This window comes from Anguilla anguilla, chromosome 11, assembly GCF_013347855.1.
Source record: "Anguilla anguilla isolate fAngAng1 chromosome 11, fAngAng1.pri, whole genome shotgun sequence".
Classification (NCBI taxonomy): domain Eukaryota; kingdom Metazoa; phylum Chordata; class Actinopteri; order Anguilliformes; family Anguillidae; genus Anguilla; species Anguilla anguilla.
Window position 1 is genome coordinate 19,770,501 of NC_049211.1, and position 243,793 is coordinate 20,014,293.

A 243,793-nucleotide genomic window follows, 5' to 3' on the forward strand; every position below is an offset into this window, starting at 1 on the left:
CAAGACACTGAAAGGGTCAGAGGACTTCCTGTGTGACAGCTTCAGCCTGGGAAAAGAAAACACTGGTCCTCAGTGTCACTCTTTCAGCCATTTTTACGTGACTACCCAGTTTCAATGAGGCCAAGGTATTCAGAGAGTCAGGAGCAGAGGGGACTGTGGAAGGGAGCGGAAGTTGTTGTCATCGGGCTGAAAGCCATGTGAAATGTTTAATTAAAAACTCCCGACGTTTCTTTTTTTCCCTACAAATTTTCAAAGACAATCACCACAGAAACGGGAGCAGTGGCAAAACAACTCACCCCTCCCCCGTTTTTTTTTTTTTACTGGAAAGAACTATGATGTAATTGGTCAGCATTCAGTTTTTGTCTTGAGATCCAGCGCTGTTTACAGAAATTTGTCCTCTTAGTCAAGGAGATTAGCTAAAGAGGGCCTCTGAAATGCCAACGGTGGGCCTTTCATTTGACTGCAGCCAAAACAGAGACGCTAGTCCCCAAAAGTAAAAGAGAGAAAAGGAAAATAAAATGAAAGACAGACAATATAATTCTTCACTTCTTCTTAATTTGTATCTGAAATCTCTCTCTTTGTCTCTCTCTGTCTCTCTCTCTCTCTCTCGCTCTCTCTCTCTCTCACACACACACACACACACACACACACATGCATAAACTCACTCTCCCTCTCCCTCAGTTATAATTACAGTCCATAACAGCCCAGTGCTGTCAGTGAGCTGTGCTGTGTTCAGGCTGCTCTGCGGCCTGATCCTGGACACCGGTGTGGCGCCTGTCTGACTGCTAGGCTAATCCGCCCCACCCGCATCCGCACTGCTTCAGCTTCCTGAAAACAGGCCCTCGGAGAGAAAGTGTTCATGCTGCAGAAACGAGCAGAAATAAAATCTCTTTGACTCCTGGGGTGTGAAGCTTAGTGGGTCCCCTGGAGGGGGAGGGGCAGCGGCTCCTTGCAGGTGTGAGTAATTGTCTCGGTAAGGTAACGGCTTGCTCTGGTAATCTGAGCAGCAGAGAGCACATTGTCCACACTTTCTGAGGCGATTTCTTTCACGAATGAAAAAAAAATCTCTTCCCTCTTTGACAAAGGCGGAAGGGAAAGAATATGGGGCAAATAATGGCAGTAATTGGATGTGAGAGCTTTACCTTGCAAATGAGAGCGATCATTTTCACAGTTTTGTGATTCTGCACGTGCAAGCTCATTTTCGGCACATTTCACCCTTTGATAATGGCTTCCAGAGTATAACAACAGAATCAGTGCTGCCCAGATGCACGATTTGACTTATACTCAGTTGCTGAATAGCCAGGATCATTTGTGTGCTATTTATGGTTGGAAAAATATGACCAGCTGCACTGATTTGTGGGCCCAATGTTGTGCATCAGGGTTTACAATCTGTTTAATACAAAAACGTGAAGCCATAATATATAAGGTGATGGCAGCACCAAGATAGAAGGCCTGGTTCATAAAACAGGGAGGTGATTTACAGAAAATATCACTGTGGAAAAAGAGAGCCTGTCTGCACCAATTCAAACAGTCCATCTGAGCGCCACAGCCCGACTCCCCACTGGTTCCTCCATGGTGATCCGGTGCTGGATTTTCCATCATTATGGTGCAAGCTCTGATGGTTGTTATTGCTTGGGCCGACTCTGGGTTCCTACATCGGTTTTATTACTGGGGGAGCGAAAGAAGGGAGAGAGAAAAGGAGCCCAATAAAACCTGTGGGGCTTTTGCAGCGGTGTTAACATTTTCCACGTCGCGAGAGAAGGTGACACAGCCAGGCATTGTGTTCCTCGGTTGAGTTGTATGTGATATACGAGAGCTTGATCGCATTCAGGGAGTGCTGACAGAGTCCCGCAACAGGGTGGTAGCAGAGGCCAGGCTCCTCAAGGGCAGGGCAGGGGCAGGTTACAAAACTCAAAGTGCGACTCGCGAGCTGGCTGATCTGTGAACAGTGTTTGACAACGGTGACCTCCAGACCTCTGGGTGTCTCACCCCATTCTGACACTGAGCCCAAAACTGACCCCTGGGGAACAGGCAGCACTCACTGCTGAGGGATTACTGACAGTTTATAGTGGTTAGAAAGTGAATTCCTGAGCACCACTGTGTATATATACAAGAGGAGACTGTGTACGCTCCCTACATCACAAGAGAGGCCTTATGTTGCAGGCACCCTGAACCTCAGGACTCTGTCTGTAGCTTACTACTGTTACATGCTAAAATAAATCATTCAACTCATTAACTAACACATCAGGAAGAAATCGACATTTATTAAGATCCTCATGGCAGCCATATATGAAACATGGCTATGGACATTTATTTCAAGAGGGGAGTAGGAGGCCATGTTTTAGCAGTAATTACTATGACAGTCAAACCAAATGATGCAGAAATGGCCTCTGACACACAGAGCGATGTTTACTGGTCACATTCAGGGGATGGCCACTTTACATCATCTCACCCTGTTGGTTCTGGGCCATTCGACACACTGAATTGTGTTTTCATTGAGTTTCCACAATGCCTGAATTATGATCCATTCCAGCTGCCTCTGACATCAGTTTGAGACTGAATGATTATGCTTCTGCACGTCTCCACCACATTGCATTCGCTTCTGACAGTTGTATCATTATTAGTTCAACTGGCAGTGAGGAAATTACTCTTGGTTAGAATTTACCAGTAGGTGGATGTTTATTTGTGATTGGGTTAAATCTGCTTGTTTGAGGAATTCAAGGGTTTACAGTTATGTCATTAGATATGCCAGCGTTTTAATGAATGCAGCGTTTTAATGAACTCTGCCTCTTCACAGCACTCAGATGTGCCTTGTGTCTCCAGCTCTACGCTGACATCGTAACAGAACATCCACAGAGTAGCTCCTCCAATCTGCATCTTCACTTGTGGGAGCAAAGCTAATTAATTATTTCAAAGGTGGAGATAACATAGTTCTCCACAATTTTATCGACTCTTTTATTTTAAAACCTCCATCCCATTTTGCAATGTTTCTTCAAGTAACACAATAAATATGGTAAAACCTTCATTTGCTGCTCGGTTTATTTATTGGAGGTGTGTCGTAATGAAAATATCCCGATTGGCCGTTCCACAAACTCTGCGATCGACACGCCTCCTTTTCAGCTTCTCATCCTGTCAAAAATCAACTGGGGGAGTGAACTGAGTAGAGACTGGCCTTGGCCTGGGCTGAGTTCAACAGGAGGTAGTCAAAACATGATAAAAGCCTAGTCGTACTGTGGTATGACCGAGCCCAGGCTGGCTCAAATGTCCTATAAAAGACAAAGATGGATCTGACACTTATGTGAGCCCGGGACTGTAGTGATGTCTCATTTAATCCCTCTTGGTCACAGATGGGAAAGATTATCAAAGTGTTTATTTTCATTTCCACCATTTTGCTCCTCGCTCTCATGGCCCATCAATCATAACTGCCCCCCCTCCCTCCCCATCCCATAACTGCCCCCCCCCTCCCTCCCCATCCCATTTGATTCCCAGTAGACCTGGGACTGTGGGAAAGCATGAGTGCAAATTGCCTGCAGTTAGCCTTCCTTACACATTTACACTGCGTCCTCAGAGGAGCTTTGCACTGAAACGGGACAGAGATGGCATGAAGATAAAGGGACTAGTTCCTGCTTACATACTGTACTGCATAAGTGTGCGTACTGGTCAAAAACGTCATGTAAACCTATGTACAGTACACACTCTGTATAAGCGTATGATGGCACTCATATATCGCACACACTTTGGATGTATGTTTTACCAACTCCCGTGTTGCATACATTGAAAATGTTCAGCCTGCATATACAATACCGCATCTCATTTGTTACACATCAAACTGTGCAAACCCCTTTCCTCACACATTCACGCCCTACGCAGACTCACGTTAGACGAGTGAAAACTGATACACTGACACTGATGTTGCATGCATTCAGAGTCTGCACGCGAGTGCACGTACGTAGCCAGCATGCGCATAGAATGTAAACACACACAAACAGGTCATGCAGCTGTATACACACACAATGCAGGCACGGAACAGCAATGCCCCCGCCCTCCCTGATATTATGGACCAGAGCTGTGACTGTATGCTACGTTGCTACTTAGTTCTTTTTTTTATTTGCAGACTGTGTGCAGAACGATGCAAGATCAATATACTATGATATCAGGAGGTAAGAAAAAAGCCAGTTTTGTACAATTACAAACATTTGAAATACTTCAGAGAAGTATATCATGACAAGCAGTCTTTATGATGGTATATCAACAAAACAAAACACGAAAACTGAAATAATAATCAAAAACCCAAGAAGTGAGCTATCCCTTTAACAGGGAAAAGGTTAACCTCTGCAGCTCCCCCTTATTTCTACCCCACCCCCCACCCATAACCGTCCTAACCTCTACCCTCTTGGCAGCTCCTACTGTGGGCTATGGTTCTCTTGTGAAAATCTCAACCGACAGGTACAGGAACTCCCCACAATGGAAATGAGGCAGTTGATGAAAATGCGTATGGACCTTTTTCAACGATGCAAAGACATGGGGGTTAAGGATGCGATGTTCCTCTTTAGGTTCACCTTTCACAGCAGGTACTTCACTGCTTTTCTAATTGGGTCTGGCATTACTTCTCATGGCTGACTATCGAAGCCCCTGTCTGCATGAAGTGAAGCAGGTCAAGTAGAACGATATTTCTTAAATCCCTTTCCATCCCACCCCACGCACACATACACACGCACAAACTCTAATATTTGGGGTGTGGAAATTAATGTATGTGCAGAAGCATTCAGGAAGCCCCCCCCCCCCCCCCCCGCCCAATTCCCTTAAACCCCCCACCTCTGGGGTCCTGCTTCTTGTGGGCAGGGAAGTAGTAAGTGGGGTTTGAGCTGGAGAGAGGGCAGCACATCAGCAGAATGACTGTTGGGTCCAGAAACATACCTGTAACCACTCTGGGTTTACACAACAAAGAGATATTGTCAAATGGGGGTGGGCATGTGTTTCAAATAAAATGTTTTTTCACTCTTATGTTGATGGCTTTTTTAAATGACCCATCCAATTTCTGTACTTTGTGAAACTTGAGAAAAAAATTGAATTGTATTTGCAGAACTCCGTCAGCTAGTTGAGAAAGCCCTGTTCAAGAAGCCTGATCTGTCTCGGGTTTACCAAGCTCTGTGCTCAGGGATGAAATCATGGACCTCAATAAACTCCTTCTTTTTCTGTGGAGAAATATAGAAGAGTTTCATTCAGTTTTACCAGTGAAATCAAAGACTTATCAAATGCACCCCTTCAATGCTTTGGTATATTGTCTGCAAAATAATTCATGGACCTCGATGAACTCAGTCTTATTTCAACACAGAAATGGAGTTGACCTGTGAAATATAAAACCTTAGTATCCAAAGCGGGTACTTTGTCAGCAATAGAGACATGGAATATTAGAATAGACAGCTGGTGCTGAGTTCTTTATTTTCCCCAAAACGTGTGGCTATAATATATGTTTGTCATGACGTAGCAAGAATGAACCATTCGCCTAATATCTCTGCCAAAGGAGTGTATGTGTGTGTGTGTGTGTGTGTATGCACTGTGGGTTTGGATTCTCCTGGACTCAGAAAGACTTTATATAGAGCTTTTCTCTGGAGATTTTTTAAATGTCTGCTGTGGACACTAAAACTGGCGCCAGACTTTTTTTGGAATAATAATTACCCTAGAAAGTATGGCATATGTTTTCTATGACTTACAGTCATTTTTCCAGTTAGTTTGTCCTTTGCAGAAGGGATGAGAGAGAGAGAGAGAGAGAGAGAAGGGGGGTAAGAGGCACTTTAATTTCAATTAAACACAACCAGCTATGCAAACACTGGACATCAGGGACTGGGCATAGCCGAGCAGTGGAGGCCTACCATAGAGCCAGTAAGTCTAGACTCCAGATGTGTGCTGCTGGCCCCTACGGTCCTCCGTAAATATCGCCAGCAGATGTCATGGGTTCAGTAGTAAATTACAAGGGGAGGATCGCAGGAGCAGAGTGGCCACAAAAATCCTCCACCCGGGCCCAAACGCTCTGGCTGTCGACAGTCGGACGCCGGCTCGTCCGCAGCGTAACAGAGAACCAATAACTTCAATTACAGAGCGCGAGCGAGCGAGGGAGCGAGGGAGGGAGGGAGAGGGGACGGGAAAGAGGAAGAGGGGCTGCGCTTCCCTCGCTCTCGCTGTCGCCCCTCTTTGCCCTCTACGCCCTGGTAACAGGCCTGGTGTGAGCGGTTCACATTCCTGCATCGCTTTTTTCTTCTTCTTCGTTTCACGATTCCTTTTTTGTGCATGTTGTCCAGTTGCCATGCCTCACTGCCGTTCTTCTGCTCTGTATTGTGTGTGTGCATTTGTGTGCGTGCGTGTGTGCATATGTGAGTGGGTTTGGGTGCGTGTGTGTGTGCATATGTGTGTGTGTGTGAAAAAGACAGATATGGCTATAGCAGGAAATTTATGTTTGGATACGCGGTGTGATTGTAGATACATATATAAATATTGTTTGTTTATGTACATACTGTGTATGTATTGTGTTTGTGCATCTGTACTATGTATGTATGTTCATGTACAGTATCTACTGCATGAATATGTGCACGTGTGTGTGCACGCTTGTGTGATGCTAGTCCATCCTGGTGCTGACATCCCTGGGTGATGATGGCTGTACCTCAGTCTACAGGCTGACACCCTTTCAGCCATTTCATCCCTACATCCCCAGCTGCCCCCGTCCCCCAGTATGGCTTTCCTTGAGATATCTTTTACTGAGTGACAAGTGGCACTTTCACAAGCAGCGCCCCGGTGCATGCTGGGAGAACCTGGCTGCTCCGCATGTGTCTCCCGCTGCCTGCCCTGCAGTGGATCTCAGATCATCCCCGCTGCTTCCTCCCAGCTTTCCGCAGCCCACTCACCCCTCCGTAACCCCCGTTCCCACAATCCTCTCTGAGGACAGTGGGAGAGCACATGCCCCAGTGGCTGCGATGCGGAGCCTTGGCCGCGCTCTTTCATCTGTAGCGCTTAACAATTGATGCGCTAATGCTGACTGACAGGCAGCATGACTTGCACGTTCTCACCGCTGCCTGTCTTCTGGGGACGGCTCCCCCAGTGTCCCCGAGCTGCGTTTCGCGGGTGCCTGGTGTTAGCGACCAAACAGCTGCTGGGCTGGGATCGCGAGCGTGTGAGTGAGAGACAGGGATGGCTGCCGTGCCGCGCGGCGTATCTCCCGCAGGGAGTGTGGGGGGGTTTGGGGTAGGGGCACTGTGTACACACCAGTGTTGGCCACATTTAAATGCCAGCGGAGCACAATCGTTGTCTGAGCAGGACGTCCTGGACCTGGATGGCGCTGGCCCCGCCGCGGTAGCGTTATCCGCAGGACGCCAGCTGTCACCGTGGGCTTTTGTGTGTCAGTCAGACTGCTGGCACCGCGCCACACCGTCAGCTAGGGACTGCAGGATTGTTCCCTGAGCCAATGTGAGCTGTCCCTGCACGGTATAGCTCACAGCGCCAGGTCATTGGGTCTGCAGTAAGACAACAGGGCGAGGGGCTAAGGATGCATCTGTCAGTGCTGGCCTAATACGTCTGACTGCCAGGCAGCTTCATTTGTCCAGAGCTGTTGAAAGCCGCTTATCCTGAATGGTCACTTCTGGGGAATGATTCCTACTTGTTTTCTTAAGTGATCCCATTTTCTGTAGGCAGTCTGAGTGTGTATGTGTGTGCACGTGTGTGTGTATGAAACAAATCTCTGCAAACCATATTTTAGGGGACGTTTTACATGCTCTGATGAGAAATCAGCAGGCCCACACAGCCTGGGCACTGAGTTGACAAAATGGCTGCGCTAGATTTCCAGAGCAAGTTCCCAGGTTTGAAGATTGCTGCATCATCCTGTCTGATGCTGCCCACCCCTGGCCAGTGACCAGCTCTGATTTTACATGTCCTGTTTACCTCAGAAAACCAATCAGATCCCATCCAGGAACAGTGTATTCAAACAGATTGTCTAGTGTTGTCTACTGTTGTCTATTCAAACAAATTTCTTAAGAATTCACGCAGCCACTCCTTTATAAAGGATTTTAAAAACTTTACAATTCTGGAGTGCAGCTGGAGTTCTTAAGAAGTCGGTTGTACATTTTATGCCAGAAGTTCATAGTTTGTGATCTGATTTTACACAGTTCATTCTGTTTATCTATTAATCATATCCACAATGAAGGCTCACAGACTCAAGACAGCACAAGTAGTGTGAAACCATGCTTATCATTTCAGTTAGTTATATGCCTATTCTCTCTGCGGTGAAAGATTATCAAGGAATTGCTGTAGGCCTCATAATGCTGAATCAAAACCAATAATCTCCAGATTGAGGTAAATCAGTTGACAAGTTTGATCTCTAAAAATTATACAGCATAAAAAGCCTAAATGGTCTTCAGAATGAAAACTACATAAATGTTGGACCTATAGATAACACACCATTGCTTTGCCAGGCTACAAATATATGGGACCAATGATCCATAATTTAAATCTGCATTACCACGGAAAGCAGGCTGAAGCTACACCCTACGCTGGGATTGTGCCACACATCAGACTTAAAGTAGGCTTTGTCAAAGAGAAGGGGACACATCCAGGTGGTGCAATAGGTTTAAATGTAATGTTTGGCTTTGGGCTCCATTCTATGCCAGACGTAGCTTTAAACCAGCTGCATATTAAGACAGCTGGTGTGAATGGCCCTCTGTCTGTTTACTCCTCAAATAATTACATGTTTAGAGGGCAATCGACAAAAAATGGGGGGTCATGTATTTCCACATATTTGTGGAGATGACACCAGCTAATCTGGCGTACCCTAAAATGTGAATGTTCGGAAGATTACGCTGCATTGGAGTCACTTAGCAGACATTCTAAGTGACTTTCAAAAGTGGACATCTCAAATCTGCAATATCACTGAGAAGGCACAGAATGTCCATATATGATAAGTAAGTGTAAAGTTAACCAAATAAACCACAATTAGTATTGTAGACTAAAGTAAATGGCATTACGCAAGTATCATATCCTTACACATTTATGTCTATAACATTATTATCCTAAAAGGAAATCCACAAAGAAAGAAAGAATATAGCTAAGAGGTGGCACTTCTATTTGAATCAGTAGACAGGTAGGATTTCTGCTCTAATGACAGCAGAGGAAGCTCATTCCACCACTGGGGGGCCAGAGCAGGCAACAGACATGATAGAGAAGTATAGGCATGTGGGGATGATAGGCCAGGTGCCTAGATGCTACAGAATGGACAGGTCTGGATGGTGGGTAGAGTCTGACGAACTTTTGAAGATATAACAGAGTGGTCCCTGTGGCTAGCACCAAGATTTCAAATTCGACGTAATCCGATAGCAGTAGCCAGTGGAGGGAGATTAGAAGGGGGCACGTTGGGGAGCGGAGTGCTTCCCATGTGTTTCTCAATAGCCCAGTTAAGAGGGTGCGACGGTCTGCATCCTGTGTGTGAACAGGTGAGCCCGCTGGCCGTTTCTTCCTCGGCAGCTGCGGGGCAGTGAATGGAGAGTACACAGGGCCAGCAGCCTGCCGGAGCCGGGCCGGGGAACCTTCCCAGCGATGGCACTCCTCCGCTCAACCGACTGTCAATATTGACAACAGGGATGACAACGGTCTGAGCCGTGGAGGGCCAGCCCTTTGCGTGTGTTTAAAGACCTGTGCTTTTGTTTGTCAAAGAGGCCGGCAGGTCTCTCCTCACTCCACCGTGCTCTCAGATAACAGCCGAGAAGTGGGATCCTTCCGGTCCCTTCCACAACCTTACTGGGTCTGTCCTTCGTCAATGTGGAAATGCACCAGGGATGGCCATTATTTGCAATGGTTTTGGTTGTCATTGCTATTTCTAAGACTTGTTTGTCCATTGTATTTTTCACTCTGAGGGCAGGCCATTCACTAAAACCTATCTATCTAGGGTGAGCAAAATCTTTATATCTCCAATGTGTCCTTTTTCTTTTTTTTTTGCTCCTTCTCTGATATCAGGAGTAACTTCTCCACTAATTTCCTTTGTGTGACACATGTCAGACTGGGCATTGAAATAAAAAGTAAGCCAAGCCAATCTTTTCGGCCAGGCCTGGCTAAGTTCCAGAGCCATTCAACACCGTTTCATCACGGGGAACAAGAGCACACAGTGCCACATACTCAATTGTGCAGTCGTTCACATCAGATGAAAATGTCTTATTATATTTTTCCAGATGAAGCTTATTGTAATTTGAATGCCTTTGATTAATGTTTATCAGCTCATTCATTTCCTGTTGGCGTATTCCTGTTGGCACGGTGTGCAGCTGCGGCCGAGGCAGCAGGAAGGTGGAGATGGACAGGATTAGGAGGTACTGCACCGGTGGAGGCACAGATGGAGATGAACAGGAAGCTGCTTTCGGTGGACAGATGGGCAGGAGCAGAGAATGGCTGGATGTACGGAGAAGCAGGGGAAAGAGAGGAGGAAGAACTGAATGGACAGAGGCATAGCTGCACAGGAGAAAGGAGCAGTTAAGAGCAGTTTACTCCCGGAGGCGGTTCATGCCGCCCGCCCCAGGATCCCCTCCCCTCACCGTGGGACTCTGCCCTTCCACCGGGGGGCCTCCCACCCCTCCGGCGTCTGGCTGTGTTCAGCTGGACTGGCTTTAGGGGCAGGAGCTTCAGGGGGGACGTGGGTTGTATGAGAGAGCCATCAGTCACCTGGTTAATTAGTACCCTCAATTGTCTCTAAACACCCTCCATGATGTGGCATTGTTGCAGCATAAATGTCCCCTTGTTGTTGGATATGTTGCAAAACTCTGTGCCTTTGTCTGCCTATCTGTCCACATCTGCCAGCCTGCTCAGCTTTGTGAACCTAAATTTCAGAGCCAAATATTTCTCCATTACATCATATAGATTGATTCTCAATTTGCAACTAAAAATTGAATGCCCATACATTATCCATAGTCATTTGTTCAGTACATTAAGACTTAGCCTGTATGTACTCTGTGGGTTGATGTAATAGGGTTATCTCTATATATAAACCAGTCACCACATTATTAAATGTCCATTTATTAATAGTCTATAATTAGCCATCAATAACAGAATACTCTCCAGCTCCATTGCATTGTACACAGTAGTTTGGTTTGCAGGGGGCAAGTTACTGGCAATCTAGTTGTTAAAATAAAGCGAGCAATTGTTATTCTTAACTGTCTCCCCCTGGGGTGTCCCCCTTCTTTCAGTGTTGACACAGCTCCCCCTAACCTCCCCACCCCAACCCCACACCCCCCCCCCCCACCCCCCGGATGACTGCACATCAGAAGCAGAGCGGCCCCCACACCTGGACATGTTTGCATAGGAAAGCAGGGCGGGTATTGCTTCACGGGCCTGATGACTGGCTCCAGAAAGTCTGGCCAGCTGTGCTGTGGGGATGTGAGATTGGCCTGTGTCTGACTGTGGGGCCACGCAGCTGGGGAAGGCATGTTCCCAAAGACTGAATAAAGAGGTGGAAAAAAAGGAGGGAGAGGGAAAAAAAAGCTCTGAGGCCATGCTATTTAGAGACTATATGCGTTTCTCACTCACTCTCTTTCCCTCTCTGTTCCTCTCTTTCTTTATCTCTGGCTCAATTTAAATGTGTTGTTTAAATTCATTGCTAGTTGGTGGATTTTTTCTGGGGGTTTTGACGCCAGTCCTCTTTATCCATCACCGCAACCTTCCCACTTAATTTCTTCCAAATTATTTCCCAGTGTCTGAATTGTTGAAAGATGTTTAGCATATATTTATGCACATTTTCTATTCTCAGATCTGTAAAAAGCAGCCACTTTTAGCTTTTTAAGTGGTTTTGTTGCTTTTAAAAATAGCTAATTTGGCAAACATATTTTTAGCTCTCGGGAATGGGCTTTTCTAAGTTATGATACCTTGAATTTGCATGGTTTTGCTGACATTGTTTTCAGTGAAAATAATTCAGTCATCAAGTGGTCTGGATTTAATTCCATTGGCATACCATGTTTTCTAAGTCAAGATTTGAGCATTTGTAATGAACAGGGACAAGTACAGTTTGGATGTTAAACCTATCGACTTGAGAACACAGCCAAATGAAAACTAGCCAATGACAGAAATGATGTGATAATAGGCTTCCCTTCTCTTCTATTTTGTGCTTTTCTTGCAATGAAGTTCATACTTTCATGTTGTTGACTGAAAGTTGACTGTTCACTGTTTGTGAATGATTTGTAAATACAACATCTCTTAGCTGTTTTAATATTTGGTAAGCATTAAACATTAAGAAGGCCAATGTCAATTCATTAAAATTAATAATAAAGCACTGCAAATAGCATTTGTTGCAAGAGCTGGATACTAAAAAGCTAATTTCCTGTGTAATACTTAGGATGTATTAACATACGAATCCCTGGGTAATACTTTAAGAATATTTACACACTGATATTTGGTGGCATGTTCTAAGGAAAATACGGCTTTTATTTCAGTCAATGCTAGAAGACAGGAATTTTCTGATAAAAATGAAGTAGTAAACAAAGCCCACATCATGATTCAACCTTGACATTAAAATCTATAGCAAGAGATGGGTTAATCCAAGCGTGTACGCAAAAGATCCTATAAACAAGAGCGAGAACACAGGCACTGCTGCCTGTCAGCTTCCTGCCACGCTGGCGTAGGAATGTGGGCACATCCTGTTCTGCGCCGGGCGCCCAATGGCACAGGAAGCCGGGTGCGCGTCGGGTGGCCCATCTGTTGCCCCTGCCCGTCTCCCATCGCTCATCAGTGCAACCTGCGGGGCGACAGGAGGCTGTCTGGCGTCACTGCGACGGGGGTCCTCGGGGCCACTGAGCACACCGGAGCGCGTGTGACTCTGCTGCCAAGCACCTGCCTGGTGCTCGGCTTTTCCACTGAGGGGGTTCTCACCGCCGGTCCTACAGTAGGATAGCCGATACTTCTGTCACTGTGGCCCGCTTACTGTCTGAATGACTCATCTGCATTACGGGTGCTGTTTGTGCAATTCACGGTGCATAGCTCTGAACCTGTGACTGTGCACATAATTTCCTCTTGCGTAAAATGCAATAGTGAGTTGTGGAATGGGCCATATGTGTCCACAACTATCGTACTTCTGATCCTGATGCCAAACTGGACAGAACTACCCTTCAAATCTGACAGAAACATATCTTTTCCCCCTTGTTTTCTGTTTAATGGAATGCATTTATATGCACTTTACATTTGTATATGTTATATATGTTTAAATATTTTTAATTGTGACTCCGTGGTAAGAAGCACATCTATATGTTCATAACTGTGGGCTAAATACATGGTCTGTAATAAGTTCTATTTCAAAAGAGCACCCTCAGAACTAATATAACTTGTGAGGCTTGCTAACTTCCTTATCTGTGCTGCCATTAGGAGACAGGAAGACCAGTTGTCTGCTAGAGAAGCAGATGGACCCCACTGACAAATGGGAAGGAGAGCATGAGATGTGCACATGGGGACATGTGTCCTCCTGGTGCCGGGGGACAATAGGCCATTTCAGGAGAAGCCTGTGCTCACAAACAAGCACACAACTCTGGCTAGGAACAACTGTCACCATTCACAGCTCAGTCGCATGCTCACACACACACACACACACACACATGCACGCGCACGCGCACGCACATGCACGCACACACACTCACACATACTCACACACACACTCACACACTTGCATCTGCACACACACACTCACACATACACGCACATGCAGACACACACACACGCATGCAGCTGGCCCACCATGAATATGAACCCTTGCGATCCAGCCACAGGGCCAGTGTGTTCATTCACACTGCCAGAAGAAATGACCTCCATCAGGCCTGTGGAGACGATGGCCTCCCAAGTTAACAGTGACACACTGTGTGCTAAATAACCCTCTGATCTTATCCATGCGCGTGTATGTATGCGTTTGTGAGCTTGTGCGTCTGTGTGTGTGTGTGTGTGAGTGTGTGTGTGTCTGTGTGTTTTATGTTGATTCAGTGCAGTGCTGGGACGCCTGGCCCCCTCATGCTGACCCTGCTATTTGTCTGGATTTCATTAAAACAGATTCACAGGGCTGTGTGTCATTTGCCCTAACCTCTCTCTAAACTGTGAGTGGGGGCATTGCACACCACCGTAGCCCTGTTCTCACTGTTAACAGCATACACCAACCCAGAACTGTACTTACGAATTATATTCACTTTAAGAGTATATTACAGCAATTTGAAAACCATTTGTGAGCCCAGTATTGAAGTCAGTGCTAACAGCTTACAACAGCATAGTCATATGCAACACCAAACATTCTCCTCCTGTCATTGGACCATTGATCTCACAGTTAACAGCACCCAAACCGAAGATTGTGCTCACTCAATACCTGGTTCAAACCTGGTGCTGTTCTGAATGTTTCTTAACCGTGTTGTTTAGAACTCACTTTTAACCTATCACTGGAGCAGGCCTGATCACCCACACACTGCACATAGGTGTCGATACTACCCAACACTCTTCTTCTCTGAAGGCACAGGCAACCCAAAACCTGGCTTGTGATCTACATGATGAAAGCATAGTTAATTCACAGGCAAGGTAGCATCTCAGTCATCCCCCACACCACTCTGTATGCAGCATGTGATTTACGGGCCGTGTGTTTATCAGAGCAGAGAGGAGCCACAGAGACACACTGGCTGGAGAATGTAATGAGCAGAGGTGCATTCTGGGAGACACTCTAAGAAACACATCACCTCCTTCACAGAGAGGAGCATTCGCAACGCCTCTTTTAAACACATGTTGTATTTTTATCTAGCGCACAAAAACATATGTAATTTCAATGTAATTTCAACCGGATCTGGACTTTTAAAAAAAGGAAAGACACTGTGTGTGTGGGGGGAGGGGGGGGGGGGGGTGGTGGAGTGGTCTGCAGAAAGAAGAAAAAAATTCCCTGACGAAAGCATAAAGTAGATATTATCTCCCCACAGCTGTCTCCACTGCAGAGAGTGGTGGCTGTCCACAGGAAGTAGGCCTGAGAGGAGGCTCTTGAAGGCCTAATCAGCAAGGCGCGGCAGGATGTCGCACAAAATGAGAGGAAGTGAGCGCCGGCTCCAGCGGGTCTGGGCCCGGGCGGGACGGAGCCAGCGCGGAGGAAGAGGGAGCCCATTAGGGCCGCTTCTTTCCCAAGGCGTGGCCGCTGTCCCCTCTCAGCCAGCTGTGGGTCGTTACCGAGCGCCTCGTTAAACATGCGGGCACCAGGCCGGCCAGTCGCCACGTCACACGCTGTGCTCTCTGATCTGCCCCCAGCTGCCTCCACGCAACATATGAGCTCTAATCTGCATCTAATCTTATATATATATATATATATATATATATCCTCTTATGTACATACCCATGTACGCTCTATCCATATTTACATACAGTATATGTTCATTTGGTAGCAAATAAAGATAATTATAAAAGTGTTTTTTTTCCTCTGTTGAGTGGATAAGTTAGAAACTGACCTATATTGGTTATGTCAACATTATTGCATTGTATTACAAAATTATAAGTTTCATTGTTTTCCTGTGCAAATATGTGGCCCATTAAATTGAAAGTGAAAAGAGAGAGAGAGAGAGAGATGGCCACTATGCAGTATTTCCTTTTAAACAAAATGGAGTCTTTAAATGTCTCTGCCAAACAGAAACAGGTGTGTGTGCCCCTGCCCATGGTTCCTGTCACCTTGGTAAATACTTCCTAAGCACCCAGCAATTAGCAGCCAATGCACCATTAACACCTCCACCTCCACCCCCTGTGCAGACAAATAGTCCACCCAGGACTGTTGTTATAGGCTGCTTTCTGCTTCTCTCTCTCTCACTCACTTTCCCTCTCTGTGTTGTCTGTCAAGCTCCTGTGTAATTCAGATTCAATTTTCCCTCCTTTTTTAACAAGATTCTTGTCCTTCCCACTCTCAGTAGTAAATGCAAAGTTTGACATATGACAATTTTCAAATTTTCCAAGTTAAGAATTGAAACAAACCTGTATTTGGTTTCCATGCCATAATTTTGTGCAGTTTACAATGTTGCAAATTATGTGTATTAATTTAAGGTTCCTTAGGAGGAATTTTGTACAACAAAATAAAAAAAAACAGAATTGGGATTCAAGCCATTCATCATGAGGTTCAGCATTACACAATCTCTACTATCACAAAATGCATTTTAACTTGTGGTAGAGTTTAGCTACAGTCTTTCACTCTTTTACATGCCAGGCTTTTGCACATTTAAGTTTACAATGTAAACTTAAAGTTAAATATAATTGTATCCCCATCACATTTTCAACAGTAAGCTGTGCAATATGTGAACATATTCCATGCAAACTCAAAATAATCAAAACGGTGTTTAACAGCATTCATGTAACTTTCCATTGTCAGCAATAACCCCAGTATTTTGTAGTACATGTGATTTATTTCTGTGTATCTCACAAATCCACTTTCAGGTTTGGATGTGCTTGCAGGTGTTGACTTAAATGACTCTGCTCATTTAATGGCTGTCACCGGGCGTGACAAACTGCTGAGCAATGCTGTCTGAAGGGGTTAATGTTTCCCGGTGTCCCAGTGTCCTTCCCGGGCTGCACACCTTTGCTGAAGGGCTCTCCAGCCGTGGTGCCTGGTTTTTGCCTCCGAGCTAATCTGCTGGAATAAAAGGGCCGGCCGAGGCCTCTGGCCTTCTCCAAGGGGCTCGGAATGCTTTCAATCTGCGCACAATGAGCGCAGTTTAGGTCCACAACTTTCCCAGCATTGTCATGCTAAGAAAGGCAGGAGAAAACTGCGCCATTAGCATTTGAAGGAGTCTCCAACATCTGAAGGAACCAAGCCTTAAGGCCCGACAAAGGAGCCTGGCACTCTCTCTCTCTTTCTCTCTCTCTGTCCCTCTCCCTCTCATTCACTCATTCTCCTACTCTCTTGCTCTCACTTTCTCCCTCCTTTTCCCTTTCTCCCTTGTCTTTTTGTTTTTAAGGCTTTGCCATCTGTTTGAGAGTTTCATCAGTTTTTATGAGAAATGAAACCTAACAGCACAGAGAAGAAAGGGAAGGTTATTGAGAGCAACCCTCTTTTAAAAGAAAGAAGAGTCTATAAAACACAAGTGTTTTTTCTCAGTTTTGCTCTGCTGCGGTCTGCTACAATGCATTATTTCATATGCAGTAAATGCTTTACTATTAATTTTACTATTAATTCTATATATCATAAGCGCACAATTCTTTTATGTTATGAGCCTCAGAATGTCTCCCAAATCAGATATTCTGATATAACACGTTACAAACATTTTTTTTTAAAAGAGGCCGGCTTCAAGTGTCAAAAGTAAAGACAGATGTTGAAGTTCTGTCACTAAGTTAAGAACTCTTGTGAACTCCAGCAACAGAACACATGCTCAAACTTTCCTAATGAACTTAGATTGTCTTACCAAACATAAACAATAATAAAACCTCAGTGAAGAAGAAAATATTGTCATGGGATGACATTCCCCAGCCCTATACCATTTATCTTGGCTACTTAGCAACATGAAAAAGAAGGCAAAAGAAGACATTTGGCTGTACTTCTCCCATGCAGTTACCATAAATAGCAAACACATGTTTGAAATTCTCAGATAATGAAGGAAAAGCGGACTCAAACGGATCACTGACATTTCTATCGATCTCTGAGGCAAATGTGTTTTTGAAAATGTGTTCAATATTTTTTTAATGCATCTGGTGTAACATAATTGCAGCGCAAATTTGAACATTTCACGTTGAATGTTAGAGCATTCCTGGGACTATCAGCCTCAACATTATTTCAAACAAATGTTGGTTCTACGATAGCTGCATGAAATTCCATCAAGCTGAGAAATAGAATTCACTCACACACACATGCGCAATCACACAGAAGTGCATGTCCACACGAATATCCAAATTAATGCATGCGCACGCACTCTACAAAACTATAGTTTTTTGTGATTCCACGAGTTACTGCCTTTGCTTAATCGACCATTTAATAGCGCATGGATTGAAAATACCTGAAAGTGGTGGAGTTCCTGCGCACTCGCCTTAGGTGGTGTGTGTGCGTGTGAGTGCGCATGTGTGTGTGTGTGTGCCATGTAAGGGCACTGCCAGCTCCAGCTCAAGGAAGACTTTTTCAGAATGCAGCCCTTATTGCAGAGTTGCCTAGGCAACCTTGACTCATCGCTCACAGCTCGTAATAACCAGAGCCACTGGTGGAGTAGCGGCTAACTTCCAGCTCATCTATGTGGTCAGAGTCGTAACAGGCTCATTTATAGCGCTATTAAATGCAGAACAAGCCCTCATCAGTGGCTAGAGAGCATTCAGCACACAGATGCCCCTCGGCTTTACAGTCCCGTTGCCTATGTTAACGAGACTATCAGTCATACCTCTCCAGGAAGCTTCCTGTCTCTTCCTCACAATTCCATCTTCCTTGCTGGTGTAGAGTCTGAACACACAGGAACTGATGATGATGCCATTATAGCCCTTCTACCTCTAGGCCTGTGATGAGGTCTGTGTTGTATCTGGGTAACTGACTAGTATACACCGCAATGATGAGTTCATGGTTCCTTTGTCACTCCATGAGGCTCATTGTCAAGTGTTAATTGTACCACAGCAACTTCAGAGATTAAGGCAAACAAATTAATCATTTTAGTATGTAGTCTTTCAACCTCAAATGAACTAATTTGCACAGCAGATAACCTTATCAATGGTTACTATCATAGTATACACACACCTATGTGTATGTATGTGTGTGAGAGGGAGAGAGAGAGAAAGAGAGAGTGAGTGTGTCTAGTTCACACGGTAAATATTTACTGAAATAATTTAGGCTGAGGGTACTTAACACAGGTGGTGACAGAAGGGGCTTACACAAGGAGGAAATTATAGCACACGCACTCACACACACTCACCCACACACACACAGGCCCAGCGGTTCTAGTGGAAATGAGGTAAGAGCAGCCCCTGCATATGTGATGACTAACATCAATTCTACGCAAAAAGTTGTGATGACTAATACTTGCACCTGCTTTACAGTTAGCACATTTTTACGGAGTAAGGACAAAAGAGTGGGAGGAGGGGGGCATTTCCAAGGACAGACGGAAAGATGTTGCAAAACAATGACACCAGTGATGGCAGCACATGTGGGTCTGCAGCTGCAGGGTGAGCTTCACTGTGCCGAGCAAGAGGGTGAGTCACTGAGAGAATTCCTCCAAATGCAGGCTGTTCCCCCCAACTGCCTAAACACACTCCCCGGCATGGCCTTCCGCTGGCCCCACACACACACGCGCGCACACACACACACACACACACACCTTCTTGTAACTCCATTAAATATATGGATGTTCACAGGATGATAGCATCTTCATCATTCTGAATGTGAAAGCATATGTAGTTTCACTTTTACAAAAGCCACACAGGAATAGTAAGAAACAATAGTTCAGCCAAAACTGCTGCAGGTGTCTGTAATTTAAGTAAGTCTATTGTCATTTTCGTACTGAGTACATTCTTTAAGTAGCTGAAATACCTTTCCTGGAAACTGTGAATTTTACCAACATATTTAAATATCTATGTACCTATATATCAACAAATATTCATTTGCAAATGTAAATTAGATGTTGTTATTGCTTGAAAAATCACGGTGAAGGAGGCCATTTCCCTTGTATAGGAGCTGTAAAATAAAGGGGTTAGCCTTGATTGATGTATTGTATCTGTGAAAGCCTGTGTTTTGTCTCTGTGTCGGCCCGGACCACCTGGCTCTCACTCGCTCACCTTTGACTGGACTTGGCTCGCAGAGTCTCAAGGCTTCACTCTCGGCGGACGGAAACGTGACGCATCACAATTCACGGGGCAGTCAAACTTGGCCGCTGTCATCAGCAGCTGTATTCTGCGTAACTTATTAATAGAGGCAGAGGAGATCTGCGCATGGATATTATGAGGGCTATTCTGGGCAGTATGTCCCATCTTATTCCGGCTTTATTCTTGAAGTGCCTTGGACATCCTGTGTACACAATTTTCCCTCTTGTCCCCTGAGGTTCTGCTGAAGCACAGGCGTCGCTTTATGAATAGGAGGCCATTGTCGTCATCTGATTGCCAGTAACAAATTGCATCTTTCTTTATATTTATTTCATAAGAGATGTGCAACTATTCCTTACCCTGTCTATTTATTCAAATTGCATATATTCAAACAAGTGTATTTACCAAAGCACACCAAGTACCAATTTAAACATTACAGAAACATATGTTAAAAAGCAGCATACACGTATGTTTGATCCCAGCGAATGACACATTTCCAAAGTGGTCCTCGATGGAAAAAACAAATAATATTTAGTATAAAAATAAAAAATTGCAGACAATTAATGGTAAATGAAGATTTCGTTTGTACAATTTTACTTCAGAATAGGAAGAAATGAGCGTTTCTGTAAGAAGGTGCCCTGTGTGCTTAAGTATCCGTGTGGCGTGCGTGCGTGTGTCTGTATGTATGTATGAATGTGCGTGTAATTCGTGAGCGTGTGCTCGTGTGTGTGCACAAACCCTCAGCTGGCAGCTGGAGAGAGAGCGGGCCGCTGGCTCATGCTGGCTCTGCCTGTCCCTCCTGCTGAGACATCTTGTTGGCAGCTGGGACTGCAGGGCGGGTGGAAATACTCCACAGACCTGGGGAGTTGCCCCAGGGCTCCAGTGCACACAGCTGGGCCCACCACCCAGCCTCTCCCTGCTCTCACACACACACACACACACACACACTGCATCACACGGGGTTCCTCCTTCCCTGCGTGAAGCGTGAAGAAATGGGTGAGTGCATGTTTGCCAATGCTGGCCTCCAGTACCAAACATGGGAAATCCACTAGCTTATTAAGGTTTAAAGAAAGAAGAAGACATTGGTGCAGATGTAGAATTAAAAGTGCTGCTTAACAGCAGTGAGCATGTCCACACAATATCAAGCACAGCCTTTTTTGACATGGATAATTGTTTGACTTTGCAAAATATTTGCTGTCTGCACTGAAGTGCAAGAACTCTACTTTGCCTCACTCTACAAACTGCTGTTGACGTGAATACCAACAAACGCCAATAGAAGTTGATGTTCCGTGAGTTGAAGATCCCCCTTCTTAAGGGCATTCATCATACAGGATTTTAATAATTAGCTAATTGGGAGAAAGACAACAAAAGTACTTTTTATTTTCAAAGAAAAAGCATCAAAGTCTCCTCATTAAAATAGACAGAAATGTCAACGTCGGGGAAGCAGTATATCTCCCCTGTGTGGTCTGGCCTACCCTGCAGGAATAATTCAGGGGAGGCCCTAAAGCCGTAGCGGGGTCCAGCGGGCTCAATGGCGGGGAGGCGACCCCGCTGCTCCGGAAGGGTCCGTGATCCTCCCTGGTTGCCGAGCGCGAGCCATATGGGCCAGAGCTTGGTGTTACTGGGGGCTCTCCGGCGTTCCCAGAATTCACATGATAATTAAGCCATTAGTCTTTCACTGTGCATGAGCGCAAAGCCGGGATGAGGTGCTTTTGATAGTCCCAGCAACCTTTGGTCCTTCCCACCGCTGGCCGCAGCAGCTTGCCGGCCAGGCCCAAACCACCTGTTTGATTTTCCCAGGCGCTGAAGGGGAGGGAGCACTTGGTAGGATGCAAGAATTTCTCTTTTTCTCTCTTGCTCTTTTTTGTCATCTGCTGGGTGTATTACCAATTAATCCCCCCACCCTTTCTCTCGTTCTCTCTCTCTGCCTCTCTTTCTCTCTGCCTCACACACACACACACAGAGCCAAACTCTCTCCCTTCTTAACTGAAGGCACCTTTTGTCGCATTCTAGCTTCCGTTTGGTTTGACCGTGGGGCCAGGGTCTGATAAAAGCAGAAGAATGAAGAAGAAAAAAAAACATTGTTCCTCAAACAACAGGGGAACAATAATAGAATCATTGCTGTATGACTATGTAATCTATGCCACAGGAACAACATTTCTTTAAACATTGAAGGGGTTAGGGTGGTGGGGGGGAATTAATTCCTTTATAATGAGAATGTTGAACGAACACACAAGGACTGATGGGATATTCTCTCTGGCTGTGAACTGTTCGGCTGCTGAGAGAATAATGTGTATTTCTATTGGTTGTCTAGGCATTAATCAGAAAGAAATTAAGTCTTTCCTTTTGTTGTCCTTACAGTTTCCAATGGTATAATACTTTCAAGAATTACAATTTCAATGTAATTTTGTTCATTGATGTTAGATTTTAAGAATGAAAACAAACTGAAAAAATAAAAATCTCCACCAGCCTCAGAGCCCAGAGAAAGCAGTGAGCTGCATGTAGTCCCATGTACACCAGAATCGAGTGGCGCTAATGCTCAATAATCTTTCCTTACAATGAAGCAGCCTGTCTCTGCCTCTCCCTTGCCCTGTGGTGTGTGCCCACACGGCTGCTGGCCAGGATTGAACACCTGTTCTCCTTTCCCAGGGTTTGTGTGGAGGGTGGGGCTTTGCTGGCATTGTTGTGCGTCACCTCACAAAGCAGCCCACAGTGAGCTGGACAGGTGGCCTGTACCGCACCACAAAGGCAGGCTTTTTTTCATACGGGCTTATCATTGGGTTTTTTTGTTTTCGCTGGTGGCGGTTTTTACACTTTGTTCGGGTTGTGTAAAAAAAAGGACACAAAAACAACACGGCTCTGACAAATAAGCACAATGGCAGTTCATTATCTCAGCACCCCGCCTTCTCCCACCTGTACTCCACTTCCTGTAAACACGCGCACTGTATCTGTGCCTGCTTCTGGGATGGGCGGCTGTCATAAGGTTGGCCACACCCAGCCAGGTGCAGAGACAGAAGAAAGATTGTGCTGACTGACAGGGGCACATAGCCCTGGCCAATTATGCGAGGCTACTGCAGGGGATTCGTACTCAGGACCAGACACATTTCTGATCAGTGTGGCCCGCTGGCAAATAGCACAACTGTTTTGCTTGTGTTTTAGTTTTTTGCATATTCTTTTCTATTTCATTTGGCTAAACCCCTTATAATAATCATTTGTAATAATACAAACACAATATATGGAGTATATAAACTGTAATATGTTAATGTTGTGTGTGCGTGTGCATGTGTGTGTGTCAGTGTGTGGAGGCCTGTAAGTGTGTAAATTAGCTGGAAGAGCAGGGTGACGACTGAAGAAGCAATGCAATATGAGAAAAAAGAGCAGATTATCTAAACAGTGCAATCAAAACAAAAGGGGTGGTGTTGTCAGTTTAGCATCACGGTGGTGGCCCATTTGTCAGGCCCTCCTCTGTTTATGTCCCAGAAGACCTGTACAATTCAAATGGGCAAATCAGGGGGTTTCTGTGAAAGGCTGGCCGGAGCCTTCAATTGCAGGGCATTTTCAATATTATTGCTGTGAGCATGAGAAGTAGAAAAATGAGCCCAGCAGTGTGATAGGTTCTGTCCTCTCCATGCTGGGAGGTGCTGTGGTGACTGCCATGACAGCAGTTCTGGCATAGCAGTGCTGAGTTCAATTTGCCTAGAGCACATGAGCTTTAACCTGGGCTGTAGGCACATGACATCCTCTCACAGGAGCCAAATCATACTTGGAAGAATGCCGTTATCTTGGCTTATAAAGTAAAACAAATTTCACAAAACAATTCTGAATTCAGGAATCAGAAATGCATCTTCACTTCCTTTGGAGGATATACATTGGCTGTTGTTAAAAACACCATAACTAACTTTTTAAATGAGAATCACAGAGCATGTATATCTGCTCAAACCCTGCTTTGCTAAAAATCTTTTTTCCCCCTGTGAAAAGTCTAAATATTTTGAACTGCAACATAGGTTAATGCCACTGATTTATTTTCAAATGCTAACCAAACATTTTACCTTGTTTTAGAGTACCGTTACCTGTTTTTAGCTGAAGTATTCTTCAGACAATCAACGCTCTGAACAACTTGGCTCTTGTGCTGTCCAGATGGGCCTCTCTCTTCCTCAGGAGGCTATGAAAACTGGAGGAAAAGACAGCCTTCCTGGTCCTGCAGACAGCTTGGCGCGCTTTTATTTGGTCTTGCTTTTTTCTGCGGAGGGTGACAGCTGTCGAGCGGCTATAAATCTTTGCCCATCCAAAGGCAGTTTGGCATTGCCCAGCTGTGAACAGCTGGTCCTTCTAAAGGCTCCATTCTACCCCCTGAGAGCTTCTAAAGGTGCAGCGGAGGAGACGGAGAGCATTGTTCTGCTGATCTGAGCCGCCGACGAAATGCCCATTAAAAGCGGCTCGTTAGCTCAGATTCATTTTCTCAGAAGAAATAAATAAACAAAGTCACGTAGCCGAAACAAACTTTTTTCCAGGTTACACCGAGAGGAAACCACAGTTCACGGACAAGAAGCTCTTTAACTCTATTTCATATCAAAACTGTTTTTCTACCAATGTTATGCAAAGAGTGTTAGGTTTTTTTTGCAGGAATAATTAAAACAATAGGAAACAAAACATGTTTTGTGCATGTGTTTAAGCTTAAGAGAGTTTAATGTGATGTTCAAAGCTGATTTGTAAATCTATATCCACTCTCCCCTTTAACTATTGATAGTGAAAATGAAAGGATGCTTTAATCTCAAAAGGGCATTGAAAATCGAATGGATCTTGGGATGAAAAGGGAGAATTTAAGAAAAGGAATCTTTCCCCCCTTTTCTCTGCCTCAGATGGTGGGAGGAATTAGCATTTTCAGCAGCTTGAATAATGAGCGGCGGGCTCCTCCAATCAAACTCCTGAACAGGACGGTGCTGTCAAGGGGCAACCCCAACCCTCACCTTGTGCTCAGGCTGTAATACCTGCTTTGAAGAGGGTGCTGTTTTGAGCTCTCTGCAGCACAGAGGGCCTTGAACCCTTAACTCTGCCCTTGGTGACTCCCCGGACCTTCCCGGCCCCGCCCCACTCCCGCTTAAGTGGCGCTCCCCACAGCCTGCCTAATGACTCCCCAGCAACAGGGGCGACGACACAATGGGGGGATTGATCATGTTTATTACCTTAACATGCAGGCCGCAGCCTGGAAGAAGCAGGTCTTTTCAGGGATCCAATGCTCTGGGAGATGAGTTAAATCTTTCATCTGCTGTGGAGGAGGAATCAGAGCCAATGATGGGGGGATGAGGGGAAGAGAGTTAGGGGAGGGGGTGTCCATGCACACAAAAAAAAGGACTCCAGTATTATTAGATTTGCTACAAGCTATAACAGTGTCTCCCATTGTGTCCCCAAAGCCCCTGGCCATATATGGCCCCCATAGCTGGCTTCTCCAAGCAATTGCCATTGGAGTGGAAAGTATTCCTGAGCACAATGTCCAGGCTCTCAATAGATCTTTGCGTGCCATTGGTGCACTGTCACGAGCAGATGGCGAGCTAATTAGAAGCTATTAAGTGCTTTGATAGTGTGTGTGGGAACCAGGCTGACGGAGGGGCTGGTGCTCAGGTCCTGAATGCACAGACAAGCCGCTGAGAAGTGCCCACCCACTCTCTCCCCCCTGGGTGTGAGAGAGGGGGCAAGCCGCACCCTCAGCACCGATAAAACAAATCAGGGCACAGTTAATATTGCCTTCTGTGGGGGGAAGCCCTGTGCTGGCATCCCCATGCATGCTGGGAAGGCTTGCTTCTACTGTACATTTGTTTTTTCTTTTTTGCTCTTCTGGTTTCCTTTCATTCCACATGCCATATATTGCACAGATGTGTATAGCACAAGTGAGCACACACAATTGTGATGAAAGCTCAAATGTGACCTCCCACTCACAAGACATGGAAGGCTATCACAATGCTTTCTAACACCAGTGTGAAGAGGCTGATATCGGGTCCAGGGTGACCCCAGCATAAAAGAGCCATGGCCCTCCAACTGCAGCACCGTCCTGTATATCTCAGTTCCTGAACACCATAATTAAGTCAGATTCAAAGATTACCAGCAGGAGTTGGTTATTCAATGCAAACGTGTGTATACTGTCCAATATATAACACAGATCTAAAGCATGCTGATCTGAGTTTGGCACGACTCTATCATTAACAGCAGAGAACATGTTGCTCACCGAGGCTGCTCTATACTGCATAATGCATTCAGTTTCTGCACCTATTCAGCTCAACCATGTTCCACAATTATCTCTTCACAAAAGCCTTCAAATTTACATTCAAAAAGGCCAAGTGAGACCTGAACTATATGTTCAAATTAAAAGGAATCTAGGATGAATCTCCAGCAGACCTGTCAGACGTTTATAGGGAGCAGAAATTGACCTCTTTCCCCACCTGCACATAGCTACACCTGTTCTCTGGCAGGAGTGTGGGAAACCAGAGATCGGTTGTTTAAAGTTATTTAGTTACAGTATGACAATAAATCCAGCTCATACTCAACCCATTTCACATGCAGAGTGCAAGTGCCATCTGATAAAAGGGATGTTAATATTCTACCCTGTGGAGGCCAGGTTCCCACGTTGTGCATGCAGGCTCCACCCCCTCCTCCTGCTGACTGTACTCTGCACACCTGCACACAGGTGATTGTTATCAAACAGGAACAGTGAGATCTGGAAATGTGGACATATCCTGCAGCTGAGAAGGATGTGTGAGGAATGTTCTTCTGAATAAGCCACTCCCTGTTTGTTGACTGACGCCTGAATGACTCTTGAAGGATTTTGAAACAAGCTGTCTTGAAATATAGCTGCACAGAAAAAGACTGTGGACACATTGAAAAGGGGCTATGAAATTAATACAGGTAAATACATTTTAAATGGAATGTCTGTAAAAATCTAAAATGTGCAGTCATGTTTTGTGAGTGTAACTGAATTACTGCATTATGTTTCTTTGACTGTAACATTGTAATATAAAGCAACCAAAGGCTAATATTTACAATGACATGCTTTGTGTCCTTTTCTGCTGACTGGGCACTAAAATCATAAATAATTTACCCTTCAAATATTTCAGCATGAGCTCAGAAGTTCCCTGTGTGGTCTAGTCCGTTTGGATCCTGAGTTGGTTGTTTCTGTTCAAAACAACAGAGCTGTTCAGGGAGTCTCAGAGATGCCATTGAATTTTTGGAATCTCTTTTTCTCCCCAATTTGGAATTCCACATTTTCCTCTGACAATTCTACAGGCTGCACTCAGGCACAGGCATCCTCTGAAACCTATATCACACATCATTCACTTTGTCGTCAACCAGATCACCAGCACATTTATCACACCGGTTAACTGCTGAATATATGCAGCTGTGACATACAGATTAGATGCTATAATGCAGATACCCAGATACCCAGCTAACTGAAACACACCCTCATGGTGGTAAGGATTTGAAGCCTTGACTGTAGGATGCACCACCTCTCTACATGATAGTGCTTTACCTGGTCATGCACCCTGGGGACCTGGAGAGGCTATTCCAACATCATTAACAGCTTCATGGGGACTCATTGGCTCTTACATACCCAATGGCCTTGTTTCTACTAACCAAAGCTCACAACGGATTGCTGGAGTTACATCAGTCCAAAGAGAACACACCCCCAAGCTCAACCTTGCAATACAGGTATTATTCTAATCTAACCAGTTAGTCTCCATGTATTTAATGCTATTAAAATAGTGTGTCCACGTGAGAATTAAATTTGTTGAAGTTGTGATGAGTATTTATGATGGGTAGCTAATTCAGTAATAGTAATTCAGTACTCTTATGATAATAAACACAGCAGGAAATGAGTTCAAATATGTGTGGAATGTCCTTTTTTCTTATCATAAAGTTGTCACCCAAATTTTCACACTTGCTGCTTCCTGTTCTTAGCCTTTGGAAGTCGTTTTTTTTTTGTTTTTGTTGTTGAGATAAAGAGGGTGTACACGGCTGACAGGCTTCCTGATTCTAAAAAGGAAAGCCTACATTAAAAAGGGAAAATGTGCAATGGTGGTGGAAGCTTGTGAAAACAAAGCATTGTCTCTCAGGGTGGAGTTTGTTGCTTTGCATTAGGCAGCTGATTTAACACAACATCAAAATTGTATGTTTACCTCCAATCTCTCCAGCCAGCACGACAACAATGTAGGGGACAGGGAAGACTATGGAGGCAGAGGTAAAGCCTTCAAATGTTCAACATACTTTTTAAGATCAGTTAATTGCTCATTTAAACCCAACCGCGAATAATATAACCTTTTCAAATGACCACAGTGAGGCCCATGTGTCAGTGGGGGGCTACTCTTCTCTGTCAGTTAAAATCAGGAGCTAATATGTTTCACTTTTCTTCTCTTTCCCTCTTCTCAACCAAGCCCCTCACCCCCGCCCCCCCTTTGCCTTGATGTGCTGTAAACAAGATTAAAAGGGCCAGCTGTGTGGAGTTATTGTTGGTGTCAGTAGGAAGTGCTGATAGCTTTTGCAGCTGAACAAAAGCTGCATGAGAGAGCAAAGAGGAGCACCAGACACAGTGTCTCCAGCCTAGATTTCTCCCACAATCCTTGCTCCGCACTCCCATTGTTCTGGCTGCACCCCTGGCTCCCTCAGCCATGACCTGAGACAACGGACAGCGAGGACAACAGGATGTTAAAAAAATCTGCTGCTTGTAGAGAGAGGTGTCACACTATCAGAGGGAGGGAGGGAGAGAAAGAGAGAGAGACTGCTTAGTATAGTCAAGCATAGCTAAACATAGAGTAATAATACAGATATGACTCAGTGAGGATGTGTTGTATTATCTTTCAGCTTTTTGTTTGTTTTGGCAGCCTTTGAATTATTAAAATCTGAAGCATGTGCATTGTGGTTTGTGTTTGTCATATACATGTGTGCCACAAAATTCAAATAGCTGGTTTTGATCGTTGCAATTCTGCTCCTCTCAGTTTACAGATGATTACATTTCTCTTCCTGGTATGCCATGAGCTCTGTTTTCCTATTTTAAATGACTAGCACATTTTGCAACCTCTGCAACATTTTGAATAAGCAACACATCAGTTATTGCAACTCTAACGCACTTCTGGAAAAAAAAAATTATTTCAAAATGTACAGCTGCTGCTTGCAGTGGATATTTCCCCATTTTAATATATTGGATTTGCTTGTCAATGCATTATATATAATGTATACGGTATATCTAACAAAAGTAAAATAAATAAATAAATAAATAAACACTGCAACCAGCTAACCTGACAGCCTGTGAAATGTATAAAAACTAGCAGACTTCATAGAGCTAAGGAATTTATTTGACTTAAAAACACACCTTAAACTGTATATTTCTAAGTAACTTAATGACTGTGAAACAAAGCTGTCCTAAAGGAATTTGTTTGAAAAAAAAAAAGCCTTCCAATCTAGAGGCATCCAGGAACTATCACTGCAATTCAAAGACTCCCCCCCCCCCCCCCTCAGGAAGCTGCTCTAGCAAGCAGGAGTTTGCAGGTGTGCAGAGCGGTAATCTCTTCTGAGAGTGGTTGTACGTGATAAATGAATGACGATTTCTGCAGCCAGTTTGTTCTCATGGTTTGCGCTGCGCAGGTGAATGGGGGAGTGCAAGCCTGTTGTTTGTGGTCTCCATGGAGACCGCCCGCGCGGCGCCAGGCTGACAGGCGTCAGGGATTGTATGAATGGGTGACGTCACAGTGCTGGCGCCTGCCAGTCTGCCTCGGCTTGTTTGGACAATCTGGGGAAGATTCAGAGCAGAGCAATGCAATTTCAATGCACACAGAACGCTAAACACACAGTGGGAACATGTGAAAGAATCTGTAAACCTATTCACTGGGAGCCTTTTTTTAATAAGGGGGGAAAGGGGTTGCGGAGGGGGGGTCGAGTGAAAAAATATGCGAATTGTAAGGATAAAGGGCTCTTTAACGTTATTCAGTGTTCTTAGGTACGTGAGAATTTCTTTGTAGATCCCGTTTACTCCGTTGAAATACTGCAGTGCTCAGCTAGCTATTTAGGCTATTAATCGGTGGTATCCCAGGAGTTATTTTTTGAAAGCCACGTTCGATTGTAATTCAGTCTATCTATATGTATCACACACGCACACACACACACACACACACACACACACACACACATATATATATATATATATATATATATATATATATATATATAAAATCAACCACTGCATACCTATCGAATGTATTAGATAAAGTATAATAATTACATATGTATTTAGAAATTAACATAAGTAGTTTGTATTTCATCGTCTGGGGCAGTAAACTCCTTATTAAAATATTTATTTTAAGATTTTTACATTTGTTACATTTTTAAGATTTTTTTGTCTCATATGATTATCATTACATTACATTTATTCGGCAAACGCTTTTCTCTTTTCAAAGCGACGTACAAAGTAATAAATATGCATAGCCTTTCCAAATGCGGTTAAGTATCCGATTGAAAGATTATCTATCCAAAGTAATTGCAGCATTCTTATGAATATGCCCCCCACCCACGTCTCGAGGCAATCTCTACACCTGCAGAGCCCCCGAGCAATGGACAGCTGGGTTCCCACATATCACCCATAAAAAAAACACATTTGTTTCCATTTGTAACACCATCTCCTAACAGACTGTAAATCTTGATAACTAAGCCAGAACTTGCAATTGGTGGAGAACTGAATGATGAACCAGCCCTAGTCTGTATGTACGAGCTTCGGATTGGCTCTGGAAAACAAATTCAACTTCGTCTGGTTACGCCCCCAAACCCAGTAAAATAAAAACGCGATAGGAGCGCAAACTGGTTATACTGTCAAAGTATGCGATCGAGCTCGTTCCATTATTAGTTGTATAGGTCTAACTCGCGTCACTATCGTCGTTTTAATTTGAACAAATTGTTCTCGCAAACAAAGTGATATACCTGCTGTAAACGAGACAAACGCGAAAGCAAGATGAAAGTTGTCGGATCTACCTGCGCATTGAAGAGCAAGGTTGGCAGCGAGGACGTGGTGCGGTGTCTTTCCGACCAGAGCCTTACTATTTCCAAGTGCAAAATCCCACTGCTGGATGAGCAGATGAACGTCTTCCTACATGACATGAACAGCTGCTACAGCAAGTTGAAGGAACTTGTGCCTACTCTGCCACCCAACAAGAAAGCAAGTAAGATGGAGATTCTCCAGCACGTGATTGATTACATCTGGGACCTGCAGGTAGAGCTGGACTCGCCGGGCATGAACCGCCAACAGGCCACCAATGGCTCACCGCTCACCCGCACCCCTCTGACCACCCTCAACGCAGAACTGGCCAGCATTTCTGTCGAGGTAAGCGTTGTGACTTTATTTTTGCTGCGTAACGGTAGCTAAGTGCACTTACACTATGGCACGTCAGCTGTCATTATGTCCTAGAATAGGCTGTTCGTCGCTGTCCATTCCTTAAATCGCTGCAGAAGATTAATTTATCTTATTCTTGTTTCTCCCGCAGAACGGATGCTCTGATGACAGAATCCTGTGTCGCTGATTTGGAAACAGGCGCCGTCATCCGAAAAGAACACCAGGCGATTCAACGAACAAGCAAGGTTGCCATGGGTGAACTTGTTGATAATCTCGATAACCTTGAATCAAGCTGAGAAGAAGCGAAATCTCCCATGATAACAGACTTTCGAGTACACCATAAAAGCGACTGGGGGAAATGTACCGTAGTGGGAACTGCCCCGCGACCCAGAAGAGCTCTCCACTCCTGACTCGTGGGACTGGGTCGCGCTGAGGGCAGCGACCATTGTAGCACCTCAACGATCACACTTGCTTGTTACATTGGGGTTCACCAGAAAGACTTAAATTCTTTCATTTCTCCTATTTTCTCTTTTTGTACTTTGTCAGATTTACACGTAGAGATTTTTTTATATTTTGTAAAAAATGTCAATTTCTCAGATTGCTGAGTTATATTTGTATTGTATATTACAATGCTATAAGATGTGAAAGTTCATATTGTTTTTATTACAATGTACCTAAATGGTGTTTTTATTAAAACAAGAAAGTATTTTGAAAACAACTCATTCTCCTTGTTTTTTTATGTTGTGTGTGTGTTTGTGTTTTGTAGTGTGTGTGTGTGTGTGTGTGTTTAATTGGGTGCAAAGTGTAACTGAAAATAAAGCATTTCACACCTTGCATGCTCTCTAAAATATTACACATGGAAAGTTAAAATAACCTGATGGGAAATTTAAGGGTATGTGTAGGCTAATAAGAGAGTGCATGCTTTTTGCAAAAACAGTGTAAATATAATCAAATATTATACTAAGGAGATTATAAACTGATGTCTCCTGAAGGACCAATTAAAAACAGTTTTTGAAATCATGCTGCTGGTGTCAGAAACTGCTGTCAGGATACTACCACTTCATGAAAACATTTCTAAGATCTCACAAATTAATGTCAAGCTGTCATCTTTGACTACACTCGGGAAGTGCTGATATGTATCCAATTATAAAGCAACATATCTTGACAGAAAATAAGAAAATATCTGCATGGCTGTCATATTCCAGTTTTGGACAGCTTCCATATTAATCACAGGGTCAAACAAAATAATGCATTTGCACATTACTGCTATACTACCACACACACATGCACACTATACATATACAGACCTAGAATGTGTGTTAAAATACATTGCATTCATCACAAAACAATCATTGTGCTATGTTTAGCCCTGAATTAAAATACTAACCAGAAGATATGGTAATAAAAAAAAAAATTCTCTCTCACTCCCGCTCTCCCTCTCTGTCACACACACACACACACACACACACACACGCACACCCCTCTTGGCTGCAGTCCCAGCCCATCTGCAGCCTGGCTCACGGATTACTGTTTGTTAATGTTTCAATCAGCTGTGCGCCCAGGAATGTGGAGCTATTTAACCTGAACTTCCCCAGGTGTGGCGAGGCGCCGCTCAGTCTGGGCCCGCCTGCCCTTCGCTGCCCTTGGCACAATGCTATCACACAAACACAATCGCACACTGGCTTCGCTTTAAAACATTAGTGCTGCAGCTGTGTGCATCGCACTGCAGGGGAATTGGAACAACATTGCACTAGGGAGAAAAAAATAAATCTTACTCAGGATTGCCGCTGGTCATGGAGAACGGTTTAACCCTTGCTCTTCCAAAATAAAATGTTACAGCTGGTCTAGCGCTGCATAATTCTGTTGATCTTAAGATTCTAAATTTGGTGCATACTTTAATCATGTTTGTTGTTTTTATTAGAACTAATGCAAAAACTAAACACATGCTTGTGAAACACTCAAACACTTTAAGATCATTGGAATTCCCTGGAAATACCATTATTAGCCCTACGTGTGGAAATAGTATGTTTTAAATAAAGTAAATACAATATCAAAGTTATTTTAAAAATGGTCTTACAAAGCCATATCCAGTGAATTTGGCTGAATTTCAGACATTATACAAAATTTTGTATTGTATAATATTTTTTTTAACCGTTCAAAGTAATTTTATCGGTAACCATTTCAATTATGGAATTATATAGTCAAGTGTCCCAGTTAGTAAATAATACAAACATGGAGGCGCTGCTGACATTTGAGGATCTTATGCCTCCTTGTGGCAGACCAGGTGAAACTACAGCTGACAACTCTAACCGCATTTTACAGATGATAGCCTACTACTCATACACTATACTTCAATTTCTGCTAAAACACACATAGTAAGAATTGTAATTATAAATTATAATTATAAACCTGAGACTTACCAAAAAAACAAACAAAAAAAAACTTCCCAGTCCAGTATGAAATTATCCCCATGATGAATAAAAGATTTCACATGAAGCCACAGTTGGGAAAAGCACCAGTACTATGGAGGCCTGGGGTAGTATCCTTCACAGGGAGGAGGAAAGCATATGCAGCAGGTCATTTTGCCAACATATGGAATGTGCATTTGTAACAAAAGACAAAGATCACAAAAACATGGCGGGGAAGAGACCATATTCTCAGAATTGCACCATTCAGGCCAGCCCATGAAATGTAATCCTGTGTGTGTGGGTGTACCTGTGCGATGAAGCACAGGGCTAGTTTAATGTGAAAAACATGAAGCGACAGTAACACAGGTCCAGTGGCTAATGCAGTTCATGGCCGTGCTGCAGTGCTGCCACCTGATTTTGACCCAAAATTGATGCTACATTTTGGACACTCCTACATCCCTAATAGGATGCTTTATTCTAAACTGTATCCGCTTGAATAAAGTTTCAGCAGATAACTCATTAAAATTCATGTTAACCAGGGCTTGGCTGTATTCCCATTCAAGAAATAAAAAAATATTGCAGAGTAAATAGTGATAGTTCACAGTATAGGAAATAGATATAAAGACACAAACCAACAGCATAAAATTAAAATTTAATAAGACATTAGCATGGAGCATGGTAAATAAATAAAAAAATCAAATGATAAAGTTCAAACATAAAAGGTCCAAAGCCAATATAAAGAATGAGTGCAATTATTCTTGAATTTTGTTTTTTATGAAGGGATGGTTAGTCGCACAAGTGTTCTATTGTTGTTCATCTACAGACTAATTGTCAGATATAACAAACCCATAAATGTTGCGCAAAAACAATTAAACCATCATTACATCCCAACATGCACTTCAACCCCCCATTTTATTCATTCTGGAATGAACACAGTGAAAATTGACTGGGAGTTTAAAATTTTAAATAAAAAAACATCATTTAAGATTACTGGCTATATTACAGGGTATAATCACATATCAAGTAGTCAGCCTTCAAACAGTACTTAATGAAAACAGAAGAAATGATCAGTGACTGTCCTACACTACAGCTGTCATGTCAGTTTAAGGTCCACCATGTTGTACCATTTTGATTTCACTAACAACCCTCTACTGTATCATACTCACGACACAACCCCTGAAGAACTATTCATAATCACTCACGTTTCAATGGCAAATACCCTGGCAGTTGTATAGCAAGTGATGTTGATAAGATGATAACAACACAAGACCATGCATGCATGCATATTTAAACATCCATCTACGCCAATCTATCAACAGTGTGCAATAGATGTGGTATACGGTGTTGTCACATATATATGATACATATAAGGTCAATGCGTTACTGTTGTGAAGTCTGCAACGATTTGTCAAGTTTTTGCCAAAATTCACATAAATGGTTATGACAGGGGTCATGTCAAGTCTACAGGCAGAAGGAAAACTTAGTGAAAGAAAACTTCAGTCCATCCCCCAGTTCTGTGCTACTGGAAAACAACAAGCATAAATTCACAACTGTGTAAATGATATGGAATAATTAGTTGCAATTATCAGGTTAACTTCAAGGGAAGATGGAAGTAAAGTGTGGCTACTCAGTGCCATAGATTTTCAAATGTCTCAATCCCTTCTTAAGGAAACAGGTAGGGCACAAGCAATGAAGCAATCCTACAACTACAGTAACTACAACAGTTGATTTTTGTAGGAAGCAGTCAGCCATTTCTTCAACTATAAACCAAACGGGGTCATCATTTTCAATTTAAGTCTTCAGTGACATTTGGGTCACAGACAATGCTAGCTACCAGCAGTAGTACCTACAATAAACCTTTCACAGTATGACAGAACAGCCCACCATAACACAAATAGCATCATCGAGCAAATCAGCAAAATTACAATTGCGTTTGCCTTGGACAGAAGCTATCCGTCTGTGGGTCTACAGCTCTGCTTTTCCCCAGTGATTGAATGGAATATTCAAAACACTTGAGTGTCCACTGCCGCCAAGCAGATATCAGGCCTCTTGCAGAGATTCTCAGTCTCCATGCTATGACGCATTCTAGCACACACTCTTCACAACCCTCGGCCTCACAGAACAGCACTGAGTGCAGGTTTTCCCGCTGCGTCACGGCCGACGGCAGTGGCAGCTCGACAGAGACCCCTACTGGCTACGTTCGGCGACGCTTGGCTCCACCGGGGCTGGAGGGGTTACTGTTGGAGCTGAGCACCTTCTCAGTCACACGGTTCCTCTTCCTCTTGTCCGTCCCACTATCACTTGAACCCCTCTCTTTGTCTTTCTCCTTGTCTTTGCTGCTGGGCTTTTCGGTCATCTTCACTGAGGAGTTGCTGCCTGCAAAAAAAGGGAGAGGTCAGTCGATGCAGGAAGTCAGACCGTACACAACAGCCAAGGGCTCTCAAGGGGGTTTCATTCAGTCCCTCCAATTCAAAATCAAGCCTGAGGTTTTATACACAACTTCACATTTAGGTTTACAAAATTCATTAATAAATACATAAATAAACATTTTAAGAGAGACAATAAGACCCAACCCATGGTCATTCAATGAATAAAACACGCTGGTAAAAAACAAAAAAAAAAAAAACACTGGCAGACTGTCATATCAAGCATTTCTAATTGCAATATATCTAGTAAGTTCTTGGTGTCTTCAACAAAACAAAGATTATCCTGAGTGTAATGTTCAAACTGAGTGCCCCTTTGAAAATCAAGCATTATGGAATCGGAAACAACTCTAAGCAGCATTTGACCTGCCAACAAGGGCAGAATTATACCATCACAGCCATATCCATAAGTTAAAAAAGACTAAATCTGAGCTAGTTACTCAGTATAAAGGGCGTGCATCTCTACAGAAAGCAGTAAGGGGCATTCAGCTGATATTAACTTTCCTTGCTGCCTACTACAAACACCTGAAAGATAAAATAGCTCCAACTGGTTGCCTTTCTCCTGCGAATGGAGGTCAATGGGGAACAGTTAGGATTTAGAGCAGCGTAGATAACAAAAACAGGTTGTGGAAAAGCTTGTGTACTGACCACAACACCTTAGAATTACTGAAATTAGATAAACATAGAAATAAAATGACTAGATTAGAGTCACACCTTAAAGGCGATGGATGGACATTAACAGTTTGAGAGCTGGACATCAATACTGAATTTTTAATCAAAGCACATTATAGTCATTTAAGCCTGTAGATTAAAAACGGATGTGCACAGCAAAGAAATACAATAATTGCATTAATATAAGAACTATAAACAGTATCTTTATAGAATTGCAGGCTTAAGATTCAAATATATCAACATGTTGCTTTCATTAGAAAGCACAGGTGCACTAATTAGAAGCAAATTTCTAACCAGCGTATTTACGTGTAGAAAAGCCATCAACACTTTCAGAACATGCGGCAGCAATTCCAAAAATAAATTCACCAGAATCATGTTCAACAGAAGTGGACTATGATTTTTCAGCCAGTAAGTTTATAGGTGCATTACACAGACCAAAGTATTTTCAGTAACTACATAAAAAATCATAAATGATCCACACTAAAAGGTTTTTCAAGCATTCAGTGTGGATCATTTTAACAAAGATATTTACATTCATACCGAGAGTAAAGAACATTAATATTTGTCAAAATTCAAATGGAATTTGCATCTATGATGGTAGATGCATTGATTTTATAATAACAGGCTGCTTTGCCACTAGTATTCTTCCATTTTAGCGATATAGCAGTTTGGCGCAAATCCATGTGAATTTTAGTCTAATCTAGTAATTCCATATTGATGGAAAATATCACAAAATAACAGAAGTGAGTTGCCAATAGTGCAGTGCAGATATCAATATTTAATAATATTACAGATAGATGATTAGGTCCAGAGCTCATTTAAACATACTTCTGCTGCACAAAAGCTTATTGTATCTCTGGACAACACCTCCCATTAGCTCGACAGTCAATCATCAGGCATTTTGTCAAGTGAACCTTCTGTACACCAGGATATAGGATAATCAGGGGAATTCAATCAAATGCACTTATGACTGTTCAATGACATATATCAATCAAAACAGACGCAATCAGTTTAATTGTCAATCATAAGAAACCAAGCACTTGAAACACTTTACAACTGAGGCAGAAGGTTTTTTTTTTTTTTAAAGAGCAAGTGATCTCACCCTTTGCACGGAATCAGTTTGCCTGTCTCCAACATCACAATTCTCACTGTTTTAATACAATTCATAAAATATAATGAAAAAATGGGTTTAACAATTTTTCCAATAGGGGAATATCATGATATTGAACTTGTGCAACATTTAAGAAATAAAGGCATTAAATATTAGTCTATTCTCAGTTTTGTCTTTAATATTATTAGTATACATAAAACGGTTATGTAATAGAAAAAAAAAAGGAAACTGGTAGCAAGTGAAAATAGGTTGTTCACACCAAAACCTCTTTCAATTGGAATTAACCATTACAATTTTATTAGGTTACAGTATCCCATACAATCGTAATATATTTTCTAGTTTTCCCCATTCCTTTCTGATTCTTATAAGTTAGCTATAGGCTATACAATACTGCAATGACAGGTTGCCTGAAAATGCATGCTGATTTATCTACATAAAAAAATAATAAAAAATCTATTTGTATGGCAACTACTGCTATAGGAAAACCGAATGCAACTAAATTATCTATATAATGTTTTGGTGCCTACTTGTATTATATTGTGGCATCTCCAACTCCAACAATCTCACTTACATTTGCCACACACAGGTCTGTCATTAACAAAAACATTTGCTAAAAGTAAATGAAACTGCTTATAAAATGAATAAAAAGAGCTGTGGCAATGAAAACCAAATCCAACCATTTTGAAGCCTAAAGATTAAAAAGAGCTTATACATATTATCCGTAACAAACACAATCAAAGTTGACCGTTTCCTGGGCATTTTTGTAATCAAATGAAATCAATGAAACAAAATTAACGCCTTAATTTTTTTATTTACAGTACCAGGACAGCAGAAAGTCGTCTTGAAGGAGTAACAGTCTATTTTCCCACTGTATAAAATCTTCCTGTGCTACAGAGAACACTTCATTTAGCATGCAATAAATGTGCCCACCAGAACCAATCCATGGTGTCAAGTGCTTCATAAACACAATATTTAATTGGTACAAACCTCTTCCAGTCGCCATATTTTAAAAAATTGTGATTCTAAGTCTTTGAGACACGGCACTAAATTAATCCAGAGAGTTTGATTTAATTGCATATGTCCTTAAACAGTCTAAGTGCGGTTGATTGAATCCCCTGAACATATCGAAGATTCCACATGCCATGCTTCTTATATATCTCCACTGTAATGAAAATCTTGTTTCTAACGGGGGGGAAACGCACATTGTCTTGTGCACTTTGCAGTCACTTAAAAGGGCCTTTGGTCATGAGCTGGTCTGTACTGAGGTCATGTTGGAGTTTTGGAACAGAGTGAAAGTGTTCTTCTGTCCATACCTCTCAATATCCTGGCCAGCCAAACTGGGACCCAGACCTTAAAAATGAGACATAAATGACCAGAGTGAGGGACACTGCTTTGTGCCAGAAGATGGTGCCAAAGTGCCGCATTGGTGCAGCCAATAAACTCACTTCAAAAAAGAAAGGAAGAAAATGTATAGAAATGTAGAATAAATATGTGAGACGAGAACCTTCTTCGTGTGTTGCAGGCGGGTCTCTTTCTTCTTTAATTTCTTCTTTCACTTCCTCTTCTGCTCCCAGCTTACCTGTCAAAGGGGCAAAACAATTGTAAGTCTGTTGTAGTGGCTGGGCCTCTAAATGAACAAAGGGGGACGACATCAAAAGTTTCTGACAGCCTTCTGCAATTTATTTTATTGGTTTACTGGGTACCGTCATGTTTAATGTCATTTTAAAATATACAGTACTGTTCATTACCTTCCTTCACATCTTGTATAATTTCATCTGGCAGAACAAAACTCTTCTCAGAGTTGGGAAAGGGCAAGATTTCTGACTCGTGCTGCAACACACAAAACATATTACAATAGTATAGAGATATCGAAATTCTTGCCTTCACAGCAAAAAAGTCCATCTGGGCTATTTGATGGTTTGTGTAACTTACCAGAGCTTGCATATCATACATTGTTCCAAGGTGGTCCCATATGACTTTTGACGATACTTGTCTCCCAATATTCTGACTGAATTTATCACGAATGCAAATCATGTGAAAGTGACGATTTACTCCTAAGAAAAAATAAACAGTTAACGTTATTCAAGTACCTAAATTAACTGAGTTGCTAGCTAAATGCGCTTACCTCAATGTAGTCGACGCATTGTCTATTGTTTACGGCCAGAATGCCAAGCAATGCTCCTGCTACTACTGGCCTATTTGGAGTCCTGCTTTGTACGTTACTATTAGTACTAGCTAAACCTAGCATAGGCCGAAATACAGTAGTCTGCAGCTAGCGAATAGCTTTGTAAACCGTGCATACGTCTGAAATGCACTGCATACACACACACGGTAAACACGATCAATAAACAAAACAAAATGAGTCAGGAACAATGCTGAGCTCCAGCTACTTTAGCATGCATTGTCATTAGCTAGCTTGCTAGCTAGACAACTAGTAGCGGTATTAGCAATTTAGCTAGTCTACTGTCGATCGCTTTAATGTTAATTCTGTCAGCAACCTAGCTAAATGCAGGCAGTTCGTTATTGAAGTTACGGTTCCGTTATTATCAGCAACACATGTGGAAAGACCGTTATACCCGAGATGGTGAAACTTATTATTTACAGTTAGACTAGCTAGCTATCTGATTAGCCAGCGGCCGAAGGTTATTGTTAAACTAACTAGCCAACTGGCTAGGTACAATTTCCAACAATACAACTTTTACTCAACAAATACAACCTTATTTAACTTAACATAGCTATCTTAAGCCCTCTGATTTTGTATGGAGAGTGCACGTTCTGATTAAATAAGAAGCTAGCGATCTTGGCTTTATTTACAAGACATACTTGTGTGTTCACAGCTAATCCCGACTACGATTAAAGGCGCTTAGACTAGCGAAACAAAACCGATTTGTTGTCACTGCCTCGCGCACTTACCACGGTTCAAATGCCTACTGATTGCCCGGGGATTTTACGGCCTTGTAATGAAACCTTGTGGACCACAGCTTGCTATCAAGATTAACAGGGTTAAGAATCTTACCAACGGGTTTGTGACCCAACATAGCATGGAAAAGGCACACCTCCACCTCTTGGCTCCATATGACCGACTCTTCAACCGGACTGATACCAGAATCAGCCTGTTTTTCGTCTGTTTGAACAGCTTCTGCTTCTCCCATTTCTCTGTCCTCGACTGTCGAGATGGACCGAAACAGTGAAACAGCGCCTCCAACTCAAAAGGTACGTGCACGCACAGCTACGGTTGGTATTAATGTAACGTCGTCGTAAAGTTTCTCCCGACCGTGAAGAATGCCTGGCTTGTTCACATTCTGGACAGATGTGAAGGTGAAGTAAATCTAGCGCTGTTTCCGTCCCAGCACTTTCGACACAAGCAATATCGGAAGCCCTGTAATGAAATGTATTCTTACCGACAAGTGGACCAACTCTATATTATGCCCATCATTTTGGATGAGATGTTGGATGTCAAGTGTCCACATACTTTTGGCCATATAGTGTACTCAACAGCCATTAAACAGTTAAATATTATATCTTTGTTGCATCAGAAATATAAGATTTGTTTGACCTCTGCTCACGGACCAGCTCAGACACAAGTAATGCGAAAACAGTGTGGAACTCATTAATCCTCCCACACCTAAAGCTCTAGACGAATAACATATTTTCTCATCAGCAGTGTGAACATTCATTGATACGAAGTTGTTTCGTATCATATTTTGTTAAATAACTGTAAATTCTGTACCGCTGCCATGTTATGAAACGAGACATAGTTGTGAGCTTTATTATGTCCCATAGTTTAAAACAATTTAAAGAAAGTTGCATGCAGTGTTACTATTTTTACTCGTCATGGTCTGTAGACCAAATGTACCCTACACATAAATCAGAGTTGGTAATATTCAGGGCTATGTAATCAATCCCTATATTAGATATGACCCATTGCCTGTATAACATCCATGATACCATAATCCCCTGTAATATTGGTAAATGTTTCACAACCTTGCATGGAACATATTATATTGTATTATTTGGGATGATGCTTGCAAAACCTAATTTTACTGGGACATGTCCAAAATGTCATGTGAGAAAAATATAATTCCAGCTCTCTATTTTAAATCTTTATTTTACTTTTGTTTTTAGCAGGCAGGCCAATTAAGAACATTTTTGTTGTTGCAATGATGACTAGGCAAAAGGAAAAATGCTACTTGTGGGGGCAGGGAGTGGGAATTAAAATAAAAACAAATAGAATGTTGACAGACATGTCAACAGTACAAGTGCAGTGAAGAGTCAGCTGCATGGGCAATATTATTGTAAAATGAAGTGGTACTGAGAATGGAATATTAGGGAACCCCACTGGTGATATGCAGGGTCTGAGAGACTGGATGTTCTGACTTGACACACTTCATGCTGTTAGATAACCAGGCCAACGAGTGTTTGGATACACTAATGTTCTGCAGTATTGTGGATGTGGATGGAGTGGTCAGCAGTGTTGGAACCTTTCTCTAAATCGATGAGAATGGTGGCACAGGATATAAAAGCAGTAATGTTGTCATTCAGGGACTTTCCAGTTGCAGGATGTCCACCTCACTGTTTCTATTATAAAAATAACCAACCCTTCTTTCCATAACCCTTGATACACTGACAAAAGGCATTGGTATACATTGACTGGATTGCCATTCCACTCAGAGGAAAAACTAAGGATTGTGACAACACTGATCTTACAAATACTCAAAACTAATAGGGTGAACAATTTTATTTATTCTAGACATATTAAAATATATGTCACATATTATTTATAGTAAGTGCTATTTGCTAAATAGATTTTGAAAATGTCCTTAAATGCATATTAGGTATGCTCTTGTAAACGTACATTTAGCATCCCCACTAGAAGTTTTCTTATTCTTCTAAGCAGTGTGACATTGTAAATGATAAGCATTGACAAACTTTTGATGACCTTAAAGTACTTGGTTATCTATATGTGTTATCTAAAGATGCCCATAATTTTTCCTCAGCATTAAAAGTCATGAAATGAACACTGACTGAACAACATTTTCCTCCCCTCCATGCAGTGTGAAGAATGGATGAACTGTTTTTGTGTTCCCTCAGTGTCCTGCCAGGTTCACCTCTGTGTGGTATCAGAATTCAGAGGGATGTTTATACCTTCATGTGATTCATGTCTTCATGTGATTTGTTTCATAGATGTATCAGCTAATGCTTGCATCTTGCCTTGGCTCATACAAATGTTGTCACTGTGTTAGGATTGTGAATTGCTTTGCTGAATCACTGGGTTTTTAGATATTTCTCTCTTGTAGTCCCTCTCCTTCCCTCTCTCTGCCTGTGTAATATTCTCAGTGCTGCTGCAGTTCCCTCACTGCAGTCTTTGCTGTTCCGTCCCTGCTACCGCATTGCTGTATTGCAGGGGGTGCCCGCATTGCGCAGGCACAGCCAATACTTCCATCCCCTCCAAGGAGCATAAAACTGCCTGGGCCACAGTGTATAGCTGGTGCTGTCTGAGGTCGCAGCCACAGGTAAGGGGCATCTGCCTTCAGCTTTGGGGTGAGTGGGGGGTCGAGGGGTGCCATATTGTGTCAAATTCTTTTCACCAAATTCCAGTGTTTCAGTGAAGGTTTTTTGTCAGGTTTTCTTAACCTGTGGATGTTATTTTGAAGGCAGGTGATCCCGCAATAGCTAACAGCCTCCCGGATGGTGAAAAATCTTAAACAGTGAAGGCTATCTAAAACACAAAATGGTTGTTAATGTGAAATAGGATAAATCTATCCAGTGTTATGCTTTAGAGGTTTGCAGAGAAAATTTGTTGTCAGTGGCTCTCGAAACTTTCTGGCGCTCATCGATAGTAAACATGATTGATCTATTAGCATTCCTGACACGACAAGCATCACACACAGTAGGCTCCTGTCTGCTTTTGCCTGTCTGCTCAAGCCCAGACAATGGCAACTAAGACACAAGCTTTTTTGCCTGTTGTATGTTAGTAATGTTTTACTGAGCAAACTGTAAATATACTTACCCAGTAGAGTAATATGTTAACCCTAGTCTTTGGCTGTACAACTCATAGACTGGGTTATTCAGTTGCTGGAATAGGTAATGGTATTTAATTATTCAAGGCCATTTGAAATGATCAATAAACAACATATCTATACATAGCATACTTTGGTGTGGATTTGTGCTAAGTTTATGAAACAAATCATGGTTTTAATTATCAGGTTTGAATTATTAGGTTTTAATTGGACTTTAATAAAGCTGTTATTTTTAAAACAGTAAATTAATTGTTCTTATCTATGAATAGAACTTAATAGTGTGAATATACTATGCATATCATATGCTAATATAAATATAAATAATAATATTGCTGTTTAAATCTTCTTCATCTGAAATCAGCATCAGCAGTTTGAAAATTAAACAGATAATCCCCTGCAAAGGACAGGAGCAATGACATTAATAAGTCATTGCTTATCTCAGTATCTATGCCTTTATAATATCTGACATTATGTTGGCTTTAATACCTGTTTATAAATAACCTTGACATTAAATGTTTTCACAAAATGAAACCCTGTTCAGGAACATTCAGACTGATCTCCCAGACACGTTTATTTGATATATTTCATAATTGGTGAAAGGCTTTCAGTGTTTCTTTGTCAGCTCATGTGCCTCTTGTATGTATATAGCCTGTTTGTTTTGCTTCTGCCATTGTGCAGACACCAATAATATTCATAAATTATAGCACATAAACACATTGTTTAATTTTATGATACAGCTTCTGTCTAATATGGGGCAGTATCTAAAAATATATCCTGTTCAAGAATGTTGGAGGAAGGAGTGCTGATTTCTCTTTCATATGAATTTCACCAGTTTGAATTGAATGAGGTAACATCCAGTTCCCATATGTCATTGTGTGTGATTTTGATTGTCTGTATATATAAACTGCCTTGAAGAAAATATCAATGCCTTAACAGGTACTTCATCAATAATGTTAACTGATAATTTCAATGATTTAATTGTATGAAATAAGTCTAAAACATCAACATGTTGATGTTAAGTCCATGATCTGCATGGCGGACAAAGAATGAATGCATAGTTTTAATTGTAACACATCTGCCTGACTGTTGAATGTTGGGAAATCTAAACCTTGTCGGCAGTGGATTGGTGAACCAGGAATGCCATCAGATATGATGTGCATTAGAGCAGTAGCTATTTACTGAGCTTAATAATGTGTGTGATATCTGATGACACCAAAGGCCTGATTGGGTAGTATTTGTAAGGTACACCTACATGAAGTCCTTAGTTTGCAATGGAGAGTATGTGTCATGCATAATAGCTCCAAAGCTATTTTGTGAGACAGTTACTTAGAATTATGAGACTATAGCACAGCTATACTAATATTTAACATTCAATGATATAGCTAATGCTAGTGTGGTGCAGGATAAAAATGAACAACGTAGCTTAAAAAAAATAATGATCAGAGTTTACTATAAAACAACGGCGGATTGTTAAATACAGTGGAAAAGCAAATGACCAGGGTGGAGTTATACAGTGGTAAATAAGCTGGAGTCCGTTGAATTTTATTCCGTGTGAAAAATCATTTAAGAATTATGGCAGCTCTTGGTTATGTTTGATTGAACCTACAGACAGCAGGAAACAGTTCCACCATTATTACTTGTGTTGTTTCTTGTCTTTTGTTAAAATTGCCTCACCTTTTGTGTTGTGGATTTCTACAGTAGATCACAGCCTTGTTTCAATGGAATGTAATTTGGCATGCACTGTAAGCCACGATTTTGTGACCATCCATGCCTACTATGACTGAAAATACATGTTTTTAGATAATGTAAAGTTGAGTACACACTATAAGGTTCTTGAGAATCTTAAGAGTAAAGGGAAGCTGACACTTTTTATGTTGGTGACAGCTGAAGTGGGGGAGTTGAATCTGACATACGGACACAATCTGCCTGTACCTTGCCACCTAAGGACTTCGGTCTCACTGACTTCCCCATGAGGTATAAAGAGGATTGGCAGGATTACATTTTTATGATTATAAACCATGCAGAAAATGAAATTTACAGAAAGCACAACCCAGATATTTAACACAAACAAAGTTAAAGCAAGGGGGTGGGGCTGAGAAATATATATTTATTATTCCAGACATTATATAGATCCATATACTGTGTTTTTTATACACACAGTAAAATGTCCAGTGTTAATTATACCCTAACAGTACATATGAGTCCAGTAGGAACCTCCTAGGTCCTAACTCTTTGAAGGACAAGTCCATCAAGGACCTCAAAGACAAAGGATGAATAAGATAAGCGATTTGAATGCGTCTACGTTTACAATGTGTGATTCCAGATGTTAATTTAACATATTTTTTGACCCGTTTGGCCTTCCATACTAGGAAAGAAGGCAAGGAAAGGAAGCAAAGAGGTGAAAAAAATGTTTGGAAAGCACCCATTGTTTCTGAAGAGTGCACATCATGCACAGCTGGCTCAGGCAGACTGTAGGCACCCAACTGGCCAGTGGAGGTCACCAGTGAGCAATGAAACTCCAACTAAGAGCCGATTACACTCTGTCCAGTCGGCCTGCTGGCTGCCCTTGGTGCCATCAGAATTTTATACCCAGCTATGGGACACATCCACACACTTGAGCAGTGTCTAAACAGGATGAGCCACCCAGCAGTTCCCCATTAATTATGTCTTACTTCTGAAGTTACATCCTTCTTCTTTGCCCTACTTTATTGTTCTGTAGTTTGTTACATGCCAGAAATGGGATTGATATTTGCTGTGTGTATACTATAGAGCAGGGATCCTCGAAGAGCCTGATGGTCTTCTGGGTTTTAATGCTATTCATCAATTAATGTGGTATAATTAACCCCTGGCTGGCCATGAGCATTTTGAGGCAGATAAATAATGTTTATGGCACATATATATATATTGGTGGGTTTAAGTTTGCTGGAGTGCCACACCACAACATTAGGTCCTCCCAGTGAGAGGTGTGCCTCTCTTCCAAGCTCTCCCGTAGTGTGCTGTGCAGCTTGTAGCATAGAAAATAGTCACTGACACACAGTGCATAAGCATAGCAGTAGTGCTACGATTGCAGATAAGGGTAATGAGCAGTGATGCAGAAATATAATGCAATTAGCAAATTGTCATTTCTAATAAAAACTTTTGTCCTTTTGTTCTGTCTGGCTTTAAGCGCCGATTTGAAACCCTAAAGCTAAGCCCACTCTTCACATCTCAGAATGGGTAAGGAGAAAATCCACATCAACATCGTGGTCATTGGCCATGTGGACTCGGGCAAGTCCACCACTACTGGTCACCTCATCTACAAGTGTGGAGGCATCGACAAGAGGACCATCGAGAAGTTCGAAAAGGAGGCTGCAGAGGTAGGGAGGTCTTTATGGTAGAACCTTTTCACCTGTGTTTCAGAGGATACTCTTATGTCACAAGTATGCAGTTTCCCGATGATGTCATTTGTAATTACTATATTTATTACAATTTGTTTTGCAGTCATACCCATAAAAGTTCATGAATATCAATGTGAAAGTGTACTGTGTAAAGTAAGTTATTTTTCATATGTATATCAGAAGATAAAGGGCTCTTTATTTGGTGATTTAAGTATGGATTTAAGGGATAACTGCCAGTGTATATTGTTCCCAATGTGGATATTTACTGAAAACAATTGGGGCGTTTATTTTTGATTTTGTGAGAGTAGTAGTGAGATTTCTTTCTAAATAAAGTACAATTGCCTGAACATGTTGGGTAAGGAATTATAATGCCACACTGTGACTGGGAGCCCAGATTATTTTTTATTCACAGTCTAGGACTCTTAACTGCAGTCGCATACTCTATAAAGACAGATAAGATCTCAGGCAACACTACAGTGCTTATTAAGTGAAATTATATGTGCTCTACTATACAGCGTCTTTTTTCTCCTTATTGTTTTGCTTTGGTTTAATTGCTTTTATAGCGAATATATTTCTAGAGATGGCTCAGAGGACTTGCTTCATAGAGGCCTGCAGAGCAATGGTGCTGATCAATGAACCATTACATGAAAATTGCAGTAGGAAAATTGTCTGCAGAATGTATATTTAGCCCTGGAAGTTAAATGATGGTTAATCATCGAGCAGCTATTGATCTGAGAACACAGCGATTCTGAAGTTTTAAATCAAAGGTGATAAGAGTTGCCAGAGCCTTTCAGCTCTTTAGTGTGTGGGTTTTCTCCTGTGTTCTGGAAGCAAATGGGGGGTGGGGGGTTGGGGGGCTCATCAATCACTGCACTCTCCTCATGTATTCCAGATGGGGAAGGGTTCCTTCAAGTATGCCTGGGTGCTGGACAAACTGAAGGCCGAGCGGGAGCGTGGGATCACCATCGACATCTCCCTCTGGAAGTTTGAGACCACTAAGTATTACATCACCATAATCGATGCACCCGGGCACAGAGACTTCATCAAGAACATGATCACAGGGACCTCTCAGGTACATAGTGACTGTGTACCTGTTTTACACCCATGCTCTATGATACCTGTGCCCCAAAATACTTGAGCTTAGAGGTGCATTTAAAGGCACCTCGGTCTGTTTCGTGAAACATAGCTGGCATGTATCCCACCAGCTCTTATTTATGCACATATACCTGCATTGTGCTTAAAAAGGCAAGAAGTCAGTGTGTTTTTGAAAAGTAACAAAACAGACCTCGATCAATTGCTACAATTGAAGTTCTTTAAAACATTTCAAATACATTCTTTGTCAGGTCTGCTTCCCGAATGATTTGTCTTATGAATGGCACTATTTTCTGTTTTACTGTGTGGCCTGCCATGTAGAAAATATTCTTTGTCTCTTGAGTGCGTCAGAGAAGTCCTTTTTGTGTTCAATTGCGTTTGCAACATTCTGTAGTGAATGACTTCATGATGGGATTGCTTGTTCCTCAATTTGCAGGCAGACTGTGCAGTGCTCATTGTAGCAGCCGGGGTCGGCGAGTTTGAGGCGGGGATATCGAAGAATGGGCAGACGCGGGAGCATGCCCTCCTGGCCTATACACTTGGAGTGAAACAGCTCATTGTCGGCGTCAACAAAATGGACTCTACGGAGCCTCCTTACAGTGAGAAGCGGTACGATGAAATCGTGAAGGAGGTCAGCGCTTACATCAAGAAGATCGGCTACAGCCCCTCTGCTGTACCTTTTGTGCCCATCTCTGGTTGGCATGGCGACAACATGCTAGAGCCATCTCCAAATGTGAGTAGCCTATGCCCATTCCCCAGCTGCTCCATCAACAATTTTTCTCTTTGTTGTTTAATTTACCCAAACTGTGAGCTTCATTAATTTTACATTGAGTCGGTTCATTAATTTTGACTCACAAAAACTAAGAGAGTGGCTTTATTTCAGGGCAGTTAATTTAAGAGGGTATCTAGTGGTATAATACTTACTTGAAAGGAAAAAGTGAATGTAAAAAGGTCAAAATGTAGTAAAATTGCAATGCTAATTTGCACTTACCTGAACAGTGTGTACCTTGTAATTTGGAGACATAAAAGTAAGTGTGACAGTGAAATGTCACTGAAATGTCAGTGGTGTTTAGTGCTATAAAGTGAAGTGCCTCCAGTCTATTTATCTTAACAAGGCCCTAGTTCACTGGGAACATCCCATGGCACCGTGTTTCAGTAGCAGCTGCTGCCTTCAGTTGTCCTCTTCAGACTAATGTAGCCTGAACAACCGTGGCAAACTGCATTGCTTTAAAAAAGCTAGAATATACATTATATGTATTTGTATAGAACATTACAGAAATTACAGAAGAAATATATGTGTCCGGAATTTAGTGCAGTTGAAATGTTGAAACCGTAACAGCTAGAGGAAGCAATTTTATAACATAAAACACCCCAGAGCACCTGTGTCGCAGTTGAACTGATTGTTTGATTGTAGGTGGGCAGTCTCTTTTTCATCTTATAAAAATGAAAAATGAAGGTCAGCAGCAACTCCCGGGGAAATAATTACTGTGGATAAGTTACTATTTTTACAACACTGGAAACTGAACTCACACTTGTGCATGTGTGTGAATTAATTTGAAATTTTTATGGTTGCTGCTCAGCTATTTGTAGAATGTAAATGATTGCATTTCATAAACCCACAGGCTGAAACTATGACCTTTCAACACACTTATAATTATGTCAACCCTTTTGAAATAGAAATAATTAAGTCACTATATAACAGGATGGTTGTTAGTAGGCTATTGTATGAAGCAAGTATGGAGCAAGTATCAAAGCCATTTGGCTTACAGTACTTCCATAGAATTTCCCGTCGGGTTTTTTAGTTGCAGGTCTGCCGCTGTCCACTAGTTGTCCCCAATTCCCTTCATAATAGAAGGATGTCTCCACAACATTCAGGTGTAAATGAGAATAAGTGGTGTCAACTTATTTTTAGATGTAAGGATTTTAACTTTTTGGGAAAAAAAATGTTCACATGGTTGTTATGTACACATTGACTGATAGACAGTTAATATTTCTCATTTACAACCACCATTTGACTAAAAGGGAATAGTATCACTGTGCCAGTCTTATGAACTACCACATCATTTCATCACTCCTTAAACAGCTCTTGATGGCAAATGAAAGCAAGTTCCCTCTGGTACAACGTGCGTGATGCTTTGCTGTATTTTTGATCAGTGTGTGTCTGACCCATGCTTTCCGCAGATGCCCTGGTTCAGAGGCTGGAAACTGGACAGGAAAGAGCACCATGCGAGTGGGGTCAGTCTGCTGGAGGCCCTGGACACCATCATGCCCCCTACCAGGCCCACGGACAAGCCCCTTCGCCTGCCCCTGCAGGACGTGTACAAGATCGGAGGTACGGACGCTGCAGGTCACGCACAGCTCACGGGGAGGAGAACTCTGTACGCTCTCGTGCACACGTGTAGAGGATCACAGCAGGCACCTCTACACACACACACAAGGAAGTTGTGAACTTTTTGGAAGTTGTGAAATACCTTCACACCCATGTTAAGGTCCTGAACCAATGTGCATGACCAGGTTATGAACCAATACCCTAAAATGCACATGAAAAGAATTAGAAACAACAACATCAAACATGTTTTGAATCAGAGCCAACACACACATACACTAAATTAAATGATTTTTTAAAAATAAGGTTTTGGCTGGTTTTTCTGGATATGAGTGCTGTTTTTTTTTTCCAAACTATAACAGGTATTGGGACGGTACCAGTGGGGAGGGTGGAGACGGGGATCCTGCGGCCCAGTATGGTGGTGACCTTTGCCCCCGTGAACATAACCACAGAGGTCAAATCGGTTGAGATGCACCACGAGGCTCTGAATGAGGCCCTGCCCGGTGACAATGTGGGCTTCAACGTGAAGAACGTCTCTGTGAAGGACATCCGGCGAGGGAACGTGTGTGGGGACAGCAAGTCTGACCCTCCCCAGGAGGCCTCGGGGTTCACAGCCCAGGTCAGGGGGGCCTCCGTCCAGCTCACCCAGCCCTTTAAATCCCTCCAGCATTTCTCTTATCCCCTCATCCATCTGCTCTTAGTTACTTTACTGATTGGCACAGCAAGGGTCCAATTCCTGGAGGGCCACAGTCTCTGAGTGCAGACCATGTACTGTACATTCAAATGAATCCCAAGTACATTTACAAAGAAATGCAGTCAGCAATACAAAAACATTGTGGACAGCAACTTTTGTACTAGTATCAGTAAGATCAATCACTGTTTTAATCATATAGTTTTAAAATAGGCTGCTAATGATGCCCTGATAAGTTTCTCTGGAGAACTGAGTGGATAAATAAATAATTCCTTTTCCCACTCTGGAGCTGTTACTTAAAACTCTTTATAAAAAGTTTACAAGCACATATATATGAGGTAGAGTTTTGAAAGGAATTACTATTCAATTAATTGTGGTCTGAATTATAGCCATAATTGAATATGCAATCCCCAGTTGTAGCTTCATAATGGTTTAAAGACCAAACACCTGTACAAAACCTTGCTGGACTACAGTCCTACTGGTCTGAAACTGGTCAAACAGTGCAAGTACATCTTTTAACAGGTTATAACTTTCTAGTGTCTCTCACTTTCTCAAATCATTTTCAGGCACCTATGCTTTTAACTATTCCTTTTATCCCTTGAAGTCCATCAGTACCCCCTCCTGATTTTTACATCTGTTCAGTTCTTTTCTTTGTGATGTGAATACTTAATGTATGGACTGATATTGCTATTTCAGTCAGTGGCCCTCGTCCTCTTTCTTGCTGTCTCTTGCCTTTTCTTTTATTTTTTGGCTCCTTCGCTGTCTTTTTGGGACTACTCCACCCCAGTCTTTTTCTTTTTGTTTCTGACTCTCTTTGTCTTTTTTCTTATTTCCTCTATACCTTTCTTTTCCTCCTCTTTCTTCGATGGCCTCTCTGTGCTCCAGGTGATCATCCTTAATCACCCGGGTCAGATCAGCGCAGGCTACTCCCCCGTCATCGACTGTCACACAGCGCACATCGCGTGCCGCTTCGCCGAGCTCAAAGAGAAGATCGACCGCCGCTCCGGGAAGAAGCTGGAGGACGACCCCAAGACCCTCAAGTCCGGCGACGCCGCCATCGTGGACATGGTACCTGGGAAACCCATGTGCGTGGAGAGCTTCTCCAAGTACCCACCCCTGGGTGAGTCCCTACCCCTGCCCCCCACCCTCCCCCCTCATCCAGACCCTTGGCCTCATGGCCTCCTGCAGCACGGCTGGCCTTTGGAACTCTAACTGCTCTAATTGCTTCCATGTCATTCATGTGTCATTACCCAATTTAAACTACTGAGGCACTTTTCAGAATTCCTCTATTGCCTCCGACCAACACGTGAGCAAGCACATCTTGTTCTTATTCTCCACACTAAAGTCGGTTTGCTTGCAAACAAACAATGCCGGAGGCAAAGGACACAGTCAGCCTGGTTCATTTCAAACACTGTATCAGATTACTTTGATTTCTGCTGAAGTACAGAAAAGAGTCTCTGCACTTCATTTCTGTGTTTAAGTGCTTGCAGCAGCTCAGTGAGCTCATACTCAAAAAATAATTGCGTATTTGTTTTTCTTTTCATATCTGCACTAATGCAGCAATACAGTCATGTTTTATGCTAAACCTAGCCAGATTAAAGTATGGGTTGTCCAGGGCTTATTTGTGCTGAGAATGGCAGCAACAACATCGCATAATTCATATTATGATTAGAATGAACCTACATCCATGCAGGTTCATTCTAAATCAGGCCCAGTACTTTAGTTGTCTGAGTCCAAGGCATCTATCCAGTGCAGGAAATCTAATGTCGGGCTGAGTAGGGCTGATAGAATATGCATCACTAAAAAAAGAATGAAAGAAATGGAAATGGAAATGAAATGGAATTAGACTATATACATGCACATGCAATCCATTATTATCAGATGAGACCGATCATAGAATCAGATAATGAATCTGATTAGTCATATAATCAGATAATAAATCACCATAGTGATTCTTAAAATTTGGTCTTGGGCCCAAGACTTTGGTCAGTAAGACAGAATGACAATTTGTGAATTAGCTGGTCACTGCTTCCTCAAATCTCTTTGCGTGTGTGTGCGTGCGTGTGCACGTATGCGTGTGTGTGTGTGTGTGTGTGTGTGTGCATGCGCATGCACGTATGTGTGTGTGTGTGTGTGTGTGTGTGTGTGCATGCGCATGCACGTATGTGTGTGTGTGTACCTGTGTGTTTGTTTGTGACAGGTCGATTTGCTGTTAGAGACATGCGGCAGACGGTCGCTGTTGGAGTCATTAAGAATGTTGAGAAGAAGACCAGTGGTGCCGGCAAGATTACCAAGTCAGCCCAGAAAGCCCAGAAATCTGGCAAATGAATCAAGCAGTGGCGCAACAGGACCACCTCACCTCAGACTCTCCAGCCACACGCCCAGCGCCAGCACCACCACCCCACCGGGCATGCCCACACATGTGCTTGTAACACACTCTTTGTCAATGACTGGATGTTAACCATCAAAGTTCAATGGAAGTTCTTCAAGAGGAAAAGCATGCCCCATGCATTTGTAAAGGCTACTTGTGAGTTTTACCATTAAACTGGTCCAAGCACTACACTGCTGTTGGCGTTGTTATTTCAGTACAAATTGGGAGAAGTCTTTCAGGGGTGAACTGGGCACCCAAAAGGGTTGAATTGCTCTTATTTTAAATAAATGGTTCTCAGGGGGCTGCTGGGGAAAGTTACAATTACAGGAATGGTCAATAGAGTTTTTTCTAACTGCATAAGACAATGTGCTATGCAGACTAACCACTAGAGGGCAGTCCTCTGCCAAATATGGGTGTATAAACCTGCCTCATACTACCAGGCTAGAGAGGAAATAAGTACTAATATTTGCACAGTACTCAATATAATAAATCATTGATTCGGTTGTTAACAAATAAAATTATTTAAATTTCAAAACAGCATAAAAGAAGAGAAGTAACAACTAAGACTTAATTTTTTTAAATTAAAAAGTAATTTGGTTTTTGGATTTGTTGTTCATTCTGAAAAGCAATTTCTTGACATTGGGATGAAAATTGTGATGACTAAAAAAAAAAAAAAAACACTGTTAAACTGTGTACAGCCATTTTTCAGAGCGACTTTGAATGCGCAGTTCAGAATTTCAAAAGCTATATTTTCTCCATATTAACATTACACCGTTTGCCTTTGTGTTTCAATGATCTATTCTCATTTAGCTAAAAACACCATAACCATTGAATCATTAAAGTAAAAATACAAAGCATAGCTATGACTTATAGGTGCTTGAATAGGAATCTCTTCCAATTAAATCTACAATTGATGCTGGAGAAGATAATGATAGACCAGCGCGTGGTATGCTTCCCTATTGACCAATTTAAACCAATGTCTCGGTTTGGTGATGAGCACATTGTGTTGTGGAAAAGGATATCTCTCAATTAAATTTTATGCTTAAGTGTTGGCTCCCTGTTGGCTCCCTGTTTAAAATTAATTCATTGCAGCTAATTGATTCATATGACATTTAGTTAGCTCTGAACATTGCGATCTCATTATTATATTGCATTTTCAATACTCTTTTTACATTACAATACTCAAAAACATGTTGTAGTTCTGTATTTGAGATTATGCTGATATTAGTTCATTTAGAACTTGCAGAACTTGTTAATATCATAACTTGCCTTAATGTTGTATATACAGGAAAGTTGTCTATGTAGCTATGTACACTTGGGCCAGTGGAACAGCTTGTCTGCCTGGTGCAACCTCAGGCCAGAGCGAAACACTGGAGGTGACTCAAACCCAAACCAAAAGTTTATTGCAACATTTACACCCTTTTGACAGCCATCAGTTAATTTTAAACCCGGGTGACAAACTGCGGATTAATTACAAAGAAGTAAGGTATACTTGGTAGCCTTCTGTGTGCTTTCAATACGAATAATTAAAAAAGGAACTATAAAAATCTACAGACAATATGCTTTTAAAATACTTACTAATTATTATGTGATCATTGTAATAAACCAAAGCCTTCCATTTATGAACCACGTCTGCAGCTCCACCAAGATTTCATGAGGAGAGTGCTGGTCTGATGGTGAGAGTGCACTATGCCCATAAATCGTAGGAGCACTGCCTTTCCAGTGGTGTAGTAAATCTCGCTGTGGACGAACCCCCCCCCCCCCCCCGTCTGTGCCAGTCTCGCTGCGGAACGCTGTGCATGTGGGGCACAGCTGTGTGAGGCCTGTACGGGCCTCTGTGCCAGTAAGGGGATTCTGATGCGCTTTAGCCAGAATAAAAGATGGAATGTTCACGGATTACCCTGCTACGGACAGGGAAATATTTTTATAAGCACCACAGCCCCCCTCCCCTCCCCACTACGCTCTATTCCTCTTATTCCTTCTCCAAAGGACTCATATAAAAACGGCAGATGTTATCAGGTATATTTATTATGTGTATGTTCAAAAGAAAGGGTAAAACAAAACCGTTTCTGAATAAAACTGCTTTCCCATGAAATGGTGTAGTTTGGTGAATGGACATTCAAACCAGCTGGCAGTTCTTTGCATTTTGTGCAGCAGACTTGTTAAAAGAATTGCAGCTGCTTCACTGCAGCCTCTGTAGGTCAATCAGTTTGTGTAAATCAGTTTATTTATCGTCAAGGTGAGATAAAAGCATGCAAATAGCCTTAAACACATTTTAATATAACACTAACATTGATTCATGCATTCTTTGTGGAATTACAACAGTAGCTGGCTTATTTATACAGATGTGGTTCTCTTCAGGAGTTATTATGCAATGGTCAGAGCGAAATGTGTTGGCATATGGATATAAGATTTCCAATGATGTGAAGATTTTAAACACTTCACTGCTTGGCCTGAAACTGTGGCGCCATGTGCATCAACATACAATCATCCATCTCTCTTCCAAGACCCATTTCATTTAGAAAAAGTGACAGTCAACAGTCCGTGTGTCTACCAGTAGACATAAGAATGAATTATTGTGCGCCAGACAGAAGACACTTGCTGTCAAAATATATTTGTTTCAGAGCAAAGGATCCCAGGTGTGTCAGTGCTGTTTTTCATGTACTACAGTATTTTCCATCATGGACATTCACGATGGTAAAGCCAATGGGACAGCCTATACCCATGCCTTCTGTACGGTTGTTATGATGATGTTGCAATAGCGTTTAAGTTTCACCACTGCCCTTGGCTTTGGGTTTGTTTTTCACTCGCTCATATATGTGTCTTGAGGCAAAGGCAGTTTTCACTGCAGATTTGCGATCATCTTTGCCGGTACAGTGCCTTCTAGCATGGCCCTGGAGGTCACACAATGGAAAATGGTGACAGTTCAGCATATGGATAGATGGGTACACACAATGACCATTCTACTGAGAAACCACTTTGGACTGCAACATATTGCTATCCATCCATCCCTTGGTTAAATGAGAAAGAAAATGAATGCTTGGGTCTCCAGACATTGCAAAACTCATATGAGTAGGGGCTGTCGCAGATAATATTCAGCCATCAGATACTCAACTCTGCATGTATTAAAGCCAAAACATTTCAGTTTGATGCATGTTCTGAAAATTAATTAAGTTATCTGGCATACTAGCAGGCAATATTATGTACTGAAGCAATATCTCAATGATGTCTGTGAAACAAGAGCATGCAAGTCCAACAGTCTCAAGAGCATCAAGTGTGAAAATAGTCAAAAAGGGAAACACGTGTCAAAGTTTGTAAACCAGAATTAGCTACTTAATAAATAAGGCATGAGATCACTAATTATGGGTAATTATCCTTTCAGCACCAGGGCTGCTCCGTGTCTGGAATTATAGAGACAACTGAAGCTGTGCTAATGACTTTCAAGCATATTGCACTCTCATTCATGATAAACCACCTCCCCAGGTTCTTGTTTGTGTTCCTTACAAGCACAGCATCAGGCTTCCTGGGCTCAGAGTGCTTTTTCCACATGGCCAACACATCCATAGATTCCTTAGACTTACCAGATACCAAGCTGCTGCATTACTCCTATCTTCTCTGCTTCTTAAATGCAGGAGTCTCCAGGTGGTAAGAGGAGCTACACGCAGAAGATCCATTGTTTCAGCATTGTTCTTGGTCACGTCCCTTAACGTAGGTGAACTAGTAAGGTTATCTACATCTCACTCAATCCAAAGTACACCTGTCAATAATAAAATGTGAATTCATGTAATTGATGAATCAATCAATATTAAAAACTAAGGCTGTGCTTCACTGCAAAGCTCTCTCAGCAGTCACTAATTTTAATTAACCAAAACCATGGACCTTGCATATGGCATGCATATTTTCCATCTGATTGATTGCATGGATACAATGATTAGAGAGGTGCCTAATTTGAACAAACAGAGACTGATTGCACAATTGTGTCAGGCAACATGGTACAGTGTAAAAACAGTACCGGCTGTTCTTGAGCAAACACGTTGCTTGGACATTTTTAGAGTTCATTTTTATTTTCATTGAGAAGACATGGGCAATCAAAAGTCCTTTCACCAACCTGCGCAGTGTTGCCAACTTGGGCTCTTATACATTTAACTTGGCTCCGTTTTTCATTGTGCAGGAAAAAATATATTGGGTAGGTGAATATTTCTCATCCTACTTTTCCACCTGAAAATAGTGTACTCATTGAACAGGTTTTAGTGTAGACTCCACGTTCATACCACAAGTTCATTTAAGTTCCCAGATGGATGGAGTGTGATTCACATTGTGACGGGGCAGCAGTAACTGTAACTAGCCACATCGTTCGCAAAATTGTTTCTCTCACAAAACGCAATGGGAAGAAAGGTTGCAGTAGGCCTAATGTAAAACTTACTGAAAGAGTGGGGCCTCAAACCTGGGACTGAAAAGTCTCTGACCTAAAATAGCTGATGGCTTTGAGAAACCTGCCACAGCATGGATTGCTTTGACAAATGTATTATTCTGTGTAAAATGTGCATATTTGCAGTAGGGATGCTCATTTCCAAGGGGAAAAAAGGCCGTCGCGTATTTTATATTATTTTTAAAAAGGTATTTGAATAAATAAATTGATTAACCTGGTCGTTTTTACTGTGCCTATACCTTAATGGCAGACTACCTACAACGGATTAACTACGCAAATTAATTATGAAATTTAAGAAAATGTACCAGACATTTCCACTGGTGACGTTCGAAAGCAGGGCAGGGATATGCCAACATCCACCAATTATTTCATTAACACCAATTATTTACCTGATCCAACATTTTAGCTAAATTTCGTCAGGAGCTTTGATAGCTAATGACTCTTAATGCGTCCCAAATCTACATTGTTACATGTGGTAGATTGAACGTGACGGCGTTCGCATAGACAGCTAGTTAATTGAGCAGTAAAAACAAAAACATGGTGGAAACAAAACATGAGTGCACACCGCCTTTGGAGTTTTCTGTTTATTTACTTCAAAGTACTAATAGAAGAATGCTACAGAAGGTAAAATACCATTACTGTTGGAGGCTCCATGAAAACTACTTGTCGCGGTGGCCAAACGTTAGCAAAGTACTTATGTGATTGTCTAATTTGGGAATTTGCTTCCAGTGTGGTTGCTACCTCGCACGTTAACTACACCATAATGCTATGTTATTTGGAATTGCCAAGCTTGGTTTGATTTCGCGTTGCAGTTGATGTTAATTTAACTCAAGTAAGCTGTTTTGAGGAAATGTTTTGAATTCTGTGGCATGATTATACAAAAATGTTCTTCAATGTATAAACATTAATTCTACAACTTTTATGAATGCCACTTTCAGGTGAACGTTTGTTTTTTATTCGCCTTCTGTCCTGCAATAGCCGACTCTCAAGGCTACTCCTTACTTGGGCTTAAGCGAGTTGGCAAACTGCTCATGACTAATGCATTCTCTTACCAAAGTGCACAATTAAAAACCGTCTAGGCTATTTAATTCATTATTATACAAGGACGTCATATTGTGTGATGTGATAGATTGAGAAAGTTAAATACAGTCAAATTAGCTATATCTAGCTATTTTCCCATTAAAAAATTAGCATGTGCTTCATGCACATGAGAAAGTTATTGCGATAACACTAATGGTGGAGGTAAATCGTCATAATTATGAAGCTAGACTAATTTGCTTGCTAGAGGTGGATTAGAGTAGATCCCCTGGTTGATCCTAAGGTAGGAGCTAAGATAGCTGGTGGCATCCATCTGCAGCCATTGATAGAACTAACACTGTTAGCATCATTGTACTGGATGCACAGGGCCGCACACAGTTGTTATCAGTCATTTCGTATGAATCTGGGAAAAACAGCAAAAAAGTGAATTTCCCAGAAATTGCTCTGGTTGTTTGCTTTGGGAGGAATCCTCTAACTCTGATCACCTTTGGCTTAAACCTCTTCAGAGTCATTTAAGTCACTGAGAATTAAAGTTCTCAGCCATCTCTGCTTTCTAAAGTTTGAATGTCAAATTCTGTGGGATAGTCTTTCAATCTCTGTGGGGGTAAACATGATGATGTCACCCAGAAATGTGAAAAGACTTGTGCCGTAGGACACACTGATGTATCCTTCGCTGGGAGGAGACGAGGAGCCGAGTTGGAAGCTGCTTTGCTTGGCTTCTCCAATACTGGGACACTGGAGGGAGGGAGTACACAAATATCAATGTCCAGGGCACAGAGGAGATGAGGTGATTTTTTTGTATTGGGACGCACCCCTATACTCATTGCAGCCTCAGAATGTTCGTTAGTGACACTCCAGTGGAGAGCGTAGATTCTGATTCCCCAGTTCTGATTGGAATGCATGGAAGTGACAATGATTACAGCACCAAACAGAGCACAACAATGTGAAGCAGCATGAACCTCAACCACAGACAGTTCTGTGACTTTGACAGATGGACGTCCATGATTTCAAAGTCGCTTTAGTTTATTTAGTGCTACAAAAAAAAGAAGAAACGATTATTATTGCTGTTCCCGTAATACTGTTATTTTAACAGATACAATTTAAAAGATAAATTTAAACATACAGTAAAAGTAAAAATAAATGAGTGCATCAACAGAACCTGATATAATGTTGATGTTGTTAAATTAATATAAGAACATTATATTCACATAATGCTCAATACCATCAGATATAGCCATGGATATTCTCCAAGTATCAGTGTGGAGACGGGGTGACTTTGGAAAACAACTAGCCCCAGTGGCCGGTTAGCCAAAAAAACGTTAATGTCAGGCCCTGGTCCTGTGAGCTTTCAGAAGCAATTAACATTGTACTTGTACTTGTCTTGTATTTTTTCAAATGTATCACTTGAGATGATTGACACTGCTCGTGCACAGAGAACACATTCATCCTCCATCCCCTGACTGTGAGCTCCTATAGTCGCTGTTTTCTCTTGTTTTGCCCGAACTCCTGTGCATGGTGTTCTCACCGGTACAGTGATGGCAGCTTACCCCAGTACTTCCTCTGTTTCTCACAGCCATGTTTTACACCTTAGTCACTGTCTGTTTATGAGGGTGCTGTTTCACAAGCCTATGTGAACTATGGTGTGAAGGAAGGTTTAGTAAAGGAGGGGTTTTTGGAGGGTAGTGTGTGGCAGACCGTGCTTTGGCCACTGTGGAGCTATTTGATCACGCTTACTTAGAGCAGACATGCAAGAGATGAATGATGAAGCATTAATGAAGTGAAATAATGTTACAAAGACACAAAGATCACAGTTACCCATTCTGCGTGTTATTAAAATGAGCATTTCCCGTTTATCGTCTCGATCACACTTTGATTGGTGCATACAGGTGTGAGACACCAGGCAGTTGGGGCTATCTGGTGACCAGCTGCTTTGTCTTACAGTTTTGACTTACAGTATGGTTCCAAGCAGGACTCTAGTGATGGCATTAAAATATTTATATTTTATATTTATATTTATTGAAGTATGTGCATTCATGGCATTTGTTAGTTACAGCAAAGGCTGTACATTCATTATCATTCAAACTAACAATTAAAATGCATAAGTACTTGTGTGTTGGCATTTTCTTCTGGGGAAAACCTTTGTCAAATATGTCAACCTTTATGTAAATGATTTCTTTCACATGACTATTGGATTAAAATTAGGCTATATTTAGTCAAACTCACTGGAAGCAATTCTATAAGTGCTGGAACTTGTGTGACAAAAACTAAGGAGGGGGGGGAAATGAGCATCTTTGTGTCCTTTCCTAAGCGTTCTTCAAGACAGTAATGATGTTTAAATGAATTTGCAGTTGAATAACATTTTAATATATGCATTGCATGTCTTGATTGTGTAAATAGCTTCGGAGCCTAGAGCTGTCATTTAATGATAAGTGAAATAATTACTGCCAGTGTGTTCTAATGCAGAATACAGCCCCTAGGAGTGAACTTTGCTTTCTTCAATAAATTAAACCATCAGGTCTATTGTCAGAGAAGGCCATTGTTATACATGAATTACATTTTGATTTTGTCTCGGGAAAACAACTTTAATTAAATGGAAGTGGCATGCGCAGCATACATGTGATATTTACAGCAAAAACTACATCACTGCACATGGTGAAAAATATAAATGAACTCATATATTTTCCTGAAAGAAAAGCAGTAAAATACCATACTACAAAATATAGCAATTCTCAGTGCTTTCACTTTTTCACACACATAAATATATATATATATATTAGGTGAAAATGTCAATTTAGAAATTTTTTGAGTAGTACATTTCTTTCATCGTGTTGGGGAGGAATATGTCAGCATCCTTAGCCCTCTGTGCCATTTTGACATTTGCTGGAAGTAATTGCTCCCTGGAAGAAAAAAAACGGACTTTGCTGAGAGCTGGATGTGGATGTCAGGCTGACTGAGTGTCACTGCAGCTCCACAGAGCAGCCATGGTGGACACACGGCTGGGGGGAACATTCTCTCCTGTGCATAGTCATGTTTCTCTCCTGTATCTGTCCAGTTTGGACCCCAATGGACATTTGGGCATCATGCTTAGACTTCCGAAGAAGATTCTCATGATGATCAGGTTGCTTTTTATTATATTTTGCTGTTACGTTGTGTAACAGCTATCGCTTAACATTTCTTTTTTTATGGTTTTATGTTCTTTAAGCATATACACATTGTTTAGCTCCTATTATAAGTGTGACCCATTGAGAGCTATTTGCAAGGAAACCCTCTCCTGTATCTGTTTCTGGCCTAGCTCTGCTTGTCTGAGTCCTTTCTGTGGGAAAGCAGCCTCCATGCAGCGTGGGAGACAGTTGAGGTCTCTGTACAGAGAGCACGCAGGCAGGCAGTGGTTGGTAGGTATTGATGCACTCAGTCTTACTGTAGCTTTTAATGGTATAAAAGCTGTCTTCACATTAGTAAGAGTTTTGCAAGGCAAGAGAAGTGCATACCTTGCTGAGCCTTTGAGGAATGATTTTTCCATGCCACTGCATTCCCCACAGACAGCCACACCCATCATTTTTGGTGCACAGGAGGGTATGGAAGGGTGTGAATCGATGGGGTACTTCTGTTACCATGTAATTGGTTCCACGAGGGGATGTTTTTGTAAATATTAGTGTAACAAACAATTTAAGAAATAATTGAAAAGGGCATTTCAGAAAGCTCATATCTGTAGCCATGAATCATTTCCTTCATAGCTGGTTTTGCCAAACAAACCAAATATAACTGTGGTTAATAAATAATTTAGTGTGATTAAATGAATAATTTACTGCATGTATTAAAGTCTGGGAACTGCTAAGATTTTGGCCGGTAGATGTTAGGAAGATAAATGCTGTCAGATTTGAATATTGAGCTGGGTTTTGTCAGGACATGTATGGCTGACATAGTTGGCCAGACAGGTGATTCACATTCCAGATTTGCTTCTGTACGGCATAGCTGCATGAAAGGTCAAAAGATGTCTATAAAATGTCGTTATTTGTACATTACTTGTCAAGTATTTGCTGTCTTTATAACAGTGGTTTTGCCAAGTGATGTTTATAATTGAAGATGTGGTGAGTTTATCATCTTGCCGTCGCACATTAGTGTAGGGGATGACAGTCTCAGCGTTGGACTCCTTTGTGTGTCTCAGGACGATAGGGAAGTCATCTTCCGAGTTAGCCTAGTTTGCAGCTCAGTTAGCACATTACACTGGTCATCATTCAACTGCCTAAGAATAGCTGCAGTTCCCTGTGGTTTCCGGTGAGGTAATAAGTCAACATAGTCTCCTCACGGCCCTCACTGCAAGCTCACTGTGAATGATTTACACCATGCTAAACCTGCCTTTGCTTTATTTTCACTGGTGCTGGCATAGAAAAAGAATTGCATAGAGTCTCATTTCTAGACTCTAAGCAATTCTAGATATGAAAAATATAGAATTTCGGGTGGCTCTGGTTATCCTAACATTGAATCATTAGAAGTCATACTGAGACACACAATTATCACAGTCTGGGCCACTGTATTGCTGCCCATTTTAGTGTTTACCATAGGATGGCATTCTTAAATTTTTTTAAATGCGCATTCAGTCATTCAACCAAATTTTATTTATGTAGCGCATTACAAAACATTTGTTAAAACATGTTTTACCATATACCCTCGCCTAATGCAGACCAGGCGCACCAGGCTAGCCCACTGCAGCAGTGGCAAGGAAAACCTCACTGGATGGCATACGGGAAGGGGGGGATGGTTAACCAGTAAGGCAGCAAGATCAGGAGTGGCATGGGAAACAGGGCACAAGCCCAACTGTAGGAAAGAGAGGCATTCCTTTCTGCTGTAAACATGTTTTTGCTTGACGATACAGTTGGTTGGAATATTTTTTTTTTTTGCCTCAGATCCCAGATCTCCTCCAGGGCCATTGCGGTACTGTTTTCTTGTGCAAATAATTAGTAATCGACTAGTTTGGAAGAACAGTTCTTGTCAAATCTTGGAACTTTGGAAGTTCAAAGTTTTGTCGACTCAAGTGCACAGACTTGCTTGGGTAAAAAAAAAAAAAAACATATCAGCCTCAAGGAATTTGTCTACTGGTTGAAAAAAGCAGTTTCTTTTAGGTTGCATCTAGGTTGCGCTATGTTGTTAGTTTTTTCGCAATTGTTCTGAAAGTTTTGATGCATTGGCTATTTATTGTTTTGACTTCAGTGTGTGTCTGCTGAGCCAGTGTTTTTTTGTTCATTTTTCAGTTGTTCAATATGATTGTACAATTTATGTGGCCTAATTTCTGTACTCTCACACCGGTGAATCATTTCAATAAGGCCTTTGGCATGTTGGTGATTTATGTGAGCTCTGCCCCTAAACCCTTGTCGCACAACTCCCAGAGCTGTGCCAGCACAGCAGTATTTTATGAGACGTCCATATCCAGGGCCACAAATCTGGAATAGAAATATAAGTACTGGGAGTGGTACTAGGAAGTACTTTGTATGGGTCAGGTGGGAGTTTTATTTGAAACTTACTATATTATTATTTCTTTCCTTAGAATGTAAGGAAAAGAATGTAGCTATGTAACCCTACGTTCTTCAGTTCTCTATGATTCCAGCGGAACAAAAAGTGAATTGTGTCTGTTGAAGTGACAAATAAGTAACAACACTTATTTTTTATGTCAGCTATTCAATCCATGTCTCTCTGTCAATGGGGGAGGGAAAGGATTCTCAGGATTTTTGAAATCATCATGAACTCTTTTCGTGAAATTAAAAACACAATACAGAATTTAACAGCACAAACCTTGGTGTAAATCTGCTCTAATCTATTTTGTTTCTTCATTTGACATAAGTGCTGCAGGTCTTAGGAATGAGCTCTTCCCTGTCAATACTCTTTGTATGTAGTCATGCAATCTGTTCCTGGAGTCCTAAAGCTTGAAAGTCCAAAAAGAAAAATAAATGCTCTTATGCCTGAAACTTCAGGGAGGACGCAATTTTGAGTGTGACTGAATTTTCTCCTTCCTACCACTTTTACTGTGGTTTAATTTATTGAATTAGCTGGATACATTTACTAGTAATACCTCTCTTACCCTATAATAATTTATGTGGCAAAATATATCACACTTCCAACTGCAAAATAGCCTTGCTAAAATGTGAAAACAAATAAATAATTTCATAAATTAAGACAGCAAGAGCATAAACAAGGAGACTCTTCTGTGGTTTAGTTGGGAGCCGTTTACAGTGGAAATATAATTTGTGGTGCTCAGGTGCAGGAATGGGTAACTCGGTGAGAACTTTCACAGTTTGGGGAAACAATCGGAGCAGATGTTGGTGCAGCCTCGTCTGGGCAACAACGGCAGACCTGAATCTGTAATCCCTCAGAGAAATAACACAACAGTGTAAAGCTGGCTAATGTGTGCAAAGCGTAGAGGACAGTCTCAGCCCTGTGCATCCCTGTCACCTGATATTAATGCTGCCTGTTTAAGAGCGTGACAACAGGTGTGGGCTGTCTCCTTATTCTAAAGCAAATATCACTGAGAATAATGAGCACCTTGTCTGATCTGTCCAGTGGCAGGCTGCTCCCTGTGCTTTCAAAGGGGGGATATTGACTTGCGTATCGATTGCGCCAGGAAAGTCATTGGGACTGCCTCCGCGCGGATTGCGATAGAGCAGGTAGCGCACAGGAGACACTGCCCTTTCTAAGTGTATTTCCTCTCTGTGTAACAAGCAGTCACTTTGCCTGGGGTTGAGTTAGACATGCCTTATCTCCCCTCAATACATAGTCAGTGGATCAATGCTCAGTCTAATACCATTGTTTTCTGTCCGAGCGGCGCACTTCCCTGAAACTCATATGCATTGTCTGTTTCAGATTTAAGATCATAAAGCCTTGTTCCCTTGTTCCCTTGTGTATTTTTTTCTGCTTGGATGGTTGTATTCAGAATTCACTCTAGCTGGGGTAAAGAATTATATTACTAGATTTGGGGCCAGATTCAGTTAAGTTTGGTAACTCCTAATCAGTGACTGTCACGGTGTTAATTTACAGGTTTGTACTGAGATGGTACCACCTGTTCGAGTTAAAAAAAGAAAGAAAAAAGACCAGGTTTAGTAATTGATAATTAGCAGGTGGTATAAGTTTCAGGTTAAATTCAGACCTTGGATTTTCAGACTTGTGTTAAACAAGAGTGCCGGAATGCAAACTTGCAGACTGAATCGATGGAATGTAATTACACCCCATGTCACTGGAGAGTGAGTCACCCTCTTAGAAATACAAGCCATCACCATGAGCCCTCGTCAATAAGTTCTGTACTGAAAAATCTACTAAATGCTCAGCTGAAAATCATAAAGAGTGACAATGCAAAAACTTTAGGACACCTCCATGAATTTAAATGAAAGTAAAGTTATTTAAGTTTTTATGTCTAACAGAAGATGCATTTCCTTTTTTATCTCAGATATAATTTACGAAAAAAACATGCTGTGATATTCTGGCACTGTGCAAGATATGGCAAGTCTATATCCTGTGAAACAGATTTTTTTTTATAGTTATGTAAAAGTAGGTGCCAGAAATCAAGAATGCTTTGAGCTTTAAATAATATTTAAGTACATGTCACATTATGGCCAGTTATTTCCCAAGAGAACAACAAAAATAAAACCAGTCGTACAACTCACGCCTGTTTACGGCTGAGGAAATGGAGGAATGCTAGACAGACACGTATCAGTGCATTAATACAGGCTGAATATATGACTTTCCAGTAATAATGCCACAAATGTGTTATGGAGGGCATTGGAGTAGGGTCTTCAGTTTAGAGGGGACCAAGCAGAACAAGGAATTATTTATGAAATGGGTGGGAGACCATCAGTGTGAGGGTGCAGAAGGTCAGATTAGATGCTCAGAATACATAGATACATGGAATTCTTAACTAGCACAGAGAAGGCGCACATTGTGTTTTCCGCATTATATATCTTATAAACTGGTCTCATATGGTGGCCCAACACCCTTTTGCAATATTTGTGCAATATTAAAACACTGGTTTTGTGTGCCATTAGTCATGCATTTCTTTTGTGTATTGTGCATTTGTCAGCCTGGATTAAATTTTTATCAGATTTTACATTTTTCCAAAAAAGCATCAGCAGTCTAAGAGCATATGATAGAATATGAAACTTCAACCCCTTATCTTGGTAAATATCTAGACATTCCAGTAGCTTTGCTGTAATTACAGACTTGGCAAGGCTATTACTCATGGCTTTGGTCCTTTCTATCCACCTCTATTCACTCCCACCCTTCACCGGATTATTTGCCATGGAAACAACATATTTTACTTCAAATGCACTTCAAACATTTGTGTTTCCAGCAGAGCCTAATAATTGAAGCAAAATAAAAAATAAAAAAAAACGAAAACGCAAATTGCAATAATTGACTAATCAGGGAGCTATCTGGGTGGTATTTTCTGATTCTACAAATAGCAATCAAAATATTCGGTTTTAGATGTTACCAGTGTGAGCACTGAAAAGGACAGGTGTCCCCTGTTCAGCCAGCGTTGACATTGAATTTCGTCTACTGCGGTAATCCCAGGTGGTGCTCTGTGTGGCTGCAGACAGGACCAATCTGTCTGTCTGTGTGCTTATGCTTCTTTTTCTATTGCCCTTTAAGCTACATTTGTTCTTTGTGGTATCAGTACTTGTGATTCAATGTGAAGAAAATCTAGTTGAGCAGCACAGGGCATGGAAAAAGTCATCTGTTATGAGGCAATTTCTCTTGTTATTGATTTACGCTCAAAAATGCTCCCTGAGCAACCTGGTTAGTGTGAAGACAAGAGCATCTAAATTGTATTGTGCAAATGAGTTTTAAAAGCTGCTGGAAGCAGCTAAGCATCTCGCTTCGATATCCAGAGAGCATGGTTTCAGGCTGGGAGAGCATGGTTTCAGGCTGGGAGAGCATGGTTTCAGGCTGGCTTTTCTGTGCAGCCAAAGTCAATGTTTAATAAAAGCACTTGTCCTGGAAACTCAGAGGACATAGGAAATTCAGCTAATACAGTACATGTTTACAATGACATTGGACACTTTCCTCACACCACTGATCCAAGGTCAGTTTGAAAAGTTACAAATGTGTAAAAAAGGTTGTGATAACATGCTTAATACCACAAAGACCATGTGCAATTGTTTTCTCCCTCTCTTTTCTCCTACCTCCCTACCTTTCAGAACTTGGGTTAACTTGCTGTTTTCATGATATGAGGTTGTTGTCTCAGTTTTATTTGTTTATTCTACATTTCACTGAACATTGCCACTTATTGAACCTTGTTATTTTTTCATTTTTGATGTGGTAATTTGAAATGCAGTATAATAATATTTACAGGTTTTTGTGCATTATTGTGGTTCTAAAAAGATTTTGGCTTAATGAGTACTGCCAGATTTGGGCCCTGGCAGTAAACTAAATGAAGGCTAAAATAATGACCCTATAAAAATGGGCTACAGTACATGTCAGGAACGTGGCACTATATTGTTCGCAGCACTGGCCTAGCATGCACCTTAAATTGTGCTTAACTTGGTCTGACAGCCAATAGCGGTGCATTATCATGTCAGGGATTGCATATAAAGAAAAAGCTTGCATGGGAAGATTTCAACAAAATAAATATAAATATTACAAACTCATTGACAGTGTTATCCTGCTCTCTTTGCCATGCAGAAGTGAGTTTTGTTGTTTACTCAGTGAGGGCAGCTACATTAATTTTATGCACACCCAACTGAAACCCTAAATGCAGTTTTGCAAATACATTTTTTTTTACTCTAAACAGTGCTTTGTGTAGAATAATGGCTCCCATTGACAATACATATTTAAAAAAGACATAAAACTTTGGATGCTCCTAAAATCATGTCCTAAAAATATGATAAAGTTTAAAGCACTAAAGTGCAACTGTTGAAACAGACAATGGTCTTGAAGCTATATTGATGGAGACATTCATTCCATTTTTGCTACACAAATCAATGTATATTTTCTAAAATCCCTGAAGGCAGCCCTGCTCAGTCTCAGCATTGTCATCAATCTCTCCGTATCCTATGTACCCGTGTGCTGGAATCGTTTCTCTCAGTTTCAGTGCTGCACATAATGGGATCAGTCTGCAAATTTGCTCCTCAATTCTCTTATTGTGGGTGTCAGTATGTGAGCACCAGGTTTGAAAAGGAAAACTTCCATATAACAGAGATTATCCTGAAAGTCAGTCACCAGTCACATCTTTAAATTGGATATGCCTAGCTTAGCATTTAAACTGCCTTGTAAGTGTCAGTTCCAGTGAATGCATCTGCGGTTAGTACAGCCGTCTGCATCCTACTGAATATCCCTAATTTTCATTACGTTGTGATCAGCGTCCTCCAAGCTGCAGAAGTATGCCATTTAAGTGAAATTACCTCGCTGTGTATAAAGCTTCTCATAATGGTCTGGGTTGACTCACTTGTGTCCTGTTTGCAAAAAGTTAGCTCAGTCAGTATGTTGGCAGAGACACCTTGGTAATGAACATATGCTGTTACACATATTTTATGACAACGAGCAAGATAAAACAGATATTCTGGGAAAGATATGTTTATGACTTGAGGGGGGAGGGGTGAAATGTGCTAACTGTGGTCAGAAGGAGCTGTCGGCACATGCATGCTTGACAGCAGGCATGTGACAGTCAAATTAGGGAGCTGCAAATTATTTACATCCCCAACACAGGGCAGACGCCAGTCTAGCCAGTTGGCACTCAAGGACTGTCCTTCAAATAGGGAATACAGTTGTATCCTCCCATAATCTTCCTTGATCTCCATCGTCTCCTGTGGGTGACAAGGTGAGCTGGGCGTCCTCCAGAATGATTATAGGCAGTCCATGATAGATGTCAACAATACAAAGAACAAAATTGTCTTTGACTGTTTAATAATTACTTTGTGATGCCATTTTGGACAGTACTTGCCCAGCTTAATACCTTTCCCATCCATCTTTCCCATTCCAGAACTTCCACGTGGCTGTTCTATGTAAAGGGTGGCTTCTGTAAGAATGCGTTCTCTTTCGTCTTTTTTTGGATTGCAGTGTGTATGATGTGCCTGAGTGGAATGGCATGTATGGCTTATCCCCATTTCCTTGCGTTAAGCAGCTCAATGCACCAGTAAGCCCAATTGACAGGTGGCATTCCATTTCCCAACTCCATGTCTGTAATGCTGAGTGGCAAGTGAGAAGGCAGAGGGTGACATTATTTACTGTTTTTGCTGTCTCTCAGATGAAGATGGCACTCACAACCTTCCACTGTAAGAATGGGTGCTTAAACCACAAGGCCACTGAAGATCTTAAATGCATTATGTTCTTGAAAAAATAGTTCCCCTTTATATAAATTTATTATATAGGCCTAGGTAAAACATGATTTTCACTGAAAAACAAGTGAACTATGTTTAAACTATGTTTTAACATTGATAGTTAAGTATTGTAGGAGAGAGGGCCTTCATGTACATGGAATAAGGCTCTTGTATCTGTATGTACTACCAAAGAAACACAAGTTACAGACATGGTATTTTTGTAGAAAGCTTCTAATGTGTTTTCTAGTTGATGAAGCAAATGTAATTCAGAAGTCTTTCGGACCTGTTTCATATTTGAAACTGGTAATTCATTCCTGCTGTTTTCATTTCACATTAACCTTGGATAACTGTGAGAGTGGAACAGTGGCTGCGTGAGCGTGGACACAAGATGGATCGTGTGTGTGACACCGGGGTTGCCTTGGCCGCATGTGTGTGACAGACAGCTCTGAGGTCTGACAGCTTCATCCAGATGAGTCCTGAGAAAACAGAAGGTGAAACTGTCAAGGCGTGAGGCGAAGGATTACAGGGCTTGTAATTGACAGGGAGGAAGCTGAGCGGTGCCTCTCTGTGCCTCAGGTGCCCCCCCAGTGCCTTTTGCATTAAAGAAGCATTAATTGCCCCAGTACCTGTCCCCATGCGGCCTGTCTTTCCACCGCGTCTGTCTTGATGTAGCAGACTGAAATGGTGCAGCGTCTCATTCTGCTCTCATGTAGACACATTCCAAGTGTTCTTGGCTTGCGGGCACGCATGTTTTGGAAATAGCGACTGTTGTCTCAGTCCTCCCTCAGTTTTGCACAGCTGACTCTCGGCTCCCTTTGTTAGCATTGGTGCTCTTGATGTGGCTTTCTTGAGGATTTCTCAAAATGCATTGAGCTTACTGTGGAAGTGCAATGTGCCGACACAAACACCTCCCTTAGTTCACTCTGATCCGTTTTAATGGAGGTTTTAGAAGCCGCTCTTCTGAATCTTGAGCACCCTTGTGTTTTATGGAGTCTTCCCCTAGGCCTCTGTTTGAGTTAGGCCTTGAAGAACACTGGCTTGATTTTGGGCAATTCATATGGAAAATTCAAACTCTTCAGAACTGTGTACTTTTCTGGCTGATGCCAGTTATTTATCTGCTGTCAAATTCCCCTTGCACGTCTGAGCACTATTCATTGCTATTATAATAACAGAATGAGGTTTGTATTCCCCCAATTTTGAATTGTACGTACAATGATGCAGGGAAGGGTACACGATCACCGAGAGTACAAATGAATATTTATGACCTCCTCCTGAATAAAGAATCTTCTGGGCAGTTTGGGGACGCTGCTAAAATGTTTATTCATTAAAGGATTATGCAAAATGGCAAATGAAGCATGTTCACACATTCTTTCATGCCTAATGGGAGGGAACAAAAATCCAGACATTTCCACTGTTGGAAATGGCACATTGGTTTGGGAAATGTAGAGAATAGATCCCATTCCCCACAGTAAATCATTCAGTCAGTCAGTCATTATCCAGTAGCCAGTCCTGATATACTATGCACATGCATTGCCACCCCGGTAATGTGTGCATGTGCATAAGCAGGTCTCTGTGTGTTAATTCATAGGCTGTCTAATGTGTTGCACCCTTAAGGCACAAATTATATTAACTGCATTATTATGGAGTCAATAATGTCTTTTCTTCATAATTGAATTAATTTACCACTGTTATATTCATTTTAAGTGCTTTTTCTGCCCACGCAGTACAGCAGTAAATGGTTATTTGCATTTTCAATAATTTTTAATGAAATTTAAATATGACTGTGTTTATGGGCTGACAGTTTGTTGTATTTTAATCAGACTACATCATTTCTTGTGCTTTCTGGCTGCGGTGGTGTTTTGCTACCAAATAGGTTGTGTTGACATAGTGCACAAACCACACAGTACTTAATGTAATAACAAATTCTAAATAGCTATTTATTAATGTTTCAGTGTTAAAAAATCAGCTTCAGGTGTACTATGTGTATGTTACTTGTACGCACATGTATCGTGTGTATGTGTGTGTGTCTGTGTGTGTAGACTATTCCACACAATGAGGCATACAAGGCCACGTGGGAGCACATCACAAATGTGCCTCAAACTGAACACTGGCACCAGTTAAGGCCTCTTTGTGAACCCCCCAGTCACCTCTTCTGAAAGGCTCAGGTGGAACCTCTCTCTCTGTTCACTTAGTGTCAGCCTTGTGCTCCCTTCAGCAAACTGACCATGCCCAGCAGATGGCCTAGCACTGAGGGGCTGTCGGGTGGCAGAAGGGTGCTGTCAGAGGTGTTACTCAGGTTCAAGGAGCTCGCTGTCCCACAGTATCCTTTTGCTGGCATCAGCACCTGACTGCACAGTTAATAAAAGGAGAAGACTGAATTCGGAGCACCTGCCAGAAGAACAGGGGGCTTTGTCCTTATCATGTTGACATGTTGACTATGTGCTTTATGCAAGCTAAAATAAAAAAGGATCAAGAGGAGGTTGAGTAATGTATATGTTGTTGTTTCAGGTTTTTTTTACACATTAAATATGTATGCCACTGCTGAAAATTTGGGTGCACTGAAAAATAAACGTTTTAGCCTGTGTGTAATTTTATGGAAGCTGAGAGTGGCCTTGGCTGCTCTTTTATCTCATTATCTGAAGATCACAACTTAATTATCTCATAATGTCGAGATATAAATCTGTTTTCTTGTGATCACAATTTTATTATTTCATATGAAATTAATCGTTTTAGCGTACGGATGATGACAGCGGCCGCAAATAACCCAGTTAAGTCATAGTTGCCTAATCAAAGCTAGTAAAGTGACTAATCTATGATAGCACATTTGCAAAGTTGTGATCTTGAGAAAACAAAGTTTGATAGAGATAACAAGAATTAAGTTGTGATCTCGAGAGAGCCGGATTTTTTTTTTAAAAGTGCAACCATGGCCGCTTTTGGATTCCGTACTTCAGTGAGTGTGTGAGTGTGTCAGTGTCTCTGTGTGATGGTTGCAGGTCGCACATTTTAATGAAGGCTGCAAAGGTGTGAATAATATGCCTTCACTAAATGTCTGAAAGAGGTGAAATGAGTCAGTGTTGGTTCATTTTTTGAAATCACTCTTCAGTTTGTCAGATGTAATGCGAAATGAAGCTTTGGTATCTATAGAACTTATATGAAAACAAACCTAGGTCTGTTCTGCACTGTGCTTAATTTACAGCAAACGTTTATACTTTTTTTGGGTTTGCACGCTATCCAAAAGTTTTGACTTTGGGCTCAGTGTAGCATACTAGAACCACCTTCTCCCTTTTAAACCTTTCACAGGTATCCCACATGCAGAACAAGGCAAAGAGGAGTGCCCAGCCAATGGTGGAATTGCAGTCTGTCTGGCGACTGGAGAAGCAACTGCAAGGGATTTTTATTACATTGATAGAGAATTCCCTACGGTGGGAGTGCTTGACAAGGCCAGGTCAACTCAGGTAACGTGCTGTTCTGGCTTGAGGATATGTTTTTTAAAGTTAAGTGGATTAATTGCCATTGACAAGAAAACAGTAGCTGCACTCAGCCTGTAGAGGTCAAACACCTGACTACAGCCAACCAAAACAGTCATGCTGCTGAGATTTGCTGAAATGTTTGTTTACTTTTTTTTTTATTCAATTTTTGCAAACTGGTGGAAAATTCAAACAAGCATGCAGGTAAACTTTCCATTGCTGGCTTGTAAATGCGTGTTGTAAAAGTTGTGTCTGACCCTCTTGGCAGTAGATTTGCAATCTTGGAATCCAACACATTGCCCTGATGAGACATTGGAATTTAAAGTTTTCTAAACAGGTATAACAGATATTTTTTGTTGATTTCCCTTGGGTGCGTATTATGAGACAGAACAGTTTGAGTTAAAGCTGAGTATTTTGGTCTTTGTACTGATAATTCCAAAACCTTTTATTTTTCTTCTTGCTTGCTTACTTGCTTTTTCCGGCTCTCATTTATTCACAAATGGAATAGAATATTTATGGATGCTATTACTTTGATGTGGACTGATTTGCTTCTGGCTCCCTCATCTCTGACAAAGCTTCTTAGTTTACAACTTTAGAGTCCAACGCTAAAGCAGCACCTGAGACGTCTGCTTTTCCTCAAGTGGAAAAAAGGCTTAATGATTAAAGCAACGGGAAGAATCAGATTGCAGGCTGCGTCCCAATCTGATGGTGACTGCCTCCTCTTCTAGCTTTTTTCCTGTGACTCAGTCTCTCTGCTTGTGATCTCCAGATGAAGCGAAGGTGCCTTTTATGTGGGATTGTTCGTCTGCGGATTTGGTGATGGGCAGAAGGATGAGTCCACGGTGAACCCAGAAGCCTGCGCCTCCTTCAGGTACTTTCATCTTGCCTCCATCGCCCAGAGGCTTTCTTCACATTCCTCCTGAACTGACGTGATGCTGTCCTGAGCACTGATGCATGTGGGGGTGGTGGTGATGCTGAAGAGGGAGACATTTTCTTTTTACTTTTTGTGTTTGAACTGCAGGATTTTGAGATTGACAGACCCTGGCTGGAGATAATTACTATCCTTCTTACCAGTGTGTGACCTTGCCTGTACGCATTTATTCCTATTAGACAGAAATGTTTCCGGAACTGTGAACTTTGAAGTATTGAGTCCCCCCCCCCCCCCCCCCCCCCCCCCCCCCCCCCCCCCCCCCCCCCCCCCCCCCCCCCAGTACACCTCATTACACCTGCAGCTCCCTCCCTTTCTATTCTGTGATCCACCTCAGAGACCTGTCGCCACTCTGCTGACTGGAGTCCAGACCCACAGATCTTTTACAAGGTCTGACTGTCACTAATTGTTCCATGGTGTGGAGTAAATCAACGAGACGCCAGCTTACTCTTTCTGCTCCCCGCAGCCTAGATCAATGGAAGACTCAGGAGAACAGGTAACTGCCAAAATAAAGGAAGCACTTCTGTAAATAAGGGATACAAAGTACATTGAAAGCAGTGGCTTCCACACAGGTGTGATTCCTGAGTGAATTAAGCTAACTTTAACATCCCAGCTTGCTCACGGTTGTTTTTTAAAATGTTGGGGAGACATTTATTTTTACTACCGTGGCTGTAACAGATCTCTGACTTTGAAAGAGGGGTGATTGGTGGGGGCACATTTGGCAGGGCCTTCAGTGCTAAGACTGCTGAAGGAACTGCATCTAAGGTGACATGGAAGTCTGAGGGAATAAATATCATCAGTTAGAAGCAACTGGGTTTGAAAATGTATACTCCTTTGCCCATGATGTCCATCTGTCGGTTCGAGGTGCAAAACAAAACAGACAAACTATGAAGCATTTGACAGCAAATGTCAGTCAAGGGCATGAGCAGGCTGTTTCATCAAGAACACTCTGTAATGAACTTTACTGATACTGTACTGTTTATGACAGAAAAGTGCAGAACAGATACTGTTTCCTTTGTTTGTGTGGTTACCTGTAGGTGGATGAGGCATTTTTGTCCTTTGAAAGAGAATGAAATGCAGAATGGAAAGAATGTATTGAGGGAAAATTTTGAGTGTTTCTCATAATCGGGTGCTGCTTGTGTACAGTTTTGTGGTGATGATTTGCTATTGAACTATCAAGAGGGCAAGTACAGAGATGTTTCTCATTATTGTTTTCCACTTATGACCTTGTTCACGGAAAATGTTTTTCACTTTGCCGGGCTCTCTATTCAGTGTTTTTCCCAAAAAGATGTAATAGGTTTATGGGAAATGATCTCTCATGAATGCCAGAGCAGAGGGCGTGTGTGTGTTTATTTGAGAGTAGGCTGGGAGATACATTTTTTCTTTTATCTAGAACAGGCGTCTTTTCAAATAAAATAACACTTTGGTTGCCATAGCTGCAGCACAGTGCACATTTTATCAATACTTTGACCTATTTGAAATGTGAAAGTTGTCACATCAAATGTTCAAGTTAAATTTTAATTAAAAAAATATTCCCTCGATACTTTGCACTAAAATTGCAGAGAAAATTTGAAGGGCTGAGGTCTAGCATAATTTTTCACAATTTAGCCCTGCATTCGCCAGTCTGTGTGGTAAAAGACCTTTCTTATAACTTCCTTAGTACATGAAACCATGCCTACTGCCAATGAATATTTATAGCCATGCACACAAGTATATTTGACTTATTTTTCTTTTGCAGAAATTCTGTCATCACAGATAAGGCTAGTCATTCTGCAGCTGTTTTTCCAGGCTGCAGTGCTAACAGCGGGGTCAGAATATTAGCATTAGTGTCAAGACAAGCAGTCCCTCTTCTGTCACTGAAACAGACTTGACTAAAATGGTTCTACTCATTAAAAGCGAAGGTTGCACATGATGCAAGAGCCAAGTAGCCATATTGTGTGGCACACAACGAATCAATGATTGAAGCTGCTGCGATTTTATTTGACATTTTGATGCAGTACAGTTCAGTCTGTATTTGGACAGTGACACAATCCAGCACATTAGATTTGGAATGAAACAATGAATATGACGTTAAATCTGACCTTGCTCTAAATATTTGCTTTCATGCTTTGCATGGACATAAAGTATTTTCTCCTATACATTTTGTGGATTGTGGAAACTGAAACTATGAAATTCTGGAGAAGTTTATTATTTTGTTATTAAGGAGCAGATTTATTACTGTTACTATGTGTAGACATTCACTATCTACTGAGGTGACTGAAGTATGTGTCTTAATGCATTTGAGGAGTATAATATGTTATTCCCATGTGAGAAGGAAATTTTAAATGTTTCTCAGCCGTTAAATGGGATTTATCAAGGTTTGTAACAATTGTGCCTTGCTTGATTGTGGCCATTATTTAACTCCTTGAGAAAGAAAGCAAGTATAAGCTTCATTTTGTCATGTTCCCATGGCACCTATTACTGGTGTAAGAAGGAGAAAGTGTCTGGCTCTTGGGGCTGTGCTGCAGTAGGAAATGATGTTCTCAACATGCATAATAATTTTTGAATTACCTGAGGAAACTATGCAATCTCTGAGATGCAAATTCATTGGAAATGAAAGTCATTTGAAATGTTGGGTCAAAAGTCATTTGGCACTTGGAAAGTGATGTTGAAATTTTCCGATTTTAATAATTTCCTTTCCTTATTGGTTGGAATTGTTAGTAATATTACAGTAGCCTTTTGAAAAGCTACTCTCATCTTGTAACTGTAAGCTTTAGTTTAAATATACCAATAATCAAACCAGCAGTAAAGGGAATTTCATTATATGAGAATAAGTTTTATGACAACTTTCTGAATTATTTTTTTTCTTTTGAGTGATAATTTTTGAACCAGACCAGCATATTATTTCTAAAGTTGAGAAATTGCAGCTCTGAAGGTTGAGTCCTCTACTTATTCCTCTTTGGAAAACTTAACATTGCTTATGCTCCACACTAAAAATATCTCTTCAAGATAGTGATGCTGCTATTGCAATGAATGAAATGCAATGAAGTTGTGGCTGTATTAATTAACTTAATTAGTACATACCCCACTAAATAGAAAACATAAAGGGGTGCAAGTTTTTTCCATCCCTGATGCTAATTAGTGAAACAGATCTACCCCTTAGAGTGCGAACATTGAAAGACCATTTATGTGAGCATATTAAATAAAATTAGCGTGTTCATTCATTTTGACACATAATTGTGAAATTATTTCTCCCACAATTATATCATTGAACTAAAGCAGATAAAAGAAAACAAACAAAATCATTTTAAACTATTCAAGCTTCTTTCCATGTGGAAGAACAAGCACTGTGTGGAACCAGTCCCCTCTTTTCAGGCTGTAATTTGACATGTTCCACACCCGCCACTACCACTAGCATCACTGTGGGACACCCAGGTGCAGTTCCATTGGTATGTGGCCCCTGCACTCCATGTTGTCCTTTGTGTGGGCCTCTCATTCCTCATTCAGTTGCCCCTGGCTTTCCCACAGGACCAGAGCACGGGCCTTTCAGAGGCCTGTCAGCATGCCACAGGCTCCCCACAGGAATATCAATGAGGGGCCCCCTCGCTGCCCTGGACTGATTGAAGAGGCTTCCGTCAAAAGTGCTCCCTACGGTTGCTGCCACTGTGGACAAGCAGATCCCCAGAACCTCAGGAACAACACTTAAACTAAAACAAAGCAGATGAGCACACGTCTATGGGGAATGAAGGAAAATATCTTCCCTGGGCGTATTGAGAAAATAGAGTGGGACCACTGGGATTCAGTAAATGGGTCGATGAAAAACAGCAGAATTTTGACTTTTGGAATTTTGGGTTCTTATCAGACAAAAATGTATGCATTTCTTCTGGAAGAGTCCCTTGTTTGTATTTGCATCCTGAGGTAAACATGGCTTATAATCTCAGTGTTGCTCTAATGCATACGGGCATGTAAGACTGTCAAAACAGTGATACTATGGATGGAAATAGTTGTAGCTTTCTTGCAGTCTGTGGTCATGAAGAAGGTAACCCCCCAATGCTTTCTGTCTCCAAAGTGTCTAAAATATAACGGGTTGTTTTGGGGGACTGGCTTGCTTCAAACATCGCTGAGCAAAAATAGAGCAATCATGGGAGATCTGGTAATTCATCAACGCAAAAAAAAGATAAATAATTCCCAGCGGGGGGCACGGAAAGCGATGGTGACAAGAAGTTTATGATAATGTGATGAAGAGTGGTAATGTATTCACTGAGCATTTGAACCTGGTCCAGGGCTCCCACGCTGCATGACTCACCGTGTGAAAGGTACATTTGCAGATGAAATCTCTGAGAACATTTGATTTCATTTCTGCATACCGTGGTGTCAGTGCGGCGCCAAGTTCCCTCAGTCCATTTAGTTCCCTCTAAATGGAAAATACAGTGCTGCCGTAGAAGGGAAAGAAATGCAGTGCTGGGATTCTCCGTTCTCCAGAGGCCTGTGACAGAACTCGCAGGCTTCTCAAGTGTCATCCTGCAGTGGGTTTTTGCCAATAGATGTTTTCCATCCTGTTTTTGGAGTTCAAAGTTTGACCTTAGCTGGGAGGAGGGTTGTAGGAAATGTTTGTTTCTGCGTGTGTCCAACCCCTGGTGAACCGCTTGAAGCCAGGCTGTAAAGCCTGTTCTGTCTTGCGTTGTTGATTTTGGTAAGGGAACAAGAAGCAGGAGCCTCCCTGGTTCTGTCATCATGCTGGGTCTGTCACAGTGTCCTGCTGCTCCTCTGCTCTGTCCAATAAATCCTTATCTCCCTCTCTAGCCAACCATCCATCATCTTCTCTGCTCCACAATGCTTTCAGCAGCCATGGTTTTTACAGCACAGTCCACAGTCTGTTTATGTAACACTGAAAGGATTGTTTATTTTATGGAGGGAAAAAAAGGTAACAGTTAAGACATGTGTTGACCAGCAGTTGTTAGATTTCTTGGGGATTTGTTGCATTAAAGTTATCGTATCAGTCAAAAACCGGCATTTACATTGTTGGCAGGATGACATTTATGGCACCCAGCATCTGACTGTTAATTACAGTGACATTTGGAAGTTGGCTTTCAGGAAATGCCAAAGCTCATGATAGTGCTGGCATAATGGAAGTTCTCTAATGGCACTTACATCTGTCTTTTTCACCCATATCCAGATGATTTCTCCATGAAAAAGGTCATGCGTAATCATTAGGTTTAATTGGTTGCGGTTTAAGCACTGATGCAGTAGTTTCGTTTGTGTCTGTTGTGCCCTAGCCCTTGCTGAGCAAAAGTCAGAGCAAATGTCCATGTGCAGTTTGCCATAATATGTTCTCTTTATATAGGTTTAGCTATGTGGCTTCTGACAGCATTAGTGTCCTTTGCTAAAACAGCTTCTCCACAAGCTGAGGGGATTCCAGACGCGTAATTCCTTCCTTCACGGTTAGCTATATTAATCTTGTTAATCACTAGGACTGCCCTTCAACTGAGGGTTTGGTTTCCCTACACTATTGTCTCCCAATTCAATTTCCTCTTACTTGTTGACACATTTTCAGACAATCCAGCAATCAAAGATTGTGGTTTGAGGCAGATTGTTTTGTGGTAGCTCATGGGTGTTAGAGGAGCACATGGCTTTTTGAGTTTACTGTTGCAAGGATTCATTAATAGGCAACTTCTTAACAGCCTTTTGAAATAATTACTCTCATGAACTTGTACACCTGCAATGACAAATTAATTGTATGAGTTAGGCACATAAATGTTGTCAATAGAATAACACTGTTTCACTATTTGATACAATTTAGTCATATATTCGTGCAACTTACTAAGTTGAGAGCAGGTATTTTCTATTGAAAATGAACAGGCTTTCCTATCCTGTTTTGTTTTCCATAATGATTATGTTATGATTCAGTCTTATAAATATTCCATTCATAAGCAACAGTGTAACCTATTACAGTTGTTTATTGAGGATAATGTCATATTGATTGTGGCTTTCCATTGTTTAATGAAAGTTAAACATGCAATTACGAATCATTAAACATTCTTCAAAAATAAAATGAGGCTTTGAATATTGAAAAACATGAATCCATAGTGCCATTGATTTTTTACACTGGTTTCTTGAGCATACATTTGTTTGGAAAACATCTGTTTTCAGGGTTTGGGTATAATTCTACTTTGTTCAATTAACTGGCTTACTGTTGTGTCTCATAATTAAGTGGCCAATTAATTTCACATAAAACAGTAATTCTGCTTATTGCAATGATTACAGAGCCCAGTAAGTGAAATGTGTATAGGAACTACAGCTGTTATTGACAGGCAAAGTTGCTGAAGTCAGTTACAAGGAGATAAATGGAAGCACATTATGGAGAGCAGAATTCTTTTTGTATGGGGCGGGGGCAGAGAGTGCATTGTATTCAAATAAAAGCTGTGTCTAAGCCTGCAATGGCCAAGAGTTTTGGAGCTGGTCCATATTGCTGGTGGGAAAGAGCCAGGAATTGAATTACACCCCCTGGGAACACCACAAGTCAATCAATGGGCCATTGCCTCAATCCACCTCTCTTAAAAAGCAATGTAATTCCTAATGCCAAGTTGTGTTTGTACTCACCTGTGTAAGTCTGTCATCATTAAATGTGATTTTCAGTATTAATTATTTAGATTTTACGTTTCTATGAAATTTCACCAAATGTATCGTCAGCAACATAGGTTTCGTACAATGTGTATGCAGACAGATTCTGTCTGGGAAATGTCAAATAAAATGGAGACAGGCTAATTATTGGGCATTTTTTAAGTAGTAGCTTATGAAACTATGTTTCCCTAACTATACCTGTTGTTACATAAAGAAATAGTTTAAAGGCATACTATGTAGGATTTTCACCTTGAAAATATTATAAAACAACCATGCTCAGTCATTACTATGATGCACTGACAATCTGCGTTTGTGTTCATTTCTGCCCAGTCCTTGCTTGTCTGTCTGTATTTGTTATTCTAAAAAGTGTCTGGGACATTTCTGGGTATTATATTACCCTTTCTTCTTTTTGGCCTATATCTGAAAGCATGTGGCCAATTGAAGAAGAGGGGGAGTAAACGCGTCGATTGGCTACTACAGTGGGGCATTTTCAGCTGTGTTAGTACTGGAGAGAAAGGGTGGCTATGGTTGCTATTCAGGCTAACTGAACAACAACCAAGTGGCTCACCAGCATTTGATAACTTTAGGTAGCTGCCGCTATTAGCTAAGTGAATTCAGTTATGTTTGGCAACGTTAGCTGGCTGGCCATGATGCCTTGAGAATTTTGTATGGGTCTGATATTTTACAAAGTAACAACTTCAGGCTACTTTGACTATCTGACTTCTACCTGAATTCAGCTATTACTATTTTTTTAAAGAGACATGATTCCAGTAGTCTGCAATACAATGTTTCAAAGCTACCAACATGGCTAGCTAGAACAAAATATCTAGTTCTTTGGGTGGTGCGTGAGCTTGGGGGTGTGTCAGGGTTGAGAATGGAGGAGGAGATGTTTTTGATTGTAAACACAGGAGCGAAGCAAGGAAACTAATCCTGCGTAGCTTGCCTTAAAATTTAAAATCAAACTTTCTTAGAAACATTGTGCCTGCTAACTGTTATTTCAATACCTCTAATGGCCCCTGACAAGCCAGGACTGGTGGTTTAGGGGGTGTAATTGCCATTCTTTACAGTACAAGGTGCACTAAATTAGTCTGAATCTACTAGGGGAGAACAAAATAAACATTACAGAAGACACACAAGCAGTTTATTTGCTCTGGATTTAGCAATGGGGAAAATAAACACATTTAACTCATCCTTACTTAACATTCTACAAATAACAGATGTAATGGTGACAGCAAGGAAGGAAAAGCTAACTCACTTTGCAGGCAATGTGTAATTGTAAAACAGCAGCGTTGATTCAGGATGGTAGCTGATTCAGTAAGGTGTGTCCAATCTAAACTCACTAATTTTGTAACTAAAGACAGTGATGGACCTGCAGCGTAGTTTAAAAGAAGGTTGGTCTAAGAGAATATGTTACCTTCAATGACACTGCATGAACACTATAGCAAACTGCCAATTTCATCATGTCTGATATACTTGTCCTAAGAGGTACAGAGTCTGCAGCCAAAATACATTGCCTGAAATGTGTAAAATATTTGTATATGCATCTGTAGATGCATCTGTACAGAGCGAACCCATCGTTCCTGCTAGGACACTTTTTTTTTTTTTTAAGCGATCGGGTTTTAACTGTGTATTTGCTTCTGGTAGCGGTTGTTTGGTGCGAGTACACCGCTTTCATAAATATAGTGCACACCATTTATGTTTGCCGGTTTGTCAACTCAAACACATTCGCTACTGTACATCTGTTCACCACCATAATGTTCTGCAAATAACACATCTGGTTTCAAACATGAAATTTATTTATTTTAGTATACTATGTTAAATAAACGCAGTGTTAGGCGTTGCTACTAACCGTTGTTTATTCCGTTTGTTTCATGTTCAAACTGGAATGACGTAATATGAATGTCAGGATTCTGTGCAATTTTATTGGAAGCGCTGGACAAGAGGAATTGGCTATTTTAGACGGGGGGAGACCATAATTGGCGATCAGGCCTGGCTCGCAGTTGGCCTTCCAATTGGTCCCCAAGGTGTTGGATGGGGTTGAGCTCAGGGCTCTGTGCAGGCCAGTCAAGTTCTTCCACACCGTTCTCAACAAAACCATGTCTGTATGGACCTCACTGTGTGCCTGGGAGCGTTCTCATCCAGGAAAGGGCCTGAAACTGGGAAAGCGCTCAAAATTGGAGTAGCCTGTTTTTTATTATTTTCTTGGCAGTTTGCAATCATGATCATGCTGTAGCGCCTATTGCCACGTCCGTTGTGTTTTTGGGAGAGCGCAGACAAGAATGTGCTGTCTTCCGGAGCATGTGGTATCAGCTGCCACTACTTAGTTCTGAAGTCGGGCTCGCACAGGCATGAGTATGAGGTGTGTGATGACACGCTGTCACTCTGGCTGACTGAAACCCTCTCATGCCAGGGTGACACTATAGCCAATTATGCACCTGACAGCTGCTGGCGACTGTTGGCACTGGGACAGTCGACACCAGACCACGGGGTTAATCCGTGTACTAGAACACTGCCCTAACCGGATGATCAATTTGGCTGAATCTCATTCTTGATGCATTTGTATCAGATGTTCTACTGCACAAACATATATTTATTTAGCAAAGAAATATCTTGCACACTATGTTAGGTGAAGTCTTTTTTTCAACATCCACAAAACAGTTGTGTGTGATTGTGTGTTCAGATGTACACATTAGCAATACCACCATAGTAGCGCAGATCGTCATTTGAGTTTGGTGGTCTGGGTGAACAAAAATGCAATCAAATTATTTGTCAGCAAACTTGCACGCCGCCTGTTTTATTGGAACATTCGCCACCCAGTCCATGTTGACTTCAACACCTTTAATGCAGGCCACAAAACAACTACCAAACTGGACAAAGGCAAAAAATATTCCACATCCACAAAAGCCCAGGTGTGTCTGTTGCTACCACTCACCAAAAATGGAGCTAAAGTGGAGCTGGAGAGGTAGATGCTCCAGACTATGCACATCCTCGACTAATTAACATAGTTGAAATTCTTTTAAATATCTGAGTCGTTCGCCGACAATACTAGATCTGTAATTATCTCATTTCACCAGCTAAAGAAAATAAAATGTCTCAAAATTAAGTTTCTTGTGATAATTATCAGCCATTATGTTTGCAATATGAAATAATAAGGGGTAAGTTTAGTAGTGTACTGTACTGTAATGATATCTCAGGAGAGAGCTTGATTCAACAGTAGAATGTAGTATTAATGGCCATATTACTACTTTGGGTGAGGGATGCAGTAATTCTAACAACATTTTGTTAATTTTGTCACTGTTCTTCAACTAGTCTATGACTTTCTTAGTAGGATTTGAATGCAGTGTAAAAATGTATGGGTAGTAGAATTATTTTCTGATCATTGCAGTGGGGAGTTAGGTTAACTGTAAAGTCTCATTAAGGATTTTTATTGTTTTGTACACGGCAATTTGCAATGTTAATAGCTTTTACTAGTCCAAAAGCAACCACATGTACTTTATTGGAGTTAAAGGTTTCCCTTTCATTCCCACCTTTTTGTTCTGTACTTCACCTATTTTTATCTTGACTGATTATTCCATCTTGGCTTGTCTAATAGTATGTCTAAATCTAGGTCTAGTACATATTTAACGGACAGGCAGATGAGATCTTTATGCAATTTTCTGGTGAGAGTAATTGCTCCACTACCTGTCTTTGGAATTTCTTAGATTTGCATGGATAAAGAACCGTCTGTGCCCAGATTGTGAAAGACACAGTCTCCTTAATTACAGTTGGTAGTCTTGTCTAGACCAGTACAATTACAAATATTTATAGGAGGCAGAATGGCTTTCTTTGTTTTATTGGGTCATTATTGCACAACTTTGCTTCTCTTAAATGAAGCTCTCAGATCCCATGGTATATTGCAGGAGCCAAGGATTGGCCTGCAGTGTACAGGGAGCAGGGAGAGAGAGTGGCTTTATGTCCTAATTTACAGGGGAAGCACGAAGTCAAATGATCCTGCTGCCATAAGCTGTCTGCCATTCAAAAAGGCTTGACTGTGTTTGGAATTAGAGCAAGAGCTGACCCAGTCATTAACATCTTTCAGTTAGGGACTAAAAGAAAAAAGTGATAATTAGCCCCATTATTATCATACTGAATAGCTGGCTGCATTTGGGGGCTTACATTATGGTAAAGCTTAAAGGTAAATTATATTCTACCCACAAATATAGCCCTGCTATTTCAATCCAATTGTGTTGTAATTTTTTCTTTTCTTCTTTTCAAATATGTATTTTTGTAGGTACAGTACATTCAGTGCGAGCAGTTATACTGCTCTTTTTACCTGTGTAGCAGTTCACGGTGTACACACTGATATTTAAAGTCACCATCGTAATGAATGCTGCAGATAAACCACCAAAATGCCTGATTTTAGGCTGTCGGCTCTTCTCTAGATCATTGCTCAGCACCACTTTGGATGGCTGCAGAATAATTGCCCAGCCATCATAGCCATCTCCACTTTAATTTAATGTGCCTGCTAGCCCTGACAACGCCGTCTGTCAGTGACATGTCCCAGAATGCTTTATTTCTTGCATTTGTCTTCCTCTATGGCTCTCTTTCCTCACAATGTCTCTAGCTCTGAATTCAGAAGATATGAAAATTCTAAAGTCAGCCAGAATCTCATTATTATGAGTATAAACTTCATAATGCTACTCCTACACTCTGTATCATTATTAAAAATGTAATGCTCATTGTTGATGACCAAAGGTTTTTTTTATTTTTTTATGAAAGTCATAAATCTCTTTTAAAATGGAAAACCTGTTCTCAAAACGGCATACTGTTCAGGATGTTTGCTTAGTTCATTCTTTGTAGTGTATGATTATGTAAAAAAAAAAAAACCAGATGAATAAATTCTTACAATTACTACGTTCATGTCTTGAAAATGGAAATCAATTAATGTGATCATTATAAACAATTCAACTTCAAGGTACACTTTATTACATAGACCTCCTTTCTAAGTAGCATTTTTGAAAGGTTGCATTTTAATAAGAGAGTAAATAGAGTTGGAGATTTGATCAGTTCTCTACATTTGCTTGGTCAACTTCTTTGTTTGACTTTACAGATGATGCTTTAATCTGAAAATAGAATCATTTTGAATTATGTGAGGGATTACAGAAATCAGAGGTCATATTTAAAGATAAAATTTAGCCTATAAAATGATCTGTATCTTGTCCATTTCCGGCAGTGTGAAAACAACATTGGATTATCTGCTGTAGTACATTTTCTGAGTACTATTATTTGCAACGGTGCACTATTTAATGCCACGCGTGGTTTCTGTGTAGCAGCAACCATGCATCCTGTCGGTGGTATAATTCACAGCTTTAGCTGTAGGGGGTCCTTATATCCTCTGGTTGCATATTAATCCAGCTAATGGGTCTCACAATAGGGGATTAATTGGTTCCTAATTTCTCATAGTTAAAAAGATTAAAGACTCGCTAGGTGTAGTGAATGTAAGAATGTACTGGAGATTAAGGGCAAGATGGCATACACTTTAACTGTTCTTGTATCAAAGCACGTGGCAGACTTCTGCTGTCCCAAATGAGGACAGAGAGACCCCATGAATTTGTTGAAGGGGCACAAAATTTTACTGCTGTACGTGAAGTCCTCAATTTTTTGGTAACTTAATCTTTTTTCTTCTGATGACATTTAAGCAGAATATCTGACAACAGGGATTAGAAAAGTTATTCTGTGTGCGCCCACCTGTCACTGGTGATTTATGTAGCCAATTATGTCTGCATATTTTTTACTCCCTGTAGAGTATTAAAAGATTTTTACATTTTTTATTCTGTCATGTTCTGATATCTAATCCTTATGTAATAACTTTTATGCTGGTCTCATAGGAAGTAAGGAAGAAAATTAAGACACTTGCAGTGACTAAATGGAAATGTACAAATGTGAATGTATTTCTGAGATCTTTTTTTGTGAGACAGAATTGGGCCAGAAAGGAGGAGAGTGTAGTATTGTCATTGAAGCTGTTCTTCACTGCCAGTGCTCACCTCCTATACTCAATCTCCCCACTAACAGTTAATATAAAACTGGAAGAAAAATTCATGGAGAACATTCAAGGTTTCTTTTCACCTGAAGGGCATTGTGGGCAACACATGCTTTCCCTTGCAGAAAACAGTTGTTTCACAGCAACACACGGCAATTCTGTTTTTAGAGATGATTGCCCAATCAGGGAAAATCGGCATAAACTGGTGGTCACTAAGGGGCACTGAGCAGAGACTGACATAATGATAACTGCATGACATGAATGCCTTCCATAGAGGGCATATAGCCGACATCAGGCATCCTGATCAGGTTGGCAGTCAGCTTAGAGACACCCCCGTTCTTCCACTTATTTTCCTGCAAATGGTCATGGAATAGGTATGGTAGTATCATGTTTAGACTGGTATTGTGTCACCTATCTGTCATTCTGTGTATTATAAACGCTGCAGCCTACATTCCTGGCCTCAGAATTAAAGGTGCTTGCCCATAATGGGAATCGTTCAACTGCCCAAGTGTGTGTTGCTGTGGTGCACAGCACAAGTTGGGGAAACCAGACCAATGAACATTTAATAGAGCGTTTGAAAAGATTGTAATTCATTTGCTGTCTTGTCTCCCTATTTCTGACTCTTGAAGTGGAGGAGGTGATTTGTGTGTTTATTTACGTTGGATGGGTCTTGGTTTGGGCTTGCTTAATTCTGATAAGTGGAGTGCCAGGGGCCATACTAATCACAACATTACAGTGAAGGGTCAACAGATGCAGACTAATCAACTGTCGCAGAGTAAAAATGTGTACGCTACATTTATATGTCCTCTAGTGTATATACGTGTTCATGACCTCTACTGTAGCTAATTTGAATTTGTGGGTTTTGATAATTTATACAACCATTGTTTATCGATTCTTTTTTTTCAGATATAGCTGAGGGTGGCACAGCGAAAAGGTTCTGGGTTGGAGTCCTTGTGTGGAGTGCATGGGTTTCCTCTGGGTACTCTGATTTCCTCCCACAGTCCAAAGACATGCAGGTAGGCTAATTTGAGACTCTAAATTGTGTGAGTGAATGGTGTGTTTGTCCTGCGATAGATTGGCAACCTGTCCAGGGTGTATTCCTGCCTCTTGCCCAATGCGTGCTGGGATGGGCTCCAGCACCCCTGCGAATCCAGACCGGGATAAGCGGGTGTAGATAATGGATGGATGGATTGAAAACCAGTGTGGTGGTATAGCAAAATGATGGAACAACATTGTGTGATTTTGCGAGTGCAATAAAATGCAAGAATGAAGAATGCAATACTTCTCCCTGGTAAACGTCAGTTCTAAGTTTTTGGTTTTTTTTGACCCAGTTTAGCAAGATGGCTCCTACCTTGTATCAGTGGCAGATATAGCAAGCTGTTTTGCTTGGCTAACATAATAATTTGTTTAGTTGATAAACCATGCTTCTATTGTTTATCTAACATTAGCTATTTGAGATCATATAACTGAGGTATATTGGCTAATGAAGTTACAATAAGTTATCTTAAAATGATCACTCTTTAACTGTGTTGTGTTGGTGGGACTTACATCTCTGTCAAAATGATTATTCAGCAAAATATCTGGCAGTTTTAAAAGACTGATTAACATGAAAGTTTGTCCTGCATTGCATGGGAGGGTCGGCATCCTGCCTTGCCTGATCTGTCCGGAATGCGTGTGAATGGGCTCGACACAGAATTTTTTCCAAAAAGGGGACCTATGTGTGAACAGGAAAAACCACTAGTAACATCATATTCAGTGAATTACAGAATCAATTTGAGTGTCCTTCAAATAATTAAATGAAAAATATTGTGTTGCCTAGCGAGACAAACTTGGGATCTGTCTGTTTGTTAGTGTTTTGTGCTGCCCTAATTCTAGACTTGTGACTACCCACCCATTGTAATATTTTTGGCTGGCCTATTACTCAGTCATAGTTTCCTGTCTAGAAAAATCTGGGTTGTTACTAAGGATGGAGCACCGGTCTTAATTGTTCACGGTGTCATCCCACTGCTAAAGGGATGTGTGTGGTTTATGAATTCCATTACACCACACAGTGCGTTTGCAGTGACTCTAAATCATAACAACTTTGTGAAGAGAATATGTAAACTTGAGCAACCAACAAAACACATTGAAACCCAGAAGGCGTGTGGGTTGCTGTAAGCGTCTCAAGTGTATGCATAACTGGCTGAAACTGAAGGAACTTGTGATTGATTCTAAACTGTCACACTCCACTGAACAACACTCAGCAAGTTGTTTTTGTTTTTAAACACGTCTTTGGTGATTTATGGTAAGATCAGTCAAAATGTTCTTTGGTCCTACTTTTGGTGCATTTGGGATACTTCTTTAACCTGACAGAGCTCAATGAATTACCCCAGATGTACGGTAGCAACCTTGAGAGGAAAGCCTTTCTGCTCATTAGCTGGCAAAGAGAGGGAGTGCAATGAGAAGGCAGTGGGACTGACAAGTTCACAGGGCATTGTCTGAAACAGGACCCCACATCCCACTGGTGATGTGTCCCATCTGTGGGCTGGGATTGGCCCCACTAGCCATTTTTGTGGAGGAGGCAGTAATTGGAATCGACCCAACGTTCTCCTCCGTTCGGTCTCTGGCGATTTCTTTTAATACCCATTTAAAAACTCAATAGGCCTGGCCTGGCAAGGGCAGCCACTTCTTTTCAGCTCCCGCTTTGACCAGCTCTGTATTGGAACAACATTGGGAGGGCCCTGCTCCCCTCGATGATAATGCAAGTAGCATGCCAGTGAGTGTTTGTTTATAAGTGGTGACAGAAGGGGGCTGGCAGTGGGGGGCGGAGGGGAATGTAGTGCTAATGTGGAGGAGGGAGGGGGGGGGCATACTCAAATGTTGGTGTAAACAACACATTAGTTATTTAAAACTGCAACAGCACAGTCAGCCTGTATACACAGTCTTAAAAAGGCTCAACAATTATCATACTGCCTTTTCATCCCCGGGGTGAGGTTCCCTGTTGGCCAAGACTCCATTGTTCCTCAGTGACTGGCGGGCTCACGTAGCTTCGCCCAGGAGGTTCTCATGGGTCCAGGGCACTGTGGCCCTCTGCATGTGTGAAATGATTGAATAGGGGGCAGGCTGAAGTGCCTACTCCGTTATTCACTCAGACAGAGGATCGCTTTCTTCCATTTGATGTAGGGCATGCATAACCCGAGAAGCAAGAAATGATGTGAATAGAAATTAGCAAACAGGTTTGAATTGCCTCATTCACACAGCGGGGGTTTTTAAAAAGATATTTTTATGCACAATCAAAATGCCACCCGTAATGGCATGTTGAATTATGAATTAATTTCCATACTACAGTCGTGACCATGCAAAGGCCAGGACTTAATGGACTCTAAGGGGTTTCAGATTATTGAATATGGGATAGAAAATGGTGACACCTGGTCTGTACAAAGCATCATCATTAACCATGTTTCCTGTGTTTTTACAGTATCTCGGCATTAGTGCAGTATTGTAGGCTGACAAGCTTTTTTAAACCTTCTGTTTAAAGTGGTCAGTCAGTAATTGTTTTGCATGGAAAAAGCTATTGCAATTGGTAGGTAAATGCAGATAGATCACAAATTATGACTCTTTGTGTTCCCCGTCAGATCTGGGCCACTTGGGGTCTGAGATCTTTCTCATTCAAACTAAATCATTTTTATTGGATTTGTTATATTATTTCTCTCAAGAGTAGATTACACATGGATATTGATTCTTGTTTCGCCATACAATTCAATATTGTCACATTAATGTTGCACAAGTATCCCTTGGAATGGTGGAACGTTCCAACCAAGCTGGGATATCTTGTGTAGCTCTCTAACGATGCGTATGAAACTGAACGCTGGTCTCTTGGCTGTATATGGTTTACTGCCGCTTGCATAATTGATTTTCTTTTTCGCGTGGCATGTTTACAATGTGTTTCTAAAGTGTTCTTTCATCTGAGCTGATGTGCGTAAAATGACCTTGTGTCACATTTAGTGAAATCAATAAACAACATTTAGTTTGCGGTTTGGTTTTACGGCAAATACAATATGCGCTGATGAACAGCAGTCAAAGTGATTTAGTTAATTAGTTCACCATCTGAGCAACCATTTCCCAACAGAGTGTAAGAGCAAGTGGTGTACGTACAAGCTGTAGGGTTTTTCAGCCTTTGAAGGCAATGCGATGGGGCGACATAGCTCAGGAGGTAAGAACAGTTGTCTGGCAGTCGGTGGGTTGCTGGGCGTGTCAAAGTGTCCCTGAGCAAGACACCTAACCCCTAATTGCTCCCAACGAGCTGATTGGTACCTTGCATGGCAGCCTTTTACCGTTGGTGTGTGAGTGTGTGTGTGAATGGGAATGAGAGGCATCAATTGTAAAGCACTTTGGATAAAAGCACTATATAAATGCAGCCCATTTACCATTTACAATGCAAGACCTGATCTAGGTTACAGTACCTGTCCTTCTTGTTTTAGAAAGCAATGTCAAAAAAAAAAGCTATATATATATATGTGTTTGTATGTATGTGTATATATACACACACTCAACAGACATTCAGAAATGTGTAGTATTCAACATTATATAAACAGTTTGTATGCATTATTCACTTGGCAGATTTTCTTATAACAGTCACATATATTAGCTTACAGACTTTAAAAGAAAAGTCTATGAGTGTGCACAGCTGGATATGTACTGGAGCAATTCAGGTTAAATAAATTGCTCAAGGGTACAACAGAACATTATCCAAGGAATTCGAATCCTCAAATCTTTGATAACGTACAAAGTTGCCTGAGGACTGCACCCTGCTGCCCAGTGTTTGGGAATTATAGTGTTGCTTTAGGAAACCTGTTTGATTTAGAAAAATGCAGATATACATTAATGGTTTCATCCCATTACTCTCAAGAGAAGAGAATCATAAAACTAAGAAAGGAGGAACTTCTTATAACCCAGTAATATCTTCTAGCCATTTACTAAAGCTGTGAAGACATGTGAAAATCAAAAGCTGTAGAGCACATCACATCTTGGTTCTGGTCTTCATGATTGTCCCCAGCCATTCTAAACAACCAGGTAACATAACATTGAAAAAAAGTGCAAAATTTAAATATCCACCATCATATTCATACAGCAGCACAAAATGAGGTGTATATTCCTTAAAAAGGGCATTTTTCTTTTAATGAAATAGAAAAACCTTTCAAGTGCAAATGCAAGCAATTCAGACATTTACTAGTCTCTCTTCTCCTGTTTTAAGCCAAATGGAGCAGCTAATTTAAAGCATGCTACTATACATCCTCTACAGTGCAGCCTTTAAGCTCAGAGGAAGCATGAGGAGACCATCTGGGAGCTCAGACCATAATGAAGAAAAGAGTTCATCTGAGGAAGTGCTTTTGAAACTGATGGCTGGGTCAATACTGCATAACTGTAATGAATACCCCATCACCCCTTTTCTCTGCATCGGTGTCCTCATGCAGAGATCAATTGTTTTCAGGTGCGCATTTAAGCATATAGTCCTAGCTATAGTGGAGTCCATCTGTTTGGTGGGTATGGCATTCATAACCACAGTTATTGACTCCCTGTCAAAGTGCCTGAAGTTTTCTGCAGTGCAGCATACATATTTCAGTCCAGTTTTCATGGCTGGCTTTGAAGAAATCTTAAACCCCAGGGTCTCTCTCATTCGAGTGTGCTGTCCCAGGTAATTTTTACAAATTCCTTTGATCTCTTGGCCGGTTTGGTGTTTTTCATGTAACCACTATTAAATTGATAAAACAGTTATTCCTAGTATAGTTAATTAAACATTTTTTTGTGAAAAAGCAATATAGTTTTACAGTAAGTCTATATTTTTTATGTGTGGGTATTTATGATTTGTATTCAATAAATTATTTATAAGAGAATGGCCGGGAATGATTTGTGAATTTGACTTTGTTAAGCAAGTAGTTGTAACGAGTAGCCAAATCCATCTTAGCTAAAGTTTAAAAAGCACCAGAAGGTCACAACGTGTCGCAGGAAACTCACTGGTTATTTTAAATGGTGATGTTCTGTAAGGGAGAGTACATTTTGTCCTCTGCGACACGTGTAGCTCAGCAGAAGATGTTCACTTTAATTAGAGGAAGCGCTCAAGTATGCTCCTCCCTCAGTGCAGATTTAGCCCTCTTAGCTCGCTTCACCCTGCTCGCATTGCAGCATGTTCACAGTGTGTGCAGGCCCTGCGAATGGGAAGCTTAATTGCCTTGCAGAGTCTGATTCCACTGCTTTAGCCTGGGCGCTATCATCCTGACAGCCGTACGGCCTCCAACCCCCAAACCCCCTCATCTTTCTGATAGGACTGTTTAGTCTTCCAGTTTTCTGAAAGTCATTTGGACCTTATCTCCTATTTTCTGATAGGCTATGTATCCGCACTCCTTAATTAGGCAAGAGTGGGGCTTGCTGTTTGCATTTTGTGGCTTCTTTAAACACGTTTAAGCTGTTTGCACTGACGACCACGTCGGGTGTTTGTAGAAGGGAGGTCTGTTTTTTTTCTGCTTTTTCTCTTCATGGCTGGTGCTGTTCTCGTGTCCCTGTTGACAAGTTTGTTTCCGCTCTCTGTCTCTGACTAATATTTGTCCGGGGTGATTCGGTCTCTGGAAGTGTAGTCTGTGTGGCTGCAGTCTAAATTCTGTTTCTACTCACTGAGGGCTGGGCTGGGCAGCAGACAGGCAGAAACGGTTGCTAGTTTGGGCAGGGCGATCCCAAAATGCATAACATTGTACGCATAGTTGTTTTTTGTTTTTTTTGTCTTGTGAGTGGAAATTTGGCATCTCACCAATTTTATACCTTGAATATGGTAGCTTTACAGGACACAGATCTGTGAATGTAGGGACGGACTCTAAATGGAGAGGATTTCTGGTGAAATACCTGTGTCAATAAGACAGGAACCCTCCCTTTGTGACTGGAGGTTATTTTTGATTTCATGCTTAGGTGTGGTTAGAATGTCAGCGATTTAACTGAACGTACTTGGGCCTGTCATTGTGGCATTTCTTGCCTCACCGGGTGAGAAAAAGTATGTTTCCTCTCAACTGGAGTCTGTTCTGTTCTGTGGCACGCTACAGAGTAATATATCAATTCAACGTCCGCTGCGCCCTTTTACTTCCTCCGCTCTTGAGAACAAAAAAACTAATTCTTACAACCTGAGAATCCAGTGTTGTGCAGTGTAGTAACTTACTGTATGTTTTCTTCCTTTGATAGATCCACTATGAGATAAAGGAGCAAATGCCCCAGATTCTCCCCGCCCCTTACGCACACATTCATTTAAATTCACTGGCAACGGCTTAGCTATAATATGCCTAGAGCATGAACGCTTGTAGTAGTGTGGAGCAGTACAGTGGTTCCAGACCACTTCCTCCAACACTTGCTGCAGGATGCAACTGCACTTACTATTTATCATAACCATTGCATTCAGTTTGGATCAAATTGACCCATTTTAAACTTTTAGTAAAACGGGTACGATACATTTGTGAGATTTATTTCATGAACAGTGACTAAACCAGTGTAAATATGGTTCTTGCTTTGTGTTTCTGTTTCTTGTCATCATCTGAATTTGATTTATGTCTTTTTGCCTGTATGGTTTCTTTCAATATAATAAGATAAATTTGATACATAATTGAGAATGCCAGTTCAAAACAGTTCAAAATTTTAAAAAAATATCGATAATCTACTGAATTTCATTTAAATGTTTCACTGATAAACATGATTTATGCCCCCATGCCTTAATTATAGTAGATTTTTAACGGAAATCACATCAATCACAAAATCGCAAAAAATGAACGACTCATTGTTGAATGTGATCTAGTAGAGGTAAGTGGCAGCTATTAATCATATATTTGCATGGTTTGGAATTCAGATAAAAAAGAACACATATTGAGTATTTTTGCATGAATTATATGATCCAGGCTAACAGTTTCACAGATAAGTAAACAGAACACAACAGTTAATCATGATGTCATTATATGGTAGTAATCAATGCAAGTCAAGACTTTATAGTTATTTTTTGTAATGAGGGCAGATTCATTAGTTTGAACTGCAGTTGATTACATTTTCTGTCATTATTGTTGTCATTCCTGGGGTGGCTGGGCTTTTACGTCTTCCCTTCTCCCTCCCTCCTTATGGAAAGGGAGGGCTGGAGGCCTGGCCTCATGAGACGGAGGGCATATATTTTTACCAAATAACATTGATTTGTGTCAGAAGCAACTTTCACACGTGCAACATTTTTAGTGTTCTCTATTATGCACCATAAAATGAAGATCAATGCATGCTGCCTCCCCGTTTTGATGCAGGGAAAGGAACCGTGCGCATTATTAAGCAAGCGATATATACAAATATATAGTGGAAATAGAGTGGATTTCTGTCTGATTGTTATGATTCATTTTTACTTTGCATTGTGTAATGCTCTTTAGATATTGCTGGTGTGGAACTGTGTATCGTTTTACTGTGTCACCACTGAGGAATTCACTGTAATAAAAAATTGGTAACTGTAAATGCCCTGAAATCCTGTTAAATGTCATGCAATTACCAATTCTTGCTTATCACGGAACTAGGTTTGCTATATGTTTTAATGCCTCTAGTCTGCAATTCTAATACAAGGCAGCTACATCTACTGTCCTGGCTTCTTCGGGAATGTGTGCCATTGCTGTGTCACATGACAGTTCTGGGACATAATTGGGACACATTCGTTTTGTGCTTTTCCTGTGTTTATGGGATGACTTGAATGCTCAGATCTGCGTGATATTTCCAGGCAGTTGAGGTGTTGAGCGTTTCGGTGCTTCTCACTCGGTCTGCGCCCTTGCTGTGGCTCTCAGATGTCCTCTGTGGAGGACCCTGTGGTTTCAGCACGCTCGCTTCCCCAGCTCGTCAGCGCAGAATGCTGTTTTCCCTTTCAGCTCTACGGCGCGGTCACAGCTTTCATCGGCAAATCTCCGTGCATGCTGAGGCCACACACTGACATTATTTGCAGAGAAAAGGGCAGTTGGGAACTCCCCTGACAAACGTAGCAAATCTTTACGTGCTTTTTGTCATATTTTGTGGCTGCATGATTGGTGGCAGCAGTGTAACCAGTTCATACAGATAGCAGTATATGTGTGTGTGCGCGTGCGCGCATGTGTGTGTAATCTCAGTTTGGGGAGTCTCTGTATTTGGAGAGGGTAGAGCACCAACCAAGAGCATACCAGGCTCTGTCAAAATAGGCCCGGGCTCCTGTGGATCCTAAAACCGTTCCGATTACTTTCCTCCCACTTAAGTGTGAGACTTTTCTCAGACTGGGAGATGCTGGTCACAATTATACACCAATAAAGGTTTGTGTTTCTCACTGTTTTAGCTTCCAAATCCTGTTTTCAATAAATACGTTTGTCATTTAGGGAGTGGGCTCGTTAAAAAGCCTGCAAGAATCTCATTTTTTTAAATCTAAATGGGTCGTCTGTGCCAATTCAGTAAAAGGGAAATAATTCCCTATGCAGCCTCACAGTAAGCGGCTTTATTGACTGCTCCGGCTGGTGAGAGAGCTGTCAGAGCAAAGATTGCGTGGTGTTACGTGAAACGAGAACCAAATTGGACTCTAAAACGACACCCTGTCCAACCGTCCTGCCAACTGAACACCAAGGTAATTAACCATTAAAGAACCAACATCAGTCAAGATCACACATTCCCAAATAAACTACATTTGCTATGTTCTATGTTGTCGAATATTCTGTAGAATAGATTTTCCAAAAGTTTTACCCAACCTTACCATTCGAAAGATGTTTATTTCATATTTCTTATGGGTCCAGAGCATGCTGTCTTCTTTGTAAGAACAGTGGTGCTGCTTATACACTCTACACATTTATGACCATGGCCCTCTGTGGAGCTGTGGTCACTCCCACACTCAAGTGCTGACAATGCCCTGAAAGCCAGCCTCCCCCACCCCCACCAACTTTTGTACTGGTTTAGTGCCCATGGCTAACACTGACGCATAATACCTGGCTCTAGTCTAAGAACCAACCAGAGACCTTAGCCAGGAAAAAATGGGAAACCCAAACAAGCAGATGCAAGGGTAGAAAATGACATAGTAAAGGGCTTTCGATATCCACTCTAACATTTTCTTTTGAGGTGTAATGCACATAATGCTTTTTTTGAAAATTTTGCAGCTGATGTGAATGTAATTTGTATGTTGTTTGAAAGTGTCTGCTCATGGAGGTGAGGGAGACGGCTGCTTTCAGCTGGAAAGAGCTGGAGAAGGAGTGCACTGTAATCACCGGGAGATTACTGCAGCTCGTCCATTTCTCCGTGCTACGCTGAAATAATTGCTGTTTTTATTACTTATTATTTATTGTACTTAAAAATGTTAAAGCAACATAATGATCATGTACTACCATTATGTAGTATTATTGTAATCCATATTTTTAATTTCTATATCTGTACTTTAAAAAAATCATACCTTTTCATAATAGCATGACTTTGCAAATAGCATTAGCAGACGGTTTAGCTTTTTGAAAAGGTTCAAAAGGATACTCTGATTGTCATAAATGCATTTATAATCCTGCTTATTATACATGATGTTGTTTGAAGCTTTTTATGTTAAGGCTTTTAATGTTTTGAATGTCCAAAACTATCGCGAAATACTAGGGTGGAATGTTCATGTGGGAAGTGATATCTTTCAAAAAAATTTTTTAATTACGTAATGAATAGAGCAAAGGATGAAAATTAATTCCAGGAAATTATTTGTAATGCTTTTAAGGCAAATGTTATTTGTGCAGTTTAAAATGACTGAACTGTGTGGGTGTGTGCAGTAGGCTGTGGTCACTGCTGTCAGACAGACTCTGGTTATTGCTCTCATCCTCTCTGCCAGGATTGAGGGCTCATAATAGATGAGCAAATGAGACTCTCTCTCTCTCTCTCTCTCTCTCTCTCTCTCTCCTTCCCTCCCTCCCTCTCTCCCTCCCTTGCGCACACCCACACATGCTCATATGCACACATACCTTCATGCATATTCACTCATTTTACACATATGCACATTTATGCAGGCGCACAGGTTGTATGCACACACATTGCCACTGCACCAAATGTCACTCATTTGACAGAAAGCAGTTTTCTGTGCGTCCTCTTTTTCAGAACTGGGCTTTTTTTCCCCAGTATAACTTTGCCTACATTTTTTTTTTTTTTTTTTTAAAGCATGAGACATTTTTATACAATACCTAAATACTGTATGTATGTAGTCTTTTGTTGTGGAACTGCCAGACAACAGGACATGTTTAGTCGTTTCAAGATAGTGTTTGAGGGAGAGGCACCATGGGCTCTGATAAGTGATGGAGGAAAAGTGAACCTGAATCAGCCTGGACAGCCAGAGAACAGTGTTGCCGTGGCGCCGATGGGTGGGAGGACCGAGGTCAGTCTGGCAGGTCATAGGCTCGCCCAGTTTGTCCCACAGAAAAGGAAATTGGGGGTGGAAACTGTTTCGCAGCAAAGTGGCTTTACAGAATTTTTTAAAATCTGAAGGAGAGAGAGGGAGAGAGAGTGAGAAAGACAGGGAGAAAGAAAGAGGTCGAAAACAAAAATGGAGCAAAACAAACATGTTTAATTAAAAAGCCGCAAGGAGACAAAGTCAAACACAACGGAAGAAAAAGTGGGGGTGGGGGTAGGGGTGGGTGTCAATGGGCAAAGTGAATGACCCTCTCAGTGCCAGTCTCTGTGGATACTGTGCAAACACATCTGCCATTCTCTGTCTTTGCCCCGCTGTGGGAAAACACGTCTGCCTGCCAACCCCCACCTGCTCCCTTTCAATCCCACGCTGATGAAAACAGAAGTCAGGTCTCTGCGTGGCAGTTTCAGAGAGCATGAATCAGAAATGACACTGAATTTAGAGGCAGCAATAAGCTGGCTGGGGTGAAAAGTGCTTTTTCTTCAGTTCCACATGCAAAAATAAATAAGAATAAACCCAAATAAGAAAAACCAGGCTGTGAGTGGCAGCAGTTGCGTTTGCTAATACAGCAACGTCTCCTGTGCTATATTTCCCAATGTTAGGAAATGCGGCGTTAAATATTGTTTTTCTTTCTGCTGTTTTTAATGAATCCACGTGGTGACTCATACTCAGATTTCCTAGTGAGCCTATTAAGCATAATTTAACCCTGACTTGTTTTATTTTATTAAGGGAAGATAACGAAGTAAAGATAGTACTGGGTGGAAGAGACATCTGGTAGCCATAGATCTTCTCTGCAGCCTAATATAATAGATGAGTCCCATTTAGCACTATATTATAGTCATTCCTCATTCACAGCGTCGAATGCTCAGAGCAGGAGGAGAACATATGCAGGCTGAGGGGGAGGAACAGTAAATGCGGTGATCATTTTTTTCCCTTGATGTAATGACCCAAGATGTAATGCTTGCGGAAATAGTTCGTTTAATCCCATGATTGCTGAGAAAGTCAGATGAAAATAATGCAGTTTGTTTTGAAATGTCTCAAGACATAGAATTAACCAAGATTAGAATAAAGAGGTAGACACACTATCAGAGGTCCCTTCCAAAAGATTACTTCTTGTTTCCCTACAGTTCCGTGGAAAATGCCAAAGGAATGTGAGGGTTTATAATCTGGGGTTTTAGTGTATGTCTGAACAAACTCATGGCCCCCGCTCGGGGTTTAGTGTGGGAAGTTATTTTTTTGGCGAACACTTTTTGATTGCGATCATTTATATGAGGATGTTGAGTGAAAATGAGAGGTGGGTGTGACTCTGGATATTCCCCTCAGCACCTCAGTCCCACTCTTGGCTTTCCTGGAAATATCGCGGCCGTCAGAAAAAAAATGGTGCAGTACGCCTCAAATCTAGAAACCATCACACACATTCATGCAGCTATGACTCAGCAACCTCTCTGTAACCTCTTCGAATTACAAAAGCACTCAGCTATAGAGTTCACAAGTCTTTGTTCTTTACTCTTTACTATTTTATCATCTGTTTTCATACTTTTAACAGCATATTCCTGAAAGCACTGGTTTTTGGTTGACAAATCTGTGCAATAAATTTATCTTTACTTTTTTTTTGGAAATCTACCGTCAGATCCATCCTTTAAATAATATGTTGCAGCTGGCTGCGTAAAAGCAAGACATTTGCATACCATCTGATCCCAATGTCATTTCACGCACCCCTCATTTTAAATCCCCTCAGAAGAGTTCTCTCTTGTTGAACAGCTGGCTTATTAGGGCTCAAAAGGCAAAGGTGACGTCCTGGAGGAGCTGGCACAGAGCACATCGTGCCCATCTGTGGCAGGCTGACACCACACCAGGAGGCCCTGCCAAAACCAGGGGCATGTGGGGCTGGCAGCAAAGCTGCAGTCCGTCACTGCAGAGTGTCAGTGTGTCAGGAGGCCTGCTTTACACACAGGGCATCTCCTCTCCCTCTGTACAGGGCATCTCCTCTCCCTCTGCTGGGGCATCTCCTCTCCCTCTGCACAGGGCATCTCCTCTCCCTCTGCACAGGGCATCTCCTCTCCCTCTGCACAGGGCATCTCCTCTCCCTCTGCGCAGGGCATCTCCTCTCCCTCTGCTGGGGCATCTCCTCTCCCTCTGCTGGGACATCTCCTCTCCCTCTGCACAGGGCATCTCCTCTCCCTCTGCACAGGGCATCTCTTCTCTCTCTGTACGGGGCATCTCCTCTCCCTCTGCTGGGGCATCTCCTCTCCCTCTGCTGGGGCATCTCCTCTCCCTCTGCACAGGGCATCTCCTCTCCCTCTGCACAGGGCATCTCTTCTCTCTCTGTACGGGGCATCTCCTCTCCCTCTGCATCGGGCCTGCCCATCAGACTGATAATGGGCCTCAGGTGCTACGCGTTTTCTCCAAGGCCATGCAGGCATCCAGTGGGCTGAGACCCATGCACTACGCAATCCCTATATGCACGGATCAGCAGCCAGTGTATGCACGGTCATGGTGTGTGAGTAGAGGTGAAATTAAACTGACTGCTGTCATCATTCTTTTTCATAGAAGATGCTTTTTACATTCTGTATGCTTTTTTTCATCATTTCTAAAAAAGAATTGAAGTAAATCAAAGTTTTTCTGACAAGTGTTACTTCTGTCTCCATGTTAATGGGGTGTTTTTGGGTGAGCACTCGCATGTGAAGGAGAGGACTGGCACACATACTCCCTCTCCCTCCCTTCCGGTCACTCCATATTTCTTTCTTTCCTCTCCCATTATCCTCCTCTATTTTTCTTTCTCTTTCCACTTCTCTCTCCCTTTTACCCTCTCTCCTTCCCCCCCTTTTCTTCCTCTCCCTTGTGCTCTGGTGAAATAACAGAGTGGTATTGTCAGATTTACAGCAGTGCTGCTCTCTAGAGAAGCTCAGTTATATGCTTGTATTTCATAGCGGGCATTGAAGGCTGTCTGGGCCACACTTTGATTCCATTCCAGAGGGTGACGTTCTTTTCCGTCTCCCTAGCACATGCATTTCTTCTGGTCCTGTAATAAAAAGCCTGTTGAGGTGACTGGGGCAGACAACAAAGTTCTTTAAAGTTAACTTTTCTTCCTCATCATTTTGTTATGTGTTCTCAAATTGCACTCATTTAACTTCTCAAAAACAACTATTAGAGTATGCCTCTTCACAGAAGTCTTAGCACTCCCAAAAAATCTATTTTTATATATTATATTGGAAAATTATATATTTACTTGAAGCAGGAGCCAGTGGGGTGGGGGGGGGGGCACACATAGCACCTAGCCATGGCCAAGTGTACTTTTCTGGCACGCGCCACTGGAACTCGAGTAAATATTTGGCCTCAGCTCCCACTACAGGAATGTGTATGTCAGTTACAATGCTGAGGCTTTCCACGTTGAGTGGAGAGATAAGGCATGTACTCCCTTTGGAAGTGGTGCCGTATTCCCTCACCTAGATTGCGCTTCCGCTCGGATGCAGTGCAGACAGCATGACAGCGAACAGTCGCTTTCCACGGTGATAAAGTGAGGGTGTTGCTTCGGGAGGGAGGTAGGGAGGGAAAGACATCAGGCATAAACGAGCAGAGGGTGGGGGGGACTGACGCGGGGGGGTTCAGAATTTCCCAGCCTGCGGCAGGTCACTCGTTATCTTTCAGGGCAGGCCTCTCTCTTTCCCGGCAGTCTGCACCCCACCGTGCTACCGAGAAGTTGCTCACTCAGCCATTACTATGTGTGACATTACGGAATTTAAGTGTTCAAGAATGGGGGTTAAAAAGCCCTCTTTGTTTTATTTTTTAATTTGTTATCCGAACCCTCTCTCTATAATCCGGCATTTCATTGAACTCTTCTTTTAGAGCACAAAGGGGCTTTTCTGTGGGAGTGTGTGCTAATGGCATGGTGGTTGAGGGACCGGGGTTGTGCTGTTTATAGCTGAGATGGCGATGGCAGCTGGTGAAGTCACACCGAAGCCTGTGGAGGAGCCGATTGTGTGAAGGACTGTGGAGGCATCGTGCCTCTGCATCACTCCTCTGCAGCCAAGTCTCCTTCTCTTCACACAACACCTCCTCGACACCTCGATTAGCACGTCAGCTCTTCCACCTAGTACCCTGCTGCTTCAGTACTGCGCTTATTCACTGCATCTCCTCTGCTGCCACCTGTACGTGCAATACATGCAGTATCTCTACCCTGCTTTAAGGTGGACGTACTACTTACTTAATTAACAAGTGAGTTGCCTCCTATTCCCTTGCTTTGGATGAATTCACAAATATCTTCACTCATCTGCTTTCAAGTCAAAAGCAATTCCTTTTCGATATAGACTGTTCCCTCTGTAGAGCTACTTTTCCTTGTAATTTTCTGTTGAAGGAGGCACTGCACCATTACACCCCATCAGTACTTGAATGGGAGACCTTTGGGGGAAACGAAGTTGCTGCTGAAAGTGGTGTCAGTGGACCAGTAGGGGGCAATGTTCCCTCTGCCCCAGTGCAGCAGTAAAATACATGAAATTGTAAATAGTCGAATGCATGTAGTTATGAAATGTATACGTTTTTAACAAGGACACGCAGTGTCATAGATGCAAAGCACCTGCCATGCCTTTAACTGCCAGTAGGGTCAGACTGGCTGACTGAGTGAGCAAGTGAGTGAGTGAGTGAGTGACTGAATTGGTGACATCTAAGCAGAACCACAAGGTGCTTCGCATCTAAAAACACCCTGGAGTCAGAAATTGAAGGGTTAAATGTACTAAAGGGCTCCCTCTTTTTTCAAGACATTATTTTCCAGGACATTTCCAGGACATTTTATGTGACCAACACCCGTAATATAGAATGTGCTTGCAGGGATGGGGGGCATGTGAGGTGTAGGTGGAGACTTTAACCTTTAAAGTTGTTATCTATTAATGTTGCTATAAAGATATTTTCAACAACAACTACTTGTTTTCCCAGACATTGTGACAATTTGCACTTTTCTTTACTGGAAGTAATACTCTACCCTGCTTCTGGTATTCTCCTGTTACAAGAAGTAACACCTCAACCTGCTGCCATTATTCTCCCATTACAGGAGGTAACACCTCACCGTGATGCCAATATTCTCCAATTACAGGAAGTAACACCTCACCTTGCTGCAATTATTCTTCCATTCCTGTTACAGGAAGCAACACTTGACCTATGCCCTCTTCCCATATCACATCCAACCCCCCCCCCCCCCCACCCACTGTGTCCTGCTTTCTCCTTCCTGTACATTTCACTGGACAGGTTTTGTAGCTGTGAGTCTAAGAGCACCCCAGCACACACACCCCAGCCATGTATCAGATGTACTTTTATCGACAGGAGAGTGCAGAGAAAGACAGTTGGCAGGAGGGAAGCTGTAGACATCTGTGATTATTATCCTGGACCTCTGCCCATGTTGATTGATTGACCTTGGATATGCAATACATAAAGTAAGCTGGGAAACTTCAAGTCCATTAAGAGTGCGCAAACAATGAATGACAAGAGCACAATGCACAGCTTCTGTTTTCCTGGCTCTTGTTGCTTATGTAAAGATAGAAAATGAGAGAGAGATAGAAATAGAGAAATATATATTGATAAATTGTACACATCTTTTGTAAATGCTACAGTGGATACTCCATCAGAAACTCAAAGGGAGACCAAGGATTTCTTGACAATACTTAACTGAATTTCTTGTAATATGCATTGACTTTCAATTTTAATGGTTGGCTACATAGAGTATAATATGCATGTGACACGCACACTCATGTGCACACATACACACACAAACCATGCAGTGTAGAATTTGATTTGCAAGGTTGAACGGTATTATGAATTTCTTGAAGAGCTGATGTTGTTTTGTTTTTTCTGATGGTAGTTAAAAGACCATTAAAACCAATTGACAAACTGTTCTCCCCTCTGATTTGTTGCCTAACCAGCTGTGTCAGATGAGTGCATAAAGCAGCACTGTTTCTCCATGACGCTCGGTTTTGTTAGTGGGACCGTTTATTCGGGATACCGTACAGTGCATACAATATTCATCAATCATTCAGACTCATGCATTTGAATAAACATCAGGAGCAAGACATTACATTTTTAAATGGATTCATGGTTAATCGGCAGTGAATAGCATAATATATGAGCGGAAACTGCTGGAGGAAGATATTGGGTTATCAGAAGTGAACTCATAAACTAATATAACAAATTGAAATATGCATAGCTCCTAGTAAAGCTCTCAGGTTGCTTTGTAAGAAGCCTGAAATTTTGCTAAAAAAAAACCCATAAACAGCCAAAAGTCTAAACTGAGTGCAATAGGTCAAGAGAACAATTTAGTCTCAAAAACTTTTTGACTTTAAGAGGAGAATGTAAAACGGGGCTATTTTATCTGTGCCTCTGATTGGAAGTGAATTTGAGAGAAATATGAGGTGCAGAGCAGTTGAAAGCTTTTTCCTCAAATTGCTTTTCAACGACTGTGTGGAGCCACTGAGAAATGAGACTGGGAACATAAGGTTCAGTCAAATACTGGAAATACGAAAGCCCCAGGCCATGAAGTGAGCAAGACCTTAAATTCAACTCTCCTGCTCTGAGTGTTGTGTGGTTAAGCACTCTGTTCTGAATTATATACTAATTACCTATGTCGAATTTAGGGGAAAAGCTAGTTTCACTTTGAATCCCTGAAAAGGTAAAAGACGTCTAAGATGAAGTTACATGTAGCAGCAGCGCACAACAGGCAAGCACATACAGTAACATATGTAAAAATCGCAATTCATGAGCACATATCAGATTTTAAATGAAGCATGAATGACTGAAAAGCAGGAGTCTTGTTAACCAAAAGCGTACGTGCATTTACCATGTACCTGTCAGCATTTGACTGCCTTCACTAAATGCTACGCTTGTTTTTCTGTCTGCAGTGGAAATTTATTTATATGGTATACTGAATTTCACAGTCAAGATATTTTAGAAGTGATATTCAGAACACTTAAAGCTAAAATAAAACACAGTAAAGAGGGACAGCAAAGAGGAGACAGTGGATTGAACATTGAATACACCAGATAGATACCGGGATTAACATGAAGACAAATGGGGAGCTCGGGCAGTGGTGCTGTCCTCTCAGTCTTTCCTCTCTTGTGCTTTTTAACTCCCGGATGTGTGGTCACTGCCCCCTCAGTGAGGAGTGGTCATGACTCATGAGCAAAAGTGCAGGATCTGATTGTGACTCACAGGAACCACTGCTTCCCTGCTTGAGAACAAGCCTACGCACTTCACAGAAATGTCCTCTGCAGAAAAATACCTACCTTACCTGCATATGCGTGGCTGTGTACGTGTGTGTGTCTATGCGGTCATGCGCTGTGGCCAATGTAAAAGCAGGGACCTCACACCGATCACTACCTGAAAGAGTATGACAAAATATTAGGCGGGGGAAATACCGTTTTACCGATTTACTGGCATACTTCTGTTTACAACTGCAGCCACCTTAAGTAAAATACAGTGTGACTGACGTGAATTTTAAACATGCTATGAGCTGCTTGTGTATGCTGTTTAATTGTGCCGGGGTGCATGGATACGGCACACGCGAGCATGCCCCCTGTGTGCCCCCTGTGTGCCCCCTGTGTGCCAGAAATGTTGCACAGTGTTTATTTATTCATTTGTTTATTTATATGCGTAAATTCTCCCAGTCTCGACACCCTTTATCGTTCACCCTGGAATAAATTCCAATTAAAATTTCACACAGTATGGCTTTTAATTAGTGCTACTCTGATCTCTGGATGCAATCAATTTTTAACGCCATAATTGTTCAAAATTGCTTTTCAGAAGTGAGCAGCAGGTGAAGGATCAGTAAGCAGCAGGGGTGTTTACAGCTTTATGGGGGGGGGGGGGGGTAGGGGGGTTGTAGTGGGTTTTAAGATACCCCTGGTGTTGTATTTACAGGAGGGAATATTTAATATGAAAGGTCAGGTAAGGTAAGGAGTCCTGGAACATTCTGGATACACAAACATTTCCTCTAAGAAGTCATTCCCTCATTTTCATATGCAGCTTCTGTATTTTATTTCAAAAAACAAATGTATAATATTTCATAGTACAGTGTACAGTTGTTTGTGTGTAGTTTTGTGTGTGTGTGTGTGCGTGCGTGCGTGCGTGCGTGCGTGCGTGCGTGTGTGTATACACATACATTTATGTTCATCGCATTTCAAGCATTTGTTTTCCTAGGCTTGTCCCATTTTGTTGAAGTGCGCTGTTTGCTGACTCTGTGGAATGGCTATTCTGACACTTCCGATTGTGATGGCTTATCTGCTGCTGGCCTCAGTCTTGGGATCTGTGGAAGAGTGATGGCAGCCCACAGGCCCTTAAGTGAGACTTTTCAGATTTATTTTTGTAATAATTTCTCGCCAAGGCCTGTCTTAACAGGAATGTCACTGTGTGAGCCTTTCTGTTATGCACTTTTTAAGAAAAGCTACTAATGCCTGCTGTTGGTCTGGGACATGATGAGTAGGACTGGAAAGAGTAACAGTAGAAGTGCGCAGTGGCCACTAGATGTAAAGATGTAAAGCTTTTTAATTTTTAATTTGGAGAAAATGAAAATTCTTGTGAAGACAAGTTGTCACCTCTCCAAACCTTAGTGCTGCTCGGGTTTGGAGAGCAGAAAATCGGTACGAGTGTATTTCTGTAAGCTGTCTGACAGCCCCTCCGACTCGCATGGTATCCTACAAGAGGTAATATGATCAACTGTCTCCCAGATCAATGCCTGTCAGGCCTCAGGGACGGGACTGCTGAGGAATCTAACAATAGGACTGTCTGTTCACGTTGTGATGCCATTCCATCATGGCATATTATCTGCCCCGCAAAGCTCCCGCTTGAGGAAGAAATCGTCCACACTTGTCCAAAAGACACACAATCTCCCCCCAGAATGCAGGCAGGAACGTGCAGTGTACTGTACACAGCTTCCAGCTTTTGCTGTTGATACTAAATTGTGGCTATAGAGAAGGACTCCTTACCCAGACAACTTCACGGGGACTAGCCCAAATTAAGGAATGCAGGAACGCACTGTGCTCAGAGCAAAAGTCACCGCTTAGTGAACGTGGGAGACTGACGTTTCACCATCCACGACATCCTCCTCAGAGTCATGTGACACAAATGCAAGGTTTTCGTTGGGAGGAGTATAAATACCATCCCATCAATTACACAATGTAAGGTGCGCATGTGAAAAGACTAATAATTCCTTGCACAAATTACCACATACATGGAAGAACTGCAGTAACATATGACACATTAAAATGTTGACAATTGTTGATACATTAAAAGGGGCAGAGAAAAAAGAGAAACAAGAAATGAAAAATTCAGTGATTATAGGAAAAATTAATTTAGCTGGCTTGAAGTGCATTGGGCATTTTCCTTTTGATACTAAATTGTGGCTATCACGCCTCTGTGCTGTCATGCAAGGTGCATCACTGTATACTGCATCTCAAAATAACAGAAGGTCATCTGCTGTAGAAGTGCACACATGGCCGCTGGGTTTCATAAAATTTACGATTTATATCCAGGAAGTTCTCTCCTCGGTCGAAGACTATTACAATATTCTGTATTTTAGCTGTTGTTGCTCTGTCCGTCTTCTTTTATGTTTACAGTTATCTATGAAACAATCTTAACATTGCAGAGTAGATGGTCTGGTTAGAATTCAAATCTTTCTGTTTACAGAAGGCTATGTCAAAGTAATAGTAACCTTGTTGCCAAACAAAGCTGCATCTCCACAGCTTACAATCTTGGCCATTGTGCTCAGATAGCATTTTAGCTGCTGGTCTGTTTCAGTTTGTTTAGGTAGGTTTGTTCTGGCCAGCAGAAGTGTTTTAACTCACTCAGCCATGAATCAGGGTGAGGGCTGAACTTTCTCATGTCGTGGAACTGAACAGTTTTCCATCAGCATTTCTGTTAACACTCTTGTGCTCTGAGAACCGCATACTGACGTTAAAGGGGTGTAAGGTGACAGAGAAGTGATGTAGATGGTTTCATGCTGAAGGCATGATGGTACAGCCCTCCAGGGTAAGGGCTGAGTCGCTATGCTCAAGTAATGAAGTCAGCCAGAATTGTATAAACTAACTGTAGCATACAGAAATGTCAGAAAAGAACATTGCAGAACAGTTCATTTGTAATTTCAATGTTTTCATATAATGTATACACATCATTAAAGTGATATGTAACAATTAACCTCTGTTATAACATATGGCTAGGGGGTCTTGTTTGGCATGATGCAGAGTGTAGGTCAACCCCATAAGCCTGCTGATATCCATGTTATAATACAGGTTTGAGTTCCATATCACTTTCATAAAACAGTTCCATCCATCCACTATTTTTCTGTAATGAGCTATAAGGTATGTCCTTCCACAAGCTAAATGAGCAATAAGCAACGAAAATAGCATTTTCTGTTAATCATTTTCTATGAGCTTTCATGCAGCATCTTTAGTATTTTCATTGAGACACCAGGCATCCCATGTTGAATATCTGGACATTTTTAAAACGCATTTCATACTGTAAATGATACATATTACTGTACACCCCTTTGTCCTGGTGTGCGATATCCTTAGTGTCTCTGGAGGCTGCTGCCAGCAGTAAATGCATGTGAAATTGGCCAGTGGAGAATTGTGAAACGCTGCGCTGACAAGCTGACTGACACCGTGAGGGGTGAGCGCCAGCTCTGAGCTGTAATCTTCCTGTTGTTCCTCTTTCTGCTTTTCAGGGGAACCGTGGTGTAGATTTACTTAATTCTTTCTCCTCTTCCATCCAGTCTTCCATCCTGCCTTATCAAGAGTGATCTGCTGAAAGGTTGCAGTCTCCATGAATAAATTATTGTTTTACCCCAGGGCATACAGCCAATTGCAGGATGTGAACTTTTGTTCATAAATACCGTATTAACTATCCGTAAATACAATTTGGCAGTGCCTGGAGAAAAAGGGCCAAATGCGTCTGGGCACATGGACAGACAGCATTATGTATAACACGTGAGTCATGGAAAAAAATGACCTTCAGATGTTTTGGAAAAGATGGCTATTGTGCCTGACTCAGATGGCAGCCATGGACAGCTGGGTTCAAGACTGCATCCTGGACAATCAGAGCTTGCTGGCAACAGTGTGATTTGCAAGCCTGTATAAAAGGGTAGTGAACATTCACAGTTGCTCTATACTGTACAATACTGTGGATAAGTCTGCAAAGACTTGGGTCTTAGTTAAAGGTGTCTACCAATGTTAAAAGAAGCCCAGTGCTTTTATTTACTCATATAATTACTGTAAATGTTTAATCCAAGGTCATGAACAGGTCAGTATTGCAGTAATAGCGCAGTGAGTTTTTCTCTAATGAAAAGGTTGTAGTTCTAAGTACAATTCAGAGCATTTTTCCCAGTCAAATCATAATGAAATCCATAAAATTAAACTTCTGTAATTACAATCTGTAAAAAAAAAAGATGGTAAACCTTGTTTTGGCAGGCATGTGTGGCACTGTGGGTTCCATTCATTATGCCAGGTATGGCTGCCATTAGCCCTGGCAGGTGCCATTATTGATTGAGCATTTTGTTTGAATTCTTTTCCCTCAAATGACTTGCTAGTGCTTCTTGGCAGGAGAAATATTTTAGTTAAATTAAGCTGGAATTACTTTACATGTCTGTGGGTGAGGTGTTACAGAACTGTAGAAAACTGAATTGATCAAGTTGCTTTAAATTATAAGTGTATGGTCCTGTGGTTATAGTGCTGGGCTCTACAACCACATTTTGTTGGCCAAGAAAAGGTCGACAACTGCCATGTCAATGTGGCCAGTGTTTCATCAGGCCACAGATATAGAATGCATCAATGGCATATACAAGAGAACTATTTTGTTCGTACGGCAGTGCATGTTCTGAACAACCTCGAATATTCAGGACAAAATGTACTAAGGAAATGCGTGCAGCGCATAATCGTTCGCTACATTGTAGCTTTGTTGCGTTCGCACATTCCGACCCATACATTTACTCAGACCTAAGGTCCTAATTACGCAATCAATGAAACGATGTGGACTTAAGCTGTACTTTGCGGTAGGAGTTGTCCCCAAAACTGTCCGAAACTTTATAGCAGGCGCCAAGAGTGGATACCGAGCAATCAGGCACAAGTAGCAAAGAAACCATGAGAAAAAAAGAAAACATGCTTTTACAGACAGATCAGGAAGTTGAGGTAAATGTCAACTATGGGTTAAAGCACAATGACATTATACGGCATACAAATACCACACCACCGGAGACAATTTGGAGTGCCATCATAAATAAAACCAATAAACTTGGCGTAACAAAAAGAATGTCGATTATATAAAGGAAACACAGCATGCCGTTAGGCGGACTACAAATGAAAAGGTTTCCTACAACATAATGCAGGCAGAAGACACAAGCGGTGGTCCAACCGAGGAAATAATATCAACATCGATGGAACAACAGGTGGAACAATCCCTGCAAAATGAGCAAGTCTTTGGGTTGGAAGGAATAGACATGACTGAACTTGTGACGGGAGAAGGCCGCAGGACATCTTAAAGAAAAACGTTTCACGATCCATTCTATACCTCATGCAAAAAAACGGATGTTTAAAATCCGTCTTTCAGGACGTTTTGACACTAATTGCTTGCTGATGACAGATTAGTCAATAGAAATCTTGCGTAATTTCAATGAAAAACAAACAGAATATTCGTATTATAAGTAATTATAAATTAGCTGATTTGTGATTTGTTGAATAATAAATATATGTGAAGGCAGAGACAAAGCGTCCAGCACCTCGGACAGCACAGTGCAAAGCGTACTGCAACCCAAGCAACGGTAGCCTACTTCGAAATTGTCCCGACGCAAGGGAATTTGATCTTTGACCGCGTGGCTCGTGTTCCTCTTTATATCCTCCACAACAGTGATTATTGTGTGGCTGTGCAACCTGCATCAAGTACAAGGTTGATCTAGTTTGCAGAAATTACATAATTCTCTGCAATTGCACAGTGTTATGTAATTTTTTTCTTCGCAGATTTCTATGCAAGTGGCTTATATTTGGTATATTGCATTTCGACTGTCCGACGATTACCAAACCACTTCAGGTTAATAACAGCATTTCCCTACACTGTATTCAACAGAAAGATTGTTCTTAAAGGAAGGACCCTCTGCTTTCCTTTTCTGTTCTGCCTTTGTCCTGTGTCTTCTCCCGACTCTGACGCCTGCTGCCATGTTTAGGAGATAGCCTACTTCCTTATTAACATTCCGTTTATAGAACGTGAATTTCTCTGTGTCAGCCCTCAGCAAATTACCGCATGTTTTCAAGAATTCTTAAAATCCACTCACAAAGAAGTGAGCCCAATTAAGACATGCTTTAGTAAATTAGATTGAATAGTTGACCTAATTTACCTATCTCTGCACTGTTTTAGCTTGTTCACCTCAGATTTGCATATTCATACACAGATTTAACGTAGGCTATCTAATTTCATATTGCGTGTCAAAAAAGGTGGTAGAGTCACGTAATACAACCCAAATCTTAGTACTGCTGCTGCCAACTTCCTCACGGTTTTACCTTGCTGTGATTTTAATTTAGAAAAATGGTTGAAGCTAACCAAATGGGGAACGTGATTTGTATTTTTAGGGGAAACCTTGTAACCAGCTTGTTGGTGGCAGACCAAAAGAGGGCACTGTTCCATCCAGGCTGCAGGTAAGTCCCAGTGCAGTGACAAGAAAGATACTGTGATGTTAGAGGTTGTATGGACAAGCCATTAAACTAAGGTCCTGACTTCTTGTTGTAATAAAAGGCTCCATGCTGGTCTTCATAAAAATAAGAAATGTAATTGGCAGTGCTATTGCCAAATCATTTTTCAGTGGACAAATTAAGAAATAGTCCTGGTTCACCATTCCATCCTTTGGGTGTTAAGTGTTTTTTTTTTTCTCAAAATGCCCATAGCCATCGCCGAGTAGTAAACTGGATTTGTATCACGGAATATTCTCTTAAAATTGGTCTTTTCTCTCAACCTTTCTCCTTTGTTTGTGTTAAATGTAAGAGTGTCAATTATTTAAATAATCCATTATCAAGAAATTTCAAAGATTTCTCTTAATTATAAATATGAAGGATAGGATAAAGTTTTATTTACTGAAATTCATACTGCAAATTCATGTTTTCTACTTTCATTGAGTGGTGTTGATCCATCTGATGGTTTTTGTCAAAAATGGTCAGTTTTTAAATTACTTGAGACCATTTGTCATGAAATATTTTTTGTGCATATCCCTTTAAAACTGTGCGATCGAAAAGCTGGAGACAGGCAAACAGATTCTTTATAAAGGCCAAGTTCCCACCTCCACCCCAGGCACCACAATGTTCAGGCCACACCTTTTCCTGTTTTTTTGATATTTCAGACTTAAAGAGCTTTTGGGATTGATTGCTTGATTGAATATCTAACTTAACTGTGCCTTTGTTGAATTGCAAATGCCCTTAACCTGGTTGGAGTTGGTGCATTTGATAGAAACTAACAGTAAGGCTTTGCAATAGCCTACCCTATTCTGTACCTTTAAGCCACAGGGTCTTTCACTGTGAAAGTAAAGCTATCCATGCTAAATAAAAAAATAAAAAACATGTTTTGGTCAGATTTTGTAAAAAGTGATCAGTAAGTGCCAATTAGAACTTTTCATAAATACCCTAAGATGCAAATATGTCATTGTAGTGAAAGAGAAGATTAACATATATTATAGTTTTTGTGTTATGGTATCTTTATAAAGTAGATATCAGGTATTACACCTGGGTTATATATAACGCATTATGTCTTGTGTAATGTATAATGTATTATGTCTTGAAGGAACACAATTCATAGCTCACAGAAAGAGATATTGACTCTTCTCAGAATGTGTTGATTCAGGACATGGATGCAGTGCTTTGCAAGCTTTGTGGTAACTGAATTCAGAAAGCTTATGGATGTTTATGTCAATTATTTTAAGTTCCTAAGTGGGTCAGTTTGGTGGTGCATGAAATGCTTACCATCATCTACATTTTAATGGATACATTGTTTTTATGAGACGATTATTTATATATATGTATATATATATATCCTAGCTCACCAACCATAGCTATTTCACCAGCTTATCAATATTTTAACTGGTATATTTGGCTTCAAATCTTAAGATACCTGCCTAACATGTTATTAAAAATAGAAGAGTATTCAGCAGACCTGGGTCAAATACATATTTGTTTTGGCTTCAAATACTTTTCTACACTTTACTGAGCTCGTCTGGTGTATTGGAACCTATGATATACTTTCAAAAAGTGCAAATCCCACATTTGGTCCTATTGGCAGGCTCAGTTGTACCAGGCAAGATCAACAGAGCACAGAAAAGTATTTTATATCCAAAACAAATACGTATTTGACCTAGGTCTGGTGTTCAGTTGTTTGTTACACTGAGAAAGCACAATTTAAGATAATTTTTAAAACTGCAAAGCCATTTGAATTTAGAACATCACCTTGTTGAGTACTGTATCGTATATGAGTGGTTCCTTATCATGTAGGTGAACATATTTCTAAAAGTTTTATCACTGAGTGTCTGGAAAAGATCATAATAATAATGCATTATCACAGATTTGTCAATGGCAGTGCTATTGTCTCGGAAATATTATGTTTATAATATATTATAAAAACAATACTTTATTTTACAATTACTCCTCAATGCCAGATGTTTAAGTGGTTGAGAAGAACACAGAAATACAACTGGAATAAAGAGTGTTACTCTTATTTGTTTACCTTAGAAACACAGAACCACATGGTTGCATTGTTTTCATATGTATATGAAAAAAGAAAAACCTTGTGCAAAACGTTGTAGGCATGAATGCTGAGTTCGCTGCTTGTCTTCATTTTGCCCTGCATTAATAACGTAAAACTCAGCTGAGTGACTTGAGGCACAGGTTCATTTAAAATTGTTGATATTGTTCTCCTGATATTTTGGGGGTACAGTTTAAACCATTTTATCAGTCATTTCCAAAAAAAAGAAAAATATATATGTTGTAATTTGATACATTTTATATCATTTATATTTTTAATAATCATTATATTACAGTACTTTTCACAAGGTTATGTCCATAGTAATCCAGTGAACAAATTACTTCTAGCAATGCCCCCTTTCAAGAGTAACCCATGATCTGAGTTAGAAACACGTGATCGGGATTAGATCTCTAAGACCCATTATCAAATTAGATCGGTTATGCCCCTTGTAATAGGTAGTTTCAGTTTTTGCCTAAGCAGCTGAAAATTGTGTCACGAAATTGAGGTTTTAATTATTTTTTTTCATCCTTTTAGTACACAGGATATCAGGCAGAATTATACAGAACTGACCTTTGATAAAATTACATGAATATGTCTATGCATAAATATTTAAATGGATGAATAAATAATCAAAGAAAGCTTTGTGGCCTGCTGTGCTTTCCCTTGAAGATAATCAATTAGTGTTGCTGTAATTAAGACAACATGACAGATAATGGAGCAGTTTCCTCCTTTCCGCTTCTCTGTTGTCTGCTTTTTTCAATGACCAAAGAGGTGTCAAAACAGCCTGAAAATCCGTAACTAATGCCATGGAGTCACAATTACATGAACAGCCACAAGGCTTCTCATGACATTCGAAAAAACAATTTCAGTGTAAAATATGAAAAAGGAGGAAGCTGTCTGCTATAGTTCCTCGCGGCCAATTTGCTTCATTCTTAGTCACATGCTTGTTGCTTCTGAGGCATTCACATTAATAAATGGTATTCATATTAAAAATGGGGTATTTACATTAATAAATGGCACTCACATTAATAACTGCTAGGCCACTGTCTGCCAGTTTCTTTTCATGGGCTGCTCAGCATGAGGTGAGCTTTTTAAAATAAGCATACACAAGTTGAAGAGGTCTGAAAGTAGTGTGCTCAATGGCATTGAATATTTCTTTTATATAGTGCATAATTGTCCCGTTCAAAGTGCAGCCTAATGGATTTTTTAAATTCTGATAGTCCTCCCATTTATTTCCTACCGATTCCAGTTGACAGCACGCTGCATTGCCACAAACATCTTGTTTTCTCATCTACATCACATTTTTAAGATTTTGGAGGATTGGTGACCCCCCCAACCCTGCTTCCCCCCCTTTGCATCACCCTTTCTCCTCCCCTGCGCCTTTCAACCCATTATTCAAACCATTTCCATTTATTCTCCTCTGCGTTGTGATGGGCAGTCGGTTCTCTAAAGGTAGCTATGGCGATCTGGTGGTGTCTGGCTGCCAGGGTGGTCTGGATGGATGTGACTTCCTCTTTCAAGAGCATGACACAAGCACAAAAAGGACAATTTTGAAGGGGGAAGGCGGCAACGGGGCCACAGAGAGAAAAGAATAGGGAAAGAGAACGCTTCTGTGAGGGGGGTCTGTTTAATTTGCACAATATCCCCGCTTCTACAAACAGCGATGAAAGGAAACATTTTTTTATCCGCGAGGTGCATACTGTGTGAGGAAGAAATTCATCGGTAATTTGGTCTCATCTGTGGACAATGTGCCAGCGGGACAACACAAACGTCTATTGGGGTTGGCAGATTAAACAGAATAAGGGAGGCGGTTAGCGGGGGAAGGGAAGGGAATGCTCAGTCCTCATTTCTGGACTTATGGTTTTTTGTTTTTTAATACAGTGCATTATGTATATAGCTGCGGAATTGTAATATCGGTATTTTAATTTTGCATATCAGCTATTTCCCTGATTTTTTATAAATTAAGCACTTTCAGTACAGACTTCGAGCATTTGCATTCCCAGCAAAACTGGTCTGAAAACTTTAACTCTCACTGCTGCCTGTAAGTTATGTTCTGCATCTGATAATAATGCTATGTTGCAAGAAAAACACAGATTTCTGGTTCACTGAAATTTCATGAGTGATTACCATAACATTTGTGTATCATTACCCAAACTGCACTGAAAACAAACTAATACTCACCGTTGTACATAGCCTACCACTAATTACTACATACAAAGTAGGGAGAAAAGGTTGGAGATTCCTTAATGTTGTCACATTCAATTATAACGAGACAAGGGTCCCCTAAGGAACCAATTATCTGTTTAGTAGCGGAAGGCAAAACAAAATAGCAAAATGCGTAGCTTAATGGAGAGCATTTTGGATTCAGTTTGTTTTAATTTCATTCATGTGAATATGAAACTATTAATGTGATAACTCAAAGTGAGTGCCTTGAAAACAATATATATTTTTTCAGGCACATAATAGAATGTTCGTGCTTGGCAAGCACTTTCTTCAGAAGGGTGTAATGTAACTGTGACACTTGGTAATGCATGTATCTGATATTTTGCTTCTGTACCGCTGTGTTATTGAGAATGTGGGCATGTGTTCAAGCCTGCTCTGAGCAAAATACAGTATGCGGCAGATTTCAGTAATGGATCAGCCTGGAGACGTTGATATCATTTCCTGGGAAATGTAATTGTGAAGGACATTTATTGGGTGATTTAATCTGACCTTCCCCCCATGATGACAAATCCAGAGCTTTGTTGCAGTTCTCACAGATCTGTACTCCTCTTGCATCTGCCTACATTCGTTTTCTGAGTACCCTGATGTTGCACTCCCACTAACCCACGGAAATTGTAATCAGGTTTCTGTCTGATGCGTGTCAGAGCTGTAGGAGCACTGAATAAACACACTTTGTGACAGTGGCATGGTGAGAGAAGCAGGTGAAGAGTGGGAACCCTTGGTTAGGTAGCTTTAAGGTTTGTGCTCTGCAGGATTCTGCTGCTCACCTGTCCCAGTGTTTTAGAGGGAGCCTTCTCTGGGACTCAATATAGTCGAGGAGACGATCTTATGTTACCTGCGATTTTGCCTGACTCAGAAATTTGACCATTCATTTTTAAACAACGCTTCTTGTTCCAGGCCTTCCTGTCTATCTGAAATATAAAAATGGGGTGGCAAAAAATAACAATGCTTTTTTTGGAGGGTTAATTTACAAAGACTATTGTTAGTGTTTAACCCCTTGTGACATTACGCAAAATACAATGGTTACTATTCTTGAACCCCCCCCCCCCCCCCCCCCCCCACCCTTGCTCTCCCCTTGCCACCTCCGGAAGTAGCAGGTCTGGAAGATTGTAGAAAATAACTACATTAGCTATCTAGTTTACAAAACCATTTATTAAGGTCCATTGATTGAAGTGCTTGTCAAATACCCCACCCACATCAACATGTCAGACATCCCACAATTTCACATGCTGCATTTATTATTCAAAATGACACCTACTGCTTATTTATATGTGTATAAAATAATAATGCAAATATTTTGTGAATGTATTTAGATGCTCACTGATATAAAACGGTATTTTTTGTACATCGCTTTGGATAAAAGCGTCTACTAAATAAATGTAATATAATGTAATGGGATCAAGTCTTTCAGTGAATATGCCCTCTGCTGTGGAGTCAAAACTGTTTTCACTGTCCTCCTCTTATTCACTCAGACGAGTGATTTCTTCCAAGGCTTCCAGATGCCAAGTCTTTAGTTTAGACTTAGGCATTGAAAAATAAATTTTTGTAGTAATACAACAACCCTGTTAAGGTATAAGGTCTCAAGAACCTTTTTGCTAGGGCATAACATTCTCAGTGTGCGTCCTGAAAAGGTTATGCTTTACTTACACAGAACAAACAATGTGTGTCCTTTCATGCAAGCCTAACAACCTTCATGCCATTATAAATGCAATTTCATTAGCTAAAATGGATTTTGTTCGCTGGACCCTTGCATTAATAAAGCTGCTGTCTCTACATACCATCATTGATGGCTTTCCAAAACACACAGAAGGTGAAGAATCCCAAGCCTGTTTTGCCTCCCCATGTGTTACAGAATAAGGAACAATTGTTGTGAAAAAATCAGCATGGTAAAATAGTTTATAGAGATAGAGTTGTGAGTTATAACACTTTCATATTGTGTGACCCGATTGATTTAAAATTTCGCCGTAAAAAATGGAATGATTGTAAATAAACCTGCATCAGCCCAAGGGTTAACCCCCTTCCCCCCTTGCTTAAAATGATAATTATCAGACACTAGTGTCTGATTTAAATGGCCATTGGGCTATAGGGACCAAACATGGATAATGAACCATTTCATGTGCTTTAAGCAGACTGAAGTGAGATACTATATCATTCAAGACTAAAATAGGCTGGCAGGTTCTATGCGGACTGAACTTTTTAATCTTAAAATATTTTAAATATGTATCCAGGCCAGTCTTTTTTACAGGTAATAATGTGACCTTGTTGTAATGGAAGTTTAATTGAGTTAGCTCAATTTGCATTTTCCTCATACACTACTTATCTAAAAGTATGTGGACACCACTTCTAATTACTGGTTTTAGCTATTTCAGCCACACCCATTACTAATAGGTGCATAAAATCAAGGATGCAGCCATGAAATCTCCATTGACAAATATTGGCAGTAGAACTGATTATTTGTACTGAAGAGCTCAGTTTAGTTTAGTTTAGTGTAGTTTATTAGGATCCCCATTAGCTGTTACAAATGGTAACAGCTATTCTTCCTTGGGTCCACAGCTCAGTGACTTTCAACGTAGTGCTGTCATAGGATGCCAACTTTCCAACAAGTCAGTTCATCACATTTCTGCCCTGTTGGAGCTGCCCCAGTAAAATGTGAGTGCTCTTATTGTGAAGTGGAAATATATTGGAGCAACAACAGCTCAGTCGTGAAGCAGGACAGCACCACTGAGTGCTGAAGTGTGTTATGCATAAAAATCATCTGTCCTCAGTTGCTACACTCACTGCAGAGTTCCAAACTATTGCTGAAAACAACGTTGGCACAAGAGCTTCATGAAATGGGTTTCCATGACTGAGCAGCCGTACACAATCCTAAGATCTCCCTGCACAATGGCAAGCGTCAGTTCTAATGGTGTAAAGCACAACCCCATTTGACTCCTGGAGCAGTGGAAAGGTGTTCTCCGGAGTGATGAATCACGCTTCACTATCTGACAGTCTGATGGATGAGTCTGGACTTGGTGAAATGCATAGTGCCAGCTGTACTGGCCCGAATAGTGCCAACTGTACAGTTTGGTGGAGGAGGAATAATGGTCTGGGGCTGTTTTTCATTGTTTGGTCTGGGCCCCTTAGTTCCAGTGAAGGGAAATCATAATGCTACAGCGTACATTGACTTCCTAGAGAATTTTGTGCTTCCAGCTTTGTGTCAACAGTTTGAGAATGGCCCTTTCCTGTTTCAGCATGACAATGCTCCCATGCACAAAGCAAGGTCTATAAAGAAATGGTTTACCGAGTTTGGTTGGGAAGAACTTGACTGGCCTGCACATAGCCCTGACCTCTACCCCGTCAAAAACCTTTGGGATGAATTGGAATGCCGACTGCGAGCCAGGCCTTACGCCCAACATCAGTGCCCAACCTCACTAATGCTTTTGTGGCTGAATGGAAACAAATCCCTGCAGCCATGTTCCTAAATCTACTGGAAAGCCTTCCCAGAAGAGTGTAGGTTGTTACATCAGCAAAGGGGGGTCCAACTCCATATTAATGCCCATGGTTTTGGAATGAGATGTTCAACAAGAACATATGGGTGTGATGTTTGGGTGTCCACTTACTTTTGGAAATGTAGTGTGTATAACCAAGCTAAAAATTCAGCACGCAAACAATATTCCTGTAATTTTGCTTAGTCTTTTCAGTATGTTCAGGGAATGATCTACCAGCTGGGGAGTAATTAAACTGCCAATTTAAACATGAACAAAGACAAAATTAATTCTTTACCACCTGCAAACTGCCTTGTTTGTGAACGAGCATAATTTCACTGTTAAGAACTTGCAGCATCATTAGCTTCTGTGTAAGAGTGTGATGGTGGTACACAGATGTTGAATGCCATTATGTTTTTGCTCTTTATTCTTTCTATTTCTTTTTCTTTGATTAAGCTTTTTGTGTCTATTTAGTGGGGGTGGGTAGTGGGTAGTACTGTCGCCTCACAGCATGAAGGTCCTGGGTTTGAATCCCGGCCTGGGCCTTTCTGTGTGGAGTTTGCGTGTTCTCCCCATGTCTGAGTGGGTTTTCTTCAGTTTCCTCCCACATTCCAAAGACATGCAGGTACACTAATTGGAGACACTAAATTGCCCGTAGGTATGAGTATGTGAGTGAATGGTGTCTGTACCCTGTGACATGTCCAGGGTGTATTCTTGCCCAATTCTTGCTGGGATATGCTCCAGAATCTATAGATAGTGGATTGATGGATGGGTGTCTTTGTAGTCTTACCATGTTTCAGCTTCCTCATACCAGATAATGCAGTGTGAAAATGCAGTAGAGGAGGAAAGCAGGATGAAAACAGGACTTATGCAGTAGCCATATGCAGTAAGTTATTATTTATAGATCCTACAGGCTATCGGGAATTGGGAGGGAATTCCTTCCAGCCGTTAGTCATTGGCTGATTGGTGAATTAGAGCAGGTTTGTCACTGCATTATGGTGAGGCCATGTGAGGATACAATACAGTGTGCTGCCAGAGTGCAAAGGCCAGGTTCTTTTCTTTTACGGTTACACAAACATAGGCACATGCACCCATTGACTTTTTACCTTGCTCTGAAAAATAAGGTTAATCTATTCAGTCCAATGTAAAATTCTGTATTCACATTTATATTTTTTTTGTATGGTGACCTTAGTTACACCTATAATAATACTGAACGGGGAGTTTTATCAATTGTAACTTTGTCATGATAAGTGACATAATATAATTGTATCCTTCAGTTAGCGCAGTTTTTTGTCTCTCAGAATGGATGACTCTTTATCCTCAGTGTTATTGACAGAGCTTATGCTGTTGAGCTCCGTAAAATACTTTTAAAATTACATTTTTGATACATTATGTTATCATTAGTGTGCCACATACGGCATAGAGTTACACTCATATGGCATTAATATGATGAAACATTTAAAAGTAGCCAGAGTAGTAGTATGGAGTGCCGAATCAGGGATGGACTGGACCAGTTTGTGGTTGAACGGGTAAATGAACAGGGTGGGTTATTATCCCACATTCTATAGACCCAACAGATGCTCAGCTCTGAATTCTTGACATTGAAAGTTCTGCGTCGTGACAACTGAAGTTGAACATTACAATGTGATGCATCTTGTGAAAATTCATTAGGAGGTATGATCGGGACTATATTGTGGCAATGGACTTTTCATAATGTAATACAGCACTGGAAACTCCTGTACTTAAAAGCAGAGAGGACAGAAGGAATGAAAGAGCAGAGTATCTGGAGAGAATATTGAATCTGTGGCATTGTATGGTTCCGCTCTGCCACCTCGGCGACAGCAGACTCTGCTTTCCCAGAAAACCATCTGCTCAGCAAGGCCACTGGGTCTCCGGCAGGGTTACAGATTAATACCAGGGGATGGCGGGCCATGCAGGATGGTGCCTCTGCCACTTACCCATCTGTCACCAGCTTGGGGGGCATCTGGGACTGCTCTCTTACCCATCATTGGGAGAGGCGTGTCTTCCTGACTTGATTGAGCTAGTGGGCGGGGTCAGTTCTCTGCTCTTCAGCATGACAGCTGGACACAGCCTGTTATTTTCTCTACCTGTTCATTTTTTGGATTACTGGCCTTACAGCTGGTTTCCCAAGGCAGAATCAAACTCCACTGGAGGCTTCTACGTCATTTTTTAGGTTTTGGAAAGGAAAAAAAATATATGAGCAGGCTAATGATCTGAACTTTCACATGACATTCCTGCAAGGATCTGAAAATGTCTGCAGGCAGGCACATTTCTCACTGGTGGAATGGAATGTTTCTGTTTCCATTTTTATTTCCTGTTGGTGTTATGCTGGGCTCGATTTACTGAGTTAGGACACAAGCCCAAGAACAACAGCTTTGGTGAATGAAAATACATGCTCTAACCAGATTCTTTTTCTGAATTGTCAGGCCTTATAATTTTGAGTGTTTTCTCTGTGTGGTCTCAAGAATTTTAATGAGCAGAATACTAAAAGGATGTTTTTCTTTTGTGAATTTGTTAACTTAATCTAAAAAGTGATTTTGATCTGACTGCTGAAGCAGCCCTGTGGGCTCCTGACATCCTACATTTGTCCTGTATGCAAACAAGTCCTGAGCCCCTGAATCCATAAAGATGAAGATCATAAACTGTAAATTATTGTATTGCAAACAGATTGGGGGTGGTGCACGCAATTAATCTTCTGTGCTTTCGCCTCACGTCTGCAGGTGAATTACCCGCAAAAAGAACAAGCATTAATCACTTGTTAGTCTTGTGGACATTGATTGATTTTTGAACCTTTACCTGAAATGTGTTTTTTCTATGAAATCGTAGTGCTGGAAATTGGAGACGGTTGCATTTTCATTTGGAGAAGTGCACACAATTCCTGTTGGCACAGCAAGCAATAAGAAAAGAAAAAGTTGTGGGGTGTTGATGAATGTGTGCGTGTATGTGTTGTGACAGTGGAAACACAGCCGCGTTTTCTTCTTCCTTCTTTTTTATGACCATTTCATGGTGATGAAGTGAGATTGTGGAGGACAGAGTCCCAAAGGGTGAACAGAGGAAGCTGAAACTGAAGGGCTATGTTCCTCTGTGACGCTGTGATAGAGAAACAGATAGAAGTGTGATGCTATTTATTCATTTGAATCTGTAAATTTCCAGGAAATTTCCACAAATGAGTACCCTATGAAAATGGCCATCTTCTTGCTAATCATGATTCCAGTTTTTTAATGTGCTTTTCAGTATAAGGTATTCTGTTCAAACTGCAAGTCTTAAATATAAGCAAATTTCCAGAAACATATCCTGATTTTTAAATCTAATTCATTAATGAAAGCAGTGAACTAAAGATATACTGAGTGTACATATAATTTACACATGTAGGTAATTCCAACAGTTGTTTATGGACCAGGTAAAGAATAGGGACTGGAATAATATACTGCTGGAATAATGTGTAGATGGACTATAGACCAGGTGAAGAACAGAGGTTCAGAAAGGTTGCTAAGGACAATCATGTGCCTCTATTAGAAATAAACCTTTAGTTTTTAAACTGCTGTTCTGCTGCCTTGCCCCCCCACCACCCCCCCAGAACAGCATGTAAAATCCCTGTTATTTCCGTTTGCACTTGGAATGTTGAACCGTAATGCTGCCTGAAATTCAAAACCATAGACACAGTGTCAGTAAAGTGGCAGCGCAAACCTGGAGGCTGGACCTGTCTGTTAAAGACACAGGAGCTTTCCCATGCTCATTTTACAGGGTTGACCGCAGGGCAGCTGCTGGTTAAGCACTGGCAACCAGAGGGAGACCAGATGGGAGTGCCTGTAAGAGTCACTCTGGTGAGAGCTGGATAAACAGGATTTTTTTTTTGGAAGAATTGCGAAACGCATTCTGTGACCAAGCTGGTCAAGGTATGGGTGCCATTTCTACCCACAGACATTTTAAAAAGTGACTTTTTGTTTGTGGTTTTTTCATTTTTATGGAGTTTGGTCTTTTTTATTTATAATTTATTGATTCTGTATGTGAGGGTGTGTGTTGAGCTCCGTGAATACCTTTCCCCGTGTGGGCGAGAGAGCCTGTTTTTGACTAAAGTTCCACTCTGTAACTTTGTTCCTCCTGTACCTCCTCCTGTACCTCCCTTCCCCTCTTTCTGTCTTACACAGGCTTACACAGGCCATTAAGTCTGAAAGGTACCAGCCTCATGAATACAAAGTGTCTGAGCCAAGCTTTGCCTTTTCCCTCTGTGTGCTCGCTCCCTCTCCCTCTCCCTCCCCCTCCCTCCCTCCCTCACCATTAAAATCGATCCCTCTCTCTCTCGCTCTCGCTCTCTCTCTCTCTCTCTCTCTCTTCCTCAGTCTCTGCAGCTCCGCCCTCTGTTCTGAGAAAGTGCTCTGCTTTCAGATTGGGCATGGGCACTGCGGCCCTCCCTCCTCATCCCCCCTCCCCTTTTTCTCTTGCTCGCTCCGTGAGTGAGTGAGTAAGTAAGTAAAGCAAAGAGGCAGGCGTGTTTCAACAGATGGCTCGGGCTGTCCTGATTCAGTCATTGCTGCTGGTTGAATGAGCTCAGAGAGAGAGAAAGGGAGAGAGACAGAGAGAGAGAGAGAGAGAGAGAGAGTAAGCGGGAGTCCAGAGCAATGAAACTGTAGAGAGGGACTTCTGCTTTTTCCTCCTCCCTCCCCCGCTCCCCCCTTTCTCACTTCTCTGTGTATCTATATTTCTGCCGTTTCTCAAAAGTCTCAAGGCTTGCAGCGTGGTGGTCAGTCTCGTCTGTCAGGGAGCTAGTGAGAGGACACGGCAGGACAAGGCAGTGGTGATGGGGCTGTGACCCCAAGATTCCAATCAGTGTCTGCCCAGGAGGACACCTGCTGTCTCTGACGAGCTCCAGAGGACCATAGCTGCAAGGTACAGTGACTCTGCCCTACTTTGCTTGCCTGCTTCTCCCTGGGATCCACATTTTTTTCACTTGCTGCTATTAGCTGCGCTGATGTAACCGGACTGGGAATTCTTAGGAGCCAGTGCAGTGCTGCTGCTAAGCAATGCTGGGCTGACAGACTTCTCTCACCCTCCTTTTCTCTCACTCACTCCTTCCTAACTCTTTCTCTCTCTCTCTCTCTCTCTGTCTTTCTCTTAAAGGAGACTTGCTCTTTACTCCTAAAAGCAGAGATCTATCCATTACTTTGTGAGTTTTTGTTGTATTTGGATTCTGTAATGATGGGACATTGTTTTGGAGACAGGAGTGTTCCCATAAGTTTTTGAGAGTGGGGAAAACTATGCTGTGAAACAAGGCTGGCAATGCAACAATCACTGTTCAATCACTGTTAGGTAGTGTTGCTCTTCTGCAACTCTTTTACTTTATGTTAGTCAGATTATCATTTTTCTATTGGTACATTAACACATGAACAAATAAACACACACACACACACACACACACACACGTATAGAAGTAACGATGTAATTATGCAGTCATCATTTATATTTAGAAAATAGTATATATATCCACACACTGTTATATTTTTTAATAACAGGAGATTAATTGCGGAGCTGGGAGCTGTGATCATGTTGCCTTGGGGTGAACTTGTATGTTGACTTTGGGAATATGACAAGTGCAGTTAAGAATGGTTGGACTGTATTTGCTGAGGGTGTTTACATTTGGTTACAAATTCCCACGACTGACAGACAGACAAGTGAAGCTTCAATTAGGGGTTGAATTGCATCAGCATGGCGTCCCCCGTAGAGGTTTACCTCATTTCCCAGAATGCAAACAAGGATTTGGCCTGGTTCACATACTGAGACAATCTGATGGTCAGATCAGAACATCTCTCCTTCTGGCAAGAATTGGTTAAATAGTGATTGTGTGATGTATTGTATGTTTTTGTTAATCAATGACAATTTCTCACTTTTAAAAGGCAGAAAGCCTGCTTCATTGCAAAAAGTCTTGTTTTTTGAGTTTAGATTTTTTTTGTCAAAGTGATATGATTGGTTTTTATTATTCTCATATTCATGTGGTGGAGTTTAGCCACACATCTGTGAGTGATATGATTTATGGATGGCACTGCTCAAGTTCTCCGGAAGTTCTTTCTTGTGCGTGGCTCGATCCGGTCTGGGTAGGTGCAATGCCTGTGATTCCCCCTGCCTATCCCCAAAAAACGAGCAAGGACAGAAACCGAAATAAGGGGGCATATTGAGTTGTTTGCGGCTGCTCCAGTGAGACAGCTCTCATTATGGCCACATACATAATCGAGTCCCTATCTGGAGTGCTGACTGTCAGCTGTCTGGGAGTGCAGCAGCGCATGGAGGACAGGGGGTCAGGCCCAGCGGCTCGATATGAAGACATCCTGCGTGTGACATCTACACACAGAGCCAGCCGCCCGTCCCCTCAGACACCTTCCCTCCGGCAACACCCACCCTTAATGCAGCCTCCTGAGCTGTTCTTTGCGCAAGGGTGTGGGACACACAATATTCATTCGGCAACTATTTATGTAACCATTTCTCAAGGACTTTTGGGGTTTGAAAACCGCTCGATAGTGGCACACACCCAGCGTGCTAGGAGAGCAGGGAGGAAGGAACTGCCTTTGAAAAGTATTGCATTTACTTTAGCGATAGCAATGCAGGGAAGTCTGAAAAAATGTTATTGTTTTGTTGGGAAAAAAAAACTGCATTTTCATTTTTTATCATTAAATGCCACGTTCTAGCTCAATGGTTTGAAGAAACAATGCTGTATATTTCTCAGTGTGTTTCACAGGGGCAGCAAAATGGTTCTTTCTGGCTTAGTTTCTTGTGATATATAGTCATACTTGTCATGCGCCAAGCTGATCAGTCATGTTTTAATACACAAAAATAATATGCAGTATATTTACTGATATGCAGTGCTATGTGATAATGTCATATAGGGTGACAGAGGCCTGGATTCAATCAACATTTGTTGGCAACTTCCAAATCAATGCAAGGATGTGTTTGTTTTACTTCACAAACATGGTTTTCAGAGTTTATTTTCGTTATCACTGAACTTGGTAAACTCTTTTTGTGAAAGGAAAAAAGACGAAGACAGATGTTTGTTGAATCCAGACCAGACTGCCTCTAAAATGGTGGTGCGGAGCGCAAGAGGTTGAGTAATTTCACTGCTCTGCTTGACCACCGCTCTCTATCCCAAGGTCAACCATCCCCTACCATGGTAGCTCACCATGTGACTTTCTCCCCCAGCCCCTGTGTGCGATGATAAGGCCAGACGTTCTAGGAAGCATTGAAGAGCGACATACTGTCAAGCTTTATTGATCCGTAAATGTGCTGGATTTACTTGCTTTCACTGCCCACATACCGGCTATATGGAGACAGCTCTTCCCTTGCCTCCAGCAAGGGTATATTCCTCAGAACAATTTGAAGCACCTTTTTATTTATTTTTAGACAACAATTTGTTGTGTAACCATTTACATTAATTACTATTATGGATATTTTGATTCAGTTGGGATTTCTTGATTTCTTATGCTGTTCGTCCATCTTCTGTCCATTGTAATCAGATGCCTTGTACAATGGCCTCTCTCTCTCTGTGGACTGAGGACAATGCCTGTGAATTCTGTATGGGAAGAGCACTATATTATCTCTCTCTCTCTCTCTTTCTCTCTCTCTCTCCCCTCCCTCTCTCTCTCTTTTTCTCTCCCTCCCTCCCCCCTCTCTCTCTCCCTCTCACTCTCTCTCATGTCCCCTGCTGCTTGTTGGCTGAGGTTGACAGGCAGTTTTTCACCGGATCAAACATGGAATGACCAGCATGTGATTCCCGCTGCTTTACCCCGGCAGCCACAGCATATGGTCTGGAGTAACTTGCTCTTTAATTGTAAATGGCGGCGTTTGTCTCGGTAACATGTGGCATATTGCACACCTTGTGACCGCTTGATATGAAGACATTAGCGCAGACTGCCCTCCCCTGCATTCCCCAGATGTCAGTGCCTGCTCTGTGCAGATGAATGAGTACAGTGTGGCCAGGAGATGGACTCGGTCACCTCTGGTGCAGGAGAGCCGGAGTCCCACGCTGGCACTTATCCCCTCCTCCTTCAGCAAGGTTAAGCACCCCCGCTGCGCCGTGCACCTCTGACCCTGTGGCTGGGCTGTGTGCCCGGGCCAGCTGGGCTCCTCCACCGCTGCAGGTCAGCTGTTTCTGGGGTGGTTGTTTTCTGGTTTGTAAGTTGGCGATGAAAGAAGTTTGACGTTGCGTGGCGGACCGCAGCCTGCTTTTCCCCCGGCAGTCTCGGCTGACCGGCTTTAACCGGCCCGGCGGGCGATAATTACCAGCGTGGTGCCGCAGTTTAACCGAAGCCAGAGGAAAATATCTGATGACGCGGTGACTGTGTAACTATGGAATCACGTGTTGCGATTTATAATCGGCTCAGCTTACGGTCAAAGGGGGGAATATTGCATTACATCTATCCGCTTTTTCCTCACTTGGATTTGTATTTGTTTTTCTTTGTCGCTCCGCCTGTGACAGTGCTGGAGGTCTATGCATGCTCACGGCCCTGTGGCCCCTGTGGCCCCTGTGGCCCCTGTGTTTGATTGTATGCATGTAGGCGCAGTCAAGCGCTGATGTGCAAACTGCACAGTTGTGGGGGATGAGAGTGATGGGAGGGGGGAGGCGGATTAGCGGGGGTTAGGAAGACAGGGGCAAGTAGCCTCTCAGTGGGATGGTGTACTAATATGTTGGATTTAACAGCAGGAATCTGTAACTGGCAGATATTCCCTTGGTAAAGCTTACCCTGGGACTAAACAGTTCTTGGGAATCCCTGCAATCCATAAAATCCAGTTACTGTGTATTCTGCCGGATACCAATATTTCTTTCATTTTTGCTGTTCTTTTAAATGAAAATCCATTTCAATTTTTATACATTTGAACAATGGCTGAGGAAGTGCTTTCATAAAATAAGCAGTGAAAGCATGTTTCCTGACATGTTTCTTTTGTCTTTCCATTAATATTGTCAAAACAGAGTGCCATAAAATAAAATACACAATCCTTACTTGGAAACTCTCACAGGTCTCTTACATTTTATTTTTTGCTGTGATCTTTGAATACTACTTTTATGTCATCGCCGAAGGAGATTATGTGTCTGTTCAATGTCTCAAATCTAAAACCACTGGTCAAAGGTTAAATTGTTCTGCCGGAACTGAAATGGGTCTCATGATACATCAAGTTTCCATGTTTTTCTTTTTTTTAAATTCAGCTTGATAGATCAGCAGGGACAATTGTTTGTGGGCAGATGGGATCGAGCAAATAGGTTTCACTTTGCTGTTGTTGTGCTTGTCATATATATATATATATATATATATGTTTTTTTTTTCCAGTGGAAAATACAAAACTCCAGATGTGCTCTGGCTCTATAGCAGAGGGATTAACGGTGCAGGCGGGACGTTGGCGGGATTAACGGTGCCGATGGAACATGTGGCAGAACACCCACTCCCAGTGTAACCCTATGTACACTCCCAGTGTAACTCTATGTACGCTCCCAGTGTAACTCTATGTACACTCCCAGTGTAACTCTATGTACGCTCCCAGTGTAACTCTATGTACACTCCCAGTGTAACTCTATGTACACTCCCAGTGTATCTCTATGTACGCTCCCAGTGTAACTCTATGTACACTCCCAGTGTAACTCTGTGTGCACTCCCAGAGTAACTCTGTGTACACTCCCAGTGTAACTCTGTGTGCACTCCCAGTGTAACTCTGTGTACACTCCCAGTGTAACTCTGTGTGCACTCCCAGTGTAACTCTGTGTGCACTCCCAGTGTAACTCTGTGTACACTCCCAGTGTAACTCTGTGCGCACTCCCAGTGTAACTCTGTGTACACTCCCAGTGTAACTCTGTGTGCACTCCCAGTGTAACTCTGTGTACACTCCCAGTGTAACGCTGTGTACACTCCCAGTGTAACGCTGTGTACACTCCCAGTGTAACTCTGTGTGCACTCCCAGTGTAACTCTGTGTGCACTCCCAGTGTAATTCTGTGTGCACTCCCAGTGTAACGCTGTGTACACTCCCAGTGTAATGCTGTGTACACTCCCAGTGTAACTCTGTGTGCACTCCCAGTGTAACTCTGTGTGCACTCCCAGAGTAACCCTATGTACACTCCCAGTGTAACTCTGTGTACACTCCCAGTGTAACTCTGTGTGCACTCCCAGTGTAACTCTGTGTACACTCCCAGTGTAACTCTGCACACTCCCAGTGTAACTCTGTGTACACTCCCAGTGTAACTCTATGTACACTCCCAGTGTAATTCTGTGTGCACTCCCAGTGTAACTCTGTGTACACTCCCAGTGTAACTCTGCACACTCCCAGTGTAACTCTGTGTACACTCCCAGTGTAACTCTATGTACACTCCCAGTGTAATTCTGTGTGCACTCCCAGTGTAACTCTATGTGCCCTCCCAGTGTAACTCTGTGTGCACTCCCAGTGTAACTCTGTGTGCACTCCCAGTGTAACGCTGTGTACACTCCCAGTGTAATGCTGTGTACACTCCCAGTGTAACTCTGTGTGCACTCCCAGTGTAACTCTGTGTGCACTCCCAGAGTAACCCTATGTACACTCCCAGTGTAACTCTGTGTACACTCCCAGTGTTACTCTGTGTGCACTCCCAGTGTAACTCTGCACACTCCCAGTGTAACTCTGTGTACACTCCCAGTGTAACTCTATGTACACTCCCAGTGTAATTCTGTGTGCACTCCCAGTGTAATTCTGTGTGCACTCCCAGTGTAACTCTGTGTACACTCCCAGTGTAACTCTATGTACACTCCCAGTGTAATTCTGTGTGCACTCCCAGTGTAATTCTGTGTGCACTCCCAGTGTAACTCTGTGTGCACTCCCAGTGTAACTCTGTGTGCACTCCCAGTGTAACTCTGTGTGCACTCCCAGTGTAACTCTGTGTGCACTCCCAGTGTAACTCTGTGCGCACTCCCAGTGTAACTCTGCACACTCCCAGTGTAACTCTGTGTGCACTCCCAGTGTAACTCTGTGTGCACTCCCAGTGTAACTCTATGTACACTCCCAGTGTAATTCTGTGTGCACTCCCAGTGTAATTCTGTGTGCACTCCCAGTGTAACTCTGTGTGCACTCCCAGTGTAACTCTTTTCACCTGCTCCTGCTTCCGCTAATGCTGAGAGGGCGTCACCGGGCAGGGTCAAAAGTCAGATCAACAGGGTCAGGAGCAGTGGCTCTGTCAGGGACACACATATACCCCCCATACTCAACCGCACTTCTGCATCAAACCCAAATATCTCTGAGAAAATAAAACGTAGCAAACAGCATGTTACAGTACCTTGTCCTGTAACATGAGAGACGAAATGTAGACCTAACCAGGTCTGTTTTTCTGGGGGCAGATTAATCTGAGTCACTGTGTTCTGAGCAGCTGTGATGAGGTTCATACCTCAACTGTGACTGAGGTTGTATGGGAGGGTCACACTTTTTGTGGAGTGGGGGGATGGGGTGCAGGGGGGCGTAAGTTGGAGGGAGAGTAAATCTTCTTGACCCAGGAGAGGGTAAAAAGCCCTTCTGTGTGCCAATGAGGCATTCTTCATATTCCTTTCACATGGCACCGATTGGTGGAGCCTGTTTAACATTACCTCCTCCCCACGGCCCCCCCACCTCCATTTCCCCTAAGCCCTCTAACTCCTTCTGCAGTGGAATTTTGTACAGGGATTTGTCCTGGTTTTGTGAAGCAAGCTCTTCAGCAGCTACCCATACAGAAAAAGAAGTAAATGGACTTAACCCTTCTGTTTCCTGAATTTTAGGTCTGTGTGAAGTTGAGCAGTAGGCATTCTGTTTATTTCTTAAAATAAGCTTGAGTTTGCACAGTGAAACAGGATGTTGACATTATTGTCACATACACACAGCCACGTCCATTCATTTGAAGTAAATTTCTGACTGCTGTCTGAGGGGCACACCCTGTAAATATTTAAAACAGTAAATATTTGATGATGCTAGGCACTGTGAGCTAAAATATGTCATTGTTCTTATTGCAATCTGCTAGGTTGACTAACAGTGAACACACTATATAATCTCAATTTTTAGAGGCAATCATGCTCTGACTGTATCAGTCAACACAAGCATGATTTTTGGCTCAAATTTCCTGCTGGAAAAAATATTCAATTTTGAATTACACCATATAAATATTTTATACAATGTATTTTTATTCTTATATTTGACTGTTATTATATATGGATACTGTTTTCTTCACAATCATTTGAACATGAATTCTATAAAAAATGTATCTTCTACATTTGGATTTAAACAGAAGCCTCCTTGATGTTACTGAAACATTTCATGCTGAAACCGGGACAGAGACTCTGTCTTGCTGTGCCTCAAATGGGTCAGACAGTGACTTCACTGCGGTGCTGTTAGTGAGACCTGCTTCTTCACGCTATCTGGAGGCTAAAATATTCATGTTCGTGCCGACTCATTGGGCGCTTGGAGTGACTCATAGCCATGCAAGCCCCCCCCCACCGCGCTGGGCTGCCTTGGGGTGCTGGAGACTGCCCGGGGGGCTTTGTTTTGATGGTTTACCTATGCATAATTTAACCCGCAGTCTGGCAGAATCCTCAAATCAACTGGCCTCCTTTCCCCTCAGGAAGCTGACGGCAAGCCGCGAGGTTCTGCCCCCTTTTAGCCCACCTGTCATGTCCCCCCTCCCCCCTCCGCCCCCACCTGCTTGACACTCCCACCTCCGGCCCCGGGGCCTAGCGCTGGCTCAGTGTCCGTCCTTCATCGGGGCAGTGACAGGAGCCGCGCGCAGCAGCGGCTGCGTTTCGACCCGTCTGCTAAGCGTGACACGCATCACAGATCCCGCCGTCGCGACGTAGCAGCGAGCGACTCCCAGTGAGGACGGGCCAACGCAATAACAGCTTCGGTGAGCAGACCTGAAAGTCAGACTGAAATGAATCTGCAGAATGCTGGGAAAACCGCGGAGCTGAGAAGGTAGGTCCGCTAAGTCATTGCCTCAGTGAATAGAGAGTGATGCGAAAAGGTGTGCCGATGCAATTTTTAAAAGTTCTGGTGAGAATAAAAGAATAATCAGGGCCTTCGTGCTGTGTGCCCTGGCTGGAGCGGTCTTGCTATACTACATTGCGAAAAAGCAATCATCTTTGTTTCTGGTTGAGTGAAGAAATCCTCTGTGACTTGATTCACACTTATCTTTCTAGCTGTTTGCAGCAAGAGCGAAACTTGTGGTTATAAGGGATTTTTTTGTGGGGGCGGGGGGAAGGCTGCTGTGAAATGTGCTTGATATCAGCTCCACTGGTTTAATGACACTGACAGAAGCAAGTTGTTTGGAGTACTTTTCAACTGCATTTCCCGCATGCATGCAGTTCTAAATATCCTTAGATGTATAGAGTACATGTGTGGTTTAAAGCATCCACCTCTGATAATACTCCTCCACTGTTTCCAAGCAAGTGCTTAGCCTGCACAGTTCACTTCAGGGCTTCTGTGCAAACATTTCTGATTTTTTTTGCTCATTTTTTCTCGTGAAGATGATTTCCTGTGAACTTGCAGATCAGTTTTTATCTGATGTATTGGCTTGACAAATTGGCAATTTGACATTGTTAGGTCCAACCATGCAAAAAAGGGGAAAAGATTTGGACATCCTTTTTGGTATTTTCTCACTTACCATTTCACTCCAAAATGGGCACCAGTCTTTGTTTGCTATCCAGGATGAATATATACCCGAGCCATGCTCTTGTCAACTTTTCTGGTCAAACTTCCAACTCTTTAGGTGCTAGACAAACTAAAAAAAATATCTCTGAGAAATGTACATCAATATGAAAGTATAAATTTGTTCTGAATATTAGTGGCAAGTTATTTAGATGGATAATAGATTTAGTTGTGTCAGTAATCTGATTGGACTGTTGTCTACAAGTTTAACATCTTTAAAACAAATTATATGGGCAATATTATTTCAGCTGTATGCTTTCAAACGAAAATTTGTTGCCTATTTAATTGTTTATAAATGTACCCCGTTAATAATGTCATATTTATCTGTACACGGTTCTCTTTAGTATGTGCAAACCTCACCATTTGTCCAATAACCGATAAGATAATTCTGGACCGTGGCGAGTGTGTCAACCTGACGCCCGGAGCAGTCCTCTCGGGTACGGCGGATCTAATCGCGCTGCGGAGGAGGGAGGCGCTGAGAGCTGTCGCTCCGCTCACAACACAAAGCAAGGTGATATTGACGGAGGGCTGCTCACAAAACCGCAGACACCCCTGCTGGGTGACAGAAAGCGGATATCAGTCACAGCGACAAGGCTCAAGGTGACGGCGCGGGCTAATCTTCCGCGCCGCCGAAGCTGGCCTCGTCGCCCCTGTGAGGTCTGCGGGGGTCCCCCCGGGCGATTTAATTGCGCGCAGTGAGGCGGCAGTTTGAGCGGGCGTGTGTGTTTATACACGAAGGTGCGCTACGCTAGCCCTCCCCGCTCCCTCCCTCACCGTCGCAGGCCACAGCCAGCAGCATACCAGGGAAAACAGGGTTAGATAGACTGCCTCTTATTACCGTGCCAACGTAAACATTTCCAGCGCGCGGCGTCGCTCAGCGCGTGGCCCTGCGTGGCCTGGCCCGCGGCCATGGCGCACAGAGGCGGTTTCAGCGGACAGCCCCGGGACCGGGGGCAGAGCCGTGCCTCCGCAGTTACCCCCGCACCTCTCCCCCTCGGCTGGGTGCCGCGTGAGGTGCCAACAGCGAGGTGGAGGAGACGGCAGCCGCAGTTCAGACCTGGTTTATATCCACGGGCTTTAAGCGGAATGCCCTGGGCAGGAGGGGGATGCTGAGGGGTTCTTCTAGAGCAGAAAGAACAGATTTTTTCCTGTTCTTTTCCACTTTCCTTTTTATTGCTGTAATGGTGTTCAGGGTGCTTCTTTACTCTTTAATACTGTCTTTTGTTACAATTCTCTGACATGATTTAAGTGACCATGCAAATTTGCTCAGGGCTATTGTGATGCATTAGTGGCAGATTTGTGTTGTTTTATGGCTAAGATGTTTCTCTGAGTAACTTGTGACAGCAAATACTGTAATGGGCATGATATTTACTGACCGATATCCTTCATTTGGCTAGGCAAGTAGCTGTAAGACCCAGAAGATACTGTAATCTGTGAGGCATTTACTGACCAATATCCTTCATATGGCTAGGACAGTAGCTGTGAGAGCCAGGCCGCAGATGTGTATGGTCATGGAGCCGATAGGAGGGGGTGGGGCAGAGGTAAAATTTGCCCTCCTATGAAGCGCAGCCAGCCTCCTGATTCTATCTGGCCACAAACCCAGGCCACCAGGTAAATCCAGCGAAGCTTTCATTTCACGCTCTGCTGAAGGTCCTGCTCTCTCTCGCAGTCCGTGCTGCGCACGCGTAATCACGGTCAGTTCTGGGGCTCCTCTGCTCCGCTGTATCTGCAGGAGGCTGTGAGCCGGGTTGCGAGTTTAAGACTTAAATGGAATGGGAAACACAGCTTCTTCCTTCTGTTCTTTCAGGTAAGGTGCTCTGCACAGTGACTGTGCCTTTACTGCAACCATTGCAACCTGCGTATTGAATCATGAAGCGTTCTGTAATACAGAACATGTTGTATGTGGTAATATTGTCAATTTCTATTTATTTCTCATTTCAAATACTTCAAATGGCAATAAAAGAAAATGGTAATAAGTGTCCCTAGATAGTTTTATGTTAATGCTTTTTCTTGTATAGTGTTTTATTAACTAGAGGGAAACAGTTCATGTGGCCAGCAAAGGTGATGCTACCTACAGAAAGGACAGCGGGAGTATGAGTGATTGAGCTGAGAAGCGGCTCTGAACATCGTTGCTCCGGGCGTCAGGTTCAGGCGCCGGCGCTTTGTTTTCATTTATCTCCAAAGGTCAGCGGGTGCGCTAACGAAATCAGCGGAGCAGAAAGATGCGAGGGGAGGCGGGGGCGGCGGCCTCTGCCTTCTGGTAATTAGTTCCACAACTTCGGATAATTTCTTCTAAAGAGGCGAGTTTGACTTTTTTTTCCCTCCCCGAGCGGCTTTCATTCAGGAAAGCCGAACGCTGCGGCTTACGGTCCGCTCTCTCAAACGCGGCGGGACCGAGGCTGATCAGCAGCTGCTGTGCCCTAAGTGAGAAATGTCCTTTAATTGGAGCCGTTTCCACTGAGGGGAAATGAGCTCGCGCTATATAATGGATACAATGGCAAAAAGGAGAGGGGAGGGGGGGACTGTTGGTTTATGATTTTTGTCTCTCCTTTCATGTCTCTGCTGCCAGTAAAAGGCAGCCCGCTGCGGTGGAGTTTAAGTGTGCTAAAAGGGAACAAGGACGACGGCTTTCGCGAGCTGAAGAGCCTTTAATGACTGGAGAAGACGCACTGAGAGTGCGGAGAAACTAAGTTCAATGGGAGCTGCGTGGCGAAGGCTAAATAAAGCGTGACGAATGGGAATGTGTCTTATCAGTGTTTCGTGGGGGTGGGCGGGATGCGGGGTCCACGCGTGCCGTCTCTGAGGAGTCCCCCGGCTCGCGTGGGTGTCAGGGTTCTACCGCCGCCCGTCGGGCAGTGAAAATATTTACCCTGCCACTTGCACGTGTCGCCTGAAACTTGCCCATTCATGTGATTTCTTTGCTCCCAGGTGGGTCCTTAGATCACGTTCATGAAGATGTCAGATGAAGGTGTCGCTGGGTCTCTGAGTGATCTCCTCCCTCCTCTCCGTAGACTTGAGAAAGGGTACACAGAGCTGCAGACAGCGTTTATCAGCATCTTCATCTTAGTCCAATTTTATGGGAACGCTCCTTAACTTTTGAGAATTGCTTTTCCCTTTTCTAATGAATCTGTTTAATTTTCCTGAAAGCATTTTTATCTCTGCGCTTTGTCAGTAAATGAAGTGGAGTGGCATCGCGGAGACTTTGATGATTAATGTCCTTTAATTACACCTTCACCGGTCGATCGGCCTCACACACCAATGCAAAGGGAGGCAGAGATGCTTGTGTGAATGGGGCTCACTGTGTGAAGATGCTCCCCTGGCTCGTCCCCCGGTATCAGGAGACAGGAGCCTGGGACTCCATTAATAATGGCCCCTGATCAGAGCAACGTTAACCCCCCCCCCCCCTTCCACCCCCACCCGGTCACCATGGAGCCACCACCCCGTCCGCCCAGACCCACCATTCATTAATCTTGCGTTCTGTGAAGTGTGCGTGATGTATTTTTAATCAGCAACCTCTGAGCTCCCAGCGAGACAGAACAACAGCAGGTCCGGTATCTCGGAAAGAGAGAGAGAGAGGGAGCCAGAGAGGGAGAGAGAGAAGCAATTACACCCTGCAACCATGGAGTAAATATTTTACATCTCCAACTTGCTGTTGAGGAAAAAAAATGTGCGGGCGCAATCTTGATAACAAAAGAGCACATGGGTTGCCCGGGGAAACGGGGCGGACGACAGAGTAATGGGAGAGCGGGTACAAGGCTCATGAATAAAGTTAACCTTTAGACTTGCTTGTAACAGCGGTTGGACAATCTCGATTCATCATCGTGTGTGTGTGTATGTGTGTGTGTGTATGTGTGCATGCATGTGTGTGTGTGTGTGTGTGTGTGCAATTTTGTGCACGTGTGTATGTGTGCACATGTTCTGATGATGTTGCTGCTGTTTGATAAAACCAAGGAGCAAAAACACTGTAAAAGAACAGCTGTATAACCAAGAACCCCTCTGGTGAAAAATGCAACCCCATCACATTGGGTCAAATCAAGGCAGGGACTCCCTGCAGCTGCACCTTTGTAATCTGGGCCCCTCTAACAGGAGCCCTCTCATGTCCCAGCAGAAGACCACAATTTGCCAGACCCTTTCATTGTGTCCTTTCTGTGGGTTAGCACACACACACACACACACACACACAAACACAGACAAACACGCTCGCGCCCCCGCATACACACAAAACACATGCACACAATCAGTCGTGCTGTGAGAGCCAGTGGGGGTGTTTGTTTCTGCTGCACAATGCAAATTGAATTAAAGCTGCTCTGACCTGGATGCGGTTCCTGCTTGCACCCGGGTGACCTCTGAGCTCAGCCCTGACAGCCAGTGCCCTGGGAACTGCAGAGAAAGGGGTGGCAACACAAGCCCGCTTCACTTTGAAAAGCAAAACACGCCCACACACACACACACACAAACACGCTCACATACAGTCATATACACACTTATACATGCACATACACACACGCACGCACACACACGCACAAGCACATACACACACACGCACACCCTCATACACGCACACGCACACACACACTTATACACACACTCATACATGCACAAGCACACATACGCACACACACACACACACTTACGCACACACATGCGCAAAAACATGCACACATGCGCATACACACACACAGACACACACACAATATGCCCTCTTTTTGAAATCCCAGGCATTGCTGTGCATTGTTCCAGCTTTGTATCGCTTAATAAGAATTAGTTAATGGACCGTGGGGGTTTCTCAGAAAGAGCGGGAATGCAGATTAGGGCCTTTTTTCTCCAGTTCTGCTGTCCATCTTTCTTATTGACAAGATGGCGCGTTTTACTCATCAGTGTTCACTGGCTGATTATTCCTGGGAGGAGGGCTGAATGTGCAGGGGGCCTGTCACTCAACTGTCTACACCCACAACCTGGGAGAAAAGACAAGGAGCAGAATTAGACAGCCACACACAAGCTGAACTGTTTTCTAGTGCTGCTAGTACAGCAGTCTGAATGATGAAAGTATCTCTTCTGAGAATTTTTTTTTTCTCCCTCAGATGTAACATTGACGCAACACTAACCGTTTTATATGTATATACACACATAAATGTTTTGTACAGCTAAATGGACATATGTAAATGAGCATAATTAAGACGCATGTTGGGATTTATTACAGTATGATTTTAGCCATATTTATTAATTCCTAGAAAAGAGAAAAGAAATAAATGAGCTCCAATCCTGTAACCAATCAAATACTGTGTTATCATTGTCTGCTGTAGAACTGAAAAAATTGACCTGCTGCCTATGTGAATAGAATGTTTAACATTGGTTTGAAACCCCCGACTAACTATAAAGGTTTTAAAATGACTCACTCACCTCACAAAAAAGTCTATCTATTTTCAGTTACGGACACTGAAAGAACAAACTAAATTTTTATTTCCTATTAGGAGTGTGGGGCATTGCTGTGCCTTTACACAATAATATAAACAAAACCATATGTCTGCAAATTTGCAAAATTATTCTCAGCAATGTTATCCCTAAAATTACATTTGCCAGAACCTTTGAGTCATCTCAGCAAACATAAAGCATACAGGCCAGGCTCTTTTCATTTGCTCGTGCTTCAGGGAGAAGGTGGCAGCATACCTGTCTCACTTCACTGTGTGTGTCGGTGCAAGTTCTTTAGCCATGGCAACTTTACGCATCTAAAATTAAATGTGGCAGCCTTGCTGAGCAGAATATCTCTGAAGTGACTAAATGAAGTTTCCCTTGCCGAGGTACCGGGCAGCATGATAAGGACAGTGATTAAGTGAGGAGGCAGATTGTGTTTGCACAACTCTCTTCTGTGTTCAGCATACAAAACCGAGTGTCTCTCCCTGTAGTTCATGAATCAGTGTACAGGATGAATCATCACATTGTATAATGCCCACTGAAATAAGATAAGGAGAAAGAGGTTGAGTTAGGGAGTGATGGAGAGGAAAAGATAGAGAATGTGAAGTATCAGAGAGGGAGAAAGTAGCTGAAATACCTTTTGTCCCTTGATTCCTGGCTAACTACTCCAAAGACGTACATGACCCTCACTCTGATTGCCAGTGTAACCTGAAGGTTATTCTATACAGATGACTGACAGCTGCACGCCCTCCAGCAGAGGCTGTGAGTGTCAGTGGCCCATTTGAAAAGTGTACATCACTGTTGGCCGGAAGGCAGTCTTCCCAGCAGCACCGGCAGAGTTAGAACCCTTCCCAAGACATTCCTCTCGCCCCCTTGGTTTCAGTGGTGTGTTCACACTGACCACAGGCCTGCAGACTGTACAAATCTCTCCTGCTCGATTTACACTCGAATAAATCAATTGCTGGTTTCAGATAACTTCCCCGCAGTAAGTGGTTTATTGATGCGCTGATTAAATTCATTATGAGGTGCAGCAGAGAAGGCCTAACGCGAAAGGCACCTCGTGATTGACAGGGATTAGAATTTGGGAGAGAATGTGCATAAAGAGTCGCTCTAATGTGTGTAATTACAGACAGTGTAAAAGACGTTGCTGACAGAGGGCCGGTGTGCGCAGGCAGCGCTGGGCTGGTGGGGGAGATGCCCGTGAGGTGTAAGCAGATCCCTGTTACGCCTCGCCTTGTTAACACTGAAACAGGGTTTGATGTGCGCCGCTCGAGGCTAGCGGCTAATGAAGGCCGGCGCTGTCACTCCAGCGCGCTGACCGTCTCGTCGCTCTGCTCCATAGTGAAATTTCTGCGGGGTTCCTCTTTAAATCTCCTCTCTCTCTCTTCGGCTGTATGGAAGTGGTTTGCTCTGGACCTGGCAGTGACGTCCGTGCCAGCGCATCCCCCGCTGCTGAGTAACTTAATTTACATCAGGACACTAAATCTCACGGTGCTGGCAGGAGATCACACCCCTGAGCCTGGCTGCAGAAACCCAGGCCTGGGGCGTAGGGGTGGGGGGTGGGGGGGGGCTGCCTACCTCACATTCACGCTCGATTCCACGGCGCTGAGCTCTTACTGGGAAAAATCTTGCTATTGGGGCGTATACAAGCGCGCTCCTCTGTGAACATGTGTTGGTGATTTAGAGGTGACCTACGTGAGTTCTTCTCGCTCTCCTCTCCCCCTTCCAGCTAGCGGCTCCCTCTGATTGGTAACGGCAGGTCAGAGGAGAAGGGATATTGAGGTATACTGAAGGGCAGCGTGGGGGATTTCTGCACAGTGGTGTGCGGTACACAGATACACAGGCTTCAGGTGCCTGACCGTACGCCTCGAGCCCTTTCCCCTTTCCTTCTGGTGGACCCTGCTTCCTGCTTACCCCCACCCAAAACTCTCCCTTCCTCCTGTAGAAGATCTCTGGCGAGAGCTTGGATGTTGTATAAATGAGGTTTGTAGAATAACGGATATCTGGAATTGGATTTTTCAGTCTGTTTAAGTAGAGGATTATGTGGCTCAGTGTGTCCTGACCTGTAATCGAATGCAGTGGTGAGGGCTCTGGCCTTCTTCCCACACCCTCTGATAGTGCTGTTGGGAATCACACGTCTACATGGCATGTTAAGTCCTACTGGAATCTACCCTCTGTGATTTTTCTGACAGACCAGAGAAAGGGAGTTAATGCCTGTAGCATTTGCAGCAGTAGTAATGATAACAATATTATAATAATATAATACTTCTATTAATACTTAATACTAAGTCTTCACTAAACAAAATTAGATCATGATAAATAGCCTTTTCACTGTGGACCATGAAATGCTTTGTGTGCTGTGTCAGAGAGATTAACTGTTAGATTCTGCTTCAATATTATAAACATCAGCCACTCTAATGGTACAGCTTACTCTAATTGGGTGCAGGAAAGGTCTATAGATCCTATTGGCAGTGAGTGGTAGTGGATGGAATTAAAATTGTGGTACCCAAAGTTCCAGTCGCATCTTAAACCGCTTTTAGGTTTAACTTCACTTATTTGAACCATGATTTATTCAGTTTTATACTTATCACACAATCCATTAAATATTTTTATTATTATTTATTTATTTATTTATTTATTTATTTATTTATTTATTTTTGTGGACAGTTTTATTTCATTTTGTATGGTTTTGTTTATTGACGGGACTGGCTTATATATTCTGCAGCACGTATGCACTGTGATTACTGTTTATATATGTAATTTACTTTAATAATAATTATGAGATTTATATGCAGTAAGGAATTTCAAGACATTTTAAATTTCAAGACATTTTTGGTAGCCTTATAGGCAGAATTATAATATTTATCATTATTTTCTGTTTTAATATCTAATCACAATTTTTCTGATAACTACAATATTTTGTATATAATAATACAATAGTTCTTAATTTTTGACTATTTCCAATTTTTTTTTTTATATCTGGGTTTTTGTTTGTGAAAAATATAATTATTTTTATAATTTTGTATGGAGTGATAAATTCCAATTAAATGGTGATCAATCAGATTTTGAAATGGCAATGAAATTACAGTTATTTGAGCAGTTGAGTCCACATAACAGTTCTTCTTAATTGCAAGTTAATAAGCTTTTTCATTTGCTGCTGATATTTTGGAAACGGGGCCCTTTTTCCATCCTGTAATTTCAGAAACAAAATGTCATGCTGATTAAAAATGAAGTCTAAAATGAAGTAAATTTCACAGGCATCCTAAGGCAAGCTGATCTTTGCCTCAGAAAAAAATAGGAGTTTATCAATCCCACAATGCTCTGGGTGCACTGGCCAAATGGAGCACCAAGAAAGGTATGCGATGTGAAGAACGTGATTACACATTGATCTCTTCATGCATCCTTGGTCCATACCCAGAAAACAGAACAATTGAATTGTGGTAGTGGTTCTTGAAAAGTGATACACCTACTCAAGAGACTCTCCACATCCTCTGTGGAGTTATCATGGCTAACATCACTGGGAGTTTCCCCCATTCTCATTTAGGTCTAAAGCCATTTGAGTTAGGACACTTAAATTTTCTAAAAATACTGCACATTTTGGCTTTTCGAGTGACAAGTAAAGCTTATCTTTTCAATGCCTCTAGACATAGATGTGGAAATTACTAAAAAAGGGTAAAATTATAGAAATGGACATTTACATATTTTAATATGCATTTTTTTAAATATGCTCGCTGTTTAGGTGAATGCACATTCGGCCAAAAATTGAAGTGAAGTGAAGTGTTGGATTGATTTTCCCCCAGGCTAGTTATGGGAGCTTTGATGCTTCGTCCACTTTTTCTGTCAGTGAAATGCAAGCTGTAGGTGCTTGAAACAGCAGTGCATTAATTGAGCCCTAAGAGATTTCTTTACATTTTTTTAAAATAGCACTTCACAATGGATCTTGCAGTCTGAACAGAGCCTATACCATCCTCACGGATGGATTCTTTTCAAGGCACCCTCTCTTTATAATCTGCGACTGTATAAGGCATACTTAAATTAATTGAAATAATCATGCAGCTGAGACAGTAATGGTTTCTAGAAGCCGACTGAGAAAATGACTTAAAATATGCTTACACATGCACAACGGGGAGCGCAGAAAAATCACTCCCTCCTACACACACACACACAGGCATACACACACACACACACACACACACATTTACTCATGCATACACACTCACACATACACACCTGCACACAAAGCCATCAGAGCACAGATCTCCCGTGCATGTTTTAGACCATAGCAAACCAAAGGGCCCTGTGTAATTGGGCGTCATCAGTTCGTCTTACTGAGATTTGAAGGCGTCTCAATTATTCAGCAAAGACAGAGAGGGGGAGGGAGCGTGCCGCGACGAGGCGGCGGACACACACACGTCCGCTGGGCAGCGGGAAAGAGCGTGACGGAGGCCTGTCAGCCTGCGCGGCTTAAACCCACCGTGTAATTAGCAGCACACTGACACTTAGCAGGAAAAGGCTCTTTCTAGGAAAGTATTTACAGACCACAGCTGAGCTCACCAACGACTCCGCTAACGCGGTAAACAGCCAGGGTATCCTCCGAGTCGCATCCTTTAGTGGATCGCCACTGGACCATTTTTGCACTGCATGTCTCAGAGTTCCTTCAAGTGATGTACAGTGCTTGCAATAGCTCATCGTCAATTAGTTGGGATTTTTCAAATACTGAATTAATGCCGTGGAATGGGAGAGAAGCTGCGGATGCATTAATTGGTCTGCCAGTATATTTATGCGAACGGGTTTGCTGTGCAGTGATTAAAAGCACTCGAGATGTGGTATGAATGTGTGCATAAATCAGGCACTGCCATGCATAATGAGAAGCATGTCCGTTTGGTCCTTCGCACAGACAAAAGCGATCCGCCCTGACTCTTGTGTCGGGTGTGACTGTTAACCAGTAAAACACCTCCCTACAGCTCAGGGCTGGAGACAGTGTGTATGGAGAAAAGGACATGGGGAACAGCAGGTTGTACCAACAAGGGGAAACCATCATTTTGTTTTGTCACTAATCCTTACCTTCGTTGCATTGCATACAGTAGTTCCTTTATGTCAACTTTTTGAATTCCAGTATATTTAATTCTGTTGAAAGATTCATGGTCAATGTCTTGACACAGTTAGCCAGATACGACTTTTTGATCGCTCACTTGAGATTCATATCTCTGGTTGATGCTTCCTGTTGTCACTGAAAGCCCATTTGGCCATCTTGGCCGATCGATTCTTACCAGCCCAGTCTTATGCAAGGCATATTCTAGAGCACACCGCATGACAGCATATAAAGCTGCCCAATGATTTATGGTTCCCCCTACGGGCTGCCGCAAGTATTGTTACCCCTTCCCCGAAAAGGGGTGGCCATGATGGCAGTAATGTTCCCTGCAAGTCCACCGCCTGCACACCATCCTTTTAATTCTGAACCAAAAGAGCGTATCCATTTTCCACATGACAGGGTCTAATTCAATCTACTGTTCACTTCCTCCCGTGTGGTTTTTCAGGGCTGAACAATTACACACTGAGGACCAGCCTGGAGAAACAAGGCCCAAGACGTGGTCTTGCGGTGCACAGCACGTGTCAGTGTCAAGTCAATGTCTCATCTACTGTTTTATTTCGTAGAATTATTCCACACTCAACATTCTTTGCACAGAATGATATTTCACACTCTTCTTGTTTTCAAAGTCCATGTATAATTATATTCTCTTCCTCCGCTGAAACACAGTGCTGCTGTTGAATATGTATTAGTTTGGCAAGTCTTCTCTTAATCCAAATGATTGACGGCATGGCATTAACATTTGATAGAAAATGGAGATTTCCCTATTGATGGCTTTCCATACAGTTGTTATCCCCCTACGGATTCCAAGGCAATCTCCTAAACCTTGGACCGCAGCTCCGTGCTGTAATTGTTGCTGTTTTCTCCAAGGCTCTGAATGAACTTGTCATCTCTTCTCCCCTCTTTTTACTAAGGCTCTTTAGAGGTTTGAAACGCAGGGCCATTTGTCGCTGGGTTGTTTAGCCGTCCCGGAGCCCTGCCCTGTTAATTGGGCCAGCTTTATTTCAGCGAGCGTGGTCCAGTGGGAATTGGCAACACAAAGTGCAGAATAAAAAGAGGCCAGAAAGTCATTTTTGTCCAATTGTGACTCACAGACCCTGACATCAGTATTCCAGACAGGCCCTGATGTGAGCGGGAAGAGAAAGGCCCGAGACAGTGAGCAGAGCGGGAGAGAGACGGGCAAGCACAGTGGGGCCTTTGATGGCAAATTGTAAATGCTCTGCTTCTTTCCCCCCTATCTTTTTCTTTCCGCCTTGTTTTAAAGCAGAAAGGCCTTTTGAGCTCCCGGTGAAATGAATCGTTAGCTATCTCCAAAAGTGCCCTGAGAGAAAAAAAACGATGAGAAGAAGTAATCCTCATTTTCCTACGGTTGCCTCCTTCCCAGTTTTGAAACAATTCTGCTTTGTTTTTGTCTAAGCGTAGGCCGTGGCCGTCCCTGCTGAGGGCAGACCCTGAAGCTTCCCCCCGTCCGCAGCCCCAGGAGACACGTGATCTTGGTGGTGCACACTTTCCTCAGCAGGTGAGTGATGGAGATGCACCAGCTTCCTGTCCAACAGCTCTAAGGCTGAGGCAGCAGTTTGGTAGGAAAAGGCATTAATAAGGAGCAGGGGGGGAGGGGGGGGGGGTCTGACAGAGACCAATCTGGAGGGGCAGGGAAGGAGAAGAGAGGGGGGGATCTGTGAATTGTGAAGAGGAGTGTAAAGTTTGGGGAAGTGGGCATGAGAGTGCCTCTTCAGGCTGACACACTGTCCTTCCAAAGGTCGACCTCCTGAGGGGAGCATGGGATGGAAGCCATGCATTCCTGATTAGGCATGGGATCTGACTGCAATCATTGTGCTTTAGGGGTGATCAGTTACCACGGACACCCCAGAACAACACACATACACACTGTGCACACAGACGTGCTCGCTCACACATACCTGTGGGCTACACGTGGTGGACTGTCACTCTGGCATGGCTCACTGTGCGTGTGGTGTGTGTGTGTGTTTGTGATGCTGGCTCTGTAACTGACCACAGCTTCTCTGGAATGGTCAGTTTTGAGGCCTACCAGACTCTCGTGTCCTGGAAGCCCACTCCTGAGATGTTTGTGCAACTTCATCCAGGCAGACATATGGTGTGCACAGCGAGAAAGAACGGGTGAAGAGGTCAGCTCACAGCAGACTCTCTGGGTGGTTGTTTCAAAACGGGTTGGGCCGTCTAACTGAAATCAAGGGGTAGTGACCATTGACCTTTCCTTGGCCAGTCACATGCATACCTCCACTGATCATCTCCATAGCAACAGTACTGCATGTGGCTTCTCACTGTGACTAGCTGATAAAGTTATGAAATGGCATCATGATTTCTTTCTGTGTGGCTTTTTTGATTCTTGGTGAAATCTGGATCCCCCTTTAATTATTGCTTTTTATAAAAAATAACATTCAAAAAGTGCACAGTTCTGAATGTCATCCCAGTCCAACAGGTGTATGTTCTGTATAAAAGTATCAAAGTATTTTCCAAAAAAAAGCTAAATATAATAGTGGAAGAATAGAAGAGGGAAGTGGCCTATAACTTCACTTTTCTGTCTTCTATGTGATAGTCTACCTCCCTCCAGGAGTGCTGTATTTCATATGTGTCAGGGCTGCTAGGAGGACAGTGTGTACTCTAGAAAGGTGCTCCAGAAAGCTGGCCAATAACCCAGCAGGCTATGCAAATCGAACGTCGCGTGCAATCATTCCCTGACTGTGTCATTTTGTGTTCTGCCTTCCCCCCACCCTCAAACGGCGAAAGATTTGGCGCAGATAGAGGAAGGAGCAGGAGAAAGTGGGGTGGGTCAGGAGAACTAGGATTGCATAGTGAGCCCATGGGAGCGAGGCTGTGCAGCACGCTCAGGCTGAACCAGCCCTGGTCTCTGCATGCGATTTCCGGGGTGGCCAAAGGAAGCTGCACTTCCTGTGGGGGCACAACGAAACATTAGCTAATTAGAGTTATCTGGGCAGAGCATAAGGCTTCAGGCACACCAGTCATCTGCTACGGGTGAGGTAGCGTCCAGAGATGAGGCCTGTTCCAGCTTCTCCCTTTCATGTTCTCAGCTTAGTCATGAATGCTAAGCAGTGTGACTCCAGTAGATGAGCTTGTTTGCGTTATTGCGTTATATGGGTTTCATTGCATTGCACCACATTGCACTGCAGCAGTTCATTTGTGTGACACGCATTCACGCTGAAATTTGTGCTCTTACGAAATGAGTAGGGAATGGGGAACTTCTGTTGAAATCTGTAGCTTTTAATTAATTATTTATATGCTGTTGTTATGACCCAAGCTATATTTTCCTGTGGCAGAAAAATCTGACAAGCGTGCCAGAAAGCAGCAATAAAATGGATGATTTCCATATTGCCCTTCCCAAGTAGTGCTGGCAATTCTACACACCACCGAACCCACGACTGGACCATGACATATAGCGTTCAAGCAAAAGGTTGTTACCGTCTGAATATTTTTTATTCCCACATGACATTTGGTGAATGGTGCAGTAATGTGTGTGGAACAGTATACAGTTTGTTGTGGGCTTGTGTTCATGGTCTGGAAATTCATGAGTAATTCACTTTGACTTTCAGATAAGATGTCTCACACGTCTAATATTGCTCTCAGCAATCATTTAGAGACCTGTTTCATCGTACCTTTCACTTCTCTTGAAAAGTATCTGCTGTTCGCATGCAGAACTGCAGTCATGCATTGTTAAGATCCTGACAGGATATTATTCAGTACAAGTGTATGTGCGATTTGTAAGCACTGGCCTGTCATATGCTTCAGATGTGGTGCTTTATAACTATTTTTAGTTACAGTTACCCTATTTTTTTAAAGCTCTGCCATACAATCAATGAGATATTGTCCATCAATAAAAATGTAAAACATTTTGCCATGCTCTTGTAGCTGCGCAGGCCTAAGACATCTAGACGAAACTTGATAAGTGATCTCAGTGATTCACCGAATCTTTCAGACTGGGAGAGTACCAATGACAGTAATTAATGCCATTGACAGGAAGGTGGCTGTGGAGCATCCTCTGCTTGGAAGGCCTTTCCGTTAACATATGCATAAGCCTCCCTGCAGCAGAACAACAGTAGCCAACATTACCTAATGATTTATCCGTCATTTACAAATGAAAGCGCATTAAATCCCTCATATCCAACTGCGCTGCACTCTTTTAATCTGATAGCGGTCCCTATTTATGGTTATTTTAAGAAGAGTTTCCTCTGGAAAAAAAGAATCTCATATATTCCTGCTGTCAGCTACTCTCCTGTGTGTCTGATGTCTGTGTACTCGATAACAGAAGAAAGGAGTGTGTGCGAACGGGGAGTTGGGGTGTTTAATTAAATCCAGATGGATGGAGGGTGAGGTTTTCACAGCATGTTCGCAGACTGAGGTGTTCCCGCTAACTAGCCCACAGCCCACAAACATCTGTGGACCTGCAGACGACGCGCTCCTCCCGGCTCCGCGCCCGCGAGCAGGAACGCCCGCGAAACAGCCACGAGAAAGCACGCCGTGGCAGGAGCGCAGGCGCGCAGGCTTGTCCCGACCTGGTCTCCATCCCGACACGCATCAAGAATGTGCGCGCCTTCCGCGGAGGAGGCCCGGAAACCAGGGCGGGTGGCCTCTGTGCCCACTGGTGTGCCTTAGCGATGGGCTGCGGGCGATGGGCTCAGCGATGGGCTGCGGGTGGGGGTCTGTGCCGCTCCCTGGCAGCTGCAGTCTCCTGTCCGGAGGAAAAGGAGTACTGGGGGGAGGGGGGGGGGGATGTCCTGTCATTAGCCTGGGGTGGGTGACCCTTCTGCTGCCCTGTTTGCGTTGCCGTAGAGACCAGTGCAGATTTATTATGAGGAGCCACATTTATCACGGTCGCAGCGCAGCACCATGGTTGCCCATGAGGCACTGCAGCTCATCCATCACCCTGCACCCCCTCCCGAAACGGGATACCTGCACTCACCGCTGCTGCACGCGCGCAGTCCCATAAGCACCTGTGCTCCCACATGCATGTGCTCTCCATATCTCCCTCACGCGCACGCGTAAGGGGGGTGAAAGGTCACTGTGCTTCTTTATGAGCCCAGGCTGTGTCTCTGGTAATAGCAGTAAGAGCCTGGAACATGGCGCCATACCCAACTCTGAACAGGCAAGGAATGAAGGCCCAGCCCAGTTTGCTTGAGTCAGACAGCTCTGCAACACCCACGCGTTAATCTCTTCTAGTGAGCCCTACTCTCTCTCTCACTCACACACACACCCACACACATGAATGCACACGCACACACACACACACACCTTCAGGAGGTGCTTGAATCTGTAGTTTTAAAAATGTTTGTGCTTTAGAACTTATTGATTTATGGGATTCTGTGTGGGCCACACAAACCCCTTAGGCTGCTGTGGTTGATTGTGTGTTTAGCTCTAAAAGTTTAAGATGGGGTTCGGGTCACATACTTTATATCTGAAGTGAATGTGTTTCATCACAAAGTAGGAGTAGAAAAACATGATTTACTTTGCTGTCAATTTCACTCTGGACAGATATCCGATTGCTGCTTTCATAAATAACAGCTGGCTCAATACATCAGGCACACATTATCTGTCAGTTTTCTCCTGCTTTAACCCCACTCTTCCCAGTGGTCATCACACAAATGTTGAGCTGGAACGATATTATGCTGACAACTTGATATGCACAAGGGTCTGCAAAGATTTCAGTGTTCAGGTTTAGAAGATCTGATTTAACTGCCAAAACTGGTTGGCTCATCTACTGTGGTTGGTTAAACATCCAGTTGGTTAAACATCCATCTTCAAAGCCATTTTTAATGCAAGCTTAATTAATCCTCCTAGCACTGCACTTCATTCTGGAATACGAATAGACCAGGAGGTCCCATCTGACCTCTGAGTTTGCGAACGAATCGCTGTTACCAATTAGACTCTGCTGTCTTTAAAGATTGTTCCCTGTGACTGACAGTGGCCTCTCCTACCAAATGTGCATGCTTATTGCCTGTGTGAAGGAGCAGAGAGCTGTCTCTGAGAGACAACATGGAGTCGATCCTTACAGTCACCTGCCTCCCCCCATCTCCTCTCATCATCCTTGCTCCCCATCCCCCCCTTCCCCCCACACCCAAAAGTGTGGTTCTCACATTAAATGGTGTCAGTCACAGAGTGACAGTAATGAGTGTTATGGAGAAGGTGAAGGGACTCTGGCTGAGATTGTGGGGTGGGATGGACTGATGTGAGGTTGTTAGAAAGCAGGAGGCTGTGGGGAGAATGTTGCCCCCCATCTGATAGTTAACTTGCAAGTAAAGCTCACCTATCAGCAATGCTGCATCATCCCACATTTCAGGTGTCAGCATAGTTTAGAGTGCGGGCACGTACACACACACGCAGACAGGCTTGCATACACTCACACATACACACACACACACACACATACGCACACACACATGCACAGACACACGCACGCACACACAAACACACATGCACGCACACACACTCACACACACAGATACAGACACACACACACGCAAGAACGCACACACAACAGGGGAATAGGATGTGCAGAGAACTGATTTATGAATATAACCTTGCGCACATTACCTTGTCAGCTGTGTCTGTTTCCCTGGCATCTCAAGGCAATCAGGTCATCCTTATATCTGCATTTTGTCCTGATGTGTGCTCATGTCCATGAAAAAGAATAACCAAAAGAATCCTAGAGGCCACGTCTTTATTAGATCACTTTTAATGTGGGGTCATGATTTCAAAATCACTCAGCCGCACCACAGCCTTAAAATAAATTATGAGTAATTACCTTTCTCTGCCCTAATCAATTTACCCATCGGGTGAAAGGCTTCTTACTGCTGATTCACTCTGACACTCTAAATAAAATGTATAGGTGAATGGCTCAGGGTATCTTGATTTTGTTAAAATTCTTTTATTTGACCCCCCCTCACACAAACACACACACACACACACACACACACACGCACGCACGCACACGCACATGCACACACTACCTTCCCACTGTAAAAGAAAAAGTAGCTAATGGAGAAACTGCTTACTTTTCATTGGAGCCTTGATGAAGTTTGATTCAGCAAATTAAATCTGTGCTTTGGGAAGGTATGCAGAATAGGTTCTGAGAAAAAGGCTCTCTAATCTTGTCTTTAATCTGTCTCAAAATCATTCAGCTGTCTCCTCTGAAAAGGTCTAATAATTGCCGTCTTGGAATAGGAGGTGCTCATTCTCAATCCAATTACACTCAATAGTTCATATTTCTCCCTGGAATACCTGCTTCAGCTCAGCCGGAGTGTAATGTATCATCCTTTTATCCAAATGAAGGATAGTGCAAAGAGCTGCATTCCCCTGCTGCCACACTCATCAGTTAAATGACAGACTGACAATGCAGACAAATTCAAGCATTCCTCCTTGTTTTTGTTTTGCAGTTTCTGCACGTTAGTTACAGTCGCTAAGCCTCATTTCGTGAAATCACGGATCATTTTCTCCTGCTGTTGGCAGAGTGACCTTCTTGGACTTTGTTAATGTTTAAAAATGTATTTTTAAAATGTAATCTTTGATTTATTCAGTCGAATGAGACTATTCTTTCCTGCAACATGCTACCTGGCCAAAAAGATATTGCGTTGTGTGGGTGCCAGTAACCAAATGAACAAATTGAAGAAAATAAACAAGAAGTTTACACGTGACATTTTATTTTCAGTGAAACTAGAAGCCTTAGTCAAACTGAGGAACCATCCTCTCAGTTTCTCAGTTTGATGGAGACAGGAAGACAGGTGTGGGTTTCACTCGGTGAATAGTTTTATTGATTTTCATGGTCCTCCCAGATGGCCTGTCAATCTCCAGGCCCATAAGGTGGCCCCTGTCCTGGGCTATACTCGTTTGTACGCACGGGCACCGCTAGATATAAGTTTTACGGCAAGGATGAGGAAATTAGAGAAATTTCTTGAGAGCTCTGAGGAAAATAAAAATCCAAATTCTGTGCTCTGGCCATTAGAGTCTTGCGCCATAACCGATCCCTGTCAGTCATCAGAGAACGGAATGGCAGAGCTTTTCAGCAACGGATTTAAACGTCTAACCTCTGGGACAAGCCCACCTGTCCCTGGAGAAGTCATCATCTCTTAATACCCCTCCGACAGCTGCGGATTACGGGTCTCAGAGAGGGACGAATACGAGACAGCCGGGTGCGCCAACCCTTTGACTGTTTCCACTGTGTTTGCTAGCCACGCTGCCAGTGACCTTCTGGCATGTTTGGTGTTAACTCATTTCCATTCTCACGAAAGAGTTGGCGGAGAGGTCACCCAGTGCCAGCAGGTGCAGTGTGTGAGTGCATGCGTGTGCGTGTGCGTGTACGTGTGTGTGTGTGTGTGTGCTCCTGTGGTTGTTTCTGTTAGCTGAGAGCTCATGTCTTCTTTTTAAAACATATTTGGATGTCTTGCTTTTTATCAGCAGCTTATTGGCAATAAATGTCAGTCCTCCTTGGATGTTTTCATGAGTGCAACATCGGCTCTTTTTCCTGTGGGTTCATACTTGGGCCAGTGCGCTGTTTATCCCTCCTGACTTTGTTTTACAACTCGCTTCATCCACCCATGAAGGTTCTCATACGCCATCAATTTCATACCCTGTTCTACATCTTGTGTGCCATACTACAAACTGTAATGGATAAAAAATAACATCTGAATTTGAATGCTGAAGGAGAGTTATAGCTCCCACAGACAGTAACTGGTAACCTGTTGGCAGTTGTTCAGAAGTAGGAGCACTGCAGGCTAACTGAATGAGTATGCGGTGCATAGCCAATTGTGTCCTACTGCTGATAACTCCTGGTCATAAAGCACCCAGACTCACATTACCTACACATAGGCTATAAAGCTGAGCTTTTCTTTTGGCAAGTACCTTTACAGACCAAGCCACTCATGAGTCCCAAATATATCTTTATTAACAAAAATATTGCATATTGTACTGTAATAATGAGCGAGGAGCTGCAAACCTAAGCACTTACAATGGAGCGGGAATAATCCGGAAGAGTGAACATGACTGATACGTTCAATTTTTACCGAGGAGTTTTAAAAACTCCCCTGTGAATGTCCATGTGAGGTAAAAGTGACTGATTTTTATTTTTTTTACATTTAGATTTATACGGCTACTTATAGTACAATAAAGCGCATTACCCCTCTGTAGGAAAATGGATCTCTTTATTCTCACTCTGCTCTGGTGCCTGCTCTGTGCCCGTGCATTCTGCCTGCAGGAAGATCTGCGGTTACTCATCATTACATTTGCCCAGCGCTAATGTATCTAATCCAGCGCGCCGCGGTCGAGCGCCTCGCCTCTGTCTCTCACAGTGCCCCACCTGCCCTGCACTTACCAGCAGGCCTGCACATCTTTTTTTTTTACATTATTTATCTGCTAAACAGACACCGTTATCCCCTGCTGGAGTTAGACTGCACACATCTTACATCTGATATAGTGTCTGACCTGTTTATCAGATGGGGCCTCCTCCAGCGCTGTTCATGTAAAGGGTTTTGCTTATGTGTTGTGTGAAAAAGGGGCTCCCCAGCCTTACTGGTACTCGTATTACCAGTTTGACTGCCTACAGGTGGACCAATGCCTTTCACGTCTGTTTGTTGCCACTGTGTTTAACACCGTCCAACCAGTCACACAGATAGAGAATCACTCTGGTTCCTGTGTATCCGAGCCCCATCTTGGCTCGAGAGCAGCCCATTAACAGGGTGTATCCAAGCCCCATCTTGGCTCGAGAGCAGCCCATTAACAGGGTGTATTCAAGCCTGCCTGTTTGGTGCAGACTGCCAAGTCACCAGCTCCCCATTGTGCTGCTCTCCCCCCACCGCCATCACTGCCCTCCTCACACTAGACTGCCCGCCTGCCAAACGGGCAAGCGCGCTTTGTACCCCCTTCTGGTGTGAGAGAAGAGCAGAGGAGGGGGCCCTCAGCCCATAGTGTGCTCCACGTCCCTGCCCAACTGAAATAAGTCTGAAGTGTACCAAATATATTTGCTCTGAATGCTAAAAAAAGTTCTTGTACTCATTCCTGGGTGGAGGGAGGAGGAGGCCTTAGTGGTATTATTTCCTTTCTCTGTGACTTCTGGACTGAATGTATCATTAGCCTGTCCCCCTTGAGGCGTATCTGGCTTGAAAAATAGCAGCGCGCAGACAGGAACAGGCAGAAGGCGGCCTTTCTTGGTCGTGTGATGCCTGCGCCATGCGGGGGTTGGCTTCGGTTTCTCCCCCGCGTGCCCTGCGCTGTTTCACGCAGCGCTGAGACCCGCATCACCCCGCCACGCCCACACGTTCTACTTTCAGCTTCGTTGGGCGCGGTGGGGCAGGAGCTGCATTTTCATTGATTTCTTATCAAGGGCAAACGTACCCGGTGTGGCTTTCGCTGTTTTAAACCAGTTACGGAGATACTGTAAAAGTGCCTTCTTCAAGGGTAGACCAAAACTATCCCATGCAGGATTTGAATAGAAGTCTTTTGGCCCAGCTTTCAGTGACCTAACTGTGCTCTGCTGGCTGTTGCCTCTTGGGAAGTTCAGTTTATTCTCCATTTATGGTGTCTGTGTCATGCACCCATTAACCCTCAGATTGAAAGACTTGTAGACAGGCCAATCTTATCCCTGGCAATAGACGATATCTGCATGAAGGCAGAGGTTTTACAGTGGAGGATTTGGAGGATTTAGGGGTTACATGCTGGACGGTGTTCTGCGTGGATGTGAATGAGGTGAGTGTCAGTTAAAGCCAGAGAGGTATACGTTAACAAAAAAATCAAGTTTCTGTATTATAAAAAAAAGTCAGTCTTGTATGGATTTGTCAGTTAATAGTTTTTGACAGTTTTTTTATTCCCTATTTTTTTCCTCCCCCATTTTTAAATGATCAAACATTATTGTAGGCCTGTCACAGATTCCTCTGTCAAATCAGGAGAGCCCACACTAGCACATTCATTCACCCTATGGGCGTCGCCATCCTTCACTTATTTTCACTCTGCAGTTTAACAGCTGAGCTGTGGTGTTACTGCACCGAAGGCTTGTACGACCGCCCTGGGCAAACTACAGCTGCCCAGTTTTACAGAAGAGCCAGGGAACAACCCTCCCACCCTGGGTTATGCTATGGCCAATTATGCGTCACCTAGTTGGACATGGCGTCTGCTGGAAAGGTCAGGACATGATGTGGGCCATGGGACACATTACTGCACTAAGAACCACAGCTGGTCACCCTACCTGTGAGTCATCTTTCATCAGTTTGACTTTGGATTACACCTGATCTTGTTTCTCATATATCTCAGATGCCCAGTAGCTCAGTGTTCAGGGGGTAAGGTCAGTGGACGGTTCAGAGACAGACAGCTACACACACATGCTTACCTCCCACATGCCATCAGATCAGCACATGACACTGATTGCATGTGCTTATTGATATGCACAGCCTATGAAGGAATTCTGAGGAGATTACAGTTTGTCTTTCTTACCATTCTGTCCTCTGTCTTGTATTGACCCATGGCTATTTTTACTCTGGCTCTAATGCCAGGATTTGATTGAGTAGAGCAGTGCATGACTGTGAATCAGGCTGGTCTGATCAGACATGTGGGAAATGGGGGGGGGGGGGGTGTCAGCTTTAATGCTGCAACTCCCCTACCAACATCCCTCAGCTATTCCACCAAGCCAGGCATGCCTGTGCGTTGCCAGATGAATAAGCATTCAGTATTTACATTAATATGAAAAACTTTGAATTGAAGGCATTGCTTTGCTGCTGGAAATAAAATCCCCCTCTCTCTGAAACCAAAGTTGTATTTAATGTACATTCTGGAATATGGGTGATTAATTTCAGACTAGATGTGAAACACATTATAGTGCTGTTTTTCATTATATAGTTTTCTCTTACTGCATTAGCAGAGTAATAAAAACCCATATTCCTTTGTGAACAGCAATGCAAAGTAGTCTTCTGGATCCGTATGAGATATATCATAATAAAAGTATTTCAGTTGTCACGATTTTACCTGAAAGAAAGCACTTTTTTGGCAGAAATGATTAGACTTGAGGTGATAAATTTTGGCTCGTCTCTAGAACAATTCCTTACAGTCAGCAAAAAACTGTATCTTTCCTCCATGTGATGAAAGGCAGATATTATTTAAGGGCAATGGCTTTTCCGCGAGGGACCGTGCATTACTTATGGACTTGTCTGAAGAGCGGGCGTTTAGCCAGGGTTTTGTTAATAAATAGTTTTTCTCCTATCATTTTGTGCTCGTTTCCCTCTAAGGGTTTTTTTTTCTTCTGAGGGTCCAAAAGCTCTTCGGTCTGAGTGCTTCTGGGGCATGCACACTTTTTATCCCGGTGACAGCTACATCATGCAATTTCTGTTTCTATCTCGTTCTTGGCTCAACAGCGAGATTACATTTGGACCCCTTGCTCCTGTATCTACGTGGGTTTTTTTGTTTGTGTTTGTACCGAAGCACAGTAAAGCCAGAGTAAGGCTGACATTTTGAATGGCATTTCATTTCCCTTGCCCTCCGAGATGAAAGAGCGCGCGAGGTCCAGGCAGCGCTGTCCGAGCCTCCGGGGGCAGCGGCTAATGGCCGCTGTGAATCCACATTTCCCCCCGGGCTACAGAGAGCCCGCTGCCACGGAAACTATGGGAGAACAAAGACTCCTGAGCAGGGGGAGGCTGCTGTGCCTCTCAGATTGACAGGTGGCTTTGTGGATGCGGTGACGCTGTCTTTCTGAAGCGTGAGATGGCTCTTCACAAATGAGCATATTCCCCAGGAATCTTTGGTTGATGTCCTCCACATTATAATTTTCTTAAATATGAAAATTACCTTGATGACTTTTTATTTTCCAGTACAGTCTCATTTCGCAAAAATGCACTGTAATGAATTTGACTGAATGAAGCCTGGAACCATGATGGTAATAAGAGGTCCTGTATGATATTTTGCTATTTTTGTGATATTTTTATTACCTTTGGTACAGTTTGTCAGTCATCTTACACCACCCCAGGCTGTGTATCTCACTTGTGGAAATGGAGCTTGCACCACCAAGTTCTGGCAGAGTGTAGGGATTTATGAGCCCCCCCCCCCCCCACCCCCCCACCCCACCCCCCGGCTAATCACCATGCGTATCAGATGGCTGTGATGCTGTCACCGCAGCTACAGAGTACAGCTGTATCACATCTTAAAAATCATAAATACAGTAGCAAGGTTAGAAAAAGCAGTCTTTTTAAATGGAGCTCATGAGAGCAGAACCTCTTTGATGGTGCTGAATACCCTTACTCATGGGCAGTTTTGTTTATAGATGGGGGCATCTCAGATGGATGAGCTCATGTATTTCTTCGGAAGGAGGGGGGGGGGGCGGGGGCATGGACTGGAAGGGATGAAAATTCAAAGCAGCAAATGAAGCGTGTAGCCATGCCGCTCGAAACCTGTGGTGAGACTAATCATAAATGTCAAGTTTCCTGAAACCCGCTCCTTCAATCCAACAAGAGACCATCGGCAAATAGGCCAATGTATGGTGTGTAGCCACTGTGAATTTACCCCCAGCAGCCTCAGCGGTGCCCCTGATTCAATTTCATTTAGCAGCAATGAATTTTTTACGTTTCATTAGCATTTTCTTTATGCACCTCATCTGGAAAGCCCTAGCGCCATTTTAATGTTCCTACCGCCACCGCAGCATCTGCCGTCAATCTGTGCTAATCGCGTATCCTTTTTCCAGAGGACGTGAATCTTCCTGGGGAAAAAAAGGCCAGCAGGCACTTCTTTTAAAGTGCAGCCCACCTGCTGAGCTGTGCAGTTACTGTGCTGGACAACTGCCCATCGCAGTGGCCACTGGCAGCCCACAGCCACCCAGAGGAGTCAGAATTAGGGGGAATACCCTGCAGACTGAAGCTCCCTGCCTGAGTGAGCCTACAGTCAATACAGCCCTGCTGGGACAGCCGAAGACTGTCAGAAGTGCGTGGGTGCATCTTAGCACAGAGAGCAAGTCCTGGAGTGAGTTAGTACCCTGCTCTTCAAAGAGCTGCAGTTGTATAGTTTGCATTGGTTTGGTCAGTATGAATTTTGACACACACAGTTTTAAAAGAGGTTTAGGTACCACTGAAGTAGAAGGAGACTCAGTCATGATCTCAAGTCAAGGGGATGCTATTTAAATCCTCGGGTGGAGAGCGGGAGCAGACGTGACAGGTCATCTCCAGTGTGTAACCTTTTAGCTGCAGCAGAGGAGCGGTGTGAAGAACGACGGATATCTCGCCCTCTGATTACCGGTATCACTGCATCTGGAGAGCAGGCTGCGAGCAGGCTCTGCTCCCTCAGGGCTGTCTTCCTGATAAAGGTCACAAACCGCAAACCGCTTCCGAGTCCGTCAGCACCGGCGTGGAAGAACAGGTCTGAAGATGATGAGCAGAAGGTGGGGGGGGAGGGAGGGAAAAGGAGGAGCTGGAAATTTATAACGCAAAGTTCGATATGAATAAACTGCAGAACTGCGAGCTTTAGCTGCAGTGGGGAAATGTGCGGCCCTAGCGTTAGCCTCCCTGTGAGTGTTGTGTTTTTATCAGCCCCACCTGATGTTACTGCAGGGAGACTGCAGGCACCGGGAGGCGGGCTAGCGGGGGTGAAGGCGGGGGTGCTGTAGGGGGCGCTGCGTTGTGACCCAAGCTGCAGGCTGTGGGTATCTCACACAATAGACTGTGCATGATAGGTCTTCCGCATGTTTCCCATAGCAAGAGTATCTTTTAACTCCAACACACAGTCTTAACTGGTGCCTCAGACATTTTCTGTGAATGCTATAAAACTGTGTCTTATACAGTTCATTGGCAAATGTGCAAAGAGTACAGTCCTAATTAAGTGCTGTATTACAGTCACTGGGGGTAGAATGATGCAATCAAGGCTACAGCACAAATCTGTGTATTACTACTGCTATTAAAAATGTTATGATTACCACGCTCCAAAGAGGCTGGGAGGGAGCCTCTCTCCCACCCACTAACCCACTTGTTCATTATTTCTCTGTTTAACATGTTTATAGATGCAAGTTTAAGTAATCATCCACAATAAGCAATTAGCGAGGTTCAAAGGCTAAGTGTAGTATAATTAGAACATGTTCACTTGTTGAAAGCTGCATAGTCCAGGTTGGTGTCTGAATGATTGTTATTCTCAATGCGAAGGCCGGGCTGGGGGCAGGTTTGGGGTGGGGTGGGGGTGGGGATGTTGTGTAAGCACTCAGCACTCAGCCATTCTCTCAGAACAAGCCTACAGGCTTATTTGGAGTCTAATATAAAACAGGGAACCTCATCCATTCAGTATGATACTGTCATACAAGGGCCCTGACTGGGAGGCTGTGTTCACTATTTGCCATTTTATTAAAACAAACAAGGGAGGTTATGACATGCCAAGTCCTCCCAAAACATGGAAGGCAAGTCTGATTTCATTAAACTGCTATTTCTGTATTTAGGTCATTTAAAATCCTTTATTCTGTGCTTCAGTGCGAAGATTCCTGGTGTAGAAATGCTGATACATAATTAGAGGCAAAATATTGTAATAATGATCCAGAATAAAGAGTAAATGTATGCATTTACTCAATTTTCTGCAAACACTAGCTGCAGCCTTTCAAACAGTAAGGAGAGGTCTGTGAAGCAAAGAGGTCCCTCCGCGGCAGTTCTGCAGATCAGATATGTGGTCCACCTTTTTCTCACCTAAAGGTTTAGATGGCGCTAGAGTTGTGGTGTGGCTGCAAAGTATGTGTTTATGAATGGAGGCCGGTATAAATATTTTGAGCTGAAATAAATTGTTTATTTACTAGCCACAGAATACTGGAGTCGGTCTGGAATCTCCACCCCATGCACTGAATTTTATGTTACGGTTTTTTATTTCATCTGCAAGTGCCTCTATAGTGCACACTGCTTGCAACTTTACTTTTGGCAATGCAAGCTGAATAGTGTACACCAGGGCTGCCCAACCCTGTTCCTGAAGATCTACCATCCTGTTGGTTTTCACTCCAACCCTAACAAAGCACACCTCATTCAGCAGCTTTAGATCTTGTTGAGCTGCTAATAAGTAGATGCAGGTATGTCAGTGTTTGAAGTGAAAACCTACAGGACAGTAGATCTCCAGAAACAGGGTTGGGCAGCCCTGCTGTACACAGTGCAGCTTGCTCAAGGCTGTTACCAGGCCATTTGTGTTGTTCACACAACAGTAGTGTTCCACCTGGAATTCTAATCTCATGACTTGGTATCCAGTGTTGAAAATTCGTACACCTGTACTGCTGTGGAACATTTAAGAGTCGATAGATTCAGACACTTTGACCACCTTCCCAGGGAGGTCCTGCGCTACTGCAATGGAAAGAAAACCATACCGTCGTCCCATTCCCACTACAGACCCAGGCATTAAGACTTAATTACTGTCCCATGAAGTAGTGGAAGGATGGACTAAGATTGGCAAGGCTCTCCCATTCTCCCTCCCTCCATCCTTAATGCCCTGTGTAATAACAGAACCCAGTGTCCTCCCCACAGCCCTCTGAGATAGTGTTAAATGTGCATCTCTTTCATGCTATTCATAGTTTACAAGACTCTCTCAAAAGCCACTGGTAGGAAGATAATGCGCCCAGTTCCTTTGTATTATTAGACAACAGAGGCACCCGAAAGGTGCACAAGTCTTGTTTAAGAGTCAGCATAGTGAAAAAAATAATGATCAAATAACTTCTTTCTTTTGTATTTATCTGTTCATAAGTGTGTTATTAAATGTTCTTTATAAATTTGCCCCCGATGTTATGAGGCCACATGTCTTCTAAACTGGACCCAAAAGCGCATGCCTCGGCAGCGGGGAATAAATTGGCATGGCTACCGAAAGCCTAAGCACATCCCTGGTTGCACTTGTGCTGTCATGGGGGACATTCACAACACACCCAACCACCCTGCTCCTGTGCCGTAAAAGACAAAACAGAACCAGAAGAGAAGTGTTTGTCCTGGCGCTCAGAGATGTGTTAGAACACCTTGCCCTTAATTGTTGTTCTTCCCTACACATCCAGTTGCTCCAGCAGACACCACCTGCACTCGGGTGTGAGATTATCAAGCGCTCTTCAAAAAGGAGCAGAAGAAATGGAAAGGCACACATCTGGCATGACTGCGCTCAGGTTGTAACCTCCCAGAGCAGGAGGCGTGTTGTTGCAGGCCACCTCCTGTCCTGTGGCCCCTCAGGGACCCCACAGGGGAAAAGGGCGGGGGGCTCGGCTTTGGGGGAGCATCCCCATTGGCTGAAGGCAGCTTTTCAAAGGAGCAGGTAGCAGCTCTGGGGGTAAGAGAGCTGAAGAGGCATCATTAGCAGCCTGCTGAGGCACAGACCTGCAGGGGAGACATGCATAAGAGCCAGGCAAACCTCCAGAGGACATAGACAAACACTGCTACATCACTTATCCACAGATAGCCCCTTCTCTCCTGCACGACATGTTTACAGTACAGACAAGTGCTACACTGACACTGCACTGTACTCTAAAACTAAAATGAAGAGTACCTACATAGCAAGTGCATTATTATATTAGTAATCACCGTCTAATCTTTGGTTCATTCAGAATAGTTTTCTTTGGGTCTGCAGTTATGCATTTCTGTTAAGTGGTTCACACAATAGAGGCATTTTTTCCCGTGGACACAGAAAGTTAAGGTGACATTAGTGAAAGCAATAATCCATTTTGCCAATAGCGGTTGCCATGGCATCATCGGTGCAAAGAGGAATAATGCTTTTGGGGACGGGGTTTTAATTTAATAAGTAGGAAGGTATGAAAGTAAACAATTTTCAGTTGTGGTCCCTATTGATGATGACTGTGCTTGAGTGATTAGTCGCTTTTTCTTGGTAATGATTTTTAAAATAAAGTACTTATTTTTTTCCTCCATTCAATCTCTTGATCTGTTTGCTAATGGAGCTGGCCATTGTTAATTAAGAACATTCCTTAAATGAGTGAATATCCCTTACACTTCAATCGATGGTGTGTGTGAGAGTTCCTGTCTCCGTGGCAGCAGGCCCCTGGCCCCTCCTCCATGGGCTGGCTCCTCCCCTAGGAGACATCAGACTGTTAGACGCTGGGGCGTGGCTGTCAGGCAGACTAGGGGTTGCCACATCCAATCAGAGACGGGCTGTGCCCCTGCAAACAAGGGCCCCAATCCATCTTGAGGGTACTACTGCAGTGGCTGTGTGGAATTCCGAAGCCATTTATTAAGAGGTGACTGGTGTGCACCGTCAGGAGAAAAGTGCGCTCATGATTTTGGATTCTTCACTCCCTAAGAGCCTCTTTACACATCCGCCCGGACAGCACTCCTAAAGCTGCGCAGACAGAAGATCAATATTCTTCTTCTTTTCCATTCTCCCCTTTTTTTTCTTCTCGAGTAACTCTTTTAATTCTGCCCTGTAGAAACTGCTGCAAAGCCCCCCGCCCCGATGCTCCTGCCATATCCTGCCCCATGTAGATTTGGTGATATTGGCTGGAGGGGAAAAGTAATATTAAGATGTTGACACGGAGGCTTAGACAAATATTTCAGAGGCATCAATATCTCAGTGGACTGAATGGCAGGGCGATATTTCCTCCTGTTTGCCTGGCCCTTGCATTCACACACCTCTGAGTCTGGAGGGTTAATACCCTACTGAATACCCAGGTGCTGCATGTAGACTGTCTAGACAAATAGACAATTACTTATTTTAAATGACATTTTTATTTGGAGACGCTTCATTGCAGTACTTCTTATTTATGAATTCACAAAGAAAAAAAACATGGCTTTCATTTATACAAGAGACAATTAACCTTCTTTGCATGAATAACCGCAAATTCTATCAGTTAAGTTTAAGATAAGAGGAGAGAGCGAATAAATTAACCCTGCGACAAAATAAATAAACCAAGCAAAAAAAAGAGTTACAGATTAGATCAGTCATTATGACGCACTTTCATATGCACTGCAGTTGCCGACCAGATATATTTTTGTGTATTATTAATGATGAAGGCTGGCTGATGTCCAGAAGGACAATTTGCAGTACTCGTGACCAGTGGTGACAGAATGAACCCAGGAATTTGGGGTGATTGGACTGCGCACACAGGAGACTATGATTGCTGATGAACATTGGCTAGTACAGTGGTCCCCAGACTGGGGGTCAGGACCCAATGGTGGGTTAGGGGATGACACTGGGAAGAAATGAACCCTACTGCACATGCTTTTCAGGGACACTCACACCATTCAGATGAAACATTGTTATACACTTGTTAGATGCGCTAGTTCCAGGGTACATGCAGTTATTTGTTATGTTAATATATTTAAATTCTATGCTTGAACACATTCCAGGGCACATTTTAATAAGGGGTTCTTCACAAAGGACGCATTCACTTGTTAAATGGTCATTGTGTCTGCAGGTTTGGCAACTACTGGATGCCAATGAGCCAATAAAAACAGGTTTTGGTCCGTGCAGGTATGCTTCTCTTTGGCTGTGCAGGTGGACCCTGATAGGGCTGTATACAGGTCTGATCAGAGAGGGTTGGTGTGGTTTGGCTCTGCATAGGCAGGTGGCTGACAGGACTGCGCAGATGGGTACAGATGGGTCTGCGCAGGCAGAGGCTGACAGAACTACGCAAATGGGTACACATGGGTCTGCGTAGGCAGGGGACTGACAGAACTGTGCAGATGGGTACTGATGGGTCTGCGCAGGCAGGTTCTGACAACTGCGCAGATGGCTACAGATGGGTCTGCGCAGGCAGAGGCTGACAGAACTATGCAGATGGGTACAGATGGCTCTGCACAGGCAGGGGACTGACAGAACTGTGCAGATGGGTACAGATGGCTCTGCACAGGCAGGGGGCTGACAGAACTGCGCAGATGGTTACAGATGGGTCTACGTAGGCAGGGGACTGACAGAACTGCGCAGATGGTTACAGATGGGTCTACGTAGGCAGGGGGCTGACAGAACTGCGCAGATGGTTACAGATGGGTCTGCACAGGCAGGGGGCTGACAGAACTGTGCAGATGGGTCTGCGCAGGCAGGGGGCTGACAGAACTGTGCAGATGGGTACAGATGGGTCTGCGCAGGCAGGGGACTGACAGAACTGCACAGATGGGTCCCATGTTTTGCAGCTTATTGAGAGCAACACAAGGTGCAGGTATCTCCCTGCAACATGCTGGATTGCAGATGTCGCCACTTGTTTGTGAACGCAGACAGGAAGCGTGTGACTGAGCAGCGCAGCCTCGCATGAACGGCATGAGCACAAGTTTTACTAGGGGGAGGAATTCTTCTGTGAAGCATACGGGTTTGGCGGCTACCGTCTTAAACGCTACCCCGCATGGCACAGCGAACAGGAACCTGCCGGCTATACGGCATACGAGCCAGCCCTGGAACAGATCCAGAGGGACTGCCTGGGAGGAGTGAAGGATTGGGGAGCAGGGAAGAGGGTCAGCTGTAGGCACCAGTCATTCGGTCATCCATCACAGCTGTCACCGCAGGCCCAGGCAGGGCAGTGCAGGGCAGGATGGGCAACAGATTCACCAGGAGAAAGGTAGAGCACCTTCACACGATCATGGTTAAACAAAAAAAAAACCAGGACAAAGAAATACTACAGAACGGATGGGAAAGTGTTCTGTTTTAGCCCACAGCGATGTGGAGGAGTATCTCCCTTTCAAGTGCCAGTGAAGTAAGCTTTTTTCTCTACCTACAGAAAATATTACCTTCCGGTGGCTTTCCTGCTCTGGAGAAAATGAATTAGTAGTAGCGCATCTTGTAGAATTAAGTATACATAGTGTAGCTTCAAACATAGGAACCCCCATCTGTGTTTGAAGTCCCAGAGAACTCAATGAAATCTCCCCAGGTCCACAGGTATACATCTGAATAGTGTACATACTTCTCCAGGTTTGGGCTTTAGTGGCAAGCACACCCAGTTAACACGGAAGAATTTGACTCAGGGGAAGGACATAAACACCCATTTTCATTTAGCAAGACCCACATTCGACTGTAGTCTGCAGGCACACAGCCAGGGGCATGTGAGGATTAGCTTTGCCTCATTCTGCCCTCTTTCTGCCATGAGTAGCACTAGGCAAAATGGGTCACTCAAAAGGAATGCCCTTCATGCAGTGCATTCATGTATAAATACATATTCATTGTATACATTAATTATATTCACATAACTTTATCTCACCTTGTGCTAAGAGAAGAGAAATGTAAAGCCCTCCGATTCTGACTGCGGGGAATTGTAACCTGCCACCTCATCCCTGCATATTTAAGAAAGCCCTACTTCTAATTCTGAAGATAAAAGAAGCTGGAGATGAGGACTTCTGCGAATAATGTTCAGTGTGCCTGCATGTGTGGTCGTGTGTGTGTGTGTGTGTGTGTGTGTGGTCTTGTGTGTGTGTGTTTGTGTGTTTGTGTGTGTGTGTGCGCGCGCCTGCCTTTCTCTTTTTGTCTTTTGTCTGTGCATTCTATTTATTTACTGTGGAGGCCCTTTGGTGACATAGTTCTGATTTGTTAATGGAAAAAGAGAGTACAAAGAAGAAAAAAAAAAGTGAAATGTCTCTTTGTCAAGTATCCCAACTCCCCCCCCACCTCCACTTCACACCCAGTCCAGCTGCATCTAACCGGCGAAGGTCACAAAGTGAAGCGTGTTTCATACCTGTATGAATTTTATATCGGAGGTGGGCTCTCAACCAAAAGCAGGGACGGGCGGACGATGCCTAACTTCTAAATGTTGTTTTTTTTGTCCTCTGCGGCTTCTCTCCGCTGGAAGGACAGGAAACGCCGTTGTTCACCGACGGGCTCCAAAGGGACTGAGGTCAGAGCACAGAGAGTTCTGCAATGACTTCTGCAGCAGTCTGCTCTGCTTGGAGTGGAATAAAAAACTCTCTTTTTACTGAGCTATTTTGAGGGAAACTCAATGCTGTGCTGGCTGTGTGTACTCTGTGGCAAGAGGACTGAAACAAAAGGTGTCCGAGCCCGTATTTGTTTCACCATCAGCAGTTTTCCGTTTGTGGAGATTTTCACACGGTGGAGTGTGGATGCTCCAAGCCACAATGGAGTGTATGTGTCTACAGTGGAGCTGTAATAGAGTGAGTGTCTCTGCAGTGGAGCTGTAATAGAGTGAGTGTCTCTACAGTGGAGCTGTAATGGAGTGAGTGTGTCTCTACAGTGGAGCTGTAATGGAGTGTGTGTGTCTCTGCTGTAGAGCCGTAATGGAGTGTGTGTCTCTGCTGTAGAGCCGTAATGGAGTGTGTGTCTCTACAGTGGAGCTGTAATGGAGTGTGTGTCTCTACAGTGGAGTCGTAATGGAGTGTGTGTCTCTACAGTGGAGCCGTAATGGAGAGTGTGTCTCTACAGTGGAGCTGTAATGGTGTGTGTCTCTACAGTGGAGCCGTAATGGAGTGTGCAGTCAGGGTACTGCCTGTGTGGCGGCAGCAGCTCTCAGATGGGCGGATTCCATTTTATGACCCCAGACATGGGTCAGCGTGTCAGAATAGCATCTCTCCTCGTGATGGGTCAGTTCCCTCTTAAGGAGAACAGGATTCCATTTGAGGAGTGGGGAGAGGCTAAAGCATGTATTAAAGCCTGTGCCCTCAAAGCAGTGGCATCTGCCTATCCTCTTTGTATTTCTGCTCTACGTATGACAAGAGAGTGCAACTGACCCTGCTGACCAGGGCATGCATGCATTTTGTGCATTGGCATCATTTCACAATGATATTATCATCCTTCATTCATCATGGACAGTATCATAACAATGCAGTGCATCATGCACCATACTGTTTTGTGGAATACACGTCTAATTTGCTCCTTACATTTTCTTCTAGATCCTGGTCAGTAGTGCCTGAAAACAACAGAGACCCGAAGTATTTGACGTCCTTTTCACAAGGTATGGTTTCTTGTCCTCTGTCCTGTCCTCATGGTAAGCCCAGTTCATTGGGGATGGCAGCAATCCAAAGATACCCAAGCACACTCATCAAAAATGTTCTCCAGTAGGATGTGTACTGTAGCAGGTTATGCTCTGAAAGACACTTCATATAAAGTTAGCAGGTGACTTTTCTTCTGGTTTTAAAACATCAGTAGATTCTGCACACAGTTTATTGACTTGAGAGGGTCTGACTATGGATGGGACCGGGTGGCAGAATGTTTGCTGATGGCCCTTTGTGTTTCTAGATTGTAGCTTGGCTTTTAGCTCTGGCTACAGTACATTTAAAACAAAGTGCCAGTAGACTGAAATGGTGCCAGTGGTAACAATACTCCTTAGCAGTTGTAGTCCTAAAGGCATAAGGGGCAGGCAGATGGGCTCTTTACTGTAAACAAGAAACTGGTTCTCAAATGGAAACGAGAGATGGGACAGGAACCGTGTCGACCCACGTCCCTCTGTCCCAGCGATTTGTAGAGTAATCTAACATCTCATTTCTCTGTCATTAAGGATAAGGTTCTTGTTTGTGCAGCTGCACAGTTATCTGATAAGGTGAAAACAAATACTGTTGTAGAAAACAACATTCAGGACCCACCTGAAAGAGTGCATTGTACTGGGGCCCTGATTATATTGGGTTAACTTTGTGTTGGGGTGTTTTTTGTGTTTTTTGCATTGCTTGTGTTTGTGGTGGGTTGAGCTGTGTGGGTGTTCCTATTGAAGACTCTTTGCCCGTATTGGGTTGTGTTTTGGTGCTCTGTTTTTGTCTTAGTGTAGGACAACTGCACCAAGCAGTGTATGTGCATGGATGTGTGCATGTGTGCGTGCATGCCTGTGTGTGTGTGAGTATGTGTGCATGTGCGTCTGTGTTTGTGTGTGTGTTTGTGTGTGTGGAGGGGGTATGTGCAGATAGCCTCAGTCAAAATGAAGAAATGAAGTTAGAGAAGTGAACTGAGGGTCAGAATTTGTACTGAGTGACCCTGGGCTGTTACTCAGAAACAATGAGCATTTCACAACTCAGGGGACGCACGATGTCTCGGCTCTCTGTGTTGCCAAAACAAACATGGAAATATGATGTCTGGGTGGGTCATTGGGGACAGAGGCCACTGGTCACAGCCGCTGTGTAAGCCTGTGGCCCTATCTAACTCCACCAGGGTCAATGGTCACTCAGCGGGGTGAGAGGAAAGATTGCACAGGCCAGCAGTGAATTCCCTTCGGATTGATTTCCAAACCTAAGTAGTATATTATGGACAGTAAGGGTGTTCGCCAGTGCATTGTGTTGAATGATGACAGAGTGCCTGCTTAAGAAAGATAAATAGTGTGTTAACACGATGGATTGATGCATTGTTTTCTTATCTACGTTCTCAGCGCGGGGATAATCATCTCAGATGGTTTTGTTTATGTTGCGTGATCGCTGATTGCTGTGACATTGGGTCTGCTTCGTCCTTGCACTCCTTACGACTCGATCAGATTTGCCATTTCCTTCCAGCGCGAATCAGACTTGGCACATCCTGATGACTCCTGGAGCTAATCCCCGCTGCTGTGGTTCTGCTGCTGCCTTTTAAAAATTGATCAATCACAGCTCCTAGTTCCGAGCGTGGAATCTGTGGAGGGTGAAAAGTAATTAAGGCTGGCAACCTCATTACGCTCTCTGGCTGTTCATGGAAAGCTCCAGAAGGCACGGCCTCTGTGCGGCGCCTCGTTTCCTTTTCCTGCTCGCTCTGAGCTCAGGTCAGTGAGCACGCTGTCTTCCTGGGTTCTTGCTTCGGTTTTGACCGACATGATTGGGTCAGAGCAGAGAGGACCTTCAGCACGTTCCGTCACCCAATGAGACTCTCTCCTCATCGTCTGCAGAGGAGCCGCTGACCTGGGCTGGGGGAGGTGGGGGTGGGGGCGGGGGGGGGGGGAGGGGGTGGGGGAGGGCAGACCGAGAGAGAGGTGATGGGCTTCCTCTCCTACCCTGACGAAATGTCAGCGCCCTTTCACCCCGGTGAAAGATTAAAGGATAATGGGTATTATTGTGCCGTCTCCTCCGGGAATGAAAGTGAGGCGGGTGTTTGTTAGGAGATGCATTACCTCTCTGTCTCTCTCTCTCTCGCCCGCTCGCTCACGGGGTTGTTCACGCTCCGCAGACGTGGACGGAATAATAATGCGGCCACTCTCTTCCTCTCGCCACATTTCAACAATAGAATCCAACACACACACACACACACACACAGAAAATTACCTTCATTGTGCATGAGTTACTGGGCATGTAACTCTGAATAAGTGCATTCGCACATTTGTACTTGCAGAATATTGATTATGTAGAATGTTCCTCCCAATAAAGTTGAACTGAAAATGCATTTTATCATTAAGGATCCATTTACGTCCGGGTTTACTGTAATGGCATTAGCAGCAGATACTGTCTACATGCAGAGGTAAACGTCTTTGCAGCTAGAGGCAGCTTTCCCCAGCAGCTGTAAACAGGTGTGGGCACGTGTACACAGCTGCCTAATCCCCAGTTGCCATAATTACACCTATGAAAAACACTTGCAGCTCCGCTGTTCTGTAGCCAGTTTAAATTGGTGGGGAGATTATGGCTGTTTATTTTAATTCACTTGAAATGGTACAGTGTTGCGGTTATTGATGCAGCATCTTGAAATATTGCCTGAGTCCTAAGTCTTCTCACAAGCTTCGCCCTGGTATTGAATTATGCCATTGTTATTTTTTAGGGGAAAAAAAAAAGAACTTGTTTCTCTGTGTATTTCTGATGAGGCTCCCATTATGTGTAGAATTGCATCTAATTTCACCTACAGTAGTACGGTATTTCTGTGGATCACAATTGTACGGATGAACCCACTCGGGTTCATATTAAATCATTATCGTGCAGGAACAAAACCATCTGTTTATTTTCATCTTAGTGTCCTTGTGGCTGGAGCCTGCTTAAAAGGCTCAGCTTGAAGCCTCCTGGGTTTGGTTATTCTGTTCCGATCAGGAATCCCATTTCAAATTCAAAGTGCAGAGGCACGTTTGTAGCAAAAATCTTACCCCTATGTACCATAGCTTTTTTAGCTTACGCCTGTAGGGAGGCACAGCCTGTTCCATTACAGAGGAAATAAAAAGATAACAAGTTAGCAATCAAGCATTATGGTTTCAAAGGCACTGGGCTGTGTGACAGAAAAAAGCCTCTGTAATATTACCAATTTTTAAGTAATCACATCATAGTCACTGATAGGAAAAAGTAGCCTGAGAAAAATGCTGTTTTCATTTATAAACAACATGCTGGAAAGGTTGTTTATTTTAGAATGCTTTAGCTCCTAAACAAGACGAGTTCTCGGAGGGTCACATAAACGTCACAATCTCCATATTGTTTATTTATTTCAGTGTAATGGCTCCACAGTGGTGTGTGTGCTGCTTGAGAATTTAACAACAACAAAAACAGAACAACAAAAAAAAAAAAAACTAATGGAATTTCAGGACTTTTGCATTTTGGAGCACAGAACACTACTGTGTTTTTTTGTATTTTTAAATTCTTCGTTCAGGGCGTGTGTGGTTCTGACCCGTGTCTCAGTAATCCCGGCCTTTCCAAAAGCTCGATTTGTAATGCCTCGGAGCACGCAGCTCCAGATTTTACATTTACAGCAAAAACAGGAACCCTGTCAGCAGGTGCTCTGCCGGGGGAATATTGCTCAGCTGAGAAATTTAAGCAAGTTCTTTTATCTTTAACCATTTCCTGTGTGTATGTATGCAATAATTTATGTATGTATGTATGTATGTATGTATGTATGTATGTGTTTATTTTCAAAATATTTTCATTCCCCTCTACATATAATTTACAATTTGGAATGCTTAAAGTGTCAATCCTTAGTTTTTCATATTAAAAAATGCCATATTAGCTGTGTGAGCCACCCAAACACACACACGCACACACGCACGCACACACACACATACACACACGCACACACACACACACACACACCGAAAATGATTATCCATGAGCTACTGGGCATGTACATCTGAATGAGTGTGATAGGGGACAGTGGGTGTAAATACAGAGGCCTGCTGTGTGGAGGGGTGGACCTGCTGATTTCCTGTCTTTGCTGTAGGGAGGGGCGGGGCTACTTTACCCACGGCTGGGAGGGGGTCAAATTCAGGGAAACTGTGAAAAGGACAGGAAGTCTGATAAATCTTTTCTTTATGAGATTATAAGTAGCCTGCTGGGTATAATGAAACTTTTACTAAACAATATTAAAGGAAGCAGTTTTCACCATGCTGTCGGATCTTAACAATACATATTACAAATACAGATTTCTTCATTGGTATCTGTTTCCAGTTTCTGTTGCACCTGTTCTCATAGGTTAGGTCACAATATGCCAGTTCATTTCAGAAAGAAACACAGTGATTGAAAAATCTGATTTTTTCCTCGATTTTATGAGGATTTTCTGTTATTTTAGAATGTGTTGGATGTTTCTTTATATTCAGCGTATGTATTGAATAGATCTTGAATAGTTCACATTCAGTGAAGCTTGGTGTATTGCGAGCAGCATGCTCCACTGGGGAATCCACTCGCAGAGGTCTGATATCTCTTCTTTTGGCCACTGGGATGCATTGTTTTATCAGTGTGAATTTTCCAGACCGCCCACTAAAACACCATTCCTCCTCACCCTCCCATCACCACCCTCAGAGAAAAAAAAGAAGAGAAAAAAATGAAAACCATCCTTTGTGAGCACGCCTAATTGATTTTTTCCACTCTGCGATCACAAAATGGCCTGACAGCAGGAGATACCAGGCTCTGTCAATATTAGGCCATGTGCCGGTATAGCAAGCCCTCAAAACACTACTGTGCTACTGCCAAATACTGCAGCGTTCCAAGCGATAGCCACGCTCTTTTCTGGCTAGGTATTGTGAGATGGCCGAATAGGACACATTCCTCCCTGTCGCTGGTTCAGTTACTCTTAGCGGAATGTTCTAGCCAGTGGAAAACGATTACAATTTAAAAACTGACATGACAACCATAGCGGTCTGCTGATTCATTTTCCTTTACTGAAACAAATGCCCCCACCAGTCTTCCTCAGGCACATTCATCTTCTGTGCGGACATGAGCTTCAGCTGCTTCTCCCATCCTCTGTTTCTGGGAAGCACACACCCCGTCTGCATGGTGCCAGGGTGCCTATCAACAGGGTGTTTGGCAGGTGTTCCCATGAAGAGTATTACCAGGGCTGTATGGGCCGGTGCAGCCTGCCTGAGATAACCCCACCTCCCCCCATTCGCTCAGCAAGCCTCGGCTGTGTTCTCTCAAGTCACATGACAGGAAACATCTCGACTGATGCTTGACGGTGTCAGGGCGCGTCACTGCCGCGCTATTTAAGTAGGGAGTATGCCTACAGTCCAGGATGGAGATCTGTGGTCTAATGGTCTCACACAGAGAGAAGCACGGGAGGCAGAGGGATGTCTGGGCTCAGAGTGAGACCCCAAGTTCAGCTCTCCTTGCAAGAGAACATCTCTTTTCTGAGAATGACACCTCTGCTGTAAGGGATTTATGGGCTGCTTCCCTAAGCCAGGGCCCCAGCATGTACACATTTTCTGTGTACCAGAGTCTCCAGGAGGCTACTGTAGGCTGACAAATAACTTTGTCTGTAGAAAAGTTTAGAGTTTTCACAGAGGTAAAGTTTGAACAGCTGGATTCGATCTGAAGGACAATTTTGTACTTATAAAATTCTTACTGATAAGGTAATTACTTTAATGGATTTAAGTGGTCATTGATGGCCATTAATAGACTGAGCATCTGAGTAGCAAGTGTTCAGAATTCTCTACCAAGAATTATAGCTTTTTCCTGTGTTTCTGTGTTTGCAATGAGGCCACAGTACATACCATAAACATGTAATTCATGACAAATATTCAAGAAGCACGGATGTAATTGCATACGAAACAAATGGGGAAAAACACAAAATACTAGAAACCCTGGTTTCTTTTTGCAAGAAATGCACTTTATAAAAACAGAAGCAAATGTGCTATTAGTTGCTCATTTAAATTTTATTTCATGCTGAATTTTACATAGAATGAATTTGTATATACCACCAGATAACTATAGCATTCTCTGTGTTTGTGTATTCCAGCGATAAATAGCTGAACACATAATATATCTGAAAGATATATTTTATGTTTACTGAAAATTAACTTGTTATCATTTGTTGGATAATAAATTCCTTATAGTTACTAATGTAGAAATATATGTATATTGTTCCTTGCTGAGCCATAATGAAGTACCTGCAGTAGACTTGAAAATTAATCATGAATGTATTTATTTATATATCTAATGCAATAAATTACAATGCAATGTGACCACAACTACATTTACACACAGTGTTTATAGTTTGTATTTGATTCCAGTTTACAGTGGACTGGGGGAATGGGATTATTACATTCCATACTCTGAAATGTCTCAAAGTCTTCAGCACTCAGATGAAAGTCAGAAAGCATGTGTCATTTTCAGACAAGCGGCTTCCTTTTTAATTTTTTTTCATCCTGGACAAATTACCTGTCTTTTGTTTTCAGTATTGGATCATCATATTTGTCTTCTGGTGGTACTGCATGAAAACATTCTAATTAAAGGCATAGACTCAGGAAACATAACAGATGTTTTCATCTCTGCAAAAGGCAAGTCTGAGCATAGTTTTTTTAAATACACACATGCTATTCACATGTTTAATCAATGGCATTTTATCTGGTCATGTGAAGATTCTACAATGTGTACATGCGTATGAATTTAGTAGCAATTGTATGTGCAATTCATAAATGAGGCTTGTGCACAGTAAATAATTCTCCTGGTAGCTTTAACACAGCAGGTGAGTAATGGACAATTCCCTTCCAAACAAAGATTTGTGAAATGATTAAAACCGAATGAGTTCGAATGATTAATTAGAGAAGCTGGCCACTACAGCTCAAAGGAAGAACTTTAGCAGAACTTCCTCCACAAGGTTTAATGGATTTTGCTCATTAGGGTGGCCATTAACAATGGAAAACACCAGTAACTTAATTATTTATTCTTAGGTAAATTTGTGGGTCTAAAATGCTGTGGCTAGATGTGTGGCATAATAAAATGTCAAATTAACAATCAGCACAAATTAATAATTACATTAACAAAATGATATACATTGTGGTCAGGCCAAATCTAACATAGATCATGATTAAAATTATAGGCATATCAGTTATATGCTGTGCACAACAGTACCCAGTTACCAATGTAGCTGTCTTAACAGGTTCTAACATTAAGAAAACTGTACATGAAGGCCCTGATTATATCAATCTGAATTATCTCATTGTCATTCATAAAATAGTGTCGCATCCCCAAATTGCACCAGACAAAAGGCTCTCACAACCCAGGAGTCAATATTCATCATGGAGAAGCAGTGAATCGCAACAGCGCTGGCCCCTGCCTTGCCTACCCCGTGCAAACCATTTCGGCTGTCATTTTCTAATGAGAGAAAAATAGCATATGCCATAGTCGTTTAACCAGCTCGATTGAAACAAGACATTCTGAGCAAAAGGTTCTGTTGAAGAACCAGATAATGCTGTTTTAAATATAAGAATTGCTACCGTGATTCAAGATATACAATTTTAAGGATGCCAGTGGGTACATTTGTATATATAAAATCTATTTCATCTAATTTATTATACAAGTCTGTTTTGTAGATTATTTTGTGTATTTTCTATGTATATTTAAGCTAACTCTTTGCTCTTTTTAAAATATTATATTAAAATGCCATTTATGCATTTTTAAACATGCGATCAAATTCCATTGAAAGAAGGAAAATGATGTTTTTGTAAAACAGGAATTCTGCGTTTTTGAACGAGTAAATGAAACTGACCAGTTTTGGAGAGTGTGCGCACTTCCCATCAGAAGTTCAGAAGCAACCAGACGTGAAGATCATTTTGGAAACTGTAGTGGACATCAAGAGAGAAACACTCCCCCTGGGTTTGTCCTTCAGCTGTGCTGGGGGATTCCGGCGATGAAGCCATGTGAATCGCGGCGCTCGCTGTTAATCTACCCTCCGAATGGAGCATGAAATGGGAGCTGGAGACGGTGGCAAGGGGGCGAATCTGGCGTGACTCCAGGCTTGGCTGCCCAGGGACTGGGGGACCTGGAGGAGGTGGGGGGAGGGTGGCATCTGTTTCACTGCTCTGAGGAGGGGCGCCCGTCCAAGCTCCTCCGGCCCCTGTGGAATGGCCTCAGTGTGTTTATGAAGCCATCACATCAGCTGAAGGTCTGGGGTCGTTAACTTAATGCACCGCTATAAAATCGCTCAGTACGGCCAGCAAGCTTAGCGGTTTGTGGACTTTTTATTTTAGAATTGAATTTGCAGTTTTGGTTTATGTTGCATTTCATAGCACAGATTTGTTTGTTTCATAAGTTTTTTTGAATTGGCACAGTATTACGTCAGATGCAGATATAGGGGTGTGCTGTATGGGATTAAATGTATATGAAAAGAATGTCCCTTAAACAATGTAGTGAAAGGAAGACCACATGAGGGCTAGTCCCTATCTTACTTTCTGATTGAAATTAGCCCCATGGATACTGGATTTTGTTCAGCTGCTTTTGTACAAAAATGCATAAATAAATGAACAGCCTAATTAGAACTTTTTTCATTTATCTTGCAGTTTGTATTCTTTCCACTTTCTCAGTCTTTGGAAACACTGCAGGGCAGAGCATTTGGTGGTTGCAGACTCCATTGTTATGGAGGGAAGTGAGTAAGACAGAAAATGGGGATAAAACCACTCGGGCCATCAGCAGTGGCCAAAAATGACGTTTGTATGTTCCTTTAAAAAACACTGTTGGAAGTTTGAATATATTTGAATATATATTACAATTTTAAATGTTGAATTACATGCCAGAATTTGACCAACTTTAGGGCTGTGTTAATTGCACATTTCCACTGGACAAACCAGTACGATTAGAGACATAACTAGTATACATTTTATTTGAACATAAACATGTACACGGCCAAGTAGAAAAAAAACGTCCACATGAACATTGGAGATGGCTTTTAGGATCTACATACCATATATTGTTAGGGATTGATATAAGTGATATGCAAGTACGCACAAACAGCAAAATGATTCAAATATGAGGCAATTTTATGCCTTGCATGCATGCTTGCATACCCCTTATGTCAACCCCTGTGACATGATTTTGTTTGAATAAAATGAAAGCTCACAATTCTGTGTAGGAAATGTGCTTAGAAAGAATTATGATCCTAATGGATAATTTACAATAAAGTGCTATTAAAAACTGAAAAATACTTTCTTGGACCTCTTGGACAGGGACCTAAGATCAGCATAGTTTTAATGTTATCCTGCCAAAATGCTGGAGCTCCCAAAATGCTATAGTGGGGGAAAAAGAAAAAGGTAAAACTAACTTAACGCTTAAGCATTTTATGCTAATGTCAGGCCTGAGAACCACTTACTCCCATCAGAATCCTCCAACCACACTTATGTGCAATTAGTCTGATTAATTGCACAATTAATGTACATAGAACATATGACTCTTATAGTCAATACAGCTTCTTCACATTACATGGCTTGGCGATCATAGAGTGAAACACACACAACACAGAACAATGGAGAAATGGGAAGAGATGGGAGGAAAGGAATGAGTTAAGCTGTGTGAAAGAAGAAAAAGACATAAGACATTAGAGAAAATTGATAATTAATTGGGCCTCTAGTTGCTTTTATTTTCATTAGTGTTAATGACATGACCTCAGATCATTTGCTTTAGAATACTGCAATGCACTAAGGTTGCAGTGCAATATAAAAATGAGCCCTCTTCAGCACTCAAAATAATAGAGAAATGGTACATGGAATCCAATGGCTGCCTTTCGTAATTAGTCATTGGTCTTGAGAGGCAGCTAATCACACAATAAGGCTTCTGAATTTCAAATTTTCATTTTTAAGCTTTTATGAAAAAAGAAGCCCAATGTTATTTTTAATATCACCATTAATCTGACTTACCGCAATATTACATGTCAATACAGGCTGAATGCCAATTATGATTTTCCAATTTTTATAATCCCCATCATTAATCTTCACCTCAGTGTAACCAATAGGATTTGATCTGTCCTGGTTGTGTTCTCAGACTGGCATAGGCTGCTTGTGAGTTAGTCGAGGTGATTTGTTCAGACAAAGCCCCCTGTCTTCTCCAATGTCTATTCCTCTATTTCCATGGTCTCCTCGGCAAGGGTTAAAGCCACTGGGCTTCTCTGTGAATGCAATACAAGGCTTGGAAAAATACTCATAATTCACCATCGGAATGCACAGGACAAGCATGTAAGCTCTGCAGCTATGCTTCCAATCCTCCGGGGCTGTTCTTATTCTTTTTTTCTTTCTTTCAGAATAGTGGGTGAACCAAAACCACACACGACACATGAACGTGCGCGCGCGCACACACACGCACACACACACCCTGGTGAAAAGTCCCACAATTGCATTTTGTCTGTTTTAAAATGCACCGAGTCACATATTAATTATTGCATGGGCTCAAACCAACAGCTGTAAGGTAGAGACACAATGTGAGCAGACCTGCAGGAAAACTAGTCCAGAGATGCGGATTAGGTCATGAGTTTCACTTATTCCGAGCCTGGTAATCCAGCACTGATTGCAGTTGTGGGGACAAAGATTTGGGTCATCCCACATCCCTTATCTTGTCAGAGTACCTCCTCTAATGACCTTGTCATCTCCTGTGCTTGATAATTCATGTTCGTTCAAAATGTTGGCTAGACAAACATTATTAAAGTGACAGCAGGAAATATTCATAAGGTTTTAAGCCACAGAGGATTTTATTTCCTCTTCAAGTTGTGATCTCTCATCCACCGCTCTGATGTAGGTTTTCACATTGGATATACAAATGAACAAGTTTTTTATGCGTTATGCAAACTATCATTGGGGATGGAAAGCTATTAGTTACCCATGGTTCTTTCCTGTTCAGCCAGTTTATGTATTATTTCTGAGGAATTAATTAAGGAAACTATTCTCTTTATAAATCATGAAACCATCATATGTGCTCTCTGCAGGTGATGTTGCTTGAGTAGCTTGTTTGTTACTGGTCTACTTATCTAAATCAATTAAGCTAAATGATTAACTAGCCTTGTTAACGCTGCGTATCCTGTCATCAGATTGCTCTGGACCCCCTGTTGCTCTAATCTAATTATAGCTCCCTACCTTCAGCTCCTGTTTCCATTCTGTCGTGTCCCATTCGGCCTGAAAACGTGAAATCCAGTCTGCAGTAGTATAAAATGTTTCTGCTCTTCTTCAGCATTCTAAAATTATTTGAGATAAACTTGGTAATGGTCCAAAAAAAAGCTATTTCTAGCCATTTAGAACAAATGTTCAAAATGAACCCCAATGAATGTTTGGGAAAGTTATACTCTAAGAGATATACTGCAGCAACACATTTTTGCAATTGTTGCATGCAGTCCATAATCAATATGCCATGCAGGGCTTCACAGGTTTTAAAAAAGCTTTTCCGTTTTCTCCCAGTTTAGAATGGCTAGTTGCAGTGGTAGTGGCACCACTGTCTCTAGGTGGGAATCCAAACTATCGTAGCATCATTCAGAAAATGTAAAATCAGCTGAGCATTGCATTCCTTGTTCACAATGCAATCTTGCCCCTGAGCTGCTGCAGCTACAGCATTCAGCTTCTGCAAGTTGCACTAGTAGATTAGATAGGTTGGTCAACTACACAGTTATGAGTATGTGGCTGGGGACACACTGCCAACTAAAACCCTCCATGCCTGTACAGCACTGTGGTCAATATGCAGTCCCCCCCCGACCCCCCCCCCCTTCCCAAAAGGAATTTGGCTCAGGCTGTGGAGCACCTCCTTCACTATACCAAGTTAGATGCCTTAGCAAATTGTTCAACTGACCTGATGACGCACAGATAAGATTTCAGACAACATCAGTGAACAGTTGCGCAAATATACAGTGCTTCATTTGAAAACGCAATTCACAGTTGCAATTCTCTGACTAGGAAACCTTGGATTCTTGCCATGAAAATACGCTCAGGCAATCCCAGTTAAAATTAAGATTCTTTCAGGCTTGAGGAAGTTGCCAATAAGCAAGTCATTTGTGATTGAAATGATAATTTTCCAGCAGAAATTGAGATTTACATTTAAAAAAGAAAGCAACGATTTTGCCTCTTTATAGTGCCATCAGTGCTTTACTGTACGTCTGAGTGAACCCAGTGAGCATAAGCTGGAATCTAGATGTCTAGATGGGTGAGCATCTATGTTGAAAGATGTTCTAACATACAATGAGGTTCATATTACGGAAAAATAAACATAATTTCTCTTGATTTGGCTCTGTACTCCGCATTCTTTTATTTGTAATCAGACAATTCACATATAGTTAAGTTCACATTCTCAGCTTTCATTAAAAGGTAGTTTTATACACTTTGGTTTCACCATGTAGAAATTATGGCACTTTTTACACATTTTTAAACATTCATTTTGAATATGAGCAGCAAAAATATTTAACTGTATTGGCTTTATATATTTAGGGATAAAAAAACTCAGTTTTAATTCTAGCATGGATATCAAATGGATATAAAATGGCCTACCATTCGTCAGGAAGAAAATGCAAATATACCCTATCTTCTAAAATATGTGAGACAGATCAGTTGACAACCTTTATCTAGTCTACAGTCTTGTGCAGTTAGTGCAATGTAAAAATGTAATCACTGCACTATGTGAATTAAAACAAGACCAGGTCAAAACCTAGTATATGGCTGGACCTGCGACCAACGGTGTAACTTCATAACTCGGCCAACCAATGGTGTAACTTCATCACTCAGTGACTCAGTCACAGACATTCGCGTTTGTAGGGCTGGTCCTGCTGTTGTGGTCCAGCCAAAAATTATACTTACAGGATGCATTTCAATTTGGTTCCTTACTATTCTTACAAACTCTCTCTATATGATTAATTCCATGTCTTATATCTTTTACTTGTTAGTGCCATTGTCCTTGTGGAATGACGTTAATGCATCTGCAGTATTCCAGGCTTTCATTCCATGGGCAGACAACCTTGTCTTTGATGTCTATGGTTCCATCACTTTAACTGTCACAGTTCTGTCAGGATTGATGCCGAGATTGATATGAATTCAATAAGAGCCCATGAAGATCTCGCATCATTGGAATTCAAGAGGACGTCAGTCATTACTGTGGTTCTGCATTGTTTTATGTATTAATTCATTTTGTGGCTGATGACACCGTAGCTGCATTGCAAATGTGCTGCTTTTGTCAAGATGACTAAGAGAGCACATCAATCATGAGGTCTATAAATCTCTCTCTTATGTCTCACTTGTTTATCAACTGAAGAGTAAAAATTCACCATAGAATATTATAATGAATATGGGACGTGCTGTATTGTTTCTACTAAAAGCAGTAACTTGCAGTTGTGAGCTTGCCGTAGAAAACAGCTGAATCTGTTTTGCTTTTCCGCCAGGAGCTTGTGGGTGGACGTGTCTTGTTCTAGTCAGAGGGAGGCCTTCATCTTCCCACCCTCCCACCAGTGGCTGAGTTCACTGTCAGTGTGTGGGTGAAAATGCGTGTAGGTACAGTATGTGTTAGGGGGTAACGTGTATATATCGTGGGCATGTGTGCTCAGTCTCTTGAAGTTTTTATGTAAATTTGCTATGCACAGTGCAAACAGCTGGCCGGCTTCTTTTGACAGGAAGTTAATGTGTGCTTAATTTGAAATGGAGTCATGCATCATTGCTGAGCTCCACACTGATTGTGGTTCAGACAGTGGGGGTGGAGGCTGTCTACATCAGAGGGGTTTTTTTATTTCTCTTGCTCATGACAGCCCAGATGGAACACATAAGAGATGGTTTCCCTCCATATTCATCTCTTACCTACCTACAGAATGTCTTCCACTCTCCCTCCACTTTATACCATCATGCCTGATTCCCTCTCTCTGCCTTTCATTCATTTTTAACCCTTCCCACTCTCCCTCTCTCTAGCTGTCCTTCTTCAATTCCCCCATCTTCGTGTTCTCCCCCACACTTCTCTCTATTCCCACACTACCCCCTCCTCCCTCCTTTCCTCTCTTTGTCTTTTGGCCAATAACCACAACACAGTATAATTATAGAGTAGCTGTCCTTCGGTGCAAGCATTATTTTTCAGGTAATGCACAGATACCTGATACCAGACAGCAGTATTTATAGCAAACGTTAGGGAAGCCAGCTCGTGCTAACTGTGTTGTTTTGCAATGCAGACTGAATCAGAAGTCCCTCAGGAGCTGGCCACAAGCAAGATTTGTGTCTTCACCCTCTGCTCACCGGCTTTCTCAAAATAGCATAAAGGTTTAGAGACTGTGCTCTGTAACTGATTATAAACACATTATTGCCCACAAACTGGGGGACACAGTTTATCCACACACTGCAGGTGCTCTTGATCCATACACGGGGCTGAACGGCATGAATAAATTAACTGTGTAATATTCTGCTGGTGATGCTACTCATTTGACTACATGTCAGTTGTATTATGATTTATTCGGCCTTGTTTATTCATTTGTATTATGGAGAGACAGGGTTTCTTGAAGGCGTGATTGCTATTGCATGCTTGAACACCCTTGTGTCGCAGTGCTACACATCTCCAGGGCTCAGCCAATACAGCACATGTAATGCATGTCAGTGCTGTTTTATTTGTTTTATTTGCTTTGGATTTCTCCAGGCTAAAACACAGCTCCCCTATGTCTGTCTCTCTCTCTCTCTCTCTCTCTCTCTTTCTCTCACACACACACACACAAACACACACACGCATGTATGCACACACATACACACACACACACACACACACCCTGCATGCACACACACACACACCCACCCTGCGCGCACATGCACACACAGACAGGCACTGATGATTGGATTCTATAGGTGCTTGTGACCCTGCCTGTCACGCTGGTTTTGTGACCCTGTCATTTGGTACATAACCTTCAGACCCCTCAGGGCACAGTGCAGAACATCCACGGATGCGAGAATCTCCGGGGAACGGTGGACAGATCTGAACTGATGAACTCTATGAGCTCTGCCCCACACAGGCTTCAGTCAGAAGGGCAGACCTGCACTGCAGAGGAAAGATAATAGTGTGTGTGCAGGTTCCAGACCTCGGTCACACACTTAGTTAAAATACTTTCATGCAATACTCTTTTGATGCTGGTAAAAATTTAAAAACACTTCTGCAGATCCCTAATCATTTTCATATTCATTTCTCATGACCAAAAATGTACAACCATGTGAAAGGTATTTAACACTGAAAATGGATTAAAAAATAGATCCTTTAAAATTATTTGTAATCTGCAGGCATTTGAATGGTGTCTAAAGGGTGTAATTTTTTTGTGGTCCTGGAGATGAAATACATCCTGCTAAAATCCTCTGATCTGGGACAACTGTGTGCTGCTCCTGTTATCTCCGGTGGGTGCAGCAGTGTCAGAGGGACCAGATGGAGAGTGAGGGTTGAAGAGTTTAAAACTGGCACAGGATCTGGAAGGGGCAGGGCTTTATACTCCAGATCTCACCCAGAGGGCACACCTGGCACCTCCGTCTGCAGAGGCTTACTAAGGGGGTAATGGGTTATCTTAGGACTGGTTTGTGCTATCTCTGAATAGCCTGTGCTATCTCAGAATTGCTTGTGCTTTTTCAAAATGGGTTGTGCTATCTCAGAGCCGGCTGTCCTATTCCAAACTGGTTTGTGCTTTCTCAGAATTGTTTTTGCAATCTCAGTTTGGTTTGTGCTCTTTCAGGGGTTTGCATATGCAGCTCTGACAGTACATTTATTGCAGCCACAAGCACACCAGCACTGCTACTCCAGAGACCCCTCTGTGTATGACCCATGTAAGGCCTGTATCTGTATGTGTCTGTGTGTCTGGTTGTGTGTGTGTGTGTGTGTGTGTGTGTGCTCTATAACATAAATTTACGCAGCTTTATAAAACAGCAGCGTCCCTATCCCATAGCTAAACAGCCCCCCCCCCCACCCCCCACCCCCACCCCCCCATTTTCACATTAATCTCTAACTTAGAGCCTGATAAAAAAAAAAATGTAAAAAATAAAAAAAAAGACTGGACAAGGACGAGTCTCCAGGCACTTCCAGGCTCATTTTGTTTATCTGAAAACAATCAAGCACATATAAAACCTTCCTACATCTGCATGGATTAAAGTTGACTCAGTGTTTCCTGAGGACAAACCCTGCCCAGTTTTTTTTTCTGTTGTGTCTCTCTCTGCCCCCTCTCTCTCTCTGAGCGAGTGGCATAAATCCTGCAGATTTACTGTGGCTCGCAAACATCGGACATCGGAGTTATTCGAATGTTGCGCTGGAGAGGGTCTGGAACAGCAAGGATTGCGCACCTCTGTTATGCCACAGACAGCCATCCAATGTGCTGATCTGAGAAGTGAGTGTGGAGGGGGGGGGGGGGTCAGAGGTGAAAGTGCAGTTGGCACAGTCCCATACAGTACAGATATTCAGCGCTTCCCTTCATCCTTCCCTGTGCACACTGTCTCGTTCAGCTTGAGCTCGCCTGTAATGAAGTTGCTGGGCAGGGAAGAGAAGTAAGCTGTGGCTCTGGGAACCTCTCCCCAGGGGTCCCAGGCGTCCATTTTGGGAACGGCTTTGCCGAAGCCATCAAAGCGCTGGGGTGACAGCTTTAAGTTGCGGAGTGTCTTCTGCCTCAGAAATGACTGTCTCTTTCTCTGCTTCTCTCCTCTCCTCACTCTCTCTCACTTTTTCTTTTCTTTCTGACCTTTGTGTGCTACGTGTTCACAGCAACTGAAACTGCTGGGTCAAACATTTCATTTTAGAGTTTTCGTCACGACACAACCTCGAATAAAAAAACAAAAAAAGCAAAATTAAATGAATGTTTGGACTTGCGGGCTAATTCAGGGATTGCCTGATGAAGAGATTTGGTCTTTGGTCACAGTGACTGAAAAGTGGAATCATCTGTGCGTGGCTGCCTCTCTTCCCCTGAATTTACAAGCCCAATTAAAATAAAACCGTGACTTCAAATGGCAGGCTGAGGTAGGAGAGTCCATAAAGGCAGGGCTGGTTCCCATTCTCTCCGAAGGGCTGCCCGCTGCCCTCAGGCTTTGTGTGCTGAATCACCACACGGGCATAAAATTCAAAAAGGCCTTTTATACCTGGGCCAGAGATCTGACAACACTGTGTGAAAAGCAGTGCCTGCTGCCGCCCTCTCTCTCTCTCATGTACATAGCAGATTGCGCTCTACCTACTGCACCGGCTTGCCCTGTGGGAGGAATATTTCTGCGGCAGCAGCCAGCGGTACAGAGAGGGCGCTCAGCTTCCAAACCGCCAAATTACAGGGTGCGAGCGTCTCAGCGGGAAGCAGCGCGGCCACAAAAGCCAAACTCACACGTGTCCGCGGCCAACAGCTAGCCGCGCTCTAAAACTGCGCGCCGACCGCTCTCGAAGCTTAACAACCCTCGGAAAGTTTCCACACGCCGTACTTGTCTGGCGGGGAGCCGGTGCCGGCCATGCGGCGAGACGCCCGCGTGGAGTGCGCCAGGCCGCCACGCCGACGGAAAGGAATAGATCATTTTTCCGCGGCTTCGTCGAGGAGCAGCTCTCATTTATACACCCTCCGATGTGTCCTGAAATATCAATGATTTAGCATCTTTTAGCCAAGTCTCTCAGCGCACCTATTCATCCTGGTGTCTGAGCTTTGCTTCATCAGCAGCGTGGGGGCGTGGGGGCGGGGGGCGGGGGGGTGGGGGGTGTGAGCGTGCGCGGGACGCGAGGGAGGAATGATCCCGCCAGCAGCGGCAGGCCGCCAGTAAACACGGCGTGGCCCTGACGAGCGGGAGAGCAGCGGGGGCCGTGTTCGCGGCACGCCCCGGGCCGCTGTTTATGACAGGACGCGCTGAAGAAGCGCCTCGCTAATGGGAGGTGCCACACGATTTATGGGCCGCTGTGGGGAGGGTGCGCGGGGCAGGGTTTGGGGATGGCTCACCGGGGAGCGCTCAGGCCTTTCGCCGGGACTCATTAGCCGGATTCGGATGCGGGGTAGCGGGTGGGGGGTGGGCGGCCCGGGTGGCAAAGAGGACTGTGTTTCTGTTAATTAGCACAGGTCTCACAGCCTGCCCCTCCCCACGCCTGCCCCTGTCTGACATACACGCACATGCTCCTGAGCGTCTGCCTCGCTCAGAGCGTAAGAAATACACCTGGTTGTTATTTCCTGTATGGCTGTGCAGGAACTGAAAGTGCAGTGAGCGTGTTGCTTAAAATCTAGAGCCACTGCCACTGGACCCCATGATCTTACTCAATCTGCTACTGTGCTCTGAGGGTCACATCCTACGCTTGGGTACAAGGGTTGAGCCCATCGTCTCAGCCAAGATCTCCCACTGAAGTTTCTGAAAAATAACATTTCTGTGCAGTCCACCCTCTGAGACTTTGCATAACCAGAGAGGTGAGGCGGAGAAATATTATTGTGTTTCCTATATTTCCTGTTTCCATTGGTCTGTGGTGAAGTTGCCAAAGCACACTGACTCGGCTGAGGGGTCTCTCTCTCTCTCTGTCTCTCTCTCTCTCTCTCTCTCTCTCTCTCTCTCTCTCTCTCTCTCTCTCTCCCTCTCTCTCTCTCTCTCTCTCTCTCTCGCTCTCTGGGAGGTGGATCTGGTTTCCCAGGCGCCCAGGTGGCTCTGTCACAAACAAGGCTTCCAGCCGTCTCCCCTGTCCCCTAGGCTGCTAAGTCTGCTGCCTTCCCCTCTGCAAATCCTGTCGGCATAACAACCAGAAATATCATGGGTTATTATGGGTTATTCAGAAATTTGCAACACGGTTACGTGCGAATGCCCGGAGGTCTTTAAACCCAAGCGTATCCTTGTGCTCGCACGTGTGCGTGCGCACGCTCTCATGCGTGTCTGCGCGATTGGCTAATTTGAAGTCGCCAGTATAGATTACACATAAAGCCTCAGCTCTGCAGGGAGAAACAAATTATAGCAATTTGAATTAGCCAGAGGAGGTCCACCGATGCATTATTAATTGGCGCAGTCATTAAAAGCCTGCTAGGTATCTGAAAGGGGATACAATATCGATACTCCCGCGCCACAGAAGAAGGAGGGAATCTGTTGGAGATGGCATTTGCAGCCAGGGGGTCATTAGTGCGCAAGCAATTAGCAATAGGTTTCACTGGGCAGGACTTTCTTAACTGGAAAACTTGCCCTGACATCCTAATTCAATGTGATGTCCAGTGGAGAGTAGAGGCACTGACAGCCTCTCTGTCAGGGGCAGTGACTTTGCTCAGGGGCAGGATAGGCAAAAAATGATACAGCTTTTCGGTCTTCCACAACAGTGAATCTATATTTGGGTGGGTGATAAAATCACCTTGGATTCTCTGTCTAAATGGCATGATTATCCATAAAGCCAGGATTTATTTTGGTCCTAATGGACCACAATTTCCCACACTGCATTAGCTGATGTCTGTGGCCATACATGTGTGTGTGTGTGTGTGTGTGTGTGTGTGCGTGGGCATCATTATCATTAAAATAATTTTTTGCACTCTCTATACATTGCTCCGTTGTTATCATTTTAGCATTGACAAAAACAAATACTTCACCTCAAGATATGTCACACAGCTCCAGTCTGCAAGGTCAGTGAAACCGATACTGTGAATAAATCAGTATGAAATACAGCACTGTACAGTACAATGCAATGTGACTTTATTTATCCCAGGGGGGGCACTTTCATTTCTGGGCTGGGAGAGAAAAGTGACAAGTTCCCAATCTACAGTGTACATTTCTGCATATTTATGGTACATTTTGTGATGTCACATTTAAGCAATGTAGGGTTTTGGCACCTGTTTGCCTATTCAGACCCAATCAGCGCTGAAATCGGGGGTTCAAATGAATGAGCATGCAGTCTCCGCTAATTCCTTCTTTTGTGCTCCCAGACCCCCGTCCGCTTGTAATCTTCGCAGTGGGAGAAAGGCCTGGTTATTGAGCCTGGTAATCTAGTCACAAAGGCCAACGGAGCAGCGGATTAAAGTGGAGAAGAGCCTGCGATAGAGCAGGCTGAGCAGCCTGGCACCCTGGGGCTTGCTCAACGGCAGATAGCACAAATCTGCGGCCCACTTGCGTCTGCAGCCACGTGACGCTGCGATATGGGCGTGTCCTGCCTGCTGTGCAGCCCAAATGGAAGGCTGGCGGGGCACTAAAGAGCCCAAAGGCACTCGCACCAGGAAACTTATCCTACCCTGTGGGCCTCTGAAATAAAATGTAAATGAACATACACTACCTGACCTCCGCCAGCCACAGAAACAAGATGTAAATGAACATGGCCGCCCTGTGAGCCAGTGAAACGAGATGCAAATGAACATAATTAAGCTTGTGATTTATAACGCGCAGATGGCACAGGTGCCACACTACGGTTTCAGCTTAGCAGCATCACACATCCACCTCCTCTGCAGTGCTCTGTAAAGACCGAGAAGTAATGTTTTGTTGCCAGAAACAATTATAATTCTGACTTTCTTAGCACATGCACCACAGTCTTTCGTTATCTGTGCACTCGGTAATTTGGAACTTTTTGCAGTAAGCAGTGCGGCAGACTCATACGGTCACAGCTACTGTTAGGAAGTTGAAGTGTGTGGAAATGAGCTGAGTGGAAAGAACAAAGACAGAGTCACTGCTAGGGCTGCAAACGGATATCTTTATTCTCTCATATAGAGCGTGTATTTTATCCTCTGGTATATTTAATATTCTGAGCTCCAGGCACCAGAGAGCTCCCTTAAAGGTGGGGCGCTGAGGTGTGCTCCTGTCCTGGTCCCTTGCAGGATGTCAGGTTTGAGAGTGGAGGGAAGCACGGCCTTTTCCCGCTCTAGTCTCTTGTTCCCAGGGGTCTGTCTCCCCATACACTTAAACGAGAAGAGATGACTGCTCTGGGTCCCGTGGTCCGAGGGGATGCCCTCCCCAGTTCTCCATTCATAACCCTATCATTCCTCTGCTGACATTTCCTCTCCATTTATCATAATGCTCTTTGTCACCCTGTTGACATTTCCAAAAGGTCCGGCCCCTACCTTCCTCAGGCACGTCTCCGGGGGTTAACTACCCATGAGCCTCCACTGCAGGGCTTCCTCTGGGAATTCAGCAGTGCTCGTGCCCCGAACGTGCTCCACAAACAGGCGACACCCCCACCCCCGCCCCTCCAAAAAAAAAACCCCCTGCCACAGGACAACGGGCTAAATGAATGATTAAACATGATGAATAACAGTGTAATGCGAGAAGCCAAGCCGTGCGAAGTGCTCACTTAGGGCTCAACACTGAGATTTATTGCCCGGTACCATAAATAATGGATTCATCAATCTCTCAAGGACTTAGAAAAGGCAGCCACGTCACTGCAGCCAAACAAGGCCCCAAGGAGAACGGGGAACCAGAACCACAGTGCAGCCATTTCAAGCACAGGCTCTCCGTCTTGTTCCTGCGCTTTCCTCTCTAACGCCTCAGAGCTGATCTGCAGCTCAGAGCAGCCGTTCATGCCATTCAGAAATTATGATTGTGATTATTATTATTATTATTATTATTATTATTTCCTCTGTGGTATTAATTATGAATGAATTAATTCTTTATAAATGCCAGAAAGCCAAGCCGTAGACTTTCTCCAGTATGTAATTGTCATTTGTGTCTATTGATGTTTTTCCACTTAATTTTTTCATTTCTATGCCTGTTTACTGAAAACAAAAACAGATATGTCTGTAATTTTCATTTAATTGGGTAGCGCCTATTAGTGATTCTCATTCCCTTTGAGTTCATTTGATAAGAGCATAAAAATGCACCTTAATTAAAACCAAAACAAATGGGCAAATCAAACAAGGTTGCTGTGTCATTTCTTGGCTGGCGGGAAGAGAAAATAGGAACATATTAGGAAGTGGGTGTAGTGCTGTGAAGTGTCGCCTATCCAGAGAAATTGAAATCTTGGTTGTTTTCTGAATTGCATTTTGTAAATGCATGGAGAGAGATCTTTAAAATTGTATTCATAAGAAGTAGACACAGCCGTATTAACAAAGCTTTTAGGTCTGCAAAAATGAAGCTGACACTGAGGCTGAAGTTATTTTATGCCTTCAGTGAGATAACTGATCTTGATTTGGTATATAAAAGTATTATTATTATTATTATTATTGTTATTATTATTATTACATATCTGTTTAAATTTTGACAGTGCTTTTCAGTTATCGGTAAATCACAAGCACTTCATTTCAGGAGTTTATAGTACACTTTATGGGTTAAGTGGGGTACAGGGGTACATGAAGGTGTGTTTAAATTAGCTCTGGTTGCCATGGCAGCCTGGAGTTGGTAGGGAGGGCATTTGTTAAATGTGGGGTGAGGGAACAGAATGTCCTGCTGTGCAAAGACTTGCCCTTGCAGTGCAGAGCTTGGATTGGGCTGAGGGGAGAGGGTATGGCAGGGATCAATGGCCTTACGAACAAATTGTATCTTAAATGCTGGCTTTTGCAGAAAACCATGTCTAAGTATAAAATCTCACTTTGATGTGGATATAATTGCATCTCTAAATGAAGCGTACATGAGATGAAAGTTAATTACCTGCTGGTTTTGTGGAGGTACTGCTCAGTGAGCATAAGCTTGAATGTACCATCGAGACCTTCAGGTGAAAACCCAGCTACAATTGGTAGATAAGTGAAAGCTTTCTAACCGACTAGGACGTAGCCAGGCTATGGCCTGGTAAAATATGATCTAATCTAGTCCATTTATGTCAAAACATCTCTTAACTTGGATTTCCACGCTTCTAGATTCGGGGTATTGCTCACTGGGTACACATTTGAGGGCTTCATGCGAATCCCAAAGTGGCTGTATGCACACCTTAAGAATAACATTGAATTGATAATCAATTTTATGCACCACAAGTCACAGGTATGTTCTATTTTAGACATAATAAAATGTCTTATAAATAGTGTCCCATCCATCCATTCATTAGCTATACCCACTTATCCTGAGCAGGGTCGCAGGGGGTGCTGGAGCCTATCCCAGCGTGCATTGGGCGAGAGGCAGGAATACACCCTGGACAGGCCGCCAATCTATCGCAGGGCACACCCACCATTATAAATAGTGTGCTGTATGACATTTAGTAATGGCTGCACTTGCATTATTGGAATTCAAATTTAAGTTAATTTGATAACAGGTGCATAAGCACAACTTGAGAAATAATTTTTAAATTATTTTAAGATTAAATCCTTGAACATTTTGATAAATGAGGCCCCGGGTCTGACAGTACCTTTTAAAACCAGGAGAAGTAGATGGTAGTGTCCTAGTGTCCTAGCAGTTAAGGAACTGTCCAAGAGATGAGGGCTGTTCAGGAGCTGAGCGAAGATGGGGGATTATTATTGATTTTGTAGAGTCGTTTAACTACCAAGAAGTGCACATCTTCCAGCTCGGGGTTATTCTTCCATGTTTAGTCTACTAGCCAGTGGTGAGTGCTAATGGATGGAAGTTCTGTTTATGATATTGAGCCAAAACAGAAGATTCTTAGCTCTAACGTTCAGCCACTCCAATTGCAATATTTAGCATAAGTAGGGTTCCTCAACTGCTACAGAAGGAACCCAACGAATGAGCTTTGTATGTATTATGTAAAATGTATAAACATAAACAGTCAACAGAACAGTCTGCAGAGTTCAACAGAATTCACTGTGACCACCATCAGGATTTTGGTAATGACCAGGGGATGAGAGATGGTGTACTCTGGTGCGTGTGTGTGCGTGTGTGCGTGAGTGTATGTGTGCGCCTGTTTGTTTCATCCTCTGCTCCAGCCTGCATTACATTTTTGAAGAAGTTGAGATGATGTGGAAAAATGATAAACAAGCAGTCAACTTTGTACTTTCCTTTATAGATTCATTAATATTTCACCAGCAGCCGACTGAAGTGAGGAGAAACTGTCATAATTAGTTTATTTCACAGCATCCAGCGTGATACTGCCATGTCATCATTAAAACAACCCCACCCCCCTCCCTACATGGCAGCCAGTGTGTGCTACTGACGGCTTGCTGTCAGTTGCTGTGGACAGGCAGCATAATTGTGTTTGACAGCCTTGGTAAGGGAGAAGTGCTGCTAGTGCAGGGCTACAATTGTGCAGCAATGTAATGAAATATCAAAGTACAGTACATGAGGGAGGGAGGGAGAGAAAGAGAGAGAGAGAGAGAAAGAGAAAGAGAGAGAGAGAGAGAGAGAGAGAGAGAGAGAGAGAGGGCACATACATGCACTGGCTCAGATGTGAAGGACCTGACATTGCCATTTGGGTGCTAGAGCTCATAGAGAATAACCCTGAAAAGTTGCTATTTTGTGATCATTGGCAACTGTAATTGAACCCTCTGTATATATGACTGAAGGATTAAACCTTCACTGACAGAATGGGAGACATGGTCATGCCTACACATACTGTATTCTGTGTCTTAAAGCTGTTACAGTAATATGCTGCACAAGATGTAGTTTTAATATGCCTCAGTTCGGGAATCGGGCCTCAACCTTCTAGGTGAACACTGTAACTACAATGTCACTTAACATGTTATCGGCATAATTTCCAATCGGCATAATGTCCCATCATTTCCTCGTCGTTGGATGAATGGGAACACCATTAGGATGCCATGAGTGGTTTTCTGGTGTGAGTGTGAAGTGCAGAGCTCAGGGCTGTTAACAGCTGTGACCAGCAATGCCCTTCCACCTCAGCATGTGGGAGATTTACTTTTTTCATTACTGCCATGGAGCCAAGTCAAAACATCTTGTCATCCATGGGGGGTCTTGTTGCTTGTTCACCCAGAATGAGGGCCCATACCGCGGCACTGACAGAGGGAGGTAATGTGGCCTGACCCAGGGTCCCCCCATCACCCCCCACCCCCCCAGGCCGTAGCCCCTGATTCTCTGTGGCCCTGCCGCGTCTACCAGACCACACCGTCTCTCATTCTTGCTGGTTGCCGGTGGATACCAGAGCTCAACTGAACACAGATTAACAAAAAGGGTCTCCCTCGGAGGCGAGCAGGGGCCTGGCGCCCTGTTGCAGTGTCTCTGAAAAGCTGTTGGCGGCAGTGGGCCAGGGGTAAGAGGGGCAGCAGGGAGCAGGTCTGTTGGTACCTCGTATTCACATAGCTTCCGGCAAAGACACGCTCCCTACACTTTTGTTGCCGGGGTCTTTTCTGCGCTCCCTAATGACTTTGTTATGGAACCGGAGCAGATGTCTCTTTTTCCTGCAGGGCTGCTCTCAGTCAAATGCTGTTGTGAGAAAGTATGTGTGAGTGTGTGTGTGTGTGTGTGTGTGTGCATGTGCATATATGTGTGTGTGTGTGTCTGCGTACAAGAGTGTATGTGTATGTGGTGGAAAGTGTGCCTATGGTACATCTTCTTTTTGATCACATGTAACAGAAACGACAGTCTAATTGTTCCCTTGGTGATTAGGCCATCTGTGATCCATGTAGAGGCTGCCGTGGTATTTACCCTCCGTGCTGCACCCACCCCCAGCCCCCAGGGGACCACATACACACAGACCGACAGAGTAGTGTCAGCTCTGCTCTGCATCAGGAACATGGCGCTGGAGTGCAGCACAATTATACCTCAAGTACAAACACAGCTGGAGTAACAGGGAACGACAGTTGGGGGCATTTGTTACAAATGTCAAAGCCATTGCCGCAAGATCATTTAAAAAATGAGGCAGCTTGTCATTCTTCTCTCACATCTACAGGCCCCATGCAGAGGACAGCCAGGGGTGGAAGTGCATTGAAAAGGACTGAATAAATTGAAAAGAAAAATCTTTAAAAAGCAAAGTATTAAAGATTTTTAGCTCTATTCCGAAGCAGAGTAAAAGGCTTTTCATTGTCTGAGTCTGATATCTTACTAAGAATTCTGCGCAATTGAAAGTACAATTCCTGGAGTGGGGGAAAAAAGATCAATATATTCTGGCGTGACACATATGCTCTCGTTTAAGGCCAGTGTACTGCAGTTATGAAACTCCTTTGGCTTGTATGCTTGCAGCTCAGAAATTAAACCTCTCACTTCTTGAGAAGAAAATGTGGAGGCCACACATTCCCTTTTCATTGGGGGTGAGGAGGTGAGGCGGTGTGGGATCTGAGGTGAAAAAGCAGGAGGAATCTGTGAAGCACCTGCTACTGTTAGCAGCAGGAGGTGACAGGCAAGGCCTCATTAATGCTCACACACCAGTTAAGCTGAGCAGAGCCAGAAGCTCTCATTCTGAAAGATTAACAAATAGAGTCGGACGCCCTTCTCTACAAATACACTCATACATGCACATTCACGCACACATGCACACCAACACACGCATAAACGCACACACAGACACACACCAGCACACACATAAACACACACATACACACACACACACACGCACTCACACTCACACACTCACACATTCACAAAGAGGCACATACTCCCTCTATGAGTGAAGGCCCCCAGGGACAATGGGCAGCAAAGCAGCCATGTTCAGCTGAAGCACCTGCCCATTAGAGGCAGACACACAGGCCAGACCGCGATAGCGGGGTTTACTGATGCCTATCCGAGCCAGGAGAGAAATGATTAGAGCCCAACCATGGCAGCCATGGAGACGCTCGTACCGAGACTGTTCCCTTCATCCCTTCTCTGTTTTTATTTTCCTTATTGTCACATTTTTGAATGCTCTCTTTTAGTCACAAACCAAAACAATGGCATTTGAATCCCCATGGCCTATCTGCCTCTGGTGATTAGCAAGGAATGAAATAAGAATATAAATGCATTTTTAAATGCCTGGCTTTCAGAAAAAAATTTCCAGTGGTATTTTCCAGTTTGAACCGGTCTCTCTTCCTTGTTTATGTATTATCCAAGTCTGCTCCTTTTCATCCTCCACTGTCCTTTGTGAGGAATTTATGACAAAATGAGTGTGCAAATGTAAACGAAAGATAAGGTGGGCTGAGTAGAATATTCCGGGCATGTCGGTGGTGTGAGGCAATGGCTTCCTGATGGTGCTGTCCTGCTCTTCTCAAACAGCTGGTCCACATCAGCCCTTCCTTCTCTCTAAACACACTCATGAGGAATTAATGATGGGTCACATATTTTATATGCAAAAAAAATTTAATATTTCTCAGAAAAACAAGGTTAGAGGCATATGAGTTAGAAGCCGAGCTTTGAGAAAGTCTCTCAGTTCTCTCTTCGTTCTGACGAAAGGCAGAAACAGATGTGAAGATACGACTGCAGACCAAACGCATCACTGTAGACGTGCAGCGCGTAGGACCATACTGCGCTGCTTTTCAGTTACACTCCCTGAAAGGCCAACGTTCTGCTTGGAGTCAGCCACCAGTCGGCCATATTGTTGTGTTTGAAGAAACGCTAATGGCAATTCCTCTTTGGAGCTAATGCAGAGAATCGGCAATTCACGTTAACAAGATCTGACAGGCCCCTGTGTTGAAAAAACCAGAAGGGAATTCAAATAGCCTCTGCTTTGTTTATTTTTTGTATTGTTGTTGTTATTCCACCGTCTTAATTGTGCAGCGAATTGCCGGACCTCCAGGAACAATGGTGTGAATCGTCATCCTGTTTCCTCACCCACAGAGACCATTGCCTGATGAGCACTGAGCGCAGACAGGAGCTTCTAATTTTAGGATTGTTAGAAAGAAAAGTTACAGTGGTGGGCTTTTCACTGAGAAAGATGAGTTTAATGAGGAGGGATATGGACAAGAAATATACAAATAATGTAGATTTCATCTATAATGCATGTCCTGTATAAGCTGACATGGGGACTTTTTTTTCTATTTAATATTCTCCTCTTTCTCTGTCTTTTTCTATCTTTCTACCTCTCCACTCACTCTCTGTTTCTTTCCCTGTCTCTCTATTGCACACACACACACACACTCATGCACACTCATAAATGAAAAAAGACTCATATTGCCAATGAGCACTGTCACACTGCAGTTGTGTTAGAAATGGTCATAAGGGGTAGAGTCTGAGTCATGCTCACAGTCCCCAGTGGACTATGTTGTCTAGAATCTGATCTGATGATTGCAGGTGAGAGGAGAGAGTGTGTTTGTGGCTGAGTGGCTGACAGAGAGAGAGAGAGAGAGGAGAGAGTGTGTTTGTGGCTGAGTGGCTGACAGAGAGAGAGAGAGAGAGAGAGAGAGAGGAGAGAGTGTGTTTGTGGCTGAGTGGCTGACAGAGAGAGAGAGAGAGAGAGAGAGAGAGAGGAGAGAGTGTGTTTGTGGCTGAGTGGCTGACAGAGAGAGAGAGAGAGAGAGAGAGAGAGAGAGAGGAGAGAGTGTGTTTGTGGCTGAGTGGCTGACAGAGAGAGAGAGAGAGAGAGAGAGAGAGGAGAGAGTGTGTTTGTGGCTGAGTGGCTGACAGAGAGAGAGAGAGAGAGAGCTGTCAGTGAGGATGATGAGTTCTGGACCTTATTGGAGTGATTCCTGTCTCTCTGGGGGATTTCTCATCAGCTCTGCCCCAACCACAGCTCAACATTAGTCCTGTTTTATTGTGCCTTTTCAGGCAATCCATTTCCTGCCTATTTCTCTTCATTTCTGTGTCATCCTTCCTTTCTCCCTCTCTAAATATGCATATATATATATATATATATATATATATATATTCATATATGTATATATCTGTATTTGGACAGTGACAGGATTTTTGTTTTTTTGACTCTGTACTCCAGCACATTCGATCTGAAATGAAACTATGAATATAAGGTTAAATTGCAGACTGTCAGCTTTAATGTGTGGGTATTTACATCCATCCACACACATGCACACACGCACACACACACACACACACGTACACACACACGCATACACACACACGCACACACACACACACACACACACACACATGTAGCTCCCTCAGTTGCTCTTGTATCCCTCAGGCCTGCTCTGACCTCTAGCCTCATTCTTGTCGCCTCCCTCTGAACAGATCTGCCTGTGGTCGAACCCAAGCATCTTTAATGACTGGATTGCTTACAGAGCAAACAGTCGAAGAACAGCATACTGCTGATTCTAGCACGCTTGTCAGAGAAATGTCAACCGAATCACCGTCAGCGATGTAATTAACTCCCTTCCTTGCGCAGAGTTTATAATATCGTTTCACAGCCGTCTCTGTGTGTGATGCAGACAACAGTGATGAGCCTCGACATGACCATTTACTTCCCTGTAACTGAACTGGCCAGGCTCAGGGCCCAGTAGTGACTGGAATACTATATCACATTGCAGTTATGGTGGGCCACACTAGGGCCATGCTCTAGGTGGGGGTTGCCCTGGGATACCGTGACTTCTTTTAGGTTTATTTTTCATATAGACGAGGGAGTGTCTAATGACATCACTACTCAAATTCCTTGTGAACTTAAAGTGGCTAATATGGCCCGGTGACGGACGGCAAATTTGCATTATCGTCCTTCACTGTTGTGGGGGAGTTCTAGAAGAAAATGGTGTGGTTAAAATATGGCATACTTGCTGAGTAAAGTTTAGTATAGCATTTGTTGGAGTTGCCAGGATTAATGTTGAGTTATTTTTGCCAGTGTAAATGATCGGGACAAGGAACTCATTTTGTGAAGGTTGTAGTGTACCCTGTGATCCAATCTCACCAAGTTCCATATGCTTATGCAATTACAAAGCAAGCTTTCTGTTCGACATATGGAAACTGTCACTGTCAAGGGAAAAGACTATCAATGTAATATAGAGGTAATAAGGGGTAAAACAAATCGACAATATACAGAATCAACACTCGGCAGAGCTATCCATTTTTTATTCCACACTGTTCAATAAAATGTGAGCACTGCAGCCTGTTTCCATTCAATGACATTGCTTCTCATCAAGTAACATTATCTTAATTACTTAGTCTGGAGAATTCCCCACAGCAGAATGGTGCTGTTGAGTCAGCCCAAGTCATCTTAGTGTGACGCTGCCCTGGCTCCCGTTGGACAGGAGGATGTATTGTTCTCCGTTTCAGTCCAGTGCTATGTCCCCCCAGGGGGACACTTTTCTCTCCCAGAGCCCAGATGTCCTTAGCTGTACTTTCGGTATTCTCCCTGCACAGTCTCTGTCTTCCCCGTGCCTCCCTTCCTCTCTCTCTCCATCCCCAAAAGAAGGACTCTTTATTCCACAGCTCCTCAGTCGAACAGTAAACTGCAAAACAGTCAGAGCCGCTGAGAAGCCCGCCTCTCCAAGGTCAGACCCTGAGGCTGTTTCATTTCTTGGGCAACAGGCTTTGTTGTATCCGTCTGCCTCTGTCCTGTATTTAAGATTAGCTTCATCTCGCCGAAGCCCCCCGGCCTTGCAAACGCAGGATCGCCACCTGCCAGACTGAAACTCTGCTGAGTACGGCTGGGGGACAGGGAGGCTTTTAGCCTGCTAGAGGGTTAGCTTGATGCTGGGGGGGTTAGCTTGATGCTGCCAGCTCAGACTTCATTTGGAGGATGGGGGCGGGGGGTTTTGTGAGAAATGTGTAAGTAAGAAATCTTGGTCACGTTAATGCTGCTTACAGTTTGCAGTTCTCTTGCGGTTCCCTCAGTCTCACATTCCACCCGTGACTCGCACAGAGAGATTGAGCAAGATGGGCTCTTTGTGTCTGACCTCTCATCTGCAAGGACACTGAAACAGACCTGTCTGGCCTGGGCTACTTTCTGAGGCAAGAGAAACATTAATATCTGGTGTTTTAATTCCACATCTTGTGAAATATATTACTTGTGGTTGTTCAACTTTATGTGTATGAACAGTTGATAATTAAATATATTAGTTTTTATTTATTTATTTAATTATAGTCATAACCTAAATCTCAGACAACTCGTATTAATAGTGGCCTTGGAGGTCAAGTTTAAACAACTGACACTACTAATTTATCTTTCTATATTTATACATTTGATTGAACCTACTTCAGTATTTTTTATTAAAAGTAGTAAAAGCATTGTGTCAAGCACGCTTAATATTTCACAACATTTAGTTATTTAATGGCTGATCAGCTTCACAAAAAATGTCTTGTGTTATTGTTTTCTCTGTTATGATGCTTGTAATTTTCCTGGTTATTTGAACTTGGGGGAAAATAGACTTAGACTGTTGCAGATTGTGTTGCTCATGCATGTGTTTGATTTAGCAAGACATTCTCTAAGTAATTATGCAAATGAACACAGCCATAAAAATATCTGATTAAATATTACTACTGCCTTTAAAATCTTGTCTTGCACATGTGGTGACAACACTAATCAGCTAACACTGAAAAGTAATAGCCTTGACTGAGCGCAAGTAACAGGGCGCATTTAGAAGACCTTGTGAATTCAGCCAGAAGCAAGGACACAAGATGGGGAGATGCTTTCATGTTGTATGAATGTTGAATGAGTAATTCAGAGGCTCAAGACAATATTTTATCTCTTCCAATATCTCAAATGTTAGCAAACTTAACAGCCCGTAGGTTTTGATGTTTTTATCTCCTAGATGCTTGTTTGACTGCAGTCCTCTCTCTCCATTTGCATTTGTAATCACTGATGTTGACCATCTCTCCTTCCAGCAAGAATTACAGCAGCCATTGTTTTGCTCTAATGCCTGATCCAAAAGATCCAACGACCTGCATTTCCCAGGAGGCTCTAGCAACAGACAATTATCTTTCCCACATTTGCGACCAGCCTTGATAAATTGCATGAGGTAGTTCTATGCATTTATTTTACCCCCTGCAAATGCTTACTAAATCTGGCCCTGGTGTTGTTTGCCATAATGGCCTTGCTAGTTAGGTCTGCCAAAGAATAAATAAGTAAGTGTAGTGTGTGTGTGTGTGTGTGTGTGTGTGTGCGTGCATGCATGTGTGGGTGTTTGTGTGCGTGTGTGTGTGTGTGTGTGTGTGCGTGCGTGCATGCATGTGTGGGTGTTTGTGTGCGTGTGTGTGTGATGTCTAGTTCTGTGGGAGGGAGACCAAAGTGTGGACATCACGCAGGACCTGGCCGCCTGCTGGGAAAGCACAAAGCACAAACCCCATCCATCCCCCAGGAGCAGGAATGTCGCTAATAGGAGACAAGCTCATAATTACTGAAAGAGTCCTATTAGAAATGCATACGCCACAGGGCATGGCAGGAAACCTAAGCGGTGCTCTGTCTGGGCCATGGCCAACAGACACTCCCGTTTTCCCATAGTGAGACATTGGCTGGTGTCGATTGGTATTGTAACCCTAAGCATCAATCAAAACTATCAATGCAAATGTGTTTACAGATAGTTCCTCTGGTCTGACAAATTATTGGTGTCAAACGGACCCGCAGTTATCGAGCCCCCTCAGTCAATAGCATTCATTTAGTGAAGGCGGCCAGGCATATTCATCCACTGGTTGGTTTAGATTACTGAGGGAGCGCCATGTTGGAGGAATTGTACAACATGTGCCTACGGTGACCAAGCGCGCGGACGTAGCTATGCATATTTACACATGAGCACAAAGCCCCAGAATGGGCCTTCAGTTACAGTCAAAGCCTGGCCCTGATTCGCTGCTCCTCTGCATTAGCCGGCAGGGCCATGCTCTAATACGTGTGCAGAATCAGTTGTCATAAGTTTATGCAGCGTATGTTCCACTCTGTAATGGGAGGGACGTGTGGCAGAGGAGACGGGGAAAAGGTTGACCTCAGAGGACGTATCCGTGCACAGACTGGCGCGGTGACAAAAAAAGAAATGGGGAACTGTACTGCGCCTGAAGCATCCCCCTGTCCCCCCACCCCCACCCCCTTGCCATATGCACACTCTGAAACTGAATTGTTAGGCAAAACAGCCTTGTAGTGGAACTATTTGAATTTGAATGGCTTTTATTGTTGGTAAATTCAAAGGACCCCGAGTGAGTTTACATATTCCCACTAGAACTGTAAAACTGAAGCCAAAGTGCTCTGTCTGCCCAGATGCCATTGGCATAGTTATCGTTTTATGAAATTTGAAAACATTTTTTTAATTAGCTACATTTTTAAGGGCTAGAGCTGAGCTGAATATGGTTTCTTGCCATTTTTTGTGCATGTCAAATTTGTTTTGTCCTCTCAAAAAATGTGCACCTCGGTCTTTCCTCCCCAAACTGTTCTCTCAGCTCATAGCCGTGTTGAAAGCCTCTGGCTGTTCTGAGGCCTGGAGCTTTGTCAGAATGGGAGAGTTTCACTTGTGGGCTCGTGCATATTTTATGTGCATTCTGAAGTGGAGGTCAGGTATGAGCAATGAGCAGTGTGTACCCTCCTCGGTACATGAAAAGATCCCATGTTTTCCTCTCAGGCTTTTTTTCATTTTTCATTAATATTCTTATGCATTTATATTTGACAACTTTCACACAGGTTCAGGAAAGGCTCTTTAGTAGCAGAATATGAAAGTGCGGACCCCCCACTAGTGTCTTTACAAATATTTACAGGAAGGTTTGTTGGAATGTGTGGTTTTGAATTCCCCTTTCTCAGACAGAAACTTCACATTCCACCCATTGTGAAGTTTTCCCAGGGAAACCCTTTCATTAGAGATGAAGTAAAAAATTTGATATACCTGCTGATTATAAATGCACCACTGCAGCTCAATACAAAATTCTGGTCTGCCCCTTCATCAGCCTGTTCACAAATAATAGCCATGGCAATGAGATCCAAGACGTGGCTTTGTAGACTTAAAAAATCTCAGAAATCAGCACTGCTCCGTTAAGAGGAACGTTTTTTTCTTGAAGTGCCGTTGTTATTCTGTGGATTGTTGTGTGCGCAATCTGTTTTCTTGCATTGAATATGGAAGAGAAAGTCCTCCGAAGTGAGTGCCTAAGTGTAATTAATCACATTTGACATCTGAACTGCTCCACGGGCCTCCATTTGATTTTGATACGCTGTGTTTGAGCTGGGGTGCCACACCTCTCTGGCCACTGCCAGCTCCTCAGTGGCCCTCTGTCATCCAGTCATCCTCAGAGTTGTTCGCCCCATCTGCACGTCCCCACCTCTGGTCTGTGGCTGCTGGGCTCAGCAATGTCGCCAAGAGCTAATGTGAGGTGTGCAGCTTACACCAGTCTCCTGAGGCCTTAATTCCCTTCACCTCCACCAGTCCTGTACCGGCTTCTGCAATTCTGCGTCTGCAGTTCTAAAAGAACTCATGGAGTCCAGCTTCAGTGTAGGAGATCACAGTTCATTCCAATTCTTTAAGGTTTACAAATAATTATTTTTTATGCATAGTAACAAAATCAATACTCAAGAAGTTATTTATAAAATACAAAGCTGTAGTAATCTGTAGAGTGATTAGCTAAAGGTGCTCTGATAAGGTATCAGTCCCGATATATGCCATAATGCCTGTTGCATGCTAGTTAACTCCATTTGCCTTATACGTGATCCATTAATCAGTACTTGTGGGGAGCCAAGCTGTTCTCAATTTCTCACATCTTCAGCTGTGAAATTTAATTTAAAAATTAATCTTGCTAAGAAAAGTCCCAAACAGATCTTATACTTTATATATTTGAAACTTATTAAGAGACCTATTATTTATTCATTTAGATTTTTAGGTCTGTTTCATTGCTCTTTGTTTGTGTGTGTGTGGAGTGTGATATGTGTGTGTGTGTGTGCCCGTGCATGTTTGTGTGTCTGTTTCTTTTTTTTGTGAAGAAGCTGTTATTCATTCTGTTCAGGGAAAGGATTATGATTACTTTCTTCTTGTGTGATTTGCTCCTAATCGTTGCTCTGGCTTTGGCTGTCAGCAATGGCACGCTGGAATTGGTTTCCACAAGGAATGAGAGTATCGCCCTGACAGTGGGTGTCACCCTGTGATGGGCTCCTTACACACCCAATGGACAAATAAACCCCACCCTGCAGAAAAAAATATTCATGTAGTGAAAAATTCTGTTTATCAGCCTTCTGAGAGCCATGAGTTATTTCCTTTAATATTTTTCATATTAAAGGAAATTTTGCATAGAAAGCACACGCACACACGCATGCACACACGCACACACACACACACACACACAGTGCAAAGGATTTAATGAGCACACGAGTGTATTTTGCATTGAAAAAGGAATGGCAATAATGAAGATTGCAGAATCCTTTCTTTTTTGAACACTGCTTAAAGTTATCATTTATTTCGGTTAAAGCTTTTTTTTTCCTTTGAATTTTGTGCTTTGTAAAATGAGGAGTGGAAAATATCTGCTGCTTGGTGATCTATCTTTGACAAAAGGCAAGTGTCCTTGTAAGCCAAAGGTCACATCATCCAGTAATTATTCTTATAATTACAAGTGTTTCCTTAATGCACAGTATTAATTACACAGGTTGACAAATGTTCAGATAAGAGGTAGCTTTTCAGCCAGACTATTTGATCCAAAATCGCTCAAGCCATATACTACTGCGCAGCTGAAAAAAGAGTAGCAAAACCTAATTGGAAAAAACTCAAAAAATGTGATACTGAAATAAGTATATGACAAACTTTCTCATAGTTGTTCCCACTATTCCTGTAACTCTGTTGCAATTGCTGGTTTCAATAGTGTATGCTCGTGTTGCTTTCTTGAGGATTGGAAAAAAATGTATTTCAGGTAAACAGACATTTAATTGTGCTTTAAATAGAGAATGTCCCCTGCTGCCCCCCTCCCCCAAGTCATTTGCACACCCCTAAAAAGAGTATCATACATCCAACCATCCTTCTATTATCTATACCCGCTTATCCTGGTCAGGGTGGCAGGGGGTGCTGAAGCCTGTCCAAGTGTGCATTGGGTGAGAGGCAGGAATACAGCACACCTTGGGCAGGTCTCCAGTCTATTGCAGGGCACCCAAACACCATTCACTCACACACTCATACCTGCATGTCTTTGGACTGTGGGAGGAAACCGGTGTACCCAGTGGAAACCCACGCGAACACAGAGAACATGCAAACTCCACACAGAAAGGCCCAGGCTGGGATTCAAACCCAGGACCTTCTTGCTGTGAGGTAACAGTGCTACCCACTGCACCGCCACCAAAATTGAATCAGAAGATAAAGTAAAATATTTTATTTTATTTAAAAATAAAAACATATAACTTTAAAATATTAAGAGGCCACTTGTTTCAAATAACTACATTGTGGTTATTTTCTTAGCCTGCCTTATGTAAAAGAGTATTATTTAATTTATAGATCTACTTTGGCATTCAAATATAAAATAATATTTTTAATTAAAATAAATTTCCCTTGGTGGCCAACCTGCTACAATTTCAGTGCTACCAATGTGCAGACTATTTTGAGACAATATCATTTTTTATATTAATTTCTTTATGAAAATATAATTATTTTTGCCATGTATATTCAGAGCTGCATTTGTTCCCCAGGAGGGTACTTTTCCTGTATTTGTTAAGAATTAGATTATCACATGCAGTACTGTACATAATCTTTTTTCATGTGAACTGAATTTTGTAGAGCAAAAAGGCCACATTGTAACTTGATTCGATGATACCTACGAGGGAATTTGCAGTAGCTGTGGCAGCTTAGGCTACAATATCTGCTATTACAGTTCATTACACCGGAGATCGGGATTAAATGTAATCCCTTTAAAGCCTATGTAACCTTACTTATTTGCTTAGCGATCGCCTTTACCAGAAGACTCTGTGTTTCTAATGTCTTTGCACCTTGCACCTACTGTAACCCATTTATTTGACTGTGGTTAAAATGGACTGAATTAAGCAATACATCTTGCTCAAGGGCACAACAGGCAGGGTCCCACTTGGAATCCATACCCACAATTCAAAAGCCCTAATTGGTATTCAGGCACAGGGAAAGAGAGAGAACAGACCATCTCCATGCCCACACTACCACTGTGTCTCGGTGAGGACTTCCACATACAGCATGTGCCCTATTAATTATTATTTTAATAATGGGCCACCACTCCCCATGCTGGGGATTTAAGGGGTTGAAGTCTTGTTTTATGAAAATATTAAGTCATTGTAAATTGATTGCAATGAAGGGGGAATCACAGTTATGATAATGTAATGTGAGTGTGACATATTTATTGATGGTGCTGTATTTGCAATATAATATAGGAGAAAATCTGTGTGCACATGGTTTTTTGTGTGTGTGTGTGTGTGTGTTTTTATGATATATATCTATGTGTGTATATTATTTAAATAGATATAGATGTACAGTATATGCATACATGATACCATCGGTAATTCACACTCACACACACACACACAAATATATACATATATATATATATATATATATATATATATATAGCAATGGAAATGTGCTAGATGAAGATGTAACCTGATAGTGGTTGAAGATCAAGATACAAGGATACAAGTGATATAAGACAGTGATCCAGGATTGGGAGTAACCCTGCAGAGGAGTAGTGGTAGACTTAGTCTAGGTAGTCTGAAGGTGTGTGTGTGTGTGTGTGTGAGTGTGTGGTATTTATGTGGGTGCAAAAAGCAGGGAGATTAATCCGTGCTGTACTACAATGAGCTGAGGAATGGCCCCTCTGTGATATACGCAGAAGAAGAACAAAGCTGTGAACTTTCATCACCTCTTTCCTCAGAAACTGCTCTCTCAGCACCCCAGTTGGTGAACCTACATAATGTACATCCCTTTACCCAATTCAACCAGGCCAGCATTGAAAACGCATGGGCAACTCAGCCCCTGCATGTTAAAGAGCGGCGCTTTTGTTCCAACCGTAGGTGCTGTAACCCATCGTAAAAGCCTGGAGAAATGAGCTTTTCTGCCAGGAGAAGACCGCTTCAAAATGGCACTTTATCAATCAAACCAATGGCTTTTCTGCTCCAGACTTACATTGGACCACCAAGGGTTCATTAAACCCACATCGCTCCGTATAGATCCAGGCCGATGTTGAGCCCGAAACGCATCCATCATTTAAACACTCAATTATACATGCATTAATCTCTGCAAGCGCAGGCCATTCCAGCACTGTAATAAAAATTTACATGTTAATCTATCCACCGCCGTTACAAATGATTCATCCAGGGATTATTGACCGGTTGCTGAAGCCAGGCAGCCTGCTGGTGGGTTTGGTATGCGACGGACACTCTGGAGTCACCGCCTTTCCTTGCCATTGGTCTCTCCCTCCTTCCTCCTTTCCTTTCTCTCTCGCTCACACTGCTGATCTCCCCTTTTCCCTCTCTCTCTCTCTCTGGGTGGCAATTCTTAATGTGTTGTGATAAGGAAAGCAAAGGGACAAAGTTAATTAAAAAGATAGGATAGTCCATTTGAAGGAGTTTTCTTTTTTTTATAGTCCTATGAAATAAGGACACACTTTTTTTAACTTTCTTGAAGGGAATTCTGTTTTTTCCCATCTCAGAAGATGTCTAGACTGTGGTCGTTCTTGTTTTGTTTGGGGGTCAGAGGTCTCAGTTTTGTCTGCGTTTTTTGATGGTTTTGTTTGAATAATTATGGGAGCCTTGTTTTTCAGTTACACAGTACTTGCTATTGGATCAATATTTCTCCATCAGAAAGAATATGTGTGTTCAACTAAATCATGCTGAAGCATGCAAGAGGGTATTTCTCACAAATAATTGCCAGATTTTTTCATCTGTTTTAATTTTCTTTTACTTTGAAAGCTAAAGGAATATTTCAACCAAGAAAACACCAATTTATACAAAAGAACCCTAGATAAAGATGAGAGTCAGAGTACAGAAAAAAGTTTTAATTAGATGAAAGATTTTTTTTAAAATAAATTACTTACAAAATAGTCTACTTTTTGTGACATTCTACTTTTTGTGACATTACCATACTATTGTACAAAAACCTAATTGGAGAAAGTTCTGGACTAAAAGAAAATTAAATTCTCATTTAAGTTTCATTTAAATTAAAATCAATTCACGTAATTGAATAATTACAAGTAGGTACAGATCTTTAATCACTTTCTTTATTATGAAGAAGTTTAATTTTATTTCTGCGTGTGGTTTGCTAAATTATTTTATAGTTAACCAGCTGAATATATGGAGTAATTGGAGACTGACAGTATTAATGAATCAGTGGTGCATGAACTGTTGTTGATTAATTCGCAGTTTCTTTGTCTCCATGGAATATGTTGTCCCTGTCGGACCACACAATACCAGTGGCTTTGGCACTTTGGCAGTCTTTCTTTTAACCCTTGTTTTAAAATGTCTGCCTGGCCCACTGCCGGCTAGACTGGCGGACTGAGCTCTGGGGGGGTGGTGGCGGGGGGGGCAGAGGGGGGGGGGGGGGCAGTGCATGGTGCAGAGTGGGAAGACATTAGGCTGGTAAATTGAAAACAGCAGACCCCAAGGTTAGAGCACATCAATCCTCTGAGATTGGATGCCTTACAAGTGAGGAAGAGAAATTAAAGCAGAGAGAACACAGCTGTGGAAGAGAGAAGGAAAGAGAGGGAGAGAGAAAGAGAGAGAGAGCGAAGTGCAGATAGAGAGACGGGGTAGGGCGAGAGAAAAAGCAAGAGAGAGAGGGAGAAAGCAAGGGGGGAGCATGGATACAGTGAGACGGGCAGAAAGACGGAGATGCAGAGAGAGCAGCGACTAGAGGAAGGACACAGTTGCTATCACTCTGTGATCGGGGATTGCACTGCGATGCAGCTGTAGTGGTTCTGGATGGTTTCCTGCTGCCGTCCACGCCGAGCCCTTCCTGAGACCGAGCTTCAGGACCGACCTGAGCATCACTACAATGAGGTAGGGCTGACGAGGGAGCGCAGGGCTGTACCTGAGCATCACCGTAGCTCAACCCTGCACGCAGCTGGACAGGCTCTTTCCAATACTAAATATTATTTGCTGTTTTTTTTTTTTTTTGCAGTTCAGTGTATTTTTAGCCATCTGGCAGGAAAAGTTTCTCTCCTTTTTTTCCTCCTTTCCTGTGCAGTCTCCAAACTTAGCCTTATTTTTTTTCTGGGAGACCCAGGGAATAACGGCTTCAAGGCTCGCGGCAGGTTTAAATTGGGTGGTTCTAACACTCCGGGCCGCCTCGTATTGTATTTGGGACAAAAGCTGCCCGTGCGTGAAATCGCGGGAGTGCCGCTGGAGCCGGGAGGAGCCGGGAGGGGAGAGAGAGGGGGAGCGTGGCGAAGGCGCAGCCCAGATCCTCACAGCGGAGAGCGGCTCGCTGTCCTCGCCGACCCCGCGCGCGCACCGCGATCCGCTGGCTTCACACACGCCGCTGTAACCCAGCCGGGGACATGCAGCCTTTCAGAACCACGCTGATTTATGGGAGTGTGGCCAGAAAGCTTCAGTCAAAAATACTTTCATCAATTTCCCTGCTGTGTCAAATATGGATGGAAAACTGCAGAGTGCATTTTAGTGTTCCCCTCGCAGTAAATTTCATTTAATTATTACCTCCATATTAGAGGTTTCAATTTCACCTTCTTATTCCTCTTTTTTCTAATATCAAGTTATTATTATGGTATTCATAAATGTTGGTATTGTTGCTGTTTTTATTTTAGTGCTGTTTTAATTTTGCTTTGGCCACATTATGGAATTAAAAAGACATTATTTGCCAGGGTATAATTTCAAGGTAGATATGATCTTATTTGGTTCACCTATGACTGGTTCACCCGACCATTATTTATTAAATATTTTATATTTACCAATATTAATGTTATTTTATATTTATGTCTGAAGTTCTTACATTTTTATGGGTTTAAATAGATAGCTGTTCATGATGGTTGATGAATCGCAATGTTATGAAATTAAAATAAATTTTCAATGTTATTAAATATTCACTTGTTGGTGTCAGCATTATCAGTGTACTTTAGTTAGTTAGCTTTGTGTTAAAAAGTTGGCCACTGATTATGCTTGAAATTTTTTCTCCAGAATTTGTTTAGGTCAAAGGAGAGGTTTTAAAATAAAAAAATGTAACAGTTACGGTCCTTGCCATTTTCACATAAAAGATAGAGAAAGAAAGATACAGGATAGTGAAAGGACTTAATATTTAGTGAGTGCGAAGCAATGATTCTTTACTTTTAAAAACTGCCAGAAAGATTCTATACTTTTAAAAACTACAGTGAACTGTAATGATGCCCTTATATTTCGCATACACATAAGACAATGGAAAGGTCTTAAAAGTAATAACTTAAGTTAAAAACATTAAATAAATGTGAATCGAAAAAGCAGATTGAATTTACACAAATTGAATTTAGTGGGGTCCCGGTGAGAAGGGGACTGGCAGTGGTGTTGGGAGGGTGGGGAGCGATGCTTTCTTCTCCAGCCCACAGTGAATAAATGTGAAAGTCTGGCATTAGTGACTGTGAGGACTTAACAAGCCTGTAATGCTGTACCCGAGGCTGTGAAGGATCACTCTGTGGTGTTTTGTTTTTCTCGCCGCTCTTTTGTAAACGCTCTCCGTGGGGCGCCATGCTAGTTACCAGTGGCTTTATGCAGATTGTGCAGAAATCAAAGGGTAGGAAGGGTTTCGGTGCTTAAGACTGTTGTACAAAAATAACAGTTAAGCAAATGACATCCCCATTTTGCAATTTAAAATAGGGATTTAATTTAATTGCCTGGATGAGACAACCTATTACATGCCGCTGTGCGAACAACAAAAGAAGCAACGCTTTTGCACCTTATTATCGCGGTCTCCACAGTCACACTGTCACATAAATGTGATGGACATTTAGGCAAATATGTAAAATCCAAAATTAGAGCCAGGAAGCCTATTGATTTGCTATTTAACATGGAATTCTGTTTGATCATTTTGAGTAGATTTTGTTGTACATTTTCGTTTAGGCATTTTGCAGACTTATGCAGCTCATAGTTTTATTTCCTTATGAATTTTCTTGTCATAAATTGTCAATGACAGCAGTAGTGAACATACCAAAGCTGCAAAACAATTGCATTGGTAATTTTGAACTCTTTGGGTGGAGTGTAGCAAAAAATGAACCTGAATTGTTGTCTAAGATCAGTTGCTTAAGCTCTCTTCACTGTGAATCCTCTGAGATTTTCATGGACAGTCTCCTTTCAATGCCTTTTCACCATCTCTTTAGTTTGTCTGGCTATCTCTGCCATTATAATGCACTGTGCAGAAGTGAGGACCTTTCTTCTCTGTATATTTTGATACAGTATACCAAAAAAAAAGTAGTGAAAATGCCTGTGGAAAAGTGACTCAAAGATTTGAGTGGGGAGGAACAGCTCCCGCTCTGAGTTACGTGCCTCGGCTTTGGGGGAACGCTGACGAAGCCGTTAACACCTTGTCGCGGTGTCACTGCTCCACATCACTTTCCTGCCCCTCAGTTACAGCTGAGCGATCTGAGACAAGGCTAACCTGCCACAACAAAGCCTAGCCCTGTGGCCAGAAGGAGCGCAGACTGCTGCAGTTTCCTTTCACGCGGCGGCGAAACTTTTCGGCTGCCTCCTCCGACTGCGTCAAAAGGAACGGGCTCGGTTAATAAAGTTGCGGGGTGTCAGTGCCCACACAGCCCCGGTTCTGAAGGCTGGCCCACTTTGCCAGCTCTTTCTTCCTGCTCTAGTATCAAATTAAAGCTGGTGCCACGGCTCCCGGGCGTCCCTGGGCTCTGCTGTTCATTTCGCTGGGTACTCTGCTGAGTCCTCGCATTACTCATGCAGGGATCGCTTCAGAAAGCGCTGCGCTAATGTAGCGGGAGTCTTCTGGGCGCTACGCTGAGGGCGCGCTGCGTAGGTCCCGTCCGTAAGTAGGCGCGGGGCCGTATCTGCGGAGAGTTCCCTCAGGAGCAGGTGATGCGGGCGGCGATCAGCGGAGCGCGGCGCCGAGGCGAGCGGCGCTCAGCCAGGGCGCTTTGACGCGCCGCTATAAAGGCCCGCGAGCTTCGCTAGTCAGATCTGCCGTAGCCGTCCGCGTGGATGACTGAGAGAGGGTCACCGCGTGCTAAAACTGGGAATGATTACCTCAGCGTCTGACAGACAGACAGACAGATGGGTACAGAAGAATTCGCATATGTGAATAAATCTGCTAGCTCTTCTGCATTCTGGTTATGTTTAACTGAGCTGAAACGGAGTCTCATTCCTGTAACGAAACTATTAGGAGGAAAGCTGTCAAATGCCGTGGTGCGGTGGGAGCTCGAAGGCTTGGCTTGGTTGGAACATAAGTCTCATAATTTTACAAGCTCTGGCTTGCTGTATAATTGAGTTGTTTCACTGATAGGTGCCATACATGGTGTGTGGTGGTTTAGCTCGGTTTTCTTGCCCGGCGGGCTTGTTGAAATTTGAACCTTCGCTCACTTTGCTAAAAATAATTGGCATTATTTTTTATTTCAATTTGTATTTTTCTTTTTTCAAAATAAGGCAATTTTGTGTTCCCTCCTATTGTCCTTGCTTTTGTCATAAAATTGTTATAAATAATAGAGGTGCACAAGCAAAAGCCTTAAAATGAACTAAAGATTATATTTTTATTTTATTCTATTAAAATGATATTTTCTTGAAATAAATAGATTTTACACTGCTGCACTGGACTTGCACAGACACTGTTCAAAATGAATGAGATCATGTTCACACAAATTCCCATTAAATGGCAATAGCTATTAACAAATACCTTTCTAACCAATCCAGGGTTCACCTATACTTTTCCCCTTATTCCACACCTTATAAGAAGATATGATGCAACAGTAAGGTGGAGTTTATTATATTTTTAAGTTAGAGAGCAAAATAAGAAATAAGTGCATCTGTCAGCATTCTGTGAACTTAAGTGAACTTTGTTCACTCTTTAAATCCTGTCCAAAAAATAGTGGTCTGGCTTTTTGCTCGAGTGGATCAGCCACTCATTTTTTGCTGTAAGAATAAGCTAAACAAGATAAATACCGTCATGAAAAGCAATACAGCGGGGTTAGTTCAGTTGACTCATCTCTGACACAAATAGCACCCTTAATCCTTTCAAGATCCTGTCTCTCCCTGGTTCTAGGATCTGTGATTAGGACTGTTCTCGTTCTCCTCTCCCTAACACCACATCCATTAGGTAGACCTCTGTCAGTGAGGGCGGAGGTTCACATATTTAAACAGTCCTTTCCTCCCCTCTGTCATTCTCCCCACTCTCGTTCCGTTGTCTCCAGCTGTTCAGCGAGTCCAGAGGTGCTGCTTGGCAGTGCGCGCTCCGTCCGCCACCCGGCCGGTCGCCATGTGTTTGCGCGCAGCGAGGCGCTTACGTGCGAGGGTGAAAAGGATACCGCTTCTAATGCATTATTAATGGCCGATAAATGACTGGTGTGTATGAGACGGTTTGTTTATGTGGACGCCTTTTTAGCAGCGAGCCAGCTGCATCTGCCAGTCTCTGGCACGAGCCTCCCAGACACCTCCCGGCTCAGGCACACTGAACAATAACGCCGCCGCTATGCTAACGGTGCACGCAGCCAGCAGGGCGGCTGGAACACTCTCGTCAGATGTTCGCATTAGACTGTCTGCAGTGGGTCTCAGTGTCACCGGGTGAATTTGCTTTCAGTGAATTAAAGAATAGCATAATCATTTTGGGGCCCAGGAAAGCTGTTATAGTCATTATGGTAATAACCACAGCCAGGTTTGATATCCTGATTTTCCTGTGGAGCTGTGATAATCAAGAGCATACTCTCATTCCTGTGTGCGTGCGTCCGTGCATGCGTGTGTGTGCGTGTCTGTGTGTGTGTGCATCTGTGTGTCTGTGTGTGTGTGCATGTCTGTATGTGTCTGTGCGTGTGTGTGTCTGTGTGTGTGCATGTGGGTGTGTCTGTGCGGATGTGTGTGTGTGTGTGTGTGTCTGTGAAAGTGCGACAGAAAAGAGGGTGGAGAGAAAAATGTGAGGAGAAGTTCTTCTGCATAGAGGATGGGGTTGTGGAGGTTAAAAAACAGTGTGACACATAGGGATGGGTGAAAGAGAGGAGCTCATTAGCACCGTTCACACGTAGTGTTAATTCTCAGACGTGTTGCTGAACCAGCTTGCTCTGCGATGCGCTAGCAGGGCAGATGTTGCTGGTGTGAGGGGGGGCTCCTGTACTGACACATTGCAGAACTACAACATACTAACCACGGTCCTCCACCCAATTAACTGGCACAGAACAGGGCTGCAGACCTGCAGACCTGCATGGTCCACCTGGGTCAGTGGCAGTTTGAACCCCCAGCACTGCTGCTCTGAGCTTTTCGATGGCAGTGGGATGTACAGATGGGCAGTTAGCAGTATTTTCCTCATTACTCAGGGAACTGATGTATGCTGTTGTTTCATGCTATTCATGCTACCTAATGAGCACATACTCCAACTGATTTGTCACAGCTGTAACCATATGGCAGTTATACTGCAGTCTCGGCAAAGAGTAGAGTGGCAGACAGGTTGTCAGAATGACTGCTGCGGCCTGAGATTGAACATAGCATGTTGACATGTTCAGCTAGACGCTGAATTGGTAACAGAATGAGTATCGTAGTGGTGTCTTGTGTGTGTGTGTGTGTGTGTGCTTGACTGACCCGTGTCTCCGTTTGCTTTGTTGACAGGAGCAGTGAGAGGGGGGTAGCCGCAGTGTGAGCCAGTCAAAGCAGGGTTCGGTGTGCCATGGCGGGACAGGGGCTTTCCACGGGTCTCTTCCTGCTCCTGGGGGTCTTCTCTCTCGCCCACGGCTCCATATTCCTGTCCAACCAGCGCCTGAAGGCCCGCTTCCAGAGAGACCGCCGCAACATCCGCCCAAACATCATCCTCATCCTCACCGATGACCAGGATCTGGAGCTAGGTGAGCGCGGGCAGCCTGCGGTAACAGCCACGGCACCCCACCCACAGGCCACAGGGCAGGGTCTGCGCCTTCAAAAGCAATGAGTAATATATGTGTCCTGAGAATCTGCAAAAAGAATAAGCTGAAGTCGTGCTAAATTACGAGATGTTTACACAAAACTACTTCGCTGATTAATATCCCCGTCCCCGTTTGCTTATTGTTCCTGGTCTTTTGGCGGATGTGACCACTGCTAATAATAAATTAAGATCACACACAGACTTAAACTATTATTTTTTGAGGGTGTTTATTCAATTTAATTTTTTTTGGGAATCAGTTACATGCTTCTCTTTTTTTCCAAGCGTTCTCTTGCTCCAAGTATCAGCTGACATTTTGGCTTCTGTCTTTCTCAGGGGTATATGCCTGGCATTGACAGGGGGAACCTTTAAGCTAATTAATTGGCTGAGGCTGAAATGGCTGAGCCGGAGTAACCTGGCAGGTGGCTCAGTTGTATTGGCTTTGTTTACATGATAGTCTGCAGTCAGAGTCTCCTCATTGTCTCTGCAGGCTGCCAGACAGACCACACTGCCTTTCATTCGCTGTTGTCTCTGTGCTAATTGATGCAGGAGACCTGTCTGCAGGCTTACGGTATCCTATTTTTGAAACATAAAGATGCTCATATCCACAGACAGCCCCTAATGAAATACGCTGGAAAGCAGAATGCATTTGTTTAGCTTTCTTCTTTGGTGTGATAGATAGCAGCGGCACCAGGATTCTTCGTTGCGGCACAGTTTGACGCCCGCACTAACTCTTTTAAGACCTCAGACAGAGAAATTATTGTCAGTCACTTACACAGCTGCGATTATGAAAGACGCAAGCCAGCCGCTTTTGTGACGCCTTTTCAGAATGAGATCCTTGGGTGCATCAACAGCCATTATGCTACAAATACATCATCTTGATTTCCTATGAATGCTTTCTTATTTTCAACCCTTTTTTCAGTTCTTATGAATCTTCAAAGGACCTTCACAGCACCAAAGAGAAAAGTCACTTATGTCAGCTCCACTCATTTTTGTAGGAAAGCAAGTGGAACCGCAAAAATAGAAAAGAAATGCTTAGCGTTTAGTTGTAGGAATTAATTTGGATCTAAAATGACTGACTGAAGCCAGAAACGAAAATTAAGCTAAAAGAAATATACATTTTTCGTGGACTGGGTTATTTGAAACCTTATTGTATTTATAAATTCCAGAAACAAATTTAGACAAATGGTTTACAAAAACTGGCACCTGGTATACGATACATACAATCATAGACAACACACATCATCCTGTAGCAGAGTACACATTTGTATTCACCACTCTAGACAAGAAACCGTCCCTGTGGTAATTGTGGACAGATGTGGACTTTCCCTCTACAATTAGCATGGAGTGGACGATCAATGCCCTTGTTGTCCACACCAAACAGTCGGTTGGCCTGTGCTTTGTGAAATCTCACTTTGTTCACTGCTTCAGTACTGATTGTGCTCCGACTATGAAGAGTTCCAGATGGAATGTGTCCTTCACCAATCGGCACACCCTTGAAAGCAGTGAATTTATGGTCAGGCATCTGTTCCCTAAACCACAATGATGTGATGGGCCTCAGAGGACTGGCTGAGAATTGGCGACTGTCCTCACACTGAAAAGCTTTATTTTATAAAACTGATACTGCTCTCTCTGCCTATACTGTATATGCACGCACACACACACACACATATATAGGAAAAAACGCCTGCATGCACACTGACACAGTCATACTGTCCATGGAAATATATACCATAGACTCTTTCCTTCCTTCTTCATTTCCCTCCTCATTATTTTATTTTAGCTCCCCAACTCTCAGAGATTTTGTACTGAATATTGTTAAAGAAAAAAGTCCAAAATGAGGGAATATAGTGTTGACATTCCTGCCTACTTATGTTTATTTGGCGACAAAGATTTTGAATGTTTATTTTCCTCAGAAGTTTGGGAAACATAAATTATATGCAGTATTGCTGCATTCTCTGAGATTAATAAAGCATCTTTTGAACCACATATCTATATCTGTCATTTTTCTCATTTAATGGGAAAAATGGCAGGTACTGTATAGCTGAGAGAAAAATATTGCAGGGTTGTTACGCATTCACTAAATGCTGAAGGTATATTGAAAAACTTATTTTGCAAAATAACTTTTGATTGTATTTCTCTTTTACAATGTAACAAATACATTGAAAATATTTATTTGTAGGTTTAGCGGTAGCAATTTCTCAAAGGTCTTTTCTTACCTTGAACAATTATCATGTTGTGCTTAATGCACAAAGACTTTGTGTTCATTTGAATGGAATTGTATCAGAGCAGTGGGTTCTTTGTATCTGAAACGGGCTCACGTACACTCTTTTTTTTAATCAACTTTGCCTGTCAGGAGTTCATGTTGTGCTGTTTGAACATGTCTTTGAAACCAGGCCCTTAGTTTTGACCTTTTTCTCTTGTTGCAAAACATGGAGCGAATGCATTTGAAAAAGGTCAATCTGAGCCAGGCTTCCCAGAACTTCAGCCTCCCCTTCACACAAGCTTGTTGCTGGAGTTTGCCTTTTTCTGTGGGACTGAGGGGTGGCGGACGCGTGTAGGGCAGCATTTTAAATTGAGCCCCGCTGTCCCACAAGCACGGAGGGACAAGGGCACAACGACTGCCCTCGGTCCAGAAGACCTCAAATCACTTTGAGGGTAGACATAAAAAATATTCTGAAAAGCCAAAAAGCTCCCCCCTCTGAGAGGCTAAGTGATGGCCGCGGGAGGGAGCCGTGCCCGGGGACAGCGTGAGCAGCATACGGAGCTACGGGGCATTTGCACTGCTTTTGTTTCATTTGAAAAGACAGGATTAATTGACCTCTGTAATGTTGTTGCACAGCGGGGCGCTCTAAGCCAAATGAGGTGTGTGGGGCCTTGCCAAAATCAAACAGGCTCGTGCAGGTACTCCTCTCGGCCGGGTCCACTTTTCCCTTCCATGCACTGCATCTCGCAAGTGCTGCCTAGCACCCGGCGTGTTGAGCCTTTTGTTTGTGGCTGAGAGATTGCACTGAGCTGTACAGAACGAATGAGTCAGAGCCTCTGTCAGTCAGGATCCTTTCTTTCTGCTCCTCTGTCAGAGGAGCTTTTCTTCCTCCTCCTACACAATTAGCTGAACAGATTAAAAATATATTTGGATAAAGTGACATCGCCTGCGGTGTCGCCTGTTTGTTGGTGTCTCCGAGTGTTATGTCCGCCACAGGCCCAGCTGACCCCCGACTTCCCCTCCCTCGTCTTCCTCAGGATCCATGCAGGCCATGAACAAGACACGGCGCATCATGGAGCAGGGTGGCACCCACTTCTCCAACGCCTTCGTGACCACGCCCATGTGCTGTCCGTCGCGCTCCTCCATGCTGACCGGGAAGTACGTGCACAACCACAACACCTACACCAACAACGAGAACTGCTCCTCGCCCTCCTGGCAGGCCCAGCACGAGCCCCGCACGTTCAGCGTCTACCTCAACAGCACCGGCTACCGCACAGGTCAGTCCCCCTCTCTGCCTGTCACGTTACCTCCCTGGCTCTCTGTGTCTTTCTATTGCACTTCCTCTAATGCACACACTATCAATTAAATGACTTACACACACTTGCATGCATGCCTGAACACACGCAAAAACACACACATACACACCTTTTACCAGTGTAAAATTGTTCAAACATGGACTTATATGTAATGAAATATAGACTGTGATTAAAGATTAATTTGTGCAGTGTTATCGTAGAGAAACTGGATTGGAGGATGGATAGGACAGTCTGTTTGTGAAAATTGGTTTTCAAAGTAGTTTATAATGAAGGCTAGTCTCATTCAACCATCTCTGTCCCGAATTTATAGAGCAAATTTTACTTGCGGAGGCTAACCATTCGGCAGTGCCTCAGAAAAGAATTCCCCACAGCGCTCTCCCATTGTTAATATTCCATACACTCTTACTGGCACATTTTCTAGTGTTAGCTTTCTTGGCTCCCCACAGGAAATGCTCAGTGGAGCACTTCCTTATTCTTGTTTCCTGTCCAACTCATGAGAAATAATTACCACCTCCGTAAATCCGTCATGCTTCCCAAAAAACTCCAATTATTCCACCCAGTTGATTTTAATGCACTGGACAGACCACAACCTGTCTGTGGCTTCAGCAAGGGCACCTTGTTTTTTATTAATAAATAAAACTGTCCTGTTCTGCTTTTGATCAAATTTTGATTTCTTTTATTTATTTCCTACATGTTATTTCTCCTGTATGTTGTTAACATTTGGCTTCTATGGGTGCCGCCCTTTAGTTGTTGACATTATTAGCTTCTACGCTGTGCGATAGAGATTCTCTGACAAGCTATCATTCTGTATAGGTATTGACAATGCCTGAATCTTCAGTGTGGTCAAATTTGAGAGAAGTCAATGTTCATTAACAGACACATTTCATTTTACTTGTCCTGGATGCATTACACAGGCATTTTTTCTGGTACAAAGCTGTACTCTGTGTGCCGTAAGAACAAATTCAAAAAGATTTAAAGGAGATTGACAATGAACTATGCATGTCCTTTGGTGTGTGTGCACAAACACGCATGCAAACCACTCCCAACCACGAGTCCCCATTACTACTTTTTATCTCGAACAGCAGAAAAAATATTGGTCAAACCAGACGTATCTCTGTAAACCATTTGTGAGGCACCTCTGTGGTATTGCCCATAAAGACAAAGGATGATGGTTGCAGGTATAATCAAGGTTTTCCATCCTTCACAGAGTCTGTTTATTTTACCATTTCCTCTGTGACCGACAGTTTATAACCGACAGGGCTGCTGCAGTGCTCGGCAACAAATCTAATTATAACCTGCTGACCCTTCAGGAGACAATCCAACTGGAGTCGTTTCAACAGGAGCACCCCTCATGGAAGCAGCTAACCATGAACAACAAAACCATTAAGACATAAAACTCAGAATCCCTTGCTTTGACTCCCCTCTGTATTCTGCTGGCTGTGTGGGCCCTGTAGATCTGTTCTAATGCCACCTAATGTATCCTAGTCTCAAGGAAAAGGGAAACAAGTCGGCCACTCCTCAGCTACCATCAACATGGAACTGCACTAAACACTTTCAGTTATAGTTCAGAAGCCCTTATGCTGGCTTTATTTCCCCCAGCATTTGTGCATTGTGCCTTTGGCTGATTTCCAATAGGCGATACTATAGTTTTGATCAGATGAAGGTTATCTTTACTTGCAGTTAGCAGATGCTCTCCTCCACAGTGGTTTAAAGATTAAGGTGTAAAATGCAGTGATTCCCGAGAGAGAGAGAGAGAGAGAGAGAGAGAGATGTAACAGAGAGAGAGGGTGCAACAACTTGCCAACTACTAAACTAAGTTATATAAACAAGAACAAAACTACCCCACTGGGGATCAAGCTAACTACATTAAATGAATTACAGCAAGGAACCACAAGCTCTGTTAAATGTTCCTCTCAGTCACTCAATGCCTGCGTCTCTGTCTTTCTTGCAGCCTTCTTTGGGAAATACCTAAATGAGTATAATGGCTCATACGTCCCTCCTGGCTGGAAGGAGTGGGTGGGACTGGTGAAGAACTCCCGCTTCTACAACTACACCCTGTGCAGGAACGGTGTCCGGGAGAAGCATGGCTTTGAATACCCTAAGGTCAGCTCACACCCCCTCTTTCCTCTCGAAAATCTGCCAGCAATGCACCGCCTGGTTGTTAATATAGGCACGGCTTGTGTGCTTCATTAATACTCTGCTATGTGTGGGTTTGTTAGTTGTCACTGCTTATGCGTTTTCTCTTGTGTGTTATTCATATGCAGTGTTCATGTGGTTTACTCCTGCTTGTCGCCCTGAGGTTCCCCTATACATGTGTTGGGCAGTGTGCCTGTGGGATAGGCAGAATCTCAGGAATGTATGTGGAGGAAATGTGTTCCAGCCCGTCCACACTGATAGGGCTTCGTGTGCTGGCCGGAGACAGAGGGACTTTACTAGTTTGACCTCAACAGATCCCTGGTTTGTGGAAAAAGACAGATCCCCGCATCCCTCTAGCTGATGTCTTCCATCCCAGGGGCCGGAGGTCCCAGGTCCCCTGCTCTGAGTGCTTCATGGATGCCACAGTTCCTCTCCCGCACTCTGACTGAAACTAATCACGATGTAATGCGGAGTTGTTTGAGCCTGAACTAGCTGGGAGGGCTACAGTTACTGAGATTTATCGCACATCTCATCTTGCCCTTCAGAGCGAGGCGAAAAAAGAAGAGGAAATGCAAATGAATCATTGAGTCTCATTTCCTGGTTTGGGCTGCGCTGTGCCGCGCCGCCCTCTGGTTTGCTGCCACTGTCAGAGTCCTGCTTGTGTCTGAGGCCCAGGTGGCACGTTGAGCACTTCGCCACTGCCTCATTCCTCAGCCCTGATGCTCGGCCACAAATCACAGCTGTCCGCCCGGCCCGGCCAAGTCCGCAGGATGCAATCTGCAGTGTCCTTCAGGGCTTTCTGTTTTATGTGTGTGTGTGAGTGTGTGTGTGTGTGCGTGCGTTGCATGTGTGTGTGTGTGTGGTTGGGGGGGGGGGGGGCATGTATGGGGTGTGTGTGTGTGTGTGTGTGTGTTATGCTATTTGAGAATCTCACTTGCCCTTTTTTTTTGACCCTAACTGCCTACAGGATCAACAGCACCTGGCTCTAATTTGGTCTCTGTGATGTTTGCCAACTATTGCAAGACCTGGACAATAGCAGACATTCCTTCTAACAATAATAAAGGGTTTCCAAAGAGAAATGCCTCTTGCATATGTTTCCAGCCTGGTGGTGGAAAGATTGATTCATATCCCTAACTGGCACCACCACCAGGGAGGATTTGTGTCATTTCTCAGAAGTGCTTCTCTTTCGCAGTTGTGAGCATTTGATTTCCAGATGCAGCTTGTTTCTTGTTAGCCTTCAAGTTAAATACGAGCTGAAAAGAAGGAGCAGAAAAAGTGCTGACTCCTCAGCGGATCGGTTGACCGGGCGCTCGGAGAATGTCACAGAAGCCCCTCCACTTTCCCAGGCTGCTCTCTTCAACAAAGTCAAAGCAGTTTGTGTTTCATTTATTTTCATCCCTGTAATTAAAGTATGTCCCCTAATGTCTATCCTGTGCAGGATTACCTGACTGACATAATCACCAATGACAGCATCAGTTACTTTCGCACGTCAAAGAAGATGTACCCTCACCGGCCAGTCATGATGGTTCTGAGCCATGCTGCCCCCCATGGACCGGAGGACTCAGCACCCCAGTACAGCAATGCCTTTCCCAACGCCTCGCAGCACATGTGAGTCCACGCTCTCTGGGACATTCCAACACATGCAAGCACACTGACTATACTGCAGCTCAAAGTGCACTCCGATGCACTCAAACATATGCATCAGTTTTAAATGAGATATCACTGGAAGCAATACAGGGGCCTCAAAATTATGTAGCACAAAATAAGAATTGCTTTCAGTGATTCAGTCTTCATTTATGATATGTAAAACCTGACATAAAAGTGTTTTGTGTTTTCAGACAGATTTTAAGAATATATTTTCTTTGTAAAATTCCCTAATTTTTCTTCTGTTACACTTTCATAATTAATGTGCATCTCCTGTGTGTCGCCCTTTCTTCTCTCTTTCAGTCTACCCCCCCCCCCCACTCTCCCATTAAATGTCACTTCAGAGGTGCTGTAACTGAAGAACAAATGGGCACAGTACTGGCACTGTCAAAGCAATTACACACAGTAAAATAGAAGTGGAAAAAATGAATTATTTAATATTTGCAAAATCTCTACTCTTTTAACTTCAGTTTTCCCTCTCTTCTGCTATCTCCCTTCTCCTGTCTTGCTCCCTCTTTGACCCCCTCCTTCCCCCAGTCAGTGATGGTGCAGTAGTACTTTTACTGGCAGCCTCAGCTCACACCTCAAAGCAGCTTGCTGTTAATTGCTGACCATTTGGGTTCAGAATTCTGTTCAGTCAACCAGCCCCCCCCCTCCCCAACCCACGCCAGCAACTCCATACTCTAGCTAAGTCCCCTGGGACTTGCACTGCCAGTCTCTAATGTGACAAGAACACTCAATATAATCTGAGTCATGCCGTGGGGTTTTAGAGGTTTCTGCTGAGTTGTTACCTATAAGCCACACACACCCCCCCGCCAAACACACACACACACCCACGCACATGCATACACACACACACACACACACTCACAGGCACACACACGTACAACAATTAAAATAGATGTTACGGCTTCCCAGCTTCCTACTTCCATAATCTGTTCAGCTCTGACATGCCTCTGTCTGAAAATTAATTTTCAAGAAATAAAATTTGAATATTAAACCTAATCGTGTTCCCTTTTTTAAAGTGCAAAGGGATTATGTTTAGTTGAATAGGCCCAGAATATTATTTGGCCTTTTGAAGACTAATTAATGGGGGTTTGGTGTATCCAGCCACTTTTCCTGTGTTTGAGTTTTTTAGAGAACCATGTCCTATATACTCTCAAAGCAGTACAGTCAGTTATAGTCTACAGCGTTTTATAAATGGCCATGGGGGACTTGGTGTCAAGGACGATGCTTTGTTTTTAGATGTCGTACTGTAGGGAGGTCCTCCAGGTCCCACTGCCTTTGCACTATAGAGAAGATATAACCAACAGCACAGCTGAATTCCATACGTCAAGTCCTGTAGCTGTTCTAGTACATAATTTGATGTGAAAAACTGTCAGGATATGTTGTGGTATGTGTTTGTGGCCGGCGTGTTACATCATAGCCTAGAAGCAGCAGAGAAGCCTGTCCCTGACCCTCGTCCAATCCTGTGTGAGCCACCCTGCACCCTTAGCCACTTCCCTCCCAGTCCTCCCGCTTCTTCCGTCTCTCAGAGACAATAACAAATTGAACAAGTGATGCATGTGTCATATTGAATAACTGCAGCGTCAGAGGACTCAACGTCCTACTGTGGTAGGGGGAGACCACAGGGGTCTCATATATAAATTCAAACACATTTCAAATGCATTACAGACTGGTAGGAAACGTATCGTACGTAGAAAAATACATTACTTTGCAAGACAGGCGTTTTACCTTTTATTAATTTGACATTTTATTTCAGAAATGTCTAATGCCAACATGACTGAAATAAAAGAATTGATTTTGGGATATTTTAAAGGATTCTTTTGAAGTGATCTAGATAGTGCTTTTAATTCCAGCCCAAGGAAGAATCACATGTTTTGATTGCCTCAGTAATACAGCCTTCTTGACTAATGGGACGTTTTCAAAGTTGCCACTTGAGAAAGAGTCATAAAAGCCTACAGAGCCTAGCTGTGTCTTCCCTTCTTTTTCCCTCCAATTATAGTAGCAGGCCATTAGCATCACAAAGATGCTGTTGAGCTTGTACTGTCTGCTGTGGCTTCTTTGGAGTTTGTTTTTAATTGCCTCGGTTCTGCCATACAGTCATTTCCCATTCGTCTGTTTAGATTGCTCACATTTATAGCTACTTTTTAGATGTTTCTTTACAACTTCAAAATGCTGTCTCCACTCTTTTGTGTTTTATCCCTGCTTCTGCCCTATCTTTTTCTCCACCCCTACATTAGCTCTTTCTCCCCTTCCAATCGCTTCTTAATATAGTGTTCATGGTCAACACCTCCCCAATCAAACGAAAGCAGCTCGTGTACTCTCTACTGTCAGCCTCTGCTAAATAATTAATGAGCATCCTCTTTCTAACAAACACTTTGTTCCAACTCACTTTGAACCCTGATTCCCATTACTGAACACCACCACCTTCTCAAATCCACCATGTGAACTTTATGACCTCCACCCACCACCATCTCAAATCCACCATGTAAACTTTATAACCTCCTACCCACCACCTTCCCAAATCCACCATGAAAACCCCTTTATCTTCTACCTATACTGTCACAAACCTGAAAAAATCTCTCCTATCCCCATGCAATTTCTTTTCCACTTCCTTCTTCGCCAAAACAGATCAGTCAACAACAAAAAAAAGATTGCTTCTGAAAGCAGTGTTTGCCCCTGACCCAAACAATCAAATTTTTCCTTTTAAATAAAGATGGCTTACTGGGTCGGGAGCAGCTGGTGTCTTGAAGGAGAACCTGTTTGGATTGAGAGGCTTAGCATTGTGCAATACATAGCAGTCAGTAGAGGGGAGGGAGGTTTAACCTGCTGGACTCTAAGGCTCTGCCAAGAAATCACTCTGGAGTCGTAAAACCTACCACGGGCAGTGCTTGGAGCTTGTTAAATCTGTCTTTAATCAGTGAAAACCTGTGGTAAATAAATTGAACTGATCCTTAATCTCAGTTTAGGATCTGGTAAAGCGGTTTAGCCGTGAGGGCCTCTAGTGGTGGTTTTGGGTAGTACACAAGTGAAGCGTCTGTCCATCCACCGTTGGTGAATTGTCTGTTTGGCAGTCAGTGAGAAGTCAGTTTCAACTTAATTCTACCTGCTGATACTTGTACAACAGCTTTTATAAAGATCAGTCCAGGGCTCCATGTTGGTAAGGTCTGTTGTACATACACTGATATATGTATGTATGTATGTATGTATGTACGTGTGTGTGTGTGTGTGTGTGTGTGCGTGTGCACATATTTATGTATGTATGTCTGTATGTGACACATCACCCTGACATGGCTACCCAAGCTAATACTGCTGCTCTAGGAATGCATAGTTCGCCAGTTGCAAATGAAAAAAGGTGTGTGTCTGTGTGTGGGAGAATAAGAGAGTGAGAGAAAGAGAGAATGAGTGTGTACGGTAGTTATGCTTTTCTGAAGGAGATGGAAATCCATTCAAGTCTGATCTTGTCACTTTATTTGATGTTGTGTAATCATTTCTACTTTTTCTTTTTTTGCCTAATTGTACTCACGTTGTGGTGGTCATTACTGCAATCTCTGCTGTCAATTCAAGAGAGTACAGATGTTCTCTCCTTCAAAGCATGTGATGTCAGCCGCCACTTCTAACCATACCACAGTCCAGTTGGGTTGGCTCACATAGACATGAGTCAGAGGATGACACTTAATGTGAATCCCGACAGGCAAACTGTGGGTGCCCGGTCAACCAGGGGGGTTTCTCTGCACAATGAGACATCATCATTCCAGCCTGTTAAAACCCTCCCTCCCTGGGCAATATTAATGCCAATCGCGTGTCACCCTGCTGGGCTGCCAGCCACAGTCAGAACTGGCATGGTTCAGATTTAATGCCAGACTGTGGGGCCCATCCATGGACTGGAATAGTGTGTTCATAGGATGTGCCATCCAGTAGCTCTCAAACTATTTTTTATATAGCATAATAGATATAAATATTTGAAATGACCTAAAACACATCATTACCTATTCACTTAAATAGACTTTTGGGTGACAAATGACTGTTCATTCTTACTTCAGAATACTAAACTGACTGGCTAATGCATAAAAATGCTATATGGTGTATAAAATAATAAATATTAAATGATTTAACTTTAATATGCCATTTATATATAAATGCAAAATACATTTAATAATCAGAATTTACTGTTCACATTTTTGGATTAGTTCAGATTAAGCATGCTGAATTGAATATTGGAACATTCTTCAATTCCATTTTCTCCTTTCATCTTGTCATATTTGACTTCTGAATCAAAACATTTTACTCACTTTGAATTAAACAGAAAGATCTATACCAATTATTTTTTACGTTGCATTGATTTGATCAACAGTGTAACAGTTTGCAAGCTAATTTTATTCTGAAGCTGTCAACTGAGAAACGCAGTTAATGAGCCAGTGTTTTGTAGTGCCATGGCCCCACTTAGCCAGCTAAGATCACCAATTTATTTCCCATTGAAAAACCAACACAGAAATGCCTGTGCATAAAAGCTCTTCACTTGTGTATTTGCGACATGGCCATTTTGCCTTTCTGCAGACAAGGGCCTTTTAAAATGTTGCTCATTTTATAGGTTGGTAGCAAGCTACCAAGATATCTTCTCTGGAGAGATTCTTTGTCTTTGCAGTCTGTAGTCTCTGTACAATGTTAAAATGAAATATAAAAATGGTAGCTAGTTAGCACATATCATTGTACTTCTTAAAAAGTTGTATCAGACTAATCTAGCCCAGCATTTTAATATACATACTGTAACACAATGTTCCATGATTAGCCAAGAGTCGTGTGTTTGTATGTGTGTGTGTATGCGTATGTGCATGCATGCGTGTTTCTGTTATGATCTGCTCACCATGCACACTATGTGATTACAATAGCCTATGATGGAGACTCTCAGCGACATCACTGCTCTCTTGCATTGACATTGACTGTGTGACTCACTCCAGACTGGAGGATGAGCTTTAATAAGCTGGTGCTTCCAGCGATAAAACTGGGAGTGAGAGAGAGACGGAGGCGATTCTGATGGCCCCGGCGCCGCCTCTTTAACCAACAGTGGTTAGAGCGGCCCTGAAACACCAGGGAGGAGCACGGCTCTGAATAAATACACAGCAAACTAATAACAGTCAGCACCGGTAGTCATTCATCACCTTCACATGCAATATCCCCACGGCAAACACCACGGCCAGAAAAAATCTACCCATCTGTCATGCGTTTGATACACTCACGCCTTTTCAGTGACCTAGGCCACAATTAGAAATAACTGACTTGGCTTTAGTGGTGCTTGTATTTCCGGTAATATGTTGCACTCATGCATGTGTGTTCCCTAGAGCTGGGGGGGGGGGGGATAGATTGTCATTGCAATCACACAGGCTGTGTCTCTCCGCAGGGAGAGGGGGGGGGGGGTGAGCCGCTGCGTGTCCGCGCGGCTCGCAAGCACCGAGCCGCGCGGACACGCAGCCGTGAGCTGAATGAGGATGAGCTCAGCGTTTAGGGCAAAGCCGCGTTCACTCAGTCATCCGTGTCCCGCTGGGTCGATAAGTCTCTCACATCATACAGGCGCCTCAGACATGTTAAATTCATATTCACCTTCTCCTTCTCACTTCTCTCTCACAGGCATCAGTCTTTCAAACCAGGCAGGCCATTTGCCTCACTCTGCATCTAAGAATTGCCTTAATTCACTGAGGGTATGCTTCAGTGAGACACTTTATTTCGTGACTACGTGCCATAAACCCCTTCTCTCATCTGAGATGGCCATTTTTCATCTCCAAGCCCTGCCCCTCAAGTATTCTGTGCACAGCCCTCTCTGCCTACAAGATAGTATATCCTCTTGAATATCAAGGAGATGCAAAATTATCCATTTTAAAGATGTCACGCTCGCTGTGCTAATTACTAGTCAGGGCTGTATGATGCTCTGGCCTCATGCATAGAATAAGCCTACTGTGCGGTACCAGTAATTGCCTCCCTGTCCACCATGGCGTTTTCAGACTGAATCTGGGTTAAGTCTGCTCCTGGAGCGTACCATGTTCAATGGACACCTGAGGCATCATTAAAACCAGGGCCAAGGTTAAGGAGTGAAGGAGAAATATGCGGCCAGAGTTTGACCCTCTTTTGTGTCTATCGTTCAGAGTGGTTTTGTGATTCATTCACCCGCCTGCACGTGTGTCTGTCCAGCACCCCCAGCTACAACTACGCCCCCAACCCAGACAAGCACTGGATCATGCGCTACACGGGCGCCATGAAGCCCATCCACATGGAGTTCACCAACATGCTGCAGAGGAAGAGGCTGCAGACGCTGCTGTCCGTGGATGACTGTGTGGAGAGGGTGAGTCGGGCACTGCCCTGTGCCCCTTCCTTCAGCGCGCCGGGCAGCTTTATCACGGGACTGAGACGTTTCCTTATCCTGATATACGTCCGGCTCTTGACTGCTGTGGGGAGGTGGGTGGTGTGGGATAAGCAAGGTGAGCAGATTCATTTCCTCGGTCGTACTGTCTGTAAATCAGAGCCGCTGCAGACGTGCTCACTGGTCAGTGTGCGCGAAGGCGGGGTGCTCGGATCTCTCCTGTGTCACCTGCTGTTTGGGGTGACTGATGCTCCCTGGCCTTTATTGCACGGTGCACGGCATTACCCCGGGGCCCGTAAATCCGATTCAATTAACTTCCGGTGGGGGAAACAAGCCTCGCTGAGATTAAATGTATGCAGTAAACACAGGAAGACTGCTCAGATTTATCACGGCGTCACAGTAGCTAAGGTTGTTTGAAGCACCCCACTGAAAAATTATGGACCGTGACTTGCTCTTTGCTTACTGGAGCAAATGATTCTGTTTCCACAGAAGCACATACATGTTTCTTGTACGCCTCGTTTAAAGAGCCTTACAGCTCCTGCATTTTGAACCACTGGGTTTAAGTAACTTCGGTTTTTACAGTGGTATGACCATAAAAACCATTGCCTGGAATGGGGTTCACAACAGTTCAAGTGCTCATAAAGACAGTCTGCTATTAAAGCAAACCCTCATGATTAATTCTATCGCTCTGTTTTATGGGTTTTCCCAGCCACATATCTTGTTTGTAATGAGAAAATGGATTACACTGAATGATAATTTTGTACCCTCCAACCTTGTATAATGGATAGCACAGTACAAGATAGAATTGTGTGCAGGTGTCACTGGATTGTACTGGCTGAGTCTGATAAATGTCCTTAATAAATGACATAGTTTCTATTGTGTCAGTCGTGTAAAACGTGTATCAGTGTCACAAACTGGGAACATAGTTTGTGTGTATTTATAACTAGCACTTGTTAGATTTCAGCATCCCTCTCTCATCTCAACATGCCTCCTTGTTCCACATGTCCAGTCTCCCTGTTGTCTCGCAGGCCTATAACACACCTGTCATTGTCTCAGGTCTACAACATGCTGGTGGAGACCGGGGAGCTGGAGAACACGTACATCATCTACACAGCGGATCACGGCTACCACATTGGCCAGTTTGGCCTGGTCAAGGGGAAGTCCATGCCCTACGAGTTCGACATCCGCGTGCCGTTCTACATTCGAGGCCCCAACGTAGAAGCAGGAACCATGTAAGCGTTTGATTGTCTGCATGCCCGGTCATTTGAAAAGGTTTTCGGATTTTCTGCTTTGTCTAAATCCCACCCACTCGTGTAATTTATCGTACCCTTGCCTCTAATAGCGCAGCAGATGTTTCTCCTTCCACTTGTTCGTTTTAAACATCCTCTGATATTCCCATTCCCAAATCTGTCTGGACTAAATTTACTGCGGCAGGGCCAACCTGCAGTAAGATGAGAGCCCTGTGATTCTGCACTCCTCTGCTCCCTCTTTTCCTTTAACCCTTTAAGGTGTGAGATCAATCACAATCACTACTGGTTAATTGATAACGCTGGAGTTCTAGAACACTCCTAGAAATTTGAAAAAAGCGTTCAGAATAACCCACTCTTCAAAGGGTTAAACTGCATTCTTGTCTGCTGAATGTCAGCGTCTGTGCGCACAACTGGAGCATTATCTCAAATCCTCCGAACATTTGCAGGGCTGTCCCATGGGTCCGCTCGCAGGATTACCGCACCGTAGAGAGGGAGAGGCTGCAGTCTATTTATAGTCAAACTAAAGGACATCCTCATCTGCTATGCTGCTACGGAACTGACTTTTTAGTTGCTGCTGCTGTATTATTTTCTGCTTCTTGTTTTCAGTGCTTTTATGCATTTAATTTAACGGCGCAACTGAGCACGGAGAGTCTGACTTCTCCAGGGACCTGGGATCAGATTGGTAATCCGAACCTGTTTAATTCAGTTCCCTGACCTCGCTGCCTATCTGGAGCGGAACCCAATTATGTGGGCCGGGGCGTCCTTCAGAACCGTGTGAGCCACATACCCACAAACCCCCTGTGGCCCCCGTGTTGTTCTCTGCATTGTAATAACATTAACCTTTGTTTATGTGGGTGTTTCTGTTAAGTGTTCGCTGCTAAGAAGATTATACAAGCACAAGTGGTTCACATGGCTACTGGGTGATTTTCACTTTAGTGTGGCTAGGTCCCCCATAGGCAGAAGGGTCTTTTCCAAGCACGCAGGATGAGTGAACGGGGGTTGGAGGGGGTGTGGAATATGTCAATGTGTTTAGTGTTTGAAGGGGATTATCTGTCTCTCATAATGAGTCTTATTGACCCCCCACGTTACAACACCCCACCTTGGTCTTGGAAAAAGGCCTGAGTAATCCTTAGAAACTCAGTAAGCTGGTTCTGTCCCTTCTCCCGCTCATCAGATCACTGGCTAGTGTGTTGCTGGGATGTGGAAGACAGGCACTGTGTATCCGGCCTGATGGATGATAATCTCAGGCTTATTGGAGGCAGCCCAGCATCTGCTTTCCTCCTACTGTTTGTTTTCCCAGAGAACTTTACAAGGGAAGCTACTGCAGTGGGAATGACAAAGTCCCCAGAATATGCCTCAGTGAAGTAAACTTGAATGCCCTACCCTACCACTGTAGAAACTGCTGGTTGTAGTTCATTTTAAAATAAGCAGCCAAGCCCCTTGAGTACGTCCATTGAGGTACCATAAGTATGACATCATAATTTTATGTGAATGTTACAGAGGTTTTGACCAATCAAGTGAATTGATGCCTTTGGCCATTATTCAGGGAGTTAGGAGTGTTTCCTGTAGTCGAGTGCTAGACTCCACCACCACTCTCTCGCAGCATGGCTAGAGGTCCCTGTCAGTCTGCGTAATCTCCCTCGTGGTGGAGCCCATGGTTCTGTTCCTGAAGGCATGTATCACCTCTGTAGATAACCCTTCCGCTGGCACATTGCTGATTTTCCTCCCTGTGTCTCGTGGCTTTGCAGTCCCTCATTGTTGCCCAGCACTGCTCATCCAAGACTTCCTGCTGCTGAAATGAGTTGACATTTCGGATTACATCGGTCAGTTTTTGAGTGTCCTTGATTTCTTTTTTTTCTCCGTTTTCACTTCTGCGTTTCCAATAGCAACCCTCACATCGTGCTGAATATTGACCTGGCGCCCACCATTCTCGACATTGCCGGCATGGACATCCCTCCTGACATGGACGGCAAGTCTGTCCTCAAGCTGCTGGACACCGAGAGGCCGGTCAACAGGTGGGCCAGGGCCGGTCGTGTGTAAAACTGCCTGGCTGTTTCAAGGACAGTCCCATGTGTTGGGCATGTGTGGGTCATGTGTGGAATGAAATGCCAGTCTGTGTGTGAATATGGTTTAAGGCTTTACTTTGTGTTCCTTGTCGTTTGTGAACTGTGGCACTGAATAAAAGATCAGATTGGCTTGGATTTGTGTTGCTATGGCATCTACTGAAATTACTTCCCCGGCAATACTGTTTTGCTTGCCTGGATATTGCTTTCATTAAGAGCAGACATTAAATAATCCCCCTCGATCTCTCCAAGACGCCGCAGCATCGATACATGTGGTAATACTGGAGAGAATTGTACTGGGGATGTGAGTGTGCAGATGGGGAGGAGAGAAAGAGTATGTGTGTGTGTGTGTGTGTGTGTGTGGGGTGGGGGGGCGGTGAGTGCCTTCCAATATGGAGACCCAGTCTCTTTGCACTCCTGAATGTAATAAGAAATAAATTGTCTTGCCTGGCTTGAAATAGGCTGGTGGGGACAGGAGACGGCGATGGTCTGGGTAAAGCAGGACATGGCTTTCTGGCAGTTTCACTCCTCTCTCCCTCTGATGGGAGGCGGGCTGGCTCCCATTGGTTCCTGACCAAGATCTGAGACACAGAGATCTGCTTGATCAATGCCTCATATATATTAGAAGAGTCAGGAAAGGTCAGGTGTCAAAAGGAAGGTCTTTTTTTGTCTTGTTATTTTTGCCAGTGCAATATAATGTACACTGCAGTGGACGTGTTTACATGCACACTAATACTGTGACCTTACCCCAGTCGTGGCAATATACTATCTAATGAAATGATCATGTACAGGCCTTTATCTGATTATCTTTATTGGTGTAAGATCATAATCAGCATATTCAAAATCCAGTTAAGACACCTGGATTTTTGCCCAATCTTTTGTTTTTTTTGTGCATGTACATGTCTTACTCTGCTTTCTTTTGGCCTTTTGAAATTGCACGTCATGGAGAAGTCTAAAGTCCCAGATGAAAACAAGCATGGATGCTGTGTACATCGCTTCCGTCGAGAAAAAACTGATTACGGAAAAAATCATGTAAACTTGACTATTGGAATAATCGCGTTACTTATATCCATGTGTATGCAAAAATCTAAATACGGGCATAAACTGATTACTCCCAATAATCAGGGTATTGGTGTGCATGTAAATGTAGCCACTCAGTTTTATGTCATTGCGACATGCACACTTGGAGCCTGGTCATGCTATTGGTCATGCTATTGGTTTTGTGTGTGCTAAAGGTCTTATTAACTCAGGACCGTATGGCTTTGTTGCTGTCGGCGGATAGAGCAGAACTACCCACAGCTCTGTCAGCTTTGGATGTGCTCCATCATAAATTGTGTAATTGTGGATGACATCTTGTTTCTTCCATTTAATTTCAGATTCCAGTTTAACAAGAAGGGAAAAGTGTGGAGAGACTCGTTCCTTGTAGAGAGGGGGTAAGTAGTTAAAATTAATCATGCATTTGGAATTTGTTTTTCAGGCTTCGAATCACAGAGAATAATATGGCCCATTTACTATATCGCAGAGCTTTTATCTCCCAGTACAGTCATGTGCAGCAGGAGGTGGTTCCTATACAGCACTAGTTTTTCAATTAGATGGTCTGCATCACAATAACCACAACTCCTCTCTGCTCCGAGGGATAGAATGGAAAGTTTTTTTCTCTCAACTCAAGGGGGAAAACACATTAATATGCAATGTAGCTGGATATGTCTACAGGATACACTTGACCTATATGGCACGCTCCACTTCTTACAGGAAGTTGCTGCATAAGCGGGATGATGGGAAGGATGTGGCCCAGGAGGAGAACTTCCTGCCCAAGTACCAGCGAGTGAAGGATTTGTGCCAGCGCGCGGAGTACCAGACACCCTGTGAACAGCTGGGACAGGTAGAATTCTGCCTGAATCCGCACCAACATATAGGATATATCATATATACCTGTAGTTTATTTCTGCTCTCTTTCAGACATACATAGCAACACATATTTCATTTTTGGATTCTGAATCCATTTAATATTTTTAATATGTGCGTGGACATGCACACACACGCATCACAATGTATGTACAATACTTTTCTCAATATGAATTTCATGTTACAGCCAAGACTGAAGTTCTACATCACATTCATTCTGCATCTACAGACACATTCTCAACATCTGTGATCCTTGAATAGTGAAAGATCATTGATTTACACGGAGTCAATCACAGAGACTTCAAGAGGGTTTTATGTCAGTCAGGGCATGTCCCAGCAGAGTGAGATTTGGTAAGAGAGAGATGTTTGGGGTGATTAGCTACAAGAAGGGCTGTCTTGTAACACTTTCTAATGGCAGATAGAATCAGCTGTCCCCAAAGACAGCTCCAGACTTCAGAAGAATATCTGGCATTAATGAGAGAGGGAAAGGATACAGGTCTGTTCTGCCGAGTTCACATATCTATCAATATGACCATTTAACTCCCAGACCATCTAAACCACCAAGGGCCCCCTCAGAATGAATTAATTAACTCTCTCTTAATTAATCTCTCTTGCTCTCTTTCCCTTCCTTTCATCCCGGTCTTTCCTTATTTTCCATCACAGCACTTATATTTGGAAAATCTAAAATTTTATCATCAGGTATACAACAAGTGCTTAGCAGTTTACTATAAGAAGGATACAGAAGCAGTCTCTTCTGCTCCTTCTTCCTGTTCATTCAGCACCTGAGAGGGGAACAGGTGTCACAGCTCGTAGTGGCTGATTAGGAGGAGGATTTCAGAACCTGAAGCAGACGGTCTACACAAGTGTTGCTGGGTGACTAAGCTCAGCCCAGATGACAGCCTGTTCTGTGGATCTATTTCTAGATATAAAAATTCTCATAAATCTCATAAATATTTTATAGTGCCCTGCTCACCGCCTTACCACCTACACCACATTTGTATGAGTAAATAACCTTTTTAGAGTATCGGAGGGAAATGGTGATTATTTATTGGTGATTATTTCTATTGCAGTGGTAATCACCCTAGTATCATCTCACCACCTCCATTAAGTATTTCTTAAGTATTTTATTGATGCAAAACCCAAGATGAAATAATAATAATAATGAGAAGAAGACGAAAAATCCATTGCATTTTAATCAAGGGCCTTTGGGCTTTGACAGTAACTCAGTAGGCAGTAACTCACCTCATTCATTGCTGTGGGTGATGCACCAGAAGGCCAATTAGGGTGGAGCAGCAATGATTTAGCCAATTGAGGCAGGGGATGATTTGAATGAAAGTCCAGGTTGTGAATGCAGCCTAAATGCGGGAGGTGAAGACTCACATGTGACTCTTATTGACCACGTGGTGACCAGGCTGCAGTTTAATGTTATTTCAAAGACCTTCAGCACAGTTTCATCACAAGTATTGCATCACGTTCAGTTAAGAAAGAAGACTCCCCTGTACTGGCCCACTAAAACAAGCTGCATGTGTTACCCTGTTGCTCAGCAGGCCTAGCCATGTAATGTAATGAACAAGTTTCACTCTGAGGCTCATCCTTCTTCAGAACAGGAGATGACTGTAGACTTGCTCTGCAGAGATCCATTTGTCTTCTTTGACTGTAGGGCAGAACATGCAGAATTAATTACCGGAAATTTAAATCTTTCTGGGTGTGATTAAAATATCTGAAATTAAAAAGGTAATTAGAGAGCTTCAGCAGATGCACTCCCCATGATACAGTAATTGCAACACTGTACACAAAATTACCACCAGCAAAGTGATTTAGGCATTATTTGCAGGAATACCCAAATTCTCACCTGTGTGTCAATTTACATTGCTAATTAACAGTAATTACCAAATATTTTTACTCTCTTAAACTTAATTCAATAGAGGTGCCGAGGTTTCAGGGTTGTATCACAAATCAGCTGTTTTCTCTTCTGTGACTGCTCATTTATGTGTGTATTGTATGTGTGTGTGTGTGAGTGTGTGTGTGTATTTATAACCAGCCAAGACCAGAATCTCTTTTTAAAAGTAGCTCTCCCTCTACCCTCTCTCTCTTTCTCTCTCTGTAGAAGTGGCAGTGTGTGGAGGACCCCTCTGGGAAGCTGAGGCTCTATAAGTGTAAGGGCATGGCCAGTCTGTCTGCCCCGCGCAAGAAGGGCCCGTCCAGCGTCAAGCCGCCGTTCTACAGACGCAACTCGGACCCGGATGGCTGCGACTGTGACTTCCCCACCTTCCGGATGAGCCCCTTCAAGAAGAAGAAGCTGTTGTCCAAGAAGAGTGAGTGGAACGAGGCATTTCCTCCCTGAGTCTTCCGTTTTGTTCCCTGAGCCGCCTACTAATTCAAATTCAAATTTAAATTTGTATATGCTTTTCTTACAACACAGTAGGTACTCTGGTTTGATGCTGAGGTGGTTAGGGAGGGGCACACGGCAGGTTTATGTGCCTCCACAACGCCATTTTGTATTCATAAATCTTTTCAATGTTGCAAACAAGTCATTATGAAAATAATCACGATGCGGGGCGGCCGGGGCGGGGGCTCTCTGGAATCTGCTTATGAACGCTGTCTGCTCCAGGGTCAGTCTCAGAGATCAGTTGCAGAGGATTTGCAATCTTTGTTCTTTTATAAATCTGATTAATCCTCCTGTTAACGATGTTAAAGTAATGCTCTCAATGGTCTCTGTCTTCTTTGTGCTGTTGATCTCCAAATCCATGTCTGATTTGCACTGAGATCATATGTCTGGTCTGCTCTCACAAACACACTGTCTTTTTGTCTTCCTGCAACATGATATTTCACAAATTACAGGTAGCAAATTAAACCCATCAGCTGCTCCAAGCATGGCGGGAAAGGTGCTAGCTTCTTGCAGACTTGATAAGCCATAGAAAATAAAAACTACTTTTTATTTTTATTTTTTGCAAATTTAAATACCATACCTTTTGACTCTGACCATGTATTGCTGATCTTATTTGTAAAGATTTGAAAATACTTGTTTTGCTTGGAGTCAAGAAGTGCTGGAGTGAATAAGAGCACACACAAATCTTCACTACCATCTAGTGGTCAACAGAAACATTACCCTGGATAATAAAAATGATATACTTTTCTAATAGAGTGGTAATTCAAGTGTCTTTTTCAAGGGTATTACAGCAGAGGCACCTGTGAAATTTGAAAAAAACTTCACCTCCATATTCATTTTCCATAAATGTGACGTCATCTGTTTAAGCCTTCTGCATTTCTGTATGAATTTGCTTATGTTGATTTGATGCCCCCGTTTTGGCAGAGCTGAAGAGCAGTAAGAACTACTCCCGAAACCGTTCATCTCGCTCCGTTTCCATGGAGATGGATGGGGAACTCTATGCCGTGGACCTGGAGGACGGGTATCAGCCTGTGGCCCCCAGGAACCAAAGCCAGACCAGTGAAATAATACTGAGGCGCAAGGAGGAGGAGGAGGATGAGTTCAGTGGCATGGGTGTGACTATCGGCCCCAAAAGCAGCAACAGCCTCATAGTACCCTCATCCATCAAGGTCACACACAGGCGAGTGTTGTTTGTGTACTTGTGTGTGTGTGTACAATATGTTTGTGTGCTGACTATTGTATTTATAGTTATGGGGTCAGTACAGTGGTAACATTGATTTGCATCAAGCTCAGTTCCCTTCTCACTGAGAGACCTGTGCAGGGGGTGTAAGACGCAAGTGATGTCCATGATTTTCGCACAGCAGCTAAATGGTGCTGTCCCCTCCTCCCCAGGTGCTCCATATTGTCAAATGACACAGTCAAATGTGACACGGGCCTGTACAAGTCACTGCAGGCATGGAAGGACCACAAACTGCACATTGACCATGAGGTACTGCCCTATCTCCGCAGGGTTTCTGATCTCATAAATGTTTTCATGGATTTGTAATGTTACAGAGAGCTGTAGAGGCTGATGATATTACATGTTTTTATGCAGTGCCATCTTCTAAATCTGTGTGTGTGTGTGTGTGTGTGTGTGTGTTACATAGATTGAAACATTGCAGACAAAAATAAAGAACCTGCGTGAGGTCAGAGGTCACCTAAAGAAGGCGCGGCCTGGGGAGTGTGACTGCAACAGATACGTGTAAGTGTCTTACACCACCACCGCTTGAGTGACACTTAACTCTGCCATCCCCCCTCATTTGAGGAGGGAAGGGATTCACTCCCCATAGCTGTGTCTGTGAATTCTAAAGTACTCCCTGTGCCAGTATGTTAGAAAATGCTGCACAAGCACCACCTCGTCTGATTCCATATGTTGGCTCTGCTCCATGTACCTTGAGGCATCATCCTGGGAGTATATTTGACTGATCCCCATGACTTTCTTTACCTTTCACTAAAATACATTACATTCTGCTGTGACAGTACAGCTTGTGGTAATCTTCTGAGTACAATATTTAGTGTCCCCCTTGTGGCCATCTTTGGCAGTGCTGTTTCAGAGTACAACACCAGCTTTTGGGAATGTATTTCTTATCGCATTTGAACAGTCTTTATTTACAGCACAAAAGCAGAATTACAGCCACACAGTCAATGCCGACTCAGTATAGGCAGTCAGTATTCACTCCATCAGTGGTTCACAGAGACTCCTTGACTACATGCCAATGTCCTCCATGTCCTTGTGTTTCAGGTACCAGTCTAAACACAAGGGCAAGCTCAGGCATAAAGGAGGCACTATTCACCCATTCAGGTATGGATCACAATGCTGCATACACAACTGTGCATGTGTGTGTGTGTGTGTGTGTGTGTGTGTGTGTGTGCATGGGTTTGTGAGTGTGTGTTTGTGTGTGTATGTGAGTGCCTGCATGCGTGCGTGTGCGTGTGTGTGTATGCATGTGTGTGTGTGTGCATGGATCTGCAAGTGTGTGTGTTTGTGTGCGTAATACTGATTTATGGATGTTTGTGGCTCTTCTCCCAATCAGGAAAATGCAGGATAAAGACAAAAAGCTGTGGATTATGAAAGAACAGAAGAGACGGAAGAAGTTACGCAAGCTTTTGAAACGACTGCGCAACAATGACACCTGCAGCATGCCCGGCCTCACCTGCTTCACCCACGACAACCAGCACTGGCAGACTGCCCCCTTCTGGACCAGTAAGGCAGTGCAGCACTGCAGCCAATCCTCACCCTTATCCAAATGGTCACACAGCCCGTATTGTGATTATTTAAAATTCTTAAATTCCTAAAATCAACATTCCTGAAGAGTACTGAATCTGTCTATTTTCATCTATATTCAGACAAAAAGGCTTTCGCATGATTGTGTGATTTGATGAGTAAATATTTATCTTTATTTTTTTTTTTTCAGGGATCTGCAGGAATGTATAAAATTTGGCCATAAGAGTATTTCAGATCTGTATTTGACATAGGCCTGATTGTGACCATGTGATATGATATGTCCTGATGTGTTCCTCACATTGCTCTCTCTGCTCCTGCTGCAGTGGGTCCATTCTGTGCCTGCACCAGCGCCAATAACAACACATACTGGTGCATGAGAACCATCAACGAGACGCACAACTTCCTGTTCTGTGAATTCGCCACAGGGTTCCTGGAGTACTTCGACCTCAACACTGACCCCTACCAGGTATGCCTGAGGTGTTTTTCTTCATTTGACTCATCTATTTTGCTTTTTCTCACATCCAGGGGTACGCCCCTGTAACATTCTTAGTTAATGATAACCGTAACATTACTATAAATACCACCAACATTCTTCAGGAAGGCTATTGTTCTTTTCCAAGTGGGAATTCACAGACATGACGTGGCGTAAGGTTCAGGATGGGAACTGTTGAATCTTAATCAAGATTGGAGTCAAAACAAGTCATAGTCATAGTTGCTAAGAAAATGTGGTTCTTTAAAGTTTTCGTGAAGTTTTTAGTTTTACCTCTTCTCATTTAATACCAAAATAAACCAATTCTGGCACAGGCAACAATGATCTGCCCACTTCTTTCCAGAACTTAGAACTGCCTTAAGGCACAAATGCTTATGTTCAAATACAGCCAAGATCAAATAATGGTCTATATTGGCTCGTTTTTCTGGCTTCAAGCTTTAATGTCACTTTGATTAAACTGATATGGACTACTGTCTTTTAAATATTTTGATCTTAAGGTCATGATGATGGTGAATATACATGCACATGGCTGACCTCCCTTGTGGCCCCACTCACAGTCAGGCAGACCCTCTCTGTCTACCTACAGTGCTGTGTTTTGACTGCTCTTCTCTCTGTTTGCAGCTGATCAATGCAGTGAATACACTGGACCGCCATGTTCTCAACCAGCTGCATGTTCAGCTGATGGAACTGCGCAGCTGCAAGGGTCACAAGCAGTGTAATCCCCGCACACGTAACCTTGAGATCGGTGAGTCTCACACACACACACATGAACACACACACACACACGTGCGCACACATGCACACATACATTCATGCTCATATGCACACACTCACAGACACTCATTTTCACACACTGCGCTCTATACTCTCACAAGCACACACTCAGAAAAAATGAGGCATGCAGTGACATGGAGAACACACGCACACGCATGATGTACACATGCAGGGTGTTTCCTCGATGGACACACCCCTGGCCAGTGATTGGAGGAGTGAAGTCTGTTCAGCATCCCATCATCGCCATCCTCACGAGTCACCAGGCCAAAGCCCCGCCTTGCTTTCTGTTCTCTTTATTTTTTCAGTCTCTACTTTTCCCACTGGAGTAATAAATAAACATTAAACATTAAAATAACAAAACTTTATTTAATTAATATTATCATATTAATATTAAGCACATATTATTCACTTATGAAAAATATAAACCCTTCCTAGTACATTATAATGAAGAAAGATTTAATTAGACTGAACTACAATTTACAACCATAATGTAGCCAAAATAATTATCTTAAATAAAGATTATTCAATAACGAAGTTAATGATAGGGTCAGTAATTCATATTGTATGTGTTTTTGTGTCTCACATTTACCTAAACCTATTTATTTGGTCTTTAACATTTTTCCAAAAATGTCCTATGGGACAATTAAAAATCCTCTAAGTGAAATGTTTGATGACACAATCACAAATTGGTCTGTCTCACAGGACATTTTTGTTAGGCCCAGATACAGTCTCACTGCAATGCGTTTTGTCCTGTTTTTAGAGTCAATTTAAGCAAAGGTTGCTTTCTTTCTGAAAAATGCAGAGCAACTCAAATTCAGCTGTCGCTGCATTTAATACAAAGAGCATTGTCCAATCAAAAGAAGGTAAGACTTGCTTCAGTTTGTTACTCCTGAGGACAATATGCATTGCAGTTACATAGAATCTGGCCTTAAAGGCACTAAGGCTAGATTTTAGACTTTGCCTTAATTCAGTAATTTGTGTTTCTATTCTCTAACTGATGATATTGTCTTTTCTTCAGGAGGTAAAGAGCGAAGCAGCTTTGATGAATACAGGTATCTTTGCTCATTAAATTAAATTCTCTCTGCACTGCAAGTCTTAACACCAAATCATTATCCAAAGCTTTTGATTGGCACCAATACCAAAATTAGTTTTTTTTTTATTTAAAAAAAACATTAAAAACACACCACATTTAATGTAACAAGTTTTATATGAACACAAAGGAATTTCTGTGTGCTGTCTCTCTGCATCTTGCATGATTGCTCGCTGTTAAGAGGGTTTGTAATCCGGGCTTTTAACCAGGGGGTTACTCTACCAGTCAGCAGCTTCTCTCTCTTTCGCTTGAGGGGGCAGCATAACAGTTTGTCTTATTGTTGCTTGTACATCAGGCAGTTTCATCGTCGAAAATGGCCAAAAGTGAAGAAGCCCACCTCCAAATCGCTGTGAGTTTGGACCCATCCGCCCCCCGCGACCCCGCTGCCAGCCTGGCCTCCCCTTTGCTTTAACTTGCATTTCTTTTCCGGGGCAGTGGGTTTAGCTGCATGCTGCATCTGGGCCAGTTCACCGTAACCATTCTCTGTCTCTTCTCTGCATGAAGCTGTGGACCATGTGGACTACTGCTGTCCTTTCTCATCTCAGACACGTCTCTCTCTCTCTCTCTCCGGTCACTTCTCGTCTGTAGAGAGGGGACCGTCCCTCGGCCTTGAAAATTACATCACTTTCCTCGTCTTTCATGTGTTTTTTTTTTTGGAGTACTTTCTTTTCATTTAAGTTGGCTGGCGTTAAAATATTCCCACCATCATTTCTATGCCCATGTAGAGGAAAGCAGTGGTGATAAAATATCTCGAATAGGCCAGTTTTATAAAATCATGAGCAAAATGGATTCTGCACAAAATGGATTGGGTTTTATGCGGGCCATAAAAAGTGTGTGGAAATGTAAGCAGAAGCCTAATCCATGGCAGTGATATACTTCTTTGTGTTTTGTGGTTGTTTCCTACCAGAGGACAGATTTGGGAAGGATGGGAGGGCTAGGGCCCCAGAACCCCTCCACCTGGACCTTCCGGGGGAAACCAACTGGCTAGAACTTGAAACCTTGTACAGACTTGACGAGCACGCCTATGATCTCAAACTCAACTTCAACGTGAGCCTGGAGGACTGGACCAACTTTGGAGGGGCCGTGGACAGAATGTTTGCACTGTTGGGCAATTTCAACCATGCCGACAGACACCTCCGCCCACACCAGGGAGTGCCGGGAGGGGAAGGAGCTGGGGGTCAGACGCTGGTGTCTTCCACCAGCCAATCCGCTTCTGCCCTCTACCTGACCACCCTGGCCACGCCTGCCCTCCTGCTGCGGGAGGCCGGCGTGGAGACCCTGCGCACTGCCCTGGGGCTCAGCCAGGGGGCGCCCTCTCCCTCCTCTCCCGCTGCCCTTCCCGAGGAGGAGGGCGGAGCCAACTGGGCACATTCCATCTCCCTCCTCAATGAACTGCTGGAGGACGGCCAGCTCAGCCTGGAGGAGGAGGATGAGGATGAGGAAGAGCCAGAGCCTCAGAGGGGGCAGCCATCCCATCGGAGGGCAAACAGCACCCCCTGTGACTGCACCAACTTTGTTCAAGAGGAAATATTTGAGGCTGCTATCTGAACCAACCCCGCCTCCTCCTCCTTCTGGCTAATTCAGCCCCAAAAACAGCAGAAGAAATGCCATGTTACAAATGTGATACTGTCATGACATCAATTCCCTGATTCCGCACCTTCAAAATCCTTATTACAAGACGCCGCTCCAAAATGACCAGGCCCCAGAATGACAGGACAGTTTCCTCTCCCATAGCCCACACTGAGAATTCCCACAGTTCCAGGGAAGCAGTCTGTTACTGCCTGTACCCCTCTGTAAACTGGAGAGATGAGTGAGAGACTTCACCAGGAGATCATCTAGGCTTGAAATGCGACACTTGTTATTGTTATGTAACAGACATTTAGGGAGATGGGGGGGAGGGAAAACATGTTTTGTTATGATATTTGTCAGATTCCATGGAAAGGTTTTTGTATTGTGTTCATACTTGATTTTGCCTTTTTCTTTTATCCTTGTGGTGACTCCCCCCACAGCCCAGTTGTGTACCTGGCACATTGATTTTACAGATTTTGACGTCTGGCCTTCGACTTTGAATTGAGACCATGAAGCTAAAGCTAAACCACACCCAAGAACGGTAAAATGTATGTAGAATGTATGAGATTGTATTGATGAATCCCAAACCCTACGCCCTCTTCCATGCCCCCTTGTGTAAAACACAACCAGGGCAGAGGAGAAAATGGTGGTGCGTATGAGCTGGGGTGGTTTTCAATTTTTCACTCAAAGATTATTTTCTCAGTGCCATCTCAGTGTTGCAGTTTACCTTTTAGAAACTAATGCATTTAATTCTGGCAAAAGTACCTTGTTGAGGTGTATTGTATTTTTGTTATTTGTTAATTCCATTCATTTTTTTTCTGTCAATTAATCAAGTAAAAGTCCTCATATCAGCATTTTCTGAAGATAAGTTTTCCCAGAGAGGTACATTTCTCAGTAAGCAGCAGCAAGTGGGAAGATCGTACCGGAAGACCGTGTCTGTCTCCTTTTAACAGGGTGGGCTGGCGTACACCAAGAAACAAGCCCCAGAGAACCCAAGTTTAATCATGCTCGGTCTAGTCACTTCATTCATGAGCTCATCCCCGCACACTGACAATGCCAAAGGTCAAAGAGAATGTCTGGAGGAGGCTGGTCATGATTCACAGAGGGTCCTTCCTCCTGAACTCCATTTTGTGATCCCCAGCCAAACATCAGAGCTAGAAAAAAACGTAGCTCTGTCTGATTTATTCTGTCTGAGACACACAGGACATCCTTGTTTTTAATGGTCCATTATCAGAAAGATTATCTATGTTTTCATGGACCACACATTGTATTTCCATTAGTGAATTTCATATTATTTGCATCTTTTCCATAGAAAAAAAGTTAATTAAAAATAAAAAAAGTGTGTTTAACAAATGTCACATTCTTTTTAACATTAGATTGCTGTTCCTGGTTATTTGTTCTCGCTATACATGGTGCTATGACAGTCTGAACAAATATATTAAATTGCTGTATGTATTTGAATGTATGTTTTGCAATTCATGTAAATGTTAAAATATATTTTATAATACACAAAAGAGGCTAAATGACTTATCCAACAATGTGTTCTGTATCATGGATATTACAAAATTTTTCAACTGTAGTATTGCCTTATGATTTTTATAGCTTCATTTTTGGTCATAAGGCACATCCTAAATGAACAGCTTTTTCTGTCAAAGGAACTCCCCCCACTGAATGTTTTTACAACATTGTGACATGAACTACTATGTCCCTATATTCCTTCAAAGAAAGAAAATATAGAGGAAGGAAGGAATGCAGACTTTTCATTAGCACTTTTAACAGGACTGCTGTATGTGAAAAAATAGGCAATTTAAATAACAATGCCATGTACAGTACATAGATTTATCATACATATATTTTTGTTTCCTTTGGTTTACCAGTGAACATTTGATAGCAGTTATTAGTTTGTGAATAAAGTGTTGAATGCCCTGGTGTCTTTTTTTACAGTTGGTCTTTTGCATGTTGAATTGGTGTGTCTGTGACTGTGTCTTCATTCTTACCTCTCTGTCCAACCAGACTTCCAGAACAGGTCGGTAAGGTCACTTGGTTAAACAGTATAATATATCTGTTGTATGCAGATTAAATTGAAGGTTTTTCACAAATTATTCTAAGCATCTTATACAGTTAAGGTTTTTTATTATCATTTTGATGCTTAACTTTTGAACGAAAGAGTCCTGCTTATGCTCATCAGGGTATTAATGTATTTATACTTGTGGCTATACACACACAAAATAACTGATGAGTTACAAAGGTGTGCAGCTATAGCTTTTTGACACAATTCTTTATAAAATTAATACCTATTTGTATGAAAAATAATATGCTTCAGCATACTTTAATATAGGAGTATAGTATAAACTTGAATTATACTTCTAGTATGATAGAAGGATAAAGTAGTACACTTCAATTGTACTTGAGCTATTACTCTGCCATTATGGAATACTAAAATAATATTTTTTCACTTGGGTTATGAAGAGAAAAGTGTACATTTAATTGGCTCTTATCAAATTTAGCTCAGCCAGAAGTATAATTTGCAAAGCTGTTATACTATGCACTTATATTTCCAATGCAATTCAGTGTAAGTGCACAGCAGAAGGTACTATTTTAAATACAAGTTACAGCAATTCCTATATAAATAACAATTACTGGCTGTCTACCAGCTGTAATAACTATAACTGAATACGTATACTGAGATGCAATCGCAGTCTATCTATGGATTAAGGACAGATCATGGCAGGGGAACATACAATCCTCACAGGTGAATTTTAATAAACAACAAAAGGTGATGAGTCATTGTTGTCTTTCCTGTAGAACATATTCATTCCGTGTTCATTCCACAACAGCGTTTATAGAGGCCGAGGTTACCGTAGTTTAAGTCTGGGTGAAAAAACGCTCAAGTATCCTTTGGGTACCTCCTAGCTCCTCGCTCTTAGCTCCCACAAGGAGCATTTAACGATCTTGAATGTCCTTGAAGATGGT

At 42.9% G+C, this 243,793-nt stretch overlaps 4 protein-coding genes and 3 long non-coding RNA genes across 16 annotated transcripts in view; 6 read left to right on the forward strand and 1 right to left on the reverse strand.

Moving 5' to 3' along the window:
• LOC118207178 overlaps positions 1-10,914 on the forward strand; it is a 14,692-nt gene extending 3,778 nt beyond the window's left edge. Inside the window, exon 3 of the long non-coding RNA XR_004761326.1 lies at positions 10,251-10,914. This is a non-coding gene — a long non-coding RNA (uncharacterized LOC118207178). The remainder of the gene's footprint in view (positions 1-10,250) is intronic.
• Positions 10,915-26,448: 15,534 nt separating this feature from the next.
• LOC118208411 lies at positions 26,449-29,089 on the forward strand. Its single transcript, XR_004761558.1, has 4 exons — positions 26,449-26,661; positions 26,871-27,462; positions 27,945-27,991; positions 28,185-29,089. It is a non-coding gene; the product is annotated as an uncharacterized LOC118208411 (long non-coding RNA).
• A 1,503-nt stretch (positions 29,090-30,592) lies between these two features.
• Positions 30,593-31,784, forward strand: LOC118207341 (DNA-binding protein inhibitor ID-1-like). Its single transcript, XM_035380818.1, has 2 exons — positions 30,593-31,117; positions 31,278-31,784. The coding sequence occupies exons 1-2, from the start codon at positions 30,749-30,751 to the stop codon at positions 31,311-31,313; spliced, it is 405 nt and encodes a 134-aa protein (XP_035236709.1). The 5' UTR covers positions 30,593-30,748; the 3' UTR covers positions 31,314-31,784.
• Positions 31,785-34,169: 2,385 nt separating this feature from the next.
• On the reverse strand, positions 34,170-41,018 carry mrgbp (MRG/MORF4L binding protein). 4 transcript variants are annotated; one of them, XR_004761458.1, is made up of 6 exons: positions 40,757-40,875; positions 39,673-39,794; positions 39,489-39,570; positions 39,245-39,319; positions 38,943-39,090; positions 34,170-35,910 (listed from the first exon to the last, which is right to left on the reverse strand). XR_004761458.1 is itself a non-coding variant. In XM_035381839.1 (6 exons), the coding sequence occupies exons 1-6, from the start codon at positions 40,890-40,892 to the stop codon at positions 35,729-35,731; spliced, it is 633 nt and encodes a 210-aa protein (XP_035237730.1). In that variant the 5' UTR covers positions 40,893-41,018; the 3' UTR covers positions 34,170-35,728. The 4 variants fall into 4 exon arrangements, 3 of the variants coding, with proteins under 3 accessions (XP_035237730.1, XP_035237729.1, XP_035237728.1); XM_035381839.1 differs by having other exon boundaries at positions 39,054-39,092; positions 39,248-39,319; positions 40,757-41,018; XM_035381838.1 differs by having other exon boundaries at positions 39,054-39,090; positions 40,757-41,015.
• Positions 41,019-43,100: 2,082 nt separating this feature from the next.
• Positions 43,101-53,806, forward strand: LOC118207792 (elongation factor 1-alpha 2). Of its 2 annotated transcripts, none has more exons than XM_035381834.1 (8): positions 43,101-43,253; positions 46,927-47,116; positions 48,030-48,209; positions 48,666-48,962; positions 50,411-50,561; positions 50,918-51,174; positions 52,132-52,366; positions 53,447-53,806. In XM_035381834.1, exons 2-8 carry the CDS (start codon positions 46,973-46,975, stop codon positions 53,572-53,574), a joined length of 1,392 nt encoding a protein of 463 aa, XP_035237725.1. In that variant the 5' UTR covers positions 43,101-43,253; positions 46,927-46,972; the 3' UTR covers positions 53,575-53,806. The 2 variants fall into 2 exon arrangements, with proteins under 2 accessions (XP_035237725.1, XP_035237726.1); XM_035381835.1 differs by having other exon boundaries at positions 43,105-43,253; positions 46,972-47,116.
• A 4,736-nt stretch (positions 53,807-58,542) lies between these two features.
• Positions 58,543-88,398, forward strand: LOC118207617. Of its 2 annotated transcripts, none has more exons than XR_004761427.1 (5): positions 58,543-58,670; positions 73,682-73,836; positions 74,618-74,719; positions 75,114-75,272; positions 88,302-88,398. It is a non-coding gene; the product is annotated as an uncharacterized LOC118207617 (long non-coding RNA). The 2 variants fall into 2 exon arrangements; XR_004761426.1 differs by lacking the exon at positions 88,302-88,398 and adding an exon at positions 78,284-80,733.
• A 36,308-nt stretch (positions 88,399-124,706) lies between these two features.
• LOC118207736 (extracellular sulfatase Sulf-2-like) lies at positions 124,707-242,745 on the forward strand. 5 transcript variants are annotated; one of them, XM_035381690.1, is made up of 22 exons: positions 145,820-145,928; positions 167,182-167,243; positions 212,584-212,816; positions 216,113-216,352; positions 218,343-218,494; positions 219,966-220,135; positions 226,358-226,508; positions 227,583-227,758; positions 229,663-229,791; positions 231,216-231,272; positions 231,592-231,721; positions 233,852-234,059; positions 235,058-235,313; positions 235,526-235,622; positions 235,780-235,874; positions 236,415-236,474; positions 236,707-236,876; positions 237,221-237,363; positions 238,009-238,132; positions 239,180-239,213; positions 239,547-239,600; positions 240,159-240,332. In XM_035381690.1, exons 3-22 carry the CDS (start codon positions 212,642-212,644, stop codon positions 240,187-240,189), a joined length of 2,652 nt encoding a protein of 883 aa, XP_035237581.1. In that variant the 5' UTR covers positions 145,820-145,928; positions 167,182-167,243; positions 212,584-212,641; the 3' UTR covers positions 240,190-240,332. The 5 variants fall into 5 exon arrangements, with proteins under 5 accessions (XP_035237580.1, XP_035237581.1, XP_035237582.1 ...); XM_035381691.1 differs by lacking the exon at positions 239,547-239,600; XM_035381689.1 differs by lacking the exons at positions 145,820-145,928; positions 239,180-239,213; positions 239,547-239,600 and adding an exon at positions 124,707-125,135 and having other exon boundaries at positions 240,159-242,745.
• Positions 242,746-243,793: the final 1,048 nt, after the last annotated feature.

Bases quoted from the DNA above. Each gene is read 5' to 3' on its own strand.
- LOC118207341 (XM_035380818.1), top strand. From the start codon at position 30,749: ATGAAAGTTGTCGGATCTACCTGCGCATTGAAGAGCAAGGTTGGCAGC. The intron at 31,118-31,277 runs GTAAGCGTTGTG...TTTCTCCCGCAG, and splicing joins TGGCCAGCATTTCTGTCGAG to AACGGATGCTCTGATGACAG.
- mrgbp (XM_035381839.1), bottom strand. From the start codon at position 40,892: ATGGGAGAAGCAGAAGCTGTTCAAACAGACGAAAAACAGGCTGATTCT. The intron at 39,320-39,488 runs GTAATGAACAGT...CCCCTTTGACAG, and splicing joins TATACAAGATGTGAAGGAAG to GTAAGCTGGGAGCAGAAGAG. The intron at 39,093-39,247 runs AAGGTTCTCGTC...GTCTCATTTTTA, and splicing joins CCCGCCTGCAACACACGAAG to AGGTCTGGGTCCCAGTTTGG.
- LOC118207792 (XM_035381834.1), top strand. From the start codon at position 46,973: ATGGGTAAGGAGAAAATCCACATCAACATCGTGGTCATTGGCCATGTG. The intron at 48,210-48,665 runs GTACATAGTGAC...CTCAATTTGCAG, and splicing joins TGATCACAGGGACCTCTCAG to GCAGACTGTGCAGTGCTCAT. The intron at 48,963-50,410 runs GTGAGTAGCCTA...TGCTTTCCGCAG, and splicing joins TGCTAGAGCCATCTCCAAAT to ATGCCCTGGTTCAGAGGCTG.
- LOC118207736 (XM_035381689.1), top strand. From the start codon at position 212,642: ATGGCGGGACAGGGGCTTTCCACGGGTCTCTTCCTGCTCCTGGGGGTC. The intron at 226,509-227,582 runs GTGAGTCGGGCA...TCATTGTCTCAG, and splicing joins TGGATGACTGTGTGGAGAGG to GTCTACAACATGCTGGTGGA. The intron at 231,722-233,851 runs GTAGAATTCTGC...CTCTCTCTGTAG, and splicing joins CCTGTGAACAGCTGGGACAG to AAGTGGCAGTGTGTGGAGGA.